This window comes from Camelus bactrianus, chromosome 35 (genome assembly GCF_048773025.1).
Source record: "Camelus bactrianus isolate YW-2024 breed Bactrian camel chromosome 35, ASM4877302v1, whole genome shotgun sequence".
Lineage (NCBI taxonomy): Eukaryota > Metazoa > Chordata > Mammalia > Artiodactyla > Camelidae > Camelus > Camelus bactrianus.
The window spans coordinates 13,164,689-13,453,046 of NC_133573.1; the positions used below are offsets into that span (position 1 = coordinate 13,164,689).

The window sequence follows — 288,358 nt, forward strand, 5'->3', positions numbered from 1 at the left end:
ACCAGGCTATTGGGTTCTGTGCACACTCCCAGCCCCAGCGCACTGCACACTCCAGCGCCCTGAGGCTGCCTGTGCAAGGTAGGCCCCAGTCCCCTGCCCACCCCTGCCACTCCCGTCTAGGGCTGGGGTCACAGGGACCCTTGATGCCGGTTTCCTGCAGTTCTGCCGGCCGAGGCTGCTGTGCGCAGATCTGAGCCTTGGGAGCTCCCCCTGTCTCTGCTGAGCTCTCTGTTGGAGACGAGGCATCCCAGAATCAGAGCACTATTCTTCCTTTGCCGCTCCCTCCCCCAGGACGGGTCCCACACTTATTTCCTTTTCTTTCTTCTTCTTTTTATTTCCCCTCCTACCAGATTTGTGAGGAATTTTGTCTTTTGAAGAAGGCGATGTTCTGTCACATTTTAGCAGGTATTCTGAGTGAGTGGGTCTGTGGATGTCTCTCAGTGTATTCATGGGAGGGGGGAGCTACAAGCGTCCTTCTGCTCCACCATCGTGGCCTTCGCCTCTGTTCCCCAGGTTCTGAGTTGCCCCCCAAGGCTGACATACCCCACCTGGAAAGGGAGGATGCGCCTGCATGGCCCTTGAGGACGGCTGGCCCGTTTCCCTCCGCCTTCCACAAGCTGGAGTTATTGTGAAATGACGTTGGAATGGACAGTGATGCAGCTTTAGATTTCTAGGATGCCTGGGGGCCTAGTTTACACATGAGGGCTGTGTTGGATGTGGGCTCGGGAGCCAGGCCCCCAGCTGAGTTCCTAGGCAGGCAGTGGTCTCCCACCTCCTGCTGGTGAGTGTTGGCCCCCAGCCCGAGCCCCTGGGGAACCAGAATGTCTGAAGCATCAGTGAGTTCCCCATCTCACTCCTCTGGATCACTGTCAAGTGGTCCAGTTGCGCCAGGCCAAGGACTTTCCAGATGGCAGCCTTCTTGCATTACTGAGCCACTGCTACGGGGCAGCACGGGCTTGGCACACAATCTGTTATTTCATCTCATGTTGGGGCGGAACTGCCAGCATCAGCCCCATCTTGTAGATGTGAGTGAAACTGAGAACTTGGTGAAGCTCAGGAGGCAGCAGGAGACAGTGGAGGGTCAGGCAGAGTCAGATGCAGCCCCTACCACCTCTGAGCAATGGGAGGACAGGTAAGGGCCTTGACTTCCAAGGGCCGTATCTGTACTTGGGGGTAACAGGCACCCCACAGGGCTGCTTCCCAGGTTGGGATGGGATTGCACAGAGAAAGCTCCCAGGTCCCTCCTAATGGAAAAGATGAAAATGGGGCTCACTGGTCTTCATTATTCCATAGTGATCAGCTATGGATGGAGCACAGGCAGCAGAATCCGGTTACAGCCATGCACCCCCTCTGCAACGCAGTCTGCCAGGTCCCTGATGCCTCTCGTGACTTGGATTTTTACCTACGAGGTACCCAATCTATCTCCCAAGGCTATTTGCATTTTGTTAAAGGACCAAAATTTTAAAAGCACTTAACCTTTGAAATTATCAGGGCAAGATTCAGAATGGTTTAATCTCTTCAAAGCAACAGTATCATTTCTTGCCTTCTTGAGTATCTTCTAAGATTAAAGGAATGTTTGGCACTGGAGATCTGCAGAAACAGCAGTGCTGCGTAGAAGACCCCGGATCAGCCTCTCCCGTGGACTCTGGTCTGCCGGAGATTTCAGAAATAACTTACAAGACGACTAGACTAGAAAGGCATTCAATAGGGTCAACACCTTAAGTCACTTATATAAAGTACAAGATAGTGCAAGAGGGTAAGATGAGACTAGGAAGCCCTTGAGACAAGCACCCCGGGCTCCAGTGAGGAGAGGAAGCTGCCTACCCAGCTGAATGCATCCTAGAGACCCGAGGAACCAGCCCCCCACGTGGCTGCCAGGTCACCCTCATGCTTGGATGTACCCTCTGCCCTGCGCCCATCAGCCTGCCCGGCTCCAGCCGGCTCTCCCTTTCTACCACCTCCTGGTTGATTGCTATTTCCTGACTGCTTTTCCCTCACCCAACGTGCGCCAGAGCCGGGAGAATTACACGCCCTCCTGCTCCATCTCTTCCTCTCTAAATCCTCGCCTTCGGAGAGGGGCCTGACGTGGGGCTGATGCCCAGTGGTGGTGAGAAATCCCACATCCTTCCAGGCCGACTCTGATGAGTCTGCCTCCAGGAAGCTGCCCTGATTCCCCCCACTCCCCTCCCTCCAACCGGAAGTCCCGCCTTTGCCCTCCGAGAGCTGCTGTAACAAAGGCCCACAGGCTGGGTGACCTTAATGACAGACAGTGATTGTCTCAGTTCTGGAGGCTGGAAGTCCGAGATCAAGGTGTGGGCAGGGTTGGTATCTTCTGAGGCCTCTCTCCTTGGCTTGTAGGTGGCCATCTTCCCTCTGTCTCTGTGGCCAAATTTCCCCTTCAAATAAGGACACTGGTCATGTTGGATTAGGGCCCCGTCCTCACAATCTCATTACCTGTGGACTTGCTCCAAACAAGGTCACATTCTGAGGAACTTATCTTCATAACTTTCAGCATATCTTTTTTTTTTGAGAGAGGGTCTGTGCACAGTTCAGCCCATAACAGACTCCTACTGTGTTTTGTTAAATTAATTATTTTAAACTGAAGTCCAGTTGCTTTACAATGTTGTGTTAGTTTCTGGGGTACAGCATAGTGATTTATTTATATTTTCTGATGAATTTATCATCTGGGAATGCAAGCTCCTTCTGGGATCAGAGCCTGGATCACAGCTCATATCTGTGTTCTCTGTTGAGCCTGCCACTTTGCACACACTCAGTAAATGAACGAATGGGTCATAAGTCCACATGCTCGTGGACGAACAGGGACCAGTGCCAACCCTGGCAGGTCTGAGTGGATGCACTGGAGCAGATGACGTGGCCACCCCTGAGGTCGGATTTGACCTGTGGAAAGACTCTACCCAACAAACCAGAAAAAAGTCTTTCCCATCAGGACCTGAGATGCCATCCTTGGCAAATGGTCCAGGGTCTTGGCAATTCCTGGTTTAACAACCAGAATGGGTCCTGCAGGAAGCACAGGTGTTTGGAGGGGAAGGAACCCCTGAAGGTGTGGATGGAGGGGAGGTGAGGGAAGACAGGCAGGGGGGAGGTAGGTGCCTTATTATAATCATTTCCTAGGTTGGCTCCGACACGAACAATGCCTTATGGTTCCTAACTACATTCTTTTGTTGCTGCCTTTGTTCATATGTAGAAACCACTGATCAAAAACTCCCATTTTATTTTTCTTTGCTTCCGTATAAGCTTAAGGTTCCGGGTTTAGCTATTGTTTGAGATTCCTTCACCTTTACCGAGACAGCCCATCCTGTTTCAGCCACTTCAGGGGAGATGCTAAAATGGTGTTCCCACGACAAAGTTGGACCTTACAATTCAGTGAGATTTAGTAACAGGCAATTTATATCACTTTCCAGAGAACATGAGTCAGTTCCAATCTATCCCCAAAGTGACTTCCAGAGGTTCCCCGTGTCCAGCAAGAACATGTCCCACGACTCTGGCTGGCTGTGGAGGAATGTTAAGGCTGAGGCATTTTGGACATGGCCTCCCATGACTTTCCGTCATTCCGTTCTGCTCCTGCAGCCTCCTTTCCTATCCCAGCCTCGCGGTGTAAAAGCGCAGTGGAGGACCAGTTCGTTATTAGAATTAAGGGCTGCTGGTCTGTTGATCTTTCTTCCCTATTAATCCTCAGGGTGCACCTGTGCAACCAAATGGTGAAACCCGTGGGGCATTTCCATGCAGGCTGGACACCCGCAGTCAGTCCGTGGTACTGATGCGAGGAACGGGAACCCTCCAGTGTTCCCCCCTTGCAGATCTCTCTCTCTGACCTGGCCCTTGGTGGTACAGCTCCTGTAGGTGGTCTGGGGCAGCCCCGACCTCACCTCCCTGAGCACATGCGGGAGATGCCAGGCATTTACTTTTGATCAGTAGAGGAGGAAGTAAAGGAGGAATTTTTTCTTTGGGTCAAAAGCTGTACCAATATACTCAATTTTCCATCATTTGCATTTGAACCATTACCTTTATTTTGACCTGATTTTTTCCCCCGACTCTTACTAGTCCACACTTCTGATCAGTGCTGCACAGAGTCCTGTTTTGAGGCTTCTGGCCCTGACTCTGGATCTGAGATCGAGAAAAGCCTATGAAAAAAAGACCAATCCCCAAGCCCTCTCTCTGGGCCCCGGCTGGATGCCGCCCGCTGTCTGCAGGGAACTTTGAATGGCAGTGGGGATGGGGGGCTGGGCTCCCACAAATGCTGATCTGGGCTTTCACACTGCCCCCACGTTACCGCAGAACCTCACACAGCCCCAGGCAGACATCCAAGGACCAGTGTCTGAGCCCTGCTAAGAATTAAAATGCTAAGAACCAATGCAATTTTTCCCTTCAAAATCAAAAAACAAAAAACACCCCCAAACCCATAAGAGTGCATCTCTGTGTCAGTAGATGTAAAGCAAAATCTAGACTGGAAGTCAAACCAGTGAAGTTCTTGTATGTGAGGACTGGTGACAAAGTTGTTGTCCTGGACCAAACTTAAGTCCAACTCCTCCAAGCCCGTCCTTGGACACGTCCTCCAAGACAGGCCTGCTGTTAGCAAGAATCTCTTGAAGTAGGTAGGTTTAGCCAGACCCCCACCCTTGATGTCTGATCACGCCGGTTTTGGGATCGGGCCCCTCACTTTCCACCATCCCCTGGTGGGGCGGTGGGGTGCTGGTCACCCTGAGCTGCCCTCTGCGGGACCCCTCCTTCCCCTGCTATTTCCTCTTAGTCATTCTCCATCCACTGAGCCCACCACGAACCCTGTGTCTTTGCTATCAGTTCCCACATTTCCTCATGTGTTTGGAGTCCTGTCTCCCTCCCACCTCTACCTGTTGAGATGGTCCTGAACAACGTCCTCCTTACTGTTTCAACAGGTGTCACAAATCATGCCTTTAACAGCAGGAATATCTATGACTTCCAGTTCCTAAATCCTACATCCTCATCACGTTTGCATTTTTCACATAGATGGGTGTTACTATTTTTAAAAAAATGCTTTCTCATAGTGTAATATTTTGTGCCATAAAACACACCTGTGTGAATGTACAAGTCTGTAAGTTTTTAGTGCTTTTGCAGAGTTGTGCAACCATCACCACAATCCAGCTTTAGAATGTCTTTCATCTACTCCCCCCCGCCCCTGAAAGTTCCCTCCTGCTCATTACCAGCCAGCCTTCACTCTCAAGTCTGGCTGCCACTGGAAATTGTTTTTCATGGCTTCTGTTGTTTTGGGGGGGGGTTTGTGTGCATTTTTTATTGAAGTGCAGTTGATTTACAGCGTTGCGTTAGTTTCATGGGTACACTGAAGTGATTCAGTTATACGTATTACTATTTCAGATTCCTTTCCATTATAGGTTATCGTAAGCTATTGAATATAGTTCTACTGTGCTGCGCAGTGGGTCCTTGTTGTTTCTCTATTTTATATACAGTAGTGTGTATCTGTGAATCCCAAACTCCTAATTTATCCCTTCCCCCCCTTCCCCCTTTGGTAACCATGGTTTGTTTTCTGTATCTGTGAGTCTATTTCTGGTTTGTAAGTAGGTTCATTTGTATCATTTTTTATGTTCCACATGTTAGTGAAATCATATGATATTTGTGTTTCTCTGAGTTACTTCACTTAGTATGATAATCTCCAGGTCCACCCATGTTGCTGCAAATGGCAGTATTCATTATTTTTTTATAGTAATTCATGTTCTTAGGCTGGGTCCTTTCCCAGTGTGCAAAGGTCAAGAGTTGAAGGGGAAAGGATCACAAAAACCACGTAAGGGAGGATCTAGATCTGCAGGTGGGAGAGGAATTTGGGAAACAAGTCAGGAAAAGAGGCAAAAGGAAACTCTGAAATCTAGATGGGGCGCCCTGTTGACAGAGAAGAGGGACGGGGCAGCCTGAGAGCACGTGGTTGGGGGCTGATGTTTAACACAAGTAGGAAGACACGGTGTGAAAGCACCTGGGGACAGTTTGGGGTGACGGATGTTGCTGGTGACCCCTTTCTTATCTGTCGCACCAGCAGCGGCTTCTCCCCTAGAGGATATTACTGCAGCCCCGGTCACTTCCTGTGCTTGTCGGGAGCCGGGTGACTTAAACGACGTCACCGATGTAGGTGGTCCTGCCTCTCTGACACTCCCTGGTCGCAACCACGGGCTCTACGAACACTACTCTGCTCCTCCTTGCCTACTGCCTATGGGCCACGCAGTTGGAACCCCTCTCTCTACTTCTCCATCTGCATTTCGTCTTTGGAAGGTTGTCCTCGCTTGGATTTAACCTGTAACTTCTAGGTGTGTGACTGTGTTCCTAACTCCGGCTCTATAGCTTTCCCATGTCTGCTGTCATAACAGTGACACTGATACCAGCGGGGTCTGACCCTTCTTGCCAAGCTCAGTCCTGTGAGGTGGGTAGTGATTAGTACTGACCTTTGAAAAAAAAATGGAGATGCAGGTGGCAAAGTTCAGCGTCACACAGTCATGAAGTGGTGGGAGCGGGAGCAGGTGCAGTCCCCCGACCCTGGTGCAGGGCTGGGGGGGTGGAGGGCACACGAGTCAGTGACAGAGTTTAAGGAAAATGTGCTATTATGGGATGTGTGAACTTGGATCAAAAGTGGGGTGCTGGGAACAACTCATAGCAGGTCTGTGGTGTTTGCTCACCCCATGGATTTGGGATTTTAAGAACATAAGAACTTGCGAGGAGTTAAGCTTTCTAAATACCTTATATATTCAATATTTTTTAAAAGGCACTGAGATCCTGAATTTGAGATGCAGATAGAGAGTCAAGAGCTTCTGTTGAGTGATGATTTGCAAAAATATGTCTTCAACATAGTACTTGGAACTCATTTTATGGGTTGAATATTTCTTTAGTCTTATGACCTTGTATAACATTTTGCCCTGAGTTAGGTTAAAAGTTAACAGCAGTTAATATTTAATGGTGAAATATTGGTACTAGGTTAACAGTTACAAAAAATTTTTTTTTTTCCAGACAGGAACATGCTGGGAACTCAGTGTGAACCAATCAATTCATTGCCGTATTTATTCTGAAGGTTTTATTTTGGAGTCCTCTATTGCAAAATGACACGTTTAATGTTTACAACAGGTATTAGAAATTGAGTTTTTTTTTTAATCGCCACTATTTTAGAGTAAAACTGTAGATAATGTTCCAAACCATCGTCCAAAAAATGCAGAGCAAACTTTTCTGTATATAAACTGTACATAAAACAAGGCACTATACACTGAGGGGAGATATTAAGGTACAGAGGTGGATTCGCACGGATTCTTCAGAGCCCATGCCAGGAAGTATAAATTCTTTGTTCATTTTAGCACCGGAAGCAGCACTCAGAGCGAGGGAGATGCCCCTGAACGTGTGTGAAGGTACGTGGCGCTGGCAGAACTAATTCAACAGAAGCGACTCCGTCTACCTTTTAATATTATTTTTGACACCAAAAAAAAAAGCCTTAAAAGTGAATGAATACATATTGCTTCGTTAAATACATATTTGATTTATATGGTGTTTATATAAATATATATATTTTTTAGAATCCACAAACTATCAAAATAACACTTTATAAAGAGAACAGCTTCAAAAAAAAAAATAGGCATACGGATGCTTTGTTACCATTACCTGCCGGATTTCGTGGAAAGAGTGTTTCTAAAGAGTTCTCTGAAACATTTACAAAATACACAGCTCCAAAACGAGCAGGAGAGCCAGTCATGTCAGGTTTTCAAAAACTCAGATGAAAAAATATTTGTAAAGTACCAGCTCCCCCTGCTACCCCCCAAGACATCCACTTCCCTGCCCAGCGGTAAGGAAAGTGACAAGGGGTCCTCCAGCATCCCGTCACTCAGAACAGACCCTTCGCTTTCTTCAGATTCACTTGCTTCCAGGCGGGCAGTGCGTTGTACTCGTCGCGTGTCATGTCCAGTGCAAACTGGGAGGGGGGAAAGGGGTGCTCAGGGGCTGAGCCACGGGACCCTCGCATGCACCCCGAGCCCCACTTGAATGCCGTCCCCCTCGAGGAGGCGCTTACCTCGAAGTCTTCGTCGGTGAGATAAATCTCAAGCTTCAGAGGATCAACTCCCTCAGGCAATGGTCTGGCGAGGAGGTCGGCCAGTGGGTAAACGGTTTGACAGAGCTTGGCTAACACGTCCTCCACCAGTGTGATCTGATTCGAAACTTCTGTGTCCTAGAGGGGAGGTGGAGGCAGAGAGGAGAACTCCATGTCCTGAAGCTGCACATGCTTCGTCAGTTGGCACCCCAGCCTGGAGGACCCCTCCCGATGCGCTCCCAACTCTTAAATGTCATCTTAGCCACCACAGCGTTTCAAATAAGTCAGGAAAAAGTTTAGGGACTATCACACGAGGGGATGATGGCAAAAGATGATTCAATCTGAAGCTGAAACACCAGAAACATCCAAATGATGGAATCTGTTTACAAATGTTTAAAACCAGTTAACCTTAAAAGGAATCACCCTACCCCCCAGACCCCAACTCTTAATCCACCGTAGAAAAAGACGGTAAGAAAATGTATCTAGAATATGCTGGGCTGAATTGAGTTTTTGTTTTTTTTTTGTTTTTAACCCCTGTGTATATTTCATCTGAACAGGTCATTCCGGGGCAATCATCTTCCTCTGTTAACTTAGGACCCCTGACGGGCTGCCTCCTTTGGGCTGGGGGTGTGTTGGGGGAATGATGTTGTGGAAATTCAGCGACATTCAGACTAGGGGTCACCAGGTGGGAGTGGGAGGGGCCGGCACCTGAGACCCGGGGCGAGCGGCTTCGCGGGTCAGCGCCCTGGCTCCTTCACTGGGGAAATGGGCATTATAGTAAAAAGGTGCATCATAATGGACTGCCGTGAAAATGAAAGGAGAAGATAAATGTGCAGTGTTGGGAGCAGCGCCTGGCCCTGAGCGGCTCTTAGTGAATGTTTATTATCACAACTTGCAGGCCTGGGAAGCCCGACTGCTCAACTGGCCCCTGGGGATCCGCAGGAAACCCAGGATGTGGTGGTGATGGCTGTCCTTGGACTTGGATTGTGGTAATGGGGTGCTCATGATCCCTGGAGCTCTGAGGTCTCCCAGGTCACACGTTCCTGGTGAACAGAGCCACCTGGCCACGCCTGTCGGCCAGCAGGCTGCCCGAGGCCCCGCCCGGTATAACTCAAGTCCACGGGGCTCCAGAGAAAGGGGTTCGGGTCAGCAGCGGAGACTCGACAGGCCCTCCCCGTGGTAGAGCGGCAGCGCAGACCTCCTGTCAAATACCGCCGGGGCCGCCTCCCCAGAGGGGCAGCCCTCCTGCACGGCAAGAAAATCGGAATGGAACAAACCTATTTCCCACCAGACCAAAACACCCTTGGGATTGCTACTGGGGGCATTGTTGAAAACTCATAACTTCAGAAATCCTACATCACTGTAGTCAGCTTCCTGTTTGCAGTTGGAAAGGGTAACATTCTGGCTAAGATTATGTTTTGGTTGATGGCGTTTATGCTAAGTGCCGCCTGAGACACTGGGAGGTCTCATACAAGAGAGACAAACGAGGAACTGCGCTGTCTCTTCTCGGGAAGCTCCCAACGCGGTAACTCCCTCAGTTACCTGAGCAGGTCAATTCATCCCTGGCTGATCCTGTGTCGTCTCTGACCCAAGGTTATCATCTGAGACACGGGGCCCTTCTGTGGTGCCTTACATGGACTCGGGGAAGCAACGGACGGCTAGCTAACAGGATGAAGAGACGGCTGCTTTAATTACATACAGCCTCCACGGGGCTTCAGTGCACCTCTGCCTTTGACGTTTTTCAAAATGACCAGAATATTTCCACTGATTTCTCTCTAGGCTTCTCCTCTCCCTGAGCGAGCGGAGTCCGCGTGGACTTGTTAGCACACTGTGAGCGAGGAAACGCGAGGGATGCTTCCCTGCCCCTGGGGAAGGCTGGGCACTCACCATCTCCGTGATTTCTGCGATGTCTTCTCTGTGCTCCCAGCTGGGGAACATGTTGGTGAAGGTCAGGGGTTCCAGACCCGCGTGGATAAGATAAGACTTGGGCGGCGGCTTCTTGACGCTTTTTCCTGCAGCCACACAGAATGCAAACGTCAGCAGACCCGGCGCTGGGCCTGAGGACCCCGTCTGTCTCCGATTTCCCCTGAAATCTTTTCTTCTTTGTTTGCATCTCTTGACTGCTGGCTTAAAGTGGAACTTAGGAGTACTTCCTACCCCATGGGTGGTGTTTACATAAAAGGTTATTTTTATACACGTGACTGCATAAAATTGCACGGAATCCCCGATTCTAAACTTTCTGAACCTAAGAAAACACTTCATGGGCCCAGAACGGGCGAAAAGCAAGCCCTTCTCTGTGGCTTCTGGGTGGGATGTGGGTGGTCTTCCTGTGACTTGCTATCCCAGGGCTGAGTTCAGTGAGAATGAAACAGCTCATGACAGCCTTTTAGAAGCTACTGTAGCTTACACATTCGGTGGGAAGTTGAGGAAGTTACTGATTATGAAAGAGCTTGTAGAGAGAGAAAATCAACTGTGCCTTCTCAGTGATACTCATCAATGAAGTCTTAACACCTCTGGTAAGAAATTGATCACTGGCATCTTTATTTTATTTAAAAGACCATCAATTTCAGGTGGATCAATTTTCAGTGTAGTAGAAAAACCATGAATTGACTACGGATCTTTCTTTGTAGATAGAACATAAAAATGACAGAATGGCTGTCATTGGCCCTCCAGCCCACCTGGGGGCGCTCACTGCTCTCTGATGGGGTGATACTGTGGACGGTGGGGCCTGCGTGTCCCACAGCACCATTCATCCTGAGCGCGGGAGGGTCTTCACCAGGCCAGGCGTCCCACAACACAGCTCTGAGCCTCAGAATATGACAGAAAACTGAGATTCATGAGTTTGTACTAGTTTGCTGTGGGGCGGGGGTGGGGGGCAGTATAAGGGTAGGGGGTTGAGAGGTACAAACTATTAGGTACAAAATAAACTACCAGGATGTGCTGTACAACCCGGGGACTATGGCAGCTACTTTATAACAACGACAAATGGAGTAGAACCTTTAAAAATTGTCACTAGATTGTGCACCTGTAATTTAAATATATGCATCTGTATATAATACACTTCAATTAGGAAAAGAAAAGTGAAATGTCATTCATGCTGTCAGCTGAGACTATACTAATCTTGACATTAATAAGCCTCAAAACGCCAAAGCCTGCAGCCGGAGGCTGACGTGGCCCCTCACCCAGGCCAGGCGGGGGTTGTGCCTGGGCCCCGGGGGCGCCCTCACCTCGGCAGTAGCGCAGCACCGTCCCCATGGCGCTCTTCCGGTCCGCGGCCCAGCGGATGCGCGCCGAGCCGGTGATCTTGTTCTCCGCGGGCCACCAGCCTTGCCAGAGGTACACCTCGTGGTGATTGTCAACCAGGAAGAGCGCTGGGAGGGAGACCAGACCGTCAGAAGCTCTTCCCCAAACCTAATCCATGCTTTCCTCCCTTGGTAGGGCCGGGGGAGAACCCCCTTGGCAGTTCAACTTAGGGCCATAGGGAGGGTCTCCATGAGGTCTGGCCCTTTGAATGTGAAATCAGGAAAAGCCTCTAGGCAGACAGGGGGCGCTGGTGATGCGGGCTCTTTCCTCCCCGAGTCGCCCCTCCTGCAGCCACCTGTCCCATCCAGGCAGAGGACAGAAGATAGACATGCCTCCCAGGGGTCAGTAGCACCGCTGAGCCCCAAAGAGCAGATTAAAGGCGGGGAGAGCTTCACTTTTCCCCTCCAGCTCAGCAGGTCCAGGCCCGCCTAGAAGGCCGGCAGGCGCTCTACGTCTGCGGCTCATTTAGGGAGAGTTGGGCTTGAAAAACCAACCGCTGCTCACTTTTTCTCTCCAGCAAACCGTAGGGCTGACTCCGAGAGGCACGCGGGCTCTCACACTCGCGAGCTCAGCTCGCCCAAGGCCTTTCTGGGTTCCCATCTCAGGATTCCGTGATAACCACATACCCAAAAGCCCGGTGGAGGCTGCTAACCAATCCTGAGCCCTGGGATGAAGAGGGCAGGTGGCAGCCCCTTTGCAGTACTTGCTAATGTTCCCCAGTGTGACGCATGCACCAGTCCAGCTTTTAAGGCGGTGCTGGGGCTGCCAGTGTCCGTGAGGTTCCTGGCTGCCACTCCAGGTGCTTGTAACGTGAGGGCAGAGATGCCGGGCAGTCGACTTCAGACTCAGCTGTCTCTGGTGACTGTCCCAACTCCAACAAGAGCGCAGAGGGTCTATTTTGAGGTGGCGGGCAAGGGAATGGGGTCTGAAGACACAGGCAACAGTCTTGGCCCTGCTGTGCAGCCTCTTCTGGCAGACATTGCTCTCTGGCTCACTCCGCAGCTCCTCCCAACCCCCTGCTCCTGGACTTTTGCTTTCCCAGGCTCCCTTGCAGCCAGGGGTGGCCATGGGATAGAGCGCTGGCCAGGGGGATGTCTGCTGGGGGCTTCTGGGAAAGCTTTTGTTTCATCTGATAAAAGGGAGAGAGACATGGCCACCACGGCCCTTCTTCCTACCCTTCTTTCTGTCCTGAACGGAAATATGATGGCTGGAGCAAGGGCAGCCACCTGAGGGCCATAAAGTAGCAAGACAGAAGGAAGGCTCAGAGAACAGCAGAGACTCAGGCCTGACACAGCTGTGCTCAACCTATGCACTGACGAATTTGGGTGAGTTAAGTTAACTGAAGGTCAGTTTTTATACTGTAATTTGTGACTGATGTCAACTTTCCTTTGGGGTAGGTGTGAGGATTAAATGAGATCATGTAAAAAAGTATACTTGGCAAGTAAAAACTGCTTACTAGAGGAGAGAGTAAAATATAAAGGTTTTTGGAAGGCGTGTCTTCTGCTCAGAATTACCCCTGCCCGTGGGCCATACCCGGCTGCGGTGCACTGTACAAGTCTTCCTGCAGGAAGGGCATAGAATTGACCACAGAGGGGTCTCGGGCAGGATACATGAACTCCGTGGCTGCGAAGTCACCAGAGGAACTGCTGAGGATGAACAGGCGGGGTGTGAAGTTAAAATTCCCAGGATCTTTGAAAGAAAAGAGAACAAAAAGCTAAAGACAAAATATGCATCCAAGTAAATTCCAGGTGGACTGAAGAATTAACATGAGACATGAAATGATCAAAGAATGAGTGTAAAAAGAGGGTAAGATTTGTCTGAACTTGGAGGTGAGGAAGGTCTATGTATCGTGATTGCAAAAGAAGTAATTCAAGGAGAAGAGATTTATGCATCAACATAAAAATGAAAAACTACCTTGCGAAAAACTCACCCCCAACCAAACAAAACGAAAGGCAAGTGACAAAATGGGAAACTTGTTAATATCCTTATTAGTATTTAAAGGAATATAATAAAGAAACAATAAATATCTTAAAGTGCTAAAGGCACAAATACAATATTCACCTAAACAGAAGCACAGATGGCTAAGAAATACATACAGAAAATGTTGAGCAGTTCTCATTTAAAACATTAAGTTCTAACAGTGTTTAGATACCAGTTTCTACCATCAATTTAGGCAGCGAGGAAAAAGTAGTAAACCGAATCTGTGACTGTGCCAGGAAATGTACATGTCTGTACATTGCTGGTGAGAATGGAAGTTAGTGCCACTGTTCTGGGACACTTGCTGATACAAAAGTACTGTAAGACTTTCATAACATCAACACAGGAGTCCCATATCTAGGAATTGACCTTACCTAAAAATGAATGCAGATAATTCTTCTGAAAATTATTTATAACCTCATTATTGTTATCAGAAAGAAGAAAATTGAAAACTTAGCTCTACAGCTGTAGGAGGTAGGTTAGGTAGAGAGTGGCACATATTAGAGAATGCTCAGGAAATATCCTGCAGCCAGTAAAAGTCTAAATATTAACATAAGATTTGGGAAATTGTTCATAATTAAGGGCAAAAAGCAGGTTACAAAACAGTGTGTATAACGAATACTACCCAAATTTTACTTTTTAAAAATATATGCATATATGTTGCATAAAGAAATGTTAATTCTGGTTGACATCTTTGAGAGATGTGATTATAAGCACCTTACTTTCTTTAACTTTGTACTTTCAAACATGTCCCATGATTGACATGCATTCCAGTGGACCCTTGAACAACACAGGTCCACTTATACGTGGAGATTTTCCAACAAATATATTGGAAACATTTTTTGGAGATTTGTGACAATTTGAAAAAACAAACTGCAAGGCCTAGAAATATTGAAGAAATTCAGTATGTCATGAATCCATCAAATATATGTAGATACTTGCCTATTTACACAGGCATGAGGTGAATGATATTTAATACAAAATTAATAATGTGTTCGCTTTCTTACTGTTTTGTAACTTTGCTTTCAAAGAAGTGGATTACTGGGTGCCTCTCTCTTGTAACTGGAGACACTGCAGTTTCAGCCCATCATCACGAGTAAGTGATTTTTGAAAAAAAAAAAGTAACTTTGTCCAATACTGCATTATGAATAGGTATGCCATAAAAATTTTATAACGATTCATTAGTGTATCGGCGAGGCTACCGTGGAGCAATTATATCAATGACACCAGCCAACCAAAAAGCAGTCACACTGCTGCTGCTTTGCTATCCCTGCAAGAATCGTTATGTCTGTAACACATGCACATTTCTTTTTCCCATTATCTTTTCGTTTTTGAGGTCTAGCGTGAGTAACACGTACAGCCTCTGCAGTGTTCTGTAGCACCGAAGGCAACATTCACGTAGGTGCTGACAGATGAGTCCTCTTGTAAACAGATGACAAACTCACAGGATTGATAACTAGTCTTCCCAGTGTATCTTCTCTTTCTTATGATTTTCTTAATAGCACCTCCTAGTTTCCTTAAAGAATACAGTGCACGAGACGTGCAATATACACAATGTGTTAACTGACTGTTAAAGGTAAGGCTTCCAGTCACGAGGAGGCTCTCAGTAGTGAGGTTTTGGGGGAGTTAAAAGTTGTATGTGGATTTTAGACTGTTGGGGATTGGCCCCTGGCCCCCATGTTGTGCAAGGGTCAACTGTAGTTTTAAAACAAAACTATATAAACGTCTGTAGAGACAGAGAGGCAGTAGGAAGGAGTGGTCCTGAGGACAGTCCACTGTGTCCAGCCTGGGGCAAGGTGATGGACTTCCCCAAGCCTCGGTTTCCCCATCCCTGAAAAGGGCAGCGTGTTGGACCATGAGCACTAAGTGGGTTCATGTGTGGCTGGGGCTGAGCCACTGCCTGGCTCATCCTAAGCTGCTTAATAATTATTAGCTTTTCTTCTTAATGTAATTCTGTATTCAAGTCGGTCTGTAGTTTGTGTATTTAAAGACAGGACCAATCTACTCTCTGACACTCCACTGTTTCCCTGCACCCTGCAGACGGGCCAAACCAAGAGCACCCTGTTCCAGAGGTTCCCACTGTCTGTCCTCATCTGGTTTCCTGGAATTTTCCTCTCTCCTTCCCTTCTCCTAAGGTTGTACCTCCCTCCAAGGCTCCGTAAATGCTGTGTCTCCCGTGGAGCTGCGTGTGTGATTTTTCTGGCGGAAGCAATCTTTTCTAACTACCCGCCCCTATCCCGTCACCTGCCTGTCTCTGCGGACACACAGTTTCTGTTCGGTGTCCTAAGTCCCTGCACACGTCGCTCAGCCGCTTCCTGGGCTGCAGCCGGGCCCAGGGCCCGCCGTGTGCGGCACGTGGGGGTGACCGCAACACGTGGGGGTGACGGCGCCCTGGGCCAGCGCATGCGCAGACGCCGCGCGGGCTTACCCTGCAGCATGCAGTCATAGGCTTTCCGGTCTCGCCTCCCCAAAGCGTCCCAGAACCCCAGGGGCTCCGATCCTTCGTCACACTCATGTATCGTCACTTTGCTGCTACTGTGCAGTCCTGCCTCCAGGGGACACCTGCACAGAGAAGATCCGAGAGTTCTTATAAGGCCCTGGCAGCACAGAATTACTCAAGACGAATTCTGCGGCTCTGTCAGCCACCTCTCTCCTACTTCCCAACAAACAGTTCCACTATGTGGAAGACCGAGTGAAATCGATTTTTTTTTATACGTAACATACACATTTCCCACGCCTCCTCCCGGCGCTGGGTGTGTTCACCAGCACCGCCCTGGGCCCTAAATCTGTGCTTGGTACCAGGCAGGTGTTCAATACATATCTGCTGAATGTGCAAGGGAATGAGTTATTCATTTTATTTTTCCTCAGTGGCCCAAGGGGGAAAAAAACCCTGACAGGTGACCAGTGCCTCTGGATAAACGCTGGCTGTCATCCCTCCCTGCTCCCCGGCCTCCAGGATGCTCTGTTGATCTGCCCACCGCAAGCCTCTCTCCTCTTCTGCTCTCCATGTGCACTCGGGTTTAAAGCAGTAGCAGGGAACCAGGCCCATCCTGCCCAGTTCTGGTACCCCCAGGATGGATTTGACCAAACTCCCTGGGAGGCTTTGCCCTTCCACTATGACGATGTCACCGAGGCCAGGTCTCAGCCCGGGCATCTCGGGAACGCCTGAGGGGCACTGTGGTTCCTTGCTGCCTAAGATGCCCGTTCTGCTCAGGCTGCAAGGAAGCACAGAGCCACAGGGGCAGCCCACCTGGGCAGGTGACTGCGTGGCCCAGCTACTCCTTGGCTTAATCCTCTCTCCCCTCCCCTAGTGGGTCCTCACCTACTGCTGTCACCAGGCACTCTGTGTAGTGGGCACCTGTCTGCCCCGGGGAGACAGCACCCAGTGCGCTTGCCCAGAACCGCCCCGGGGACCCCAGTGACTCACCCAGGTGGCGGTCTCGGAGACTAGGAAGCACGGCTGTCCTCTAACGAGGGGACACCTGACAGTCCAACACAGCGGTTGGTTTCTAACTCCCTTGGACTAAGTGCTCTTAAAGCACCCCACTCCGACACAGACACCTAAGTGACACTTGAGACCTGCTCTCTTTAAATAGCAGAGGATGCCACACTCCTCATTCAAAAGCCCGAAGCACACTTCTGAGGGAGCTGGTGGGGGTCCCCTGCCTTTTCCTCAGGCAGGTAAATCCTCAGAAAGCAGGGGCAGCCCCGGAGGTTTGGGCCAGATGTGTGCCCTGTGCCCTTGGAACATCAGGGCCCCTGACCGCGTTTGGACCCCCCCGCCCCCCCGAGTCGCTGTGGCCCCACCTGGGCATCCACGGGGACCTTGGGATCCTTCCCGCCTGGCGTGCACCCCTGGGGAGCTGGGAGCGGTCCTCAGACACACAGCACTCACTGTTCCTTGATTTTATTGGCTGCAGTCCTCCCGACCTCCTTCGTGTGGGCCTGGGCTTTGCATCCGTGCCACAGGTAGATGAGGGCTTTGTTTACGTTGAGGACAACCATGGACGTCCTGGACCTCAGGCTGCTGCAGTGACAGGCCACCTCCAGCAAGTTCCCCTCCACGGGCACTTCACCACGAACGCAGTACAGCCTCCACCCACCTGCAGGGGGTGCCGGTGGCACAGAGTAAGGACGCGGCTGCCTGGGAGGGGGCCTAGCAGGCAGCCACCAGCGCCACCTCCTTCCAGTCCCGCTGCTTGGGCGGGATGGGGGCGCGATGGGCGGAGGTCCTACGGTGGCCGGAGAGCAAATCTCTTTGGAGTTAGAAGCAGGGTTGCCAAAAGTACACGATGCAGAAAAACGATTTTTACAAAATTCATAAATGCCTAGTTAAGTCATATTTTAAAGGGCTCTAAAGCTCAGGGTTGGTTTTTTTTTCTTTTTTGAATGCTGGCCAACAAAAGTCTCAAAATTTAGAAGAGAAGCTCACGGATTTCTCCCCCCTCATCCCCTTGAAAAGAGACAGAGTTGCCGGGAGGATCCAGTTTAAGGTGAAGTCATTTTCCAGCCTCCCGCCTGCAAAGCTGGATTCTGAAGTCAGCTCCGCGGAAGGGGGAGGGTGTGAGAGCCCCAGAAAGCTGACTTACAAGGCAAACGTCAGGTTTTCAGTGGTAAAGCCACAGCTGTATGAAGAGAGACTTACTCTAAACCCCCAGGTCTATGAAAATACCTTTCACAGGAGGGGGAGAAAATCAAATTCCAGCAGTGGAAGTGACTCACTTTGTGTGTTTTCTTCCTCCTCTTCCCGTCTCCCGGAGTGGACCACCATCCCCCCCTGGAAACACTGCAGAAAACAGGGGGGCTCCTTTCCCTGGAGAACCTGGACCTTCGAATTTAAACACATGACAGTAAGTAACATGTGGTGGTTCTGCAGAGTCAAAAACACAATACACGCTTGTCGTCCACCATCTGAAAAATACCCAGACGTGCAAATAAAAGCCAATGATAATACTGTTATTTATAGATAACACTATTAAAATTCTAGTGTATTGCTCTCCTAGAATACAAAGTATTTTTCGGATATACACTTTTCCCAAGTAGGATTGCTGTCTTACGTTGCTTTATACCCTGATTTTCTTCAAGTGATGTTTTTCCATCATTGCATATTTTAAAACATGAATTTTGATATTTTAATGGTATGAGATGGTATAGAACATGATTGATTTAAGCACATTTTTAACACAGTGCACCTCTCAGCAGGGAGAATGACTAATTATTATGATTATTTTTTGGGGGGGTGGTTAGGTTTATTTATTTATTTTAATGGAGGCACTGGGGATTGAACCCAGAACCTCTTGTGCGCTACGCGAGCACTCTACCACTGAGCTATGCCCTCCCCCGACTAATTATTAACTTAGTAATTCTGGGGAAAACAGTCTGTCTTTGCAGCCTTGGTAATGTGCTACTCAAAGAGCCTCTGTTAACGCATCTGTTAATCCATCAGGGTGGGCTGCATCTCACTGATAACGGCAGGGTTGAGTTAACTTACTCTCATCTGCCAAGACATTTCCCCTTAAACGGGAAACTGTTTACTGAGGCTGGCAGGGGGAGCACTGGAAGGTAGGAAGCATTTCTCACTATGAGCTGATACCTCAATCTCAGGGCCCATTTCTCATCATTAAGTGCTACTTCGGGACAGTGTTCTGTATTTCTGCAGTTTTTTTCCCCCCATCCATTGTATGGATAAAAAAATGCTCAAATTAGAGAACTCAAGCCTCAAAACTCTAAGGATAATTTTGAAGGCACGATAAAACATATTCATTCATGGCCTTTACCAAAAAAAGAAAAAAAAAGGCAGTTGAAATGACCCATTATGAGGAATAAATGAACAGGTGTTTGTCACTGAAAACTATTTGTACATTATAGTCCAGGGTACAAAATAAGCACTAAATCCTTTCGGGGAAGAGGGCTGGTTCTTAGGGATCTGGAAGGCTGAGTGAGTGTTGATCAATTTCTGGAGAAAATTCCTCCAGTTTCTCTCCTCATGCTGTTGTCAGCTGTTCCTCCAGGAGACTAAAAGTGTCTGCACGTGGTGTCATGTTTTCCAAAACTCCCAGAGTCAACTCAATTACTGGTAATAAAGGATGAGACCTGAGACACAGATAATCCAAATGTTAAAAAGAAGCATTTTCAAAAGCTTGGCTTGGAGCAGTAGTACCTGCCAGGCATTACACAGGCCCTGGGGTGGTAAGACAGGGTGGGTAAGACAACTTGTGGGGAAGGCAGAGCACAAGTTTGTCAACAATATGCCTGTCATTTTACGTAGGGATAAGTGCTATGAAAAAATAAAGCATCACAAAGGGACAGAGAAGGCAGAGGACAGGAGAATGGGGAGGGATTTAGATAAAACATGGTGGCGACATCCAAACAGCACCCCAAACATGTAAGGTTCCAGGCCGGGGAATCAGTGCAAAGGCCCTGGGGTGGGTGGAAAGAGGTGTGCCTGCGAACCGCAAGAAGTTGGGAGTGGCCTGACCCAGTGCAAGATGAGGGAGGTTGGAGAGATGTGCAGGGCTCAGCCCTGGGAGGCAGTCAGATTGTGGTCCGGGTGTGACGGAAGCAAAGAAGGGGCACTATCTGACACATCCCAGAAAAATCAGGCGGCTGTGAGGAACGCAGACAACAGAAGGACCATTTTTACATCAGCCTTTGCTATTTCCTTGGGATAGATCGGCGTATGTGGAATAACTGATCAAAGCCCAGCATTTTAAGGTTCTTGAGCCAAAGTTGCCTTTCAGGACAGCTATTTCGATTTCTACTTCCCAGGGGAAGCAGGCACGGGTGCCCCAACCTGCTGAATCCTTGCCGGCCTGGGATCGCTTCTTTTAAAAATCTCTGCCCTTTTAGGAGTGGAAAATCTTTGTTTTATTTACAATTCCTTGGTGATGAGTTCAGTGGAAACTTAAAAAACAAAACAAAACAGTAACTCACTCATGGGCTCTTTGTCCTTATTTCAAGGATTTACCATTTACAGATGTACTTTAAGGTCATATTACAAGAGGTCTGCCTTCCTGGCCAGGAAGGAGAGGCAGAGTCTGAAATCCAGGGAAGCCAGACCAGGACTAAAGGGCTTTGGATCGTGTTGTCTTTGTTCATTCAGGGACCAGGTCCCACATACCCGAAAGGGACATGTCCTCACTGCCGTGCACCTGCCTCCAGGACTTACCTGGGCTCCCCTTTCTTCATCCAGCTCCACCGTCATCAGGGCCGACGTGCCCTTCTCACTGATAGTCGACTGCCGGCCTTGCCAGAAGAAGTAGACACACTTCTCTTTGCCAGCCACCCTTGCCGGATGCTCCCCCCGCTGCTGGCTTCCCACTGCAAACACACAGAACAGCAGAGCGTGGGGTGAGCAGCCAGTAAACCAAAAGAAAAGCAAGCACGCGGTCCAGGCCTCCAGGCTGGGCCAGGACACACAGGAAAGCAGCAGCTCCGGGCGCAGGCCAGGCAGAAGTCATTCCAGCTGGAGAGACCATGAATCACACTGCTGGAGGAGGGGGAAACCACCTTTCTTCCAGCTACCTGATCCCGAACCTCCAAACGGGAGAAAAAGGATCTGAAGGGCGCCCCTGGTACCCTAAGAAAAACACCCATCGCCCTAGGGGAATGGGGCGGATCATCTAAGCGGTGACGCCCAGGGCTCCCGGAGACACAAACGCGTTTCCCATATGACGCCATCCTTTGGCAGAAAATGAGCTGGTTAGAGAAAAGATACTGCAAACAACAGCGAGGCCAGCTTTAAGTGCAAAAGGGAAGACTTTAGTCTGCTAAAATGATCCTAATTAAAAAAAAAAAAACCACTTTGAAGTCTCCAAGTCTGTCCGAAATGGGAGAGAGAAATTGTTAATATTATCACTTTCACAAAATTATCTGGAATTTAAATAATGGCTGTAGCCAGGATTAAGCGCTGGTTCTCCTCACTGTCTGGGACCTGGAGGCACTGGATCAGCGTTAGCAGCGCAGAAGGCCGAGCCCACTACGGGTGGCAGGAGAAGTTAGCTGGGCAGGTGGTCACTTCAAATGGTATTTCAGACCCCTGCATCGCTGCCTGTAGGGGTAGATCTCGCTTCAGATTTCCCTCATTTATTCGTCCAGCAAATGTTTTTTGAGCACCTACTACGTGCCAGGGAGTCTTCAGGATACAGGGGCTGTGACCATGTGCAAAGCGGCTTCACTTTTGGGGGGTTAACAATGACCAGTTTCTTGCACTTGCGTTGATTTCAGCCGCGTGTGTCCAGCATGGCCTGTGGGGTTATCTTTTATCTTTAATGTGAAACAGACATTGATCATCCCAACCACTCTGGTCACAGAATTTTCTTACCAATTTTCTTCTTGCATTTCAATAAAAGAGATTGAATTTCTGTATGCAAAAAAGAAAAACAGACAGACAGACGAGAGGGTGAGAGCTCCTGGGAATGCCTGGCAAAGGAGGGCCTTTCTGAGGTGGCGAATGGACAGAGGCCTGAGTGACAGTGACCTGGAAGCAGAGAGCCTTCTGGCTGAGTCGGGTCAGGAGACCCAGTTCTTGACTCAAATTCCCCGGGGGTCCCAGGTGGGGTCAGTGATGGGAGGATACAGGTGGTTGTAACAACCTCATGCACCTTCAGGCTGAGTGCAGGAACTGCTTCTGCTGCTGAGAATGTCAGTGATGATGATTTCCTGCATCTGTGGGAACCTGGGACAGGCCCGTCGCCCTCCTGCCCTGCCCACGAGGGCCTTCCCACTCCCGGCCTGGTCAGTGAGAGGTGGGCACCCCTCCCATACTTGCCCTCCTGTCATTTACACCACATGCAGGGTCTGAGATAGTGACTTACTCCCTGAAAACAGTGTCTTATATACACAGCAGGTACTTAGTAAATGCCACCTGTGGATTAACAGACATCTTTCGAATTAAAAAAAAATTTGGGGGGGGTAATTGATTGGCTGATTTATTGTACTAGGGATTGAACCCAGGACCTCACACATGCTAAGCATGCGCTCCACCACTGAGCTCTTTCCCGCCCCTAAAAGACAGCTTTTGAATAAACGGTTCTAAGTCTGCAGGTGTTTGATCGGCAAACAACAGCCTCCCGCCCTGTGCCTGTGAGGCAGCCACACCTGGACGGCAAGGGCTCGGCGGGAAAGAGGTGAATAAACCCCCTTGGCAACTGAACCTTGAAGTCACACAGTTGTGATATAAACTCCTAAATGCATACGGACGAGGGACGTGGGGGCTAACTTGACTCGTGGCTGCTGCTTGGCAAGAAAAAGGGGTCATTTCTCCTAAACTCGCCCCTCTCCGGCCTCACTGCCTCTGGTACCGAGCGCACCATCAAGTGTTTGTCTTGCTCTGCAGGGCACGGGGTGATGGAAACTGTGAGTTCTGACGGTGTATTTATTCTCCCAGACCCACACAGCGCCGTGAGAATTCTCAGCCTCAGAGGAAATAGCTTCTTTCATTTCAAGTAAGTCTTTTGTACGTGGATTTACTGGGATGTTACGACACTGGTTTCAGCTTGAAATCGCCCAGATGTGCGTTGTTAGTGACTCTCACTTCTGCAGCCTCCAGCCACGTGGCAAATATCATTTGGAGGCAAATCATCACTTTCCCAGAAGACCCCTGGGGACAGGGTGGGGAAGGGGTGGGGGCAGCACAGCAAGTTGACTTTCTGGACGGGAACGTCACGGGTGTCAGCCGCGCTGGGGTGTCAGGAACGCACCCGCCGGGTTTAGTGAGAGGTTCTGGGGTGGGACACGGGGCACACTCTGGTCCGGCCGCTGCGGCCTCGCCCCCCGCCTGCGGGCGGTGGAGACGCTCTCACCTGCGGTGCGCACGGTGAACTTCCACTTGACCACGTAGGCGTCCCCCTCGTGGAACTGGCCGATGCTCTGCTTGGGAAGCCTGCTGTAGTCGAATTCCAGGATGTGCCAGACGTCCACCGAGACGCTGGCGATCTCAAACTGCCTCCTGTCGGCCCCTTCCACCAGGCCGTAGCCCCGGCCGACGTTCACCCCGTCCAGCACGGTGCCGGCCGTCGTTTGGGGCATGGACACCATCCGCGTCACGTCGTAGGGCTTGACCTCCACCCTCGGGTCCTCCTATGAGGGAACGGAAAGACGCTCGCTCAGCTGCCACTGCCGCCTCTTGTCACACGTGACGCTGTCTCCCTGCTAATGGGACAGCGTGGAAGTGCAGCTCTCAGGCTGTTTCAGGATTTTAACTGCATGTAAGGAAAGGCCGCATTTAGGGGAGAGACAGCCACAGCTGCCAACGGGACGCCTATACACCTGGAGACGCCAACACGGCTGTTCTCACCTCCTGATGTCAGCAAAGGAAGGGAAACCGGTTTGAGGTTCCACCCGTAAACCCTGGGAAGGCTTTTAGCATCCAGACCACCTCGCAGGGCCCCGAGCCAAGCCCTGGGCTGTGGGGCAGGATCATGTCGAATACCTTCTGCTGGGTAAGTTCACTGGCGTTCTTCTCGTTGGGTCTCTTCAGTTCTGTCCAGTCGAGAAATTTCTCCTTGAACAAAATTGTCTCATTGTGTTCTGTAAGTCTCCCAAATATTGCCCAGTCTGGCCTCCCCTGTCCTTTCCTGCAAGGTAGGTGGGTGGGTGGACAGGAAAAGAACCAAGATTAGCCATGCTAAGACAAGACGTCCAAAACAAACATGTGGGGCTACTGAAGAAAACTCAGAATGCAGAAGTGGTCTACAGAAAGAATGGTTCTCACTTATTTTACCCAAGAAGTAACATTTTATTACGTTAGTCCTGGGCCTTGCAAGGTAACGTGTTTTTGGAGTTGATGTGTCTGAGTGTGATGTGAGCCACGTCAGGACTGGACTTTCCTTGCCTTCTAGCAAATTCTTGCATTAGGGTCCCTGGGGGCAGCACGCAAGGCTGGGAGCTCAGCAGAGGCAGGAGCTGCCTGCATGTCCTCATCCCGCCCACAGTCACTGGCAGATGCTCCCTGCGCTCGGTCAAGTCCATGAACAGATGGGAGGAAGGTGAGCTCACCCTGGATTCTCTGTTTTTTTAAGTCATGTGACAACAGACTTTCCAGTCTCCAGGAACAGAGGAAATTCTCCGTTCCCCAGATGAACATATTTTCATAGATGGAAAAGTGGATTTGTGCATATTTATCTCTAGGTCACTGGACATGACACCAGGCATGGAGAGCGTCGGGAGGTCCAGTCCTGACTTGGGATCTCAAACCCTGAGACTGAGCTTGGAACCTAACTCAGGTAGAAACAGGGAGAGCCGAGAAAAGCCACACGGAGGGTGAACCCTGGGAATAAGCCGCAAGGGTTTCTCATCCTCCAAATCAGCCTTGGCTCGTGGACTGGGGCCAGGAGGCACAGACTGATGGGCAGGGCTTCCTAGGCCCTGCAGTGGCCCCCGCTTCGTCATGTGCTATTTGGTCACAACCACTGTTTCTAACATCATGGCTGAGGCCCACTGAGGAGGCTGCCTGTTTCAAAGAGGCCTGAAAGGATAAAGCCCTGTATGCAAATACCTCCACTGTGTACTCTCACAGGACGTAATGAACCAAATCTCAGCCACTGTGGATAATCCGGGACGACCCTGAAGGCTGTGGTCCTTACCAGAAAATAGCTGTGACTGTCTTTTCACAAATTCCACTCTGCACACTTGCTAAGATGCCTGGAGAAAGAGCACCTGGCCTCGGCTGAGAAACGCACCGCTGTGCTGTGAAGTCCAGGGAGCACCGAGGGCAGGTCTGCTGCGCCGGGGCGCTGGTGCCTCTCCCCTCGGCCCTGACTCATAGCTCCAAGCTGGGCTAAGTCACGACACCCCAGTGGTTTCAGCATCTCTGTCTGTTAAGAAGGGCTGGATGCTCTATCTTGGCTGTGCCTTAAAATCCCTGGGGAGCTTTTAAGACGTCCTAACACATAAGCCCCACCCACCCAAATTGAAAGCACATCTCCAGGGCTGGACCCCACACATATTTTTTTTTTAAAGGCTCCTCCAGTTAAAGCTTCTGATCTGGGAGGTGTTGAAAACCAGTGGGTTAGGTGCCCACTCACCTACTTTCAGAGCTGGGATGATGTCATGACCAAACAGAAATTGTCTATCACACAGATTTTACGCTTCTATATTTTTTTCTTTTACTATGCCACATAAAAATTCTTTTGAGATTTAGCTTCAGTCCTTAAAAACTGAAGTTGTTTCAGCATTAATTTTATGTTAAATGTGCACTTGCTTCAAAATGATTTGAAAACCCTTCACCTACACTGATGTAAGTTTTAACAATTTCTATGACAATTAATAAGAAAATCAATAATTCACTTTTCAAACAGGAAATGAAGTAGGAAAGTCAAAATCTGTATACTAGTTCAATGGAAAACATTAAAAAGCAGTTTTAATGTGCCGCTTGGTGGCACATCAATTTCTAACCTACTATGTGGCATGCATAATCAAAACAGTTCTCTTTTCCTGGTAATAAAGAAAAAAAAGCAACAATCCTTTGCATGTAAGAAACTTTTTTTCTCATGACCGTATTTCTGAGAGTTTGTGCATATTCTGCTGATTTACCAAAATTGAAGTGGGAGGAAAGGGGGCAGGGCACAACCACTGAAGGAGTGACACAGCACGTGAGGACAGGACAGACTGGTCAGAACCAAGATGGTAGAAGATTCGACTTCCAGTGACCTTGAGCCTCACGGTGCAGCCCCAGGCACCATGACAGTTCCCTGGCTGACCATAAAAGGTCAAAAAGTGGGGAGGGGGTGCATTTCCTGGAAATCCTTGCCCCTTCCCCAAAGTAGTCAGAATAGTCTTCCTACCCATTAGCAGGTGAGATTACCCATAAAACCTAACAACCCCGCACCCTGTGGTGGCTCTCGCCCACTCTGTCGCTCTCGCTCTGCGTGCTCACCTTCTGAGGTGGCCTGCACTCTGTCTGTGGGGTGTGTGTCTACTTTTACTTTAAACCCCCCATACCTCTTGGCTTCTCTCCCTCTCACCTTTCTGAGATGGCCCACATCCTGCCTACGGAGTGCGCATCTCCTAAGCCATTTTCCCTTCTGAGAGACAGACCGCACTCTGTCTACAGAACATGTGTCTCTCTAAATAAACTTGCCTTCACTGTACCACGCCCTGCTCTTGAATTCTTTCCTCTGCGAGGCAAGAACGTATCCTCCCCTCAACAAAATTGCTTGGAAAAGTCCAGTAGACTGTAGGAAGTGTTACAACTACAGTCGTTATTTCAATACCATTTCTTCCCTCCGACCCTCCCCAAAAAGCCATAAGCATCACCAACTGCCAAATACATGGAAGATCCTAGAACTGAAGGGCTGTGCTGGGAAAGCGTACGTCAAATCAGGAAGAGATGCGTTGCTTCTACTCCTTTAGATCAATGGCTGAATTCCAGAGCTTGGGAAGCTTTTTAGATCAGCATGTCATTTATTTAAATAATTGCTGTTCATCTGCCACAAGAGCACCCGGGATGGTGCAGGTGGCAACAATCTGTTTATTTCAGGAAATGAAATAGACATGGACATCTTCCCCAGGGCTCCGCCCTCCGCATTTCTGCGTGTGTTAGGTAGAAGCTACAGCACTGTTCCTTCTGTGAACATTCGTGGTACCGCACTGCAATCATTTATGAAAACGAACGCCTGTGAAGGGTGATGGAGCTGAGGCCGCCGCAAGCCTCGTGGTACCTGGGGATGAGTGGGTTGCACTCTCCGGGATCCAGTGGGTTGATGTCACAGTTCTCGTAGTCAAAGGTTCCGTTCCATAAGTGCTTTGCCAGCTGAAATGCTATCTTCCGTTGTGCGAGTGTGACTTCTTTTCCGTGCCAGACGTAAACTTCGCTTCCAAAATCAAACACCAGTACCTGGGAAAATGGCCCCGGAGCATTTGTTAACGTCCAGGACAGGCTCTAGTAGAATCAGCATCCCAAGGGACAGGGAGTCCAGTGGGTGATGGCGCAAATCCTAAGGGAGCATTTAATACCAACACAGAAAAGTCTGGCCGCCCTGCACGGCCCACCAAGCCAGCCTCTGCCCTGTGGTGTGATTTCTGTCTTGTCCTAAATGCCCAAGTTAATGTCGCCCACTCTGAAAACTCAAGCCACCTCAGACTTCAGACTCATAAGAGTTATTAAAGCACATTTTCCTCCTTCCCCTCCCTCCCTTCCCTCCTTCCTTCTTTTCTCTCTCCCTCCCTCTCTCCTTTGTCATTCATTCACGTAGCTTGTAAGGCCACTTCATACGGCCTCAAGGACCCAGTGACGCCCTCTCTCTCCAATTCCAAGACCCTCACGGGCAGAGACCATGCCATACTTATATTTATAGTAGGGTCCACTAAGTGTTTGTTGAGTGAATACATGAATGCAATACTGTTTCTTATTCCCATGCCTGTGGTTTGTTCTCTTTCTTCCCACAATAACCTCTTTCTTCATTTCCAGCAATCCAAATTCTACTTAACTGCAAACTAGGCTCAATTTCACCTTCTCTTTAAAATCATTCCTGATTATTTCTTTTTCGTGACGTTTTCTCCATTTAAATACCCAAGCATATCACACGATCAATCTAGCTTTAGATTACATCCTTTCTAATACTCTTCCACCCAACGAAATTTAAACTCCTTTTGCGTCTTCCACACTTTTTTTTTCTCAACACTCAGAATACTTAGTGGTACTGGAAATAGATATATATTTATTTATAAACATATATCAATAATAGATAATAAATAATATATATTAAATATATAGCTATTGGTGTGAGAGAAAACTATATAAATATGTCTATTTATACATATATCAGTAATAAGTAATACTTATTAAGTTTATATATATATTTACTGATGTGAGAGCAGAAACCCAGCACACAGCCTGGCAAACCAATTATATACACACACCTATTCTTCCTGAAGCTGAAGGACTGGAAGAGATTTAATGTCTATGCAAGAATCAAGAGTGAGGGCTAAGTCCTATTTACACTGGGCCTAAAACAGAAGCACCCTCAGTGCTCCAGGCCCCCTGGGAACAACATTCGGAATTCTGTATTAGTATTGACGATGAGGTGATGGTTTGAAATCACAAATCCGCAGCCTTGAAAAAGGTGTCCCTGTCCCACGATGGGCGCTAGCCCTGGGGAGCGTCGGCCGGGCCCTCGCCACCTGCTCTTCTGGGCGGCCTGGGGCAAAGCGCTTTCTTGTTGGAGGGCAGACCACTCACTGAACCTCTTTGACTTTTTGTTAAGATTTACTTATCTTTTTTTTTTGGTCTTTGTTTTGGGGGGAGGTAATTAAGTTTACTTATTTGCCGGAAGTCCCGGGGAGTGAACCCAGGACCTCGTGCGTGCTGGGCACGCGCTCTACTGCTGAGCTGGGCCCTCCCCCTCCGCGGTACCTCTCGGGACTGCAGGAGGGAGCACTTGGGAATCTTGCCCCAGTAGTCGTCGTCGGGGACGAGTTTGTCGTCCATCAGACGGTAAGTGCAGTTGGTTTCTATGATGGCCGTCTCGTACTGCTCATCTTCTTTGGGGTCTCCAGCGGCTTTGGGAGAAGAACAGGGAGAGAGTAAGACGTTTTCCACTGGAGACGGGCTGGCTTGGAGGAACGAAGGAGGGGAGGGGAAAGGCAGCTGAGTCTGAGTCTCTGAGATGCAGGAAACTCTTACACTGGTAACTGGTTTGGCCACCCAGAAGCTTCCAGAAGTCTTTGGCCGCATGAGTGTGTGTATTGATTCCTTCTTCGATAGTTTGGATGTAAGTAGCTCTACACCCAAGTTCCCTCTTGGTCTGAATTAAAGTCGCAAGTTCTGAGGCCTAAAAAACAAAAAGAGAGAGGAACATGGCTCCCTGGGCAGATGGGCCCACAGCCAGGTGGAGGGGCCTTGCTGAAATCGGAGAGGAGAAACTGTGTGTCTGAAAGGGAAACCTTGTGACCACAGAGGCCGGGGCCGCTGGTTGCTGGGGATTGTCTGCAAAGCCAAGAAAATGTAACTAGAGGACCCAGACATCAACTCTTCACAGCAGCAGTTCTCAGTCTTCAAAGTCAACAGTCCATTCATGATGCTTTTAAAAAATACCCATTCCCTGATCTTTTCTCATTCAAGTCTCATTCAGTAGGTCCGCAGCAGAATCTCATAGGCACCTGGGATAAACTACTCTGAACTGATGTGCCAGCTCCTTATGTCCATTGGAGAAAGGATGAAGCAGGACTTAGAACCTGGAGGGAGAGGTCACACTCCTTTTAAAGCATCCCACGTAAGCACTTAATTAAAGCGTGTTTCAGAGACATTCATGACGGCCCATTCCCTCCCGCTTGAATGAAACACTGGGTATTTGAGAAGCTTTCTAGGGAATCTGGCCACTGGCAGGACATTCTGTCTTGTACAGAGGAGATGCGAAACTAAGCTTCTGTCATTTCTCCAAGACCCACCTTCGCCTTTTCTATGACGTTTGCAAACTCCCCGACCCACAGGAAGCAGTGATGGGGGGAGATCAGGAGGAAGCAGTCCCCACTGTTGAGGGACGAAGCTCGGGGCTCAACCAGCCTTGTCTGCACGTGTCTTCTTCCTGAACACGAGGCAAAGAGTCAGCGACTTCCCAGGGAAGAGAACCGTCCCGGGGTCACAGGCAGGACCAGGGAGCCCCACCTCCAAAGCAGCCCTGCTCCAGATGCTCTGCACTCTGAAGGGTCTCATCCACTCGCATTAGTCCTGGTGGCCCAGAGCAGCACGGAGGGGACTTGGACCGACAGCATCACTGATTACTTTCCCTTGGCCACACGTTCCCAAATGGCACCGTGTTTCCTAGGGCCACTATCGGTGTCCTTGTACCGCACATGTACAGGTTAATTAAGGTCCACCATCCTCCTCTTGAGGATGAACTGATAGCTGCCTCCCCGTGGCACAGCCCAGTCCCCATCCGCAGAGCCCTGAGCATCTCGGGTTGGGGATCAGGGCTCCTGGCTATCGGTAGAAAGGAGGGGGCTCGGAGGGGGGCTCGGGCCTGCTTCCTGTGCCTCTACATTCCCCTTGCTTCCTTCTCCGAGATGCCCATCCCTCCCTCGGGATGACCTGACCCTGCTGACCCCAGGAAGGAGGAGGACAGAGCAGGGGGGACGCTCTGATGGCTGAGGGGGCGTCTGGTGACTAAAGAGCAGTGTTGTGGCAGGGGTCACGGGACTGGGAACAGCAGCAAAAGCTGAGATCTGGACTGGGAGGGACCCGGGTTCAAAGCCAGCTCTGCTGCTCCCCATGCTAGGACCTCACGCACACTGCCAACCTCTCTAAAACTCGGGCACGATGTTTCCCACCTCATGGGATTTCGTGAAGCTTCTGGGAGATAAGGTTGCACATGGGAGGCTCTCAAAATGCATGCGTTCCCTTCTTTTCTCAGGCAAGGATGGGAAGTCAGGACTCCTGACAAGAGCAGGTGAAACCCGCCACGGGCGTGGAATTCTCTCTGCTCTCATGTACCTTTAACCTGGAGCAGCATCAGCTTCTTGTGGGGCACTGCGCTGTTGTTGGAATTCTGTTCGGTCAGGTTGACGCTCCGCAGGTTGACGTTACTGAAGTTTTCTTTGCTGGCCAAACCCGCCAGAGTGACCTCTGAGAAGCTGGAGTTGGAAGACACTGGGAGGGCCAAAAGGGGAAACATAGTGTGAGCCAGTGAAATGACAGTGTCTGCCCTCAGAACTCATTCATCATCGACTCACTACTTTTGTTTTCAGGTTAATGTGGAGCGGGAAAGCCTACGCCAGCTTAACTGTGCAGTTAAGCCCCGAGTTAGGAATGAAACCCAGGATTGAAAGTATCCACGCGTGCTAGCAAGCGGTCACACAGAGAGGTTAGAACTGAGTGACAACGTGGACCAGCGACATCAGTATTAACTCAGGAGCTGGACCCACTCACTGCAATTCCTCTGAAAGCTGCTCTAATTCCTGACAATGTTCAGATGTGGAAAATGCACTGCTAAGAGAGACTGTTAGATGTCTCCCATCAAAAGTCTTTATATGCAGAAAAGCAGGCACTCTGTAAGGCATGGTTTAGTTCTGATCTTTTCCTAGAGGCAAAGTGAACAACTAAATGACCTCCCAAGATCCTTTGCTCTCAGCCTTAAAACTGTAATAAGATACAGGGTTTTCAGTGTGGACCAACACACGTGTATGTGTCCCAGAAAAGGGGAGGTAGGGTTAAAGCACCTACAATTTGTGCCAATAAACCTGTATTTCTCCAGTTCACTGTTTAAAAAAATGTACATGCTGGAGAGAAATTCAGAAAATTATTTTGCAGGGATGAGGTTCTCACGCTGAAGAAACATAAGATGACTTGACAGTTCTCATGGCATAGAGACTTTGAAATACATTTATTTAGTAAACCAGTTATAATGAAAAGACAACCACTTCATCTAAATACTCTATTTCTTAAGAAAAAGAAACTTTGAAAAGTAGGTTTATAAGTGCTATCAGAAGATAAAAATTATAACAAGAATATTCAGAAGAGCAAGATTATGCGTGATGTTATCTCCACCGAGAAAACCAGTTTCCGAACCATGGGTCCCACGTGATTGGGCAGATAAAAGCAGGGGGCTCAGTCTGAAGTGGGGCTGAGAGCCTCGAGCCCCATCCCAACTCCCCCCACTCCCCCAGCCCACATCACAACTCCAAGGAGCCTGAGGGGTCCGTCAGCAACCATTTGAAAAGCACTGATTTATGCATCAATTAATAATACAAAAATCTAGGGTTAGGCAAAGCAGTGATCTGGGACCCTTTCCCCTGAGAGAGCCAACGCTTTGCTCTTGAATAAGATGAAATGGAGAATTGCCATGTTTAGAAATGGGTGGACTTACAAAACCCAGCAACCGCCCTTTTCCTCCAACCTCTTGAAAGAAAACTCAAACTGGATAATCTGACTTTACCATATGAACAAATGTGCCATGCTATAAGAATTTCTGGGAGAAGCCTTTGAATTCCAGGCAGGTTTTCTGCAGGTCTGCACGCATGTGTGCAAACGGACTCACTTTTATTTAACAAGTGTCCCTGAGCACCGTTACGGGCCTTTGCAAGGCAGAAGGAGAGACTATGGAATACCCGAATCACCAGGCCCCCGGCCCCAAGCGAGGAGGTGGTTCCCAATACTCACTCTTTTCTACTTTCATCCGCTTTGACTCCATGAAGGCCACGTTTAGTCTCTGCTCAGTGTATTCCTGCAAGAGGTCTTCTCTGGCGGCCAGCATCTTCAGGGGGTTTTTGGAAGCCTGAACCCGGCGCTTGGGTCTCACCGCACGCTTGTGCTCGGCCACAGAGGATGTCAACCTGAGACGCAGAGCAGAGCTGTGTGTGGCTTGCAGGTCTCTGACCGGAAGCAACGGGCTCCACGATTTTACTTCCTGGTTTTGTTATAAATCTTACAAATCCTCCTCCACCCACCACTCCAATGACACGGAGTCATGGGATCTTGGAGATGGGAGAGTCTGGTCCACGGAGTGCCAGCCGATCCCAGGAGCCCCTACTCTTGCTGCACCCCGTGGTCTCCCTCTGATGTTCCTGGTGGGGCAGCTCATTCCCCTACAGGACAGAACCCCCTACGGGACAGAACCCCCTACACCATCCTGATCACTGGTTCTCCTGCCGGAGTGGAGCACAGCCTACCTCCTCGGGCTCCAGGAAGCCCACGGAGCACATAGAGCCGGCCCCCGCTTCTTGGTGTAACCCTCCTCCCTCCAGTCTAAACCTTCTCTTCATGTAACAGTTCTGCAGGTCCTCCTCAGCTCCCCCATTACTGACCTCCTCTCCGACTGCTCTCCTCTAAAAATAACCTATTTTTGGAAGACTATTTTGAAGGACATATTGAAACAAAAGAGGCCCACAGAACCAACCAGGACCATCACACATTCACACAGCCCTCTGGGGCGGAAGACCAGACACGGGGGAGGTGGGTGGACCCAGCCCCATGATTTCCCAACAGATTTTGGCTGCTGTTCTCAATGTCCACCTGCAGGGGTCTCTGTGTGTAAAGGTCCACTCAATAGGTGACACTGTTGTATATGTGCGTGCGTGCGTAAACATACATATCAATGTTTAAATTATCTGTAACCATTTAGACAAAAATATTTTGGTGAGAATATATTTGGGTGAGAAGAAGATTGAGAAATGGTTAAATAACCACGTATGAAAATACCCCAAATATTACTTAAACATGGGGGGGTAATGGCCAACCGTTCATTTTTTTAAGGCAGCAAATTGAAAAAAAAAAAAAAGTACTGAACAAATTGAAAATGCAAAACATGTATCAAGAGGGGCTTAAGGAAACATTTATGATGACCTGGGCATCTGCAAGAGATTGGTGCTCTGATAAATTTGGGGGAAATGATAAATGTGGTGGGCAGCTGTGGGTTTAGCCCACCCAGCACATTCTCCCTGCTTCTGGTAAGAGCGCCTTGACTTTTTTGGGGGGAACCACCTCACTCCATGTCCTGCCCCCTACTCTGGCTGGGGCAGGGGGGTGGGTCTAGAGACCAGCTCTGGCCAATTAGCATCTTCCATCCTCGTGGCCACAATGATGGCTTTAGGGCTGGACACAGACCCACGAAAGCCAAGCCTGGTTTCAGCCGGGACTGCTGGGCAGGGAGGCTGCCTGCGCTGGGGCGGCCAAGCAGATGTGCTATAAACCTCCAGCAAGGGGCCGCATCTTCTAGCACAGGGAGACAGCCTGACCAAGGGTGCAGCCAGCCCCCCAAGTCAGGTGGGAGACAGACCTCATTCTGAGCCCCTAGACCCTAAGTTCACACCTGTGCTTTTCAGTGAGTGAACCTGTAAATCCCTCCACATACACAGTCAGTGTGAAGTCAGTGTGACTCACCTCCCTCGCAACCAAAGGGACCCTAATACAACGCTTTCCTTAGGTGGTTAGTTATGCTTCTGCATGAAGAGAAGCCCTGGGACATCCTTGAGAAAACCCTCAGCCCTATTGATTATATAAATTTTCAACAAGTTAAGTAACATGTTTTTACTATTACTATTCATTTGAGCACCAGGTGATCTAAATATTTTTCAAAGTTATGAGTAAGACTTCAACATGCCAAATGAAAGACAAGTGTGGAAATTTCTGCTAAACAGGGTTCATCGCAAAGTCTGCAACATGATTTTTGAGTCACGTGAAAAATCCCAGTCACGTTATTTTTATGGGCCACGCACGTGCTGTGGATACAAGACTTTTTCCCAGAGGGGATGTCTGCTCTGGGCACACAGGCTTCATCTTTGCAAAGCCCCCACCCCCAGGCACCAAGTATCTGGCTCTAGAAAGGAAGAATTAGGCTGTCATGAAGACCTATCGTGGGTGGAGGGGGTGCGCCAGGAGGTAACAGTGAGAGAAGATTCTGGAGAAAGCTCTGTGTGGAGGGAGGCTGGTGAAGGAATCTGTTACCTGTGGGTGAGAGAGGGAAACTGAAATAACTCACTTGGGGGCGTAAGGATCAAAAATAACATCGAAGTCCTCGTCGAGCTCCACGGGGCTTCTCGGCACAGTGGAATCCACGCTGCGGTAAAATTTGGCAAAGGTTTCATCATCGTCCGGCTTCATCACCTCTTTAACAGACTTGCCGGTGACGGTGAGGACAGTCTCATGCATCCCACCAACTGTCAACAAAGAAACAAGTCGAGGTGGGAGGGTATAGCTCAGTGGTAGAGCACGTGCCTGGCATGCATGGGGTCCCGAGCTCAATCCCCAGGACCTCCATTAAAGTAAATAAATAGATCTAATTACTTCCCCCTCAAAAAATTTAAAAAAAAAAGAAACCAATCAATGACCTGAGATCTGTGTAAAAGTATTACTCCAACTCTGCTCCACTGTATCTTAAAAATGATTTTCTAGCCTCCAAGGTCCAGGAGTGGACAAACATGACAGTGATGTCCAGGGTTCTCTGGACGCCTCCAGGGCACCATCTGGCTTCTCATGGAAGGACATCCCATCCGACAAAGCCTATGCCATGAAATGCTAGGAGACAGGGAGGCTTAACCCCACCAGAGAGTTTCTGAACTTGCTCTTTTTCTTCCTGGAGGCAGAGTTAGCCTTGGCCTCAGTCTAGATCAGGGGTTGGTGCAAACTTTTTCTTTGCAGAAAAAGACCCTATAGAAAATCTTTTAGGCTTCACGTGGGAGGCCATTTGACGTGTGTTGCCCCTGCAGGACTCTGCTGCTATAGCATAAAAGCAACTGTTAACAATATGCTAACAAATGAACACGACTGTGCTCCAATAAAACTTTGTTTACAAAAAGAGGAGGAGAGCTGGATGAGTGTGCCACACCCCTGGGCTAGATCACCATTACATACAGGTGCTAAACTCTGAATTGTCTGCATTCTTTGCCTTGCCGGTTTCATTCCATTACACTTTCATATTTCTGATTTAAAGTGGCCATTTGTATTATTCTCAACCTATTAGAGGTCACTGTCAACAGTAGGGACTCCAGTGCTTAGTGTTTGATAAGTTTCAAGTACTGGACATTTTTATTAGGAGATGAGGCCACATCTGCATGCTATGCTTTTATATACTTCATGGACTTTTGAACTGAAATATTTACTTATTCACTAGGATTTTCTTTGCAAAATCATTTGTGAGTATAAGATACAGTATCAGCTGCTATCTGACTGGAAATTGATGTGTATAACTGAAAGTTCCTCAGGCCCAAGATCATGTTAATTTTGTGTAATAATCTGTTTTCAGGGTTAAAAGCAAAATGACCGAGAAAACACCATCCTGATGGGATGACACCCCAAGGGTTTAGACTCAGAAACAAATGTGTAATTGGGGGCCCCCTAGTGAGGACATTACTAAGTGAATCGGAGTTTGGTGATCCAATCAGTTTTGACCAATAACTCCATTTTCAAAAAGATAACAAAGAAAATGCTTACAGTATGAACTGGTGAAGTCTTACTAGAGACACTTTAGCTGAGGAGGAAATGAAATCGAGTTGGGATTCAGTGATTTTGAGAGCAGGGCAGGAATCTTTTTTAGGCTTCCTTAGCTACCAGTTGAAATACAAATCACAGTGGCTACAAGCACGTAACCCAAAGCTTCCCTCTGGCCTCCGGGGTGTACCTTTGTTATTCAGCCTTCTTAGAAAGGTTTCCAGCCTGTCCAACTTGAGGTCTGATTCTAACTGCATGTCTGGTCTGGCTTCGATGTCTAGGCAAGCAGAAAACATCGGTGAGCGAGAAGCACTGCTGGCCCTTTTGATCGCAGACCCCTCGGCACATCTGGCACCCGGTGACTTACCTTCCAGGGGTTTGGACACTGGCGTGGTGCCCCTCGTTTTACTGCCAATGGGGGATGTCACTGGGGTGATGGCAGTGGGTGATGCCAGGCCTGCAGAGCAAACAAAGAGCTACTGAGCATCTCAGGATCACTTCCGGGAGTCCCCAGGACCCTGAGGGATTGCCATCAGTCCCAGGAGAGATTTCACACCGTACAGAATTTACACTCACACATGTGACACACACATGTGCACCTGGCAGGGACTGAGACCAAGCAGGACAACTGCCAATGGAAACAAGATTTCACTGTTTCTCAGGACTGCAGCAGCCGTCAAGCTGCCATTCCGCACAGAACAACGAATACCTGTCCATGATGTGTGTAGACGGTGTGAGAGTGTAGAGGGCCATGAGAATGTGCTTGAACAAATGAAATTGTGAGGTCTGAGGGCTTCTGGGGCAGTGGGGGTAACTGAAGGGACAGAATACGGTCACCCCTTGGTATCCACAAGGGATTTACTCCCAGGACCCCCCACGGACACCAAAACCTGCAGATGCTCAAGTCCCTCAAATAAAATGGCATATTTGCATATAATCTATGCACACCCTTCCATGCACTTTAAATCATCTCTAGATGACTCAGAATACCTAATGCAATGTAAACGCTATGTAAATAGTTGGTGTGGCAAATTCACGTTTTGCTTTTTTGGAATTTTCTGAAATTAAAAAAATATATATTTAACTGTGATTGGTTGAATCCATGGATGTGGAGCCTGAGATACACAGAGGACTGACGGCATATGCACCACCTCCCACAGAGGAGGGGAGAACGGGCTGTCCCGCTGGCCAGCAAGTGGCCCCCAGGACGGCAGTCTTCCACCAGGCTGGGGGAGGTGGGGGGAGCTGCAGTCTTCCTCCAGGCTGGGGGAGGTGGGGGCAGTCTGGCCTTCGGGGCGCCTTGCTTAGAGTGTGGTTTTACTGAGCAATAACTCAAAGGGTGCTAACCTTTGTACGAAAGACACAAGAGAAATCATTCATACTGATCTGTGATTGGTGGGTGGGGGTGTACCTGTATCAGGTGTGGCTGGGAACCAGTGACAGGCTTTCCCATGCCTTGATCGAGAAGCAGAGTGGGGAACCTTTCAGGGGACAAATGATAAGAGATGTGAACGGGAAAGACAGGAATTCCAGCAGAAAGAAGGTCTGATTGGAACAAGACTTTTTAGTAAAGACAGATGAGGCTTTTCCCTCAATCTAAGTAGAAAGGATTCCAAAGGGAAGTAATTGGTGCATTTACAAAGAATGCAATGAGATGGCAATGTTCATTGTATCCATTTGTGATAGACATGACACTCTCAGGTGACACAGCCACTCTATCCCTCAAAGTTCAGCTGGAGCACGTGCAAATCACTGTCTCACAGGGAGAAAAATCACCGAACAAGTGCGTCGGATAGGGATACAATTTTTAAGGAAAAATACTGAGATGTAGCTTAAAACGTAACTTTTAGGTGATATGCCAGAAGTACTTCTCAATATGTACATATACTTGCTTAATGATGCCAATAACGTTTTTAAAATTTATTTCATCAGCAGACCTGTAGAGGGTTTATATCAGTGAGAAGGTGAACTGTCTTGAAAGCTACTAAAGATACGTTAAGTTTGGTGTCATAGGCCAGGGCCGTAAATCATTACCTACTAAAGAAAGGATGCGTGAGAGACATGGGAAGAGTTCATTAGCACAAAGGTTACCAACTCAGAAGCTGGCAAACGGGCCTGACTCAGAAGTCAACCAGGATCTGGCCCTTTGTACTGCCAGGGCGCCCCCTGCTGTCCATCCAGGCAGCAGCACACATGAGCTCCCAGAGGCGGGACAGCTCTTCCCCTAGACATTTAGATTAGAAAATCAGAAATTTAGGTAGGATTTTTCCTAGTTAAATTTTTCCTTAATGGTGAAGGGCATGGAGATTTAAATTTCACTCTGTTAAAACAAAAACAAAGCATGCCTTATCTTTCTTTTTTTTTTTAATTTTTAAAAATTGAAGTACAGTCAGTTACAATGTGTCAATTTCTCATGTAACCCATCCTTCTTTTCAATGAATTCTACAGGTAACAACCAGTCACCTGCTCCCTTATTCAGAGGTGTACTCTGAGTACTCTCTTCAGGAGAACACTGGAATATCACAGAAATTTCTAGAGTCCTCACTGTTATGCAGAATCTAGGAATATCAAAAAGGGAGACAGTCCAAAATGGAGGCGAGGGGAGAACCGCGTTTTCTGGGGTGAGAGAATGAAAATCAGGGCACAGCATGCCCCTTGGCTACTCGCTGACACACAGTAACCGATGAGATGGGAAATCTCGGTGCCTGTAGTGGGGCTATTTTCTTCTGCAGCAAGGGCAGTAAACTGGATGTCCTCTCACGGCAAATCCAGAAGAGCTAATGACTCAGTGACAAATAATTGAAAAAACAGGGTACAAAAAAAAGAAAAAAACAAACAAAAAAGAAAAAAAGCACAACTTTTTCATTAGTTGAAAGTTACAAGAAATTTATTCCCTGAGCAAAATCACATAGCACTTGTTAAATAAAAATTCCTGATTCACTCAGGGACAAAGGAAAGCAAACTCATCTACAAAGGGGTAGGAAACTCTCGGACTCTCCAAACCAGTGTGAGAGCAAAGCTACTTCCTGTGACATCATTGTGGACAAGAGCAGCGGTATCTGCGACTATGGGCCCGCCTTCAAATGAATTATGGTTTTTTTAAGATGGAAGAAGAAGAAAGAAACCAAAGTAAAAAGTCATCAGGATAAAAATCCGGGCTAGAAGGTGAAAGACCTGAGCTCTGGTTCGAGCTCTCGCTTGAGTTCTTGTCAGTGAATGTGAGTTTGAAGAATCCGCTTTTGCTGACACCAGGATGGCACTCACACAAAGCAGTTTAATGTGATTATACCGTCAGTGATTTGGTGAAGACAACACTCAAAGGCCACCTCATTCTGGGAGAGTAAATGATCTTCCGTGGTCCTTTAACAATTCCAAGATTAGTCAATAAATTTGTTAGAAAGGATTCTTTCACCCAGCTTTGGGTTAATCACAGCTCAGGGATTTTCCCTTCCTGCCCCTTTTCCCCTGCAGATATGTATCACGAGCCTACAGTGAACAAGGCATTATTTATGAGTGAGGATCCTGAAAGGTTTGAGAAAAGCAAAACCTAGAAAGCAGATGACAATGTAAGTTAACTCTATGTGAATGCAAAAACCTTTATCATGAAGTCAGGAAATTTGCTCAAACAATTGTTTAGAAAATGAAAGTATGTGCATGTAGGTGACAAAGAGACCCCAGACTTCAGCCATTTCCTACAGGATGTGGAGCCCCAAAGCTCTCTGGTGTCTTCCCTAACCATGCGATTCATCAATTTCATAAATCTTTGGACCCTGCTCCAAACCAGTTCCAAGAGCTCAGCTGCATCCGACCATCTGCAGAGAAATCTCGCTTCCCTGGAAGTGGATACATCTTTTAGATCTATTAGAACGTCGCTGGAAGTAGGGCTTCGTAAGCCAGAGAACTCAGGCTCGATGGAAAGAGACCTGGGAGTTTTCCTTAAAAAGAGAAGACAGAAACACCTTCTGCATTGAGAAAAGGCTTATTTGGGTGAACCAATCACCAGATGGCAAGAAAATGGAAATAACTTAAAATCAACTACAGGAAAGGATCAAGATTTGTTAGCAGATCCGCAATTGCTTTGGAAACCAGGGCTCAATTTCCAAATGGCTAAGTTTTAAAATGCGACTCATTGAATTACACGTCTGACATTGACGACGACGCTGTCCCAGAAAGAGGTCTGCAGGAGGAAGACCTCACCAACACTGCCCAGAAGACGTCTGCACAACTTCAGGTGGGTAAAACTAAAAAAGACCATGGCTTGATTTTTTAAAAATTGAGCAATCACATGCCACCCTCCCTTCTCTAGGCAATGGAGTGTGAACACACACACGCGCGCGTACACATGTGCACACACGTGCGCTCTGACCTCGCTTCACCATCCTGCCGGCCACGGTGAACTGCGTGGAATCGTTGGCTGCTCCTTTGCCCCTCGCCTTCCAGGCGTCCTCTCTCACGGTGATGAGGTGCTTCCTCTCTTCAATGGTCATCTGACTCTCTCGACTCTCTGTGACCCGCTGTGCATGGAGCGCCGCGAGGAGAAAACAGGAGAGGGAATGACAGAGATGAACTTTAGCTTGGAGCATCTCAGGAGCTGAACAGCAGGCGGGACGGCTCCTACATTGTCCCCAAATGGCCACAGCTGTTCTCTCCGAAACGTGTTGGTTTCCTTTCTTTTAGCTCAAAATAGCAATCCCCACCCACAACACTGGAACTATAGGTGAAAACTTTGCTTTTCTCCCCCCCTTATTTGTTTGGAGCCCTGGAACACCAGAATGATACTTTGTAATGTGAATGAAAAATATCACCTACATATCAGTAAACACAGGATGCTGCAGACACCAACCATCAGCCGCTACCACTGCCCCAGAACCGTGAGCAGGAGGGAACCCAGGATGGAGACAAGCAGGCTGCCGGCTGACAGATCCTCAGCCTCTGCAGCCACCCCCCAACAGTGGAGAAAAAGAATCTCTGAACCTGCCAGCACCTTGATCTTGGACTTCCCACGCTCTGGAACTGTGAGAAATAGATTTCTATTGCTTATATGCTACTTAGTCTGTCTGTCTGTCCATCCATCCATCTATCTATCTGGGAGAGAAGGGTAAAGTGGGAAGCTGGCAGTGGGGGTGGCGGGTGAGGGAAAAGAGGGGGTGGGGGAGGGGTGGGAGGTTTGGTAAAGGGTGTATGGCAGTGTCCTGTTCTATTATGGCAATTTTCTGTAAGTTTAAAATTTTACCGAAATAAAAAACTATCCAAAAATGAAAAAAAGAAAAAGCCCTTTTCCTTAACTTTCCCACCCATGACTGGTGAGATGACCCTAATTCCAAGTATAAACCTCATAGTTTATAATTGTTATAAACTATGAGATTGACTTGCCAGGAAGACCTCACCAAAAGTCAAAAAAGAGGGTAAGTTTTCTTTTGAAAATGAAGTTTCAGGAGTGAGTTTTAATCAAATCAATATGGTGCTTGGCTCACAGTATTTCAAAAAAACATATAAAGTGCCAAGGAAGTTTTCTTTCAGAAAGATCCAGATCTCACCAGCTCTATGGTGAACTCAGTAACGTGGCTCCAAGGTCCTGGGTGTGGTGGGAGGTGGGAGGTTAACGACTCAGAAAAATTGTGTCCCCGAATCAACAGTTCAACCATCCCCAAGGTGCCCCGACTCTCCTGTAGTTCCTGGGAGAATGTGATGGGTGTGAGCCGCAGGGTGACAGCTGTTCCAGGGCTTAAAGGTTCCAGCAGATTTCCAGATCTAGGTGAAGGAGCACTCTTTCCTCCACCTCTAAATGAGAATGTTCAACATACAAGTTTTTGGTACTCCAGCAGTTTCACCTCAACTTTGCTACTTAGTAGGGTTCGTTTAGAGCCTCCCCAATTCCTCCTGTCTGACTTTAAGTGGCTCTGTAATGCGGTAAGGAACAGTTTATTTGTTCACTTTAGAAGTTAATAGAATGTATCACAAGTTGCTATTCAATTTTCAGAGTCAAACTGTGAAAACAGGGAAGATGGACATCTTTGTCCCTGTAGGTTTTTTTTTTTTTCCTAGCTTAAAACACTTCACTATTGTTTTATCTGGCTTTTCCTTTCTAAGTTTTTCTTTCCTTATTTAGAGAAGGACACAATACATAGTAAGCACTGTACCATTTTTCAGGTTTAGCTGATGATATTTGGGATTAACCAGCACAGTAAGGGAGCTGGGGCAGAATATGGTATGAATAGAAGTCCTACCCCATCAATCCTTTACTATTTCAAAGACAGATCCCATGAATGTAATGCAGAGATGGTGGGGGCAGGGGGCAGGGGGCAGGACAAGAGAGAGAGACAGAGAGAGAGAAAGGCAGTGAACAGCTGGGAAGAAAGATGAGTCTTAGGGATGGGCAAAGACTGGATAAGACCCAGCGAGAAACTGTGCAAACGATTAATCTGCAAGAATGTTTTCCGTCTACCATACTGTTACTGATGGGTTTGCCTCTGTACACCTGAGCGATCACAGTGCGAATCTCACTAAGCATTTGGCACAGGAGGAGAGAGAAGAGAGAGCAGAACTACTAGGGACTCCTGATAGTGCAGACTTCAGGGTAAAATTCTTCTACAACTGGAGAGCTTTATAGGGAGAAAATACTGTGATCTGGCTTTTACGGCTTTTACATTTTCCCCTTACTCACCCCTAGTTAAACCACATGACAGGAAGAAATCATAATGCTAAGTAACAGAAATAAGGTCCAACGACAAATCAGAACTTTTCAGTTTTCAAAAATGCTGTCATCATTTCGAATTCCGTGCATCGTTAAAAGAAATTTAGCTTTGCAGTCTCCTTAAGTGACTGCGGTCCGTCATCAGCGCCCTTAGCCTCAAGCGGCCTGAACAAAACATGGAAAAAGACCTCAACTAGGCTTAGACCTCAAAATGACCACCATTTACAGAAACTAAGATGAAAGGAAGGGAACGAAGGGAAAGCTGATTCTGAGACAGCCGTGAGGCACGCAAGGAGAAAGAAAACGTGTGTTGAAGCCTGGAAAGAGACATATCGCCCATTTAGACAGAGCTTGTGTGCTTTAAATGCTCCACTTCCCTCTCTGTGCCCCTCTGCGATACTGTTCAATATTGATACCACGACTGTTGGAGGAAAGGAGTGTCCGGGGACCCTGATAAGCTAGTGCCACAGCACTGGTGTATAAACTACTCAACTGGGGAAAGTGTCCACAGGTAAAGATAAAGGATTTTTAGGCCATTTTCATTTTGAAGTGATAAAACATAGATTGCCTCTGGTAAATGTCATTTTCCTTTACATTTAAAAATATATGAAGAGATAGACCATGTTCACTGATTGGAAGATGCAATCTTGTCAAGATGTCAGTTCTTTCCAACTTGATCTACATATTTGGTGTGATTCTAATCAAAATTCCAGCAAGTTATTTTGTGGATATTGATGAATGGACTCTCAAGTTTATATGGCAGAGCAAAACTCAGATTAGTGAACACAACACTGAAGGGGAAGAAAAAAATCAGAAGACTGACACTCCTCAACTTTAAGACTTACTATAAAGCTACTAAAATAAGTACCACTACCATCATGACAGTGTCGTACTAGTGAGAAAGCAGATCAATAGGACAGAGAGCCCAGAAATACCCACACAAATATGCTCAAGTAATCTTTGAAAGAAGCAAAGGCAATACAGTGGGGGGAAAAGTCTTTTCAACAAATGGTGCTGAAGTGACTGGACATCTCCATGCCAAAAAAAAAAAAAATCTAGACAGAGACTTTATACCCTTCACAAAATTAACTCAAAATGGCTCATAGACCTAAATGTAAAATGCAAACTGTAAAATTTGCAGATGGTCATATGGAAAAAAATCTAGATGACCCTGGGTTCAGTGATGACTTTTTAGATACAACACTAAAGGTATGAGCCATGAAACAAATAACTGACTTGCTGGAATTCATCGAAATGAACACCTTTTGCTCTGTGAAACACACTGTCAAGAGGATGAGAAGACAAGCCACAGACTGAGAGAAAATAGTTGCAAAAGACAATCTAATAAAGAACTGCTAACTAAAATATACAAAGAACTCCTAAAACTCAACAAGAAGAGAACACACAACCAATTAAGTAATGGGCAAAAGATCTGAACAGACACCCCCACCAAAGAAGATATGCAGATAGCAAACGAAAAGATGTTCAACATCATATGTCATAAGGAAAATGCAAATTAAAACAACAACAAGATTCTGTACACACCTGTTAGAGGAGCCCAAATCCAAAGCACTGACAACACCAAGTGCCGACGAGGATGTGGAGCAACAGGAACTCTCATTTATCACCAGGAATTATTGTGGGAATGCAAAACGGTCCAGCCACTTTGGAAGACAACTTGCCAGTTTCATACAGGATTAAACATACTCTTAGCACGCGATCCTGCAGTCATGTACCTTGACACCCAAATGAGTTGAAAACTGGTGTCCATACAGAAACCTGCAATGGATGCTTACAGCGGCTTTATTCATAATTGCCAAAGCTTGGAGGCAACCAAGATGTCCTTCAGTAAGCAAACGGATAAATAAACTGGTCCATCCAGACAATGAATATTATTCAGGAGTAAAAAGAAATGAGCTATCAAACCATGAAAAGACATGGAGGAAACTTCGATGCATATTACTAAGTGAAAGAAGCCACTCTGAAAAGTCTATATACTGTGTGATTCCAACTACATGACACTCTGGCAAAGACAAAACTATGGAGACAGTAAAAAGACCAGTGGTTGCCAAAGACTGGGAGGGAGGGAGGAATGAACAGGCAGAGCACAGAGGATTTTCAGGACAGGGAAACCACTCTGTACGATACTATGATGATGGACACATGTCAATATACATTTGTCAAAGTCCAGGGAATGCACAACACCAAGCGTGAACCCGAATATAAACTGTGGACATCAAGGGGTAACGACTTGTCAGCTATAACAAATGTACCACCTCCTGGGGGAGGCTGGGGGTGTGTGTGTGGGAGGTGGAGACAGGAGGGATGTGGGAAATCTCTGCTCTTTCTGCTCAATTTCCCTGTCAACCTAAAACTGCTCAAAAAAATAAAGTCCATAGAAAGTATACTATACGTACACAAATATATGTACTTTATACGTATATACGTATACATAATTTACATTTAAAGACTTCAATAATATACTTTTTCTTTTAAAGTGTAATATTGGTTTATTTAGAAGAAGCAACTCATCCCCCCCCCTTAATGATGGAGCAGCAGGTTTGCTGCAGATTTGAGCCTCTTTTTGGGGGTGAACACCAGCTAGCGATGTGGGGCTGGGCTCTCACAGACCTGTGTAATGTCAGAGGAAAGGGGCCAAGGAAAGTGAGGGAAAAGGCCACCTTAGAGAGAGGACACGGGCAGTTCCCATTTGTGAAGAAGCAAGATGAAGCCAGGAGGACCCACACCAGACCCCTCCCTCTGGCTGCAGTCTGTGGATTCCACATCTGACACCATGTGCCTCTCAAAACACCTGCACTGTCACCACTAGTCCTAAAGGAATGGTACAGTTGGAGTCGTGGTCCCAGAGGTCCTAAGAGGGGAGGGACTGACCAGGTCCTACAGACATAGGAAGAGGAGAACCTGGGGCTCGTGGTAAAGCGAATGCAGCCATGTTTTATAGCTGTTTGGATTCCAGGGACATTCCAAGGGGAACACAAAATGGTCCCTTATATTTTCTAGCTTTAAACAATCATCATGTATTATTATGCACCAACAGAATTACTCATCCCAGGCCAGGTCTCCCCTCTCGGGTGGGGTTCTGACGGGGTGCAGCGAGGACGGAGGAGGGTAAGGAGGGCTGAGGTTTCTCATGTCAACCTCACCACTGCCGTCAGCTCACGCCAGAACTGCCTCTTCCTCCTTCCACACCCCCACTTCCAAGCCTCCACCACATCCTCCGACTTCATCCAGGTACCCAAGATACTACGGTTACTGAGCTGGGGCGAGGAATACCCCGGGGTTCTTCTTGGGCTCCTGACTCAACTTAGGATGTAAAGCTTGGAGATCAAAGAGGGGAACTTCCGTCTTCAACCACTTCCATGAATGTGAGACTAATTAACACCATCGGGTCTGCCTAGAGGTCTGAGCCAAGGACGCGATGCGGGCGACTGACCCTAAACATGTGAAGACGTGATTACCTTCACACACGCGCGCGTGCGCGCACACACACAGAAATGCAGCAAAGGAGCTCCTTTCCCCAAACGAAACGAGCTCCTCCCTGCTGCTGGGAAATTGCAATGAGGCTCAATGTGCGTAAGCGTTTCCTCACCTGATTAATAGATACAAAAGACAGGTGTTTATGGGCGGCAGGAAGAGCAGGAGAATAAGTAGAAGCATAGACAGGTTCCTACAGAGCAAAGCAAGAGGATTAGAGGTGGAAAGAGGAGATTTATCAGAGTGGGGCAGGGAGGGGGACAGACGAAAACAAGGATTTCTCTAACAGAAAGATAACGAACTCATTGCAATTTCAATTCTCTTTCCAAGAGAGCCCTTCCTATTTGTTTATTTCTTTGAGGATGTGAAACTAAATCCCCACACAAGCACCATAAATAGACCCCAGTCAGTTCTGGGCAGTAACTGAGTTCCTGGTGAGATTGCTGCAATTTACAAAAGCTATTCAGTTACAGAAAGGGGGGCCCAGACTTCCATGGACAGTTTTAACTTTGTAACAGAAAACATTTACTTTAAAGCTTTTAAAGTTTTTTTCATTATAGGAGTGAAACCAAGTTTAAGGAAACAGGATAGCTCTCCACTCTGGATAAAGCAGCATCTCGCCTCGGAATAAGAAAACCAGACAGAGAGGAGCCCCAAAGGGAGCTGTCAAGGAGGAGAGCTACACGGGGCGAGGGATGACTCCGGTGTCATCTGGGGGAGACCTACATTAAGAGGCAGGCTTACCCAAAGCAGGTTAGAAATGTCATTATCATCTGAAAATCCTCCTTCTTCCTAAGGTTAAAACAAACGGGAGACATTGCAGAGGCTGGAAGAGTAGGGTTGAGTCAGGACGTCAACACAGTCATGTCAGAGTTTCTGTGCGGGGTCCCAGGAGATGCATGCACATGCCCACACAGCCGGTGGCACGACCCCCAGGGAAACTCAAGCCCGTCAGTTCAGCTGGACACTCCTCTTTAATCTGGAGAGTAACCCCCTCTTGCCCTGGTTCCTTCCATTCACTTCATTCTCTTGAATTGTGATTTGGAATTTCAACAATAGCAGGCAATCGGGACGTGAGTGCGGCAGTGCACCCTCCTAGGAGTTTCAAGGACTTGTTCTGGGGACATCATAGTTCTTAGCTTGATTCACTGACCGGCTACTGCTACTGAGCCACAGTCGGGTATCAAATCCTAACCTGGGACTCAGACAGAGACTTGGGGTTGGAACAGCAAACTCTATACTCTGTATTTCCTGGAAAAAGTCTGAAACACTGGATGATTATCTTGATGGAAGGACATGGGAGTTGCTGTCTCTGCCTTAATATTGAATAAAGTCAAAATGGGTTGGAGGCGGGGAGGGGAGAGCTCAGTGGCAGGGCATGTGCTTAGCATGCACGAGGTCCTGGGGTCAACCCTCAGGGCCTCTGTTAAAAAATTTTTTTTAATAAAAAAAATAAAATGGGTTAAAAAACGACTTCTAAAAAAAATAGCAATGAAAACATAAAATTATTTTTAAAAATGGGGCTGGAATTTAAAACACTTATTTGGTGAAAATATATATAACTGCAATTTAGTTGGAACAGAGTCTCCTGCCAAATCCTTTCCTTCAAATTTTCTTTCGTATCATTTCTCTCATTCTTGGGACGGGATGAGTTCCTCTGAAGGAAACTGTCCACGGACCTTGCTGAAGTGCACACATTCCCCGCGGTGAGAGCCGGCCGAATCTACAAACCAACCGGTGGTGCCATCTTTAGAACTAACTACGTACACTACAAAAGCAAGAATGTGTCAGTCAGGTTAGCACTGCCCTAGACTAAGCCAAGAATAGGAGGAAGGAAGGAGGGATGGCCAGGCAGAGAGAAAGAACCCAAACTGCTTGCTGCGGGAAGTGACAGAGCCAGCGAGATAAGCGACCAGCACTCTTATGCCCCAAACCATCGATTCGGACTGTGGGGGGTGACTCTGGAAAGCAAGGCCCTGATGCTAAGTTACACGGTCCTTGAGACATGATTGACTTCTTTAGTGGGGAACGGAAAACTCAAACTTGGTTCCCCAAATCTATTTGTGGGCCAAAAGAATGTCTTCTTACCCTATTGGACCCCAAATAGGATGCCAGTTAGAGCACCAAAAGTTTCCTTTGTTTGTGGACAACCCTTTGATGAAACAAAAATAGTTTTAGATTTTCAAGACATCCTTTTCATTTTTTAAAAAATGTGGCTACGTGACAATCTGTAATCACTTGCGTGGCTCACATGATGTTTTTATGGGATAGCACAGACTCTCACGGGGGACGGGATTTCTATTGTGTCCTGTCCCCATTTCCTGCCTCCTCTGCATCCTCACAGGCTGAAACCATTAGGCCTCTGCTTACCATACACAAAAGCTTGTAAAATGTTGGGTAACCACAGATATGTGTCTTTGATGAATTCAGAAATGGTGCAGGAAGTGATGACCTGACTGTAAGTCTGGCTCCCTTCCCTCGGGGGAAAAGATGGAAGGTTCCAGAGCTTGCTCCCCTGGCGTGATCCAGCCCGGGATCTGCCCGCACCACGTGTCGTGAATGCCCGTCCTTGTGCAGAGCAGCATTCCGACACCCAGCAAGCCCTGGCCATGTCTCAAGCACCCCTCAGCTGTCTGAGGACTGTCTTAAGGCAGAACAGGTTCAAGGCGCCTCACTGACCCCATCTGAGCGCAATGAAGAGGTGACTGAAATACACTGGCCGCCCTTGGGAAGACACGAAGCCAAGGGCTTAGCAGAGGCCACGTGAAAACCACGTGACCTCAACAGAACTTGCGACTTCCCAATTCCTGCTACAAAAGCCGAAATAGATCGGCTTATTTTAACTTCAAAGAGCTTACTGTCTTGGGCCAAAGTGAAGTAGGTCACAAGTGGGAGCGGGAAGGGTGAGTTCAATGTTGCCACAAAGTCTGCGGCGTCCAGGAGCCTGAGACGTCGCTCAGGCCAGCACTTCTGCTGATGGAGGTCCCACCCCAGGGGCAACGCAGTCACCTTCTCCCAGCTCGTGCCTCCTAACGCCAGCCTCGTGTTAAGGCAGTTCTGATCTTATCCGCTGCTCAGAGCCACCCGGTTCTCACAGCCTCAGGTGATCCGTGTCTCCTAAGCGGGGAGTGCACTGTAAGTCCGTCCCACCACTCCCGAGGATCAGTCTGGCTTTGTGCTTCGCACTTTCACTCTTCCCTGCCCACAGGGGATTGCCAGCTGCTGGGGCAGGTTTCTTTGTATCTTTCAAAATGACCAAGCGGTAAGCGCTAAAGTTACTTGTGAACCAATGTCAAGACCCTTTTAAATAAAGTTTATGGGAAATGGGGCTAAATTATTCGAGGGGCCCAGTTTTCTTTCACTTTAGAATTTAACTCTTGAAATCAAAATTTCACACGTACACTCTTTCATATCCAAGTATATTTGAGAACTTTACAAACACCTGAGAATTAAATGTCTTCAGTCCTTATCTCTAACGTCATGTATGTCTCAAAAAATAAATTCAAACTGCTGTTCCAATGTAACCTATGACAGTACAGAAGTACCACCCACAAAGTGTCCACACTCCCTCCTCACAGCCCTACGGGCACATCCCCTTTTCATGTAAGTTTCTCAATGCACGGCGGTCACACACATCTCTCTCTTCCGCAGATGCTTACTGAATTGTTTTAGAACTAGAAGGGGCCCAGGGGATCACCTGGTTGGGAGCATTTTTTTTTTTCCTTTTGGTTTGAAGACTTTTGAGCCTAGAAGCAGGCCAGGATGTGTCCTAGCATCCACTCTGCCGCCAGCCAGCAAGTGCATTTGCCACCACGGTCAAGGGGCAGGAAAGTCACCATAGGCTTTGAGAGTGTGCACTAACCAGTCAAAAGCTGGTCATCGTTACATTAGCAATTTAACAACTCATCAATACCCTGGCATCCAAAAGGCTTGCCAGAATTGGTAACAACGTATTACTTAATTTTCTTGAAACCTGTAACATCTTTACTGCACTTCCTCAAAAAAAGGCATACCTGCTCATGGGGAAACATGCCTTCAATTATTAAATAAGTGCTCGCTGACCACAATGATGTCCTTGTCTTGTGTCCTCATGTTTTAAATCTCGGCAGAGGACTGTTAAGCCCATATTTTACATGCAACTTACAAACGGGCAGGGGTCAATTGCAGTTTTTCATTAGAAAGGCTGTTATAACATCGTGACAAGGTTATTATGACATTGTAAAGTCAGACTTCATTAAAAAAGGTTTTAAGTCAAAGTAAAAGTGCACACTTCCAAAGCGAGGAAGTGCTTGCCCAGGCATTTCGCGTGTGGTGCTGTTCCCGGTTCTGCGACATCCCAAGGCTCCACCTGGTGATCAGCTGAAGCCGCTGTGGGACAGACTTTAAGTGGGGACCCTAATGTCAAGGGAGGGCTGACACTTCACCGGGTCGTTCAGCCATGCATGCTTGCCGAGGTCACACACTCCCAAGCGTGGTGTTAGTTACGGTGCTTTGTCCTAGCGGGGGCAACATTACCTTCTTCTTGAGAGACTGTTCCGTCTCCTGGATGCACAGGCCGCTGGTGACCGACGCCTTCCCATACTCCTGCTTTCTGGTCAGTCTGTTTCTCCAGTCTTCCTCTCCACTCTTCTTCAACAGTGCTAACCTACGGGGAGGGCATGCCGACCAAGATGAGATCAGCCCCAACTCTCGCTTGTAACAGAACCACAATTCAGATAAGTCAGAGCCCTTTGGCTAATAAATGACCCCAGCTGCCTAATTTTAACCTTTCTGAGTGTCATTTATTCTGAAGAAAGTATATCTGGAAAAGTAATACAGATCATTATACGACATAGGTTGCATTACATGGATGACTGCATTTTCTCAGGGGGCCCCAAAAGTCTTAAAGTTAGTTGAAATGCAAAGCTGAAATCTGACTTGCCAGATAAAAGAGGCAACATCATTCTACCAAAGAATAACTCTGTTTTTCACTTGCCTTTGGGCTGAGAGCATGAAAGAGATAAAAGTAAACGTCCCCAGAGAAAAATGTCTTCTAGTGACCCCTTCCGGTCATTTGATGACTTAACATTTAACCAAAGCAGGATAGGATTTACTTGCAGAAAACATAGCAGAAATGGGTTTAGAATTTTAAAGCTATAAAACACTGACGGTCTCTGAATATCATCATTTTAATTACAGGTAAAAGCTGATGTTTAAGATTGTTTCTCTTCCTGTATTCTAAGCTCTGTTCTTTTCCTTTGAATGAGCTCGGTCTTTCCAATCTGTCTTCTTAATACAGAAACTTCTCTACAAACCCATTAAAAAAAATTATCACTTCAACTTTCCCCAGGGGAAAGCTATATACCAAAAAAAAAAAAAAAGAATCTGATTAACTGAAGTTTTTACCTAACCTGCTTTAGTTCAGCTATGGTGTGACTTGATAGAATGCTGCCTGGGTGTTATAATCTGTGAAAGGTTATTCTCGTGGACGTGAGGCTATTTTAGTTAATTACAATGAATGAAGAGGTCCTGGGCATTTAAGTTGGGCAAACACAGGGATGATAAAAGGCTCAAAAAGGATGATCATTGAACTCATTGGAGCTGGTGCCCAAACAACGCAAAGATCAGGGCAAAAAAATGCTTAGACCCCTTTCTCTGGCCGCTGATCCTGGTGGGCTGGGTCTTTTAAACATTCATGAAGGCACATCCATAAGGAGTGTATTTTTCAGCAATGTATCAGTGGTAGTTTGACTGGTTAACTCCTCAGGTGACCTGGTCTCCTCTTCTTATTGGTCATAATGGGAACTGAACTAGACGTTCTCTGAGGGCCCTTCTCCAGAGTGTCCTGACTTCATCAAACATCTGAATTGGAGACGGGATGAAATACATCATAGTCCCCAATAAAAGTTTAGCTAAGCCAATAAGAAAGCAAACTTTGCAGCACTTAAGAATCCACGTACATCTACAAATTCGCACATTGCATCAGAGTGTGCACTTGTCTGTTCATTCACTCAAATAATGGAAAGTCAGGTACGAATAACTCCCCAAGGGGTGACAGTGGCTTCAGACTCTGGACCCATCCCCTTACCAGTCTCTTTCTTTTCCTTCCCTTCTTTTCTGCTCTGTGACAGCACATAAGACCCAAATGTCCATTCTCCAAAACTAGTATCATGCTGCCTCATTTATCTGTGATACTGTGGTTTACAATAAATATATATTTGGTCTTTGTCACCTTTCCTGGCACAGAGCTCCTAAACCTTTTGGAATTTTCTAAATGATGAGAGTGATGAAGGTGTCTTATCTGAACAAGGTGACTTTTGGAAGCACCTAAGGATGGGGGCTGGATGCCAGGGGAATCAACAGGAACTTTCAGTCCCAACCCCTGATCTCCAGGGAGGAGAAGGGAGCTGGAGATTAATCAAATCACTGGGCATTGGTGATTAAACTCAATCATGCCTGTGTAAAGGAACCTCTTAAAAAAAAAAAAAACCCAAAGGACACAGTTCAGGGAGTTCTTGGGCTGGTGAACTCGTGGAGATTTGGGGAGACTGGCGCACCTGGAGAGGGCATGAAACCTTCACAGCCCTTCCTCATACTTCACCCTGTTCTTCTCTTCTGTCTGGCTGTTTCTGACTTATATGCTTTTATAGGAAACTTGAGATCTTGTAAGTAAAAGCATTTCTCTGAGTTCTGTGAGCCACTCTTGCAAATTAATTGAATCCGAGGAGAAAGTTGTTGGAACCTGCCATCTATAGCCAGTTGGTAGATCAGAGGCACAAGTACCAACCTGGACTTGTAACTGGTATCTGAAGAACTGTGGAAAGTCCTGTAGGATTGAGCCCTTAACCTGTGGGAGCTGACGCTGTCCCCAAGTAAGACAGCGCCGGAATTAGATGGAGCTGTAGGACACCTGGCTGGTGTCGTCGGAGAATTGCTTGATGGTGGGGGAAAAACTCACACTGAAAATCAGAGTCAGAATCTTACATCTAAGACAGACCCCACTTGGTTTCATTCAGCCCTAAATTCTATAATCTGTGACACTGACAATACTCTGCATGCTGCCAGGGCTAGTTCATGTACTTGGAAACAAATTCTAAGTTCCTTTAAGTGTTTCCATGTGAATGTCAGATTATATAAGGACCATGATTTATCTTTCCTCCAAGTATTCTGAATGAGTCAGTTTCATTCTAACAGGAAAAAAATAATTGAATACAATCAGAGCCTGAAAAGAATTAGTATTTGTTTGCTGCAGGAGAGCTTTCGAAGCATCTAGAAAGTAGACTTTCAAAAAGTAAGTGAGCCAGTGCTTGGACACCCAAAGGAAGAAGTGCTTCCGATCCATCCTCCTGTGAACGGAGACTTGTTCATCTCGTTGATATTCTCCTGACAAACCGGTTTCAGAACCAGCTCTGTCTTTTACCTCACCCTTGACCTAGACTGGTAGTTACTCATTTGGGCTGTCTACCTTTTTAGAATCATATTTGATTCCAAATGATTTGGGGGAAATTTTAAAAATCAAACACAGCCTCGTGAGTGGGGTTTATGAAAAAATAATGGGCTACAGTCTTTAAGAATATTCTCAAAAATCAGCTCCCTGAAGTCTAGAGCAGTGACACCTTCATCTAAATAATCACGTGACTGCCCTGGTGGCTGGCTGCTTGGAGGAATGGAAAACTGACCTAGAAAAAGGCAGAGTGTGGATCTGTAATCATGTTATGGTCCACCTTGTACTCTGCTGACCTGCACAGCAACCTCCAAGAAACCGGACAGCGTTATTCCCAATGAGACAGACAAGGCAGGGTGCACATCCAGGCCAGTGTCATGCACTGTGGTCACGCTGTGTGTCAGTGGGACAGGGAGCTATGAGGCCACCCCGGGCACTTCCTGCCCCCCTCCCAGCGTCCTGGCTTATTTCATTAGTTATCCGTTAGCTGACCAGGAGCACTTTTGCCCTCATGTTTTAGGAATGGCATCGTATTTTTTTTTAAAATAACTTCCCCCACCCTGGGATGGCCTACAAAGAATTCTTCCATTTCAAAAACCTTGCTTCTAGACGTGCTGGCTGGGTCCTCAGCAGGAACTTCCAAAGATAACAGAGTAACCAAAATAGTATGGAAGAAACTGTGCTTCAATTGAGCTCAGATGGTATTGAAACCCAGCCCTGGCCTGCAGAGTGTGACGGAAAACTTAAACATAGCACGTGCTGAAACGTACACGTATTATTCCTGCCCCTTTAGATTTCTGACTTGGTGTTCAACCAGCTGAGGAGGCAGGAGATCTTTCCAAATGCCTTCTCTTCTGCAACCTCAGGACCCTCCTGACTCTCTGCAGACCGCCTTGCGCAGCAGAGGGCGGGGGAGCCAACGTCTGGTCCTGCATGTAATATAAATTACTGCCTATGCAATTCAAACAACTGTCAGCGCTTTTAACACCTGCCAAGTCCAAGTGCTATTTGCAGGGCTCTGATGTTGAAAGCCTGGGCATCTGCTTAGTCTGAGGCTGAGAACCAGTGAGGGGTTGTTCACCCTCAGGCATTATTCACCCCTAGGCCGGGCCCGGGGCCACCACATTGTGTGCCTGCCAGGCCACTGGGGAAATGGTACCCCTCCAGCCACAGCCTACACTTTTCCAACAGGGGTTGCTGGCCCAAGGCGGGTGGTTACAGCTGCACTGATTTGGGGGCCCTGCTTGAGGACAGCAAGTTCTGCAGGCTCACGGCAGTCAGGGCTGGGCCAAATACGGGGCAGGCAAACTGCATTCCCCCAAGTTTCAGTACATTTTTTTTGTTCCTCCTTTAAAAATGTCCCCTCATTTCAGAGAATCCCAGGCATCACACAGATATGGCTGAACAGCACTTAGGATTACGACTTCGACTGGATCTTGGCCTTGGCTGGTTTGTAGGCTGGAGGAATGCACCAAACATCTTTCAAATGATGACAGGTCAAAGATCAGAAAAAGAGGCAGCAAAGGAGAAAGACACCTCTGTCCCTAATTCCTCCATTAAGAAAAAGGCCCTCTAGTGGCTGAAGTCTCCCAGCTGCAAGTAAGAGCCTGGAGTCTGGCTGAGTGGATGGTGGGGCTGGCAGGGAACACGGCTGGACCCCAGCCTGGCCCTTTAAGAGAGGCTGGCTGAGGCATGGCGGCTTCTTCAAAATTCCTGGGAGTTCAAGCACATCCTTAGGCTCTTTTGCCTTTTTTTGTAATCTTCTCCCCCAAAATGAAAGCTCAGATGCTGTTATTTCAATAACTGCGGAAGTGAGATCTAAAAGCTTAATATACTTCTAGAGGTTTTATCCCTAAGTAACAGAAAATGTATTTCATTTACCGGGCTCCTCAAAGAAGCTCCCCACAAGAGACAATTTAAACCTAAATCATGTAGGCAGTTAGGAAACAGTGGTTTTACCAATCCAGTGGGAAAAGCAGATTGCATCCTAAATTTTGGGCCAGTTATGATTCAAACTTGACATTCCAGATGTCAGAAAAGGGGAAAAAAGAAAAGGATCTTTCAGATGTTTCCCTGAGCGTCAAACATGTTCTCCAAGAGGCATGGATGGAGGATTCCCTATAATATCTCAGTTGCTACACTTGTTTAAGACTTAGTTTTTATCTACGGAAGGGGGACAATATTGGCTGTCTGCAGCACTGAGTGAGGAAGTACAGGGGAAATGCTGTGGGCAGTAGAGGACCCTCGGGGACCCTCAGCGTGGAGGGCTTAACAGACTCAAGTCCAGAGCAGGAGGCAGATGGACGACGTCAAGAAGGCGACATCGCATCCCAGGTGGTGGCTGTCAGAAGACATGATGAAAGAAACTGACATAAAGTCCAGTCTCTACTTGTTAAGAATCTAAAACATGGACGTGATATGTGAAACCAGCCACACCAAGAACATGTGAATTGAGAGAATCAGTATTGGAGGAGAGTGGAATCTGCCTAGCACTGCTGTCCAGCTAGGATTTCTGTCCTCTAACCAGTTTCTCCTGGTGAGAACACACAAATTAGATGTTAGAACACTCATCTGAACACAGGATGCACTGCCACATGTACCGAGGGGAAGAGCTAAAGCCCCGCCCCTGGGGTGGGTTCTGTTCACCGGAGTCAAACCTCTCCTTTGGTGAAACGAGGCAGTCAGAGGAATCAGAATGAGGTTTTAAAGTTCAATTTTATATATCTCCTCAAAAAAGCAAAGCCCAAATAAATAAGCAATGAGCATTCTTATTTGAAATAGTCAAGCTTCAGGATTTTATTTTAAAAGAAGGAAGGAATCTGAGCCCCCCTCCCCCACTTAGGGAAAAGCTATGGATGGACTGTAAAAGTATGTAGCTTTTAGCTTTGTGATTTCAGCAAATACAAACACAAGAACTACTGAGTAAGGGGGAAAAGATCTCTGGCAACAGATTGTGTCTTAGCAGAATTAATTACAAACATAGATGCTAAATAAAATGTCCCTCATCCTTTTTTAAACGTATAGTTTAACAGATAAACTGAACAGCTGTGGTTCTGGGCAGACTGAGGTCAGGGGTCCCTTGGATCTGTGAGAAACACTGTCTCCCAACAGTCAGAAGACCTGTGTGTACAGAGTCAGATTTGAACGCCCTTCCAGGATGTTCACAGCAAACTCACACCCATTCTTCACCTCCTCAGACAATCCACGGAGCCCAGGTTAGGAAGTTGTACCTTTATAGCATCTCATGTTTTTTAAAAAAATTAGAATTTTACGGTGGGATCAAAACTGCTTTCAGAAAGATAGAAACTAAAATTCACTAAAAACAGGCAAGTGAACCAAGAACGGCTGCAGGGCGGACAGACACAAAACGTCTTCATTCTGGCCCGAGAGACAGAATATACCCAGAGATGGGGAATCTCTTGAAAAGCCTTTGAGAAAAAGGGAGTAATTAGTATTTTCTGTTGGAATTTTATCCCAGGAATGTTTTCTGATGTATAAAACATCAGAATTTGTGTATAAGTGATATTTATCTTTGATTCCCTTAAATGCTATCTCTTCTTTCTCGTCTAATCAGTTGTCAACAGGTGAGTCTCTGGAGGATGTGGAGAAAAGGGAGCCCTCCTATGCTGTAGGTGGGAAAGTAGGTTGGTACATCTACTATGGAAAATAGTATGAAGTTTCCTTAAAAAACTAAAAATAGAACTACTCTATGACCCAGCAATCCCACTTCTGGGCATATATCCAGAAAAGATGAAAACTCTAACTCAAAAAGATACATACACCCCAATGTTTACAGCAGCACTATTTACAACAGCCAAGATAACGAAGCAACCTAAATGCCCATCGACAGATGATTGGATAAAGCAGATGTGATGTACATATATGTATGGAATGTGTAATGGAATACTACTCAGCCATGAAAAGAATGAAATAATGCCACTTACAGCAACATGGATGGACCTAGAGATTATCATACTAAGTGAAGTAAGTCAGAGAAAGACAAATATATATCATCACTTATATGTGGAACCTTAAAAAGTGGCACAAATGAACTTATTTAGAAAATAGAAACAGACTCACAGACATAGAAAACAAACTTACAGTTACCAAAGGGGAAAGTGAGGGGAGGGATAAATTAGGAGTTTGGGATTAGTAGATACACACCACTGTATATCAAATAAACAACAAAGATTCACTGTATAGCACAGGGAACTATACTCATTATTTTATAATAACCTATCATGGAAAAGAATCTGAAAAAAATATAACTGAATCACTCTGCTGTACACCTGAAACTAACACAGTATTGTAAACCAACTATACTTCAATTTAAAAAAAGTTGGGTCTCTGGGATCAGCCCTCTTTGAGCTGGGTTTCCGTGGAGGAGGACTTCATGCCAGAATAGGCCAAACAGCTTCCCTGATTCAAGCATCACTTCTACTTAGCCCCTCCCTTCATCTCCAGCACCTGTACCTCCTCAGTCTGGTACAACTGTGTACTATGAATTTTAAATAAGCAAAAGCGGGGAAAAAAAAAGCTTTAATAGTCTTCTTGATTTGTTGGTTGAAAAAGTCTCCATCTATTTAATATTTTATGAGTATTATTCAAAAGTTTGGCTTGAAAAACTGAATGAAGAGTTTTCATCGCAGTTTGATGCATCATTTTACGTAGCTGGAAATGGACTTAGATGAAAAACAGGAGAGGTCAGTGCCAGGCAGTGCAAGAAAACTCCTGAATGGTAGAGGTAACTCAGGAGGGGTCCAGGTGAGTGAAGCCATGAAGAACAAGCGGGAAGAATTCTGCCAGTCAAACTGGGAAACTGACAAGAACTGTCTTCACCCAGGCTTCCTGTCACTTACATTTCTGCTAAAGGCTGACAAGGAAAATACAACCCCAGATATTTCACTCTGATTCTTTGTCTCTGTCCCCTTTAAGTACAGCCTCTCAATCCTCCATTATTTTTTGAATGAAATGAGGTTACAGTGTTATTTAATACTCAAATGTAGTCTTTCATAGCTATTACCCGATATGAAATTTCTAAATGCAGTGCAGAAAAGTCATCCATTTTACTTTTCATAAAATAAACAAAATTTAGATTTGAATCCCAAGGACTTACATCCTAAATAAGAATTTATCTCCATTCCCTCTACACATATTTCACCTAGGCAGTTGTGTGTGCAGCTGCATCCAATTTCAAGCCAGGTGTATCTGAAGGGGAAAGAGCTAAGATCCCTGCCCCCATCACTGGCTGGTCAAAGAACGTAGTATAAAAAAGAATACAAGTGGCTGGTAGCACACATCCTTAGCATGCACGGGGTCCTGGGTTCCATCCCCAGTACCTCCATTAAAAAAAATTAACTTAAAATGGATCATAGACTTGAGTGTAAGAGCCAAGCTTATATATAAAACCTCTAAAAGAAAACATAGGAGAAAAGCTAGTGACCTTGGATTTCACAAAAATTTCTTGACCACAGCACAAAAAACAAACTATGAAAGGAAAAACAATCAATTAAAAAAAAAAAAAAAGAAAAGGAAACAGAACCACACACAAAAGCAAGCAGAAGTCTGTTTCTGTTTGTTTCTTCATCTGAATTTTGAACTAGTGTCACCAAACTAGACACCGGGTACACGCAGTTCACTTTCCAACAGCCTGACTTCCCAGCACTCCTCCAGGTGAACAGCACATTGGCTTATGCAGCTGGAGTCATGACTTCATCTCTCTGCCCATTACTCAGCTCTCTCGCTTGTTTTTTTTTTTTTTTTTTCTTTTAAGATATAAGCTCTGCTCCCACCCCCGACCCCCAGTAGAATTCTTGTCAATCACCACGCTCATTTGTTACCTCTCTTTAATGGACATGGTTTTGCTGGGGGAGTCAAGGATGCCCTCCACTGCTGGTACTTTGATCTCTCCAGCTGCAAACATGGCACACGGACTCCTGTGGTGCTTCTCCAGCTGTTCCGAGGGGTCAGGCTGCTTCCAGGACATGGGGGTTGCAGTTTGAGCAACGGTCTTCCCAGCAGCTGCGCCTGTCTGCTCAGAAGTGGGCTCCCCGAACTCTGCTTCTGGGAAGGAAAGGAGCAGCGTCAGCACTTACTCCTCCAAGCAGACATTCTTCAAGCCATTCACCCCGCCGCCGACAATCCCGCACTTGGAGTTCAATCCGTGGGCACATGGCAGGTTACCCAGCCCACCTGGATTCCTGCAAATCTGGGGCATTGCTATACAGTCTCTGGGAAAACCAAACTTCCCAGTGGGTGGCTCCACCCAGTTTTATGACCACTGATCTCTTCCTACGGGCAGGACACAGGAAGTCAGCCTGAACTCTACATGACAGAATGTCTCCACTCCTCCAAAACAATACTTTGACATTTCAAATGTGCTTTACTCAAAAGCCACTACTGTAACTTACGCGCTATCATTTTATGTAAATGCAGAAAGAGAATGAAAGTTCCCGGCAGTACAACTTGCTCGTCTGCATAAGAGAGATGTAAAAGAATCTAAACTGCAGAGACAGGCTTCAAGTTCTTACTCCCTGTGCTTACCCAGCCCCAGACATTCGGAGCCATCAGTTTATAAAAGGGGCCAACAGAGCTGGCAGTTCACAGGGCTCTAACGTGAGTTAGTGTGGCCAAAGCCATCAAAAACCCACATCAAGATGTGCAAAAGTGCTTCAGGTATTTGGATGGTAGAAACACTGATTAGTCCCTGAATGAGTCAGATTCAAGGGGAAGAGAATGCTGGCGAGAGAAGGATTCGCACTGGACTGTCAATCAAACCTGAATACTTATTATAAACTGCCTTCACAATTCAGTTAAAGACAATCACAAACCCCGGCTGCCCATCAAGCAGAAACCAAAGCAACAGTGGTAAGTTACCTCTCAGCGAAAACTTCCTCTTCGTGACACCCTCTAAGTCCACCTTCTCTTCAAAGAGCTGCCTGTGCTTGGAGTCTGGGCTCCCTTGCATGGTGCTTCTTGCAGTGGAAAATTCCTCCATTTCATCACCAAGATGGGCAATGGGAGGGTGAGTGAACTCCAGGCTTCCCTTTCTCGGAACAGTGTACATGGCTTCTTTAGGACTGTCCCCTTCCCGGACTCCGCTAAGGGTGGGGCAGGACGGCTCTGCTTCTGCAAAGGACTCGTACTTTGTAACCCCAACGACTCCACCGGTCAAGACACCCTTGCTTTCCATCTCTTCAAATTCTCTCAACAGTCCTTTGCTCCCACCACCGTCTACCGAAGGCTGCCTGGCTTGGGATTTCAAGATGCTTCTCACTGGAGAGTCTGAATTTTCTATCGAAGACAGAAATTTATGCTCAGTGGCACTGGAGCTATCATCCACTGATGGCTTTGTCCGAAGACTCCCTGCGTACATTGGAGTGACAGCAGATGCCATGGTGGACACAGATGTGTTCACAGGGGGTGAGAAGGGAATGAGCTTCCCACTTTGTACCTGGAAGGAACAGTTCAAAAGGAAAAAGTGGATTTAAAAATACTGCCTATGTAAATCTTGTGTAGATTGACATGGATGGAGAGACGGCATTTAGGGCAGTTTTGCTACTTCTCCTGGTGAGAAAGAGATCCTAGAAATAGCTGTGTAATGCATCTCATTAAAAAAACCAGCTGGGTGAAAAGCAGGTCGTGCATCCTATTTTTTGCCCCAAAATGGACTCAAGTCCAGATCATCTCAGCAATGATGAGAGTAAGAAAAGAGAAACATTTTTGGCATGGCAATCCTCCTTAGGAATGACTTATTACCAAATAATCTACAGGCTGCATGGTTTACAGGGAGATCACCTTCACGACATCACTAACCCCAGACGAACACTGTGCTCCCTTAAGCATATCCGTGCAAACTGGAGCCCGATCACAGGGCACCCACCTGTTCCACCTCTCCAAGCGTGACCGGCTGGGTCTGATAGCGAGCGTTCATCCTCCTCTGTCTCACGTCTAATCTGTTCCGCGTAGAGATCGCTTTGGAGACTGGCTGGGACAGTCTGTTAAACAAGGCCAGCTTCTCCGCGAGGCTCAGAGTGGAGGAATCAGGTTCCCCTGGCTCAGCACAGCCTTCGCCCTCGTTTGCCTGGTCTCTGGCTAACGCCTTCTGCTGAGCAGACGCCTGCAACCTGAAAGGGAGGAAAGGTCACCCACGCACAAGGAGGGAGACGCAAGCCCACCGCTCCCTGTGTGTTAACTGGCTGCAAAGTGTCACCTCAATTGCAACGGGGGCTTATATTTTCCTACCCCTATTTAAGACAGGTGTGGGCAGCTGGTTAGCTATTAACAAGATGGAGCAGAGAAGGGGGGGACCCTCGCATTGACCATGTCACAAAGAGCAGATTTTCTGCTCGGAATTATTTCTGAAAATTGAATTTCCTATGTAAGGAATTAAAGTCAGTTTGGATATACCTTATCTTACAGAGAAGTCGTATTGTTAGTATCAACAACAAATAAAGGCTCAAATAGGAGTCCTTGGCTGTTTCTGATGGTGTATTTAGACATCTCAATGTGTGGTTCAGAAGGTGGTCCTTACATTTTCTTTTATTTTTATTATCCTTTTTAATTGAAGTAGAGTTAATTTACAATGTTGTGTTAGTTTCAGGTGTACAGCATAGTGATTTGGTCATATATATATATATATATGCATATATCTATATTCCTTTTTAAAAACTTCTTTCCCATTATAGTTTATTCCAGTTTAAATAATTAAGAAACAATGCAGTCATTCTATCAACAACTTTATCTCCAACACAAATGCTTTAATTGTAAAAATTCTCTCAGGGGTTTCTACCTATTTCCTAAAAGATACTTAAATCTGAAATTCCTGATAACTTGAAAATGTCAGGAAGGAACCACTGGGCACTGATAAATCCTTCCAACTTATAGGTAGAGGAGAAGGTTCTAGTTACCCGGTCCCTGTGGAGCTTGGAAGGTCTAAGACACGGTACCTTCTGCTACTAGCAAATCTGAGTCTCCAACCCAGTGAAAAGTATATTCTGCCTTGACTCCAATTAATCAGCACTCCACGGCTTGCCCCAGACAAAGGAGCAGTGCCAGTGTTCTGGGGTGCAGTGAGGATGGCAGTAATGCCAGCCTGAGTCCTGGACCTTTCCTGAGCTAGAACTAGGTGTGATGGTGACTCGCTTCTCCAAAGACAGCTCGGCTTCTGGGCGATGCCAGCTTTATTTCTGCACTGTCATTTTACTTCTCTTAATCTTATTTTTAGCCTCTGTGCTTTGGCCCCTAACAGTAAAATAGAGGGAATATTTACATGCCTTAAGGACATAATTTTTAAACACCACATTAAAGTCTAATAGTAAAACATCCAAATTCAGACATTATAAATTGTTATTGTCCCAATCCCCCTAAATAACAGCATTGTGTCTCGATCCCTTAGAAACAGGGTTGTTTTTAACAAGTATTTACGTCTACAACTGTTAAAAAAAACTGAGTGTTATCAGAATTTCAACATTCAAATTAACACCCTATTTTTTGGTTAATCAAGTGCTAGTATTTAAGATGAAGGATGAAAGTTTTTAGGGATGACAACGATTATGAAAAACAGAAACAGCACCAATGGGGTGAGTGTGTTAGTATGATCCGAGTTCCAAGACACGATGGAAGCAGGTGGGCGGAATGCTGTCGCACGCAGCCCTGCGTGAAGGCCCGTGTCTTGCACTGGGACCAGTGCTGCACAGTCCCCGGAGGGACTCACTGCAGACCTGCTTGTCAGACAAGTGACAGGCACTCAGGATCGTGAGACACATCTGCTGCTGTGCACCTGCGCTCAGCGCGGCACGCAGCGACTGCAGTCCAGTACCTGGCGGGCTGCGCGGGGCTCTTAGCTACAGTGACCCTAGGAAGTCTTGCCTTTACGGGGCGGTTGGCCACAGAGCACGGAGCAGGGAGAGGTTCACTTTAAAAGCAATTGCCAAAGATGGAACATTCATAAGGAGAGAGAAGAAAAGAAGCATTAAGGAAAGCACAGTTTTCAATTCAGACACATGAAATCAAAAAGCATTGTAACCAAATCATTGGCTAATTACTTTGGAAAATTCACAAAAGAACTTGAAAGGCAATTAAAAATGTAGAAAATAAGAGACAGAGAGAACCCAAAGCAAATGGAAAAGGATAGGTTTTTTGAGCTTGGAAAGGATTTAGAATATTTCAAATAAGTGTCTTGGTTAAAAAACACACACACACACACCCCTCCAAGCTTAAAAAAAAAAAGAGGAAATTTTAACCACCAGTAAAGTAGTAGATTAAGCCTGTGTTTTAGAAGGTTTTCTGAGCTATTTTTATAAAGATTCAGGGTCCTCATATACTATATAAGCACGACAAAGCACATTCAGTGAGTCTGAACAGGAAACACTTTTGCTTATATTTACTGTTTTGCTCCCAGGGGTGGTTGCTTCTTATTTCACAACAGCCACCCAGATATTAAAAAAAAAACCCAAAAAACAACAAACCTGACTTGCTAAGAGTTCCTAATGAAAACAAGATGTACTTATCAACAAATACACAAAGAAGTGAAGGAAGGGGAGGCCACTGGCCTAACAGCAGGTTCCCAGGCGTGGGCTGTGACACAAAGGCCTTTTGGGATGTGGATGCCTTGAATGAGATGAACTTCATTTTTTCAGGAAGGGTATGTGTGTGCACGTGTGTGTCTAGGGAGGCACAAATACATTAAAAAAAAAAAAACTAATAAAAGTTTTCCTCCAATGGAAGCAGTGATCTCTGAATGAATTACTTTTGGGAAATTCATTCTGAACACATTGAAACACACTGCTCAAAACCAACTTCCTGGGGTGGGGGAGGGGATAGCTCAGTGGTAGACCATGTGCTTAGCATGCACGAGGCTCTGGGTTCAACACCCAGTACCCCCATTTAAAAAAAAAAAGAACTTCCCACAGTTTGTAAAGTTATCAAACTTCCCATTAATTTTTAAAAAATCATGGTGATTATTCAGAAACAAATCAAGAGAACCCTCTTTGCTTTTTGAGATATGTCCTAAAATATTTATGGATGAAATCATATCTGGGGTTTGCCTGAGAATACCGCAGCAGGAAATGCAAAGTGGAGTGGGGGACAGAAGTTGAGCAAGATGGGTCAAGTTGTTGGCTGCTGAAATGGGGTAATGACATGCGGGCTCATTATATTCAACTGTCTACTCTTGTTTTAAATTTTCCATTGTCAAGAGATTAAAAAAAATGCAGAGGCAAAAAAATTGAACAAAATTCCTCTTCGTGCTTTTCTAGGAGATACAATAGGTCATAATTACAAAGTTCAGAGACACCAAGCAAGGAGAACCCTTAAACACCTGCTACTCTGTGGCTTCTAACCGAACCATCTTCTGATCAATCGCCTCATTTTAATTTAAAAGTCTTTCAATCTTTAAAAAGAAGACCTTACAGCCAAGGCCCAGAGGCCCCCAGGGGGACTTACGTGGCTGCAATGACCACCTCCTCGGTGGTGACCGGCTGGGTGTGGGATCTGTCCTGCAGACGCCGCAGCCTCTGCTCCACGGCCGCATTCCTGGGGCGTCGCTTCGGAACGTTCTTCTCATCAAATGATTTTTCCATTTCCTAAGATGGGAAATGTGGGATCCTTATGAACTGGAGGAGAGCAAACTGGGGCAGCAGAATGTCACTACCTTATTCCCCGCAGGACCTCTAGGAGGGACACACCTGAGAGGCAGCGCCACCATCAGCAGTGCACACACGTGCTGGGTGGCTGGCGGGTGGCCGGTGGGCATGCCGGCCACACAGGAGGAGAGAACCACAGGCGGGCCAGCCAGCAAGAGGTGGGCCCAGGGCCCGGTGCGGGAGGCAGGCTGGCCGTGGGGCCTCCCGCAGGAGGGTGACGGCATTTACACTCACACTTAACAGCGCAGCTTACCCTGAAAAGCAGCCTCTTCGCGGCAACGCTCAGCCTGGCTCGCTCATCGACCTTTTCTTCATCTGTAAAAAGTCACAAATAAAAGCTGAACCTCATGAGAAAATGGAGGGAATGTCTCTGAAAAGTTTCCCAAGGCTGACCTGTAAATCCTCTGAATGTAAGAATAGATATACTGAAAACTACATACAACAGGCAATATTTCCCCCTTGGTCGGGGAGCTCACTCCTCTGCTCAGTGACAAGGTCCCCATTTCCACCGCAGTTAACCAAACAGAACTCTCGTCCAGACAGTCATCTTCTACGGGAGTATCCAACTTAAGAATAGATACGGTGGAAGTAAGAATAGATTTTACAGAAGGAATATCTCTTCTTTACTGTTAGTCACAGGAAAGTAACAAGAAAAACCTGCTTCTTTGATTCAAATCAGTTATTTTAATATGGTTCCCCTCACGGCGCTCTCTCTCAAAAACAAGGGAAAGCACGTGTGAAAATCTCAGCAAAGTTCTATTATTTTCAGAGGAAGAAAACCTGCAGAAAAGAAAGGGATACATTCCATAATCTCATTCTCTCTGAAAGCAAAAATCTTATTACCTAAATCTAACCTGGGTGAGACAGTCAAGAAGAAAAGGGCAAAGAGCTGCTTACCGTCGGCAGGTGCCATTTCTGGATGCGAAGTAGACCTAGGAAAGACATCAGGGGAAAAACAACAACAATTAGCTGGTGGGAGTGGACAATCCAAGGAAAGCAGCCAATTAAAAGTAAAAATAAAAATGCAATTAAACTCGCTGAAAGAGTATCTTCCTGGTAGCAATTCTGTTGTGAACACACGTGGACAGCTGTTATCAACACCGTGGGGTACGTGTGCACACAGCCCAGCAAAGTGCTCACCTCGTGGAGACACACCAGGACCGAGGACGACTGATTAAACAAGACCGATAATTTTTGAGACAAACCCTTTCATGTCTGTACACTAGCTTATGGTAAGATAAAAACATTCAACACGCAGGCAGGCATTTATAAAATAAACATAAAACCTCTTAGTTCTTTTCACTGTAAGATCTGGTGGACAGTCAATTTGGAGTCTAGTTTAACAAGGGCATAAAAATTTAAAAACATTCAATGAGCAACATTTCTCACTTCTTATCATCCGAATGCAATTTAAAGCTGTATGCTGTCGTCAGGGTCATGATTCTTTAAAAATACATTTATAGAAACCAAATAAATGGCCCTTATAGCTGAGATGGCAGAATGATGCAGTCATTACTGAATCGCACAAAAACCACCTCAGGACTACCCCTGCGGTAGGAATGCCGGGGGATTTCTGTTCAGCTCCTAGACTAGCGAGCTTCACATACACATGCCTACCTATCCGATTCCTTTCGTTCTGCTGAGGTTACGGGCTGAGTTCTAAATCTCTCAGAAGTCTTTCTACTTTCACCAGGAGAAAAATAGCGTCTTGGTTTCCGGGCCCCTCTCTCCCGTTCCACACTGGTAGGCAAGCCAGCTCCTTCGCTTGGCCTCTCAACCCGTGAGCGGCTTTTAGAACCACAGGGAGAGGGGAGGACAGAAGGGGGGGAGACAGAGAGGGGGGATAAAGCAAAGGTTTATGTATCTCGGGGAGTCAAGGCACAGACACCGCCAAACCCCACCGCGTGCCTCGACCATGCATCTCGGGAGGTGGAACATTCCAGAGACCCAGCACTCGACAGCTCCCCATTAGTAGGCGAAAGCAGAATGGTAGTGGTGGCGCCAGATCCTGGCCAGTCTGCCCTGCACACGTGTGAGCTAAGCCACTAAGACTCAAGGCAGCAGACCACACAGGTTGCGAGGTGAATAACTCTGTCAAGGACGTGCAAGAGCCACATCAGGGATGCGCGAACATCACCTACAGCTCGGGTTTCTCGCTGGCTCGGACTGACTCCAGGAACGCGTTTCGGAGCTGGGCGACAGAGACCTTCGTGTCCAGCAGGCCCATTTCCACCTCAGCCTTGGACCTCTGCGGCTCCGGGTCTCCCCTGGAAGCGGGGTCCCTGCCCTTCAGGGCCTGGAGCTGAGGGGGGCCCGTGTAGTCGGACAGGGAGCGGGTGAGGACCTTGTGCTTCCTGGCAGGTGTGTCCCTTCTGTGACCCGTCACCCTGGCATCTTGGGACACGGCCTCTCTCTGAACATACACCACCATTTCACTCCTGCCCATCCTCTCGGTGGGCTGGTGCTGAGCTGGAGGTGGGCGGGCCAGGCTTTCTGGCTCCTTCTGCGTTTCCATGGTGATGGTACCAATAACAGGCTTACCAGAGTCCTCCGTTCCAGAGGGATCTTCCGGGCTTCTTTCGAGCCCTCGATCCTCTGAAGCCAGAAACGTTTTCCTGCTTTGCTCAAGAGCTTCGGAGAAGAGCAGCTCGTCCTCTGCTTTTGTTTCACAGATATGGAGATCAGGGGTGTCCCGTCTCTCACCTTCTAGAACCTTCGCTGTGGAAGGCATTGTGACAGCATGGCTGGCTGGCTCCGCCCAGCTACACTCAGATATGTCCTCTGGGGTGTCCGAGGTCACCAGAGTGATGGTGTGGATGGGGTCTGCTGGCTGGACGTAGCCGCGGATGGGCTGTCGGGCAGAGCCGGCCACCCTGCTCGAGACCCTATCAAAGGCGGAGTTTTCTGACTGAAAGGACAGGTAATGGCCTGGGGCGGGCTGATGTCTCCTCTGAGTTAGGGACTCGGAGGCAAGTTCAGGGCTGCTGCGAGCGCTCTCCTCTCTCACCAATTTTTCTCTAACTTTAACTCTTTAAGAAAGAAAAAGGATTTCAGTTGCAAGGTCCAGTAACTGCTTAAGGGGAAGAGAGCATGAGTGTGCAGATCACAGATCACCAGAAGACGGAAAAGCACTTGGGGGTGGTTAGGGTCAGAAACCCACTACTGCTGGTCAAATAGAGGATTCTGAGTTGAGTTTCTATGTGTGCACACATTTGCCATTTGAGTCGTGCCAAACCCACTCTTCCTTCTGTAAGGCTGAGAGGGATCAGATGCTACCCTGGAAGAATGGATGCCTTTTGACTAAATGAATACCCAGAAGCCACAGAAAAATTCATGAGTATGTGCCACCAGTATGCATGAGGGCACACGGAGGCTAGGCTATGAATCAGTAAGCTTCCCACATGTACAGGCCCAGTATAAGGACTGCAGAGGGAGTTCCCAGGCGTACATATCTGCCTAGAGACCACATGTACTTTCACTGTCTCCTGGAAATGTCAGAGCATTGGTGATTATTACTGTTTTTTATTAAGCTCAACATACAACACACCATCACCTCTTTTCAAGCACTCAACTAATCACAAGCTTTTTCATGCAAAGCAGACTACATTCATTCATTAAAAAAAAAAAAAGCAAAAAACTGTGACCAGTTAAGACATCATTACTTCCAAACAGCTCCAGCGCTAAGAAGAATGTTAGAGAAAAGAGATTTTTTAGAAGAATTAATGCACTGAGTATCTTCTCCCCTCTAGAACTGCTATTAGGCTCTTGGTTTAAAAATAAACAAGATTATACTGTGTAGCACAGGGAAATATACACAAGATCTTGTGGTAGCTCACAGCGAAAAAAAATGTGACAATGAATATATGCATGTTCATGTATGACTGAAAAATTGTGCTCTACACTGGAATTTGACACAACATTGTAAAATGACTATAACTCAATAAAAAATGTTAAAAAAAAAAAAAGAAAGGGATGGCTCTGGTTATTTCTAGAGCTCTTCAAATATCTGAGAGCAAAGCTGAAGTCCGTTTTAAAAACTACCGACCTTTTCTTATTACTGCAGAAGCGAAGTAGCCAAGAGCTTTGGCTGTGGGTCCCAGGAGGCCTCTTTTCAAAGACTCAGCCAGTTTGAGCTGTGTGCTCGCAGGTAACCTACCTCCCCAGCTGCTTTACCTTTTAGATGGAAATAATAGTGACAAGATGCAATGTGATATCTGCTAATCACAGGGCTGAGTGCTTAGCACTGAGTAAACATTCAATAGTGCAAACTAGCCTTTGTTTTTACTTTTAAAAAAAAAAATCACGCAGTGAGAAAGGAGAAACCATTCAAGTTGCTTAGGAATGGATTACTAATTGGGGATAATCTTTAAAAAAATAAAGAATGCTTTTGGAGCGGGAAAGTTGATTTCTTGGGGAATGTAAAATCATCGTTTACTTAAGATTAGTCAGCGAAAATAATTGTCACTTTTTGGAAGGGAATACTTCCTTAAATGACAATGTACCCTGCTAAATGTGACATAAACGCCTACGTGTTTTTCCACATCAGATGCAGGATATCAATGTATATTTCATTAAAGAAAAATCAAAGAAGAATTCAGGGGGGAAAAAAGCATCCTGAGTTGTTATTTCTCCCAGAGACCAGCCAATGTTGGAGGTTTTCATATTTATAAGCTTTGCTAATCAAAAGGCGACTGAAATGTGGTTCAAGTTCTCCTGTGGAATGTGTCCTTCTAATCAGAGACAATCTGAATGTTGTCCTCCGCCAAGAACAAAGTGACTGTTACGAACTCAATAGATGGGTGCTTTGTCCTGCCAGTGACTTGCTCATTCTTACTCCTCCTGCCTTGCCCTGCCCCCAACCCTAAAAATGAAATGACAGGAGTTTTTGTCTGCGTTTAAAACCACATGCTCTGAATGTAACAGTGGAAAATTAACTACTGGTTGAGAGGCAGGCAACATGGAAAGAAAGAGGCTAGAAGTGCTGGGCGGGGTGCTGCTGACAAGATGGGACACTAGCTGGTTAGCCTGACTCTGGAGCGCAGCCAAGAGATACCAGTTATGCCCTCACTACTGCCCCCTCCTAGCAGGAGGTGAGAGGTGAGAAAGGAGAAAAGCAAGGGGTCTGGTCAAATGATTTTAAAAAAAGAGAAGCAAAGGGAAATACTATTAGCAAGGATTAGGGCAATTAAGGAGAAAAGCAAATGCTAGGAAAGTAACTGCCAGCAGCCCCTTTTGAACACATGACTTTGAAGTTACTGCCACTAAAAAGAAGGCAAAGGAGGGTTAGTGTTGGTGACGTGCAGGACGGGAGATGCACTCAGTAAACGCAAGCCCAGAGCTGCAGCTCGGGGGGGTACCTGGAAGGCCAGTTGATAAGTGAAGGTGTGTCCCCTTCGGAATCTTTCTGGAGAAACCACTCATGCTTGGGTTTCCCGGTACTATCGTGTACAAAAAAAACAAAACTTTAGGTGACGTCTGTCATAATGTTAACACAGAATTATTATCACTGAAAACCCTCAAGGCTGAGTTTTGTTGAGTAAAGAATAATCCTGGCTTTGGAAAAATGTTGAAATATATTTTGTCATGGGATTGATAATCATTTCATGGAATTTCCAGGGTGTTTAGTTTGCTACTGAAATCAAGAGGTAGAATAAATATATCTAAAGCCACCAAATAAAGTGTTTTTTGGGTAATTTGAAAGAATCAGGAGCCTGTTATGGTCACACTCAGCCCACAAATATCAGACAATTCTCTTGGAAGAAGTTGGATAAAAAATATAAATTAATGTATCATCTCTAAGTTCTGTTAAGGTACACTGGTAAATAGCCAAATATAAAAATAGTGTCCATTTATCCTTTCCCACCTCCTTTCCCCACTGGTAACCTTAAGTTTGGTTTCTATGTCTGTGAGTCTGTTTCTGTTTTGTAAATAAGTTCATTGTGTCTTTTTTCTTTTAGATAGGGATAAATTGCATGTTTGAGATTTGCAGATACTAACTACTATATATAAAATAGACAAACAGCAAGTTTCTTCTGTAGAGCACAGGGAACTATATTCAATATCTTACAGTAATCTAGAATGAAAAAGAATATGAAAACGAATATATGTATGTATATGTACGACTAAAACATTATGCTGTACACCAGAAATCAACACAACATTGTAAACTGACTAGACTTCAATAAAAAAAAGGACGCAAAAAAAAAAATAGTGTTCATGCAAAACAATACATATCAAATAAAGGTAATAAAAAGAAATTCAATAAGATCATCTCTTTAATTGCTATTATACATTTTCCTTCTCTATCACTGAATAATGCAGCCAACATAACAGTTATCAAAGACTAATTCAAGTCCATTCAGTGAATGTTTATTGAGTTATAACTATGTACAAAGCACAGAGCTGAGCTCTGAGAAGGAGCAAAGGTGAATCAGGCATCATGCTGGTTGTTAAAAACCTTACACGACGCTAGGCAAGATAATACACGATTTACACATTGATTCCTCAATGCGCAAAGGTCGAATGTGACAGAGCAATAATGCCAGGCTGAAGATATTTTAGAAAGAAACCACAGGCAAGGAGAACCTTGCGATAACTATGTAAAGCAAGGCATGGGCAGAAAGCTCAAACTACCGCCCTCGTACGATGCAGAAAGAAAATGGGGAAATTCTACATGCTACTTAAAATGTTTACCAGCTCAAAACTGCACCAAGCTACCCGTAAGAGTTCCTCACTACCAGGCTGGAAACACATTTCAGATCAAAGTAATCTCCAAAAGAGTGGAATAATAATTATAGTCAAATTATCTTAATTTTCTAAAGTCATTTTAATTTGAGTTTTGATTCAAGCTAAGAGGCAAGAAGAGCCTGTCGGTCACCACCTGTGTACATCTTACTGTGACCACCAGAATCTGCTGTAATTAGGCCTGGACTTCTGTTTCTCTAGTCTTCCCACACCCAAACCTCTCTCCACTGTTACAGCTAGTTGGCCCGTGGTAGATAAAAACTTTGGCTGTCTGGGAAGCCATTTTATTTCCAACTATCCAGGGTTTAATTTTTCGACATTTACTTAAACACAGGAATCGGCACATCCTCTGCAGCTAAGAAAGGAAGCAATCGATGTGGCTCAGGATATAGGGGGAGAAAAGAGAGAATGGATGCTTGCTTTTGAAAACCATCAGTTAATATAACTCACATGCCTACATCAGAGTTATTTCAAGGTTCAGATGCATTTTGTATGACAGACTTCTTTGTGAACTGTGACATACGCTGTACAACTTTCTGAATATGACCTTCATTGATCAGAATAAACCTTGGTCATTATCACCGTAAACAATTATTAGGCCAGTTATAAGATAAATAAGGACTGGGATGTCACGTACAACATGGTAAATATAATTAACACTGCTCTACATTGTATATGAAAGGTGAGAGAGTCAATCCTAAGAGTGCTCATCACGAGGTTAAAATATTTGTCTTTTGTTTCTTTGATTTTGTATCTATGAGATGGTGGATGTTCACGAAACTTATTGTGGTCATTGTTTCACGATGTATATAAGTCACATCATCATGCTGGCCACCTGAAACTCACACAGCCTGAATGTCAATTGCATCTCAATAAAAGTGGAAGAAAAAATAAAAAAAAAGAGGGTTTGTCTTCACTCAATTTAAAGCAGGAGGGATTCAGAACAGTATTTCTCAAAGTAAGGTTTTCAAGACCCTGGAGATTGGCTAAGGCACTTATGGGGTGAAGTTTTCTGCCATCAAAGTCAGAAAAAAGTGAGGGAGGGTGGGGAGAGATCTAAACTGAACTGAATATTTACTGCCCACAAGGCTGTCTGCGCTCCGTCATGGAGTGTGGTTGCTCTTGGCCTTTCTCTTTCTCACCCACAGGAGCACTTGACACGTGGTCCCTCCCTTCACCTGCCTTCTACTTCACTCCTCACCTGCCTTGTGGATTCCGCCTCACCGCCCGCACCGCTAGGCTCAGGGGGCCTCGCGGCTCTGTCCCCCCGCCCCCCACCCCAACAGTCCAGGCCGTGGTGACCGCATCCAGCTTTCACTCCCAGGCTGGCCAGCCTCCAATGTTCCTCCCCACTCCCATCTCCCCCGTGAATTCAGTCTCTTGGATTCAGCTGGCTACTCAACAGCCATCTTCATTCTCACGTGTCCAAAACATGAACTCTCGGTTTCTCTCCAAACCCAAATGGTGCTGGGGTCTTCCCTGTTTCAGCAAATGGCAATGCCCCACTCTGAGCCTCCCTGGCCGGAACACGCAGACTCACCTTTGACTCTTCTGTTTCCCTCTTACTTCACATCTAAGTTGTCAGCAAATCCTATTGGTCACCTTCAGAAGATAACCTCTTGTCACTGCCTCTGCAGCCATGAAGCTAGTTCAAGCCACCACCCTCTCTCACCTTGGTGACTGCGAGGACCTCTTAACTACTGTTTTCATGCTTGCCCGCCTACAGGCTTAGCTGCCAGAGTAATTACCCTAAAATGGAAGGCAGATTGGGCATTCATTCCTTCGAACCCCTTATAGGGCTCCACACATCACCTAGAGTGAAACCCAAACCCTCCTGGAGGGCTACAGGCCCTCCTTGACCTGCCCACCCCACCCCACCCATCTCACCATGTCACCCCATCACTCCCCCGCGCCAGGCTCCTGCCCCATTGGTGACTGGAGGTCTCCTCAAACACTCCGCACATGGTGCGCACTCAGGCCCTGGCAGGGGCTGCTTCTGCCCGGACCCACCCACCCAACCCCACAGCGGCCTGGCCTGCAGCCTCTTTACGTAGGTCTCTGCTCAGCTATCATCAGAGAGGCTTTCCTAACCTTAGCTGGACATCAAATAGCAACCCCCCATGTCTTCTTCTGATTAAATGCATGCCTCGGCTCCCCAAAATGGTGAACTCTGAAGCACAGAATTATGGAACATGGGAGTTCAGGATCAGAGAGTTCCACCACAGAGCACAGTCTGCTTATGATACTGCAGGGGGCTCGGGGGATGCCCAGTCTCCAAGGAAAAGATACATCATTCATGAAAGTACATATTTGATTTCTGGGGCTCACAGGGCATTGTTCTGAAGATGTAATAACAGCAGGTGAATGTTTTAAAATATGAAAAAAAAAAAAGCACATCTGGATGGTGGCCTTGAGTTCCTTCCTCTCTCTCTTTTGTTTTTAAGAGGGTAGGTAATTAGGTTTATTTATTTATTTTTTAATGGAGGCACTGGGGTTTGAACCCGGGACCCTGTGAATGCTAAGTACATGCTCTATGACTGAGCTCTACCGTCCCCCGCTCTCTATTTTTTAAGCCTTGCATAGATCCTGTTATTTTATGTAGTGTCCCTTAATGCTAATGTTATGCCTAACTATCTTTTCAATAATGAAGGCTTGGTTAAAAATGTGAACAGCGGGAGGATTCGTTTCATATGAACATAATGAGTTGAACATACGATAACCAGGCCACGAGAGCTAAGGGAGGTCCTTGCAAACGAAGTTAATTATCAGCATGGGGGCCGGAGAGCACAGCGGTGATAGAAACCTTGTCTCTCTTGACGGGGTTAACAGTTACACATTTCCCCAAACTCGCCAACTGGCAGCCTTAAAATACTATGTGCATTTGGATGTCAACGATACCTCAATTTAAAAGTATATCACTGTTGGATGAGACAGTGACGCTGTCTTGAGTAATCAAAAGGTAGACGTAGAGTCTCCTCTGAGCAGAAGCAAGATAAACGTGAGCTAATCAATCTCTTCTGGGCTCCCTCAGAGCCAACCTCAGTACCAAAGACCTAAATGCTGCCATCTTGGCTGAAAAAGGGTGAGGATGGAAGGCGCGTGCAGAAGGACGGAGCTGTCGGAGGGAAGGGCCAGAGTCTGGGGAAGGGGCTGCAGTGGCTGGCCTTCCAAAGGGGATGGAGTTTCCTGTTCCCACCTGGATTTGGGTTTCCATGTCTCCTGCTTGGATTCTAACGAAGTAACATAACCAAGTAATGCCTTAGTCATGACCAAGCCTAGAACCAGCTTTTCAGGGCTGGAGACCGAGCTCACAAGGCCCCAAGGCAGCCAGTGGCTTTATTTTGCTCACTTACCACGATCCCCACTCGTAGCTGAACGGCATTTGTGAGCACACGGACTAAGCCAGCTACAAGAGTTCCAGCCCCGGACAAAGCGGAAGGAGCCTTGCTGTACAAACAGGTTCTGCTGCTTGGGGTCACTGGTCCCCATTTAGACAAAGGCTGCATAGCAGAAGGAAAATGATCATCCTGAGCCTGCTGCTTAGTTCAGGGACATTTTCTTCCCAGCGTGACTTTCTTGATGAAAGAAATGACCCCTGACTCCCATTCCTGTGCAAGTCCCTTAGAGGTTGGTGGGTGCAGACTGGCTATCTCAGACGGCACTGTTCTAGCTTTTAGAGCTTTACGAAGACACAGGAAACAGCAGAACATTCATTAAGGAACGACCTGAGTCCCTCAGGATATGCTAGGTGCCGGGCAGTGGCAGGGAAGGAGGCAGGGAAATGACCAAGACAAGGTACCGACCCTTCCTGTGAGGCTTCTGCTAAAGTAATGCTGTCACTGAGATCATCCTTACCAATCTCATGCCTTGGCTTACTACCAAATTCATGGCGCCATGTCTGGGGGGAAGCTGACAAAATTGCTAAAACCCCTTTTTAGGCGTGTCTGCTTTGCTGCAGGAGCTGGGCATTTAAATGTCCTTTCACCTGAGACATGAGGTGCAGGTGGAGCTGCCTTTGTGTTTCTATTAAGACAGGGAGAAGCATCCGTGCAAACTTGCAAAGGTCAGCAAAGCAGGGCAGATGGGAAGGTGGGCTCTCTGAATGTGCTCTCCTTGGCCAACAGCCCGATTAGAATGAACTACCCAGATGTGCTCTGACCACTGGAGAACACAGGTGAACCAGCGTTACCTGTGCTATGAACCGTTCACCTTCATTACTGGACTGGCCCTTTTGGCAGTCACATAAAGAGCTTACTGTCAACTAAAGCTCCTAGGTCTGTTTCCCATGAACTGCTGTCAAATCAGGTTTCCCCAACCCTGAACTTATACAATGATTTTTTTTCCCCTTCTAAATACAGGGCTTTATTAAATTTCATCTTGTTAGTTTCCAACCATTGTTCCAAGTACACGTGCTCTCTTGTGTCCATGCTCCTGGTCTCTCTTCTTTGCTCTCTCCCCCTCCCTCCCTGCCCTCTCTTGTTCTACCATCAAATTCATTTACAATCCCTCCTCCAGAAATCCCATCACCTGATCATTGCTGTCTCTCAGATCATCTAAAGAAATGCCAAATAGGATGGAATGAATGACAAGCCCCAACATGGAACCAGAGGCCTCAGCATCTCACATCTTCAGCCACATCTTTCATGATCTCCCTGATCGGAGTCAACTCTCCTTCAGAAGAAACCCTCCAGGGCGCTCTTTCTAAAGGACATACCCAATCATCCATGCTTTGAAATCCTTCAGGCACTTCCCAAATGCCCTGTCGTAGGGGAGCTCCATGGTGGGTCCCCCACCCAGCTCTCCCCACATCCCATCCCCTCCTTCTATGTCAACACTGGAAGTCTGTGCCTTTTCGCCTGGAGTAGCCTCCCCTCCATGTCTGGCAAACTCACCACATCCTTAAGGACTTGGTCCAACTATGACCACCTCTTCAAGGTGGGAAGAATTCATACCCCATCTTGGTGTTTCCACAGCACCCAATCTGAGCTTCTATAACCTTATTTACCCCGACTGTGTTGTTGCTATTTCTCATACTCAAAAAAAAAAAAAAAAATGCACCCACCCTGGAACACAGTGCCTGGCATGATACAGTTTTTTTTTTTTTTGAATGAAGGTCTAAACTACCTCAGCGCTGAAATGAACCTGTAAACAGAGACCTCTGAGGGATGCATAGATGGACGGATGCCTACTGAGTCTGAGTCCTCCCAGACGACAAGTTTTCATTTTGTTTATGATGATGAGGTTTTTAAATATTTTATGTGAATCACAGCAACTGTTTCTATAACACCCCTGATCATATTTCCTGAAGTTTCTGACCTTCAAAGGGCAAACCCAGCAAACTCTCCTTTCCACTATGATCGAAAATGGAACTGACATGAAGAACAGAAACGGCATGTCATGGAAAGAACTCTGATGGGTTCAGGGACCTTGAGGGACCGACCAGGTGGATGATGGATGTGGACGCAGCTATATGGTCTTAATTCAGTTACTTAAGTTCTTCCATCCTTAGGGTTTTTTTCCCATGTATAAAAGATTTTAAAATTATTCTCCAGGGTTACTTCTGGTTCTAAGACTTTAAAATTATTTAACATAGAGTATCTATTTTGAGGGGTCCTGAGGTAAGCCAACTCTCCCTAGGGTGGAGGCTACAGAGTTACTGTGGACCTCGAGTGTAACAGAATTTCTTATGATGCGGACCTCCAGTGAAAGAGAACTTTCTTATGATGCAGCAACTGACTGGCAGAGAATTACATCACCAGGAAATAAGAACTCCCCCTAAGCTGTCACAGAGGACAGGAGCCGCTCCGGGTTTGTATTCCTCAGTATGTAATGACAGGCTTTAACTCCCTATAACCCCTAAGAGTTAACAGACTACAAAGTCCTTCCTGCCACCAAAGCGAAGTCAAATCCAGCACAGTAAAATCAGTTTCACCCTGTGCGTGTCCGGCTCAATTATATAACCGCTCCTAATTATAAAACATTATTCAGCTTAAGAAGAACGGCTATTAACTTCAGCAATCTCATTAGAATTAACAGTTGATTTGCTGACAGCTGCTTGTTGGGAGAAACCACTAAGGATTGCTTTGTACACGCGCAGGGTGAATGACTGACTGAGCAAAGGCACACGCACGGGATAAAAGTTTACACTGAAAAGTTGGCAGACGTTTGACTTTTTAGGACATCCCAGCTAGTGTTTTGGGTGACACAGCCTTATTCCACTCAATGGACAGAACTCGATACTTGCTGCTGAAAACAGAATAAAACGGGGAAAACAAAATGGGACTGAATTAACCATACATTAAAAGCCCAAAGCTGGTCGAGCTGGGCAAGGAGTGATGTCTGGGGTCACAGGGGCTGAAAGGTGAAAGTGATTTGGTGCCAGTGAGAGAAGAGATGGGTGAGAAGCACCCAGCGGTCTCTTTAGAGAGGACATCGTGAGATGTGTTCCCATGAGAGTCTGCCAGACGTGGAGTGTGTGTTGGGAACCTTCCTGCTGTGGGAGAGACAGGAGCTGACACAGGAATGCGGACGATCAAGAGGCAGTTACCCTCCTCATCATCTCTCTAATTAAAACATTGAGCTTGAGGCTCTAGAGATGGATTTTAGAAGCAAACTTCTCACTGGGAGATGAGCAAACAATGGGAAATAAAGAATGAGACTGGAGCATAACCCCCCTTCCTTCCTAGTTGGCAGGAGTCTGCACATCACGGTGCTGCGGGGATGGTTCGTCCTGGAGGGTGCCCTGGTCTACCTTCCTGAGCTGATGCAGGGCTCTCGGTGCAGGGGGAGCCCCACCCAAAGCATCACTGACCAATGGCAGCTGCCCCGGCCGAACGTCAGGAACAGATCTGTGTGAATGGAACCAACACCATCATTTCCTGGCCACAAATGATACAATTTGCTACGTGGGAGGAGGCATGGTGGGGATGGCAGTAGAGAAATAAAAACAAACAGACGAACGAATAAACAAGCAAGCAAATGAAGGTTTTCTAGCAAGGATCACCACTAGGAAATTAGGGGTGACTGTTCTTGACAACCGTGGAGGGAGTTAAAGTGGATGTGGCTATGGGTGGTGAACGTGTCTCTCCACTCACAGAAGTAACCAAGATGGTGCATTTTTTTGTTGTTGTTTTTGGTATTAAGGGAGGCACCAAGTAGCACATTCAACAAGAGCCTTGAATTTAGGATTTCTAATAGAGCTCAGATTTCAAAATTTTTGAATAATAATACATGGGCCCCCAATCCCTTTGAATTTTATTCTAAAATTTACAGCGGCCGAATTAGCAAAGAATGGTTCATACCAGTAACACCACCTCTTCAGAAAACACAATTTCTGAAATTCCAAATTTACAGGGGATTTGGCAGAATGGGGGAATGGTGGCTGAGAGGTGCTTTAGGCTCTATTTTGTTACTGGGTATATATTTTTTTTTTTAATTGAAAAAAAATTTTTTTGGGGGGCGTAATTAGGTTTATTTATTTTTCAGTTGAGGTACTGGGGATGGAACCCAGGACCTCGTGCATGCTAAGCAGGTGCTCTACCACTGAGCTATCCCCTCCCCTACTAGGTATATTCTTATTTAGCTACAGAGCAATAGGCTCACCTGAATTCTCAAACAACAGGATTTCTGAACTAAAGACCCTGTAACTAACATACATACATAACATATACATACATATCTTCTTTATCATATAAACTGATTATTACATAATTCTAAATTAAGTTTATTATCCAGCTAAATATTGCCCTAAGGACTGTTACTGAGCTTATAATGCTTAAAAACAGCCTGGTACAATGTTAGAACCCATGACTGTTTAGTGTGCACATATATTTCTGCATTAGCATATACCAGAACAAACAAAAACTGCACTTGGATATCTGACTCACATCTGAAGTTTTAGGACACCAAAGGCAGTCTCTTGATGTTCTATTCATGAGAGTGATGCATTCATATTTAATTAATGAAACAAAAACAGCCTCTCTCTAGTGCGCACAAAATGAAATGATGAAATGAGAATGATTTAATTCAGAGAGGAAGAGCCAAAACCCCCGGCAGCGCGAGGGCATGAACACAAAGGGAAATGGTGAGAATATTCCATTTCAGGGACAGAGCAGATGCACAGGTAAAGGTGGTACTAAATCGTTTTGTTATTTGTAGATGCTTTGGGGGGGGGGGTCCCTCCTTCACCTTCTAAACTTTCCGGTTACTTATTTCCATACCAGATGACATCTTATTTTCCCTAATGGTTCCTGGGTCACTGAGGTTTCTTTAGCTACTGTTTTTGGTTCACAAAGTATTTTCTTGTCTTTCTTCTCCCCACATGGAAGTCAGACAACCTTCTGACACCTGAATTTCCTGGCTCTAGAGAAAGGACAACTAGCAGGATGTGAATCCATTTAAGTCTATCTTTATAAGCTGAACAAATGGAGTTGTTGCAAAATAAGTCCCAACGCTATTTTAATGTCACACCTGACACACATTATTTTACATCCTTTTAATGTAAATATATCTCAGGTATTTTCCATATATATGTACACACACACACACACATATATATATATACACACACACAATTACTTATGTTTCTTTGCCTGTAAATCATAGAATTGTACACCTTGAGTGGCTTCAAAACATTAAGTTATATGCCTCCTTAAGAACTCCTCTATGATTTCCGAATTCTTTTAAGTCTTTCTTCCATGAAATGAAGGCACTATGAGGTTAAGGCTAGGCTTATGAAAATGTCTAAGGTGATATGCCTCTTCAAATAACCTAGAAAGAAATGGGTTCCTAAGCTTACAAGTTATATTTTTGAATATTGAGATTGAAACTCACACAAAGCTCTGAAGTATCCTATCATTTTACCTGGACTGTCTCAAGAAAGTTTCAATTATTATTACAACTGCTTCAAAATCTCATTAAGAATCTATTATCCGTGATCAAGATGATTAGCCAAGACCCCATAAGAACAGTTTTCGTGATATGGCAATCAGAAATTGGATTCCTTATTATTTCTCAACCCATGTAACTGTCAGGCTCTAATTTTCTCTCTAAATTGTAATGGTAGGTTTCTTTGTCCTGCTCACATAGCACGTGAAGAGTTTGCTTTGATAGAGAGAAACTAACCCAAGAACACTGTTTTTTACTGTGAAATGCAAATTTCCCAAACGACAGACTTCTGTTTCAAAATATAAGACAACGGGTCCCTACATTTCAAGCAGTTAAGTGCAAAGGCTGAACAAAGACCTTCACAGTACAATCTCAGCACCCATATCCTTTCATTCTCTTAGAAGCTAACATCTCTAAATATTTTAGTGTGGAAGCAAGCGGTGACAGGTTTTCAGGTCAATAAACTCCAATAACTAAAAGGATCTGTTCTAGATGTGTTACTGCCACGTGAAGATGACCGTATCTTCTGCTCTGTCCCCGGGTGGAATAAACAGGAATATTTTTCAACACCTTTCTCTGTCCCGGATAAATTTGCTTGATCTCAGGTTCTCATCCCTCCTCAATCCACCTGCGAAACTAATGCTCGTTTGAACTGAAACATGCACTTAGGAATCTGCCTAGAGGATTACCCTAAACCATAAAGTAGGCTGTTTCAGTAAATTGCATTTTAAATCTGGTTATCATACCTATTAGATTTGAATATCTAAATTTAACTGAAGTTTAAGTTAAATTTAGATATTCAAATCAAATTCAAATTTATATTTAAATTAGATATAAATATTTAAATTAGATTTAAATTGAGATGTTTAAACTGAGGAAAAAACACATACTCTCTTCTGGCATCTGACTTTCTGATTTTACCCCTTTTCTGGTTCTCCATAGGTTGATCCTATGACACAGGGATTTCTCCTACTGGCTAGGATTTTCAGCCAGGTGCTCTTAAACACAGCAGTTTTCTAAGCGTGTCAATATACATACATAACTATATGCTGCAGTTAAATTCGGCATACACTGCAGTCAGTCTTCACACCCTAAACTGAGACTCACTGGACAGTGTCAGTAATGTCCTTCTGTTTTGTGCTTTTTAAATGACAGCAACAAAAACAACCACCCCAAAGTCTTGGGTATGATCACAGAGAAACAAAGAAAAAGATGGTTGGTAAAGGCAGCTGAGAACCACAGTCAGAAGAAGGGTACTGAAGTGAGGCTTCCATGAAGGCGTGTCCCCGTGATACCCGTTCAGTTTATTCTTTAAAAAAAGAACATATCGAAAGAAAGAAGGAAAGAAAGAGAAAGAAAAGAAAGAAAGAATGAAAAGAAAGAACGGAAGGACGGACAAATGAACGCGAGGCTCCCTGCTTCCACAGAACCTGTTTTGACAGAATGGAAATTAAGAAATCATGTATCATGTTATTTCTGCGGTGAGCGCAGACCTCCAGGGAATGCCAAGGACCCCGGATCACAGACACGGCAGTGTGGCAGAGGCGACGCGGGCATCTGCGGGTCAGCGGGGATCTGTGCAGGAGGAAGGCGGGCTTACCTGGGTCGAGCCTCGGCAGGGAGCGGCAGGTCACCAGTGGAGGGGCTGGGGGAGGCCGGCTGCCCTGGCGATGGGATGGGCACGCTGTGCATTTGCTTTGGGGACCTTGGCACTTCGCTGAGGGCACTGTCTCGCCCAGGGAATGAGAAGGATGAGGAGCTCTCCCCCGGGGGAAGCAGGTCTCGGGCCGGCCCAGCGGCACTGGGCTCTTGACCTCGTCTTTGGTTTTCTACATTGAGCAGCACCTCTGTGTCGGAAACCCCATCACCCCGGTGGAGGGCATAGTCCTTGGACTCGGCTACACCGGTCCTGAGCCCTGGGATCTCAGTCCTGGAGTAGGAAGAGCCCAAATCTTTGCTTGACTCGGCCGATCGGTCACTTTTTCCTCCCCTTTTCTCAATGGCCTCGGGGTCCTTCCTGGCCTTGGTGTACCGGGATGGAGGCTTGGCGTCCACCTCTGGGTCCAGAGTGAGCCCATACTTCTCTGCCAGCTGCCGCCTCCTCTCTGCTTTGTACCTTGCGATTCGTTCAGCTTTGGATTCAAGGCTCTGGGTGTCCATGATCCCTGAACCACAGGGGGCGTCGCCATGGACGCCCGGGGGGTCCAGGGCGTGTTTGGATCGAGTCTGCTTTTCTAACGAAGAATCTGAAGTTTCTTCCTCTTCATTTGATCGGCCTACAAGGAATCACAGAAGTCAAACATGCAGATTTCAAGCAAAGACACATATGTAGTATATTCTATTCTGCACACCATGGGCGGTGAGTGGCCCACGCCTCATCCGGCAGAGCTGATTTACCCAGGGTGCTGCAGTGAAACACGGGAAGGCAGTGATGCTCACATCAAGTGTGGCCTCACATAAAGCTCAATCCCGACAGCCCTCAGTCTTGCTCAGGACCACTTCCCCTTGTTTATTTACTGTTTTTTGCTTTCGTGTTTTAATGTTTCACGTGTGAGGCCAGAGGACGGGTTCAGAGTCCTCTAAAAGAGATAACAGATATTTGAACTGCTACAATCTGACAAATGACGGATTGCGGTTTCCTGGGATCTGATAGTAACCATAACAATAATGGCTCATGTCAATTTCCACGAGGCAGCAGCTGGGTTTTTTGTTTTTTACCAGAAGTGGCTTTTTCTGATTATACTACCCACGCTTGATGTAGAAAATGTCTACAATGAAAGCAAGGAAGGTTAACCCTCAAATCACCAATAATCACAAATAGATAATAGCCAGTAATAAATAAACTGATAATTTGCTAAACTTTTCTATAGTCCTTCTAGTCTTTTATATAAATGATTTCTTTTTTTCTGTATAAAACACTTCATGTTTGACATAGCATGAATATTCTATAGAAAGCATTTTCCTAAATCTGGAAATCTTATTTTGAAGACATCATTGTTTTAAGGCTTCATAATATTCCATCCAGCAGGCATTCTATAATTAATTTAACTCTTCTTGTATTTCTGGGCATTTAAGTTGCTTCTGACTTTTAATCAGTCTGATTTGCTACTTACAATAGACAGAAGCGTGAAAGTAGAATTGCTTTATCAATAGATGTATCATTTTAAGACACCAGACTATCAAATTAATTTCTATAAAGTCTGCATCAATTTACACTTGAATCTGCAATGTATGTTCTCTCACAAACACTGAGTATTAATTTTAAAATTTGCCTTTCTTACTAGAAAAAGGGAATGTGCATTTCTCAACTTATTAGCCACTTGTATTATCCTTTCCTTCTCTGGTCAAGCTTACTGTTCTATATTCTACTGATTCATAGTGTCATTTTTATTGGCTTGCCTGAAATTTTACAGGAATATGAGCTCTTTATCTTCTTCATGAATATTTTCAAACTTCCTTAATTTTTCGTGAAGTCTGTGTAAGATTCTCCTTGAAGTACAAATGTTAATTGTCACTGATCTGGTCACTAGTGATTTCGGCAGCTGTTTCTGTGTTTTGAAAGTCCTTGTCCGTTCAACTGGAATTAAATATTCACCTCTGTATTCATGTTTGTAATTATTCTCTTAAAATTGATCAGGTGATTAACTGGACCTTATTTCTGTGTCTAAGATGTAGTGAGGAGGGGACACAGCTCCTCCCCCAGCTCTCACAGATTATGAAATAATTCTTACTAACATGCGATGCTTAAATTATCACACGATGAACAGATTAACGTTTTACATATACTTGGGTTTACTTCTGGCCATAAATTTTGGTACTCTGTTTATTCTTCATTCTTCATGTATGCAATTAAAAAAAAAACTCAGTTCTTTAGTTTTCTGAAGATGAGAAACTCTAGAGATAGGCGACCTTATCACAGCATGCAGTGAGACCAACAGCCCTCTCTGAGGAAGAAACAAGAAAACACTGACTATTAGAAGCGGCAGCAGAGAGCTGCAGGGCCAGGAACAGGGCCGGAGGACCAGCCAGATGTGCCATCCTCTCCCAAGGTCCCCTTGACTATTGGAGCCCATACCAATGACTGAGGAATCAAGGAAAAGCTGTCACGTGTGACATGCTGTTTAATATGAAATGAATACCCAATGCATTAAAAATTACATATATTACAATAATTTCAACAGGGTGTCTGCTGCATTCACATGAGAGTAGGAACCCTCAACATTCAAGGTCCAGCTCTGCTCTTCACGCTCTCTGCCGAGCCCTGTGCCGGGCGTCTGGGCTCTCCTTTTAAACCTATTATAAGAGACATATGTCTCAGTCAGCCTTTTACCAAACAAACCTGAGGATGTCTGACAGCTGGGGCCCCGACGGTACCAAGAGAGAGACAGAGTTCCCGCCTTGAAGGGTCCCAGGCTAAGGGGGAGAAAGGACTGATCATCAGGTGCCCCAAAGCGGGATCACTCCTCACGCTGTGACACTGGAGGACCACACCCAGGAGCCGCCCAGGGCTGGGAGTGCTGGTTTTTAACAAATATACACATTTAATAAAAATGACACCTACACCATTCACTCTTTGGGGAATATCTCACTTGCCAACAGTGCTAGATCTAAAAGTCCGAGGGGCCAGCAGGCTGCGCTCACCGATGCGCGGGCTGGCCGGGTCCGTGGCACGCGTGTATCTGGGGGTGTCTTCCTCCAGCAGGCGGTGAGTCACTAACCCGGTGCAGCTCTGCAAGAGGATGGGCTGGGTGTCGGTCTCGATTCCTTCTAAGCGCCTGGCGATTCTTTCTTTTCTGTGCGAGACACCGACAGAGGCGTGGTGAGCGAGGGACACGGGTCCTAAGGGAACACCGCACGCGGCTTGGCCCAGCCCTCCTGCTTCCGAATCAGGTGTAACAGACATCTTACCTTTTCATTTCTAAAACTTCTTTCCTCTTTGGCTCAAAGATTTTTCTTAATTCTGCAACTGAAATAAAACAAAAGGGAACAAAGTCTAGGGTTGAGTCTTCATGCATTCATTTCAGTCGTTCATGCGACACACACTTACTGAACTCATATTTCTGTCTGTGGCTCCCGCGCAATAAGTGATGGACAAAGCTGACACCACTCCTGCTTTCCCACAGACTGTCTTATAACAGGGGAGGCAGATGCCAAGTGAGTGTGTACACACACGCACACACACAAAGGCATCACATGTTGGTCCAAGAAGTAAGACCATGAGAATAAAGGACGGAGTAACAGGAGGGAGTTTTATCTCATCCGGGTTGTTAGAGGAAGCCTCACTAGTAAAAGCTCTCCAGCGAGCAGTAGCCTCACTATTTTTAACTTTTATTGGATTTCACAAAGTATTTTAAGTTTTCCATCATGCAAAACTTCAGACATTTGCAAAAGTAGAGAGGAAAGTATTATGAACCTCGTATGCCCATCAGCAAACTATCCCAACCAGGACTCACCCCACTCCGACCTCACCCATCCCTGACCCTGTAAACCTCTGTAACTACCTGACTGTGTTTCTAATGGTAGGTAACGTACACACCTCGATCACGTGCGCTTTACAGGAACATAGTTCCTCTGCCTCCCCTTACAGGCTTCCACTGGAAGGAAATGTTAACACCTGTTTCCCAGCTAAAATTTAGGTGGATGATGGATAACGTTACCATCCCTTACTCTCCTGATGACACTGCAAGACCAGAGAAATGTTTCGCTGATGTTGGGAGGGTCTCATGTGACACTGACTACAAGGATATTACTCAGATGCCAAACAATTGTTTCTTTGGAGTCGTGGTCACAGTTGGTAGAGAGCAAAGGTCGCTCTTCTCACCTCCTCCTCAATTATGTGAATTCACAAGGGCTCATTCGAGTGGTTCCCACTGAGGACCCGGGAAGAGGGGCGGGCTGTGACAGCCCGGGGGCCCACGAAACATTTCAAATGCTGAGTCAAAGAAGAAACTCAAAGGAGAGGGGATGAATGCATGGAATTTAATTTTCAACTGCTTCAATTTCCGTTTTATTTTTTTAAATGGTCATTTTTAGTAATGGGTCAAAACCACACATGCTTGGGATTGGCAGATACAAACTACTTTGTACAGAATAAACAAGGTCCTCCTGTGCAGCACAGGGAACTCTATGCAATGGCTTGTAGCAACTTGAAATGAAAAAGAATACGTGTATATATATGCACGTATAACTGAATCACTATGCTGTACACCTGCAATTAACACAACATCGTAAATCAAGTCTACTTCAATTAAAAAAAGGGAAAAACACTACACATGCGTGCGTGCACACACACACGATTTTATATTGCCCTTTGATGTGTTCAGAGATCCCAAATACGGCTTTTTAAAAAATTCCATCTCTACAGAGACTGTCAAAAATTGCCAATGCCGACTATATTTCAAGTCATCATGGCAGGGGTATTGGGAAAAGTTTTCCAAAATCAATAATCATGCCTTGGAGAAACCTCACTGGTGACAGTACTGACACTTTGCAAAGCTCTGGCCATGTTTTTAACTTACTTATTTTAAAATGACAGCCACCTTAACAGTTTAGCTGGATCGACTCCTGTTAAAGATAGTGGCCATCAAGTGTCTCCCTCTCAACTGGCCTCCCTGCGACCAGAGTACCTGGTGCAGAGAGATGTGGTTGCTCACACTCACAATCACGTTCCTGGGTCAAAGCCAAGGGTACAATGATGAAGGTGCATCCTGCCTTTGGAGGAAGCGTGGCTGACAGCAGCTCCCCAGTTAACAAATTAGCCCTAGCGAGATTACGGTGACAGAACTTTAATGGCTGGTAGCACATATTTGGAAAATATTTTCCAGGATGAGTCAATTAATGATTTAATGATTTAAGCTCCAAAGAGGAGAATGGAGCTGTATTTTGTATAGAACTGCCCCAAACCCTCCTACACTGCTGGTGGGAATGTACTTTGGTGCAGCCATTGTGGAAAACAGCAAGGAGATTCTTCAAAAGACTAAAAATAGACTTACCATATGATCCAGCAACCCCACTCCTGGGCATATATCTAGTGTGAACCTTAATCCAAAAAGACACCGGCACCCCAGTATTCATAGCAGCACTATTTACAATAACCAAGACACGGAAACAACCTAAATGCCCACTGACAGATGACTGGATAAAGAAGATGTGGTATATTTATACAATGGAATACTAATTGACCATAAAAAATAATAAAATAATGCCATTTGCAGCAACATGCACGGCCCTGGAGAATGTCATTCTAAGTGAAGTAAGCCAGAAAGAGAAAGAGAAATACCATACGATATCACTCATATGTGGAATCTAAAAATAAGATGAACATATTTATAAAACAGAAACAGATTCACAGACATTGAAAACAGACTTATGGTTACCAGGGGGAAAGGGTGTGGGGAAGGGATAAATTGGGAGTTTGAGATTTGCAGATACAAGTTTATACTGTACAGCACAGGGAACTATATTTGCTATCTTGTAGCTCACGGTGAAAAAGAATATGAAAACGAATATATGTATGTTCATGTATGACTGTGTACTGTGCTGTACACCAGAAATTGACACAACATTGTAAACTGACTGTACTTCAATTAAAAAAAAGTAAAAAAAAAAAAAAACAAAAACCTGCCCCCAAAGCTGTGGAGACCAAATTCCAAGTGCTCTGAAACATTTCTATTTTAGGGGGGTGGGGAGGTACTTTGGTTTATTTATTTATTTATTTATTTATTTATTTACTTGTTTATTTTTAACAGAGATACTGGGGATTGAACCCAGGACCTTGTGCATTCTAACCATGCGCTCTACCTCTGAGCAGTACCCTCCCCTTGAAAGATTTTTCTTAAATCCATGTCCCAAACCCATACCTGAGAAATCGAGTCTATGATAGGGTCTTCAGTAGCATAATGACACGTGGCCTTTTAGACCCCTCCCAAATTATTTCCACTAGGTATGTTATGGCCTGAATGTGTATGTCCCCTCCCCCCCTAAATTCATATGTTGAAATCCTAACCCCCTAAGTGATGGTGTTAGGAGGTGGGGCCTTTGGGAGGTGTTGAGGCCCTCATGAATGGGACTGGTACCCTTCTATAGAGGCCCACAGAGCCCTGAGCCCCTCCCACCACGTAAGGATGCCAGGAGAACTTGGCAGTTTGCAACCCTAAGAGGGCCCTCACCAGAACCTGATCATGCTGTGACCCTGACCTTGGGCTTCTGGCCTCCAGAACAGTGAGCAATACTTTTCTGCTGTTTCTAAGCCACTCAGCGTACAGTGTGTTGTCACAACGGCCTGAATGGACTAAGACAGAGCAAGAATAAAATATATTTATGTAATGTACCCAGTGTGGCATGTAACGTCCCCTGGGAAAAATTAAGTATATTTTTTTGTCCTAATTTGAGACTGAACAACATTTGCATTTCATTACATTTTTAATTTTTAAAATTTTCTATAAAAGTTACGCAACAAAAGACATTTTTTAAAAATCCAACAGTACAGTGAAAAAGGGAAGCAACCAGCTCCCTCCTGACATTCTTTATTTCCCAGAATCTGGAAGGAAAAATCAACTCAACGGGAGACTGTGTGAACGTCCCGCCCACAACCAAAGCATCTTTTTCCTGACTGCCCTTACTTTCCTGCTCCAATGTTCTATAAGGACTAAGACAATATGGGAAGGGGGTGGGTGGAAGGTCAGAATGTAGTTCTTCACAGAACCTGAACCCCAAGAAGTCTGGGGCAGTGAAAGAGAGGGAAAGGGCAGGTGTCCCTTTCTGGACAAAACAGGCTGGAAAACCCACCAACAAACACTGTCATCATCTGCTAGCAAGCCACTGCCGGAGATACAGGGTCTTAGAAAGGACAGCATTCAGCAGACAAACAGGTGTGCCCCCCTCAGGGTCACAGACTCAGGGGGCTGGCTCTGGAACAGATCACAGATCACGCCAGGGGTGTTTTCGAGAGGAAATTTCTAGGTTGTGAGCCCTCTACTGTAGGATACTGTCTCCCTGGCTCCCCTCTTAAAAGCCAAATCAGTCCCGGGTCCTCCCGCATGTTTGCAAAGCCCCCCTTAGGTATGGGACTGTCCTGGGTGAAGCCCAGTACAGAGAAGCATGGAGAGAGCGAACAGGCAGGCTGGGCAGCAGATGTCCACCCACACCCTAGGCTCCGGTGACGGTGGACACCACTAGCCCAGCACCACTGCCTCTTCAATCAAGCCTGCATTCAAACTCAAAACTATTTCGAGGCTTATAACCTTATCGTCCTCTCTGATCATTTACTGAGGAATGAAATGAGATCACAGATCAAACTCAGCTTTAAATGTATCCATGAGCTTATTAATTCTTTGTGGAAATCTACAGTGAATCTGTTAGGAAAATAAAAAACCCCTCCAGCAGAAAAGCTTCCTCTCAGTCTACTCTTTTGAACAAATAAAGTCTTTTAATTCCCAGGACCAGTCTCATTCCCACAGACATGAGATAAGAGGGAGAAGAAATGATGTGGAAGGACAGAAAGAAGTCATAGGCATCGTTGAGTTTGGTTTCCCTTCCCCAAGTCCACAGTTCAAAAGTAAAATCAGTAAAACAAACATATAACAGAATTACTCTAGTATATCTACTCTGTGGGAAAACACTTTGGTTGCAGAAAAGAGAATGTATTACTTGGACAAATAATGTGTGTGTGTGTACTTTTTTTTATTCCTTTCAAGAAAGAAAAAAAAAACCTTTGTATGGGCACTTGTCCTTATTGGTACCCCCCACTGAATTTTGGCCAGGTTTATTGTAAAGCACTGGAAAAACAAAAAAAAGCTAGTACTAAGAAATCCTTGAAGCCATTCCTACTGTGGAAACACATTGTCACTCCACGCCTCACTTATAGAGACCACCTACTATTCTCTCACCGTTATCTTCTGACTGACAGCATTGAATATAGTTTATCAGTGTTTATGACCTACCGAAAGGATTCCTCCTTTAAAATTTTCATATAATTTCAGACTCAGAGAAAAATTAAGACATCTGTCATATGTTAATGCTTGCTATTACACTTGATTTATTTTTACCCCCTTTTTCTCTCTCCCTACGTGTATTTCTGTGTACTGGCACATGCATACAAGTGCACATATTTACATATTCATTTTTCTGAACCATTTAAGAGAGTGGCAGCCTGATGCCCCTTGGACCTCTAAATTCTTCAGTGTCTGCTTCCTAAAAGCAAGGAATAAGAATTTTTAAAAATAAGATTCAAGAGCCGTAATTCAATTGATTGTATGTTGCATCGTACGTAGACAACTGATCCATGGTTCAGAACATAGTGATGCTAGCCACCATAAATCCAGAGAGAAACAAGCGCAGTTGATCTAACTTCCACTGGAATAAATTTTCTTCTTTGCTGTCACGGACATGAGGCTTTTACGGATACTAAATTCCCCCGTTACACCTGCGATTTTAGGCTGCTGCCCTGGTCTGAGCAATTTGGATTCTGTAAGTCCGTTCCTTCAGTTATTTCTGATGGGAATTGCCTGGTCATTTTCCAAGTAAAGCAATTTAAGGGGATTTGACATCAGGGCTATAATACTTTATAAAATTATTTAACGGCCTCATATGCTTTGTAATAATACATAATCCCAATCCTCGGGATGATTTGCTCTGCTAGTGCTTTCCTGGGAAACGTGGTTTCTTCAATTAGTTCCGAGAACAGGCCTTCTGGTAAAGCTATTGTTGAGCTCAGTCCCCTAAACCTGAGTACAGTAGAATCTTCCAAAGAAATAAAAGTGCCCTGGGGACTGCGAAGGACGGCTTTCTCCCCACCTGCATTTGAGAGCTCAGATCCAGAATATTCTGAATTCTGAGCTTCCTTCCCATAGGAGTAATGCAATTTCACTTTTACTCTTGGATGGCAGCCACTAATATAAAGACCAGAGCTTATAAAATAAGTCATTACAAACCTAGAGGAATAAAGAAGAGAGGTGGTGGCTAAGAAGTGTGGGGTTTCTTTTGGAATAAAGAAAATGCTCTAAAATTGACTCTGGTGGTGGGTGCACAACTCTGTGAATCCACTGAAAGCCAGTGAACTGTAGACTTTAAATGGATGAACTGTATGGTACAGGAGTTAGATCTCAACGAAGCTGTTTTTAAAAAAAGTAGAGTAATAGATTTGGTCAACTTCATAATTCCCAAATGAAAACTTCTATTTTAATATGATCATCTTTACACAAGTAAAGGTTTTTTCATCTCTTGATTACTTTGATTAGACACATAAATCTGGTGAATACATAAAGTGAATCATCTTTGATTAGTGAAAATTATGATTTTTATGACCAATTATGAGAAAATTTTTAATGAAATTGATGAACAAGGTTATGTGTTTTAAAATTTGTTATATGCGGAGTTAAACGGTGTTGAACCTTAAGGAATCTAGTATCTTATATTGTTCTTAATTTTTCTGATTTCAATATTGGCTACATTATTGTTCATCTAGAAGAAGTCTCACCTTTAGGAAGTGCAGTGAAAAGCTGAGCATCAATTCTTCTGTGGTTGGCAAGCTGCTCTTTGTCTTCAAGCAAGAACTCTTTCTGAAAGCTAAAAGTTACTCCATTAATAAAATGTTTAAATAGAAAACAAACTTCTGGTTATCAGTGGGGAAAGGGAGTGGGGAAGGATAAATTGGGAGTTTGGGATCTGTAGATATGAAGTACTATATATAAAATAGATAAACAACAAGGTCCTACTGTAGAGCACAGGGAACTATACTCAATACCTTGTAATTGCCTATAATAAAGGATATGGAAAGTGATCAGTGAAACCCTATGCTGTATCCCAGAAATTAACACATTATAAATTGACTACAATTAAACATTGTATAAAAATAAAAAAAATTTAACGTCAGTTTAAATCCAGGTATACAATATGAAGAGAAATGATGCAGAACATAAAAATCATGCTCCTCTCACACATAGTTAAATATGTGTGGACAGATTACAAATAAAACATTTTATTTTGGGGTGTTATCTTGGTAGCGTCTTTCCATTTATTTAAGATTAGGTTAATATGATTTTTTGTGCAGCATCGGCAAGTGGTGGAGGCAGGGCAGTAAAAACATCGCTACACTGGGAGCCGGATGCCTTGGTTCAGACCGCAACCTCTTCTAGAGCCACCAAGAGCTGTGCAAGTGTGGAGTGATCACTCAACCTTTCTGTGCTACAGGGTCTTCCTCAGAAAATCAGCCACTTGTCTAGAGAATCTACCTGCTTTCCTCCAGTGTTGAAATTAAAGTTTCAAATGCCTTCAAATAAACAAGAAATCAAAGTCTGGTGAATAGGTCTGAAAGGTTCATGAAGCCTTGTCTGGGGGGAGAAAAAAAGAAACGAAAGGGGAGAAGAATAAAGGAACTGAGCACCTGCTTTGTACGTTTCTTCTACACGAAGCACATCCCAGGCGTGTGTGAACGTCACCAGACCCTCTGAGGCATGAACTACACATGGCTGTGCTGGTGCAAGATTAACAATCGGCTCCTTCCTCTTGCCAGGCCCCCCAACCCCCCGAAAGTGCCTGTCCTGCAGGATTTGTGGGTGATGTAAACACTTCCAGCACTGCCAATTTTCAAGCTCCACCAGGACTCAAGGACTCTGAGTTGGGAGAAAGGCACACAGGTGCGCTCATCAGGGGGTGCGAGCCACCCTGACACACCACTGGAGCTACAGTCATCTTCACCCCAAGATGTGGTCCCCTCAAGTCCAGGGTCCCCTCAAGTCCAAGGTCCCCACGGGAACGTGCCTGGAGTTGGGCAAGACAGACAGAGCTGCTGCCTCGCAGGGGAAAAACACACCTGGGAAAACAGGAAACTAACCTTACCCAGTGATACAATCACCTCCAGCGCAAAGCTGAGCGTCCCCGTGGGACGGTCCTCTGTGCCTCTGCCCTGCAGGGGTGCATGTCCACAGGGCCCCGAGAGGAGACTGAGGGAGGGGCTGTGCGTGCTATGTAAGGGGGCATGTCAATCATCTACATCCCACATAAAATTAAGTTAAACTTCAAGGAACGTACAGATGCTCCAAAATAGGATATACCATCCCATTTTCCTAGAACCAGACTCATCCGACATCTCGGTTCTTGCTGATACATGTGGAATGGCTTGTATTCACAAATGTAAGTGCCATATATTCCCACCATTTAGTAAAAAGTCGAGAATAAGTAGTCTTTACAAAGCACACTCCAGATGGCTTGAGGATCCTAAGACAATCGCTTAGGTCAAAAACTTAGAATGAGCCCTGAGTTCTCAACCGTGACTCATAACACAGTGACAGTCACGCCCAGCGTTTTATTCAGAGGTGTGATTTAAAATAAACCTAAAAACTTAAATGACTGCAGAAGGGGCCCCTAATTAAGGGATGGCATGCTCTTCCAGTTGATTATTTAACTGCTGGAAATAGCCTGGTAAGTTCTGTTCTTTCTTTGGGACACTGAAATCTCAGTAATTCGAGATTTTTTGAATTCTCAAAAATTCGATTAAACCAAAATGATGCAACCCCTGAAATATTCAGCTCCCAAGATCATTGATCTGGGCTACAAGTATTTTCTCATATTTTCAAAAAGAAACATCTGTGTGTCTATGTCCCCCCTTTTATCTGCTCACCAGAAAGCTCCACTGAACCAAAAATGTAGACGAAGAAACTACGCTCTAGTTAAACATTCTGCTGAACTTTGACAGAGTGGGGTTTACAAGTCATCACCCAACACCCTTGGCTACATAAGCACTTACTATCTTGAAACCAGCTGCAAATGGTGTAGCGTCAGCACCGGTGGAAAAAGCAGCCTCTCACAGTTGCTCAGAAACCGATGGGAAAACCAAAGCATGGGAGGAACACCTCTCACGCCCCTTAGCACGGTTTACTGTAAACGCTGCCTCCTCTCCAGCCTCCTTCTGTCCGGGCTGACACCCCCCTGGTCTGGGCCTCAGTTTAAGATCATTTCCTCATGGAAGAGCCCTCTGTCCCAGTGCCTGTCTCACTGGCCCCAAATCTTTATTTATGGGCCCTTATTGTTCTCTCTCATGTTAGCCTGCTTTCCTACCTGTAGAACATACAAGTGTCTGAGTTCAAATGATTGATTTTTTTAAAATGTTCTCAATATTTATAGTGCTGTTTGCTCCATCACATCATCAGTATGAAATACTTCAGAGTGAGTCATAATATACCCTTCAAGTATTTTATTGTAGTCATTCATTCATTCATTCATTTACTCAATACACATCTATACGTGTATATATCAGTGGCTCTGACTCAAAACTGTTACAAAAGCCATGACTGATGCAAAACCTCCCAGCCAATAGGAAACCAGGTTTTGAAAAAAAGCCGCATCTCTTCCCTGGTCCACCCACTCCCAAGGGTGCTAGCCAGCAGTGAAAATGCGGGCAAGACACACTAGTAAACAGGTCTGGACTCTTTGTGAATGAGGAACTCCTTCTGATAAACTAATGGCTGGTCAAACACTGACAATTAGCCACAAAAACCCTAGCATCGCCCCTCTCGCTGCTCCGAGTCAGAGGCACCAGAGCGGTGTCGCCAGCGGGGCCATCTCCAGCTCGCACAACCGGCAACTCCAAAGTCTAAGCTCTGATGCTGGGTTGTACTTTTTCTCATGGTCATCCACTCCAGGACAAGAGGTCTCTGCTTAAGCCAAAAGTATGATCCTCTTTCAGTAAGAAATGACCTCTCCATATATAACTAAAATATATGCCACAGTCTTTAATTTTTTTGAATTATAATTTTAAAAGTTTCTAATGTTAAGAAATACCTTTAATATGTTCCGTCTATCTTCGTCTCCTCAATTTTTTTTCATACTTCCACCCCTTTCCCTCTGCTTCAACAATCTAAGAAGAGCCTGCCCTTTGCTTCCATGATAATTTTTTTCTTTTAATGTGTTCCATTAACCTACTTAAATGCCCAGCAAGAGCAATCAGGGGAAATTTTCTTAAAGTGAGAGCAGGATATTCTGCTGTTGTTTCCATCTATCTTTTACCAGATGGGCGCTACGATTATGACGACTGTTCAGTGTCCACACAGTGAAAGGCCCCTTTATGATTTGCTCCCTCTTCTACTGAAGTTCAAGTTATAAGATACGGAGAACGAAGTCCATGGCCTCAGAATTGCACCTCTGGTGTCCGGGTGACTGGACTCCTCTAAAGGAGGCAGGTTCTTGGATTTCCAGCCCATTTTATGCTTAGTACCATGGCCAGGAGGCCAACGTTTTAATAAGTACACGTGAAATAACCCCATGTTTTAGAACAGTTGTGTCCCTCTGAGCCACTCTCCCCCGAAGTGACTGACCGTCATTCGTATTTCGTACTTTTCCTTGGGAAAGCCATGCCTTCCGATCTCCACTTCCTTTTCTTCTGTTCTGTTAGTCGCTCATTAGCTCTCCTCTGGCTAAGCCAACCTGCTAGGGACGTCCTGGGATTGAAGCTGCTGTGGTCTGAATGTTTGTGTTCCCCCAAATTCATATGTTGAAATCCTAACCCCCAAACGTGATATTAGAAGGTGGAGCCTTTGGAAGGTGATTATGCCATGAGGGTGGAGCCCTCCTGAGTGGGATTAGTGCCCTTATAAAAAGGAGCTCAGAGGACTCTCCCCAGCCCATTCCGCCAAGTGAGGACACATGAGGTCAGCAGTCTGCAACCTGGAAGAGGGCGCTCACTCCATCACAGTGAGACCCTGACCTCAGGCTTCCAGCCTCCAGAACCATGAGAAGTAAGTGTCTATTGCTCAGAAGCCACCCCGTCTATGGTATTTTGTTATGGTAGCCTGAACAGACTGAGACAGAAGCCTTAGCATCTATTAAAAAATACAGCAAAGATGAGAAATATGGGAGACTGGCAAGCACTAGAAAAGGGAGATTGCAGGAGTCAAATAAGACAACCTTACTCATAACCCTGCCTTATTACGGCTCTGATACTAAGATGTGGATGAAATTCATCAAGGGATACATTACCTTCAACAAGGTGAATTCTGCCCTTTTCAAAAGCAGAGCCCGGCTTAGCCTGCCAAGGGCAGTGGTTACACAACTGCGTACTCCAATGCTCTTGAAATGCAAACTTTTAAAGCAAAGAAACAATGTCTTACATAATAGATTAAGAACAAGAGCATCTGCGTGGCATGAAAGGTGGACCTGGCTTGGGTCCTTCTAGCATACTGAAGTGTATGTTGAAATCCACACCTGTGTGCATAAGAGAGAATCATTTTGTGCCTCTACCTGAAACTCTCAAAATCTGCTAGGAACAGCCATCAGCTAGGAAGCACCCGAGATACAGCTATGTTGTTTGGCACGAACTTTGATTTTTATGTTATCTCCTATCAGTGATGATGTACCAGGGAGTTTCAGAACATCACGTAAATCAAATTAGTACCCATAATATCCTACAGCCAATGGGAACTGAAGTGCAGAAAGGTTAAAAGACCAGCCACCAAGAACTCACATGGACAGATGGTCAGGCGGGTGGGTGGGTGGGTGGGTGGAGGCAGGGGAGGAAGGGAAGAAGGGAGAGATGGAGGAGGAACAAGGCTCATTTCTTTCTTAAAAACTCAAAATCTCCCTTGATAGATAAATTGCAAAAAAGACATCCCATACTTAGAGGCAGATATGAGAAAGAAAACATAATAGGCCTTTATAAGTTTGCAATTACAGAGTAAGCAATATCCCATTCTGCAAATAGTTTCCATAAACGCATTAAATAAAAAAAGAATCTTTGCTGGCTGAATGTACTGCTGAGTCAGGTCGCTTCAAAAGTTTTAATAAATCAAACTCTGGGAAGAAAACATTTTTTTCAAACATTTAAACTCACAAATTTGGACTTTAGGAGAATAATTTCACAAGCTACTACAAATCTTCTAAACTTAAGATGCCTGAGCAAAGACTACTTTACCTTGGAACTCTTCTTTGATGTGGGAATCCAGTGAAGCTTATGTTTTTCTTGTTCAAATCTGAGGGGAAAGAAATAATGTAACATTGAAATAGCTACATGATAAGTAAAAACCAAAACAAAACAAAAACAAAAAGAAAAAACTACACGAACTCCAATGGGGAAAAATGTTTCAAACTCCCTTTGAGAACATGTAATTTAAGAAAATAGAAACCATTAACCAGAAATAGGAATATTAAAAGGACAGCTTTAAGAATCAAATTCCACAACATACATCCTACACAGGCAAGTTTGTTTTTGTTTTTGGTTAACTCCATGGGTAATTAAAAAAAATTCTGATGTAGTTCAGTGCTATCATTTAAATTCATTATAGCTACAAGAATTCAAAGCAATTAAATACTGACTATTACACTAAGAAAAAAAAGGAGAAAAATATTAAACAATTTCTGTCAAGGGAACAAGAAACGTGAAAGTCATCACTGCCTGATACATTTGAGATGCTTTTCAAGATGGCATGGCAGGGGGTTATGAGAGGTTGCTGGACAGAGGTGGGACACTCCAGCTGTGTTTTTACTGCTTTCGTTAAAATCCAAGTAACTACAACACATCAAATTAGCCACTTATTTATTTATTTTTGAAGACAAGATACAGATTTATATAGAGACAGCTGGTAACAAACCCACAGAGCAAAAACACACATCCGAGTGAACTGGCTAATCAAAACCAGGCACAGACAAATTTATCACCGGCCTTGGGTAAGTAATCTGTTTTACCGCTCTTGGCATAGCAACCATTTGTCCACCAAGAAAACCACAATGAGACCACTTACACAGATTTCTTCCCCTATGCAAGTGCCTTTTCCTGTTTAATATTTGGGGGCAGAAGCTTGAGTTCAAGGAGGCACAAAATATACCAGATGCCAACGTGTCATGACCCACCAAAACACATCCTGAATCCTACAATCTGGAAATTCTGACCAACCAGAGAAATAAAACAAAACAGAAGGTATAGTGCCAACAGATCATCTAGGCTTTTCTCCTAATTACCCAAATAACTTCGTCACAGATTCAGAAAACAAGAAGTCGGTTCAGAAAACCATTCAAATATTATAGAAAATTCCTGAGTCTGAGGCCTGGATGGTTCAGATCACTTCCTAATAGTGCATTTGTGCTAGAAAACACTTTCACGTACAACGGCTGAATTTCCAATGTGACATTCAGAATAACCTGAGCGTTTCATTCTTGTTCCACCAGTGAACTGAATCAGTGATGCCACTTCAGTTCTTAAACTGAAAGCACCTATTTCCCTCTGTGCTTGAAAGGAAGCCACGAAAAAGGCAACGTTTTCATTCCAAACAGTCTCACGTGAAAATTTCATAAAGACACACTCACCACTGCCCATTGGAAATAATGCAGTAGATAAAGCATTTGGTTTAGAAAAATATTTTAGCTAAAGTGCAGCACATCCTGAAGTTTGGGCATTCCAATTTCATTTACAGTGTTTCCTACCTAAAGGCTTTGGTGATTTGGCAATATCTCTAACTTACAACAGAAACCAAAAAATCACGTTTTTCAGCAATCACAAGATAAGCTAATTTATACAGTCAATTAGCTAGTTAACCTATCCTTTGAAAAAAACCATCTAAGTAGCTGGACACAGGAGCCTGCAAGGTGAAAGACACAAGGCATTCATTATGTTATGAAATAAACACTTAAGTGCATTTTCTATTTCTCTTGCCTTACCTTTGTTTTCAGAGAACTGGAAAGCTCCCCAATAGCTAGAAATCCCTGGGCTTCTGAACATGGTTGCCTACAGAAAGTTCAGGGACAGAGCCTGCTCTCCAGCTAATTCTCAGCCAGCCCCGGCCCTCGGCCCGTCTGAGCAAAACTGGGTTGAGAGTCTCGCAGCACAGGGCTGGAGAGGCAGGCAGCGCTGTCCTTGAGGGTATAGTGAATGCAAAGCAAGACACCGCAGCCTGGAACAGCTCAAACCCCGTAATCAGATTACAAACAGAAATTAGGGCTGTGGATGCTGAAATAGACTGGATTCCAGGGAAGGGACATTTCTGATGTGACCACTTCAAAGCGATGGCCGAGTCACAGCTCCCGCTAAGGAGACAATGCTGTAAGCTAACCATCACCAGAAGGGTCCGAACAACTCCTCCCTGCCCTAAAAATAAACAAACAAACAAAAAGAAAGCTGTCCAGAGACTCTGGATGTACCAAGAAGTAGGGAAGCTGCCTAACTCTTCCCAGGCCCCTCTGAGTCTGGCTTTGGCGAAGTTAAATGAAATATTTGATCTAACACGCAGCCAGAACCCCATGGTTCAGAGTTAAGATTATGAGCAACATATGAGTGAAACTGTGGGAAAAGAAAAGGCAGATATTACTAGAGGTTCAAAAATTTTAATTTGAGACAGGAGCTCTTAACTATTCCTTATTCGACTGACCCTGTTTATTTTATTTTTTTAGAACAAGGTTAGGTTTACTACAAAAATCGAGAGGAAGGTACAGAGATTTCTCATATACTTCCTGCCCCCAAACATGCACAGTCTCCCTCGTTATCAACGTCTCCTGCCAGATGGTCCATTTGTGACCAAAGATGATTTGACACTGACACGTCATAATCATCATGGTTGACCTCAGGGTTCACTCTTGGTATCCATTCCAGGGGTTTGGACAAGTATATAATGACATGTATCCATCATTCTAGTATCACACAGAGAGTATTTTCACTGCCCTAACAATCCTCTGTGCTCTGATCTTTTCACGTCTCCATGATTTTGCCTTTTCCAGAATGTCATAGAATTGGAATCATACACTGTTGCATTATTTCCTATAATCGTTCAGCAAAAGTTCTGGCTGGAGAAGTAACTTGCTCTGGGTGGACACCTGGTTAGTGATGGAACCGTAGGATCTCAGGGAGGTGGAATCAAGGTCATGATTTGTCTCCACCCATCCCACCAGGAGGCAGAGACCCTGCATCTGTCCATATGTATGTTTAGTGCTGAACACTGGACCTGGTGCTCAGCAGGCCGGCAGTGAAGGTTTGCTGAACAACCAGAGGAAGTAATGCAATCCTCTTTTCTAAAGGCTGAAGATTGCATTCTAAAATGATCTGCGTTGATTTTATATCCTGCTTTCCAACCAGACTGATTTACACTGATTCCTACAGTATAAATGAACTTAACTTGGAAAGGAAGACTTACGGGCCAAATTAACTCCAGCCCAGCAGCACGGTGTATCAGCACTGGCTGCCGCCTGGGTCGGCCGTGACCGTGGGCGTTTTCTCTGTACTGCGATGACTCCGATTCTTATAAAGTTGGGGTGAAAGATGGCAAATAGGGCAGCTTGAAAAAACCCCAGCAAGGGACCACAGAAGCTCTGTGGGTAACTGGAGTGGAAACTTTATTGTCAGTTCATGGCTAACGAGGAACAAGAAGGCAAAAGGAGCTGTTGGAAGAGGAGGAAGAGGAGGAAACTTTGGAAGCAACCAATTCTGAAAATGGATAATTAGATGGGATGGAATAAGGTTGATGTTTATAAAGAATCCTTTGTAAAGAATTTAGTTTATAAGACATAGTATCGACATTCTGAAAAACTACTCTTCTTCTAGAATTCTCAATTCAAACTATCCTAAGTGAATCTAAAGGTTTCTTTTGAATTATAATTATGTAATAACTTTAGTTTAAATTTTTCAAATGAGATTCCAGCACAGAATAAAAAGAACTCGGAAATTCTCTTTAGGTTGGTACTGGGATTTTCCTAGAATTACTTCCCTCACCTAACTGGATCAGCTAGGAGCCAAAGCAAACAGATTTACATATGGCTTAACTGTTGAAAAGAAAAAGCACAAAATTTTTTATTAAACTATGGGTATGCATATAAGACTAAGAAGAAATCTATATTCTACATCGGTAAAAAGGAAATATGAAAATTTTTCATTTCCTCTCCAAAAATTAAAAAAAATAATAATTCATAATAATAAAATAATTATATACTCAATTAGATGTTATTACATAATTTATAATAACTATTATATAAATTATTATAATTTGATAAGTATGATTATTTTAGGCTGGCTCATTCACACAGGGAGCTACAAAATAGGCAAACATTTCCTCACATCATTCTGTAGGTTAACATATTTTTTTCATCTGCAGAGACAATTGTACGTTGTGATTTTCTTAAATTTCTGAGAGATGATATTTAATTTAAAACCACGATGGTACTGTATCCCTTTCCAAAACATCCCTTAACCACCAGCTTGGCACTGGTCGTGCACACTTTGTCTACTTTGAAACATTCTAAATGTTTTCCCATTAAAAATATATACATATATATTTTCCATTTGCAAAGCACTATAATATTCAATACTCAGAAGCAATGTTTATGGAAGTCAAATATTTTCTTGGCTGTTTCTAAAGTTTTAATCTTGAAATGAGAAAGAAATACAGCCAATGCTGAAGTGTCCAGTAGACGGTCATGGGAAAAGGCTTCAGCACAAGGGGTGTGATGTGTGAATGGGAGGGAGGGGGGGGTCGCTGTCACAGGCATGGATGCATCACGTCACGATGAGTGGGTGGTGGCTGGAGGGGCGCCGATGACCAAGATGGGTCTATGAATGGGCCACTGAGATGCCGACACCCCCGAGCCGAATCATGAAGACAACTGAGTCAGGCCTTGATTGATCCCCAAATCTCGGACTTGGGGGAAACTGGAGCTACAGGGGTCTTTCTAATCACATGGACACAAAAGGGCCAGGGCCACGGCTGTAAACTTGTCCTAGATGGAGGTCACAGGGTCTCCCAACCCAATAGCCCATATTCGCTTAATTGAAAAAAGACGAGTCTGACCCCAGGAGGAGGGGACAAGCCAGCTGCTAGTTGCTTTTGACAAACCTCTTATGAGTTCTTGGTCTGATTTTGGTGCCAGTGATGTTCTTCAAGACCAAGGCTGACCCCAGACATGAGTAACTAGGGCAGATCTGAGACCTCGGACAGAGACAGAAGTCAGTGGGCCTGGTCGGGGGGTGGGTGCCATAAAGAAGTAAGCCACTGAGTACTGCGAGTGCTCCCTCCCAGGGCCCCCACCTCGCTGCACAAGGACAAGGGGAGGGTGTTACCAGTGACGCTGATGAGTGTATGACTTGGTAATCAATTTCTGGAAACGTATGCAAAGAAATTATTATGAATGAGAACAAGAATGTTTACCAAAGCGGTGTTTATAAATGTATAGAACTGGAACTGGTCCATGTGGGGTACGGGCAGAAGGATGGGCACACGACACAAGGAAATCAGCTTTGAAACTCAGCTGGCGACTTGGAAACCTTCTCATGACCTGTTGTGTTAGAGACACACACACCTCTTATCCAAAGACAACAAACAGACCAAAACATTAATCTCACAACTCAGAGAACTCTGTTCACGCTCCCCCTCTACTTCCAGTGTTTCCACACTGGGCGTGAATTACTCCTATAATTATCAAAACAATTAAGTACAAATAAAGATGAAGGTAACAAGTCCTTCTCAAATCTAAAGACTTAGGTTTGGCCCAAAACAACCAGGAGAAAACCATGACTGGAGGTGTGCCCATGGGCCTATGGTTCAACGCCAACCTGCCCATTTCTTCTGAGCAGATGGGATGCACCTCTTGTCTAGAAGCAGAGCAGTTGGCCCAGAGAATTGCCAAAATCCTTAATAACAAACACAGCCCTTCTCAAGCTCCACCCCAGGTGGGCCCTGAGCATGAGGAAGGGTCTGGATCAGCTCCCCCAGCCGCCAGCCCTCCATCCACCTGTGAAGGCCCCTTTATAGAGTCCTTTCTCCTGCAGGACTTTTCTTTTGCCCATTGAACTTTTCCTGATCGAAAACCTTCACTGTCTCCTGGCTAAAGGATTTTATGAAAACTTGAGGGGCGACACCTGAACACTTCTGGATGCATCCCTGGCACAGTGTCTGGTTCAAGACAAGGACCGGTAAATAGCGGATGAAAGAACGAATGAGCGAATGAAAGGATGAATGAAGCAAGTAGGCAGGCAGGCAGTGGAATCACTTCTGTTCTTCCTCATTCTTAGATTCGGTCCCATTCCCAGCCAACTCTATTTCTTAAGTAGGTGCATAAAGGAATAGTGGGACCCCCCCTTCCCCGAGGCTCCCACTAAAGGCGTCTTGTCTTTCCTAAAATGGGAGGCAGTGACGGGGAGCTTTCCTATTTGCGTGTGGGGAGAAACGGGAAGGAAAAGTCAAAGACTCGCCAGGGACGCCGTGTCATGGGGAAAACCAGGGAGGTGACTCCTGCTGTCCAGCTGTGGGCGATGTAGCCACGGGTCCGGGTAAGAAGCGTCACCTCCTACACTGCGATGGTCAAAAAATAAGGCGTCGGGTGACAAAGGAGCAGGTGTCAAACCCTCAGGGAACGTGCGGCCATGGCACAGCTGGGACTCCAGGTCGCATGTGGGTTAGATGGAGGAGCCGCCACCCTGTTGGCGGTCTTGGCTGATAACATTCCTGCATCCCCGCAAGGTGAGGGGCAGTAGTCCTCTGGGGGTTGTCACTATGGCAGAGCAAATGGAAACAAAGCCAACAAAGAGGGAAAGAACCAAAGACCCCAACTGGCGACTAGCCTTTTTCTCCCATACCCGGCATGATGTGGAGACAGACACAGGACGGGGGGGCGGGTGTGGGACACAGCCCCGGGGCGGGTGCAGCGCTCAGTGCTCTGGGCATTAGACTCACTCTGTCCTCTCCAGGAGGCCCTCCTGTATCCCCACCTGCAGAGGAGAAAACTGAGATACGGTGTGATCTGGGATAAATACTCAGGACTAAACTGACCGCTTACAGTGCATCTCCAAAGCAAACCAGCCATTCCCTGGGGCAGCCAAAATACAATCAAAGAGGGAACTAGGAAAGGAGGGTGGTGACTCAGAGAGAGAACGAGGGGGAAGGACTCTGAAGACCACAGCGCATTGTTGAATCCACACGCGCATCTATGTACTGGAAAGAGACTCAGGTGCAGGACACTCACCTGCCCCGGCGCCTGCCCTCACCCTGCCCTTCTCACTGGGCTCCCTAAACAGCACCAGGAGCCGCCCAGCCAGCGGGACAGGGGGCCAACATGTAAGGCCACATGGAGAAGTGGTGAGCGCCAGTTATCTGAACACACACCGTCATGAGCTCCTGGTGCATTTCTAAAGTGAAGGGCCACAGGATGACTTCCACAAAATCTCCTCCAGGCTGCTGGAGTCGAGGACTGGGCTGACATTCCAAAGTGAAAGATATATTTTTACAGCCTCGTGGAGTATTTTGTATGCTAGCAGCAGCTGTAAATGTAATTCCCATTTTTTTTTTTTTTGGTGGATTTTATTTATGTGTGTAGACTCTTAATCTGGGCAGAACTGCCTGACATGAGGTAATCCCATCAGTGGGAAGGCCATTTCGTCCCCCCGATTTCCCTTTTATCACATTCTGGTTAGTCATCTATTCCACATTCCGCGTTGGAGTGTCACTCTCCTCCCGTGTGTATTGTGAAATACTCTGCAGCGTTTGGTTAGTGGTAATATTTAGGGCAAGTCTGCAAATAAAATTTGGTGTTATATGATTATGTAAGGTAATTTAAAACAGGCCACAGATGCAGAGAGGAAAGACGAAGTACTTTCAACAATAAGAAATATTACTGCTCACAGATATTTCTTTATCAGATGTGTTGAAAGAACCACGCCAATCTCATGATCTTCAAGAATTTTTTTTTAAAGGAAAGGCATATTGCAATCCCCTAAAAGACTTCTTCATGCTTTTTTAAATTAAATGTTCAAACAAGGAATGTTAACATTTCTTGTGAAAATTTAATCATTTTAACTTCTGGCAGATTTTGAATCTATAGCTAATAATTTTGGGGGAAAACGATCCAAGGGGCTTAGAGGAAGAGAGAGGATGGCCAACTGTTTCTCAGAGCAAGAAACAAAAAGACAAAGGTCAGTTTTGCGTTTAAAAGAGGCACTGAAATATACATACAATGGAATACTACTCAGTCTTAAAAAATGAAATTCCGAATCATGCCATGAATATGTCACAGATAAACCTTGAAGTTATGATGTTCAGTGAAATCACACACAAAAGGACAAACACTCCATGATCCCACACACAAGAGGCAAGGAGAACTGTCACATTCACAGAGACAGGAAGGAGATTGGTGACTACCAGGGACCAGAGAGAAGGGACAATGGGGGTTCCAGCTGAACAGATCAGAGTTTCAGCTCGGGAAGATCAAAAGTTCTGGACATGATGGTAGTGACGGCTGCACAACACTGGGAACGTACTTAATGCCACTGAGCTGTGCACTTAAAATGGTTACAGTGGGAAAAGGAAACAGTCCCCCAAATCCAGGAAGCGCAGAGAGTCCCACACAGGATTAACCCAAAGAGGGGCATGCTGAGGCATGCGGTAATCAAACTGACAAAAATTGAAGGAGAAAATATTAAAAGCAACAAAAGAAAAGCAACAAATAACACAGAAGGGAGCTCCCATAAGCTGATTTTTCAGGAGAAACTCTGCCAGACAGAAGGGAGCGGCACGATATATTTAAAATGAGGAAAGGGAAAAACTTACAACCAAGAATACTCTGCCCAGCCAGGCTGTCGTTCAGACTTGATGGAGAAATCAAAAGCTTCACAGACTAACAAAAGCTAAAAGAATTCAGCACCACCAAACCAGCTTTACAGCAAATGCTAAAGGAAATTCACTAGGTAGAAAAGAAAAGGCCACAGCTAGAAACAAGAAAATCACGAAACGGGAAAGCTCACAGTAAAGGCAGACACACAGTAAAGGCAGGAAGCCATCCACACGCAAACTAACAGGGAAGTTAAAAGCAAAAAGCAGTAAAAATTATCTGTCACCAAATAAGCAGTTAAAAGATACACAAAACAATGAGATGGAAAATATGGTAAAATGGTCAGTGGTCACATTTATGTTACGTATATTTTACTGCAATTAAAAAAAATGGACACCGTAGGTAAAGCACAGACAGACACAAAGTGCAGGCAGATGCTGGGCTTCCAGAGCACACGTCTCCTGAGGGACAGGGGACCAGAGATGGATGCTGACTGCACGTGGCCCTGCACTCCCTCCAGGTCTAGGAGATGCCAAGAATGGTTGTGACTCAACCAGAGAACCAGCACAAGCAATGATTTGATGAATAAATATATACTCATGTGTTTACTGAGTAAAATCTGAAGCTGCATCCTACTGCATCCTAAGATGCAGAACGCCCCTTCTTCAGAGCTGCAGGGGCCCAAGCCCCCTCACTGGGGGGGGACCCGCTCACTGGGGAAGAGGGCTGACACTGTTACAGCTGCCCGGGGTGGGTCGGAGTGCTCTGGTCACTGAATCCCCACTAGCTGATGGTTTCCACATGACCAGACAGCTAAGAAATACTGACTTATCAGCGATGAGAACTTTTTATGAGTCTAAACATCCAGGTGGCAGACAAGGACACATGTAAAGTCACCACTGATACCCGACTCATGACTGCTCCGGAGTTACACCTGTGTGACTCGAAGGACAGAGCCCTGAGTCAAATAATTTCGGAGCCTCCTCGTCCTCAGGAGGGTATCTTTTTTCATTTGTTTGTTTTCTTTTTGAGGGGGGAGGTAATTAAGTTTATTTAGTTATTTTAACAGAGGTATCAGGGACTGAACCCAGGACCTTGTGCCTGCTAAGCACGTGCTCTGCCACTGAGCTCTAACCTCCTCCCCACCCCCAGGAGGGCATCTTAATACAAACACCAACAGTGGCTGCTCAACAATAATCAGTGTGAAAACTCAAGAAAAGTTCAGCAACCTGCCATTCTCAGTGTCTCTTAACGTTTCCCAAAGGTGATGGTGCCCGGTACCCACGAGACCTTGCAGGTCCCGATGCACCTGCTGGTAGACTGGAGGGAGAGGGGCTGTCAGTGAGACTTGACTGTTCATGGTGGTTTTTCCCAGGGGCAAGAATCACCAGGAAAACAGGCCCCGAGCTCACACACAGAGTGGCAACGGAAGGTTACGTCTACGAAGTCAAAGATGAAGAAAACTACTCTGCTCGCAGAAATGACGAAAGACATGTTTACATGCAGGAGTCAGTTGAAGATCGTATAAAAGGCAAGTGGTATCAAACGCTGGTGCCCCTGAGTCACGTGGGGATGCTTGTTAGAAATGAAAGTCGCCCCAGCCCCAGGGGATCGCGATGTGCTCCCAAGGTTGAAAACCACTAGGACAAGCCATTCAAGCTATTACGTCCAGGAAGAAGCAGGGAGACAGAATCAGATGGATGAGGCTGAGGTGGGGAGGCTTCTAGAAGGTGACTGGGAGTCTCACTGTGACGGGCGGGGAGCGGGCTGGACACGCCAGGAGGAAGAGGAGACATGGGCAGGAGAGATGGGATGAGAATCGTGCTTAAAGGAGCTTCAGTGGGGTCCCTGCTCAGAAGGAAGGCACAGGGGCCAAACCAGGCCATCAGAGGTGGGGAGGGGGTGATGGAGGGCCTCCCAGACAAGGAGAGTCACCTGCTGTGAAGAAACACTGGAGCCGGTCCTGACACCCAAGTAGAAATAAAGAATGTCAGGTTCTCGTCGCACCCAGACACCAGGCTACATGCTCTTCAGCTGGTGAGAGGATAAACATTCTTAAGGACAGAGAGGTCCCGGCTGCCAGCTCCTAACACGTGGCCCGTATACCTCCTAGCATTTCAACCTCTGAAGTGGGACCGCAGACAGGCAGATGAAAAAGCTTCTGAAAGCCACCTTTATTTGGATAAAGATACTCGTGACAATGATCCCTCCACAAGCTGGCCGGTGGCTGCCCATGGTGCTGCTGGGGCTTGGTCTCCGTTAGACGTGACCAGCCAGCCTTCACGTCACCGCCACTTGAAGCCAGCGAGACAGAGGTACATCACAGAGGGGATCCAGGGTCGAGAGCAAGATGTAAAGTGGACGTTGATCTTTTTTTTTCATTATCTGCATCACCTTTCCAGTTAGAGGCTCAGCCAGCTACCTGAACCCAACACGTAAAACACAGACGTCAAAGATTTATCCCCACCCAGTGCTGGCCCGAATCTCTCCTGCCTCCCACAGAACATTCACTCCATCTCCAGAACCTGTCACTTCTTTTTGCACAGGATTCACTAGAGGTCAGGGCATCAGTAGGCTGAGTCAGTTCCTGCCCTCAGTGCATTCGCCGTCCGGAAGGAAAATCATCTAGTAAGTCGGGGGCGGATTTTTGTACACAGTGCCAAGGTCCTTCTCCATCCATTATCTCTGACTCTTTGGGGTTTCCCTGCTTCTTCCATTATCCCTATCAACTTCGTGGATTTGTCTTCCCACTTGTGACACATTCTTCCTGGGTCTAATGAGAGGAAGTTCCCAGGTTGGAGCTTTAGACCAACCGAGAGCACAAGAGAGTTGAAGCAGACGTTGCGGGGTTACTACCGAGACTCACTTCCTAGAAAGAGACCTGACGGGACCTCCTTCCTCCTCTTGTCTTCAAATCACCTGATGATACGAGCGTCTCACCTGGAACAGCCCGTGCAGAAATGCGTGAAAACTGCAGGGCCCCAGATGAACGGAAATGGCCATGATTTTTACATTCACGTTGATTTGGAGTGAAATATTCATTGTTGCCCCACTGTAGCTAATCACTTATTGAAGTCATTAAGGAATAATCAAACACAGTCGATTAAAACAGTATAAAGCATTTGAGTCCATGATTAAGTAGTTTTCCTCGCCTTTAAAAAAGGCAAAACTTCGACTTTCCAAGAACAGTGACTATTCCTTAAAATCAAATAATCATTAATCATTAAAGCTATAGACATATATTTTGGGGGGAGAGTGTAGCTCAGGGGTCGAGTGCATGCCTAGCATGCACAAGGTCCTGAGTTCAACCCCCAGTACCTCCATTAAATAAATCAATCTAATTATCTCCCTCCCCCCTCCAAATAAATAAACAAAATTAATAAAGCCATAGACACATATTTTAAAATCAAATTGGAAAACTCAACTTGCCCACCTGTTAGAATTCTACCGTCCTCATTCAAGAAAACTAGGATGCAAAAGATCCAAACAAATAGCCTTGGAATGTACAATGTGCTAGGCTTTTGCAGCTCCTAATTGAAAGCCTCCAAGTTCATCTTTTTCTCTTTAAAACTGGAAGAGTAATCACTTTTCCCTTGGCCGACAAGCTTTGCACTAAGTCTCAGGGTCTTATAACGTCCCACTGAAGCTTGACACCAAGCTAACAGGTCCCTTTTTGTGGACATCAGATGTTCATACATTAGGGGCAAGTATCTCAAAGCCACAGCCCATGACTTGGGTGTCAATCAGCTAAGCAGTCCACAGAGGTGGAAAGAGATGCTTCAAACAGGAAAAGAAAAAGAAAAAGAAAAAGAAAAAGAAAAAGAAAAAGAAAAAGGAAAAGAAAAAGAAAAAGAAAAGGATTGCTTTAACCAGAGGGGAAAAGTGAATTTTCCCTTTCCTGGAATGACAAGAAGCAGATGTAAGTCAATTAAGGACAACAACAGGGTGGAAAGAGAGCCTGGCCAGCAGCATCTCGGTGCCCTCCCCCCTGGTGGTGAGAGTTCACATACAGGTGTCTAATCCAGCCTCAGGAGCAGGAGCCGTCTCTGTTCACAGAGGCAGCCAGTGAGCTTTGCTACACAGGATTTCTGGAGGGCATCACCTGGGCATGCAGTAGGCTGTCCAGTGCCCGCAGTAGGCTGTCCAGTGCCCGCAGCAGGTGCAGCATGAGAAGGAAGCCACTCAGACGAGAGACGTGAACTTGAATCCTCGTCTGGTGGCTGTCACATCATCAATCCCAGCCCCTCTCCTCTGCTCTGTGTCTGCAGAGTGCCTCTGCTCACTGTCTCAAGTGTGGCTCTGGTTCAGAGCTATGACGGCTTAAATTCAAGAACGTGAGACGTCTGAACACAAATTTCAGGATAGAAAAGCACCATCTCTCCTAGTTTCTAGCTACTGCAAGGTTTGGGAAAAAATGCAAAAGGAGAAGTTGGATTCAGCCTAAAATGTTCAATCAAGTTGATATTTCCCTTGGATGCTAAGCAGTGACTATTATCCACCCACGCTCACTAGACATTATTGTTGAAGGGAGCAGAGGGAATGTAACGAATGTGATTTGAGGAGAGAAATTCACAAGGAGAGGTCATTTCAGCCCAACATTGCATTTTATAGGGAACAATGGAAGTGAATTGTCCAAGGTCACATGCCCACTTGTGACAGCCTAGAACCCGGGTCTCCTGGCTCCTAGGATGCTGCTCTCTGTGCTGTACCACCTTCCTGCCCAGTGACAGTGTTCCTCAGGCAGGACCTCCCCCCAGAAAGACTTTACTATAAAACACGGTAAAAATTCTAAGAGTCTCAGATAAAGAAGTCGCAGTATACACACAATGGAATACTACTCAGCCATAAAAAAGAATAATGCCATTTGCAGCAACATGGATGGACCTGGAGATCGTCATTCTCACTGAAGTAAGCCAGGAAGAGAAAGAAAAATACCATAGGATATCACTTATATTTGGAACTAGGGGAAAAAAAGACACAAATGAATTTATTTAAAAAACAGAAATAGACTCACAGACATAGAAAACAAACTTATGGTTACTGGGGGCACAGGGGGTGGTGGAAGGATAACCTGGGAGTTCAAGATTTGCAGACGTTGACTACTATATATAAAATGAACAAGTTTCTACCCCATAGCCCAGGGAACTATATTCAATATCTCATAGTAACCTATAATAAAAAAGGATATGAAAAAATACATGTATGTACATGTATGACTGAAACATTATGCTGTCCACTGGAAACTGATACAACATTGTAAACTGACTATACTTCAATTAAAAAAAAAAAACAAAACAGTTTAAAAAAAATTCTGTCTCCAAAACATCATGGGCTAAAAGGAAACAGTTAAACATCTCCTGATTAAGTCTGAGTTTTGGAGGGTAAGTCCCGATACAGGACTTGACAGTACAAACAAAACAGTACGTAGAAAATGCACGGTGCCCCTCTGTCCTTTGGAAAGTCACCTCCTGTTTTCCATCCAGACAATCGAGAGTGTCTGCTAAGAAGCGCCCGTATTCGGTCATCTCTGCGCACCAGGACTGACTGAGCGGTACTAGGCCAAGTCCCCAGGGTGGCTCCAGGCTCCTCGCAGGATGCAAGCCCACTGCCGCCGGCTCTGCCAGCCTGTCCCCAGGCGCCAGCCCTCGGCCGGCTGGCCTGCCTAATAAGGCAATGTGCGAGCTGGCTGGCTGGCTGGCTTACAGGTCACCTACTGTTCACCACCATGCAAACCCTGGGCTCGAAGCACAGCCAGAGCCTACCTTTTGGCAGACAAAGAGCTACCCTTTGCCAAAGCTCTTAAAAGGCTGCACAGTTGGTCCATTTACATAACAAGGGAGACGGGGCTGCAGAGCCAGCCCAGACCAGCTTTCTGGGCAAAAGGCATTTAACTTCAGCTGTGGCCTGGAGCAAGGGAGACCTTACAAGTGCAACTTCTTTGCTTCTGCCTCCGGCGCCCCCTTGCAGGCTCCATCTGAGACTGCACACCATAGGTCTTACTCCTGACTCCCCCAGGTGCCCCGACTTCAAAAATACCAACTGATGGTCTCCAAAGAGACTGCACATCCTGGGTGCTTAAAGAGGAGTCCCCGCGTCAGGTGCAGGAGCAACCCTTAGCATTCCAGAAAATAAACTTCTGTATTTTCAAATAAGGCGGCTGAGCTGTTGGCCAAACCGCACCTGAATACAAACACCCTCAATTTCTAATTCTGTTAAGGTCTGGGCTCCTTGGACTCCTAAGCGTCCAAGGAGGAGACTCTGTGGCGATTAATCGCCACACAGTCATCAGGCCACCAACTTCCTTTTGCTTTTAGCTGTCAGATCCTGCCATTCAGAAGGCATTCCAGCCACCAGTTCACCCAAACTGGATGTGTCCCGATGGTGTTTTGAACCTACCAGCATTTTGAGTTTCACCAGTGGACCAGCAATGCTGAACAAGAGCAAGATGAGGAAGCGTCCAGAGCAGGAAAGAGCAAACCTGGAGGACAGGGCTCCCCAGACCACTGGTCCACAAGTGACGGCAGACAGACAGCCGAGACGGGGACTGACCACGGCAAACGCAACTCATCCGATCGCTTCATCCTCCCCCCGCCACTGTCCCCTTGTGCCAGTGTCCAATGTTAACTTTTTCCATATAAACATATGGTTCCTTTAGAATGTCTCAGACTGGATAGCTGCATGTAAATTGATGAAGTCAGAACACTCCCTCACACCATACACAAAAAGAAACTCAACTCGGCTTAAAGACTTAAACATAAGACATGACACCATAAATCTCCTAGAAGACATAGACAAAACAGTCCGACATAAATCACAGCAATGTTCTCCTAGGGCAGTCTCCCAAGGCAATAGCAATAAAAGCAAAAATAAACAAGTGGGACCTAATTAAACTTACAAGCTTTTGCACAGAGAAGAAAACCATAAATAAAACGGGAAAAACCTATGGAATGGTAGAAAGTCTTTGCAAACAACGTGGCTGACAAGAGCTTAACATCCAGAATATACAAACAGTTCATAAAACAAAACCCAAACAACTCAGTCAAAAAATGGGCAGAAGACCTAAATAGACATTTCTCCAGTGAGGACATCCAGATGGCCAACAGGCACATGAAAAGATGCTCAGTATCGCTAATTATCAGAGAAATGCAAATCAAAACAACCTTGAGGTGTCACTTTATATGGGTCAGAATGGCCAACATTCAAAAGTCCATGAATGATAAAGGCTGTAGAGGGTGCCGAGAAAAGGGAGCCCTCCTATGCTGTTGGTGAGAATGTAATTTGGTGCGGCTGTTATGGAAAGCAGTGAGGAGATCCTGCAAAAAGCTTAAAATTGACTTACTATAGAATGACTTAGAGCCCCAGTGAGCACAGGACAGCCATCCTTTGCTTCTTAGAGGAAAGGAGAGTCATGAAACGAGAGGCATGAAAAATGGAGGCCAAGTCAACGCTGCCATGTTGGGGGAGGTAAATGTCACACTTTTTACAAATCCAGCGTTGACCTATTCAGTCCCTTCGGAATTCTCTAACAGAAATATTCAGGGATTCCTGTCTAGATATTCACGGCAAGAAGCAAGAGGGAGAGAAATAGGACACTTAAAGCCGAAAGCTTGTCCTTCAGCTCGTTGGAGAAGGCTGCAAAGCGGAGTTTAGAAAAGGACCATCTTGGTGATTAACAGACACACATTGCTGTGTATAAACTAGATAAACAACAGTGACCTACTGCACAGCACAGGGAGGCATATTCAATTTCTTATAATAACCTATAATGGAAAAGAATTTGAAAAGAAAATACATATGTATGTATATGAATAACTGAATCACTTTGCTGTGCACCTGAAACTGACATTGTAAATCAACTACACTTCAATAAAACTTTTTTTAAAAAAAGAAAAGGCCACCAACCCCCACATGGCCCTCACCTGCCCCTGCACCCCTCACCAACGCAACTGTGAAGGGATGGGCTTGCTCTCTGTTTCATGGCCTCGAAATTAGGCAAAGCAGGCGAGGAACCAGGTGTGGCCAGAATCTGCAGGGGCGGAGAGCTGCCCTCGGGTCCCCCTCAGTTACCCCTCAGCGAGAAGAGGCAGCCCAAGATTCCAAATCGGCCCTCCCGGCAGGGGCCAGAGCGAGAAAAGAGGAGGTGAGAGGCCGCAGCGCCCAGCCACAAGCTCTGTGCACCAAGACTCCTCAAGGGATGGAGGCTGCCGCAAAAGGCCGGTGTGGCCTGGATCTACTTTGCAATTCCTAGGAGGCCACACCTCAGGATGTTCGGAATGACAAACTGAAGATAGGAAAAGAAAAAAAAAAACCCAACAAAGAATAAATGAATTTCTCAAGTAATCGGCAGTGACTATTGAGCCAATCCGAAGTTTATCCTGATCAAAAGCAGCGTTGGAATAAAAGAATTCCTCTCTTCCACTCTATGTGACCCTCTCCTTAACAACAGAGCTATTACGGGACTCACCCTCCCCCTGGGCATTTCTATCTTAAGCTGGGTTGTCCAACAGGATTCCACACAAGAGATCTATTCATAGGCCCAATTATATTAGACGAGAAACTGACACTCAGCTTTGCAGGTACACAGTCCACAGCCATTTAGCTGAACTAGAACCACTGAATCCCACACCCACCCCACCCCCAGAAGTTAAAACTGCGCCAGTCACATGAGCAGGTGATGAACTTTTTATCAGATCTTTTTCTGTTCAGTAGAGGAAAGAGTGTTCTCTTTAATATGTACATTGTATCTTTTTCGCTATTAGACCATATATACTATTTGGGGGGACAGAAATTGATTTTAAAATGATTAAGCACTAAATCATCACTTGCAACCTCTTTGTAGAATGCTTTATTTTTAAGCACATTATCAGGCTATTTTTATGGATATATTTTTAACCTGGACACATGCCTACCTGGTGCTTGGCTTAAAATATGGTGATATAACTTTAAACTTCCTCCCATAGTACAGATTTAACTTAGTCACAGTTATCCACATCCACAAGGATCAGCTCAAGTACTAACCTTCCTGGGTGGAGCAGATACAAACTATTGTGTATAAAACAGATAACAAGGTCCTGTTGTAGAGCACAGGGAACTACATTCAATAGTTTGTAATAACCTATAATGAAAAATAATATGAAAAAGAATATATACATATATATACACACACGTATAACTGAATCACTATGTTGTTCACCAGAGACTAACACAACATTGTCAATCAACTATACTTCCGTTTTTGAAAGTCATTAAAACTTGATTTCTTAACTGCACTACGTCGCCCCCTAGTGGCAGAAAGGAACTGATGCACTTTCCCGGTTCAATGTTACAAACACTACTTGATGGGAAGCCTGAAGTCAGAGCAATTTCATTTCTAGCAGCTATGTCTCTGAGATGCGTGAGAGTGTAAATGTTAGCAAGTTACTTCATTCACTAACTCAGCAAATCTGCACTAAGTGCCCTATAGACCAAGCCCTTTTCTGGGGCTGGGGGAACAGGATTGGCGAGGACATATAATCAGTGAAGATAACAGGAAAGTTCCATTCTGGCAATAAACAACTAAAACGAAGGTCTGATGTGACGGCCCCCACGCTCAGTGGCCTCTTACGTTCATGTACCTGAAATGCATCTTATGTGACCTAAATACCAAATACCCTGGGAAAACTAGTGGTTTTGTATTCCTGAGGGAACTCCTGGTCCATCAGCCTCACCTGCCTCTGCCTCCCTTTCCCCAGGCAGGCCCAGGGCCTTCCACCTGTGCCCTCCGTAAGCACGTGCTGAATAAGATGCCCGTGGGCCGTAAGCACCCACTCAATGCAAGCTAAGGAGGCCTCAGTATCAGCTCAAAGGGTTTTTGCTACTTTCAGTTGTCCATATTGTAAACTAAAATCCTGACAATTATAAAACAGAGGCAGGCTCATAAAAAAGCAACAGGTCTATATATATGTGTGTCTGTATATATATAAACTGATGCAATAATGCACTACAATAATATATCCTTTTGTAGATAAGTATTACAATGCTGGGAACATCTTATTCAGAATCTCACATCGGATGAAGTAAGAACTATCAACGCCAAAGCCGCAGACACTATTGTTTCACTCCTGCCATTTCCCATCTTTTTTTTTTTTTTTTTTTTTTTCAAATTGGCAGCGTCTGAACTCATGGTCCTGCTGGCTGAGAACCCTGGCGCTGGCTGCGTGAAGCCCCAGGCAGAGCAGGGTTCCTGCCCAGCCGCATGCGGAGAAGCCAAGTGCTCTCTGGGTGGCTGCTGGTGTCCACCCCGGGCTCAGAGGGAGGAAGGGCAGAGTGGCTGCCCCATCCCCCACTTCTGCTCCTTTATACCAGCCCTGGGTCCTGCTCTAACACTCAGGCGTGCTAAGAGCCTTCTTGGAAACAATGCTAATGTTTTTAAGTGCCTAAGTGCCACAGCCACATGTTCCATTTTTCAACCTATGACATATCTTTAAATAAGAAAATAAAACCACTTGAATTTTTCACAAGGAGCCAAAGAGCCTCATAGGAGCATAAACTCTCACAACAGCTGAACACATGGAGGTGCTCATTTCTATTTAAAATTCTCCCTGAACTGCTCTGCTTGGTTCTGCCAGTGAAGGATAAGATCTCCGTGCTATCGATTTAAGGGTCGAGGGGTCCAGTTACAGGGCCTCTGGTTGCTATGTAGGAAAGGGAAGGGGGCATTTGGCAAGACCTAACATGTGACCCCAACTAATTGTACACAAAGACAAACACTGTTAAAATATGCAAAGTGGGCCCTGTTAGGTAGAATGTTGCCTTAGAAACAAATAGCGGAGTTGATTTTCAAGCAAAACCTGTGTGACCATTACACTGGAAGTCTGAACAAAATTCAGATGATTTATCTAAAGTTATTTTTCCACAGCCACAGCCTAGATTAAACTACATTCTACTCAATTTATATTCTACCTCCTTTTGTAGGGCTACAGAAGGGGTGGTGGCAGTATGTTTAATTCCAACTCAGAAGAAAAAAAAATTTCAACTCTCTGTCCACGTGGAAAGAAAAAACAATTCTCCAAAGTTTTAAATTATTGATTCATTAAACTGAAATTTTAAATAAAAGCAGGAGTAACCTTTAATGAAAAAAGAACCTGAAAATGAATATATGTGTATATATGACTGAGACATGAAGCTGTCCGCCAGAAACTGATGCAACATTGTAAACTGACTGTACTTCAGTAAATAAGAAAAAAGTAAGTAAATAAATAAATAAACAAACAAATGCAAGACTTTGGATATTCAAGGTCACTTGATACTTGATTTGTTAACTGATTTGATTTGATAACTGAAAGTTATCAAATATGGTGATCCAGGCTTAAACATACCAGGCAGACTGTGGCCCTAATCTCTGCATTATGCTTAAAGTTTTTGATAGCAGCCCTGCTAATATTTGTAGTTAGAGGGCACTTGTGAACAAGGAGGACGCCTGTACTTTTATACTAAAACTGTCTTATGATGCAATGTCTTATAAAAATTTCATGGTATTTTAAAAGTACAAGCTAGGCACAAATTGTCCCCTGGTCCTCTGCAGGCTCTGCTAAGAGCTGGTGACAGTTAGAAGTAAGCTGGTAAGTGCCCTAAGCTTGTCCTGAAACTTTCACATGAAGAACACAGGCTGCTGTCTCTGAAATTCCCAGAATATTTCACTTGGGAACCTGGGGCTTTATCTCACACTCTGCCTGCCCTCCAGGAAGATTCCAGGCCAAAGGAACCCGTGCATGGGGTCTGGGTGACCCGTCCATCAGGCTCAGGTCCTCAGAAACCTGGCTGTCTTCACTAACCTCTGACCAAGTTAGTTATCAAAACCCAAATATGTCAAAGGCCTCCCAGTCCCAACTCCCTGCCTATCACCTTTATCACACCCAGGAATTCACAGTGCTTTTCACCTGCAGCCTCAACCCTCTAAGGAAAAGAATGATACATGATGGAACTTCCCAAATTAGCAATAATATTTTAAACAGTGTGTCAAACTTTATTAAGAATATTTAATACTAGACACATATTAAGCTACAGTGAATATATAAATCCTATAGTTTATTTTTTTTAAGGCAATATGTTGTTAAGTGCACTGACTCTAAGTCCTATCCTTGGAGAATCAAGAAGCCCTTGGTTGAACGCAGTTTGGTGCAGCCACTGTGGAAAACAGTATGGAGATTCCTCAAAAGACTAGGAATAGACTTATTGTATGACCCAGGAATCCCACTCCTGGGCATATATCCAAAAAGAACCCTACTTCAGGATGACACCTGCACCCCAGTGTTCATAGCAGCACTATTTACAATAGCCAAGACATGGAAACAGCCTAAATGTCCATCAACAGATGACTGGATAAAGAAGATGTATATTTATACAATGGAATACTATTCAGCCATAAAAAAGACAACATAACGCCATTTGCAGCAACAGGGATGCTCCTGGAGAATGTCATTCTAAGTGAAGTAAGCCAGAAAGAGAAAGAAAAATACCATTTGAGATCACTCATATGTGGAATCTAAAACAAACAAACAAAAAAACCAAACAAAGCATAAATACAAAACAGAAATAGACACATAGACATAGAATACAAACTTGTGGTTGCCAAGGGGGCAGAGGGTGGGAAGGGATAGACAGGATTTCAAAATTGTAGAATAGATAAACAAGATTATACTGTCTAGCACAGGGAAATATACACAAGATCTTATGGTAGCTCACAGAGAAAAAAATGTGACAATGAATATATATATGTTCATGTATAACTGAAAAATTGTGCTCTACACTGGAATTTGATACAACATTGTAAAATGATTATAAATCAATAAAATATGTTTTTAAAAAAAGCTCTTGGTTGTCTGATTCCCCAGCTTCTGCTGGGAAGATGCTGAGAAGCTTCTGGAAGGTTATAACCACACTGGGGTAGGGAGGACCTGATCCGGTGGAGAAGGACCCCTTCAAATCTCCTAAGGTTTGTCTCCACTCCCCGATATCTGTTAAAGCTGAATGTGAAAGTCAGAGCTAGATCGGCCTCCTTCTGGGGGATTCTTGCAGATGGGACCCCAAGAAGCAGCTCCTTCCACGCTTCCGGGGCTGAAGACTGAGGCACACCCAGCCGCCCGGCAGCCCTGCAGTGAGGGTTGCTTGCAGAGCACTGACAAAGGGTGTAATTTGCAAAGGGTGTAATTTACAAAGGATGGTGAAGTAGGAACACGTGGGCAAGAGCCTCCCAGCTGAGTGGCAGAACAAGTGAACCCCGTTGGTCCTATTAACCAGTTTCTTGATGGGGCAAAAACAACTGATAATGTAAAAACAAAACAAAATACCTTTTGGAGTGGGCAAACCTTTTAACTCATTTTTCAAGACAAAAGGACATGTGGCACAGGGGAGAAGCCTGTACCTGGTCCCTGTCCTTGGTTTTGGTGCTTCTCTGTTCCCACCCAAGTGGGCTGCTTCTATGCCCTACTGTCAGACATGCATTGTATGTGATCACACTCCCTCCTCCACGGCCCTCATACGCTGATGAGGGACCCAGGTCACGGAGCTGCCCCCCCCCCACATCCCACATGCCTGCCTGGGATCCCTTCACCCCAGGCTGGGGTCAGAGGCCACTTGGGCAATGGCTCCTTCCTTGTGGCCCCGTGGCCTGTGGACTCATCCCGGGGCATGCCAAGCTCAGGAAAGGGTCCAGAACTTCCTCTTCTGCAGGGACAGCCATGGTACAGTCACAGGTCAGGCAGTGGGTCTCACATCTGAGAGCACAGGTGGTGTAGCGTGCCCCTCCTTCATGGAGGGACCCCTCCTTCAGTGAGAGCTTGGCTGTGCTGGGTGGCCCCCTCTGTAATCTGTCCTTTTGTTTCAACCATTTTTGGGGGAGGGGTATTTATTTGTTTTAGCAGAGGTGCTGAGGATTGAACCCAGGACCTTGTGCATGCTAAGCACATGCTCTGCCACTGAGCTGTACCCTCCATGTAATCTGTCCTTCGAAAATCCCTGTTCCTCCAGATGCAGAGCTCACAGGGGAAGCATTTCAGCAAGACATCAGCCATGAAGAGGTGCAGGGTCTGCAAAGTGATGCCACAGCTGAAGAGGTATCAGGGTCCAGCCCACTGGGTGTCCTGCCAGAAGGGGGTCACCCCATCCCTCCTGCATGCTCCCCTCCCCTCTCACATATGGAAACCATACATTACTAACGCCATCGCATACAGTCTTTGACTACAAAGTGCTTTCAACAGCGTTTTCTCATTCACAAAGTGCTGTAGTCAACCTCCCTTCACGTGGTCCTGCTGCCACGATGGTGCGTATCCCCGTCCCCATGTCACAAATGACAAAACCTCCAGAGAAGTTAAAACACAGTTAGAGAAGAGGCAAACAAACGGTTAACCAGTGGGTTCTGGACGTAGGGGGTGTGGTCCCAGGACTCCTGCTAGAGCTTTGAAAGCCAGCAATGACCACCCTGCACTTCAAATTCAAGTTCACAGTCCTGGCCGCACCCACCCCCCACCCCAACACACACCCCGTCCAGCCTCAGTGCACACCTGTAGGTGCTACTGAATGAATTATACTGTATGTTCCAGATCTCAGCAGCATCTCCTTTTTGAGTGAGTGGAAAACAGGACCTGCAAATGTGTGTCTGGGGCGAGTGGGAGAAGCACCTCCATTTCTTCTTCTGAATCATGTGAAAAGCCTGTTAGGTTTTGTTCAAAACTGGCTGTTTTCAAGCCTTGGCGATCGTGGCTGTGTTGATGCCGGACTTCGGCTCAGGAAAGGGTAAAGGGAGAGACCGAAGATTGAAACAAGAGTCTCACCACATTCTTCTGGTGACAGTTTTGGAACACAAGCTGAGAACGCACACACCAGCCCAGCCAAAGCTGAACAAAAACAACACTAACTGCACAGCTGCCTTGCGGCATCTTTCTGAGCACAAAGCAGCCTCTCCCTACCCTACTCCCTTCACAGCTTTTCTTTTCAAATTGATGTCAGGGTGTGGGTAATCCTTGCAAGCCAATATGTCATTTTGTTTAGCTTTAGAAATATTTGATCGTGCTGATTTGGCAAAGGGGAAAAAAAGTGTTCTATAGCAGGAATATTTCATCTCTGCAACAACTAGTTTGAGCAAGTCTGGGATGGGTCTCAGGCTGACGGTGACCGTCTGATGCCTGACACTGAGGACCACGCGCAACTCCTAAACCTGACTAAGACCCTCAGGCAAGCTCACAGGATAGCACTGCTTTTTTTTTTTTTTTTTTCTCTTGCCTGGAAAATTAAGAACAAGTTCTGATTCCCAAGAACTTTTCCTCTTTTATTTTTTCCCCTCCTTTATTTTTGATCAGTCTTTCTTCTTTTCTTTTCTTTCTTTCTTTCTTTTTTTTTTGTAGTCCTCTGGTGGAAGCACAAATAACAATTCCCAGCAGGTCACATGGACAAGAACTGGGTTTCTCATGAGAGGCAAAAACTGTAGCCATGGGGTGAACGAAGTTTACAGGAAACATATGAAGGCTTTTCAGCAAGCAGATACGAAGGACAGTACTGTTCACAAGAGCCCTGTTCTGCATGGTTTGCTATCAGGATATCATTTACCTGGAGCCCATGAACAAACTGACACAAGGACACTACAAGTGGCAGAAAAGATGCTCTACCACCTAGTACTTTGGGCTAGATGAGGTTTTTATGAGGATCACTGAGACATTTAACTGAACTCTGGTCCTTAGTTATATATGACACAGACCAGGAATCAGAAAGTGGCAGTCACATTCATTACAGACCACGAGGGAGGGTTCCCTGGAGGGTTAGACTGGGCTTTGTAAATTCACAGGTTTCCTTTCTCCACTGGAGCTGACTGTAAGATACCCGTGCCCCCAGCACACCCAGACTGATGGCACCAGCATCTCCAGGCAGGACCCAGACCTAGGGATCAGATCAAGCTCTCCAGGTGAATCAGGGTGCAGCCCAGGGTGAGAACTGCGGCTACCTGAACCAGTTCATTTGATGGAGGGATGCGCAGATTGGCTAAACCAGTGGCAGCAGCAAAACTGAGACTGTAAGGACTCAGTTTCAGGGAGAGGGTATAGCTCAGTGGTAGAGAGCATGCCTAGCATGCACAAGGTCCTGGGTTCAATCCCCAGGACCTCCATGAAAAAATAAATATACCTAATTACCTCCCCCCAAAAGCAGATTTTTAAAAAAGAACTGTTTCATGATTTCATCACCAGCATCATTTCCATCATTTCCATAGCTATGTTTGTTGCATAGTGGTGCATTTAAATAAATATTAGTAGAGAACACATGATTTGAATTTTACCAGTCCCAGAACTTAGGGAGCCAAGGACCCCACTTAAACATTACAGAATGGAATGATGATAAAAACATAACCAAATGAGTTCCCAGGGAACCAGGGAAAGGAAGGCCTGAGACAATTCAAGGTCATCCTAACTAAAATCCTCTTGCTGTATCTGCATCACCCCTCCCAGGGCTCCGTGCTGGGGGCCCCTTCTGTAGATTATAGTTAGGACTAGCTGACCCAAATGACAGCAATGCCTGTTATGATTAAGTTCTAGTTTATTTCTCGCACTCAGACGGTAAGCAACTCACTTCTAGAAATCTCATACGCTATACCCACAGGACACAGGCACTCCCCTGATGTCTGCAGTGTTTCTTTAAAATCCCTTTTCCTGGCTCCGTTTCTCTCTGCCATTAATATACATTATGCATGTGCTAACTTGAAAGATTTCTATTTTGTTGTGGTTTTCATCCTCTGTATCTCAGAAACATGTTACTACAATTATATAAGTCTGTCCTTCAAGGAAAATTGCTGACAATACCAGCATAAGTAAGTTCCCCAAGCAAAGGCATAAAAAAAAAAAAAATCCCCCCAAGTGTTGTATTTGTTTGCTTTGTTTTCCAAAATGCCACATCATGTTTTAAACTAAAACTAATGCACACATCAGATTTACCAAAGCCCAGAGCTGGAGCTACAAGTGATTATAAAGGTCAAGGTGCGCTCTTCTTCATCTGTGGAAAGGATGCTTCTAAGCCTTCATTAGGGGGACCTGCAATCTGATGTATCTCTGTAAGAGGCGATGAGTTTAGACCTCCAGAGCTATCCCCTTTCACCCCAGCACCTGGCCACCCCGGGCCCCAATTCTGAGAGGAGGCTAAGCTTGAGGTAGGACCTGTAACTAAATAATGAAGGTCTTGCCCTCGGTCCATTTCAGGATTGAACCCTCAGCTTCCAGGTCTGGAGCGGGGATAGGTGACTAACACTGCATTGCAGGTACCACATAATGCAAAGAGCTGCCTGAAGGCTAAGGACCTGGGCTTTCCAGATGGACGGGAGTTCAAACCCCAGCTCTGCTGTTTTCTAGGTGTGTGACTCTTAGGCCAATTACCGCCACTAACGATGAAGGTTTTAAGGATGGAGGACACTCAAGTCTGTAGCAGAGAACTTGGCTCAGAGCAGGCTTCTGAGTCACCCCTACCTGGTGGCATCACCTACTGCCCCCAGCACGCTTCCCCCTTTCCTCCCCTTGCCACCCACTTCTTGTCTTCCCCAACTCTTCCCTGGTGCACGTGCACACACGCACCTTTCTACTCTAGCACCTGCACTCCTAACGCTCACTGCGATCATTATCCTCCAGTTTGCTTTCCTCTTCTGATGATTTCTCTTTTTCCCAGGTCCCTTCCTGTTGGGATTACTATGAACTCCAGCTAGCCCAAATCAGTGACAGGATCGAGTGTCTATGTGACAGATTTGCTTGTGTCCTTTCAAAACACGGGGCCCCGGATGACTAAAGTCTATTTCCATTTTTTGCCTTTAACAATTTATGGAGCCACTAGCAATCCTAAATGCCTACGAAAGAAATGCTTTCCACGCCAACACAGTTTCAATTATTTTGCAATAACCCATAAACAGGGAGAATATTTTGGGATGCTTCATGAAGCGCCCCAGACAGGATATGGCTTCCAGCCTCACTGTTTGCCTGCCTTGTGTTCCCTCCCTAAGGGGCAGGCGGGCTCCTGGATCTACAAGCCCAGAGAGGCTGCCCTCATCCATCAAAGGGCTGGGGCAGGTGGAGCGTTCTCCACCAGAATGATTTTTGGAAGGAAAAAATAAATAAATAAATATTTCCATTCATGAATATAACATAAATGCTGGTGGGGTCATGCCTTCTAAGTAAAAAATCTATAAATTATGTGAATTTGCAGTGTCCATGGCTTTGCAATTATAATGTTTAAAGATGCAAACTGTGGGGTCTAAAAGATGTCTAAATCTAATTTTAAAGAGAAAGAGGGGAGAGATACCAAAAAAAGTTACTGAAAATCTTTTCATTCCCCATTAGGATGACAAGGAAGGCTGTCTTAAGGGCTGGACTACTGGACTCTGCTCAGAGCCCCTCCTGCCCCTCCTTGGATGTACCTGTCTTTGGGCTCCAATAAAAGCAAATTCTAGCCAGAAAGAGTTGCTGATATGAACGGAATTTAGACCCAGGTAGAGGAGTAACTCTGTGAAGGAACCCCACACAGCCTGCCATTCCCTATCAAATTCTCACCCAATACACAAGATGAAAATGTGAATAATATTTCTAACCCTTTCTTCCTTATAAAGAAGAAGGTACATGACGAGGAGGAAAGAAGTCAGTCACCGTGTTTCCTGAAAGACTAAAAACAGCAGTCTTGGCCTTTCAAAGAAGTTCTGTTGGGCCCGGTGTGTGAAGTTGATAAAACAGGTGCTAATTTGCAGCCTTTAAAACAAAAATGAAAACACAGTCAGCAAGCAAGTGCTTGAAGTTTCGACCACAGTTTAAAAAAAAAAGCTCTAACTCCAGGTGAAAAAAATTCCCAAGAGTCATGACATAATTTATGGTCAGAGTTCATGGAATTTCACCTGTAGTTTTGAAACATACGGGGTGTTCATAGTTAACAGAGCAGCTGGCTGGACCAGCAGGAGAGGTGATGAAATGACAGAGCAAAGGGCGGAGGGACACTTCTACCCCCTCAAAACAGTCACAATGTCTTACTTAATCAAAGTACCCATCCCGGGCTGGTCAGACCAAGTTCCGAACAAAACCTGTATTGAGAAGCACATTTAATGGGCACCTGAGGCGTTATGTTTTCAGATGATCTAAGTGTTATTTTTGGATTTGTACTCTATTCATATAAAAATTACGTATGACATCTATTACAGTATAAAGCCATAGCTTGGTCTGCAAAGGTGACTTGGTACCGAGCCCACAGTCCAGTCTTTTGAAATCCAGTTTGTGTTTCTAATTTCTGGATTCATGTGATTTGAATAAAGCTAAAAAGTGGGAGAAGGGTCACAGTGAAATACAGTTGATTATTCATTTTTTATTTGTCCTCACAGACTTTCTGTATGCAAGCAAACATGAATAAATGCTTATTTTCCCTTTTATACCCAGATGTAAAGTACCCTTAGCGATGCCCTCAGGAGACCCTTCCATAAAGGCACACAGTCAGCATCCTTATTTGCTACATGGTTATGTATGTAACGAGCCCCTGATGGATGAGCACCGTAGTTACCAGTCTTTTGCTATTTCCCACAAAGCTACAGTGGATAACCTGGAATGCAAGTGTATCTGGAGGAATTCTGCTGGAAACTGCTAAACTGCCCCTCATTGACATTGTATCATTTTGCTTTCCCATCAGCCATGGTTCCTGTCCCACGAATCTCACCAGTCAGTGTGTGATCAGCTTCCAGAGCTTTGCTGAGCCCCCAAAGCACTGCCTGCTCGGAAAAATTTCCAAGTTGCATTTATGCATCAAGTGACCCTCTACTTCACATCCGCCCCACGTGTCAGATCTCTATTTTGTTCTGTTCTTTCTATGTGTAATACCTTGTGCTGGGCTTTTGGGGATGATAATAATAAGTAACACTCGTGTAGTGCCCCCTAAGTGTGGGAGGGGAACATTGCCTCCCCCTCCTCAGTCGAGGGTTTGCACTGCTGCCAATCCCCCATCCCCCGTCCAGCAGTCCCCTCCCGCCTCCGCTGCATCCCTCTTACCAGAATGCTTAGTTTGCTTTTGTTTGGTGAGAAGGAAGCTTGTCTACTATCTTCGGTACACTGCTCCTTGATATTTCTTTCAATGTCTAAAAGCACTCAGAAGCCTCTCCTCTTCAAAGCTTTTACCTGTTTGAAATGTAAGGGCTGGACACCAGGGCGGGCAGAGCTCCAGCTCAGCTCTGCTGGTGACTGCACACTGCTCCCACGCCAGGCAGGATGTGATAAGAGCCCCTTTTTAGCTCTGGCCGGAGTGTCCCAATGACATCTGATGGCTCAAATGCCACCCCTCGTTTAAGATAAAACAAAATTACTCAACATTTTTATGACATCCTGGGGTATTCTGGAGAGGAGTGGGAAGCCAGCCAATGTCAGAGGCAGAGAAGTCCTGGAATCCAGGGCTTTCCAGAAGGTGGGGTTGCCTGCTGTCGGCTGGGGCTGCAAGGCGGCAGGTCCCAGCTCTGTAGCGTCCTGCAGGTGGGGACAGAAGAGCTCAGAAAGCAACATCTTGGCAAAGTGCTGGTCATGACCAGTCAGAACTCAGAGTAAGTCTTTCAAGGTGGCTGGAGATGGCTGGCTCCCCGGGACCCCACACGTGGGGCAGCCTAGAGGTTCAAGGTTACATACGGATCTTATAAGCCAGAGGGGCCATGCCAACAACAGGCAGTGTCTGTCATTCCACAGACATTGAATTCCAGGAGTAGTTGATGGGGGAGGTGCTGTGGAAGGGCGCGAAATCTGTCTGCAAAATGTTGGCTCGCTTTTCTCTGGAAATATTCTTCCTGCCCTAGGGGACCACTCAGATGTTGGCAGGACACACCTCCCCTGCTATCTCAGAAAATATCAATTCTCAGCCCTTCTTCCCATCACCAGGAAGAAGAGGATCCGCTCGGACCTCGGGCAGCACGTGCATGCCCGCAGGGGCGGGGGGATGGCCACTGGGAGCAGAGGGCCCAGGGGGTCTGGAGATTCAGGGACAGTATAGCTCCAGCTACAGGTTCTTAGTGGCTGATGGTAAACCTTGTTCCAGGTACTCTCAGGGAAACTTTCTAGAGCATTCTGCCCTCCTTTTACTGCTTTTCTAGCTTCTCACATGCTGGCAATGACATCAGGGAACACAATGACTGCACGTTCTTTACATCATACGTGAAAGCAGGGATGGAGGCGGAAGGACTATCCTTGTGCACTGGATTATGGCTGAATCACTTGCAAACTGATGTGTGATTCCCTGCGTGTGAGAACTCAGGGTCTGGGAGCAGTGGCATCCCCCACCATGTGTTCTGCCCACATACACGGCAGTTCAACAAATATGTTGTATTTCAACGAAACTGCTCTGGAACTTCGGATCTGGTGAAAAGAAGAGGATATCATGTATTTGCTCAGATTTCTAATATGATTTTCCTAGGAGCTGTTACATGGGTTTTAAAAACAACCCACAAAAACTTAGCAAAGGAAAATTCCACTTTCAAAGCAGTCTTCGATCCTTTAGTAAGTGTGCTTTTCCTGACTGTACGGCTGATGAGAAAAATGTTCACAAGGCCCCACTGCAGGTGTGTCCGTTCACAGGTGGACGGCAAGGGGGCCGGTGCTGGACCACGATGCTGCGGAGGGAGGGAGGGATGGGAGGCCATGGGCAGGGCCACCCACTGAGCTGAGCACCAGCACCACCGGTGGTGGGGGGAGGAGTGCAGCCTCACCCTCAACTGTGAGTCAACAGTCTGGCGTGGGGCCCAGCAAACTATTTTTCAAGAGGTTTATCAAATGATGCTAATGACCATTCAGTTTTAGAAAACAATCACCTTGATAAATTAACTGCAACCTATTCCCTCCCCTGGCCCCCAGGATCAGCGTCCTGGGTCTGTCTCCAACAAAGGCTGGTGACGACACCACCAAGGCAGCTGAAGGGTCTGAGGATGACAGTGACACTGACCATGCAGGTGGCACCTTCTGCCCCTGCCTTGGTCATCAAAGCCCTCAAGGAACCACCAAGAGACAGAAAGAAGCAGAAAAAACATTAAGCACAGAGGACACATCACTTTTGGTGAGACCGTCAACACTGCCTGACCGACGCGGCACCCAACTTCAGCCAGAGAATTCTCTGGAACCACTAAAGAGACCCTGGGGACGGCCCAGTCTGTGGGCAGCAATGTTGGTGGCGGCCGACCTCACAGTATCATAGATGACAGAAAGAGTGGCGCAGTGGGCTGCCCGGCTAGTTAACTACAAAGGTTCTTTGACAACCCACCCTTCAAAAAAAACCTGATGATGATTTGATGCTAGTTGAAATATTTTATTTCAATTAATCCCAAATTTCCTCTGATGAATAAATATACAGGTATCCACCTACAATTTCACACTTGAACCAAACAAATATTCTCTTCTTCTCTGCATTTTTAAGCGAACCCACCTAAGGGTAATAAAATCCAGATAATCATCTCACACGTAAGTGCCAAAAACCCACCCAACTCCACATCAGCAGCAAAGTTTCTTTCCCCCTGTTTGATGTAGAAGAGCTGTGGCCAAGGCTTTCTGGCTGTGAACCAACTACAGAACACTGGTTACCTCCAACACACAGCTCCACCTCCTCAGGACACTGGCTTTGGAACGACCACTTGGGCACCAGGAGTACTCATTTTCAAGAGTGTGTTGGCCAGCAGATTCTCCCTTGCAACCCAGAAAGCAAATTCAACACATCACTGGATTAAATGACAGATTTGATTTCAATATTACTGGCAGCACCTTCTGGGCTTATAAATCATTTCGTTGGAAAGCTAATGCTGATTGTTTCTCACTTGTCACCTGCCACAGAAAAATGGAACTGCTTAGAACAAAACCACGCAATTACCTTCCTTCTGGAAAAGGCTTGAAGGAATCAGAAGTGTTCCAAAGCAAACTTTCCCTCGGGAGCTCGAAACATGAGAAGATCAAATGTTTCCAGCCCATTCCCGCGCGCGCACGCGCGTGTGTGTATGTGTGTGTTTCACTCATCAATTTCTTCACCGCACAGCTATTTACTGAACACCCGCTACGTACCCATCACTGGGGCAGTAATGGTTAGAAGTCTTCAATATCAGACACATCAAAAATCAAATACAAGAACAAAAACATTTTCTAAACCTGCTTAGATATGCTTAGAAAACCTGCCACTTGGAAGTATCTGATTTTCAGAATAATTAAGAGTTCACTGTACTTCAAACAAACTTCCACCCTGATTCCCTCGTGCTCCCTTTGTCAAGTTTAAATTGACCTGGATGTCTTCCTACACAGTCTGCAACAACCCCCCATAATACCCCATCTAAACAACACGCTTCTAGAGAAGGCCAAATTTAGTCTCTGTTTAAAACTTTATCAACTCAAGATTCTTTCAACATAGAGGTCGGTGTCTTATTAGACCTTTGCTATTTGAGGAAACTGTGTTTCTAGCTTTCAGACAAAAGCACGTAAACCTGTTCTGTAACTCTGGAGTTCAGATAATGACATATGTGTGCACGTTGTTTCAAAGTCAAAGAAAGTCCACCATAAATTGGTCTACAGACAGATCTCAGATAAAGAAAACCTCACGTCGAAAACCTGTGAATCTGACATTAGGATTTACTGTACTGCATTAGTACTTCTTATGTAAAATGCAGGCCAAGTCATGTATTTCTCTTAAGAGCAACCAGTTTTATTTTAAATTTCAAGTAATATATTAGTAAAATCCTAAAGTGACAGTAGAGGGTGCAGCCCACAGTGCACCCAAGCAATGCTATGCTGGGTGGTCCACACAGAGGCCAGGGTGCTGGTTGGTTCTAGAATATTCTCTCGTGTGCCAAGGTCCTCCACGTGTGTGTGTGTGTGAGTGTGTGTACAGTGTATGTGTGCTGTGATTCTCGCTGCAGTCTATTTAAACCTAAGTCAACTAGAGAGTTAGCAAATACACACTAAGAAATTCTGTCTCATTAACTAAAAGATCTCCATAAAGTATGTGAAAGTAAATCCTGTTTGGAGATTTCTTGGTGGGACTCCTCCTAGGGGACCATGGCACAGGGCTTCTGAGGGCCCGCCAAGGTGCACAGTCTATTTGTTGTTGGTGGGCTCCAGACTCCAAAAAGGATTTAGACTTTTCTCAGATCAGTTTTTGTATGGCTCTCCATGGCCCAGAGGGGGGAAAATGGCCTTACACAGGCTACGCTTGATAGCAGATGGAGAGATCTGATTTAGAAGACTGATGACTGCTTGAAGATTGCAGAATCTGGCCAATATTTGAAGAGGTTTTCAAGCCCTAAAACATAGTCCATATCATGGGCCACAGACAGTGGTCCTAGGAACCTCCAGTCATGTGATGACATGCCCATGGACGCGCCGCTGGGGGCGGTGGACTTGGAGATGTCCAAGTCAAATTTGGCTTGATGTCCACAAAGGCACGGAAAGAAAAACACGGACTTTTTTGACAACCATGGGCTGTTCACAGCTCCTTGACAAAACAAGGCCCGGCCGCGGAGGGGAGGCCCAGCCCCTGGGGCCTGGCACAGAATTTTTCTGGCTGAGTGGCTGCAGGAAGCAGATGTCATGGCTCAGTCAGACCCCAGCCTTCTGCAGCCCTGCTTCAACACAGACCCCTGACGCCGGGTGCAGCCTGGACCCTGTAAGCACCCACAAAGCCCAGCACCTTCATTCCTCAGGTGTGACCACCCAGGTGCCACACCACAGTCCAGGCAGATTGGGACCCTCTGGCGCCCCTTCCCATCCAGGTTACAGATATGGCCCCCACGTGCTTGAAGCATCTGTTGGGGGAGAGTTGTGGCTAAAAGTGGCAACTCAAGGTCCAAGCCTAAGGAGGCCAGAGTGACAACCCCCCAGTGGCAAGGTAATCAAACAGCTTCTGGAAGCTAAACACAAACTGAAATTAATGAGCCTTTGAATTCCTTCCTCATAGGGCTGACCAAAAGCACTGCACACAAAAATATCTATTTTTTTCCAATTACCCATGTTTAAGTTCTTTAACATATGTCACTGGCTTCAGAATATACACTTAAGGGGCTTTTTCAATAGCAGAGAAGAAAGGTCTTCGCATGGATTTGTGGGTCACAGCCACTGCCTGTCTGAGGAGAACAGAAGGTCTGGGGTAATTTGTTGGACTGTCAAACTTTAATGGCTCTCCTGCCAAAATGATTTTGGTCAGTGAAAGTTAAACCCCTCCAGACTCAGGACAAATGTTTACGATTGGGGTCAAGAGTGTTTACTCTTTAGCAGTTAGCTTCGCAAACAAAAGAGCTTTGACTCAAGATGAACTGAATGCAGCCCATGCCGGAATTTAACCCTTCTTGGAAGAGTCACAAAATCACAGCCATCGCTTCCAAAGCCCACCAACCCACCGGGGCTGATCAGCTGGCAGTATAGACGGTCAGGTTCACCTCTTCGTGGCAACGCCTATTTTTAAAGGCCAGCACACACACACACACACACACACATACACACACACCCACACACACACAATATGATATGGTTTCCCTTAGAAAGTCAGAAGGGCCAAATAATTACCACACTTCTAATTTTAAATTTGAGTTAACAAACACCAAAGCAGGAGCTGAGGTTCGATTTTAATTTTCGCTCTACTAAAATTAAACTAGAATGTCATGTCCTCGCCATCTCCTGATCACCAGTGGCAAGCGACGTTCTAAAACATGTAAGTGGACATCATCTGGCTGTTATGCGGACATATTCACACAGACATGTGCAACACATCTATGAACACAGATGACAGTAAAGATCGCCTTTTCACTACATAACAAGAATCGAGAACTGTCTACAAAATATAACGAAAATCAGATTCCACATTTCCGAATATAGTAATTTTTAAAAGACCATTTATAGCATTAACAGCATTACCAAAGCTATCAGAGCTGTGAAAGGGGAGTTTCTCTATATAAAAAGATGCCATATAAATGCTTCAGAAACCATCACTGCCCGCATTAAAATCAGCAAAACTTACAGACGTCCATGGCTGTGTTGCTGTCTTGACTGTTTAGCTGAAGATGAAGAAAAAGAGGCAGCAAGAGAAAAGGAAATATGAGAAAGTCCAAGTAAAATAAGAGGGAAGAAGATGAGAAAAGGAAAGAAAGGAAAGGAAAGGAAAAGAGAAGAGAGGAGAGGAGAGGAGAGGAGAGAAAAGAAAAGAAAGAAAAGAAAAGAAGAGGAGAGGAGAGGAGAGGAGAGGAGAGGAGAGGAGAGGAGAGGAGAGAAGAGAAGAGAAGAGAAGAGAAGAGAAGAGAAGAGAAGAGAAGAAGCAGGGAAGAGCAGGGAAGGGGAGGAGACTGACTACGCACATCGTCCCTAAATACTCACCCGTCCCTCTGACAAACCAAAGAAGGTCGGGTGGTGTCTCAGGGAGTCAACTGTGTTGGTTATTTTAAAAGCATCCATTCAGTACAGAGGCAAGGCTGAACTGTTTCTGCCTTACAGTCACCAGATCCAATTAAACACATGGATTCATCCACACTGGATGCAAGGGTTAAACAGGGGAGGTGAGGAACCCGCCTGGCCTCTCCAGTCCAGGCATTTAATAACCGATGACCACATCCTTTTATGGAACAGGCCAGCCTCACTGCACTTGTAGGGTGAAAATTCACTCTGTTCTGTCTTGATTCTCCATGAAAAGAGCCGCAGTGGAGAGTAAGCAGACTCCCCTGTGTGATGTTACACCTGCGGCCCCCGGTGCTGTCTCTGAGCTGCTCAGCTGGGCTGATGCTATGGTAGTGAAAGACAGATGACTTCATCCCGAAGGGAGTTTCCCAACGGAGGCAGCAAGTTCCCAGAGGCTGGAAAGCTGAGTGGGTTGGAACTCCAGACTGAGAACAGGATGCAAAGGCAGAGCTGGGAAGGCCTGTGGTGCCAGGAATCAGGGTCTACCACTGTGGCGGAGCCCGGGGAGCAGAGGGAAGGGCTATTGTCTCCAGAGCAATTCACTCCAAAGGCCATCACACCAATCACCTGGGCTGTGGGCTCCAGGCAGGGGTTAGGACCACAACCCTGGATGCCAGCTAGCCCTTCTCAACCCTAAAGCATCCTCCAGCCCTCAGTTTCCTTCCTCCGCTGCCCAGGAGTTCCCATCCTCTTCTGCTGTGGGTTCATTTTAACAGTACAGGTTCTGGGGAAAAGCTCAACACACACACACACACACACACACACACACACACACACACACACACACACACACACACACACAGATGCCTGAGAGCAGAAAGAACCTTAGGACGGTGTAGGTCAACACCTGAGTTTGAGGTGGGAGGTTAGGTGAGGTGCAGATTCCCAGGGCAGCCTCTGTTCCTCCCATCACACTGCCTGACTGCAAGTTCCAAACTGTCAGAGGTTCACAAGACATAGGCATTTGGCGGAAAACACACAGCATCCTTAGTAGCTCAGTTGGCACTCAAGAAACTAGAATAAATGACAAGTATTTTGCACGGTCCGCCAATAAGTACAAGATCTCACACGAGCCATCATCACAGAAGAGCGTCCTCGTCCCACACAGCAGCCCAGCCCTGGCTCCCGGAAGACATCTTTGATTTGTATCTGTAAGTGTCAAAAAGTTAACAGCAAAAACAAACACCCCCAAACATGTAAAACTAATTTCTCACAAAACTCCACGACCTCAAGCCAAAACACAGACTTAAGAAAGGACAATAAAGCTGCCAAAGGACACACTGACAACACATCTGATTACAGCCCTGTCCCCCAAACCACTTTGGCACTGGGTTAGCAGCACTTCTGTCCACGTTGAGCGTTAAGTGGAGCTCAGGGTATTAGCTTCAAGGATTCAGTTCTAATGATGTTAGTGATCGTGAGACAGCAAACACGTCTCTTTGGATACATAATTCAAAATGTGCAAATGAACACTTGATGTGTTCAAGGCCATCAAGAACCTATGACACCACACCCCATGTGTGTGCACACACACCCAGGAGGGGGTGTGTATTTGTGGATTGGTGGGAGGGGTGGGGAATCCACAGAAAAGTTTCCTCTGATTTAATAAGCCTCCGTTTCTTTGGAAAAGCACAGTGTCTTAAATGTTTCCTCTGTGATCCCAGCATCACAAATAGACGAATGTGTCAACAGGTGGAGATGCCCTGAGGTTCTCCGACCTGCATCAGCAGATGCGCAAAGTGCGCATCCACGTCCCTGGACCCACGCTGTCCCACCACAAGGCTGCTGCAGGCTGACCCTGATGACAATCATTCAAGCTACAAGTTCAGTTCCTCAGCTGCACTAGCCCCATTTTTCAAGTGCTCAACTGTCATCTGCGATTAGTGGCGACCCTTCAGAATAGCACCAACCAGAGAACATTTCCATCAACACAGAAAGTTCTACTGGTCAGTGATGCCCAGACCCATGGGCTGCACTGATCTTGTTTCCAGGGCTGGGTGGGTGATTACAGAGCGCCGGCTGGGGTCACGTGGCACTTCTAAGAGCCTGACTTTTATACAAGTCATCAGAATGAGATTTTAGCCTCTCCAGAGACAGATTTTGTTCTTAACTTTTGAGGAATCACAGTCCCTTTAAGAAAAATGCTGAAAGCAATGAACCTTCTCCTCTATCAAATGAGCTTTCAAAAAAGAAAAGGAGTATTTTCCATATAGTTTTTGGGAGATGCTTTAACCTTCTAAAGCCTTTGATGTACCTGTTTTAAAACATTTGCTCACCAGAATCATCTCTTACAGCAGTCATCTGAAACACAACTTCCCTGCAATAACAATTTTGGCTTCACTCTGTCCTAAGTTATCTACCTATCAGTCTTTTTTTTTTTAATTTGAGCTCATTAATTATAGAAACCATCATCAACTCTCATTATTAGCCAGAGAGATGCTCTGCATACATTTGAGCTCAGAAAACCCCCCATTAAAACACCAAGGTAACTTGCTGTCCTCAAACCTTAGAGCATCCTTTACCACCTGATAATAATTTTTATCTCGTGCTGCTGAATAAATCCTAATTTCCTCTTAATGAAATAATTATCTTGTGAAGGACAAATGTTGAGATGCTTAGAACCCCATGAACCAAGAATGCTCTTTCCAACTTGTGCAAAATTAAATGTAAAAATAGTTCTAACATACAATGTGGACCAGAAGGCAGCTAAGGTACAAGTTTGTGCAAAATCAGCTTCACCTGGTGGTAGCAGTGACAGATGAGTGATCTTCAAAAGGAAAATGCACAGATTCCAGAGTTTCTGTGGTGAGACAGCTTCTCTCTCAGTACAATTCTTATACTTCATCTGATACCTAAGCTCTTTCTAAACTCGTTTCAAAGTCTTCAAGTAAAAGGACCTTTATTTTTTAAATTTTTGCTGAATTTAATAAAAAGTTTCCAGAGACACAAAGTCTGAAAGTAAGAAAGCAAGTTGATTTATTTCTGGAACATCCTGGTTAAATGATAGCAATGCCCACCTTCGCCTCAGCAATGAATCAACATTTTATAGATAGCACTTTATGCCAGTGGCAAGAACTTAGGTTAAAAAAAAGTAAGGAGAAGGGGGGAGGGTATAGCTCCATGGTAGGGTGCAGTGCTCAGCATGCACGAGGTCCTGGGTTCAATCCCCAGCACCTCCACTAAAAATAAATAAACCTAATTACCTCCCCACCACCAAAAAACCCCAGAAAAATAACAATAATAAACACAAGATGATGTTTTTACAAAATTAGGGAGAGAGAGAGAGGGGCAGCTGAACTGTATTTTCCAAAACTGAGTCTTTTTTAAAAAGCTTATGAACTTTATCAGCATAAATTACAGGGGAAGAGAGAATTTCAGAAGATAGGAAATGCAAACAGCTGGCAGATCAGAAACCTAACAAGCACCCCCTTTGGGTTAGAGACCAGGTATTTTACATTCCGTCATACACATACTTGAAGGAGACACGTAAGTTTGATGGTGAAGAGACTCCGGGTACTTGAGTCCGAGTCCATCAGAACTTAAGTTCCAGGGTTTTGTTTTTTCACTGTTCTTTCCCCAATGCTGATACCAGACCCTGGCACATAGTAAGTGCTCAGAAAATCACTGTGGACAGAGAAAAAGCACAGCCTACTCCTGTCATGAACAGGAAAACTGGGTCTTGGGCATTGCTCCTGGACTTGGCTGTGACCACCCTGGGGTTTCACAACAGGAGAAAAAAAGCAAAAAGCCCTAAAGAAGATAAGAGTAAGTCAAGTTTGAGAAAAGACAATTTATGTACTGAAATGAACACAAGAAAAACTACCAGAGCTTAATCTGCAAAGATGATAAGATGTTCCGGAAACAAGGGACTGAAGACAAAGAATGGTGGTCAGGCCAACCGAGGAGGAAGGAACAGGCTGCATATCTCAGAAGAAGCAAGCACAGGGAGAAGACACTTTACATCTCTATGAATCCTCACTCCAGATATTTCCAGCTGGTTCCTGCTCTCCCATCTTGAACCACCGCCTTCCAGATGCAGGGTCTCCTTTCCAGGGAAGTCCAGAATATGTTCAAGCTCTGAAATCTTTGGAATATAGAATCCAAATAAGTAGAAGGGGCCTTAGAAATCCTCCAGTCCAGCGCTCATTTTAATGCATGAGGCTTAGCAAGGTTAAGAACTTACCCAAGGTCACACAGATGGTTATTAACTAAGACCAAGGCTGCCCCCACTCCCTCCGCCATTGCCCCAAACACTCCTCCAGGTCACACAACTTCAAGGTCCAAATAAGATTTTTAATTCCTCCATTCAGAGCATGGAAAAACCATCCCTGGGGCTCTGGGAGGTGGGTGGAGGGTGGGGAGAGTGCCAGGCATGTTTGCTGTCATTGCTGTCATGAGCTTTCCTCCCATTTGGTCCGCACTCCACTTTCTTCCTGCAGCTCACTTCTGAAATATTTAAGAACGGTTAGCTGCCCCACAAGCTCTGTGAAGCCTCTGGAGAGGAGAACTGATACAAATCCAAATAAATCAATTCCATCTCAATGGGCGGATCCTGGGCTGGGAAACGTCACCACAATAGCAATCTAGTCACAGAATTTAAAATATTCAACACTTTCCATAAAAAATGTATGGAATAATAAAGCCAAAGGATTATGGGTGTGTGGCTTAAACGAACATCTGGTGGAAATTAAGTCTACAGGCATGATCTGGAGAACCAGCTACTTTTTAAATGACTTGTACCCTTTTTTTCTTCTAATCTGGCTCAACGCCATGGGGTCATGAGCTGTGTTGGGTATCCATAGCAGGACTTGCAAACCAGTAACAGACATTCGCAAGTCATTTGTCTTTGGGTTGCATAATGGCAACAGTTAAAGGAATGAAGGAACCGGCAGAATAAACAAATGTAGCTGAATTTGTGCGCATCCTAGCAGGTGGCAAACTGAAACACCGGCTTAAATTTAAAATGTCCTTTTCTAAGACAATCGGTACACAAAGGCAGGGCTAAAACATTCAAAGGTTATTTTACCCTTCATAACCGATTTCTTAATTCAATATATTTTAAGCTATTGAAAAACCAATTGCTTTCCTATTTGGGTTTTGGCTGGGGTGGCTTGTTTGTTCTTGTTGAGTGTGTAACATATGGGCAAGCAGAACATGTGTATATTCAAAATTTGGGGTTAAACGGAGCAAAATTAGAATCAGTGTTTTCAGAATATATAAAAAGACCTGGGCTTAAAATATTTAAAGTATTCTAAATCTTAAAAATCTAGAAATACCAATATGATTTTTCTGTTCAAAGACCGTATCTGTCTGAGCTGAATATATCTGCCAACTTTCCATACTCAGAACATAATTGAAAATTCAGAAAGAAACAAGAAGGTTCTGATTAACCAAAACACAGTTCAGCCCTCCTACACTGTTGGTCGGAGTATAAACTGGTGCAGCCACGATGGAAAACAGTATGGCGATTCTGCCAAAGGAAAATTAAGAATAGACATACCATATGATCCAGCCATCCCATTTCCAAGTATTTACTCAAAGAATATAAAAACACTAATTGTAATATATGCACCCCACTGTTCACTGCAGACTTATTTACAATAGCCAAGGAAATCACCTAAGTGCCCATCAATGAATGGATAGAGAAAGAAAATATGGTATATGTACACCATGCGGTACTACTCAGCCACAAACAAGAATAAAATCTTGCCACATGTGACAACACAGATGGATGTTGAGGGTATTACACTTCGTGAAATAAGTCAGATGGAGAAAGACAAATACTGTATGATTTCACGCAGATATGGAAGATAAAAAACAAAGAAATGAACATGTCATGTCAAACAAACAAAAACCAACACAAAGATCAGAGTAGTGGTTACCAGAGGGGATGGGATGGGGAGGAGGAAGAAGTGGGTAAAGGGGATGGAAACTAAATTTTTGGTGGTGAGCACGCTGTAGGGGACACAGAAGTAGACATGGTTGTGCACATGAAGCTTACAAAATGTTATAAACCAATGTTACCTCAATAAAAAAAAAATAAATTAAAAACACAGTTCACAAATTATAGGTGCATTGTTTATAAAAAGCCCTCTGGGTCTTACTCAGAAACCAGTTGTTCTTTTTTACGCATAATTCTATCAACACTGGTTATAAAGGATACAGACCTTAACACAGCTAATTAGCAGTTAACAACTTCTCATTAAGAAGAGAAAATAAGCTATAAAGCCCAAATGCATATCTTCCACCTGCAACAGGCAGGTCATGTAATTCACCACATAAAGAGCAGCTCAGGAACATTCATCCCAACGTGGACCCTGAGACGGTGGGCTGTGTCAATGAAGGGACTGAATATGACTTAGGAAGTAAAGGCAGCAAGACCCCAAGGACACAGCCGTCTGGACATCGGTGCAGAGGCTGGAGCCTGGCAAGTCGACTGCACCTGAGAGGGGACCCTGATAAAGAGGTGCTCAGAGGTAAAACTCAGCAAGGTCAAAGCACCCAGGAGGTCGGGGATCAGGAAGGTCTCAGAGGGAGAAGGAGTTCCCGTGGAGCTGTGGGTGTGCCGGGCTGAGTGGGCAGTGAAAGACACAAGGGACAGCTTGAGGTCAAGGACAGCTTTATTTAGGATGCGGGAACCTGGAGTGTGTTTTCCATGTGAGGAGGAGGGGACAGGAGAAACGCAGAAATTGGAAATAAGAGAAGTAGGGGCAACCATGTAGGCAAAGCTTTGGGGAGCGGGGGATGGCATGAAAACCAGAGTGGAAAGGAGCCACCTCTTTTCTGGGAAACTTCCTTCAAATCCCCACCCAACCTGCTGCTTCCATTGAGGCTGGAAGCCCCATAAAAAGACTGGCAGGACCCCTAGGCAGGGCCGCTGCTCTCCTCTCAGCACCGTCTTGGTCTCTAGCCTGGATCCAGGTTGCTGTCACAACTGAGCTGTAACACCGAGCTGTTAACACATTTTTCTGCAACACCATCTTGGTGGTTCCACCATGGAGCAGTTTAAAGCAGTGCTACTCAAAGTCGGTCCACGGACCAAGAGGCATCAGGGTCACCTGGGGTCTTGTTTGCTGATTCACTAGCCCTCCCCTAGGCCTCCTGAGTTAACAAGATTGCAGATGATGCCCTATTAAAGTTTGAGACGTGCTGGTTTAAAGCGGGGGTTATGAACGTATGCATTGAAGTCAGATATCTCTGGGCTCAAATCCAGCTCTACCTGGACCCCACGGTGTGTGCCCTTGGGCCAGCCTCCCTAAACCTCAGGGGTTTTCCTCTGTAGGCTGAAGATAATGACAGATCGATTTCTCAAGGGCCACTGTAAAAATTCAATAAGGTGATGTCGGGACAGAGGGTAGCTGTGAGCCTGGCACACAGTAACGATGGACGGCATGCTGTTTTGGTTCATCCCTCTCACCCTACTTGGATAACAGTTTTGTTACGTCCATCTGACCCCCTGTAAGGAATGAGCTCACCAAAGACAGGGAACACGTTTCCATCATCATTCCCTGGCATCCAACCCTGAGATTTGCACACAGGTGTCTGATCTTGAGGGGAAACACAATACACACGGGATGAAATGAACCCAGCGCTGTGACAGGGGTAAGTCAACTATCCCACAGCAAACAGTAAGGCTCTTTCTTTGACTCTATTTACACAAACGCTGATTAGAAACAGCTTATGAACTTGCTTGGGATTAAAGGATCAACTTTCAGAAGAGAATGAGCAAGTTCCGAGATGAAATACAGTCCACTTTCAAAACCTTCTGCATCAGGGCGTGTCCGTAAAAACGTGAGACAGAGATCTCTCTGAAGCCACACCCAGGTGCTGCGCCCCATTCGGAGGTCAGCAGTGCAAACCACCCCAAGACGTTTAACCTGAAGGATGAAATTTATTGCTCCTGCTCGGGAAAAGCACATAAGTCAGATCACACCACCAGCTGAGTCTCTTCATTGTCGGCCAGGCTCCAATAATGAAGTGACTTGACTGCATCACATGCACCTTAATTTCCTGTGCTGGCAAAGGCACACAGACGGAAACCCCAGCAGGCATGGGACAGAAAGACACGTCTTTCTGCTTGCGTTATTAGATATGGAAGAAAAGCCCCAGAACTCACAGCACAGAACACCCACTTCTGTCGCAAACAAGCTAACAAAGGCAAATATATTTTATGGAGCACTGTTAATTTTTGATCCAGAGAATCCATAGGTCATTTCAATGGATTTGACTGTTGACTCACATCTAGAGAACACCCACTGGGCGGTCAGCACTGGGCTAGATCCTGGGATGGCAAAGGGGCTGGGACCCAGGTGCCTTGCTGGGCACCCCCTACAGAGGAAGGGAGTACCTTTTGGGCAAAAGGACCAATTAAGGGCAATGCAGTCATCCAGATAAGGGGCAGGGAGGCTCAGGAGGAGGCCAGAGGCAAAAGCATCACTTCAGAGACTGACTTAGCATCGCTGGGGACCTACGAGGAGAGGAGTCAAGGGTGGCAATGCAGCTTCTGGTTCAGAGTTAAAATACAATGAAGCCTGGAATTGCAGGGAAGTTCCAGCTGGGGGAATTCTCCTGGTTATAGGGAGGCCCCCTGAGAACAGTGTGTTAATACAAAATTGCAACAAGTGTCCTAAAAGCCCAGGCAGCCCTAGAATGAGAAGCTGACTTCCTTTGTATCCCAGCAACGAAGAGGGTCACTCCCCACAGTGACCATGAAGCTGCAGCTCTCCGGACATCCTTGCAAAAGCCAATGTCCCTTTTCTTTGGATACAATTTCTGAATTGCAAATTTTTAATTGCCCTCAGGTGTTGCCAAAGAGGTTCATTCTGCGTTGAAATTTAAAATCTTGCAGGGGTGTGGTTACCAAGAAACAGTGGGTCCCCAAAGATTATCTGTGTGTGTTGGGCAGGAAGTAACAGAAGCTCATGCTTTGATGAAATTTGAGGTTTGAGTCTCTTGACACCAGAGGCTGCTGAGGGATAATCAGCCCGCTCCTGAGAGGACACACGAGGGGCAACCCACCTCTGCCGTCAGTGCCACCTTCTCGCCTCTCAGAGGAGAGACAAGGATGATCACCCCCGGCAGGACACCCACTGCTTGGCTTCCTACTAGCTCTCTGGGGTTGGTGAGAAGAGGCAGCTCAAATATACGTATACATACAACCTGCTCCTTGCTGCCTGTCCCTATGATGAAGGAATCGCTCCCACCCGGCAGCTTTTCTCAGCAGAGGACATCACCAGCACTTGGGCTTTACCACCTGGGACTGCCCTGCATTTCGGGGTATTTAAAATTTCAGCCACATTGCCCAAAAAACACCAGCAGTAGTTACTCTGAAAACCAGAAGCACCCCAAGCATTTCCAAACGGCCCTCGGGTTGTGGCACTACGTCTGGTTGAGAACCACAGCGGTGTTCCCCGATGACGTCCATCTCTATAAATACTCTGTTTTCTACCTGATAAAAATAATTACTGCCCCTACTGGTCCATCTGTTATGGCTTTCTTTCTTTCTTTCTTTTTTTTTTTAGCACAAGGAAACCACCAAGCTAAGTGACAGAGACCACACTCTTGGGCTTTACAAGATGAATCCAGCATTATTTTCTTAGAGAATTAAAAAAATGGAAATACAGCCCTGAATCTAGACACCAAAGCAAGATTTTTAAAAAATAAATTCTGGAACATCAGAAGTTCTAGATGTCGGCTTCAAGGATCAGAATTCCAAGGTCAAGAACCCTCAAAACAAAGATCATAGAAAAGGGTCACTGGTGATGTATATTTCCACATGTATTAATAGTAGGAGTGAAAAAAAAACTTGCCGTTTGGAGCCCCACCCCATCCTTGTGATACAGTTATTGAAGTACTCTGTATTGTGAATACGCTTTTAATTCCAAGGCTTTGCGCCAGACAGGAGTACCTACTAGATTCTGTTAACCAAACTGTTAGTATCAACTTCTCTGTACCATTAAAGTAAGTTCTTTTGTTTTTAAGGAAGAAAACCCAATCATTCCAAAATCAAAAGACATCCCCAAGGGTACCTACAGGAGTGACTGCAATAATCAGCACATGATGGCAAGAACATTCCAGGACTTGAAGTCAACAACTCACAGAAGCATGCTCAGAAAGATGGCATTTAAAAAATAAATAACTAAAACCCACAACTACATTTAGATTTATACGAAGATTTTTCACTTACTTTGATTTCTGTATAATCCTTGTTCCTCTAAGTTAAAGAGGGGGGAAATCACACTGTAATTCCTTATTTTTCTAATTAAAAAATAAACCAAAACACGTTCTATCCTCTACTTCGGCTTTGGATGTCCTCCAGTATTCTCTTTGCGTCTCCTTTTCTGTGAACACTACTTTCAAATTCTAAACAAAACGTAAACTATCAAAAGTGAGCCCAAGGGACACTGTAAACAATCAAATATCACAACGCAAACAAGGCAACTGCATCTATCAGAAATGATGATTCAGACGAGGATAAATTTAGAACGGTGCTTTCCAAACGGTGTTGGGGCGCCAAATGCAGGAAGCAGGTGAAGGCTACATCCCGAAAGGTTCTCTGAAAAAGGATCTCCAAAATATCAAGAAAAGTCTTCTTTCTGAAGATGTCGGTCCCCTGGTGTCTTTGATGCTGAACTTCCACAATCTGGCCTTGGTGTGGCCATCCATCCCCGGGTAAATCCAAGTAAAACCTGAGACACTTCAGCCTCTGAGGACGCTGTCCGAAGCAGTGAAAGCAACTTCACATGGGACGGGCCTTTTATGGCCTGAACTGGAGAGCCTTGATCTCAGCTCATAGACCAGAAATAGCTCTTGAAACTCAGAGAAGCTGATCAGCTGTTGCAACAGGCCCGGCCAGCAGCGACTTCAAGTGCAGTGAGAATTGGTCACATTGTCTTTCAGCTCATTTTACAGAGAAACTAAAAATGCAGCAGCACCCTCCTGAACTGGCTACAACAAATACAGAACTGAATGGGTGAACACTTTCTAACTCTAGGCTTTGGGTTATAAAAGAACTCAAAACCACTGATGAAGCTGACATCAAACACTCAAAAAGGAAGCAACATATGTATATACGTACAGACATTAACGTATAGACATTAAACGTTACTGTGTACGTATAGACATTAGACAGCATGCAATAAAGCCACGTGTCCCTTCACAAGTTTACAAGTTGTGAAGACATCTGTGGATTTCTTCCCAAGTCCAATAAGAAAATTTCCAATAGAAAATGAGTCATCGGAAGAAAGAATTGCGCTGGAAATAATTTCTCCAAAACAACACAAATGTTTTGTCTTAAAACCAAATATCATGCTGTGAACGGATGGATCTGTCTTCATATGGATCTCAGGTTACTCAATTCACCCAAAAACCAGAAGAAACTTAAGTAAGGAGGGGGGGAAAGAACTATGAAGCACAACCACTTCTTAAAAGGCTATTTATATTTTTTAGATATTTGAACTAATAGCACAACCCTGCTTACACAAATACTTAAAATTGCCAGTGTCCCTGTTGTTGGGAAGAATAGCAGAGCGTCTAAATTGTTCATCGTAACTTCAATATAAAGCACAAAGCTCAGAACTCTGGGCGGGGGCAGAAGCTCGGTGCTGCCCGAGGGGGCAGGCACCTGGGTGTCAATTCTCAGTCCGCCAGCTGCATCAGTCAGCGGAGGCCTCGAGAAGCAGGCTCTGAATTCCTGTTACTAATTAACCCTGCAGGACAATGCCTCTTTCTAAACAGACTCCAGCGGTCAGGTGAACGATGGCAGATACCCTGGGCAGCCATAATGATTAAACACCGGCTTTCTGACTGTTTTGCATGAGGGTTAAAGACAATTTGTCTAAGCAAAATTTTTTACCTCCAGATGACAAACAGAACTTCACAGCATGACTCCTGTTTCTTAATTTCCATCCCGGCCCTCATCTTATTTTTGTCTCTTTGACAAATTTTGCTTTTCACTCCTTTTTATTTGGCCTTGCTTTATATATTTATAGAAGCTGCTCTGAACTTCTCCTGGAGCACAAAGGGTAAAAATAAATAAAACCATATGTAAAGCAGCTGGCTATTGGGGTTCCTTTTAAGAAAAGATAGGAGGAGACAATGAGTCACAGTGCAACAATGCAGTTGTGTTTTTCTCCCTGAAAAAGATTCCCGCAAAATAAACATCTAACTTTTGGATGCCTCTGAGGTTTCTGGTCCCTGCTTCCCTGCAGCAACCAAACTGGCCACGATCAATGCACTGGTGTCTAACAGAATCTTTCTTCTCAGCTGCCCCTTTTATACATGCTTTTTGTCTTTGTTCAAATTCCAGTTAATTCTACCTGTGCAATCTGTTTAAATAATTTCCTAATTTTTTTTTTTTTTTTTGCTATCCGCTGAAATCAGGAAACTCTTACCACACACACACTTCTTTCCAAAAACAGGACAGTAATCAGAACTGAGTAGATTTAATGATAAAGCCATGAAGAAAATGGAGCATCATGTATTATACATTGAAATAAGAACTAGGCTTATCCTTGACTTAGACCTCTCTGAGATAAGTCATAAGTAATTATTTCTCATTTGCTTTGACTTCACACTAGTATTATTATAACCATATGGTGGCCTACCATTCTTTCTAATGATTTCACTATATCGGCTTTATGATGAGTTTTAATCTGGCTTTTGCAGGCTAACCTAGAAACCATGACTATTTGTGATATTGAGCTTAAGAGAAACTGCATTCGTGTTTCTATGGTACCTATTTTACAATAACAATGAACATGTGGAAATCAAGAAACATAATGCCTTTTGCAATCATTACAAAAATATTTAGATGTAAGCCTAATGAAACATGTACAGGATCCATATGCTGAAAATCATAAAATGCTGATAAGAGACATCCAAGGAGACCTAAATAAACAAATAGATATACAGTGCTCACGAGTTGAATGAGTCAACATAGCATAGACGTCAATTCTCTCCAAAACGATCCACAGACTTAATGCAATTCCTCTCAACATGCCAGGTAGGATTTTTGGTAGATAAAGACAAGCTTATTTTAAAATTTATAGGCAGAGGTACAGGCCTTAGAAGAGCTAAAACAATCTTGAAAAAGAAGAAAAAAGGGAGAGTAATCAATCTATCCCATATTAAGGCTGATTTTATAGCTATAATAATGGTATAATACAGAGAACCCCAAAATAGACCACACAAATATACCCAATTGATTTTTGACACAAAGTGCCATTTCAACAAATGGTGCTGGAGCAAATGGAGGGGCATAGATCAAAACCACCCCCCCAAATAAATGAACCAAAAAACCCCCCAAAACCCTTAGCTCTATTCCTTACACCTTGTACAAGTTTTAATCAAAATGGATCATGAAGTCAAGTGTAAAATATAAAACTATGATACTTTTAGAAAAAAAATAGGAGAAAATCTTCAGGATCTAGACAAAGAATTCTTAGACTTGACACCAAAAGCATGACTTATACAAGGGAAAAATGACAAATTAGACTCATCAAAAGGTAAAACTTCTGCTTTGCAACAGACCATGTTGAGGATGAAAAGACATGCTAGGGAGTGGGAGAAAATATTTGCAAGTCATGTAACTGAAAAAGGATACATATATAGACCATAGAAAGAACTCTCAAAATCCAACAGCAAAAAACCCCGAACAGTTCAATTAAAAAATGGGTAGAAGACATGAAGAGACATTTCCCCTAAGTAATAAGAAAGGCAGATGGCAAATAAGCACTAGAAGAGACGTTCAACATCCTTAGCCCTTAGAGAAATGCAAATTAACACAGCCATGAGCTAGCCCTACAACCTATCCGAATGGCAAAACTGAAAAACAGTGACCACACCGAATGCTGGCAAGGAGAACCTGGATCGCACATTGCTGGTGGGAATATAAAATGGCACAGTTACTCTGGGAAGGAGTTTGGCAGTTTCTTCAAAAACTAAACCTGCCAAGCCAAACTACCATATGGCCCCGCAATTGTACTCCTGGACACCTATTCCAGAGAAATGGAAACTTATTTTCATACAAAATCCTGAATACAAATGGTCACAGTAGCTTTATTCACAATAGCCCAAACCTGGAAACAACCCAGACGTCTTCAGTGGATGAATAGTTAAATTAACCATGGTGAACCTAGACCATGGATGACTACCCAGCAATAAAATGGGACCATATATTGATACAGGCAGCAACCTGGATGAATATCCAGGGAATTATGCTGAGTCAAAGAATGCCAACCCCGAAAGCTTAGACACTGCATGATTGCACTTGTACAACATTCTCTGAAAGATAACACTGCAGACGTGTAAGACGCATCAGAGGTTAGAGATGGAGGTGAAGTGGCTGTAAGAGGGCTGCACGAGGGACCCCTGTTACAGACCTCTTCCGCTGATGGGGTCAATGCCGACATCTTGGCGATGACACTGGCTTATAGTTAGTTCTGCAAGATGTTACCATTGGGGGAGAATGGGTGAAAGGTATACAGGCTCCCTCTCTTTAATATTTCTTACCACTGCATTTGAATCTATAATTATCCCAAATTATATCTCAAAATTAAAAGTTTAAACATTAAAAAAAAAAAAAATCGACCTCAAGTGAAACTTCCAAATGCAGTTCCATTTGTAACTGGGTCACTTAACTGTGACTGTACTTTGAGTAAATCTGCGTAGATTTGCCTGTCCTTGCCATCTTAAGAAATTCAAATTGCAACTGCTTCTTTTTCCCTGCAAGGAGGGAAGTCATGGCTCCAAAGGAAAATATTTGATACCAAATAAAAAACAGAAAGCAGTGTTTTCCAATGAAACATGTTTACTTGGCAGGTTGTCTGGATACTGAAAAGAACGTCTCTGATACCTGAGGCCTATCTAATAATAGAACAGGATCCCGCCCCTGAATTTTCAGAATTTAAGTTCACTGCCTAACATGATAAGTTTTCAAACCCTGATCAGTATCTGAGAAACACGAAAATGACTCTTTAGAGAGGGAGGAAACTGGATCATCTCGAAGTTTAATCCTACTACAAGTACCATAGAAAGCAGATTTTTAAATTCTAGAGTTCTGTAATCTTGGAGGGCTCATTCTTGAAAATAAAAGGACAAGATCAAAGAAAGTTCAGCTTTCCCAGTGGCGGAAGGGGTTGACTGAGGATGCTTCAGTGCCCTGTATCCTCTCAGATGCCATAACATAAAACTCAGATCCAAACATCCTGAACTGGCCCTCCTGAGGGTCAGACTTACACTGGACTGTCACGTTAGGACCAGCCTAGGGAGCGGCACGCCACACGCAGGTGAGACGCAGCTTCTCTTCAGTTCCCTGAAGGAGAGCGACTCAAGCCCAGTGACACCTCAGCTCCAGCCTCTCCCATCCCTGTGCCCAAGTCCCGCCAGCCCACCTCCTCCTCCAGGCAGGTGCCCACCTTACTTCTCTCTTCCTCATCACCAATCTTCCACAACCACTGCCTCCTCCCCCGAGTCCCCTTTGGGCCCCCATCAGTTTTCCAATGGGATCCCAGCTCCCTCCAATCCCCAGGAATGGCTCCGCCAACAACAGACTCTCCCAGTGAACTTGGCCTCTCCATGGCAGCTGACACTTTCTGGCCACGCCCACTGTCATGAAGCCTTCCTGTCTACCTCTCCCAGGGTGACTTCTGCTACACTTGTGGCAGAATTCAGGAAGGCACTGGTTCCCCGGAGTTCAGAAAACCAGGATCTCTCACAGGAACATGAAACGCGGACAAACAGTACGACATTCCTCCTCTCCCACCGTGACTCTTGCTCCCGTTTTCCTGACTGACCACAGCCCTGCCACCAGCCCCGCCTCGCTGGAGCTCACCCCTCACGCCCCAGCACCACCACGTCTCGCTGTGTCCCTCTCCCACTTTCCTGTCCTTGCTCTCAACTGCCTCTTGTCAGGACAATTGCAAGCGCCTCCAAGGGCCTCCTCCACTGACATCTCCCTGAATCCGTCCTCCCTGCTCCTTCCAGAAGGCATTTTAAACAGCCCCCACCTGGCCACATCCCTCCCAGTGGAAACCAGCTCCTCCAGTGTTCTCAGCACAGACCTGCACGTGCTGCCTCCCTGGGCAGCCAGTTACTTCTCATTGATGGGAGCTCCTGTGACCAACTTTTTGAATTCAATGTTCTTGAAGAGTAAATGTAAGAATCTGTAAAAGTCACTGTCACCCCACTGCATGCAGATATTCATCAGGACCAGGGAGAAGCAGTCGAGTTACAAAGAAATAACCCAGAGATGATCTCCTGTGGACCAAGATCTGCGGTGATGGATGTTTGGCTGATAGTTGTATGATGATTAGGAAGGACTTTCATGTCTGGCTTTGTTACAAACCTGACATTTGGACACACCCAGGAGGCTGTGACATATGTGGATGTCATGCAGTATACACATGCTGATGACAAAGGATGGAGAATGGCTGGCCTGTTGGGTAAATTCCAAAGTCCTACTACCTCTGTGACCTGGCCCCTTCCTACCTCTTCAGCCATACATCCCATCATCCCTGCCCCCAGGAGGCGACCGTGAGAAACCACCTCAGTCATGGTTGCTGTGTCCAGGTGCTCTCTCTGGTCAGAATGCCTTCCTTTCCTTGTCACTTAGAAAATCCCTGATCATCCTTTAAGACTCAGCTGACCTTATTTCTCTGATGAGCCCTTCTCTGACATGGTCTGTGATTTCCAACCTCTAGGCTGTTTGCACTTGGAAGGCAGAGTCTCCATCAATCTCTGTATCCACAGGACCCAGCAGCATCGGCCACTCCGCCTATACAATGAATGTCGGTGACACGCAGTTAATCCTCTTTCTCATTTTAATTCAGCAACAAGTCTCCTCTTTTTTTTTCAGGTTTGACTAATCAATTCTTAACACCCCTTTGAGGTTAGAAAGTGACAAGAGTGACAAGGTGGCTCCTCAGTTTATAAGCAGAAAGGAAATTAGACCGAGCCAGCTCACTCGCTTTTGGGCAGAAGCCTCCCTTTCCGGCTTTCCGTCCGTGGAGCACCTATTTCAGAGGGAAGGATGATGTCAGAGCATCAGTCACTGCCAGCACATGGAAAGCAAGGCAACAGAGCTCTCCGCCTAACTACTTCCACCTTATGAAAAGTCCAGCTTTCTCAATGGCCATGAACTTGACTATTATCAGCGGTATGTCTTCAAGCTGCTCATTTCCAGAGGATGAAAACACAAGGCAGCAGGATCTGAATTCCGTCTTAAATTCTGCTATGACAGGACCAGGCTTGGAATCATTTTCTTTTTCTTTTTCTCCATAAACTTAGCATTTTGACATCTGTGAGCAAAGAATAAGACATATCTGACAGTCTCCTAATAACACCTACACTGGAACACCGCTCTGAGTCGGGGTTTGTGGCTGTCTGCACCTTGGAGAAATAATTGTTGGGTAGATTTTTAAAAAGCCAAAAAAGGGGGATATTACTTTTGGTTAACAATATTTTTCAACCAATAAATCTCCCTCTCCCAGATAATCTAAGTCATTCAATGTCTGTCTGTCTGTCTCGCTCAGAGCTTAGAGAGAAATTCACTGGCTTTGGATGACAATATTTTGAGCTCCAAGGTCACGTGTAGGTCACTGGCTTGAACAACAGAAGAGTTAGCCAACTCTTCTCTCCCAGGCTGCTGCTTCAGGAGTGATGGGTGTGGACCAGCGCTCAGCATTAACAGAACTGCTTGGCTGCATGGTCCAAATGAAATGAGTTTGCCAGGGGTGGCGGGGGTGGGGGGCCGGACCATGTTTTATGAGTCCTGGCTTCAGGGACACAGCCTCTCACATGGCTGGACCATCCTCACATTCCTGGACATCACACTCAGAGTCTCGAGAGTAATCAGAGATGTACAAAGTATGACATGCTCGATTTTGGTTGCTGCAGATCTAAAAGTATGGGATTTCTGTCAATTCATTGCTTCCCGGAACCACAGAGGTTGCTTCTCTAGAGGGAACATGAGCTTAAAGAAATACAGCTGGTGGAGTGAGGCTCTCCTCCTCCGGAGAAGAACCAGGAGGCTCTTTCCTTTCCGTGCTGCGGTTGACACCACAAAGCTCAGCACCAAAAGGGGTTCGCTTGGCTGATTCCACACACCAAGAGGGAACGTCCGTAAGAGTCACCTTCACCCTCTTCCATGTCGATATTCATCATGAGGAGGGAAAAGCGATCCAGTTACAAATACTTAGGAAATTGCACTTAACCCAGAGGTGATCTTCCGTGGACCAGGCTCTGCAGAGATGGATGTACAATGGCTCCTGCATGAAAACACGGAGTCCCTGTGGTTCTCCTTGGGGATCGCCGTGTACAGGTGCAGATCTGTACCATGTTACAAAAGAGAACCAGGAGCAACTTCCAGACCTCAGAGACATGCTGGGAACAGGAAGGACCTGGGAGCTGTCTTGGCATCCACGGTCTCCCAGCCTCCACAAACCCAGAAACCCCACGCAGCCTTGGCTGGAAGCCCAGTGGATGAACCCTCCAGCCCGACAGGCTTCCATTATAATGTTCATCCTCATTTTCCTCCAGAAACAATTATAAGTGATGGCAGCACACTTGTGCCAACCCACAAAAGCCTAATAAACCTGTAATAAAGTGGAACCACAGTACTGATAATCCTATAAAACTGAACCACTATGTGCTGTAGCTTAAAATGTGTCTCTGGCTCCAGCTCCCACTGGGAACCCTAAAACACAGCTCCCTGGCACGAGTGGCGACTTCTCATCCTGAGGTTTAGACAGTGACTCTTGTTTGGGGGAGCACAGGCTACAACACAGAGGAGGCACCATCTGAAAATCTAAGTGGGGGACGACAGTGTTAGGGGGTGGAGTCAACCATGGAGGGGCATGGTGGGTGGGGGGCTGAGTTCAGGAGGATGGGTAGTTCCTGGGGTAGGTGGACAATGCTAAGAAAACAAAAGTTCCAGAAAAGAGAGTAATGGGAAGATACAAGAATCAACTGATTCAGTTTAGCTTTATGAAACATAAACTTAATTTTCCAGTATTTCTCTTTTCACAGCTTCAGGTGTAAACTTAGTCTCAGTCCAGAGACCAAAAAATTGCTGGTCTAGACTGACTCCTCTGGTCCCATTTGGGTTTAAAAAAAAAAACAAAACTGAGATTCTGTGATTCTGAGGCAAAGCATTGTGTCATGGTCACCAAAAACCATGGGGAGAATTAAGAGAAAGAAAAGAAAAAAATGAGGGTGTAATAAAGAATTGAGAGAAAATGAATATGTGTATGTATATGCATGACTGGGACAGGATTCTGTACACCAGGAATTGACACAGTGTAAATGACTATACTTGAGTTAAAAGAAAAATAATGGAGGGGGATTCAAGGAGAGATAAAGGATGTTAACGCAAGGCTTTCCAGAGCGAGACACGCATGTCAGACAGCAGGACAGTGAACAAAGATAAAAATACTCGATCACACGTCAGCTCCCTTGAATGGAGACTCCATTTAGAGCAGGCAATCCCTTCAGAGACCTGAAGTTCTCTGTTGGACCTGTTACAGCAGAGTGGACCGCTTACTGGCATCTGTGAGGAATTCCCTTCAGAGGGTCTGCTAAAAATGCCTGGGAGCCTCATGAGTGGGATGGAGAATGTGGGTCACGTCAGAGGGAAGAGAGGAAGTCTATCAGCTAATATGTCCTCAAGGACTACGCCTACTCGGGCCTTCTTTCAGGTTCCCCTAAGTCCTGGCACGCCTTTCTCCAGCCCACATTCCAGCCCAGCGCCACAGCCCTGAGCATGTGAATTCCGTGAGGAAGGAGGTGTTCGTCTGTTTTGTGTACTGTTGCTCATCTCCAGGGCCCAGAAGAGTGTCTAAGGCATAGTAAGTGCTCACTGAATATTTGTTGAAGGCCAGCAATGAATAATAGCTATTTTATAGGGAGAGCACCAAACACAAGAGTATTTTTAAAGTCAAGTGTTTTCCTGACCCCTCACTGCTTCCTGCTGGTTTGGGGTGAACCATTCCACCAGGCTGAATCACTTTACCTCCTTTCCAAATACCTCTTTGGGGAAGGTTTTCCTCACTAGGCAGTGCCTGATTTCAATAAAGGGCTCCCCTGCAAAACCCTGTGTGCATTCTGATCTTTTAGCATCCCTCATGCAAATCCCCGGCACCCAGGCCAGCACAGGGAGGCCCTGTGCACGGGCCTTTGTGGTCAGCTAATTGCATGGTGAGCCCCGAAGGCAGGATCACTTTCCAGAGTCAGACTCAGAACAGGTCCTCCCCTCAATGTTTTCTGACAATGGCCAAGTGGGCAAACTCAGGACTTTCTCCCCAGAAACACGATACCACTTTCTAGACCAACAAGTATTAATTCAAATCCCTGATGGGCCAGGATCTGAAAATTACAGCCGTCTAATCGTGTAGAGGACGGAGTATGAATCATCATTACACGGGCTGACAAAGAGCAAAGTGATTAATCCCAGGCTGCACAGAGGCGGAGGGCCATGGCCATGGCTCCCCGGGGCTCCGAACCAAACAGTGGGACCCACCCTGCCAACATCAGACAGGCAACATCATGGTTTTTATCCCAGTGGGGGGGAAGCCAGGAACAACAGGGCCGTGTTCTCAGGACAACGCTGCAAAGCTCTTTATTCTTGGGATAATTCTGTGACCAATGGGGCCAGAGGAGCGGGGCTCCGGGGCTCAAAATTTTATCTGATCTGTCTCCTGGCTCTGCTGTAAACTGCTTAAGCTCTGAGGCTTACTTCTCAGTAGGAACTGGGAGGGTTACAGAACAACAGCATCTCAGAAAGTGACCAGAAACCCCAATCTTCTCCAGGGGAAAACAAAAGAATACGCACAGGATGAGCAGGGCCAGGGACACCACCACCGCCCAGGCTGCGCTCTTACCTGCGGCACAGAGCGCACCACTTGGCAAGGGCGCCCCGACCTTCTCCTGAAACGCAAAGAGAACCCCGAAGCTCCCCATCTCCCATCAGGAAACCACAGGCCCCGTGCCCTGGGAAAGTTGGTCAGGGCGCCCGCAGCCCTGAACCATACCTCGGCTGTATTTTTTTTCCTTTTTCTTTCACACAGCTGTGTTCAATTTTCTGTCCTTGGGGTTTTTAAAGGAACATTTATTCTAAGGCCAGGATTCTCGAGTTTTACGGTTACACAACTCCCTCCCAGGGCCAAAGAATGTCTGAAAAGCCTACACCCGGCAAAGAGAGCGAGTCTCCAAACGGAAGTGACATACAAAGTTAAGACTTGTTCCAATTTATATGCAACTTCTTACCTGGCTGTGCTCTACCTTCCATTTGCCCTTCAAGATGTCTGCTGCCTGCTTTTCATGGAAATATAAGTGGGGTGTGTGCGTGTGTCTGTGTGTGTTTGGGAGCAGGTAAGGAACCAAGAAGTCCAAAGGTGTATTTTGTATTCTTCCATGGTTACTGTTTCCTGTTCAATGGTAAATTTTATTCAAAATAAGGCCTCCATCTTAAATTGGATGGAATGAAAGATCACAAAGGAAGATTCCTTTAGGAATTTCATGTGCTTTTTTTTTCCTACTTAGAGAGCCAGACAGTACTAGGTTCTTGGGAGGAAACAGCAGTTCAAAAAAAAAAATACCCTAGATTTTTACTTAAATAGTCAAATGAGCGGCATTTTTAGTTGAAATGCTCTAAGTTCATGATCAACATCCCAAAAGCACCCCCCCCACAAAAAAAGAGCAAGAGGAACCCTCCAGCCCATGAAATGCTAACCAGGTTTCTAAATGCAGCCAAATGGAGCTATTTCGGAAAATCCAGAAGTCCCTAACCTGCCCCCTTCCCTTCTTCTCTCCTCCTGTCACCTAGACGCCCACATCTCAGAGAAATCTGCCAAAAGCCTCCAACTATCCAGATTTACGAATATCAATCACTTTGTTTGCCCCGGGCATCTCCCAAAGGCCAGCCACCAGCTTCACGCACAGCCCTCTGATCTGACAGACAAAGCAAAGTTCAGGCCTCGGGGGCCTGAGGCCTGCGGCTCAACGCGCACCACCCACACGAGAGGCCTGGCTACAACCCAAGACAAACAAGACTAGTTTGAGAAACAAAGTAATTTGCACAGATTCACCCTGGAGCTGAGAAAACTGAATCAGGGCGCCTCTGTGGAGGGCTCTGAAATGTTGTCAGGAGCCACCTGCTACGCACAGGCCAGTTCTCTGAAAACAATTAGAAGATGCTATAAACTCACCTTGAGATGTGGTCATGACGAGAGACCATGGCGGGCTTCGCTCCAGGAGCCCTCGTGAGCAGTGCATGCCAAACCTTTCTCTTTCTGACACTTTTCTCTTGCTCTTTTAAGATCAAGCTATCAAAAGTGCCCTTTAGCACAGCCTCAGAGCCCAAGTAACAGGTTAAGGTTCAAATGATTCCTCCCAGATAACCACACTCTAATTCTCCCATGATTGGAAGTTGCCAGAAGTCAGTGAAAAGTCTCTAAACCTAGGACAGCTGGAAAAAGCAGATCTGAAGTCAGGGTTGCTTTTAAGCCAATGGTTTCCTCCTGGACAAGAGTCTAGCTTCTAATCAAGCAAGACACCCTTCCAGCAGTGTTTTCTCATAATAACAAATGAGAAACCCTGTGGATCTGCGCTCTGGAATAAAGATGTTTCTTTCATAATAAGAACGCTGTCATGAAAGTGACCTGAAAAAATCGTCCCTCAAAACCCTCAAAAACATGTACAAGGAAATACAACCAGACAACAATAACCACATAAAAATAATTTTTTAAACCACACAAACAAGAAAAAATAAACCCTCACAAGGAGGCTTGAAGCAGGGCTTGAAAAACCAGGATGTTTCCTAATATCAAGCCACGCTGGTTAGAAAACACGGGGTTTGAAAACTAAGGTTTGAAGACAGGACACTTATATTCCAGAGTGTGGTTCAGCAGAACCTCGAGAAGCAGCGGTTTAAAGGCCCCCACTCTCCTTCATCCCCCTGCATCCACTCCAACCTGGAGTCCCCACTGCTGCACTTCTCTCGTCAAGGTCACAGACAGCATCCACCTTGGTGATTCCAGTGGGCGCTTCCAGCTCAGGGACCCCACCCTCCACACTTCCTTTCTCCCTGGCCAGCTGCCTCTCAGATTTCCTTATCCTCTGTCCGCCTCCTCTGGAGTCTCCTTAACAAACTCTCCCTCTGTTTTCATCCCTTCCTAGCAATTGACCTATTACCTTAATTCTATCTCTGGTCAGAATTGCTCCTGAGTTCCAGACTCGCATTCAACTGTCTACTTAAGCCCTCTATTTAGATATTTCACAGGGACCTCAAACTTAAGACGTCCGCAACAGAACTCTGGAGTCTCAAAGCTGGCCCTCCTCATTAAAAACAAATGAAACAGAAGAGAAAAACAAAACAAAACCAAGAAAACCCTCCTCCTCCAGTCTTTCCTCTCCTTCTCAGAAGTTCCCAGAATTGAAGAGTCATTTTTCATGCCTCCCTTGCCCTCACTCACCATATCTCATCTGTCACCAAGTGCTGACACTTACACCTCCGAGAAACACCCTTTTTTCTTACATACAACAGCCTTATAGACATATAATTCATATACCATACAATTCACCAATTGAAAGTGTACAAGTCAATGGTTTTTAGTATATTCGAGGAGTTTTACGACCATTATCGAATCCACTTTAGACATTTTCATCACCCCCAAAGGAAACCACTGCCCATTAGCAGTCACTCTCAATTTCCCCTAAACAATCCAGTCCTAGGCAACCATTAACCTACTTTCTGTCTCTACAGATTTGCCTGTTTTGGAAATTTCATATAAATGGAATCATATGACGGTCTGTCGTGTCTGGTTTCTTTCACTTAGTGTATTTCCAGAATTCACCTAGTTGTAAGATCTATCGGTCCTCCGTTCCCTTGTGTAGTCAGATCATATCCTGTCATATGAATACACAACATCCACCAGTGAACATATTTGTTCACCAGCTGATGGACTTTGGGATTATTCCCATTCTTTGGCAACTGTGACTGATACTGCTGTGAATATTCTGTTTTGGTGCAGAGATGTGTTTTCATTTCTCCTGGGTATAGACATTGAGGAGTGGATAGGCCAGGCCATAAGGCAGACTCTGTTTCACTGTTAGGAACTGCCAGACTGTTTCCCAAAGCAGCTGCTTGGGGAAGATTCTGCATTCCTACCAGCAGTGTATGAGAGCTCTAGCTTCTCCACATCCTCACCGACACTTGTCACTGTCTGTCTTTCATGGAGGGTATGAAGTGGGATCTCACTGTGGTTTTAATTTCCCTTTCCCTGATAATGAGTAGTGTGGACAATCTTCTCATGTGCCTACTGGCCATTTGCACATCTTCTTTGCCTATTTCAGATCTTCATCTAGCTTTGAATCAGGTTATCTTTTTCTTATTGAGTTGGAAGAGTTCTTACATATTCTAGATCAAGTCTGTTATCAGTTAACATGATTTGCAAATATTTTCTCTCATTCTATGTCTCTTTGCTCTCTTGATGGTGTCTTTTTATTTTTGTAATATTTTTTGAAGAGTGATTTATTTATTTAGGTTTTTTTTTTTTTTTTTTGAGGGGCAGGTAATTAAGTTTATTTTTGGAGGCGGTACTGGGGATTGAACCCAGGACCTTGTGCATGCTAAGCATGCACTCTACCACTTGAGCTATCCCCCCACGACAGTGTCTTTCAATACACAAAAGCTTTTCATTCTGTTGAAGTCTGATTTATCTATTTCTCTTTTGTGACTTGTGCCTTCAGTGCTACATCTTAAAAAATCATTGTTTAACCCAAGATCATGAAGATTAACACCCATGTTGTCTTCTAAGAATGTTACAGTTTTAGCTCTTACATTTATGCCTTTGATCCACTTTGAGTTAATTTTTAAGGTGGGATCCAACTTCATTCTTTTGCCTGTTGACAGCCAGTTGTCCTAGACCATTTATGAACAGAACTACTTTCCAATGACCTGTCTCAGCATATCTGTCAAAAAATCAATTACCATAAATGTATGGGTTTATTTCTGGTCTATCAGTTCTATTCCAAAAATTTGTATGTCTATCCTTAGGCCAGAACCTCACTGTCTTGATGGCTGTAGCTTTGTATTAAGTTTTGAAATCAGGAAGGGTAAGTCTTCCAATTCTGCCCCCCTTTCAAGATTGTTTTGGCTATTCTGGGTCCCTTAAATTTCTATATGAATTTTAGGGTCAGCTTGTCAATTTCTGCAAAGAATCCATCTGATTTTGATGGAGATTACACTGAATCTATGAATCAAATTAGGGAGCACTGCCATTTTAATGATAGTAAGACTTCTGATTCATGAACATGGGAGATGTTTTTCCATTTACTTAGATTTTCTTTGATTTCTTTCAACCATGACTTGTAGTTAAAACTATTACATTTATTCCTGAGTACAGGCATACCTTGATTGTTTGTACTTCACCTTATTGCACTTTGCAGATATTGCACCATTTACAAAATGAAGGTTTGTGGCAACCCTGCATTGAGCAAGTCTGTTGGCATCATTTTTCCAATGACATTTGCTCATTTTGCGTCTCTGTCACATTTTGATAATTCTCACAATGCTTCAGACTTTTCCGTTATTGTTACACTTGTTACTGTGGTCTGTGATCAGTGGTCCTTAATGTTGTCAGTGCAAAAAGGTCATAGTATTATGACTTGCTGAAGGCTCGGATGACGGTTAGCATTTTTTAGCAATAAAGTGTTTAATTAAGGCTTGTATGTTGCTTTTTTAGACCTAATGCTACTGCACACTTAATAGACCACGTTACAGGGTAAACATCACTTTTATGTGCACTGGGAACCCAAAATATTTGTGTGACTCACTTCACCGTGATATTCACTTCATTGTGGGGTCTGGATCAGAACCCGGAGTATCTCTGAGGTAAGGCTTGTATTTTACTTTTTTTTCATGGTTATTGTAAAAGGAATTATTTTCTTAATTTCATTTCAGATGGTTCCTTATAAGTGTATTAGCATTAGAACTGATTTTTGTATCCTCATCTTGTATCCTGCAACTTTTCTGAACGTGCCTGTGAGTTCTAATAGTTTAGTGGATTCCTTAGGGCTTTCCACACCCAAGATCACGTCATCCACAGAGACAGTTTTACTTCTTTCTTTCCAATCCAGTGGGGGGAAAGCTTTCAGTCCTTCACAATTAAGTCTGATGTTTGTTAGCTGTGGGGTTTTTACAGATGCCCTTTTTAGGTTATGGACGTTCCCTTCGATTCCTAGTTTGTTGTTGTTTAGTTGTTTTGTTTTTTAATATTAAAGAAGTGTTGAAACTTGTCAAATGCTTTCTCTGCATGAGACACGCCCTTTTGCCCTTGCAGTTCCCCCTGTGGACTGTCCCTGCACGCCCCCCATAGCAGTTCTCACCTTTACATGTCTCTACCGCAGGGCAGTCCTGGATCGTCCTACTCAAATGTCCCCAGCCACCACTCTCTCCTTCCCAGTCAGTTATCACATACCCTTCAAAGCACTCAGCCATTTTATTATACGCACACATTTTGATAAATTTGCATCAGGGTTAGTATTTGCCAGCGTGTATTCCACATTTTAATCCTCGTGGCAACCTTACTTGGTAGATGACATTACCACCATTCTATAGATGTCAAGGGTGAAAGAGAAACTAAGTTCTTGCTCAAGGTCATGCAGGTTATGGGTGGCAGACTCAGGACTCACACCCAGGTCTCCAGCTCCTGAGCCTGCTCTCTCAAACATCTGCTAGCGTGCCTCCCAATGAGTGCTCTCACTAGCTTCTTACCTTGTTCTCCATCTTTACACAAGCACTGCCAAGCTCACTTACTGCTGTATTTTTAGCATCTAACCCTGAGCACGGCAGGTGTTACCAAGCACTTGGTGAGTAAATGGAACCTGGTCTTAGCATGGCCCACAGGAAGAGGTCCATGGGCCTCTGGTGAACGCTGCCCACTGCGCACGCCACAGTCACAGGGCTCCCCCGTTTTTGAGATCCTTCAGTAAAGAAGGTTGTTTCACTTGAATCCAATGTTTATAAGACTCACGGGAGCACAGACCCAATCTCTGCCATTAACAGTAGAGAGGTGTGTTCCAGGGATCCTGCAAATGTTTGGGATACATAAATTATCACAGAGGTACCTTTAATTTTCTCAGAGCTCTGGCTTGTTGAATGTCATTCAAACAAATTTGCCCTTCACAATGTCCCTTCACCTTTACTCAGAATGCAGGCAAAATCAATGACGTGTCAACCACAAAACATTCACATTTCTCTCTTCTTACTGTAACGCTGCTGTTTAAATCATGGCTTCAGATGGAGAATGACTCCAAGATCTTCCCATCTCAGCTCTCCCAGGCTTCCAGGTCCCCCACCTGAACTCTTCCTGCATAAAGGGAAAGAAAAATTTCTGCTTTGAAATCTAAGAAAGAAACCAGCAAACAAAATAAGACAATCACATGTATGAGCAGAGCCAGACCTGCTGCTGGGATTAATTGTCTGCTTCTAAAGAGCTTTCTTCCTTTCAATTATTCACGAACATTGGCAACTACAAATTATAGGCAGTGGTTAGAGTATCTTCTTAAACATCTTATAAAAAATACTCAATTAAAAAATACATTTTTTTGCCCTTCATTGTAAACTCAGTGAATTGAGTCATTTCTATATAACAGTCCTCCAAAGCTCTAATTTTTCTGTGGCAATGAAATTTTACATTTGGTCTAAAGGCAAGAGCTATCCTGAATAAATATGAGGCCTTCCTAAAACACAAAATTACATCGGACCCAAATAAGGGGCTTTGGGAAAGAAGCCTTGTAACAAAGGAAGACTTAAGAAGCCAGAGGAGAATAGCTGAAACTCCTCAAAGAGCTGGATACATCTAACCAGAGGGAGCTGGCAAAGGCCCGGGTCGTTAAAAGCAGAGAGACAGCAGATAAGGAAGTTAAGAGACTAGAGTAACCGTCTAGGGCAGCCGGAGTGAGGGACTGGGCTGGAACTTGGTCCATGCCATTAATTCCAGGCAGAGAAAATCTTCAACGTTCATTTTCCTCAAAGGCTGGGGAAAGAGGGAACACCCCACCTGCACTGGAAGCACCACAGAGTAGGGCTAAGAGAAACATCCTTCCCTGCCTGGTTTTCCTAACTGCATGCAATGTGCATCCAGGCAGACTTGTGTGGTGATACGCTCGTTCCTGACACTCAGAAGGCCGGCTGCCTGTGGCACCCCGATGACTCAGCACGGGAGAGGGCCCCCCAGGCACAGGCAGGGCTCCAGCCCCGAGATCCCAGATGGAAGCAGGGAACCCTAGGTCTGGTATTTGGTTGGTGGTTAGTTGGTCAGTGGCTAAGACACAGAGGCTTTGGGCAGTCTCTTGTTTTAGGACCTAATGAGGCACCTCCTCCATCCCTCCCCCACCCCATCCCCACCCAGCCATGTCTGTTCAGCACTTCCTTGTATTATCTTTTGAAGACGTCACCTAAGGAAAGAGCCCAGTCCAGCCCAGAAGGCCTGAACTGGACAGCAGCCAAGGACACACCAGCACCGTAAGGGGCAGAGCTGGAGTCAGTATGCAGTTTGGGGAAGCACACGGCAGGCATGGGGTCAGAGCCTCTTACCTGGTGTAGAAAGAATGGGGGTTTGTCTCCAGAAACCCAGACTGAGGCAACCGACAAGGAAATGAGCCTGCGGTGATGAGGGGGGTGGGGTTGGTGGAGGTGTGGTGGGGGTGGTAAGTCAACCGTGTGAAGTCCCCACAAGGCGAAAAAAAACAAACAAAAAAGTCACCAGTGCTTGGTGAACTTCAGACAGGCGTGAACTCATGACCTGAAGCCACAAAGATGGTTGCGGTAAACACAGACGAAACATGGGGTTTAAGGAGTCTGGTTTTTTGTGCCCCCCCAAAATATTTTCCTTCCTCCTCCACAAATCTATTTATTACTAAAAAGCTCTGGAGTTTTGGGAGCTGGGCTGGACTCATGTCAGCCTCTCTTTCCTGAGACTCTTCCTCTATGTACTAAACTGGGGAGGATGTACCTGCTTTAGGAAGGAGACCCTCTTTCCAGACTGGCTATAAAGGAAGGAAAAATAAAATTATTCAAAAAGAAAAAAGCCGAAGAAAACCAAAAGAAGCCAAGAGGCAGGGGCTGGAGAGGAAATCCTCATCTCCCTCTCTGCTTAGAGATCATCGCTCTCTGTTCTTGGCCCGTCCCTCCAGCGTCCTCTAGCACAGGGGTTCCAAAACTTGAGTGTGCAGAGGGAACCCCTTGGGATTCCACAACCACGAGTCAAGAAAGAAGAAAATCTGCAGTGGAGCGTGTGAGCCCAAAGACCAAGGAGCTTGAAAGGCCTGAATCTGAAATGCTTTAGTTCTAAGGACCTGGTTTGTCCAAAGACAAAGGGAAACCTCAGCCATGAGACAATAAAACTTCCGAATATCATCTCTGACAGGCAAACAAAACAACAAATCTCCCTCCATGCCCTCAAGATCACTTGGGAAAGACAAAAGAGCAAGACCACCATCAGGAAAGGGTTCAGACTAAGGGAGAGGTTGAAGTTTAATTAAACTCATCAAACCTGTATGAGAGGGAAAAAACTCCAGAGGAGATGGGGCACTGGGGGTGGAGGATCATCAGTGTGGTTTTAGAGCAGCCGGAAGAGGCACTCAGCTCCAGGTCAGACCCAGAGGTCCCGTCCAGGCTCTCTAGGGCTCGCTCCACCCTTCTAAAGCACATATTCCTGGTCAAAAATAAACTTTCACACAGATAACCAACAATACAGCACAGGGAACTCTACTCAGCATCTTGTAATAACCTATGACGGAGAAGAATCTGAAAAAGAATATATACATACATGTACATGCATGACTGAATCACTTTGCTGGACACCTGAAACTAACATGACATTTTAAATCAACTGTACTTCAGTTAAAGAAAAAAAGGTAAAAAATTAAATAAACTTTTGCTGGACTTTCAGGTGAGTACCTCTATGCAAAACTCCGACAGGAGAATGTCATTCTAAGTGAAGTAAGCCAGAAAGAGAAAGAAAAATTCCACATGACAGCACTTACATGTGGAAATCAAAAAAAAAAAAACAAAACAAATGAACTTATTTACGAAACAGAAACAGATTCACAGACATAGAAAACAAACTTATGGTTACCAGAGTGGGGAAGGGGGGGGGATAAATTGGGAGTTCGAGATTTGCAGATACTAATTACTATATATAAAACAGATAAACAACGAGTTTCTGCTGTGTAGCACAGGGAACCATATTCAATATCTTGCAGTGGCCTATGGTGAAGAACATGAGAACGAATGTATGCATGTTCCTTTGTGACTGAAGCATTGTGCTGTCCACCAGAAACTGACACATTGTAAACTGACTACACTTCAACAAAAACATATTAAAAACAAAAAACAAGAAACTCCGATAGGACCAATTGCATCTGGAGGGGAGATTACAGCAGGGAAAGGCAGACTTTTATCTTAAAGTTTCTGGAGACTTGGGCTGGACAGGAGGTGTGGTGGAGGTGCCCACAGTGAAGGCAGGTTCCAGTGAGCTGTCGTCTCACAGTACAGTTGCCCCTCGGTATCTGAAGGGGATTGGTTCTGACCCCCTTGGATACCAAAATCCTCAGATGCTCAAATCCCTTATAGAAAATGGTGTAGTATTTGCATATAATCTATGCACATCCCCCCACATACTTTAAACCATTTCTAGATGACATATAATACCTAATACAATGTACACGCTTTGTAAATAATTATAAGTACAACGCTATGCTATGGAAATAGTTGCCTGTTTGCAGTAAATTCAAGTTTTGCTTTTGGGATCTTTCTGGAATTTTTTTCCCCTGAATATTTTCAATCTGTTGGTCAAATCCAGGGACGCAGAACCTGCAGACTTGGAGTCTGACTGTACTTAACTCCCACAGTGTCAGGGGCCTCTGGGTCCAGAGTGTTTAGCAAACACTTGTCCCCCTCACCAGGCATCTGAGAGTCCCGCCTTACGGACTCCAGGAAAGAGGCGTCCCAAGACCTAACTTTCACTCTGGCTATTTTCTTACCTTAGATGCTTAGAGCAATGAAAGGAGGGTCTTAAAGACATTTTCACCAACCGCAGGCACTTCCTCTTCACCCCCAAACAAACCTCAAGAAACCTTTGAGATTCAGCTCAGACGCCTCCAGTTTCTAGAAGGCCTACCTGTCTGCCTCCCTTCTTGCTCAGGGTCCTTTCTCCCTCCTCAATTGTGCCAAAAACCTGGTTACAAATGATGAGTAGAAGTTTATTCTCAACCACCCTGGGTTGGATTAGCCACATTAATAATAGTAATAATAATAATAATAATAATAATTTTTTAAAAAGTAATCATTTTTATTATTTGAACATTTATAAAAGTATCTCCAAATCAGCAAAACCACGTGCCTCTTAGAGGGCGTCCACTGATGGGCACTACACAATAACCCACAAGCATCTCCAAGGGTCTGTAACAGTGTGGGGGCAGCCCCGTCCTATCAGCCCTCAGACAGGGACTTCACTATAATGGTGCCCCAAGCAAGGTGTTATGCTGCTAGCATTCATTCCAGGACCACACAAGTTGATGGAAAAACCATTAGTAAGTACCTGGACTGGACTGTGCAGGAGCCAAGGTTGGTGGCAAGTGAGAAATGACAGCAGGGAGGGCAAAGTGGGGGCGGGGCAGTGGGGACACTGAGAGCGTGGGGCTCCCTTCCAAGATCCCTGAGCTCAGTGCCGCCTTTAGAAAGAGGGAAGGATGGTTTTCAATGACACACCGAGGTTGTCAAGGCTTCACTTTAATATGGGAGAGGGGTGCTCAGACAGCTTGGACAAGGAATAAATAATACACCATTTTAAGAGTACTAACATCCATTGAAAGACAGTTGGATAAAGAAAATGTGGTATATGTATACAATGGAATACTACTCAGCCATAAAAAGAATGAAATAATGCCATTTGCTGCAACATGGATGGACCTGGAGATTGTCACATTAAGTGAAGTAAATCAGAAAGAGAAAGACAAATACCATATGATATCACTTATATGTGGAATGTTAAAAAAAAAAAGACACAAATGAACTAATTTACAAAACAGAAAGACTCACAGACATAGAAAACAAACCTATGGTTATAGGGGGATGGGAGGGGATGGAGGGATAAATTGGGAGTCTGGGATTTGCAGATACTAACTAGTATATATAAAATAGATAAACAATAAGGTGGACTACATTCAATGCCTTGTAACAGCCCATAATGATAAAGAACATGAAAAGGAATATAGATACGTATATGTAACTAAATCACTATGCTGTACTCCAGAAATTAACACAACACTGTAAACTGACTACATCTCAATATTTTAAAAAGAGTGCTAACAATGGCCCATTTTACTTGTCAAGTGATTTATCGGAGATGTTGTGATCTTGCACCATCATGCTTGTCCTATTTTTATACATTAGGATCATATCCATAGAACAGTAAATATTTTCCCAAATACTGGATTTTTTCCTGAGTAAATGTTGGTAGTTTTCACTAAGTAAGGTATAGCAAAGTTACATTTCAAAGTACAATTTGACCGTGCCAACCTTTTCGTACTTCACTTCTCTTAACCAAGAGAATTTCTTATGTAATTTTTTCTCTAAAATGGGACTGTGCATTGACATAAGCTGGTGTCTGACCTTGTGTGTTTTTTGTATTTCACAGGCATGAGTCCAGCGCTCAGCAAGCAGAGGCAGACAGACTGACGGGGACCAGTGGACACAGCTCACTCCCCATGAGAGGGCTTCTGGCAGTCAGCAAGCCACCAGCTGTGCAAAGATGCTCACAGTCAAAATAGCAACTGACGTGGGGACACATGAAGGGGAGGGAGCTAAAATAAGCACACAGTCCTCCCTGGTGAGATCCAGAAAGGCCACCACCCCCTGTCCTTGGGGACACTTTCCTCCAGGGACACGTCTCCCACTTTTTAGGTTTTCTGCTGCTGTACACCCCGTCACAGCACAGGCTCTTAAAGGGCAACGCCAGGTCCTCGTGTGTCTTCAGATGCACTCCCTTCTTAAAGTCATGGGAGGTGCTCTGCTTCACAGTTCAAAGGATGTGTGTGTTATCCAAAATCACAAGCAGAAAAATAAAGTTAACAGGCTAAATTCTCAATATGAAGTTCTCTCATATTATTATTTTTTTTTTTTGAGTTCTTTGGTGCCTCCAACCACTTGCCTAAGAGCAACCACAAAAATGAGTAAACAAGTAGCAAACATTGAAGAAAAACTCAGCCTGCCATTTGACAGACAGACGTGCTTGTGATCTATGTGAATCTGATTTTATACTGTTCAGAGCGTCCAAATACAGAGCTCTGTGCCCCTCAGAATTAACCTGCTGAAATCCTAATCCCAAGGTGATGGCATGGAGCTGGACCTCTGGGGGTGCTTAGGACATGATGGTGCAGCCCTTGTGATGAGATTAGTGCCCTAATAGAAGGGACAGAGAGCTTGCTTCTTCCCTCTGCTCTCCACCTGGGGAGGACACAGCAAGGGGGCTGTCTGCAAAGCAGGCAGTGAGTCCCAGCCAGGAAATGAACCTGCTGGCTGGCTGATCTCAGACTTCCCAGCCCCAGAACCATGAGAAATAAACGTTTATTGTGTAAGCACCCAGTCTGTGGTGTTTTGCTATAACAGTCTGAACTAAGATGCATAGTAACAGCCAACTTTATGTTTACAAATTAAATATATATACACACATATATGAATATATATTTAACATATCTGTATGTATTTATTTATATATGTATTTCTATATATTATTTAATAGCTATTTATTCAATGTGTGTGTATATATACTATATATACATATATATACACATCACATGTGCACATATACATACATATATTTGTAATTATAATAAGAAAACATACAATGGGCCAAGCTGCAAAACGGAATGCAACATTCCAACAGTTCACAACGCACCTCAAAGGGTCTGACTTTCTCTAAGTGTCCTTAAACCTCCACAAGCCTGAAAATTACCACATGAGAACACCTTCACGGGCAATTCCAAGAGGCACTCTAGATGTACAGCCACCACAGCAAGAAGAGGACCAAGGCCCTTCACAGCACCACAGGCCCAGGCGTACACTGCTTCCTGCACCGGATGCACATGTGGTGGACTCAAAGCAACCACCATACCGTGACCCATCTTTGGGCTCCTAAACTCAGTCGACCCTTGAAATTCAGCAACTGATGAGGGTAAATATTTTCTATCGCTCTTTGCTGGCTTTTAGGTGCACATTGTTGTGAAAATAAGATGAGTATGCTACGCCTGCTCTTTTTTCCCTGAGTGAACAAGAAACACCAAATTAAAAAACCTACTGAGGTGCAGCCACTATGGGAAACAGTATGGAGATACCTTGAAAAATGAAAAATAGTTACTATATGATCCAGCAATCCCACTCCTGGCACATTATCAGAGGCTCTAATTTGAAAAGACACATGCACCCCAATGTTCATAGCAGCTCTATTTATAATAGCCAAGACATGGAAGCAACCTAAATGTCCACTGACAGATGATTAGGTGAAAAACTTGTGGTGTGTATATATATACAATGGAATACTACTCAGCCATAAAAAGAATTAAACAATGTCATATGCAGCAACATGGATGAACCTAAAGATTATCATCCTAAATCAAGTCAAAGACAAATATATGATATCATTTATACATGCAATCTAAACAAAGATACAAATGAACTTATTTACAAAACAGAAACAGACTCACAGACACAGAAAACAAATTTAATAGTTACCAAAGGGGAAAGAAAGGGGGATAAACTAGGAGTTTGGGATTAGCAGATTCAAACTACTATATATACAATAGATAAACAACAAGAACCTACTGGAGAAAACAGGGAACTATATTCAATAGCTTGTAATAACGTATAATAAAAAGGAATATAAAAAAGAATATATATACACATATAAAACTGAATCACTGTGCTGTACACCAGAAACTAACACAACACTGTAAATCAACTGTACCTCAATTCAAGAAAAACCTATTGATATGCAAACTGTGTTTGACAAGAAATACACACACTGAAGGCTGGTGTTCACCACTGGACATACTCTACGTATCATACGTCATGACAGACAAGGGAGCAATGGGTCCTGACTGTCTCTGTTCACTCTTGCCTCCTCCTGTACCTGCTACAGAGGTGGGTCTCAAGAGCTTCAGGTATGAGGAGAGTCTTTCCAAGGCCACCACTGCCTTGTACGTGCCCCATGCCAGCAACTGTGTGTTTAGTTAAGACAACGTGGAAAGGCTGCTAGGAATTCAGCGATGCACCTCCCAGGTTTACGTTTTGTAAGTCACAGCACTTAGGAGCATTTAAGGTAGTGCACTGGTGAGTCCCAATGCTCAGGACAGCACGCCAACAGACCTCGGAGATACCACAGGCTGGGTTCCAGGTGACTGCAGCGAAGTGCGTACTGCAGTAAGGTGAGTCACACCGGGTTCCTGGTCTCCCAGCACATGTAAAAGTTACATCCTCACTACTCTGTAGCCTATTAAGTGTGCAATAGCAGTATGTCTAGAAAAAACAAAATATATACCTTAAAAACATTTTATTGCTAGTGGGGAGGGTAGAGCTCAGTGATCGAGCACATGCTTAGCATGCATAAGGTCCTGGGTTCAACCCCCAGGACTTCCATTAAATAAATAAATAAACCTAATTGCCTCCTCCCAGAACAAAAAAAAAATTTTTAATACTTTATTGTTAAAAATGCAAACCGTCATCTGAGTGACTTGAGTGAGTTGTAGTGGTAATAAAGATCCCTGATCACAGATCACCGTAACACATAAGGACAATGAGAACGTTTGAAATATTGTGAGAATGACCACGTGCGACACAGAGATACGAAGTGAGCAAATGCTGTTAGAAAAAAGGCACCAATAGACTTGCCCAATGTAGGGTTGCCACAAACCTTCAACTTGTTAAAAAAAACAAACAAAAACAGTTTTTTGCAGTAAATTCCTCCACCCCCTGTGGTAACTCTAAGGGCAGGAGACAGGCAGTGTTGTGTGGCAGGCAGAGTCCCCGAGTGTGCCCGCTGGGCCTGCCTGCTGGCTGTGTGGGCACTCAGGGGTCCCCGGGACTGCCTGCTCCAGCCCTGAGGTGTGGCCCCAAAACACAGAGGCCACTGACTGGATCCCCGCAAAGCACAGGTCCCAGATGGGAAAGCCAAGGCAGGTCTGTTCCTTGGAGAGAGGACCCGATAAGGAAACATCAGGAGAAAGCTGCTGGACAGCTCTAAAGGAAGCCACCTTGCCTGGACATGGGACCAGAAGACGGAGAGACATGTCTGACAATCTTGTGCCCAAACTTCTAACCATGACCTGGGACCAGACTGTGGTGGACTCAACCTGTCAGATGGGGAACCCGGGGGACTTCCTGACGGAGGAGGACAGCATTGCTCGGAAGTCACAGCCTCCCCGCTGAGCTTCCAAAAGTAAAAGAAACAAGCAAGTTAGACCAAAGAACTGAGGCCAGTTGACGTGACCTGAGCCCACACACTGAGGGTAACGCAGGGCTCAGGGAGGAGCAGCGCCTGGACATCGCTGCAGGAAGGCCACCAACTCTGGTGCTCACCGTTTGTTTTTTTTTGGGGGGTGATCCAGGACCACGTGCATGCTAAGCACGTGCTCTACCCCCGAGCTATACCCTCCCCCCTCATTGGCAACTAAATTGTCATCATTCTTTGAACAGGTATCTAGTACCTGAGAGCCGTCCAAGTGTGCAAATGCACAGTAAATGCATGTTTTCAGAGTCCTGGGGGTGAAGTTTAGTTACTAACAATTACAGCAGTGACAGACACTCCTAGAGCACTTAATATGTGCTGGGCACTGTCCTAAGGTCAGTGTCCATATTAACCACAAATCATCACGCTTCACTACTACTATCATTATCCCCATCTATAGATGAAGAAAGTAAGGTACAGAAAGGCTCCCAAGGTCACACAGGTGGTTACTAGCAGAGTTTGGCTCCAGAGTTCTCAGTCTTTTTTTTTTTTAATATATATATATATACATTTTTTATTGAACCTGGGACCCCCTGTATGCTAAGCCTGTGCTCTACCACTGAGCTCTACCTCATCCTCAGAGTTCTCACTCTTAACCTCTACGCCAGGCTTCACCACTGATTAAAAAACAATGGAAAAGCTTTATGAGAAAGAAAAGGCTTCTCAGAGATTCTGTACGTTTCCTGGTTTGTGTCCCCAAGCTAAATCTCTATACCTTATAATAATCACGGACTTGGTTTTGTCTTCTCCACCCAGGCCAAGAAGGATCTTCACCTCATGACAGTCCAAACCCACCTTTATACCCCACACCCGGCGGGTGATACTTTATCGCCAGAAGAGAAATAACAGGGATCTCTCCCTAGGTCTTGGGGTAGGGCTCACCCACCTTGTACAGGTGTCCCAGGAGCCGGCTATACATGCACCAAAATCCCACTACGGGCCATCATTGTCCTGGGGACCAGTTTAATCTAGTTTACTACAACCAAATCAAATGGATGTGTACTCAGCACCTGCTGGGTACAAGCCACGGCACTGGAACAGAGAAGGAAAAAAAAAAAAAAAAAACTCAGACAATGGGGAAGGGCTGAAAGACTCCTAAATAAAAGTAACTTAAAGGTCCAAGTAGAAGAGACTGGAGCACAAAATTGAGAGAGAACGGGAGGAAGGGAAATCCTGAGGTTTCTCTCCAAGAAGGCAAAACGCTCTGGGTATGAGACCATGAGCTTCAGAAGCAGCTCCGGGACCTCCCACACCTTCATGGGAAGAGAAAGCAGTGCCACCACTTTGGAAATCAGCTTGGTCGGTTTTGAGAAAGCTAAACATACACTTACCACACAACCCAGCAACCCCACTCCTAGGCATTTATTCAAGAAAACATGAAAGTGTGTGTCCCCATAAACACCTATACGTGAATGTTACAAGAGTTTTAGTCATAATCACCCCAAATTTCAAACAACCCAAATGTCCTCCTGCTGAATAGGTACGTGAACTCCACACCCACAAGGATACCTCTTAGGAATAAGAAGTAACAAACAACTGGCAACACATCCCAGCATCGGTGCATCTCAGCCATGGGCTGCTGGGCTCCATTCATAGGACACACGGAAAAGGCAAAACCCCAAGGATGGAACACCGGTCAGTGGCTTCCAGGGGTCAGGGCTGAGTGACTACAAAGCAGCACGAGGAACATTTTACGGTGATAAAATTGGTATTTTGATTATGGTGGTTATACAACTATGTGCGCTGGTCAAAATTCACAGCCGTACACCTTTACAAAGAGTGAATTTTACTGAACATAAATCATGTGTTGATACAACTGACTTCTCAGAAGTGGCCCGTAGCAATTATGTCAACAAAATTATCCCATGGAATGGGGCTATTCTATATCTCCAAGGTTCTGCAGACCATCTCTCCAACTCCCTCCACTAACCCCCACCCCCGATTTCTTTTCAGATAATATTTATAGGAATATTTGGGGTTGCTCATTGATGGGAGAAAAAGCTCTGTGAGTCTTATAAAGCTTCTTAAAGGGACCTCTGAGTGTTTGGATAGTCATGGGAACTCTGCTGTACTGAAAGCAACACAAGTCTGTGGCCCTTCCTCCCCGTGCTACGTGACTGCTGATTACTAAGAAGGCAAGCTCTGCCCGTCCACACAGCTCACCACGATGAAACCAGTAAATCACCAAAAAGCCCGGACACGTATGTCCCTATGGTACATGTGTCCCACATGTTGAACTACACTGGAAGTAGACCAAGGTCACTGCTAAAGTCTTTAGGCAAGAGCTAAATCTAAGTTAACCCTTGACTATTGAATTGCAAACCTCATCAGGGTAGGAAAATCAAAAATGTCACGGTACTATTGAAGCGCACAACTGCGCTGTGACTTGGTCTACAGATGCAGACCAAAAGCAACGCAAGTGATTCCGGTTCTTTCCTTCATTCAATACCCAGCAGACACATCTGGATTGCCTACGTGCGCTAGGCGTGAAAGATACATGCTTATCAATGTAAGTCCCTGTCCTCAGACAGTTTACATTCTCTTGGGAGGGATCGATGAATTACCAATAAATGAATGGACAAATAAACGAAGTGATCAATCAATAATAGACTGACTGTCAAGGAATAAAAGCTGGGAAGGAAGAACAGGGTAAGAGGATGGGGGGCTTCTAATTTAGATCAAGTGGTCAGGTGTCCCTGAGGTGGTCACCTTTGGGCGGAGACCTGGAAGAACTGGCCAGAAAGCTGGTGAGTAGCTGAAGGTTCAGGAAGGCAAAAGAGGACCAAGTGCAAAGTGTCAAGCTTTGAAATGAGGATGTGACTGGCTTGTGCATGGGACTAGCAAGGTGGCCGGTGTGGCTGGAGCTGAGTGAGGGACAGGAAGGTGCCTGGGAATCCAGCCGGAAGCGCTGGGCAGAGAGAGTTGAGCGCAGGTCACAGAGGCTTGGGGTTTTACTCAGAGTTACCAGAAGCCACTGGAGGGGGTGGGCACCGGAGCGACGTCATCTTGATTTGGGTTTAAAGAATCACTCTAGTTGCTCCAAGGAAAACAGACTTTGTAGGGTAACATGGTACAGGTAGGTAGCTGGGGAAGTGGACAAGGAACAGGGGGTTGGGGGCCACCAGAGCCATGCAGGCAGGGACAGTTGGCATCACCTGGTGGTGACAGTGGAGGAGATGAGGTGATGTGATGGGGCAGACGGGGCACTGGGTGAGTGATGGCACCACCCCTCGAGATGCAAGATGCTGGTGCTGGGATGGAGAGGTTAGTTCCACAGACAAGAGCAGCCACTATCAGGGGGCTCAAGAGGTGAATGAAGATAAAGAAAGTTTACCTTGACCCAAGGAACCCTGTACCTTACGACTGCAAAAGCTTTACAGTGGGAAGAGCTGACCCAGGACCGGTTTAGAATTAATTTTACCTTGCTGCAGCAACAAGGACTAGGTAATTCACTACAGACAGCTAAGACACGGATTTGTGTTAGAAATGCCATATTCCATTAGTGAACTTCCCAGGCAACAAAGATTTCCAGTGAAGCTAATAAAAAATTCAAAGCTTTCTACAATGTATCAACAAGGCTTTGAGACTCCCCCTTATTTAACTCCTGCTAAAAGAAAAGAATGTTGGCGAGATTATAGAGCATGGAGATTCTTTACTATATTTACATTATAAAAAGGCTTTGTCCTATGGGAAAGAGAAGTCAAATTATAAGACTCTTTAATTGGTTTACATGTTAAAGCCTTTTACATAAACACTCTGTTTGACTTAATCCACCTCAAAGCACTTTTCTGCTTTACAGATTATTTCCTTCAAGCTGCCCTAAAATGTCTGGGTTGAGGAAACTCTGAGTTTTACGAAGTTGCATCTAACTTAGAAAGAGGCCAGAAACAGCGCAACCAGGCACCACTGGGTCGTGACTGACCCTTGCAAGTGACAGTGAGGTGCAGCAGCAGACAAGCAGCAGAGCTCAGGTCTCCAGCACGTCCCCAGAGTCACATCCATTTGGTCCAAGGCAAGATTCATGCCCAGGATTCAAAACACAAGGAAAAGTTTAAATTGTTTTGGTTGGAGTAACTGTAGCCTGCTAACATGTACAGCGTCTTCCTGGAAGATATCAACCCCCGTATTTTCCATCTTTTCCTCCTTTCCCCCAGTTCAACCCTAAGAGCAACAGCACAGAGCCCGCTGTTGAGAACCAGATGAGAACACGAGTGGGGACGCCAAGTGTGGGGACCTCCGCAGACGACCCATACGGACATTGCTTTTAATCTGTTCCTGTTGGTGAGAAAATGTTTCAATCTGGTTGGAACCATTTTATAAGCTTTGTCTGCTTTTGATTATTTAAAAATTGGACTCAAAAGAAATAAGCTCTCTCACGTAACCATCCTCATCCAGCTCCCTTTCAACAGCCAAGAGAGAAACCTCCTTCTCGTCACGGAGGGCTGGGACAGGTGACTCCAACAGCTTCCCAGTGTAACATTTTTGAGGTCCTTTAGTAGTTTTCCAGATGTTTTCCTATCATCTTGCATCTCTTACGATGTACTCTTGGAAAGATCTGTTCTCAAAAGAATTCACTGTTTTGCTCTGAAGGATTTCTTACTCAAATCTCTACATTCAGTGACTTTTCCCACAGTACCAGCTATTAAAGACAGATTTTTTTTCTGGCTTGTTGCTTTAAGATGTCAAGATGCTTTTCTAATCTGGACCTGGGACTCCCTTTCACATCGTTCCTCATCCTTACACTAACCAGATGTCTCTGCCTTCTTCCAGAAGACAGCGGTATTGAGACTTCATGCTCCGGGCGTCTCCTGGGTCATCTGTTCACATATTTACCTTATTTCTTCCCAATGGTTCCAGACAAATCTCTATTTTCATTTTTTTAAAATCTCAGCATTGAAACACACATACCCAGGCAGTGTCAAATCCTCTGCCAAGACTGAATTAGTGTGGTTTTCTCTTTGGACCCATCTATAATGACCCAAAGATGTATTATATCTGGATTCTCAGATGTCTGTTAAATATTAACCACGATGATGTGAAATGTTAGAAAATTGGGTCTGTCTGAACCTCCATTATTAATCCAGTCTGCTATTATTTCTTGCTAAGATCCTATAACCCATTTTGAAACTGTCACTGATCCCTCTTGTAAAGCTAATGAAACCTAAAATCTCCCTCTCCAGAAATACTCTAAAACAAAAAGGTAGCTCTCGTTGCTGTTCCAGAGCAGAGATCCAGACACTGCAACCCCTGGGCCAGACCTGCCCAGTGTCCACTTTTGTCAATAAAGTTTTACTGGAAGACGGCCCTGCTTAACTGTTTCCATACTGGACATATCTTTGTAGCAATCAGTTCAGTAAGACCAAGTCACATGTAGGGCCCAGTGTGAAACGTGAGATACCATGACCCTTAGAAACCAGTTCTCCCACTTGCCGGAATGTTACCCCCACCCATGCAGTGCCCCGGTGCCCCACGGAAACACGTCAGCCCTGATTCTCTGCCAGTCCAGCTAGGAAGTCACCATTCCCCATTCATCACACCGTGTTCTATTCATGCCCTTAGCTCTTCTAAGAATAAAACTGACTTTCCTCCCACCTGCCCCCGACTCCAAGTGAGGGGAAAACCATGCCCTTTGCTCCATCCTTCTGTTCTAGTGATGGATAAAACCCCTTGCCCGAGGGCTACAGGGAGATTTGTTAATTAAAGATTTACTCATCTCATCCTGTTACTGTGTTACTCTCTGAGTCACCTCAACATACATGTGCTTGATCTGAGTTCAAAGAGGGGTGTCTGTGTGTGTGTGTGTGTGTGTGTGTGTGTGTGTGTGTGTTATAAACTCCTTGAAAGCCAAGACTGTTTAACCTGCTAAAGACTTAGGAGACACTGGTCGGCGTACCTCCAGCCCTGGGAGCTTACTAAGCGGTCCTGGACCATGACAATGGAATAAGATGTGTTCCCACTGGAGAGGATGGCCCAATGGGGCTGGTTCTGGTGGGGCAGGGCTGTCACTCTGGATGCGGAGATGTCACCTCAGGGTCTAGAGGAGCTGGCTCTTGGAACACTGAGCTGGATTCCTGTGTGGGGCAATCAGAGCCAGCCCTTCGGGTTTTTTGTTTGTTTTTAGTGAAGGTACTGGGGATTGGACCCAGGACCTCATGCACACTAAGCACGTGCTCTACCCCTGAGCTACACCCACCCCCCAGCCCTTCTATTTTTGATCACAGATTTTGGCTGCACACAGGGCTCCAGGTCAGCCGGCATCTGCCTGGGATGTACCGCCCATGGGCTGGAGCAGATTTTTCATGTCTCTTCTCCTGGCACACAGCTGTGACCCTCAGGGACTGGAAGCATATTGAAAACTGGCCCTACTCGCCTGTCCAAGAGTTCCCCCCAAGATCACCCGAACCCCTCTGTCCATCAGACTGGAGATCACTTCCCTTTGGAATCTTTCAAAACAAAGGCTTACAAAATACCTTGATCAACAGGGTGTTGAATAACTGCTATGTAATTGTGATCACTTTTAAAATTTCAAGTTAAAAAAATGGAAACTTCGGCAAGAGACTGAACTGCATTGACCCCTTCTCTCTGTGGGTGACCTGGATGCGCCCACTGTCCTGGTCTACAAGCCTCCCCTCTGCCCTCTCCCACTCAGCCCAGCTGCCACCCCCGGCCCTGGAACACACATGCCAAAATGACGTGTCGCTTTCTGCCCCAAGGTCTGCTTCAAGGCACAAGTGGTGAAAACTGCGGGAAAATTTCCACTTCTGCTGCTCTGTTCTGCCACCTGCAATATTCCCAATGCAATGGGAAAATTCCACCAGGAGAAATGGACCGAGCCCAGCCCCAAATGCCGGGGGTGGCGCTAAAAGTGACACCTGGGGCACAGTTTCATGGGCCACGACAAACGCCAGTGAGGAAAGAGGGAAGAGCAGAGCCCTTTCCATGGGTGCTGCCAGCGCTCGGGTAGAAGCCATTCACGTTTGACGTCCTCCCTCCACCTCTATCACCTCTTCATGCTCTACCTTTGGCCCAGAGAACCCCAAACATGCAAGCAGGCAGGCACCTCTGGGGTCATCCATCCGGCCCCTTCACTGTAGGTGTGAAGTGATGCTTTGAGCCATGGGTTAACATCACTAGAACATCATTAACCCTCGTGCTGGTAGACGCCCCAGCGGTGAAGCCAGAATCTGCTTATCTGCAGGACCTTGGGTCTAGATCATGCCTGAGCCCTGCATGCAGGCCTGGCAGTCTATGTCAGAGGTGAGCTAAGGCACCGTCCCCTGGAGGAGTTCTGTTCAGTGTGATGTGGTCAACCAACGTGGAGCACAGAGAACAAGGTTTTGTCCAAATGAGGTAACTAGATGGAGCAGAAGCCTCAGGGGCTGGGTGACTGCTGAAATGCCCTCCTGGCCCTCTGCTCCCTGGTGGTCCTCCCCTCACACCCAGGACGAGGGGACCATGAGTGGATCGGAGCTGGAGGCAAGGCCATCTCCTGGCAGTGGCCTGCTGGTCGCACCCTGCATATAAAACGAAAAACCCCCAGGTCTGAAGCTGTTTGTGTGGGCAAGAGAGATTATCTCCCTCCACTGACTTGTACTGAATTCTCCAATGTCACGATCTATCCACGATCCACATGGCACATCCCTGGGAGACGTCAGCAGCTAACAAAGCCACCGAAGCTGTTTTAAGGAGGAAGGACAACCTCGATCTGTGTGTTCTGTCTTCCTCTGCATCAGAGGAGGTTTCTTTATCAAATATTTTGCTAGAAAAACAACCTGAAACAAAAAGCATTGCGTATGGCTTGGAAAGTCTAAGGATGAACAGTCAGAAAACCAGACACTCTCTAAACGCCCGTGTGTTAGGGGTGATGCTACAGGCCAGGCACCCAGCCCCGCCTTCATCCAGGCCTGCTCAGCTGAGACCGGCATCTAAATCACGCCATCTGTTGTGTGCTCTCATAAAAGTTTTGTCCAGCGGGGCCCAGAAGCCCCTCTCCCCAGCAGGGGCCCCTGACCAGCTGGCTTCTTGGAGGAGGCACCCAGTGACATCTTCAGTGACCAGTCAGGAGGAGGAAGGGGAAAAGCATTGCAGGCAGAAGGCACGGCACGTGTGGGGCCGTGAGGCGGAGTCTGAGCTATGCATTTACAGGAGGCTGAGAGCCACTCAGCACGCCCAGGACGTGGGCCAGCTGGGCGGGGAGGGAGGCTGCATCAGAAGGGCCCTCTCGACCATGCTGAGACTAGGCGTCAGCCCTGTCGCTACAGGCAAAGATTTGGGCTGTAACAAGTGCATGTGCATCTCGGGAGGGTGACAGAGTTCAGAAGAGGGGAGGGGGGACGAGGTGGTTGCAGAAGAGGCTCCCCCGGTGCTGGTGCCGGGCATTACCTGCCGGGCGGCCCCTTGAGAGCTATCCTGGGCCTGAGGTGAGGGCGGCCCAGAGCCTGGCAGGGCTGAGGCCAAGGGAAAGTCCCAGGGAGTGGGGCCGCGGGAGAGAGGAGGATCGGACGGTGACCCTGGGAAGGGATGGCATGGGGCCCACGGAACACTGGTGGAGCAGGGGAGCATGGAAGGGGCGGAGAGCGAGGAAGGGCTGGGGAGTGAGACTCAAAGCACTGGCAGCAGAAGGGAGAAGGTGGCAGTGGTGACAAGACACAGAGTGAGTGAGGGCTTCAGAAATACATGGTGATGACGAGAGAGACTCGCTGCCTCAGCACAGAGCCTGACGTGGTAAGCCACAGCAATTTCTGAAGTGTCAGCCCAGGGTGGGTGAGAGTGAGAGGGGGAGAAGAGATGGAGGAGGAAGGGGAGGGGGTGGGGAGGAGGGGGAGAAGGGGATGGGGGAGGGGGAGGAGGGGCAGGAGGGAGAAGGGGGGGAGAAGGGGGAGGGGGGATTAAAAATCTTACAATTAAGTTTTGTACCTACAATTTCCTATCCAGATAAACTCACTTAGCACAGACGTTCGGGAAAAGCCTGCCTACCGCCCTCCTCTGTGTGATCACCTGGGGTAGGGGGAAGCCAACAACCAAAACTTACCCTCAGGGCACCTACTGAAAGATATTATTAGATCATCAGAATTAGATTAGACTCTTCCATCAGCCAGACTTCTTATCCACTGCAAATCAAATCACGTTCCCTGCAATAAAGCTCCTGTCTGAGCTCCTTTATTTATTTAAAGAGAGGCAGAGCTTAGCCAGGGCCACTTTAACCCCCTATCAGGGACAGACATTTTTCCGCCACGTGACTTCCTCTCAGACCCGACCAGAGGGGAAGACTCCGCTGGTTGTGACAGCCAGCACACGCCCTTCCTGCCCCCACCTCTCCCTGTCCCCCCCCCCCCCCACCGCAGCCCATCAGCGATGTTTCCTGGGAGGGGCTGGTGAGCACAGTGAGCAGGAGAGCCCTGGATGCCGACACTGCCTCTTGGCTTCTGCTTCCCTTTGCTATCGCATCTGTAAGCATCCTGGAAAAGCTCTCAGTAGCAGACTGCTTAACCTGTGGTTTCCAAGACAGTAACCACACAGCACACCCCCTCCTCAGCCCCTCCAAGGGGACCAAGGGTGGGTTATTGCCCATGGACCAGCAGTCGGTGAGAGGGCAGCTGCTGGGTCAGGCCAGCAAGAAACTCATGAATAAAGAGTTGAGTCCCGGCCCCGAGGAACTCTTGGTCAGGAGGATGCATTTATTACCTCATTAAGTAAGTACTGATCAAGCACCTTCCATGTCCCAGACACTGTTCCAGGCGCCTGGTGTAAAGCAGCAAAGAAAACAGAAATCCTTTGCCTTATGGCGCTAACATTCTAGTGCTAAGTGAGGAAGCAACTCTTCCCACTAAACCCATGACAGGAGGCAAGGACATCTGAGTGATGCTCATTAAGAAGGAAGGAGAAAATGCTTGCTGGGGTGAGGGAGGCATGATGAGGAAATAAGACCTAAAAACTTTGTTACAATGCAAACAGGCTTTCAGAGGCTGAAATTTACAGACATTTTCAAAGAGGACGACTACGCTGTGCTTGACCTCACGTGCTGTGACTGCCCCCCTGCCATCCCCAAGGAATGGCAACTGGGGCTGCGGGAGGCAGACTCCAGAGTGTCAAGGGTCGCAGAGCAGGAGGGGTTCAAAGGTCATCTTAAGATCCTCCTAATAGGTTTATAATCAACTCACATAATCTCCCTCCCAGCCTAGCAAAACACACACAGCTGCATCAGACAGCATCTCATCACTTTTTATCACTGCCCCCACCCCATCCATCCAATTGTCATTTACCCTGATTCAGGGTGCGCTGTGCCTGGCTCACCCCTCCCTCCAGGGCACTCTGAGCACCACCCCACACAGAGGAACGCCCACAGAATCCTCTCTCGGGACAGCCCTTCAGGAACTTTGCTTGAGAATGGGAAGTCAAAGAAAGTCACCTCCAGGAGAAAGCAGCACTGGAAATTAGAGTGCAATAATCTAGTTGACTATCTCTGCTTAATTTTTTGTGTGGGGGAGAAAACAAAACAAAACAAAACAACTTCGCTTCCTTTGGGCCATCTGTCAAGAAATTGTAGAATTCCTTTTGGCTGGAACCTAGAAAACTTTGTTTCCATTCAGCGTGGCTCCTCTTCTCCAACAGCCTGCTTATCAGACAGCCGAGCAATTTCTATCCAGGTGCCTCCATCAACAGAGATCTTCCTCCAGGCAGGGCAGCCTGTTCATTACACAGTCAGAGGTTTCAAAAATTCTCCTGATATTTCTTTATAATCCTCAACCCACCGGCCCTAGATCAACTTAGCTAAAAAAAAGGGGGGGGGGTACAAATTTAAATGTGGTTTCTTTCTAGCTATAAATCCAATCATTAAGCTGAACAATCTGAAGAAGAGGGAAAAAATAAATGGATACTCTGAGAATTGGAGAGCAAGAATTGTGATGGTCCCTGAGCATAAAATATGATGAGCAGATTTTGGAAAGATAATCTTTTGGGGAAGAGTGAGTGAGCTAACAGTGGTCCCGAGATTTTGGCTGTGAGTTCTGGGAAACGGGAACAGGGCATCCAGAGAGGATGCCCTCTGGCTTGGAGAGGATGACCAGCTTTAGGATTAGGTGGCTGGGAGAGAGGTGCTGCCCCCGGAGCCCAGCCAGAGACAGAGCTGGTCCTGCCCTGGTGAGGACATCAGCTCTTATAGGGCTTAATGAGCTGGGACTGCAGAAAGGGCTAAGCTTGCCGGTGACTCAGTTTTACCAAATTTATGTGTGATTGAGATAAGCCCCTATACTTTAGCTATCCTTCTATCATTTTTGTCTTGGAAATTCTCACATTCTCTCTCTCAATGTGAGGATGTCACACAGGCCTAGGAGGCATGCCCAGGGATGTGGGCAAGAAAAGAAGTAAAACCCTCTGCTGGGTCACACCTCAACCCTCAGGCAGGTCTACCCAGAAAGCTTATATTACAAGAATACACTAAGTTTTGCTTATTAAAAAGATCACAGAAGTAAATGAGAGTAGTATGTGCTTTTGTGGGTGTCAGAGCAAATATCTAAAATGCTTGGTTCTTCTGCCTGCTGCCATTTCAGCTGGTCTCCACCACAGTATTGCAAGCACCCTGTGAAATCATCAGTAGTTACCTTTTATTCTGGTCCTCGAAACTCAGAAAGAAGTCATCTCTTCATGGGCTTCTCCTTTAGTTTTAGGAAACGACCAGTCTCCAGTGAAGGTGGAATCTGTGAAAAATTATTTTTCAAAATGATAGGATGTAACTTCTAAAGCTGAGAAATACATACACGAGATGGAATAAATTCATTTGCACTTAAGGTAACCTCTGAAAATCCTGGACTACACCCTACTTTCTCAATATCCCGCTGGCTGGTGGGAGAGTGAAACTGACATGCACGGTGGAAGGTGAAACTGATGTGCAATTTCTATAACATTTTTTTCTACTTGTACTTTCAATCACGACTGAAGTTGCCTTAATTGAATCCACTTTAACCTGATTCAACTCAAAACATTTGCCATCAGTTACTGTAAACAACCAAGTTACCTCCTATTTCAGCAACCCCAAGTTCCCCTTCTTACTCAATAATCACCTCACTACTGTGGCAAGTTCTGTTAAACAAGTATCGCAAACTGTTCCCCCACACAAACATGCGCAGACCAAGCAGACAGGATGCACGTACCGGTGGGGAGGGAGAAGTGTCAGCTATGCTTCCTTTATCTTGCTAAGAGGTAACCAACTGAATTTTAACAAATGCACAAACTGTGATCCCCCCAAGTATGCACTGACAATCTCTCAGGTCTTGAATTAAAGTAAACAGTGCTGCCATTTTTAATAATGTAGGATTTGCTAATTCTGTTGGCGGAGGCTTCACTGCTCTGAGCACGTCCGCTCCTTGAGACTGTCTCCTCTGGTGACGTCTGATGGCTTTGTTCTCTGGAGCAGGCTCAGTGCAACTGCAGAAACCAAAGGTCACCAGCCCTCCGGGGTGACTGTGGAGAGGCAGCCACACCTCCAAAGATGCATCAGGACCCCTGGTTCTGGGTCTTTTCTTGTTTCCTCTATTTATGCCAGACTCCCCGGGATCTCTATTTGCCCAGCCTGGCAGCAGCAAAGGGAACGTCCTTCCAGCTTTTCTGGCTCCTCCCCCTGCTTCTCTTAGCCAGACCTTTGCTTTAGTGTGTTTCTTCCTGTTTACAGCAGCAGCAAAAGGCATACAGAAAAGGCGACGGGTGTGAGCAGCTCTTCACAAAACTGCCCTCAGGGATGTCCACAGTCACATGACCTCCAAACTACCCCCCCCCAAATTCTTAAGTAATGAGATGCTCCATTGCCAGGATATATTTAAGTGTATCAAAACACATTTACTCAATGGATTATTATTATTGTTACTAGTAGCAGCCGTTAGAATAGATACAAGTGAAAAAGAAATGATTTCAAGATGTAAGCAAACACAGAAGAGATAACACTATTGAAAAGAGCAGAATTTAAAATTGTTCCAAAGTGCTGATTACTTTACCAAAACTATGATTACATATGGATGTAGCTATGGAAATTATAAGATACATATAGATATAGATATTATGTAGATATATGTAAATATACATTTATATACCTATATATAGCGCAACTGTAAGATATATAGATACACAATATAGATATATATATTTTTTATCTGTTTTATATCTTTTATATTTTTCTCCTGGTGGACTATGGGAATAGTACAAATAAACTAAAAGGAGTTGGTTGACGATTATTAAATTCTAGGCTTATATGGAAACAGTGTGATAAAGCTCTTGCCAGCCTTAAAACAGCCAACGCTTCAGAATCACAGAATGTTGTCACACTAGAAGGGACTTGAGCTTAACATTTTCATTTTATAGGTTAATAAATTATACCAAAAGAAGTTACGTGATTTATCCATTATCATTAACCTCCTTACTGGCAGAACTGAGGCTAGCACGAATCTGTCCTCTCCTCCACAGAGCACACGGCGACGGACTCATGCAAATAAATTAGGGGTCCTGGTTATCTGAGCAGTCGTTGCCCAGATCCTTACACGGTGAGGAAGTTTCTTAGGGAAGATTGCCTTCACCACTCAGCAATATTCCCTAATAGTCAACCATTTTATGAGTTTAAATCCCACTCAGAATTCCATCCTTATTCACCGTCAGCATCTTTCCTGACCCTGTTAGTTTTGAGTTTTGTTCCTCCAACGAAAGGACCTACGTTCACTGCAAAGTGAAATTGCACATTTTTGCCTCTGCAAATACGGAATTTCATGAGTTTAATCAAAACAGCATCAGAGCACTTCCCCAACAGCGGGTAAAACAAGGGCCGGTGTGGACTGAGCAGCTGGATGAGGGGAGGATCACTAAAGAGAAACATTTTAAGTTTGCGGCAAGGTAGGGATTTCAATACAGGAGTTGGCATTCCATATAAAAGAACCTAAAAGGCCCAAAGGAAAATGAGAAAAACCTCAAATATTTCTGTAAAACTGATGACCTTGAAGATGTGGTGGACACGCCAAACGGGATTTAAAAGGTACCACAATATACAAATCACACAATTTTGTCCCAAAATTTACTCTTCTCAAAACAATCAACACTTGATTTTTGCATTGCTCATTCTAATAGCCATGGTGAAAATGATCACCTAAATTTTGTTAAATATAAACTAAAAAATTTATTTTCATGAAATTCAGAGTTTGCAAGACAAAGTCTCAAAACTTTTTAAAATCATATTATGAATCTTGGTCCCCTTTTAAGTGGATTCAGTTGACATGGCCTTTTTCTGGTTCTAATTATCCTCAGGTAACAAGGATCCACTGTAGAATCTTCAGAAAGAATTTTTAAAAGTATAAATCAGTAATATGGAGGGTATTTATATTTTTTCAAGACAAACATACATTTTAGAAGCAGGGAACTTCAGATACAGAGCATGAAATAGTAGGGGCACTGTGTTTTTATTTTGTTCCTCTGCCATAAAAATAATTTTATATTTTTTATACAAAATAAAAAGGTTACAAAATTACAAATGACTATATTTGTCTCAATTCTTTTAAAAAATGTGAAAGTATACTAATATATTTCCCATCCTGAATTATATAATTAAGTTTTACATCCTATTTTATTTGAACCAAACCATGAAAAAACTTTCATAAGGGTCTTAATAGTTGTTGATCCGCATCCTGTGATCAGTTCTATCATCTGCAATTGTCTGTTGTTCTGTATAATTCATGGTCTGAACTTCACCAGAGAACAATCAAGTTGGCTGAGTTTTCCCATGTTCAAAATGTTTATTGTACAAAAATAGTGAATATTCAGGGCTGTTTCACATTCACTCAGATAATGAAAGGGATTCTAGTATCATGAGAACACAAGGCTTCATTTCAGAAGCATCAATTATTTAGTGGAACATTTTCTTCTGGAAGAATAAGAAAAGGAAGAGAATATTTTTCTCCATTAAATAAAATTGCAATGACTGATAGTAAAAAGATATTTTTTCTTTTATTTTCCAAATCTGCAAAATACTAGGAGCCCAAATAATCTATGATGAACAACTGAAAGTATGTAAGATAATAAATAAATTTGAAAGATTCACTTACTGGAGCTTTCTAGCTTCTGTGACCAAAATGATAATTTATGATTCAGTTTACTAATCCTGTCTCAAAGGTCAAGACCAAAATCATTGACTCAGTCTTGTCAGATTTGCTTATTTCTCAAATGAGCGTAAATGTCTAACTCAGGGTTAAGATGTGACTAACACTTCCTTCCAGGAAGGACAACAAATCTCCCAGCTCCCACATCCACTGAGTCTGAAGAACAAAGGTGGGGAATCCCGCGTAGATGCCTGAACCATTTCACCACTCACTGTAGTCTTAAGAACCACAAGAAGAAGTTGCTCAAAACCACCCTCCCAAATATCTGAGACTCACGCTCAGTGAATCAGATGAGCCCCCAGCTCTGGTCCCCTTTCCGGAGCGGAATCAGTGGGTGACTGGAAATTCCAGAACCAGGGGAATCCCTGCTCTGCTCACCCAGGTTAGTGACTTACATCAACCTGGAGGAAGAAGCTGGGCTGCCTTACAGCCCTAAAAAGGAAGTGTTTATATAGGGAAACTTGACCAAATCATGGGAAACAAGAAGTCATGGATTGGGTTCAGGATTTTTTGGCCAATTGACTTTAGAAGCAGGTGCCTGTCAACATTAAAAGTGCCTTCTAAAGGAAACGCACCAGGAGACTTCCCATCAGCTCTAAGAGATGATGTCATTAAGATGCTAATAAGCGTGATTAACCCGCCTGCCCTCACGTTTGCTGAGCAGTCTTCTAGCCTGAGAAACAGGGGGACCAGGTGGCCTCAGGAATCCGATGGACTGCCTTCAAACACTTCCTAACTCCACAGTTTCCTCACCTCGACAAACCTCCACTAGTCTGTAAAATGGGTCTACAAAGTCGTAAGATTCTTACAGCTTTAAGCGCCAAGCACGGAGCACAGTACTTTGTACACAAGATATTCAGGGGGTGAGTTCTTATTCTTTTTCCTGCTACACACAAAAGAGAGGTCCTTTCTGCACTCTGAAATGTCGGGAAGCTGCCTCAGAGGTTTTCTCTAATTAGGGCTGATCCTTTCCATCCAAAACTGTGACTAGGAATTTTATTCATTACTGTGAAAATACAGAAAAAGTAATACTTCTGTACGCAACATTCTAAAACCCTTTTTCCGCACAGTTATTCCAGAAGAGAAATGACCCTTACAATTTTGGTTTAATGATCTCTAACACTGACATAGTATTGGCACTGTGTTTTCCATATGCATTTAAAATTCATAATAACCCTACGAGGTGGGAACTGTCCCCATTTTACAAGTCAGAAAACTGTGACGCAACTTTTTCTGGTGCCAGAGCCAAACCAGGATTCAAACCAAGCTGGGCAGCCCCAGAGTCCACTGGGGACCTCTGCGTTGTGTATTTATCTGGGGACTTGGGGAAGGGAAGGAGGACGGAAAAACCAAAACAGTCTAGAATATTCTTCCCCCTTTCAATATACACATACACAGCGCAGATGATTTCCACTGTGAAGACATCACCAAATACCTTCCCACTGTCTGGCTCTTCAAGTCAAAATGCAGGATTGCTCATTTGAAGGACAGTATTTTCCTAGAGATACTTGGGGAAGCAGAGGAAAGAGAGGGCTGGGGACCACGCAGGAATGGTGTCAGGCAGCATTGGAGAGCGAGGACCCCCACAGGGCTCTGGGGGTGGGAGGGGCTGTTCCAGACCCTTCTGCAATCTAGTGCTAAATGGCTGTGTTCAGCACCACTGCACACACACAAGACAGCTGTGAATTCCAGCCCATTCTCCCCACCTAGAAACAGTCCCCAAGGCCTTCTTCTTAAGTATGATGCCTTCAAATGCGAGAAAAGCCAGACTACCAGCAGCTCCTCCTGAAAGAAGTAAGAGTATCTATGTGCTTGACCTATGCAAGTTCATCACCGACATTAATAAAATCTTCATTCATCAGTAAATATTACCCCCATTTTAGAAGCAAGCTTAGGAGACGGAGTGTTCTGCCCCAAACCCCACAGATGGACTGATACCAATTCCAGCTTCTAGAAGCTGTGATGGGCGAGGGAGTCCAGTGAGGTTCTTGAAGGACACCATGTCCCCGCATTCCATAGAGAACCCCTGAGACTCAGGATGGATGACCAGTGCACCCCAGTAAGAAGATGTTCGTCTGTGTAAACAAGGATGCAAATGACAAAAATTACTTTGTAAGGGTTTCCCAAAACACGATTTAATGCTGTCTTCACATAACGAAAGAGGAAAAGCAAAACTAAAGAATTCAGAATGTGTGGGGAAACCACCAGGTGAGAGACTGACATGAAATAAACAATCTTAGGGACAGAAATGGCCAGAAACTGAGGGTTCTGGGGTAACTGCGAATTCAGAAGGAAAGATGGTTATAGTGAGAGCAGACAAAGGAACCACCGCAGAGCCAGGCTCCTCTCTCTCCTGCACACACCCCACCCCTCGCAGCACTTCCGAGGGCAGACACTAGGAAACTGATCAAATCAGGGTCCCAGGGCTTAGTGGGCTCTTTCTGCCAGAGGGCGAAGCCCTGGGTTCCACAAAAATGAAGGTGAATCAGGAATGAAGACAAAGCAAAAACCAGGGCCTCAGTGGCCAAGTTAAATTATTTATAAAGTACCAACTACTTATTTAAAACACTCATTTAGGAGAGGGTACAGTGCAATGGTAGAGCGTGTGCTTAACATGCATGACATTCTGGGTTCAATCTCCAGTACCTCCATTAAAAAGTACATGTAAATAAATAAATAAAATTGAAATAAAATACTAATTCGTCATTTCAGAGGGTGAATAACCTTGATGTCTCCCATGAGAAAACCCTGCCACCTGAATCATCCCACTCCTCTCAAAAAGAGGCAAACTTTAAAGGAAAACACATCCCATAGTTTGTATTTAAAAAGACATCTGGAGGGAGGGCATCGCTCAGTGGCAGAGTGCATGCCTATCATGTACGAGGTCCTGGGTTCAATCCCTAGTACCTGTATTAAAAAATAAATGAATAAAATAAGCAAACAAACCTAATTAACCCCCATCCAAAAGTTAAAAAGACGCCTGGGCGCTAGGTGTAGACAGCAGAACTGCCTTCATGCAAACTAATTAAACATTGGCGGAAGTTTCCTTCAAGCTCCATTTCAGAGTCAAGGCGGACAGGAAAACTGGTAACAGGTGACAAGGTGATCAAGTTTGGTGCCCGTCTAGCTGCACCTGTTTTAAAAGTAAACGGGAGCCAGCCAGGCTGGAAGAGCATTGTCATCAAATGACACCGTAAAACCACTGATTTTAATGCAGTTAAGACAGATCTGAACAACTGGTCGACAGGCTGGATTTAGGCCGGCCCTTCCTCCGTCTGATAGTGGAATGAAAGAGTGGATTTTAATAATTGAACAACTGCTATCCAGTCGCTATGGTCTTGAGGAGAGCTCCGGACACACTGAGGCCAAACTGACAAAGAGGTTTTTTCCAGCAAGATTTGCTAAAATTTTTAGCAAGTGGTACTGGTGGTGGAGGGGGCACATTGGAAGGGAAGCCAGATGGGGCCACATCTCCAGGCAGGAGAGCAGAAGGTGGTTCACGGCCAGGCCTCAGTGCACCTGCCGTCAGGACCACCTATGGCCCTGTTCATTCCTCTGGGCACGTGGGTAGGTGAAAATGCAAGGCTGTGAAGCAAAGAAACCAAACCAGCTGGACAGTGGTTTGGCTTCTAAACTCTCCTTTTAGACAGATGTGTCAGAACTGGAGGGCGATTTTAAAAGTCTGCACGCCTGGAGTCTGACTGACCCAGCAAAGATGAAGGCGAATTTCCGAACTTAGAGAATTGTGATTTTTCTTCAAAAAGGAAAAAGATGACACCAGCAAGAGTAAAAACACAGATAAAGGAAATTAATTCATGTCAAATCAAAAGGTGCTCCAAATATCTCCAGCAGATACTTTACCAAGACTGAGACTGTTCACAGCATAAGACAAAACTGCTGAAATAAGAAGGAAGCTTGAAGAGTTGGATGAAGATGATGCTGGAGGAGACGTGGAGACCAACTTCATTTGGGGATGCTGGAAATTCACAGTAAAACAAAGTTCAGCAGTCATGTTTCTCGCTGAGAAGTTGAGATTGAGGATTTTCCCCAAACACCCTCACCTACCACGTGGTCCCTGGGGCACCCTCCCACTAAGGAGACACACTTGTAAAAATCCTTCTACCAACAGGAGCCTGGAAATGTCACAGAAGGGTCTGGGCACCACCCCCAGCCCACCGTGAATCCCCTCCCATAGCTTATAAAGCAGTGAAGAAATTCATACTGTTTCCATTATTTGTTTAAGTCGGCATTTGGCTGTTTCCCTCTCCCACCCTCACCCCCAACTGTGAGCTCATCCTTCTTGGCTATTCGGATACTTTAAATAAAAGCAGGTTTGAGAAGCATTATACTTCAGCCCGCAACCTCAAGGCTCACCTGACTATTACCAGGAGGGTAGGGTGGCCACTTTGCTCTTCCTCCCCTGACTCTGCACCAGCAGGCCCTCCCAGCACAGACGTGGGTTTGTCTGGCCTGGACCTTCTCTTCACCTGGTAATTCCTCCTCTCTCCCCATCACACCCCACACACCCCTCACCGCAAGGATGGACCTTGTACAGTAGCCCACTCCTCTGTGCCCAGCCATGGGTGCGGGACCCAGGCCGATGAGATTCCTTTCATAAGAGTGGCACTGGAAGAAAGAGGGTCTCTCTTTTTTGGGGGGTCGAAGCTGTAAGAGCCCATCTTTCAGGCCCATCCCCTGCAAGGAAAAATGAGGCCAACAGTGTACACAGGGCACTTGAGCCCTGTCTGAAGCCAGCTTCATGCTTGGATTTCCCTAGTTTATAAGTCAACAACTTGCATTTTTTTCTTAAGCTAGTTTGAGTTGGGGGAGTGGGGAGATGTGTAAACCCCAACTTTCCTCAAGAAGCATAAGATTGTTGTTTTTTAATAAGAAAAAGATAATTTTTATATCTAATAGTATACCCAGTTGCATATATCCAGAGTAAACTCCCATTCAAAAAAAGATTCAAGCAGCCCAATGTTCACAGCAGCACTGTTTACAATAGCCAAGGCATGGAAGCAACCTAAATATCTGTCAACAGATAAATGGATAAAGAAGTTGTGGTATGTGTCTACAATGGAATATTACTCAGCCATAAAAAAGAATAAAATAATGCCATTTGCTCCAACCTAGAGGTGATCATACTAAGAGAACTAGATCAGACAAAGACAAATATCATATGAGATCACTTATATGTGAAATCTAAAATATGAAACAAATGAACTTATTTATAAAACAGAAACAGACTCACAGCATAGAAACCAAACTTACGGCTACCAAAGGGGAAAGAGGGGGAGGGATAAATTAGGAGTTTGGGATTAGCTGATACACACTACTAATATATAAAATAAATAAGCAACAAGGTTCTTACTTACTATACTTCAATAAAAAAAATAATTTAGTATTTTTAAAAAGTATACATCCAGTTACCATTTTCTATACAAAATGATTCTCCATCTCAACAGAAAATAGTTGTTCACAAATATATTCATAAAATAGTCACTTATGTTTTGCATAAAACTGTTCTAATTTGATGCTTGAAATCTTATAATTAAATGGCTTAATTAGAAGGCTCCAGGCTATCTTTCCATATATTGTGACATTCTAATAAATTTGTAGGATCATATAAAATATTTTTAAAAGAATTCTGTTGCAGGATGTGGTGGCATCTTTTAAAATAATAAGCCACGGTGTTTCCTAGGGAACTGCCCCAGGCTAGAGCCTCATAAAGACATCTGTAAAGGCTAGAGAAGGTGCTAGTTTTGGAACAAATGTTCCATCAAAATAGGAAAAGCTCCCAAAAGACAGAAAAAAAAAAAAAAAAAACTTCACACCCAACAGCACAATCAGGTATCTTCTGTCTTCCTGCAGCATTTACATGTCCTGGGGGACCCAAGCCAAACCCATCCCTCGGAGACCAGGTGCAGAGAGGCTGACCTCCATGCTTGATTCTGCAGGAGGTGAACTGGACGGTCTGCTCCTCGAAGCAGCTGCCCTACTGGCTTGAGCTTCTGCACTTACTCTGTCACTCCCTCTCTGGACCCGGGGGATAGCTGCAGCCAGAATCAGGGCATCAGCTCAACCACAAATGGATGAGGTTTATCATATGTGTTTGGAAGAATCAATGAAGTTACTCCACTTCATAAATAAGGCAGCCCTAACGGGCATCAGTCCAAAATACATTATGGTGACAGTGAAAAGAAATCCCTAAACCAACAAAGCTCACAGACCTTTGACCTTTCATGACTTTCAAATGTACCGACTGGGGACAATCTGACCACCACGCAAGTCCCCTGCCTCTGGGCGGCTCCTATTTCTGGTGCAAACCTCCAACTCAAAGCCCCCCACTGATACCCTGTTTTTTGCACATCTGCCCTCATGTAGACCCCAAACTCGAGGGAAGCAGGAATGAAGTCTTTCTGACCTTACTTCCTGGCACAGATTCTAAAGAATTTAATAGGCAGCCTAGCAAATAAATATTCATTAAATGGATACATGCTATTTCCTTTTGCTTTGTTGTTAGAAAAAAAAAAGCAATATACATATAACTGAACCACTATGGTGTACACCAGAAACTAACACAACATTGTAAACCGACTATATTTCAATAAAAAAAGGCAAGAACAAAAACCAAAAGCCCCTAAAACTTGGATCTTAAGATCTCAATCAAGATACTCCAAAAATATGAGGGGGCCCAATGCAGGTTTAGAGGTGATAAGAAATAATCTAGGGGTTTATTTTTAATACAGGAAAGAGCTTAGTTTTTGTTAAAAAAAGAAAAAAAATTCTCACTTTAAAACAGATCCACAACTCTTCCCCCATTTGCATGGTTTTTCATCAGTATTTTAACATTTCTCTGGGTTCAGTTATTTTAGGTACCCTCCTAACAGTGGATTTGAAAGTAACTCAGGTCAATTTAGGGTCAAATACCAGCTACTGAGCACGTCCCCTGCACAGGCTGGCTCTGCCCGTAGGGAGCTGTCAGGCCTCAGCCATCTCCACCACCTGCTGTCAGAAACCCCCCTCTTGAAAATCACATCTTCCCCCCCCAATGCATTCCTGTTCTCCACTCATGTGCTCTTCATTCATGACAAGCGAAGCAGGGAAAGGGGAGGAGGACAGAACACAGGCCCCTCTGTCAGCCAGTCCCCCAAGTGCACGCACTCCAGGAGCCACCGGGGTCCTGGGCTCAGAACAAAGACCCCAGCGTGGGGTCAGCAGGGTGGCCACGTGGCCCCGGACAGGCACCCTCTGCTAAGGGAAAGGTCCAGACATCAGTGGCCTCAGAGGGGTGGAGGGAGGTGAACAATCCTTGGATGGGTCTGAAAATAACAGTGCTTTTGAATATGGGGGGCTTCCTACCCCAGCGGGACTGCCCCAGCCACCCTGAAAACTGACCCAGTCAGTGGACAGGACAAAGACTCCTGGGGGAGGTAACTGTCACATGTGCTCTGGATCTGTGTGTTTACTGCTTTAGACTGAATGCTTGTGTCCCCCACAAATTCATATGTTGAAACCTAAACCCCCGTATGAAGCACTAGGAGGTGGGACTTGGGGACTTGAGGCAGTCACGAGGGTGCAGCCCCGGTGAATGGGATCAGTGGTCTTATAAAAGACACCAGAGAGCCCCCGGCCCCTTGCACTGCATGCAGACTCAGCAGGCAGCCAGACGTCTATGAGCTGGAAAGGGGGTCCTCACCAGACACCTTGATCGTGGATGTCCAGCCTCCAAAACCACAAGAAATACAGTCTGCTATGTGCGCACCCAGTCTACGGTGTTCCGTGAGAGCCACCAGAACAGACTGAGACATTTATTAACCTGGAAGTTCACTGCCATCTCCCGCTTCTGTGGCCTAGGCTCCCCGGCCTTTCACCCTCCCAACTGCAACCACTCCTTTTCTCAAACAAATCTGTGATTTCCCATGAAGTTTTCCAGCTCACAGAGCTCACACCACCCGCTAAACCCACAGCATCTCACGAGTCTGTGTGCATTCACTTAGTAACTGAGCACGCACTAAATTGCAACATAAAATAGGCTGCTTCACCATACTTTGGCAATGTCTACACTGTATCTGCCTCACTAGCAGGGATTTTCTCATACTCTTTTTAACTTTTTGTTGAAGTGTAGTTGATTTATAATGTTGTGTTAGTTTCAGGTGTTCAGCAAAGTGATTCAGTTATAGGTATACATATATATTTTATATTTTCAGATTATTTTCCATTATATGTTATTATAAGAAATTGAATATATTTCCTGTGCTCTACAGTAGGTCCTTGTTGTTTATCTATTTTATATATAGTAGTAAACACAGTACTTTTTTTTTTAATCTCCAAAGCATCTAACACAGGCCCTCATGTAGAGTCAGTTCCCAATTATGTGTTCACTAAATTCCATCTAAAATTTAATTTCTCTGGTTATTGACCATCCCCCAGTTGTTCGCTTCATGCACAACTAAGACCACTTACTGGTGAAAGAGAAAAATGAACTACTGTTCACCTTGATTTGAGGGGATAACCCTGGGACACGAACTCTTCCAATAACAAAGCCAGGATAGAAGATGCAGCCACCAAATCTTACTCTGGGGATCCAATCATTCAGCCACAAAACACCCTCCGCTTTGGAGGGACAGTGATGAGCCACTGCCTCTGTCCTGGAGGGCCCGCAGGACGCAGCAGGAAGATGTATGAACAAAAGTGCACTGAAGTTCCACGCGTGCAATGGACGTATATACACGGGGCTCTTGCACGTGCAGCCAGTGCCGCCAGCAGAACACTTCACGGCCCTGCTACTCCTCAGACTTCAGATTTCTGCTCAAGAGGCACCTCCTCTCCCTGACCACCCAGCGTAGAACAGGACGCCCCCCCAGCCCCATTTTCCTCACAGCACCCTTCAGAGCACCTAGCATGTCTGCAAGCCTGGATTTCCTGCTCCACCGCTCATGTCCAGGTGGAGGTGCTCTGCGTCCTTTCTTTATGCCTCGCACGCTGCCTGTGCAGGGAAGGCGTGGGTGACATACGAACGCTGAGATGATACAAGTGCCAGGATGGCCAACCCCACCACCAAGGTCAAAGGTGGAGCAATCAGAAAAGCAGTCCTAAATCACAGAGAAGTTCATGGGAACAAATCATGCCCACAGGAGCAGAGGACCTGGGGAGGTTCGTCCCGCTCCCACCTTTTATTCACAGAACAGGCATGTCTGTCACCCAGGGTCCGAGCAATTCCCGCCACTTCCTCCTCTCTTTTCCCGAGCCTAGAGATTTGGAAAACACATACACACCAAGCATGAAATCCTCCCGGGGACAACCTGATCAACCCACATCACTGGCGAGGGTGAAAAGAGGGCGGGGGGTTATGTGAACAGAATGTCAACTCAAGCTTACACAGATGGGGGCCATCACCCCTCCTGGGCCATTTGCATAACTGTTCAATTTCATTGCTTTCTCCATCATTTCCTCCATCAGCAAAGATATCCCAGAGTGACTCAAGGCCTGACCTCCAAAACCAAAAGACATGCACAGATGCCTCCTCAGGAGTCCTTTGGGGATGGGGATGGGGGTGCTACTTTAACATGTAATACATTTAAGGAAGCAGTTTTTAAAAAATTACCCCCCATTTATGCACTGATTTTATATTTAAATTCAGATGCTTGCAGTGGATCTGTTTAAACCATGTAAATATGGTGTTAATTTTAAATATATGAATACCTTTAGAAATGAGAGTTTAACAATTATTTTTTCAAGGCATGTAATAGAAACCATAAAGTATTAGAAGTTCTTTATGCTTGAATACTGGTAATTAAAGGAAAATATGTGGGGAGGGTCATTTTCCTCTAGTTTGCAACTTTCCCAAAGAGATCAGCAGTGCAGCCAAGTAATGTAGGCTCCATGAATACTCATGGTCAGAAAGAAACAGGTGTGCGTGGTAGGCTGAGTAACGCCCCCTTCCTCCGCCTGCCCCCCACAAAGGATACTCATGTTTTAATCCCTGGAATCTGGGAATGTTACCTAACATGGCAAACAAAGACTCTGCAGATGTAATGAAGCTAAGGATCTTGAGATGAGGAAATTATCCTGCATTATCTGGGTGGACCCAGCGTAATCACCAGTGTCCTTACAGGAATGAAGTAGAGAGAGATTAACTACAGAAGAAAAGGCAACGTAAGGAGGGAAACAGACTGGAGTGACGCAGTGCAAAAAGGAAGGAAGGAATGTAGGCGCAAGACAAGGAATGCAGGCAGACGCTCGATATTGAAAAAGACAAGGAAACAGAATTCCTCTTGGAGCCTTGGGAGGAACTGGTCGTGTTGATACTTGATTTTATCCCCATGAGACTCCTTTGCGGACTCTGGACCTCGGGGACTGTCAGTTTAAGCCATTAAGCCTGTGGTAATTTGTTACAGCAGCAAACAGGAAACTATACAGTGTGACTGGTTGTTACCAGATGAAAAATCTAATTTTTAGGGTTTTTTTTTCAGGGGAGGTGGGAGGTAATTAGGTTTATTTGTTTATTTACTTTTTAAATGGCAATACTGGGGATTCAACCTGGGACCTTGTGCATGCTAAGCATGCACTCTACCACTGAGCTATACTCTCCCCACTTGAGAAATCTAATTTTAAAAAGAATAATTACAAATTCTCACACTGAAACACATAAGCTTCTAAGTTTGACCTAATACATTCTGAGTGCCTTCCCCTCTGCAAAAGCTGGAGTTCTGGTTCATTTCAGACAAAGACTCTCCCAGCATTCTCATACTCAGGGTATCACTGGAAATCTATTTCATTTTTTATTATAAAGGTATGTTTTCTGGAATCTAAAGCAGTGTTCATTTAGTTCTTAGATCTAATTCTTATCATGCTAGGATTAAAACAGAAATATAGGAGACAAAATTTTATATTTTAGGAATTCACCTTACCAAACTCTAAAAATTATAGCTTATCTGTGATCCGTTCTGACTGTCTCCAAGGCTGTATTTATTGGCTAAAGAATATACATAGAAATTTGAATGGGAACTCAAAACATTAATTATGTACCCATTGTTTTCCCTCCCCTTCTAGAAACTGTTACAGTTCTAATAGGACTATTGTGCTGTAACTAACCAATGTTTGATTAATAAAGAACATAGCATCCCTCACTTGAGAAAATGGGTAAATGTGTTAGAGTTTAGGGGAGAAAAAGACAGTTTCATGAAAAACAAAAAATGGCAATATAACCCCCCCAAAAATGCATGAACTCTAATTGGATATGGGTGGGCCAGGGATGGAGGGCGTAAAAATCTGGGGGGTGACAATTGGAAAAAATTTTAAAGCAACAGTATGTTAGATAACATTACTGAATTAATGTTTATTATCTTCAGTGTGATAATGTATTGTGGTTAGGGGGAGACTGTCCTTATTCTTAGGAAATGCCTGAAGTATTTATTTAGGGATAAATTTGATGATGTTTGCAACTTATATTCAAATGATTCAGCAAGGGGAAAAAAGTGTATGTGAATAACCATTGATAAATCTAGGTGAAAAGTATGTCAGGTTCATTAAACTGCTCTCTGCATTTTCCTGGGAGCTAAACATTTTCAATATTTTAAAAGCTGGAAGAAAAATTCCAAGGAAAGGAAACTTCAAATGTCTTCAAATCACATTCTATCAATTTTGCCCTAAACTAATTTCTGCTAATTATTATGCCTGATTGTTTGAAGATAATCATGGTAGTAGTGGTAATAATAGTGTCAGAAATAGTAGATATAGTAAAGAACCAAAGAAACAGTATTTCACAGATTAAAAGTGCTTTTTACTTAATAGTTAAATGGAGTCAACTAGGTTAAAATAACGTGGCATATTTACAAATAATAATATGCCAAAGCCACTGTGATAAGTACTTTTCATGTATTTTCTGATTTACTCTCATAATATGTCTGAAAGAGGTACCATTATCCCCATTTTACAGATGAGGAAGTTAAGTCTTAGTAAGGCCAGACATAGTACAGCTAATATATATGAGTACACACACACAGACAGACACATACACACATATATATATGTAGATACACACATGGCTAGCATATATCAGGGCTGTGATTTAAACTCAGGTAGTCTGACCCACTAAATGACGGTAAAAACATCTTTCTTTTCTAATGTGTAAACTTACATTAGTGAAAGAGGAATCAGTTACTAGGAAACAAAAGATTTTGACACATTTTCAAGACAATGAATATAACCATAGGAGCATGCAACTACAGTAGAACAGCATGCAGATTGCTTAGAAAATATACAATCTGAAAATAAAAATAATTAATGAAATTTTAAAATGTGATTACCAAATAAACACTTCAACAGACAAGTTCAAGGATAAAGTTATGGAAACTTCCCAGAACACAGAGCAAAAAGACAAAGAGATGAAAAATTAGGGAAAAGATAAAAAGAGCACTAAATCCAGGAAGTCTGACATTTCTCTAACAGTCCTAAAAACCACAGGAAAGTAGTGGGTAAGATAGGAAGAAATTATCAAGGAAATAATACAAGAAAACTTCCCAGAGCTAACGGGAGCCAGGAGTCATCAGACTTTAAGACTGTGCTGGTTATCACTGCATGGCCTCTCAGCTGCCAATCCACTTTGTTCTTCTACTTACTAATCCTGAAGCTGGACCTGGGAGGTGTCTCCTTTGCCAGCTGCCAGGGGGCTGAGCTTTGTTGGGGTGAAGGAGGGGCACTGCAGGAGGAAAGGCTTCCCTGCCAGGTGCGTTCCTGCCAGCTTGCTCCTGAGTGCCAGTGGGCCAACAGCATGTGGAGGGCCTCAGGGAAGCCACTCCAGCAGGTCTGCAACACCTTTGCAGGGAGTTTCCACCCAGCCTGGCAGGCACCCAGCGGGATGCAGCAGCAGTTAGCCTGCGTGTGTCACTCAGTGAGAACTTGCAGGCGCCTGGGCAGGGCTTGCAGGCACCAGTGGGGGGCTTCCTAGCAAGTTTCATTGCCCCCCTGGGAGGCAGCATCCCACCCGGAACTGCATGTAGCTCCTCACCCCGCTGCTCTGGCACAGTGGGCCACAGAGCCATGCCCCCTCCAGCAGGACCTGACTCCCAGCCCTGGGGGTGGGCAAGGGGCAGCTGCTTCCAAACTTGATCCTGCCACAGCCCCAGAGGTAGTGGCTACCCTCTGTATCCACCACTGCTGCATTCCTTATCTTTTTCTTTTTGTAACTAACCCCCTGCTGACCTCCCTGTAGTTAATTCCCTGCTACTAGTTAGTAATTATTTAAACTTTCCCTGTCCAAATTTCTGTATGATTTTTGTCTCCTGAACAGAACCTGACTGATACACTCACTGACTACTAAACACAGTAAATGACAAGACTCACCCAGACACATCACTGTGAAATCACCATGAAAGTGGAGAATATTGAAGGATAAAAAGGAGAGCAACTCTAGGAGCTTCCAAACAGAAAAAGAGAGTTTCAGTTAAAAAAGTATTAAAAAAAAAAAATCAGACTGCCATATGGCTTTTCAAGTCAACAACAATGGGGCTAGATTTTTGACACTGGGAGAAAATTTATTTCAAACCTGTAAATCCACACCAATCATAGTGAAGAACATTTTCAAACAAGCAAGACTTAGGAAGTTTACTTCAATCCAAAAATATGCCACCAAAATGAGAGTTGAAAACAAGAAAGAGGAAATGCAGCCTGCAAAAATGGTAGATCAAACTGTAGAAAATGGTAGATCAAAGTGTGGAATTCAAGGGAAACTACCAGGTGCAGGCCTAGGAAACAAAGAGAACTTCAGTGAGTGGGCTCCACAAAGGACGTTTTCAAGAAAAAGGCATTTATTCTAAGCAAAAGACAAATGAGTTAGAAGCTAGACTGGAGTGTTAGGGACATGGTAAAGGAGACATGAGTCTTCCCTCAATAAATAAAAAGGCAAATAAAAACTCAAGGAAAAATAAATGCCACAAACAAAATGCAAGAAAGACATAGTCCAAATCTGCAATGATTTTGAGCAACTGGTGAATCCACTTGTAAATGACATTAGGAATTTTCTCTTTGATGCTGTAGTTGCGATATCAGAATTACAGAGAGGGAGGTGTAACCACAGCACACTATTTGGCTCCACCACAGTCTTTCCATTGACATGATCACTGTCTTGCAAAGTTCAAATTCAACCTATGGCCAAAGCAAAGCAAATACTGCCAGTCAGAGAAGGCAAACGTTTCCAATCTCAACACTGCAAAAGTAAAGACAACCTGGAGAAAAGCTGAAAGATTGACAAGTGGAGAAGAGAGGCAGACAGAAGGGCAGTGGTACTTGGCATCCTCATCTCACAAAACTTGGTACTTGAGATAAAAGAAAGTGGGTGGTACAAGGTATAGAAATTCATGAATATTAAAAGTGCATTGGTAACTGACAGAGGAACTCATACAGTGATAAAACTAAGAAGCTATGTGTCCATGCATAGGTTTCATGCCTAACAGACAGTGTGAACAGAAGAAACTCAAAGCAGGTATCTCAAAGACAGCTGAGTAAACATTAGTCACAGAAGTAATAACCACTAAAATTAACAGGAGCTATCAAAATGTGTTGCCTCTGGAGAATAAGACTCTTGTTTTTCAATATTAGTGCTTCCCTACCATCTGAGATTTTAAAATCATGTTCATGAATCACTGTGACGCTAGTGTAGGAGTTGGCAAACTTCTTCTGCAAACAACCAGATGGTAAATATTTTAAGCACTGTGAGCCATATGGGTCTCTGGCAGCTACACATCTTTGCCATGGGTGCCAACAGACATTTGTAAATGAGTGGCTGTGTTTCAATAAGATTTTATTTACACAAACAGGTAGCAAGCCCGATATGCCTGGGAGGCTACAGTTTGCAGACCCCTGATCTAGTCCAGTGTTTCCCAAACTGTATGCTGCAGGACGCTCTGATATATTTAAGGGTATTCCTCCACAAGGTAGGGGAGGTTCTATGTTCACAGAGTGGAGAAAACGCTGGGCTAAACAATGCGAAGCAGATCACCTTTACTCCAGGACTTGAGCCTCTTGCTTATGAGCCTCAAAACCCAACACGGAAGCACCTAGTCTAGAGTGCACACCAGTTCTCCAGTTTTCCTGAAGACACTGGAAGAGCATCAAAAGCCACAGTGCCCTGTAAAGTGGGTTTGGAAATGGTGTCATAACTGAATTCCTGGCCTGCAAAGATGAATGAGTAAAACTCAGAAAGGGGCACGTTACTTGCTCAAGGCTACTGGCCTGGTGGTGTCAGAAGCGGGACAGCAGCCATGCCACAAGGGGACCCACTCACACGTCCGTGGAACAAACCATCGTGACGTGACGCTAAGTACATCTCCACCCTGAGTGATTTTAGGGGATACACTTCGAAATGGTGTAATGATGTCGACGCAACAAAACTCACACTTTAAAAACTGAAAACTATGGGGTTAGATTTTATTATTTTCTTTATAAACATCATGAGGTGAGCTGAATTGATTAGGCTAACCTAACCCACTGTGACTCTGTTTCCTCATCTGTAATGGGGGGGCAGGGGGAGGAGTAGAAAAAATTAAAAATAAGAAAAATGAAATAATATTTTGTCAACTTGTTCATGATTTCTGAGCATAGGACTCAGTGGCACTAAATCTTATAACATATAAGTCACAGGTAGCTGTTGACTAAGCTCCATAGGAACACACCGCAATGTACAAAGCACAGAACATGTGTTTAGGGGATAAAAGAAAGTTGAGGGTCGGGGACAAAAGAAAAGAGGCTGAGAAACCTGAGATCTAATCACTAGTTTCTTGTGAAGACAGTACTAAAATATGAAACAAAGCAACACATTCCCACACACGGAAATGTTCAGGATATAAACTGAAAACAAAAACAAAACCAACCAAAGCCCAGGCGATGCGGGGAAGGCAGAGTCAGACAGAACTGGGCACACCCACTCTGAAAATACCGTTCTGGTTCACATGGTCGTTTCCCAATTTTAGAATGGCTTACAACATCATTCTTTTAATTCACAAGCCAACCATTCTATTTTCATGTTTTTCAGGTTCATATCCATAGTCTATGATTGTAAGCAGAGATGGAGTTCTGAAAACATCCTTAGTCAACTGAGCTAAATTAGGGCAGCTCTCCCCTGAGACCCTCATTAACAGTGTGAAAATGATTCTTCCAGGACCATGGGAGTGCCGCTTCTGCCGACAGAATTCCCATCCAACCAAGACCAGGTCCAGTTGAGCCAGAGGTCAACAGCTAGTAGCCCAGGGGAAGAGGAGGGGCAGTGGCAGTTGACCTACAAACCTTGCCTTGGCTTTGTTCCAATTTTACAACCCACAAACTGTCCCCAAGGTCATATCTACCCTCCTGAGACTTGTCCCAAACGCCTCACAGTTGGAAGCTGGCCAACCCCTGAAGCACAGTCATCAGATCCTTCAGAGACCATGCGTTGTACCAGACTTCCTTTGCTACACTCCTAAAACCCCGGAGTGCCATGGGACCAGACAAGAAGGAAGCAGCTGCAGGGCAAGAAAAGTAGGGACCCATGGAGCTGCTGGTATGAGGTCCCCAGATTCAAATGCAAGCAAGCCCCTGACTGGCTCTGTCCAATGCAAGAACTGTGGCCCCAAGGCTACTTGAAATGTGACATGGAACTGCATGATACGTTTTAATTCATCTTAGTTGGTTTTATTTTTTAAAACTGAAACAGTGTAAAATATTTTTCCTTGGAACACAAATGTCTTCCTTTGGTAGGACATCTCTCTTTAAATGCTTAAGACAGTATTGGTGCATTTCGGTGCCTGAGTCTACATATAAACACATTACTCATCTACCTGATGTAAATAAGTGATTCAGTTGAAATGATTTCTTTTCTACACGTTGCTGTATATTGTAATGTGTTCGCTGGAATATTTTATGCCAATAGTACTGTAGTGACAATTAGGTAAATCCTAATTGGTAGTTAAATCAAAATACTTGTTTCAATTAAACTAGTTAATTTACTTATTCTCCTAGTTTATAAAATAAATATGGTAAAACTTTCAAATTTAAAACAAAGTCTAAGTACTGATGCAAAATTGAGTGGAGACACAAAACTCTCACTATGATCAGAACAGTAAAGGAAAAAAGGAGCTAGACAAAGTAAAAAAAGTCACAAAGGCAACTGTAAATTGCTATGGCAGAGCAAAATGATAAGGCTGTTTATTGCATTAAAAAAAAAGCAAAGATAATAAAGCAGACAATATTAACAGACAATTTGAGCAAGGAGAGTGAATTTGATGCTCAGTCTCCTTCCAACAGTTACAAAGGAATCACCCAAAGTCAGAATTGAATGGCCAAGAAAAACTGCTAAACATTTTTTTAGCAAAATCTGAGCTTGTGACTATGGCCAGCTAGGAAATACCTTGGATTCTTGAATAAAAACAAACAAAAACAGAACATTTTTTATATGGTGAGATGATTAAATAAATTATTTTTTAGTTATGGAAATGTTGTCAGAAAATTAAGATAAAAGAGATATTATTGAAAAGTGAAAGATTTTAAATTAGCATCCAAACAATTGCCCACAGAAGACACGCTATTTCCAATAATACCAAAGTTAAATAAATTCAAAATTTGAAAAATCACAAGCAGTTTTCTTTAGCTTTAGATGAATTATGCAATAACAGAAATTTTGCCCAATTAGTACTTTGGGTAAGTTTTGTCTCAAAAGACTCCCACACTGGTGAAAAAATGTTATCAATTCAGAGTCTTAAAAAAACAGAATTCACGGGATACATAATTTTCAACCTCTTACATCCCCTAAAGAAGGATTTCAACTAGATATGAAAACAAAAAGCTTCCATCATGCAGACAGTACTCCCAAGTTGGGTCAAAATTTGAGACTCTTTAGATTTTTAAAATAAGACACTGGCATTTCTCTTAGTGCTTCAATCTATTGTATGAAAAATAATGGTTCTATGTATTTGCATAACTTGGATCAATACGCAGAAGATTTGATTGAAATCAAAAGCATTACATGAATTGCCTTCAATCTACAAGAAAAATTTGAAGACCACGTACTGAGATTGATAGATTCAGAGCAGGCTTGCAATTTTTATACCCTTTAAGTTTGATATTAGTAATTCTGAGCTGGCATAAGAGTTAACACATTTACATAACTTGAACAGACATAGCTTTAAAAGCTGATAAGCTTTTGTTTTAAAAAGTCAAATCAATTCTTCTAAAAAAAAAAAAAAAAAAAAAAAGATGAACCAGTTCTGTAAATCTGAATGGCAAATACTAAAGGAAAATGATTTTTTGACATGATTCAGTTACTGGAAAACTTAACTATGTTGAAACTAGGATATGCAAATCTACTTTTTCAAGTATAAATTTTATGAAATCTGATCAAAGACCCAAGTATTTCAGATGAAGGTGCAGTGTCTGAATATGCTATAATTGTAATATAAACACTAAATTTCAAGACTTAGTACAATAAAATAAAGAAGTCTCATTAATATTTTTATAATGTTTACATGCTCAAATGACAATATTTTGAGAAGACTGGGTTAAAGAAAATATATCATTAAAATTAATTCCTCTTGTTTCTTTTTAATTTTTTCAAAGTGACTACCAGAAAATTTTAATGTATGTGGCTCCCATTATGTTTCTATTGAATAGCTGGAGACTCTGGCTACTCAAAGTAGTCTTTTTTCCAGAAGCATCAACATTATCTGAAAGTTTCTTAGAAATGCACTCTTGGGTCCCAGCTGAAGTCTACTGAATAAAATCTGAATTTTATGGAAACTCCCAGGTTTTGCCAGAATGAAATAATACGAAACAGATTTAAGCTTTTGCCTGAGACAACCCAAAACAAGTAAACACATTCCCCCTTTCAAAAAAAAAAAAAGAAGAAGAATAAAGAGAGAGAGAGAGAGAAGGAGAAAAGAAAGGAAAAGAAACCAGACAAAATATATGAAATAATGGTTTTCAGGAGACAGGACATAGGAAGCAAATAAGGTGAGCCTATGAGTATACTGGCTCACTGCCTTCAGAGATTTCTTGGCCAAGACACAGAGAGGGCGAATCCAGGAAGAGATTTCCTGGCCAAGACACAGAGAATCCAGAAAGAGCCCAGAAGACTCCCTGAGCAGAAGATACAGAGCTGAGAGTCTGGGGAGAACAAGGCAGCTAGAGTTTGTAGGACAGAGGAGAGAGCTTTACAGAGAGAAAACTCAAGAGACCTGCAAAAGGTCACCCTTGAGTATTCAGCTGAGTACTGATCTGTGCGTGTTGTGAGCAAACTGTCTGTGGCTGAAGGAAAGAAATACCAGAAAGGATTAGAGGTAACACTGCCTGGTGCCTACACAGGGCCAAGAATAGTACCTGTTTCCATCAGACAGGCTGGAAAGCCTCATAAATCAGGGGCACTAAGTACTCAGAAAGATTTAGCCTCTTTAGTGGGAAATATCCCCAGACTGAGTGCTGCTCCAGTCTCAAATAACAAGCCTTAACAGCAAGATACAAAAGAATCAATTGTCACTAATTTAGCTAAGGTCCAAAAAGAAGCTCAAGGATATTTATAGTAATACAAAAATATCCAGAACCCAAGAAGATAAAAGTAACAATGTCTGGCATCCAATCAAAAAATGCCAGGCATGCAAAGAAGCAAGAAAACCAACCCATAATGAGGGAAAATATCAAACAACTGAAACTGACCCAGAATTAAGACAGATATTAGAATGATCAGACAAGGACAGATATTCAAGATTTTAAATAGAGACATGAATATATAAAAACACAAATCAAATTTCCAGACATGAAATCTACAATGTGTGAGATGAAAACCACACTGGATAAGACTAATGGTAGAACAGAAATTGAAGAAAAGTCTAGTGAACTTGAAGACATAGCAAGAGAAACATCTAAAATAAGAGACAAAAAGAGAATTAAAAAAATGAAGAGAATATAAATGAGCTGTAGGGATAGCTTAAGCATTCTGATATACATGTAACTGGAGCCCTCATGGCAGGGAAGGGGCATAAAATAATATCTGAAGAAATAATGACTGAAAATATTCCAAACCTAATAAAAATATAAACCCAAACAAGAATCTCAACTAACCCCAAGCACAAGAAACATATACTAGGGCACATCTTAAATTTCTCAAAAGCGGTGATAAAAAAAAAAAAAAATCTTAAAATCAATCTGGGGGAAAAGAACACATCACAGAGGAGGAAAGATCAGGATGACAGCAGATTTTATGGCAAAAATAATGTATGCGACAGGGCAATCTTTAAAGAATTGAAAGGGAAAAATCATCAATCTAGAATTCTATACCCTGCAAAAATATATTTCAAAAATAAAGGCAAATAAGGACATTATCAGATATATAAAAGTGGAAAAAATTCAGCAGCAACAGACCTACATAACAAGAAATTTTAAAGGAATCTTTTAAGCAGACGGAAAATATCAGATAGAAATATGGGTATATGCAGAGGAGTGATGAACCACTAAAAATGGCAATTACCTAAGTGAATATGCAGCTTTTTCTTATTATTTAAATCTCTTTAAAAGAAGTGACTTCTAAAACAAAAATAATAATTTATGTGGAGTTAGTTACATATATAAAAGTAAAGTGTATAACCACAGTAAAAAGGCCAACATGGAGGTATACTATTGTAAGATTCTTAAACCATATATAAAGTGGTATAACATCACTTAAGGGGAGACATTATAACTGTACACCCCAAAGCAACTACTAAAATAGCCAAACAAAGAGATAGAGCTAGTAGCCCATCAAAGGAGAGAAAAATGCAATCACAAAAAATTCTCAAATAATGCAAAAGAAAGCAGAAAAACAGGAAAAGAGAATAAGGGACAGGATAAATAAATTAAAAAAAATAGCAGGATTACAGACTCCAAACTAATGGTACCAATAATTACATTAAATGTAAATGGTCTAAATACATCAATTAAAAGACTGGTATTGTCATATTGGAAAAACAAAAGCGTGATCCAAAAGCCATACTACCTACAAGAAATGCACTTTAATATAAAGACACAAATAGGTTTAAAGTAAAAGGATGGAAAAAGATATACCATGCTAGCACTGATCCTAAGAAAACTGAAGTGGCCTTATTAATATCAGACAAAGGATTTTTTAGAGCAAAAAATATCATTTGGTACAAAAAGGTCATTTCATAATGAAAAATGTCTAGGTCATCAACAGGCTATAACAATCCTAAACATCCGTTCAACTTAACAACTATGCTTCCAAACACATGAAGCAAAAACTGACAGGACAGCAAGAAGAAAGACCAATTCATAAGAATAGTCACGTATTTCAATACTGCTCTCTCATTACTTAGTAGGACAAATAGACAGTCAGTAAATATATAAAAGATTTGAACAAGATCCCCAGGAGATATGTATGCACATTAAGGTTTGAGAGGCACTGCTGTACCCTACTTACTCATAATGGATAGACAGTCCCTATTCACGTCTGCTTCTGGCAAATTTTTCTTTTAGCTTCTTACTAGTATGATCACGGTACAGGCATACCTCATTTTAGCAGGCACTTGATAGATACTGTGTTTTTTCAAATTGATATCAATGCAAGTGGCAACCTTGCATCAGTCAAGCCTATTGGTGCCATTTTTCCAACAGCATTTGCTCATTTCATGTCTCTGTGTCACATTTTGGTAATTCTTGCAATATTTCAAACTTCTGCATTATTGTATTTGTTTGGTGATCAGTGATCTTTGATGTTACTACTACAACTTGCTGAAGGCTCGGGTGATGATTAGCATTTTTTTAGCAAGAAAGTATCTTTTAATTAAGGTATGTCAGTTGGTTTTTTAGACATAATGCTATTGCACACATAATAGACTACGGTATAGTGTAAACAAAACTTTTACACGCACTGGGAAATTGAAAAATTTGTGTGACTTATTTTATTGAGATACTTGCTTTATTATACTGGTCTGGAGCCAAATCTGCAATATCTCCAAGGATTGTCTATATTCCTTTGTCTAGCTTCTAGGCTAACCAAGACTTAGAGGAGAAGATATTTTCAGGAAAGCTAATCTCAAAAAGCAAATCACAGAATTTTGAGATGATAGAGTTGAAAGACTCTGGACTTACTCATCTCATAGACCTAGAAATAACACCAGCTCCACCACTTCGATTTAAACTCCTTGAGACTTAAGAGACTCTTCTATGGCACGACACTAAGCGCCACTGTGATAAGGGATGTACAGACAACGCCTAGCACATGGCCTAATGTGGAACACATGCTCAGCAAACACTAGTTCTCTTCCCACCAGCACTGATGGTCAGTAAACACTCCTGGCACAGAGATTAGCTTTCCAGCACACAGGCTTGAATAATCTCAGTAAGGATGGAGATGGCCAATATCTTCAACAGCAAAGCATGCCAAGATCTCTATTCTGATCACTGAAAATCCTAACCCACCACTGAACTCAGCGTCCTTTGACCTCTCGATGAAGAGCTTTATTTATGGTGGTAAATGACATTCTTCTAACAGCGGTTGCCTTCCATCTCATAATGGACTAACAGAAGAAGAAAGAAGTTGGACAGCTTTATGACAAAGTTCTAAAATGGTGGCAAGTACATAAAAAATAATAAGTATTTTAAAGTTTTTTTTAAAGAACCCCATTGGAAAATATCATTTGCTATTGACCGAACCAAATCAAGAGTGGAAAAAATGGAGCAGTCAGAAGACATGGGATCCAGGCCAGACCCTGCTACCTGCTTTCCTCATGCCTTCTCTTTTTTTTTTTTTTTAATACTTTTTTTTTGGGAGGGGGTGGTAATTAGGTTTATTCATTTTAACGGAGGTGCTGGGGATTGAACCCAGGACCTTGTGCATGCTAAGCATGCGCTCTATCCCTGAGCTACACCCCACCCCCTACCTGCTTTATGATCTACAGTGGAACATTTTTCTTTGTGAGCCTTAATTTCCTCATCTAGAAAAGAAAAATGAGACAAGCCCAGTTCATCCTATAGAGTGCAGAAAGAATTAAAATAAGATGCATGTGAAACTATAAAGAAATGTATACTTAAGCACAAGATATTATTTTCAACAATCGTGGTCATTGGTTCCCCCCATCAACATGGAAAATCAAAAGGCAACTGAAGAGAAAAACTGCTAAATATCAAGCCACTGTTTTTCTCCCTTTTAGATTTGTGCACTCAATATTGGGTCAGCAACCAGGAGTTTTTAAAACTCAAAAGCTTCACAAATGACTACTGAAGAGATGTCTCTACAAGTGACAGGAAGTGTAGTAACAAAAAAAAAAGGTTTGAGTAACTTATCCAAGACTATATAAGAAATTAAGAAATTCTGGCTTAACACTGACCTTAACTTTCCCCCAAAACCCTGTTAGAAATTTAGGAAATAGAGGTAACATTGTATCTCAATAAAGCTATTGAGAGAAAGAAAGAAAAGAAAAAAGGAAAGAAAAGGAAAGGGGAGGAAAGGAAGAAAAGGAGGGATGGAAAAAGGGAGGAAGGAAAGAAGAAAGAAAAAGAAAGGAAGGAAGAAAACAGTGGTGGCGGCGGCTGGAGGACGCACACATTAAAACAACAAAACAAAAGCAAAACCAGAAAGCAGTGTTTTCACTATGAGTTAGACACAGATCTGGGACAGTGTAGGTCTTCAGCAAAAAGCAGGCAAATCCTTGAATTGTATCCTCCAAACCCCACAGGGACTTCAGTGCACTGAAAACTCCAATCCTAATTTGATCGTTTTCTTCTTAAAATTCTACTACATTAGTGTCCAGCTGCACTTCTGGAATCCCCCTTCCACGTGTGACCTTCAGTACACACCACTACCATTTATTTATTGACTTAGTGCCCTGGAGAGTGGACATGACCTTAGAGCTGGAAGACCCAGGTTTAAATCTCAGTCCTGTCATCCTCCACAGAAATGATTTTGCCTCTGTAAGCCTCAGTACTGCTCTTCTGTGAAATGGGAATAACATGCCCCACTTCAAGTGGTGGTTGTGATTAAGTGACATTAGATATGTGAAATTGCCCTGCGCAATTAAACATGCTCATAAATACGTATAAGCTTGGAAAGCATCTCCTACATTTAAGTGATGATTTTTCATGAGGGGTCATGTTCATGGTCCTTTAACTGAAACTTCCTTTGCTCACTGACAAGAAGGCAGAACTCTTAGCAAGAGAGGTTTGTCTTACCAGATTGTGAATGAGACGTCAGGAAATAATATTAATAATAGAAATAGGAAAACCATCTTGAGAAAAATTCTTTCGAACTATGCAGTCTTGCCATCTTTTACATCATCTCCATGCTCCCATCCATATAGAAACTAACAAGTATTAAATCTTCAGGCATCTTTGTATTTACCCACATTCAGTGATGATAACTAAGTGGTAACCGAAAGGCAGTTAAGGGCAACACTGCTACAGCCCATTAACGCTCCCTAGTTCTCCCTAGAATTGAAAACAATGGGAAAAGCATTTTGGGGAATATGACATGAATAAACAGAAAAGCCACCCGGGGGTAACTATCAGCAATCTGTGAGCATCTGGCAACCAAAGAGGGTAAAAAGCTTGGAGGAGAAAAAGGGTTGGGTGATGATTATGCAAGCATAGCACTCAACTTCATGAAGTGGAATTTTAGCCGCACTGGGAGGGGCTGGAGAAGGAAATGTGTGTAACCGGCCCTCTGCAGCCATGCGTTCTGCATCTGTGGATTCAAATAATCGTGGATCGGCACACACGGGATCCCGCAGCTACTGAGGGTGGACTGTACAGGAAACAAGGCTTCCGGGGCAAAAAAAAAAAAAAAAAAAAAAAAAATACGTGAATGGGTTTATAAATGTTAGAAGCGCTACCATCAGAAAAAGGATGCAGTTCTTTGAACCTAGAACCAGGGTCTGTACTCAAAATGAAAGTGAGAAGTTTTCCACAATAAATCTGCAGTTTCCGCTGTTTTTTTTTTTTTTTCCAAGAAGCCTAGACACTAGAGATGGAACCAATTTGTTCATGGAAAAAAATAAAGTGCTTTCACCGCCTGCTGTAACTAACTGGTGTTTTCTTCCAACATTTTGAGAACCAAGGACAGGAAAAAAAATGCCACGCGATGAAGAGCTTTTAGTTTTTTAAAGGAGTGATGAAGTTTTTATTTTTTTTAAACATACAGATGTTGGGTTTACATAAATAATCAACTGAAACATGTTTCTCTATATAATTTTCTTGTTGAGCACATAACATGCTTTGCTTTCTCCTGGAAACTCAATGTCAGAGCTATATCATGACTGTTTTTGAACAGATAATTGGATAATTCTTGGGTCAGAATGAAAAAAAATATACACACATAATGAATCTTATTTAAAAGTCTCATATCAAATTCACTTTTAGGAATGCGAAGGAAATCGTCTAACACTGCTTGAAGTAAGTTCTCCCTAAACTTGAGTTCACAGTCTATCAGTTTTTCTAGGAATTAAGTTCTCAGCCTTATTCTTAGGGCTTTTGGACTTAAAATCCAACAGATTAAAAACTACAGCGTTTCAAAAATAAAAGCACGTTTACCTCCAAATCTTCAAGCACAGAGGCTCCTCGTTGCAGCACACAGTTTGGGGATGTCTTTCTACTTGCACTGCGGTCAGGAGCCACGTGTGTTAACAGGACACACAGACACAGCCTCAAGGCAGGCTGTCCTTGTGGAATTATCTCCCCAGCCCCAGGGTGACTGATCCTGAGAAGGGCATCCTTGGTCCCAACAGACACCCCCTGAGAGGAGGCTGGATCCTGCACCCCTTTTGAGCCTCTCCTTTTCTCCAAGAATGGTAGGTCTCTGCCAACCTGCCTGGCCAGTATTCTTATAGTCATAACCGGGTTTTATCAGAAATACAGAGCAGTGATCCTTAAAACGCATTAAGGCATCTTGTTTTAAAGATCCTCCCATCTGCATGTTCCCAGCGTAGCCCTCACCTTACATGCCAGTAAGCTGATGTTAATTAAGAACCAAGGTAAAGTCCACAAGAGACAGACGCTGGAGGCCGTGGAGAAAAGGGAGCCCCCGCACTGTTGGGGGGAGTGCGGGTTGGGGCAGCCACTGTGGAGAACACTATGGAGGTTCCTTAAAAACTAAAAATACAGTTACCACATGATACAGCAATCCCACTCCTGGGCACATATCTGGAGGAAACTAATTCAGAAAGGTAACATGCTCCCCAATGTTCATAGCAGCACTATTTACAATAGTCAAGACATGAAAACAGCCTAAATGTCCACAGACAGAAAAATGGATCTATATATATACACACACACATACACACACACATACACACAATCTAAATGTTCATTGACAGATAAATGGGTGTATATATATATATACATATATACACACACATATATACACACAATGGAATACTACTCAGCCATAAAAAGAATGAAATAATGTAATTTGCAACAACATAGATGGATCTGGAGATCGTCACACTAAATGAAGCAAGCTAGAAAGAGAAAGAAAAATACTTTATGATATCACTCATATGTGGAATCTAAAAGAAAAGAAAAAAGACATTAATGAACTTATCTACAAAACAGAAACTGACTCACAGACATAGTAAACTTATGGTTACTGGGGGAAGTGGGTGGGAAGGGGTAAATCAGGAGTTTGAGATTTGCAGATATTAGTAAACAACCCAATCAAAAAATGGGCAGAAGACCTAAACAAGCAATTCTCCAATGAAGACATAAAACTGAGCACTAGGCACATGAAAAAATAATCAATATCACTAAGAATCAGAGAAATGCAAATCAAAACTACAATGAGGTATCACCTCACACCAGTCAGAATGGCCATCATTAAAAAGTCCACAAACAATAAATGCTGCAGAGGGTGTGGAGAAAAGGGAACCCTCTTACATTGTTGGTGAGAATGTAGTTGGGTGCAGCCGTTATGGAAAACAGTATGGAGATTCCTCAAAAACCAAAAATAGACTTAATCATATGATCCAGCAATCCCACTCCTGGGCATATATCCAGAGGAAACTCTAATTCAAAAAGATACATGCACCCCAATGTTGACAGCAGCGCTATTTACAATAGCCAAGACATGGAAGCAACCTAAATGTCCATCAACAGATGACTGGATAAAGAAGCTGTGGTATATTTATACAATGGAATACTACTTAGCCATGAAAAAGAATAATGCCATTTTGCAGCAATGTGGGTGGACCTGGAGATTGTCAAACTAACTGAAGTAAGCCAGAAAGGAGAAAGAAAAATACAGTATGATATCACTTATATGTGGAATCTAAAAAAAAAAATGATACAAATGAACTTATTTACAAAACAGACATAGAAAACAAACTTAAGGTTACCTGGGAGAAGAGGGGAAGAGGAGGATGGGGAGAAATAAATTGGGGCTTCAGGATTTGTACATACCAACCACTATCTATAAAATAGATAAACAAGGTCATACAGTAGAGCCCAGGGAACTATATTTAGTATCTTGTAATGGCCTATAATGAAAAAGAATATGAAAAGGAATAGATAGATAGATGTATAAATGCTGTACACCAGACATTAGCACAACATTGTAAATCGACTCTACTTCAATAAAAAAAAAATTTTTTTTAAAGCATTAAAGGGAATATGCAAGCAATGTCATCTACAGCCTGCTGGCCGTGAAGACGTGACTTCTGAGAGCTAGGACAGCGCACCCAGCTTGATGGGGAAAGCCCTCTTCACTCTCACAGGCCTGAAATAGAACCACTTTCCTCACCCAGACACAGGCGGGAACAGCAGGGCTGTGACACCCAGCACCAAGAGGCAGAGCACCGGGGAGGCCCGTCCCTCCTGGGTGACGATGAGCCTGGGGGCCAGTTTCCACAAAGCCCAGCAGAAGGAAAAGAAAGCCTCTTCAGAAATACAGTTGGCAAAACACCGAATCCAAAAGACAGTCTGAGAAAAAGCATAATCACAGACACAAAGCCATGGTCCGGACGAGGCCCCTGTGGCACATCCCCTACATGACAGTGGGGTAGCGTGGACCCCCCCCCCGGACATCCTGGACCAGACGGCCCTCCCGGACTCCTCCTTCCTCCATGACACGCGGGGCTGAAGATGGACAGAGAAGGAAAAGTAAACTGAGGAAGGCACTGACAAGGAGCCTCCTCTGTGGCATAAAGTTTACGACTTGAGATCAGAGTTCAAACCCAGACTACTACTTAAAGCCTTACCTCATTTGAAGTACTTAACTGATCAAGGCTTCTACTCACAAACGGTGCTGAGTAAAAGCTGGACAGCCCAGCAGGCCCTCAGCACAGCACCTGATATACAGTCCCCGTGCATCCTTGATGGGGCTACGCTCCACAGCAGCACCGCCCCACCGCTGCCTCCTGTGTGTCCCCACCCAGAACCGACCTCCATCACACCTCTGACACACTCACTCCTACGCTCCTGTGCGTGCAAACCTACCTCCGGATTGTAAGCTCCAGGAGGGCAGGGTTTGCTTTATATTCTCAGTGCCAAGCACGCTCACACGTGCACACACATACACGGGGTTAACAGACGTTTGCTGAACAAACCAGCAAAGGAACAAGTGGTCTGCTTGATCACTTTCACGTCCTGCATCTATATAATCCCAATTTAAAAAGCCTTTCCCCAGGTGACGTTACAGATGTAAAACCAGACTAGACTGACTGAAGCTAATGACCATATCAAGATTCTGCTGCAACACCAGCTAAGGAACACTGCTGAAATGACGATCCCTTCGTCTGGGTGAGTTATAGTCTACACAAACATACGCTCCTATCCCAGTGCTATAAGCAGACTCCCTTATCTGCCAGGGCACGAAAACTGGGCTCCCTTTTAATTGGGAAGATCTACAACCAAACTCCATTCTGGCACAAGTGAGCATCCTTTCCCTTTTTTCCAGAGCTTAACAAACAAACAAACAAACAAATAAATAAATAAATAAATAATGAAAGGAGAATAAGGAGAAATGTAAATTAAGTAGTTAGGATCAAAAAAAAAATCAGAATAAGAGTAGCTTTCCCACAGTGAGCAGGTACCAGGTGCAAGGGCTCCAGAGTTCGTGGCAAACACTGCCGCGGAGGGGCTGCACCTGGATGCTATCCCTGTCCTGGCTCAAGGCATCCTTTCCCATGGCTTCCCAACAGCCACCCTGCCCCCATCCTGACCCTGAGGACACCCCTCCGCGTTCATAGCTTTGGAGAGAAAAATAAAGATTCCCAAATCAGGGGCCATCTGTGAAGGATCTCCCCAGACCTACCCTCCAGCATATTTTATGGATGCAGGATCACTGCTAGGAAGCATCCCGGATGAGCCTCTGCCTCAGCAGTCTGCGTACTTGGTCCTCAATGTGTGTAAGTCCTCAATGACTGGTCAATCATTCAGGACTTACACACAAGCCAGGCTGGCCCCAAAGCACAAACTCAACTTCCTTCTGAGACCTTTTCAGAAATATAATTTTGGCAGAGGCGGGGGGTAGAGGGTGGAGGGGAGCAAACATTAACTCTGCTCTGTGTATGTACAATTTCCATTTGCAAAGAAAAGGTTATTCAAAGACAAGCTCATGTTTCAGTGACTTCCAAGGGGCCGCCACATGAAGGGAGAGCCAAAATAAATCTCAAAGCCATTCCCTCCAACTTCAAGCCTTTGAAATGCCCTGACCTGACCAGGTGTTCAAAGACTGGTGTTTCCAAGTTTCAATTCCAAGAACCATTAAAAAAAAAAAAAAAAACTCTAAAAACTGTGATAGAGTATTTAATGTCATGATTATACCCGATGCAGGTGACAGCCAAACAGGATTGGCTCGGGTAGAAGGCAGAAGGGCCTGCAAATTGTGGGTTAGGACAAATAAAGAGAAAGAATCCACATCTCAGGAAGCACCGTCCAAGAAGAGGAGGAAGGACTGTCTACCTGGAAGTGGCTAAGAGAGTAAATCTTAACAGTGATCATCACAAGAAAAAAAAAGTGTCACTATGTGTGATGAGGGGTGTAACTAGATATACTGCGATCACTTTGTAAATATGCAAATGCTGAATCATCACGTTAGATACCTGAAGCTAACATGTCAATTACACCTTAATAAAAAAAAAAAAATGAAAAGGGTTTAAGAAAAGAATGGGGGTGAGGAGGAGAGGAAGAGAGAAAAAGGGGCAGGGGAGCAACAAAGCCATGTACTGGGAGCCCTGGGAAAGTGCACACACAAAGCGGTGGCAAGGAGAGAGGAGGAGTCAAAACGGGGCAGCCTGATCTGCTGGCGGATCAGACAGAAGCAAGCAGAAAGGACAGAAAGGGGGAAACTTACCCCGTGTCAAAGGGCAGGTTGGGGAGTGGGAGGAAGCAATGAAACACCAATGACAGATGAGATAAGACATTTGAAACCAACGACTGCCTGGAGGTGGCTGGGTGGCGGCAACAGACCAGGAGCAGGCGGGCCAGCCGGTCAGAGAGAAAACAAAGCGCTCTGGAAGGAGGAGAAAGCTGCCCCAGTATGTAGCTGGAGGTGCACATGGGGAGCAAGACTGTGGTTGCACAGGAAACACTACGGAAATTCTGAGCCAAGGGCTGCACCCCCAAAGCTCATCCCCTTCTTCCTCCTACAGGGAGACGGCTGTTTGCAGCCTCTGAGGAGCACGATGCTGGCAGCACGACAAGGTCACCACTACCAAGGGGGGCTGGCTCATGTTCTAACAGTCTCCGGGCGTTAAAGCAGGACAGGTTAGCTTTGACCATCCATCAAGACTTAGGTAGCACCCCAAAGCATTCCACAGGAATGAACATGCTGATGCAGAGAACGTGAAGTCATCTTCTGAAAGGAGCTGGGCTGGCTGAGGAAGGATGGTGGGTCCAGTAACCACACTGGGCCCTGTGCATATGGGGGGGTGCACATGCACACACATGTGTGCATGTGTGATGGTATGCCTGTGTTAGAAGGCTGGAAACTGCCCGCAAGAGTCAAGACTTGAAAACAGAATGTGGTAAGTGATCAGTTATGACGTGCAAAGCCGTGTAAGAAGGAAGGACGTTATCCCTGCAAAAGGACCTAGTGGGAACCCCAGGGAGGACGACTGTTGCCAGGACAAGCCCAGTGAGGTCACAGGGAGGAGGTGACATCCTCTAGTTTTGTGTAAGTTGATCCTTCCAGACTTGGCCAGCGAGAGTGCTGGGTTTTGAGGCAGGGCGCTGTAGTCCTCCAGGTCCTAGCCCAGGCACGGATCCCAACTGGACAACCTCTTCAGTTTCCTCTTCAGTAAAATACAGCCCACCAGTCCTCGGCCCTGGGAACCCAACAGTTCTGGAGAGTCTCACATGCAAATGGCAGCAAAACCAGCTGAAAGCAGAAACGGTGTAAGAATCGAAGATTCCTGAGCAAAAGGGGTGAAAGGAAAGGTTCGAGGATGTGTAACTGGAGCCTAGAAAGGGATCAAAGGGCTTAGAACCGTGCGCCTAGGGTCAGCAGCCCTGGGTTGCAGGGAGAGCCGGAGGTCGGGCCTCTTGTACCAGAAGCGGCTCTAAGAGTCAGCCGAGTGTCAGAATCAGAGGGTTTTATACGTGTCCAAGTGATTGGGTTGATTTTGTAACCTCTTCTAGAACAAAGGGACTGCAGCTGACTCACTTCCAATAAAGGATCTGATGTACGTGTGGAGCTGCTTGGGGCGTCCACTCACCTCCACTCCGCACAATCAGGAGACAAATGCTTTCGAGTGCTGGGCACGCGTCTGAGGACCGGGAGGGGCCTCAGGGAGAGACGGGCATCTCTTCACACACGTGCAAGGCCTTCTCTTGTTAGCACACAAACTCAAAACTTGAGAAACCTTATGTCTCTTCTTTCTTCCTGAACCCAGACCCTCCTTCCAGAGGTCTACTGGCAGGTCTGGCTTGCTACCCTGGGTTTATTTGAGCCAATTACACCACCAGTATGATTACACAAAAAGCTGCATGAAGAACTACCTTCACACAAAAAAGATGTGCTGCGTCCACCCTGCCCTCACACCATACTTGTTTCTGTCTGTCGGTTCTAAACAGTGAGTCCATCCAGGGCTGGGCACAAGCCCTTGTCCTCAGGGTCTGCAGGCCTGCAGCATGCAAACACTCAGCCTCAGGTTTGCTGAATGAAACCAAAGAGCCAAATCATCTTGCCTAAGGAACAACCTCTTGGAAACTCAAGTTTTCTCCTGGATAGGATAAGAGGTGGAGGCAGAGTGCCTCCGGCTCTTGCCCTCATCTTCTGAAAACAAAAGAGCGCTGTCTGGGACACACATTGTATCTTTTCTATATTTCATGCAACAGAAAAATGTATGTAATTAAACCTGATTGTTACAGCAATATCACAAAATAGTTTTAATATGAGACCCATCCCTTTGTGAGCCAATGAAATACAAAAGCAGCCTAGGTTTTAAGTATGGAAAAACTATACCCACACTGGTTATTCTCAAAAAAATTGCATTCGGAGGGGGAAGGGGGAATGTTAATTCTGACACTTCCTTTTCAACCTTGTCCCCTGAGACGCTCTATCTGGAATAACATTGACATACCAGAAACAAACAGGACTCCTTACAATGGCTACAGTTTAACAAAGGCGTCTGGGTTTTTACCTTCCTTGGTTACTGCACAAAAGCAGCAAATGCAAGTACAGTTGCCCCGGCAGCTGGCAAGTTCTCTCCCATATGCGCAGAAGTTGGTGGAACAGCTGGGAAATGCAAGAGTGCTTTTGAACAAGCGGCCAGGCGATCCAAAATAACGCCGCCTGTTCATCTTCTGCACAATGGAAGCGACAGCCCAGCGCAGGTCTGGCGCATGCCCCTCAGCTGCTGCCTCCCTGCCGCCGCCCTGGAAGCTCCACAAGTAGCTACAGATGCAGAGGGATGCAGGAGAGCGGGAACCTTGTGCTAACCCTTTGTGTGCCATCCCGCGGGTGCATGCACTCATTCTGCAGAGTGGGAGAAGGCTGCATTCCGTCCCCAAATGCAAAAGCCATGTATTGCTTTAAAGGGCCATCCCTCCCTGGGGGGATCTTCCAGTCCCAGGCACTTCTTGGTAACAACTTTCAGGTTCTGGTGGCATTTAAAGACATTATAAGGTTTTCAGTGATGCCCATGATGGTTATTTAAAAGATATGTGCAAAAAGCAAAATCAAGAACTAGGAAACAGCAACATTCAGAGGTCTTTCAGAAGGTGCTTAATGGATTATAAGAAAAAAACAAACACTTTCTCCACTTGCGTTTGCTAAACTGAAAAGCTTCCAAGTGTGTTAACCTATGAAATAGCTACTGTGGTTGTTCACTAGTCGTGCAGCTTAACTGGACATATCCAGATCTCTTCACGTCACCTTCCAAAAGTTAGTTTGGCAATTTTCAGATCAAACATAATTGGCCATATCTGAGCAAATAGTTTGCAAATGTTATCTCAGACACCTTCCCTCCCCTGTCAATTTTGTGGCTCATCTTTCAGCAGACTCCAGAAAATATTTTCCAAGTAATGGGCCCACTTGCCAAGACTGGGTCAGCATGATTTTCACAGATACATATTTTTCTCTAGTGCTGTAAACGGCTAGTGAATGAACAAAGAGAATGTGCTTGCTTCTTTTTCTCCAGCTTGTTTGGGTTTCAGTTTTGTGGGGGTTTTTTGTTTTTTGTTTGTTTTTTTCTTTTTTAAAGCCATGTCATCTTGGCCATTAGGATACTGGCTTCAAATTTAACGGAGAGAGAGACAGCTGGAGGGCTGGCCACAAAGTTATACAGTGGTAAAACCACGAGGAAAGCCTTCAGTTCCGGGGGCCCCTTGTAAACTCCTTGGGCAGCTAGACAGTTTTCCATCACTACCAACCCCTTGCTCCCAAAACACACACACACACACCCCACTTGCTGACAAGAAAGAAGAATCGCTAAGTGTACCACCTTGCTGTATCAACTAAGAAGAATAGTGAGTAACTATCAACTCTTATTTCTTTGGATGAATGAAGGGGAGAGAGATTCTGTTCCTAAACAGCATGGTTATCAGTTAACACTCGTTGGGAGGCCACTGTGAACTAGATTCTGCACTGCTAAGTGCCTTCTATCAGTGATCAAGTGTAACCCCCACAGCTTGAAACCAAGGAAATGCTATTATTGTCCAGAAGAGGAAAGTGAGGTTGGGAGAGGCTGAACAGCTGCCCATCACCATAGACCTATAAATGGTGGAGGGGACATTTGAAGCCTGCCGTTCTGACTTCAGAAGCTTGTCCTTAATCATCACGCCTCACTGCCTCCACAACTGGCACTGCACTGGGACCTTCTGAGTCACGGACTGTCATCCCAGAGTTTCAAACATCTTCTTTAAGGCAATACATTTTAAGTACATTCACGACAATGCCACCATCCCATCTTACAAACCAGAGCTCAATAATGCATAAAGATGTGTACATCTTAGGTGCCTGAAAGGAAGTTTAGTCTTAATCCACCAGGCAGTTAATTAAGGTTGGTTTCACTTAATCTTACACACACATTCAGCATGGTGGCAAAGTCACAAGGCTTCTACAGGGTAGGAACTGCTTGCCTTCCTGCAGGGAAAGCCAACAGAGCTCTGAGTTCCATGGAGTTCCTGACCCCAGGCCCACTTGCCTAGTGAGACACCACACAAGGCAGAGGATAGCTGTTTCTGACTCTCTTTGGAGTTGTCAGTTAATTCTAGGGGGTTTAGTTGTCTTTATATACCTGGAGCTTTAAACAAAGAGTTGGTTTAGTTGAGGCCCTGTCCCACACAAAAGTCAGCCACCTGTGGAAAGCCAATCTAACCCTAATAGCTAACACTATCAAACCAAACCTGGGGTTACAGCTGACCCCTTCACTCAGCAATCCACAAAAACTTTTCAGGAACAGCCTTTGCATAGAAACTGGGAGGAGCAAACAGTACCCCTTAGAACAGGACAGACTTTTGGTCCCAGAAACCTCTTTAAGCCGGTTTCCCCAACTGTAAAATAGAAATAACCTGCTTTGGAAGAGGCTGGGAAGTTTCAAAGAGAATGGTGAAGGCCCTCCCCAAGTGTATGTAAGTTTCTCTCCTACATAAGCACCTCGTAAACGCCAGCGCCTGCCCTTTGTCTACTTCTGAAGGGAGTGGCGGCAGATAAGATAAGAAAACGTGAATTCTATCCATTGATTTCTGCTAGATAAGGTTTCACGCCAGAGCAGAGGGCCCAGGGTTTCTCTTCCGCAGCACCTCCTCTGGCATCCAGCTCCCGGGAAACGTCTGTCGCCCGCTGGGGATACTGCCCCCGCCGTTTCAAAGACGGACTTGTACACAAGTCGGGGTTGTGCATAAAGTTACCATAATCTCGGGGTGAGTGGGGAACAAGGGGCCCTCTTCATCTCTCCATTCTCTGTGAGGATCTTCCCGCTGCAACCAACTGTCAAGACTTCACTGGAGCTGTAATGCCTCCGCCAGGAGCGCTTAACCCCCCGCACCTGACCCAGATTGCGGCCTGGACTGGAGCCGCCTGGCTGCTAACTCACAATAATGCAATTACCGCCTTCTGGAGCTCCCCTCCAGGTGCCGGGGGCTGCTGCTGTCACCCCGGGACTAAACCACTCCCTTCCGGGAGTCCGAGCGGAGGGGGGTGTGGCTCGGCGGGCTGGCTGGGCCGCGGGCGCGGGGACCTCACGGATGCGAGGGCCTCGAGGGGGCGCGACCCTGAGACCCAGAGGAAGCGCGCGGGGACCGCTGCAGCCTTCGCCACCAGCCCGATGGGGAGAGGAACCGGCGGTGTCACAGTTCTGGGCACAAGCGTGCCCCTCCCCGGGTCACCCCTTCCCCGCCCCTCCTCCCCGCCTAACGGGCCGCCCCGCTAACTTCCCGAAACTCCGCGGAGGGAAATCCTGACCCTGCCGGCACCTCCGGGAGGCGCGCGCCCGGGCGCGCCGGGGACGGAAGTGGCTGGGAGCCGCGGCCGCGCCGCGCCTTTGTTGCTGCTCCGGGACCCCGCGGGCCCCCGGGAGCGCCCCATCGCGGCGGCCGGGGGATCAACCAACCCTCCCTGCCCGCCGCCCCCGCAAGACCGCCTGGAGCCCGTCTTAACTGACCCCACCTCCGGTCCCCGAAGGAGAGCGTGCCGCGGCGTGTCTTAGTGTCTGCCAGCCGGAGCACTTCGCACGGATCCCTGCCCTCGGCCACCAAGCACAGGGACTCTCCTCACCTTCCGAGCTTTCCCTAGACTTCTGGGGGCCAGAATCGCCGCTCCCCGCCGGACAGCGGCTGGGCAGCCCCGACTCTCGGCAGCGCCACGGCCACTCCCTGCCTCCTTTCACGGAGCGAGGACCGGGTCCCCCTCCCGGGATGATTCACTGCTCCTCACCTGGAGCCTCGCTCGAGTCCCCTCCCTTCCGTCGGCCCGCGCCGCAATCGGGAGCGGGCGCCCTCTGCCGGGCCACGCAGCTAGAACTCCCGGCCGGAGCGGGTCGGAAACAAGAGCCTAGCTGAGTGCAGGGAACCCCGCGCCTCCGCAGCCACCTCTTTCTGAGAAAGGGCCAGCGCGCCAGGGCCGTGCTGGGCCGCCAAGCCCGGGCAGGGACCGACACCGCGTGGAGAGGACGGGAGCTGTCCCCGCGCCCCGGGGCCCCTGCGCGCCCGGAATCGCCCCACTTGCGGGCCAGCCGGTCCAGTCCTGCCACCGGGAGGCGTCCCCAGGAAACCATCAATTGCGTGTGACTGCCAGCTTAAAAACCCTGGAAAGGGAGTTTTACTGTGTCAAAACGAAGTTTGGGTCCTGGTTCTCAGTAACCCTCTTCTGCCTGAATTAAAGGGACAGAGAGGAGGACGGTGGCCTGTCACACCCCGCAGTCCTAGGACTTGGAAAACGTTTGCGGCGAGCTTCAGGGACAGTCGCAGCCTCCGTCGAGCCCAAGGTCTGTCCGGGGGCTGGAGGCCGGCTGGCGTGTAGCTCCCCAGCCCGGGGAGGGGGGGAGTGGCTGTCCAATGACTCGCTCTTTCGTCCGAGTAAACAAACTTCCCGCAGGTGAGCCTGCTCCCCACCCCCACCCCGCCTCCGCCCTGCCCCAGGTCCTGGGTGCAACTTTGGAGGGGTACCCGGTGGAGGGAAGAGGACACCTACACGCTACGCTTCGCGTCCACGGCCAAGCGCGTCCACGCGCGCGCCCCAACTTCCCGACCGCGCTCACCTACCCGGCGCGCTCGCCCACCTGCCGGCCGGCCGCCTGCACACAGTTCCCCACGGCGACGAGGGTGGCGGGGGCGCACACTCGTCCTGGAGCTCGCTGGCTCTCCGCGAGGGGCCCAGGAGAGTCTGTCCTGACCCCGGTCCCCGCAGCTGCCGGAGCAGACAAGTTGCGAGGCAGATCAGGCCGCGCCAGCGCCTCCTTCCCCGAGTGCGGGCGCGCGAGTCCCGGCGCGGCGGGCGGGCGCCGGGTATTAATTGTAGGGCCCCCGGGTGTCGGCCGCCGCCGGGCTCTCTGAGTGGCTCGGACCGCGAGCCAGGCCGGCGGGGCCGGCGCGACCCACCCCCTCGGCGCGCGCACGCGCACAGCGGCTCCAGGAGGGGGGCCCCCGAGACTCGCCGCGCTCCCGCGGCTCCAGCCCCGCCGCTACCCTGAGGCCCGAGGGGCGCCGCTGACCTCAGGGACCCCCCAGCGGGCTCTGAGTGTCCGGCGGCTCCAGGAATAAAAGCCGACAACCTGTGCTAACGTTGTAGCCAGTGACGCTCCGGGCCAGTTGTCAAAAGACGGTCCTGGTGCGGCCACTCACGACTGTGAAAAAGTCACGTCACCCTTCGAACTGCGAGTCCCTACAGGGGGCCATCCCCTCTCTCAGTGTTCTCATACTTTACACATTCGCTGATGAGAGCCTCCTGCCCACCCAAAACGCAGATTGCTAGCGCCCCCCCCCCCACGATGTCTGATTCTTTAAATCTGAGAGGGCCAAGTTGCGTTTTTAACAAGTTCCCAAGTGATGCTGAGGCAGTTGTGAAGGCTGAGTGAGTTAAGGTTCGTGAAGTACTTAGTAATCTGCAAAGCGTAGGTAAATGTAAACCCATGAAATCCACCTGTGCTACTTGTCTGTTTCACCAGCTAGGGCTCCTGTTAATCTCCCTCCAACCCCCTTCTTTTCCTCCGAGTCTTAGATTCCTATTTTCCCTCCCCAGTATGCACTCCTCTCAGAAAAATGCAAGGTGGGTGTGTTAGCTTCCTAGGGCTCTCATGACAAGCTACCGCAGACTGGGTGGCCTGGACCCCAGAAGCTTATTTTTTCGTAGATCTGGAGGCTAGAAGTCCAAGATGGAGGTTCAGTTTCTTCTAAGACCTCTCTCCTTGGCTGGCAGATGGCTGCCTTCTGTGTGTGTCTGTGTGCTAATTTCTTATAGAGACACAAGTCATCCTGGATGACAGCCCACCTGTAAGACTTCATTTTAACTAAATTACCTCTTTAAAGACCCTACAGCCAAATAAAGTCACATTCTCAGGCACTGGGAGTTAGGGCTTCAACAGATGAATTTGGAGGAACACAATTCAGCCCATAACTAAGATTCACTGCCCCTAAAATCCTACAACAGTAGATCCAGCCTTCTTTAGCCCCTACTCCATCCCTACCCCTCCACTGTAGGCTGGCCTGCATGCACAGTTGAGCGCTGTGATTAGAAGCAGAGAGGATTTAAACCCCAGTAAAGAAACAGCCTCTCGACTCAGCTCATGGTCCTCAAGAAGACACCAGGACAACACTCTGATGTGTGAAAAAAATGTTGGGAAGTCTATCAGGAATTTGGAACCCCTACCCAGCAAACATTTCAGAACCAGCCCTTTATGGTTTGTTAATGACTCAGTACAGAGTCACCCTTACCTTTGTCCTGCCTTTGTTGGAGCTTTGCCTTCTGTCTGGCGTCTCTGGAAGGCTCCTGAAGGAGGGAGTATGTTGAATAAACACAATAAAAACTCTTCACTCCTCCTGCTATCTGTGCAAGCCCTGGCGGCATTTAAACTAGGGAAGGCAGGAAGAAAGCAAAGACGTGGGCTGTTAGCACTGATCCTATGCTAACTAGAGCCAGCTGATCTTCCGCAAATCAGTTATAGCCCTGAATGTGGGACTGTCCCCAAGCCTCATCCCCAGTCCTCTGCTGGTTCCACTTTCTATCCTTGCTTTATAGCTTCACAGAACACCAGGCTAGATCCCTCCCCAGTCTCCAGATCCAAGTGGCTACTGGATTAGCCTAGGCCCTCCAAACTCAGTATGCCCCTCTGTTCCACCCCACCACCATCGCACGGCAGAGGCCCTTTGTAACATCAGCCTCCTAATTAGACCCGCTGCTCTGGCCTGCCTTCTTGGCCAGCATCCTCCATGTTGCTGCTTTAAGGATCTAGTTGTCCTGTGCCTTTTTAAAACCTCTCAATGGGTTCCCTTTATGTTTCAGGAGGAAATTCAAGGTCCTTCACTCCCCTCCTTCTGGAAGCTCATCTCTGATCATTTCCCAATCTGTGCCCTTCACTGGAGCCACAGGAACCACGCACAGTGCTTGCAGACTCAAGAGGGGCCATGCTCTCTGAACACAAATACCCAAGACTCTCTTGGTCTGGCATCTCTGGAAGGTTCCTGAAGGAGGAACCATGTTGAATAAATAACAGTAAAAACTCAGTGTCACTCCTGGTCTCCTCCAGAGTCACCAGGTCTAGGAAGCCCCCCTGACCCCTCCTGAATTAGGGGTCCCCTTGCTGGCACCCCAAGTGCATCTCAGTCATAGCACTTAGAATATTGGCCATAATTACTGGGTCACCATCAGCGTCCTCCATTAACCCACGAGGTCCTGGAGGACAAGCACTTTAGCCATTTTTGTAAGTCTAGCTTGAACTTGATGATCCAAAAAAAACAACAAAACAAGAACAAAAGAAGTTTGCTTTAAGGAATGAATTACTTTTGAGAAATTCCAAAGGTTTAGTCAAACTTAGCATCTGTTAGCAAAGACTTTATTTGGAGCAGTCTTCACTTTTTCTGACTGTCCTTTGTGAACACCCTCCCTTAAGTTACTTCCTGTTTGAATTATAGGTTCATCCTTCAGAATCTCTAATTAACTTCCCTGCTTCCTAAATAGCCAGGATGCCTGAGGGTTTTTCAAGCTGTTCATCACGAAATCAGTTTTATGCCTAAATATGAGAATTTTTTAAAAAAATGAAACAATTAAAAATACTTAAGTGTATCCTGCCTAGTGAAACTTAGTATTGTTTTCATGAAAATTTTGTTAACTATAATTGTGAGTTGGGCATGTGTGTGTGTGTGTGTGTGTGTGTATACAGAGCTGTTGTGTCATCAAATTTATTCCTTCCTGTGGGTCATGGCTACAGCTGGAGTGACACTGTCTCATGCTGGAGTTGTGCTCTCCAGAGGGGACACATAGTTATAAAGACATTGGAGAGGGAGGTCGTTAAGCAGAAAACATTTTCTGGAAAGATGCTCTGAGCCAGGCTTTTCATCCAGGCATTGGCAGAGTGGAGAGTGAAACACAGTGCTGCCCGTACACACAGTAGGCGCCACATAAGTGCTTTTATTGACTGGTGTACATATGGAGATGGGTCAAGACGTACAAGATGTGGGTGTGGGAAGTTCTCTTGGCTGGAGTCTGTCCAGGAGTAATAAGAAATGAGATCACTGACATGGAGAAGAGGAGGGAGGCCTGCTGCCACCAGGCATTGCTGGTGTGCCCTGAGGTTTCCAAACACAAGCGGAAGTTGCAGTGGCATGGGATTTCCTAACCCAGTTTCCATCACGAACATTCCCAGATCAAATGCTATGAAGCGCACCCTTACTAAAATAAAAACACTGCTTTCTCTGGGTCAGAGTCAGAGGTGTAGACCTGTGGTGCTCAAAGCCGTGAGTTCAGATGAAAAGCCAGATTTTCTCATCTCTGATAGTCGACTTGTCTGGAAAGCCCATGGCGAGAAGGGCAGGAATGAGATAGGATTACGTAACAGAGAAGTAACAAGTGGCCCTTATAAAGCTGTAACCTTGAGAGTTATGCCAAGTATTTCCATCCATTTTAAATGCCTCTAACCAAGGAGCCTAGATCCAGCCCACAAACATTTAGAAGGCTATGTTCTCACTCCCTAGACTAAAGTTTAGAATCTGTAAAAGCAGGTTACCATGTAAATAAAGAATACATATTACTTCTACTATTTTTTTTTCCCCACTGCTGAAGTCATTCTGATTTGGGCAGATTAGAATAATAAAAACTTGGGCCAGGGGGATATAGACAAGATGTGGGGGGAGTTGCTAACTTTCAAAAAATCTTAGACTTGTTTTTTATTGAGGTAACATTGGTTTAAAACATTATGTAAGTTTCATGTGCACAACTTTCTCTGTCTATTTCTGTAGACCGCCACAACATGCTCACCCTCAAATTCGGTTTCCATCCACCACCATGCGGGTGGTCCACTTTTCCTCTTACCCTTTCCCCTCTGTTCTCTGCATGTTTGTTTTTGTCTGGTTTGTCCACTTGTTTTGCTTGTTTGTTTTTTATATGCCACATATGAGTGAAATCATACAGTATGTAGACATGATTTTTAAAAAGAGAGACAAACTGGTGGACCAGAGATAGCCAGACGTATAATAAAAAATAAATTCTAGGAGACAACTTCTCTGTTCTCTTGCTTCTAAAGAGAAATACACTTGGCCACGGAGATTACAGAATTTTAAATTTGAAAGATGGACAGAATCGGAAAGAAATCAGACGGTGACAAGCATGAGATTTAACAAAACTAGCAAATGGGTTCCAGATCCTTCTTCTTCTTCAGCTTTGAGGGAAACCCACACACAACAGGATAAGTTGGCAACAAAAAAATGTGATTTCAAAAAATTACTGGGGACTGAAATATCCTTCGATATTATTTATAACACTGGCCATGTCTCAGCCATCTAAACTAAGGAGATGTGTGTCAGTTGACTTTTCCCCCCTAAATACAGAGAGTATTCTTTGGCCATATTTCACTGTCCACTCCTTATTCTATGTAATTTTATAGCTAATAAACTCTTCTTTAATACCTTGAAAGTTAGCAGTAGTTTGGGTACCTAGAGGAATATGTGACTGAAGGTACTAATAAAAATTGAAAATATAGGCGTGGCAGAACCAGCTCAGCAGTTCTCATCTCCTTCAAAGCACCTGCTGAGGGAGGCTGTGTAGTTACTTCTTTATGCTGCTGCCTCCTTTTGGAACTTTTTCCAGCTATTAAAATCGGTGGTAAACCATTCTTTCTGTACTCGGTTTTTGCCCACTCACTACCTCACCTGTCACTTTCCCCCTCCCAGCCTCCTATTGTCTGCTTCCATTTTCTAGTTCAGCAGTGTTGGTTACCTACTCCTCCATCCTCTGAGGGTTGTAGGACCAGCCAGCTTGTGTTCAAAACTGTGTTACTTCGGGCCAGTTATTTAACCTCTCTGTTCCTCAGTTTCCTTATCTATAAACTGGGAGGTAGTGACTACTCCCTTCTGAGGACTTTTATAAAGAATTTAGAGAATGCAACTGACAAGGTATTAATATCCAAAATATGCAAACAGTTCCTACAGCTCAATATAAAAAAAATCCAATCAAAAATGGGCAGAAGACCTAAATAGACATCTCTCCAAAGAAGATATACAAGTGGCCAACAGGCACATGAAAAGATGCTTAACAACCCAAATTATTAGAAAATGCTGATCAAAACCACAATGAGGTATCACCTCACAACAGTCAGAATGGCCACCGTCAAATAGTCTATAAATAATAAATGCTGGAGAGGATGTGGAAATGAGGGAGCCCTCCTGCACTGCTGGAGGGAATGTGAACTGGTGCAGCCACTGTGGAGGACAGCATGGAGGTTCCTTAAAAAACTAAAACTATAGCTACTATGTGATCCAGAAATCCCAGTCTTGGGCATATATTCAGAAAGGATGAAAACTCTATTTTGAAAAGACACATGCACCCAATGTTCATAGCAGCCAAGATACGGAAACAACCCAAGTGCCTATTAACAGAGCCAATCTGTCTGTCTGTCTATCTATCTACAATGGATTATTACGCAGCCATAAAAAAGAATGAAATACTGCCATTTGCAGCAACATGGATGATCCTTATTCTATGTAATTTTACAGCTAATAAACCCTTCTTTAATAGAGATGATCGTTACCAGTGAAGTAAGTTAGACAGAAAAAGACAAATATTATATATCACTTATATGTGGAAATCTAAAAAATAATACAGATGAAACTATATATGTAACAGAAACAGACTCATACACATAGTAAACTCATGGGTACCAGAGGGAAAATGTGGGGGAAGGGATAAATTAGGAGTTTGGGATTACCAGATACAAACTACTATACATTAAAGCAACAAGGATTCACTGTATAGCATGTAGAACTACATTCGATAGTCTGCAATAACCTATAATGGAAAAGAGTAGAAAAAAGAATAGAGATATAGACATACACATATGTAACCATATCACTGTGTTGCACACCTGAAACTAACACATTATTGTAAATCAAGTATATTTCAATTCTTAAAAAATACACACACAATGTGCCCCAGAAATTCCAAGAAGAAAAATAAAATTTAGACCAATACCTCCAAAATGGTAAGCGGTTCATAAATAGTGACTGTTATTCTTAGGTATTATACATGAAAACTTCACCTGCCATTCTCTCAGTTAATGACTTATTTGCATGAGAACCACTCTGGACTTTGTCAGTGTTGTCAGCGGTCTCTGGATGCTGGGATGGCCCCTCTGTATTTCATTACAAGCATTGCACTCATTTGTTGCAACAAATGTGCACTCAGCTCTGCAGGCCCTGTGCTGGACACCTGGTAGAAAGCTATGGGACAGCACATCTGTATCTGAGATGACAAAGGAAGTAGTTGTCATTTGCAGTCACCAACAGGTGAAGTCTGAGGATGTCTGAGTTATATAGTTATATGCAGACTGTAGACTGTAGGTATGTAGACTGTAAGCCCCTTGAGGGCTGACCTCCACTGCCCTCACTAGAAAACATTTCTCTTTGCCCTGGGCTTCCTTTCTAAGTAACGCCCAGGATCACCAGCGTTGTTTAGATAATACTCTGCCACCTGTCATTAGCTGAGTCCCTTGGGTGTCCCTCCAAGTTGATCTCTGCAAACTCTGACTTCCAGACACACCAGCGGCTGGGCTCAGGAATGGGGCCTGGGAGCCAGCACTCAAGAAGGGTCACAAAACAAACTGCCAGGGGCACCCACAAGGGGCTAAGTCGTGACAGAGGCATAAAAATTAACCAGAGAAGAAAGAGAGAAAGAAGACCCCAGGGAGACATTCGGTTAGCTTCTCATGAATTGCTTGCTTCACGCTTCTGCAGCACAAAACCACCCAAGTGACTTTGAAAATACCATCCCTACCCCCTGCAACAAGGGTCCAGTGATGGCTCCTGCTTCCAGGAGATGGATGACAGCTAGTCTGATCCCTTTACAGAGAGCCCTGGGCTGCCCACTCTCCATACAGGGGCTGGCTCCATGGCAGTGGACCTACTGATACAGGAAAAATGGGTGCTTGAGCATGGCCGTGTCCCAGGTCTCAGTCAAGTCCCTGGGATGCGCCCCAACAAGTAGGGTCCTTGGCTTATTGCAGGAAAGAATTCAAGAGCAAATCATAGAGTGAAGGTAGATTTATTCAGAGAGATACAGACTCCACTGACAGAGTGTAGGCCATCCCAGAGAGGCCACGAGGCATGGAGGTAGGTGTTTAGTTTCAAGTAAAGGTAGGTGCACACTCCATAGACAGAGTGCAGGGTGCCTCAAAAGGCAAGAGAAAGGGGAAGGGGGAGAGAGAGAGAGGGAGGGATGTGAGGCTGTTAGTATTTAAGGGCTTGGTGATGTCATGTGCTAACAAGTGGGAGGGTTATTCCAACTCCTTTCTGGAAGGGCCTGGGATTCCCAAGAACTGGGCCATCACCCACTTGAGACCTTTTACGGTCAACCTTGAAACTGTCCTGGCACCTGTGGGAGGGCCATTTAGCAGCTATTGTATTTCAATGAGCATATAATGAGGCTCAAGGTCAACTGGAGAGGAACCTTCTGCCATCTTGGTGCCAATGGCTACATCATTCTTTTAAAGGCTGTGCCCTGCCTCCTGCCCTCCTGTGTTATGGCCACGACCCCACACCCATCTGTACCATTTGGAAAGTTTCCTGAACTCCTCTCATGCTCACTAGACCCCATGTGCCTCCAGTCTAAGCTGCAGTTCTGGTCCTGAGGGAGATGGCAGACGTCCTGTTGTTGGTCACCACGGAGATAATACCCCTTCCAGGAGCTGGAGGTCGTTGTGCTTCTGTTCTGTCACTGAGCTGCTGCAGAGAAGACATTTTTTTCTCATTCCACCCCTATTTATTAAACCCAGCCCTTTTTATCCTCCTTATCAAATCTTGCCTAACTCTAAACCAGGGTTTTATTTCATATGACAGAATGAAAAATAAGTAATTCCCCACTTCAGCTTAAACTAGAACAACACAGGAAATAAATGAGTTGCCAGGCAGCCAGAGGCCAACAGAGCATTTTCCTGGTGTGGATACGAATCTAAGATGGGCCTCTGACTCTAACCTGATCTGCCTTGGAGAAGATGATGTAAGAAAAGTCTTAAAGAAACCCAACTCCAGAAAATTAAAGCCAACAGGCTTGCTCAGCCAGGACATGCAGTCCAAGGGGATCCTGACCTGATGGAAATCAAAGCGCCTCACCTACCAAGCTTGCACACGGTCCAACGGTGCACAGGAGCTCGGCTGGGACAACCAGAGGGCTTGCAGTTCAGGGTACAGGACTGCCTTATGACAGGGTCCTGGAAATCGCAGTTGAACCCTACAGACACATCCCTCAAGGGCTCCAGGAGAACCAAGAGGAAATCTGTGCTGAAGATCAGAATCTGGGGTTAATTGCTAGTCTTAAGAATAGTGCTTTCTTCCAGATGGTGTAATAGATCTTGTCCTGAGAGATTAAGACTGCAGCTGCAGGATGGGCCAGGAACCTTCTCATTTGACAGGGCCCATGACTGGGTTTGAGGGTGGTGGACAGGCTGGGTGGAGGAGCTCAGGCATCTTGTGCATCTTCTGATTGCTGCCCCGCTGCTGGGTTCCTGCCCTTCGTGGTGCTAGGTATCCCAGCTCTGCCCCTCCCCGACTCCACACTGCCCTGCTTTCCCAAAGACAGGATTCGTTAGGCTGCTTTCCGCTAAAAGTAACAGACTGTCCTCTTCCTGTTAGCTCAAAGAACGAGGCTCTGTTATGGCCAGTGCAGAGGGTTTTAGGATTCACTCAGTCCGGTGGCTTTAGAGTCTGTTTCCCTAAGGGTTCTTTCTGCAAGCTTCATCCTCAGGCTGGTGGCAAGAGGATGCTGCAGCTGGGGGGATCATGTGGCCCTGCTTGACCACACCCACGAGAAGAAAGCAAAAATCACTCCCAGAAGCTCTTTAAGACTGAGAAACAAACTTCCCCCAAGCCCCCAGAAACTTGGAGTCTCTGTTTCCATGCAGTTGGCCCCAATTCCATGTTCTCATTCCTAAATCTGTCACCAGCAAGAGAGGTGGCAGTGCCCCTTGACCAATCCACCCCTCCCCTGGTGTTGAGGGTGTCAATTATACTCCCCTTGAGGCCCCATGACTATAGGGGGAAGGGGAGAGATCTGAACAAAACTGGGGTTCCAGTACCAAAAAAAAAAAAAGGATAGAAAGAATGCTGAGGGGGTGGTTATGATGACATCTGCCACAGGTTATGTCTTTATGATCATTTTTAATAATAATAATAACTATGGTAATCATTATACCATTCCCCCGAAATTCTGCCTCTCCACCTTCTCAGCAAGTGGTAGCATTGAACTTCTTGGCTCTCCTGTGGGGCTGTGTTGCCAGAACTGGCCAGTGAGCTGTGAGCTGAAGTGATGTGTGTGTCTCCTGGGCCAGAACATTTAATTGCCTGCACTAGTTTCTTCATATAGTTCTCTTCTCCTGCCACAGGAACCAGCCAAGCTCCAGACAGCAGCCACCCTCATCAACCTCATCCTGGAGTGAGGACAGTGCAGAGCAGAGCCTCCAGGTTACCTGCAATGGGCCTGTGGCATGATAAAGAAACATACTTTGCTATTTTGAGATAATTTGTTACCGCAACAAAAGCCTAGTGTATTTCAACTGATACAAGAGCTTACATCTATTGAGTGTTTTATCATATTCCAGGAACATGATAACACATTGTCACTGGTCTCTATGGATTGGAAAAATCAGGAGTGGTGGAGGCTCTGTCCATCTCCCCACACTGTCAAGATGACTTTGTTCCTAGACATCATACCAACTGGCAGTTTTGCCAAAGGATGTATCTAAGTACAGGTTATCCCACCACACAACAGGTAAACACCTCAAGGACTATGGAACAGAGAATAAGTGACTACCAATGTGTGTGGATGTGTGGATGGGGTCATCAGAAAGAGGTCAGAACATTCAGGTATACACAAACAAACACTGGGAATTCAATAAGAGGATAAAGCAAAGAATAAACCATTGGAGTAAAATTCTCCATGGTTCTCTGGTGTTTCTGCATATCTTGTGATCAGTGCACTGAATGCCTTTTGTCTCAACTACCTTTTCAAGGACGTTTGTACAGCAAACAGTTTGGAGGATACAGATAATGCCTCCCTGAGAGAGAAGAGCAGGTCTGCCTCCACACTGGAAGGTAGAGATAAAAATATCTTTCTCGGAAGCAAAGGAAAGTATACTTACTTACTTTCCAGTACAATAAAGATAATGTCCTCCTCCACAGCAAAGCAGGCATGCTTACTGCCCACTACAAAAGAGTCAAGCTCCTTAAGCACAGGGCTCCTCTCCTCTGATGCAACTCACTGCGTGTGTAGCTGTCATCATTTTGTGGGAATTGACGCTTAGGTGCAAAAATTCTGATACACTGCATACAGCTGTTGCTGGAGGTAATAGACTGTCCTTTGTCTCTGACCCAGGAGTCTCATGTCTCCTGGCAGCAATCATGAAACTGTGGCAAGCTGACTTGTTGGCTTGCAAGTAGGGTAAATCTCAGACTCTTCCTAATTCCTGACACATGTGGTTGTTTACGGACAGGTAACATTCTCAGTTAACCATAAAGAGAGAAGTTAGAGAGAAACCTTTCTTATCTCAGGATTCTGCCCAGAGAAGTTGATCTTTTCCTAGCAATATTCCTTATGTTCCTTTCTTAAACCTGGTAGACTCAGATGATTAAAAACCCCAAGATCAGGTATGGTCTTCAGGCTGGGCTGCAGACGTGCTCAGCTGCTATTCCCCTGCTGGGAGAATTTTCTCTAGAATCTTCCCATCCACCTGAGAATCTAAGCAACCAGCTTGTGGAAATAAACCAGGATGCTACCCTGGGGTCTCATTGTCCAACTGCCTGAATGAAGGTCTGCTCTGGTAGCCCCTTGCTTTCTGTGTTCCATTATCAGAAACCCTTGGCACTGCAAGTTTCCAAATCAGAAATGGAATCTTCTCTGTGAGAATCCTATTTGAACAGAGTGTGGAATTGATTCTAAGGGTTTGACATAAGCTTTAACATCTGACTTATAAATATGTCACCTGCCATGTCCTGAATGAAGAAAACCCATTGCAGACAATCAGGGCTCAGAGAACAATGGATTTGATGGAGTTCTTTGTACCCAGATACAAGTTTTCCCTGACAATTCAGTGCCAAAATTTAAGGAATTCCTTATAAGACACTACTGAGTTATCAGTGTTCCTTAGGGATGCAAGTATATTTTTACCTTTGCAAAAAACAAAGAGAATAAAACAACCTGCTTGGAATTGAGACCACCCAGGAAATAGTCTTTAGACCCATCCAAGTCACTGAGTCAGACTTCAGTGATTAATTTTTATAAGTGAATTTTCATTGTGTGTCAAGCTGTCAATCATATATTAGCAGAAGCTATAAGATGTGCTGGAGAAAACCTCTTGGAATAAAAAGGAATCATCAATATGGCATTTCTGCAAGACCTCAACCCATTTACTTTCCAGTATTAAATTTATTCATTTATTAGTTCAATCTGAATAATTTCCTGAATACTTATTAATGTGCTAGGCTGAAACAGATACAGCCCCTGCCCTGGAAATGTTCACTTAAGAAGGGTTTAATTTCAGAAAGTGTTAAGTTCTATGAAGAGAAAATAAATAGTGTTGTCAAAGCTTATAGTAGAAGTTCTACCCAATTCCGGGAGGCTCAAGGATGGCTTGCCTAAAATGGGACACTGGGCCTGAACTCTCGAGGCTTTAAAAGGATTCACTGTGCAAAGAAGTCCAGAAGAAACAGGGGCAACAGGGGTTAGAAGATTATTCCAGGCTGAGGGAACAGCGTGTCCAGAGGCCTGGTGGCAGATGCATCCTTGTTACTTTTACGGCAATAAAAAAGGGTCAAGTCCAAAATTTGGGACAATTTGAGCAACAAAATATATAGTGACAGCAACAGATATCATGGACTAAATTAAATATCCACCAGGTCACAGTGATAATCAACAGTTTAATAAATAAATGAATGAGAAGAAAAGCTATTCCTTAGAGTAGAATTCTAATTAATAAATACAAAAAGGATAATGGACATAGAAAATCAACATTTGAAAACACTACAGTAATAATTACTGCATGCAAGAATCACCAACTGGTGATAAAATTGTTAGGTAAAAAGATGATGAGAAACATCGTAGTTATATAAATTCAGAATCTCTCTTGTCTCCATCCCCCTAATAAGGAGTAACTTTATGATGGAGAAACTTGGCAGACACCAACTTAACCAGTGACTCAAAGTTAACATGGCCAGTAATGAGACGTGAGTATCACGTACCTCCTGATACGATACACTGAGAAGAACGCAACATCTCTCTGTGATATTCTTGCCAAAGTATGTGTAACCTGAATTTAAACACGAGGAAATGTCAAACAAACCTGGGCTATGTTCTTCAAGATTGTCAAGGTCAAGAGCCACCAAGGAAGAATGGGGAACAGCTCCAGGTCATAGCCTAAGAAGACCTGGCACCCACATGCGATGTGGAGTGATCGTTGGATCCAGAACCAACGACCGAAATTCAAGTAAGGTCTATAGATTAGTTAATAGTGTTGCATATGGTGGATGAAGAATGTCGCCTGCCATTTCAGTAAACAGAGGATGTTGCGGCCATTAAGCCATCAGCCACTACAGCCATCCCCAGTGGTTCACCCTGAAGGGAACTCAGGATGGAGAAAAAGAGGATACTGGCCCTAGACAGTTAGGGTGCATATCAAGGGAATGATTTTAACATGTCCAGACTCTTGCATCTTCCCCTACACAGAAAAGCACTAAATTCATTAATTTAAAATGCCTGGTTTTTCTTTAATTAGCAGTAATCTTTTGATGTTTGATGACCTGGTTTTTGGAAGTTTTTTTTTTTTTTTTTCCAAAAACTTCTATATATCCTGGCTCCTCCCTTACCTGTTTGGAACAGTCCCTCAGAGCTATCTGAGAGGCTGTATCCTGGACTTAGGTCCTCAGAAAGTCTACCAAATAAAACATAATTCTCTCTTTAGGGAAGGTGAATGAAGAGTATATGAAAAGCCTTTGTACTATTTTTGCAACTTTTTTATGTCTGGAATTATTTAAAGATGAGAAGTTCAAGAAGTAATGAGTTAAAGAGAAAAAGAATCAGCTGAAATGTAGAAACTGAGAAGAGGCTGGGGCAGTGGCATCCTGAGACCACACAGGGATTTGCAGAGATTGGAGTCTTCACTCCAAGAGTACAGGAAGACGTTGAGGGGTTACAGGCAGCATAGTGACGGACTGGGTTTGCATTTTCCAGCGATCACACTGGCCACGGTGAGGAAAATGGGCTAGAGGCAGGCTAGAATGCAGGTGGGGAGATCAGTAATGGAACATCGCACGAGTGCAGGAGAGAGGATGCTGCGAGCTTGATCCAGGGTGATGACAGTGAGAATGGATGAACATGATGAAATTTGAGAGATATTTAAGAAGTAAAATCATAGACTGACGTGGGCGTGGATGATTACCAGCATGTGGGCGTCCAGGATGACTACACATTTCTGGCTCGCCCAACCAAAGAAACAGAGAAGCTATTCACTGAGAGAGTGCACACTGAAGAAAGAAGAGATGTTGTGAGTTCAGCCATGGATATTTTGAGTTTGAGGTCCATTTGCTGGACCTGGATGGTGATATCAGAAAAGGCACTTGTATTTTAGAGGAATGAAGCTCAGAGGCAAAGTCTGAGGCAGAGATAAAAATTAGTCATTGAAGCAACTTGCCCCTAGAAGAGTTGGGGAAAGACAGGTAAACAAAATAGCTATGATTTATCCTAGAAAGTACAACAACTGAGTTATATATAAAGTTCTGTGTGAGCAGAAAGAGGAGTATCTACTAATGTGGGTAACTCAGAATGGGTTTCCCAGAGGAAGTGCTACAGAGATGAGCTTAGAAGGATGGACAGGAGTTTGTTCCGCAGATGCAGAGGAACTGAATCGTTAGATAATCTCCATGAATGTTCCTCTGTTTTTTTAACTGGTAGGTGGGTCCAGCCATAAGGTCCAGCTAACAGGAAGCAGCCGTGAGTCAACTACCTGGGTTCTACAAGTGGGAAGGAGGCAGTGTGCTTTCAGTTCCCCAACTGGTCTTCCTTTGTCTCTTCCCTTATTGGGTATAGTCTGAACTTTATCCACAGTGCATGGGCGCTCTAGACTTTTACGCCATGCTCCACCCATCAAAAGTCCTCAAACCCTACTGACAGGACACTACAGACTATTTCCAAGGTGCTGGTTCCTGGCAAAATTACTTGTTATTCACGTGTTAACTGTTGGATAATGACTAATTGAGGCTATAACCTCTGGGGCATTTCCATTTTCATGAGGGACGGAGGCATCCTCCTTAGCCATTTCAGATTGTGGAACAATAGCTTTGCAGCAGGAATTACAGGTTCAGAGCGACTTTTCTTCAGGAGATTCCAAATGACTCCCTGTCATTCAGAATTGTTTTCCACCCCTCCACACTGAGTGATACTCTATCCTCCCATCAATAACTTGACCCGCGATCACAGGGGTTGTCAGCGTGGAATCAGGAGGCAACATTAAGATGGTGATACTGAGCAACTGCCCAGGGGATTTGGAGTTACTTGAAGGCAGGACTTCTTCCTTCCTTCTCCCCCCAGGTTTGTGAATTACTGTTCAAACATCCTTAATCCCTCTTCCCACAGAGTCAGACTGAATTTGGATCTCTGGAATGATTAAATCACCCGAAAGGGCACCTTTGTGATCTTGGGTAACCGCTGTTTGAGCACTTGCTCTTAGAGGAAGCCATCTCTTAGCCAGTGTTTCCATCCTTACACGCTTTTCATGAATTTCTTTAAGTAGCTTCACGACTCCTTCTGGATAGCATACACGCTTCGCGCAGAGCTTTTGTTGTTGACTTAAAAATGGGATACATTTCACAGAATGTCCTACCAAAACCTTGATTAAACTAGTAAGGAGCCATTGGTAATTGAAATGACAATAAACAGTACTGTTTATAGTAGCATCAGAAATCAAGAAATAGGGACAAATTTGGCAAAATAGGGACAATAGGGACAATACCTGAACAGCAAAAACTACACAATGTTTCTGAGATAAATGAAGGAGAGCCAAGAGCAAAATATTATGTTTCTGCACCGGAAGATACTGGTTTTAACATTAGTTCCTTCCAAATTGATCTACAGAATCAATACAGTCTCCATAAAAATTCTAGCAGGCTTTAAAAATATATAAATTGACAAGTTGATTCTAAAGTTCATATAGAAACACAGAAGATCTGTAATAGCTAAAACAGTTTGGGAAAAAAGAAGAGCAAAGTCACAGGACTTACACAGTTGTCCCTTGTTATCTTTGGGGGATTGGTTCCAGGACCCTCCATGGGTACCAAAATCCACAGATACTCAAGTCCCTTTTATAAATTGATGTAGTATTTGCATATAATCTACACACATCCTCTCGTATACTTTAAATCATCTCTAGATGACTTATAAAACCTAATACAATGTAAATGCTCTGTAAATAGTTGCCAGTATGGCAAATTCCAGTTTTGCTTTTTGGAACATTCTGGAATTATTTTTTAGACTATTTTCCATCTTCAGTTGGCCTAATGGCAGGGGGTGTGGAACCAGTTGGCCAGGTCGTAGAGCAACGGAACTCACACGTATATTCCTGATGGGAAAGCGGAACCGTGCACCCACTGAGGGAAACACTTTGGCAGTTTCCTCTCAAGATACACTTTAAAGGATACACTCAGATATCTCATTCCTCATATTTACCCACAAGAAATGAAAACATATGTCCACAGAAAGAAGTGTAGATGAATGTTCATAGAAGCTTAATTCATAACAGCCCCCAAGTGGAAACAACCCTAATTTCATCTATAGGTGGACAGATAAACAAACGGAGGTCTAGTCACACAATGAAACGCCAATCAGCCATAAAAACAGAAGAGCTACTGCTAAACACAGTGCCACGGACGGATCTCAGAAACGTTACGTTGAGGAAAAGAAGACTCACACACCAAAGAGTAGGCACTGTATGATTTCATTTATATGAAATTTCAGAAAAGACAAATATAATCCATTGTGACAAAAAGCAGATCCGCGGTTGCCCGGAGCTGGGGGTGGAAGGGTTGCCCGGGAAGCAACCGAGGATTCTTCTGGGGTGATGCACGTGTTCTGTGTTGTGATTGTCGTGGTGGTTCCTTGGGTGTACGAACTTGTCAGAACTCATCAAGATGCACATTTTGAAGTAGGTGCATTTTATTGAATTACAATTATACCTCAATAAAGTTGATTTACAAGGAAAAAAAGCATTTAAGGAGGAGAAAATACTATGCTATGCAAATATCAAGTGAGAAGTCTGCATATAGACAGAGGGAGGGCAGTAATTCCTGGGAAACACTCTGCAAAATGAATTCATCTGCCTGGAGACGCTGGTCCCTCTCAGAGCTGCCCTGTGGGCTCGGCCTGGGGTCTGGCCGGGTGTTCAGGGTCTCCTTGGGACTCCTCATACCTGCTGAGTCATGGGCCAAGCCAGGAATTCTGTTTCACCCCTGAGCTGGAGGACCCGGTCTCCTCCTCGCTCTGGTCTGCTGCCTGACTTCGAAGGCTGCCTTCTTGTCCCCTGCAGCTTCCCAGAACGCCCAGGGTCTGGAGGAACTCCTGTCTCCCTACCCAGCTTTTCACCTGAGGTCCGAGGCTTTGCAAAGCTCACAGAGCCAGGCAACAGGACCCCTTTTGCCTCCATTTGCCCTCTTTTTCTCCTCTCCTCTCTGCTTCTTCTGCCTTGGCTCCCAATCACATCATTTTTCTTTCCTGGAAACTTTCTCTCTCCTCAGTTCTTAGCTCCCCCTCCCTGACTCCACGACTCAGCACCACTGTGACACAGCCTGTAAAAAGATTCAGGAGTTGCCCTCTGATTTCAGAGGGACCTAAGGACCCAGGGGAGGACAGGATGGCCCCCCAGTGAGCCAGCAGCCAACAACAATGCCTGTCGCATTAAGGCTTCACTGAAAGCTTCCTCCAAGGAATGGCAGTTGGCCATTTGCCCAAAAGTAATCTATTTAAATGTAAACAAACTTACTTCTGACTGCTCTTTATTTCTTTTTTTAATTGAAGTATATTTGATCTACAATGTTGTGTTAGTCTCTAGTGTACAGCACAGTGATTCAGTTATACATATATATACTTTTTCATGTTCTTTTTCATTAGAGGTTATTACTGTCCCTTATTGCTAGGTGTAGAGTTCCAACTCCTTAGCTTTGCCTGCCAGGCCATCACAATCTGGTCTTTGCATATTCCTGGAAACCCTGCTCTAGTTTGTACCCTCTCCTTGCTACCTGACTTGGTAACATTTCAAGCCTCAGCTGAAAAGTACCCTCCTGTGTGAAGTCCATCCTGCACACCCAGGGAGCGCGGGTCAGCCCTCCTCACCCCACCCTTTACTCGTCTTTGTTACGGCACATCACAGTCTCCTAGTGACACAACTGTCCGACCCTCTTGCCACAAAAGCATCCTACTTATCAAGGGCAGATACCCTTTTATGACTCCCACACCTGGCACCACTTCTAACCCACAGGAAGGGCTCAGGTCTTTGTTCTTGCAATGCCTGGGGCTGTAAGAGACATAAAAGCTGCACAAGACTTAGTTCCCATCTCCTGGAGCTTACAGGCTGGGAGAGCAGGACATCCAACAACTGTAACCCAAGGTGAACTGAGGGACAAGCAATTTGTTAAACGCTGGGCAGGACAAGGCAGCAAGTGAGGAGGACGCAAATCAAACGGTTGGCACAGATGTTTCATTTCCCTAATTGCAAAGGCTAATTTTCAGTGAGTGGTTTCTCTGTGCCAAGGACCAGCTAAGCATTCACATGCTGTCAGCTTCCTGTGTCTTTCGTAACAAAGCTCCAGAAACTGGGTGGCTGGAAACAGCAGAAATGCACTCTCTTCCAGGTCTGAAGGCTGGAAGTCCAAAATCAAGGTGTCGGCAGGGCCATGTTGCCTCGAAGATGCCAGGGGACAATCCTTTCTTGCCTCTCCTAGTAGGAGAACTAAGGCTGGGCTAGCCCCAAATCTCAGTGGCTTAGCACAACAAAAATTCATTTCTAGCTCATATTCTGTTTCTAAACATTGGTTGGTAAGTGGAAGGGGGAGGGGCACTCTGCTCCACACGCTCATTTGGGGACCCAGGGACCCAGAGCCTCCTTCATCTCATCACTATACCATTCACAGCACAGTGTCCCTGGGACCTCTGAGTCCAGGCAAGAGAAGCAAGCCCCTCAAGTGCAGTTCCCACCCATAGCCCATGACCCCACCTTGACTGCAGGGGGAGCTAGAAAAAAATCATCTTTCTGTGTGTCCAGGAATAGAAAAATGAAGTGGGATTTGGTGAAACAAAGGACAGCATCTCTGCTACAGAAATGAACCTGGATTCGTGGCTTGACAGTTAGGTGAACGGTGGTGGTGTTTACCATGGTAGGGAAGGTGGGGTTTTGTGGTGGTGGTGGTGGTGTGTGTGTGTGTGTGTGTGTGTGTGTGTGGTGTGTGTGTGTGGGGGGGGAGTGTGTGCTGAGAAAATCAATAAACTAAGTCTGGGATGTTTACTAGGTTCCCAAATGGAGCTGTGGAGTAGATAGTCAGACGCAGGAGTCTGGGGTTCCAGAGGGAGGATGGGACCGGGGACATGGGCTTGGAAGCCATCAGCAGTTTAGGGCCTGTTGTAAAGGAAACAAAGAGAGGGAGAAAGAATGATCCAGCAGTCCTACTCCTGGGCGTATATCTGGAAGAAATTCTAATTCAAAAAGACACCTGCCCCTCAATGTTCATAGCAGCACTATTTACAATAGCCAAGACATGGAAGCAATCTAAATGTCCATTGACAGATGGAAAGGCTTTCTCACTTCCCCCTAATCAGTGGGTCTCACTCACTCTCACCAATCCTCCCTGCTGCTGAGGTTTCCCAGGCATGATGGAACTGGGGTTGTCAGCCTATGGGACACAGAGGGCTCAGGGATGTTTTCAACAACCAGAGGAGTTTGCTGTTATTTACTTAACCTATGAGGCTTCAAAATACAATTCTTTGAGCAAATGCTTTGATGAAAAAATTGGAAAAATCACTACTTTAGAGTCTCCTAAATTTCTTCTTCAGTCATTTTATCAGTTTCCTAATTCATTCACTAGCTTTGTTTTTAGTTGAAGCACCTCCTTTGTCCTGGGGCACTGTTTCTCCAACTGTGGTCCAGAATCCCCCGCAGTGTGTGCTTAAAATGCAACTTCTGGACACTTACCATGTCTATTGAAACAGCATCTCTGAGAAAAGTGCTCAGAAATCTGCATTTTCTTAAATTAATTCTTTTGGTTTTTTTGGTGGGGGTAATTAGGTTTATTTATTTAAAATTTATTTTAAAAATAGAGGTATTGGGGATTGAACACAGGACCTCGCTCTACCATTGAGCTATACCCTCCCCACCCCAAAATCTGCATTTTTAAAAATTGAAGTATAGTCAGTTACACTGTGTCAATTTCTAGTGTACAGCACAATGTCCCAGCCATACATATACATACATATATTCATTTTCATATTCTTTTTCATTAAAGATTATTACAAGATAATGAATATAGTTCCCTGTGTTAGACAGAAGAAATTTGTTTTTTTCTTAATTTATTTTTATATATAGTGGCCAATATTTGTTAATCTCAAACTCCCAAATTTATGCTGATGAGTCTTACACAAAGTACAAGCTGAAGACCACAGGTGCAGATGTGGTCTTGCTGAGAGACAAAAGGATGGGAAAATGGTCACCCCCAATTCCCCTCCAGCATCATACATCTAGAAACATAGTCTGGTCCCTCTGTGTCTGGGGAAAGAAGTACTTTTTGAGATACTAAATGGGAGAGAGAAGGAGGCTGGACGCCAAGCCCCACTGTAGGCTGTTCTGTCAGTGGTTTTCACCTGAGCCAGGGGCTCCGTGGAGGGGAAGAAATTTGGAGAGAGGGGCTTACCTCCCCCAACACCACATCAGTTTGGATCCCCCCACATTCACTCCACTCCAGTGGGTGGGAGGCAGGCGGACAGAGTGGGAAGCAGGTAGGAAGGTTGTTGGAACTAGAAGAGGAGACTTTCCAAAGGCACAGGTGCCCCTTTCTGGCCGGGAATCCCCGGTGCCACAATCTCACTTTACCAACTGGCCCTTCTGTTGATTGGAAAATTCCCTAGGTAACATGTTACTTATATAAGTACTATAGAATGTGTACCACTTGTACCATTTTTATTATCTTAGATCCTCTGAAAAGGCAAACATTAACCACCATCTCAGAAATATAATCATTTCAATAGTAAGCAGAGGACATTTTTCTTTCATTTTAGTTTTTCTTAATGTATAACTGATGTATAACATTCATTTCAGGTGCACAACGTAATGGTTCAATACTTGTATATGCTGCAAAATGATCACCGCACTAAGACTAGCGAAGTGGACTCTAGTTAACCAGAGAACATTCCTGAAATGCAAAGTTTAACGTAAAGATGTCTTCTCTGCCTACAGTTGTTTTGGAATCGGTCACAGCACCAAGTTCACCAGCGCATCAGAACCCCATCATCACATTCTGCTCTGAGGCATGTGGATCCGGGCCACACCGGAGGGCCAGTGCTGACTCACATAGGGAAACCGAGAGATCGTCCAGGCTCTGTCGTCTCAGATCAAGTCAGCTGGGAACGTGCTGTTCCTCAGTCCCACTGTGTCCGGGGCCCCTGGAGGCCCAGGGTACCAGGGAGCCTTCTCTGAGTATCAGTCAAAAGGAAGGGCACAGGGAGACCTCGCAGCCCGGACCTCCACCACCACTGACCTCCAGGTCAGGCTTCCTCGACACATGAAACCCGTAATAATAAATGGATGACAGGACCTTCTACAATAAATGGAAAATCTAGAAGGGCTTTTGAGGATGGTAGGAAAACAGGCCCTTTTGGATAACATGGCTTTTGTTCCTTTCTCTTTTTTCCAATTTTTTTTTTCCAGCTTTGGGAGGCATTTGTGATTTGTCTGTTTTATAGAAAAGAGGAGCGTGGAAATTCTGAGTATGATCCAGGAATTTTCAGGGTCACTATTTCTAAAAAGTGGAAGCCAGGTTTTAAAAATGATAAATGGTGCTCAAGTCACATTCTGCTTTAAAAGGCTGTGACAAATACAGATGAATTAAAAAGAAAAAAATTAAAATAAGTGCTGGACATGCCTGTTTAAAAACTTCAAATAGATGAGAAGGATATAAAAGTTGGAAAAAGAAAAGTTTCCTTTTCTCTTATGCCCCCCTCACCTAAACATAACCATTATTAACAATTTCTTATATATCCTTCCAGACTTTCCCATGCGTGCACAAACATTGAAAATACACATTTTAATATTTGTGTGCAATATTATGACACTTGCTTTTTGCATGTTTATCTATTATATATTTAATAATATATTGGTGTGTTTTATTTTAACACATACAGGTCTACTTTATTATTTTTAATAGCGACATAATATTCCTTTTATAGATGTGCTTTATATACCTGTCCCCTATTCATGGACATGTGAGTTATATTCAGGCTTTTAAAAAATACTACAATATGGCAGTGAATATTCTTTACTCACATATTTTGTACAGTTGTGCAAATATATCTGTAGGATAAATTCCTAGAAGAGTTGTCAAGTCAAGGGGTTCATACATACAATTTTTTTTTTTTTTTACAGGCACTACTGTGGCCTCCAGAGAGGTCTTCATATTTGACCAACAAGCAATGAAAGGGATGATTTCCTTACCCCCTCACCTATCCTGGGCTTTATAAAGCTTTTAAGTCTTAGCCAATCTGATATGAAAAAAAAAATAGATTCTTTTCTGTTTCAATTTGTGTTTCTCCCATAAGTGTCTCCATTTTAATCTTTTAGCAAAAAGAAGGCAGTGTTTGGAGTGATTTGCAGCTGCAGGAAGAGTGATTCGTGTTCAGCAATATTTTGTGTCCCTTGACCTAACTGTGCCCATTGTCCAGATATTTTCAAGAAGCAGGTAGTTTTTGAGAAAATCCAGCAAAGGCAGAGTAGGAGATGGTTCGCTTATACTCGAGGGTGTTGATGGAGAAATACGAACGACGACGTCCGGACGCAGCTCCCGCTCCCAGCTCTCTGGCCCATCTGCCAGGCCGCCGATCCAGGATGTCATCGTGGGCTGGAACGCTCGGCCGTCCGGCACCGACCTGGCCTTGGCCATCATGTGAGGCACGCGGTCCTAAAACAGCCCTTTGTTTTCACTTTTGTGGGGCTGGCAGGGGAGCAGCTGTTTAGAGTTTCATAAGTAAGGCACAGATTAGCACTGTGTGGTTTTCTTAACTCGCTGCCCCTGCCCCTGTAGTGACCCCACGCTGTTGGCTGTCATGGCAGGCACGGAGTGAGCGGATCCAGGGACGGGGCGGCTGGGAGTGAATCTGTCAATCTGCGCACAGGCTTCCAGCTATTTGCCACCCCCCTCGGTCATCTTTGGAGGACATGCTTGCTTCCTTTGTGTCAGGTATTACTCAACCGACTTGCTCACCCTCATGCCTCCAGCTGTATCTGGACAATTTAAACGTGGCCCATCAGGTCAGGCACCTGAGAATAGGCACGCTCTAGGTCCTTCCAGATCTGGGCCCCAGTGCAGCACAGTGGCTGCCTCTTCTCTTGGGCCACGTGGAAAAGTCACCGTGTAGCACAGTGGTTAACACTCAGGTCATGAATCTCATTTGCTGGGGTTTAAATCTCAGCTCTTCCAATTAATTCCTGTGTGACCTAGAGGAAGCTCCTTCACCTCTCTGTGCCTCAGATTTACAGATTATCCAACCTAACTCATGGGCTTCAAACTGGGTGATCATGCACAAGCTGAGCACTCGGCCTCCGGCTCTGGTTCCATACACGCTGGCTGGTGTTATTACAGCTGGCCTGTGAGACTCCAGCTCTCCTGTATGAAAAACCTTCCATTTTCAGGTCTGAGTGATGGTGAATCTGTACGTTCAGGATTCATCAGAAATCACTTCTTTTGTCTTACTTGACCCACTTCATCTGGTGTATTGCCTCACCCACTTTTCATGGGAAGACTCAAATTTGTAGCTGCAGGACTCACAAGAGAGGGCACTCAGGCTCAGCTCGGTAGTGTCCTAGAGTTCTGTATTGTGTACCCAGCTGCAATTTCCCCTACATTTCCCACCAAATGTGGTTGTGGACTCAGGCCAGCTAGCCTCATGAAGGAGCTGGAGAGCGGAGAGTGTCCAGGCATGGGGACTGAGGGAGGGTGGAAATGCTCTGCTCACTGGTCAAGACCAGGTTGAATGAGATTAAGAGTTAGAACTTTCTCCAAGATCTAATGTCCCCCTTTGCTTCCATGCCCCAGATGTTAATTGCATTCATGTAATGAGGGAGAGGAGGCAGAAGTCAGTGATGCTTCCCAGTGATTTGTGCTGTGTTCCACAACAAAGTTGATTTCTGATGGGATCCCTTCCACATGGTGCAGAGTTAACCTGCTCTGAGAGGCAGTGAGTGACAACTCCCATGTGAATGCTGGTTAAATAACAAATCAGAAACTCAAAAGGGTTATGCAATCTGGCAGTGTGACTGAGGGAGGCTGTTCTACACAGAGAACAGGTTCAGTACCACGGAAGGTTAAGGAAAGCTCATGTCTCAGACCTAGTTTGTAGGTTACAGGAAACGCAGGGGACAGTGAAGTTAATTTACTCCAAGATGCACCCATGAGATCTTTCCCGAAGGTGAAATATTCTGCAAGAAAACTGGCCAGAATCTTCAAAAAATCAACATTATCAAATTCACTTATACATATTTTTTTTTCAGATTCTTTCCCACCGTATGTTATTACAAGAAATTGAATATAGTTCCCTGTGCTCTACAGTAGGACCTTGTTGTTTATTTTTTTTGTGTGTGTATCTGCTAATCCCTAACTCCTAATTTATCCTTCCCCTTTGGTAACCATAATTTGTTTTCTATGTCTGTGAATCTATTTTTGGTTTGTAAATAAGATTTGTATCATGTTTTTAAGATTCCACATGTAAGTGATGTATGAAATTTGTCTTTCTGACTTACTTCACCTAGTACGATAATCCCTAGGTCCATCCATGTTGCTACAAATGGCATTATTTCATTCTTTTTAATGGATAAGCCCAGCATAATTTAATACAAAAACTCTCTAGTAGCAGGTCTTTGGGGCACAGGCAGTAGAGTGAACTGTGGGGTAAGAAGGCCTTTTTAGCAGAATGGCTCGAATCATTGAACCTTGAAGGCGGACACCTTCCTCGATGAGAAGCAACAAAGCTTTCTGAGCAGCGGGAATTCACACTGCGCCTCTCACCCAAAGACAACCCTTTAAGCAGCTGTAGGAAGCTTGCTTATCACAAACCTGATGAAGCTTAACTGGGCCTGGACAGCCAAAGAGGTTGACAGCCGTGGAAACCAATGCCCAAGATGCTATTTGAAGAAGAAAGCAAGAGATTTCATGCCCAGACATTAATGTCCAATGAAATAGTCATTAAAAAGAGAAGGACATTGGAGGACTGGCAACTTTTAATTTTTATGAAAGAAACAAAGAAAACCTATCATCTATTACCATAATTTCATGAAATGAGGCGCACTTTACTTCCCAGTAAGAAGTGAGGACAAGACTGGAGAATGAAGATGCCTGGGCGAGAGGGCCTGACCAGCAGAATAGGCGGATGGGTGAAGGGGGTTAAGGTGTCAGCAGGCTCAGTTAGGATGCCGACAGAAAAACTAACCAAGCAAAAAAGCATCTGAAGGACCCAGGGAGGGATGATTATGGTCAAACACATTCCTTGCTCTATCTTTCTGACATCTTCTGTTGCTGCTACTTGATAATAAAGTGTTAAAGGATTTAGTTGGCATCAGAAAGCAGTTATGCCACGTGTATTGTGATGCCAATAACAGCCCCAGGTGTGTATGTTAATCACTTTATATTTTTTAAAAATGCTATTTAATTCACTTAAACCTCACAGCAGGTTCTCATAATCAATTTGAACATCCCATTTCTCACTTGACACTTGGATCTGAAGTTCTTAAGTGAATTCCCTTTGAATCAGCAGATATCCAAACATTTGTCAACAGTCTACTGGCCAACGAGTCTAGATCTGAACCTTCTCAGCGATGTCTGACCAAAAGAATTCAGACTTTTAAAAACCAGAATCGCTGTACATCTTCTTTAAAGTGCTTACTGTACCTTCCAACTATACTTCAACCCAGATAAACACAGAATCCAAATGAAATAGTCCAGAAGTTCATAGTGGCCATGATCCAAGTTAGTTCTGGAGACAAAACCTGCCTGAAACAGACATGAAAACAACTCGTGTGAAGAGACTGAGTCAGCGTCACAGCCTGTGGGTCTAGGAAGCAGAGCCCGAGGAAGGACTGAGGTGGGAGCCCGAAGCACTGGGCCACAGGGCAGGGGAAGGTGAGGCAGGACCGATGCAGGGCAGCAATGTGGCACATCGTACACAACAAGCCCGAGACACAGCAGGTGGCTCCAAAGCCAGTTCACAGGGCGCTGGGGGCTTCTCTGAAAGGGTCTGCAGGGGAATCACACCTCAGAGCAGTTCATGAAAGAGGTGCAGGTGTGGGGGTGTCTGGCCAGCACCCTCCAATATCCACCTCTTCCAGCAACACAATCTCATCCACTGGGAGCTTACATCCTACACTTTCCTGTGTGTCAATGGCTACTCCGACAGCCAGAGCCCAGGGTCTGGGACATGGTGTTTGGTGCAAGTCTGAAAGAAAAGGGACTTGGAGTTCCAACAAGAAAGAAAGGTGGAGGGAGAAAGGAAGAAGGAGGGAGAAAGAGGTGAGCAAATCTCAAAAGGCTTGTGCCCCGTACAATCAGTATCACTTCCTGGTAACGACACAACCACTTAGTGATATTCAGAGTTTTCTGTCTTTGGTTCGTGCAGCACCAGTTAGGACATCAGGTGGCATGAAGACGATTTTCAGCGCTCAGAATACTTAGTGAAGGAATCAGGCAGCAAGAAAACCTTGACATGTTTAAACACAGTAAAATTTTAGTAAGAACCACAAGTGACCATCTAAAGTCAAGAATTTTGCCAAAGGTTGAGCATCTTGAAAATTACTTAGTTCTACTTATAAGGACTAGAAGTTTTTCGATTTCAGCCTAAATAGTAATTATCAGAGACATTTGCATTATCTTAATTTTGGTTCTTCCAGAAGCTAACCTGAAATACGAGAGTTTGAATACAGGTAGTTTATTTACAAGGTAAAGGAGAGACCAGCGGAATAGGGGGAAGTGAGGGATGCAGGGAAGGCGTGTGTGATCAGGCAGATCATCACTGTGGGTAGCTGTCTATAACACTGCTGGAGACTCTAGGAGCCCATGTAAGGCATACTCCCCAGAGTAACTGCATCCGAGGGGCAAGGGAGCTGGGGTATTTATACACCACCTTCTGCCCGTGTTATGCTGAGAGTTGCTCCCAGGGGCTCTCAAGTCTCCAGAACTTCCTATGTGCTTTGTGGGAGGACATAATGGCCCCTGGCTATCAGAGAAGCCCTCAGGCAGAGATGCAGATGCTGACAACTGGAAGTCAGGCTTCTGCACTACTGGGGAGGTATGGGCAAGGCACCCACAAAACAGGCTGTGGGTGTGTGTTACTTGTCATCTCTCAGGATGAGATGACTCAGCAGATACCTTCAGATATTATGGTAGTTTCAAATTTTTAAAAGTATTTAATATTGCTAACACAATATTCCTTTCTTCATAAAGTAGATGCTTTATTTTTAAATCACCTTGAATGCATTCATCTAGAATGCATTCTTCTTTGCAAAATTAAATTTTAAAAAATGACTGTGTAGGTAGCTAAAATCAGAATGACTTGGATTGGTATTTTTTTTTCTGTAATGGGAATATTCCTACAAAAAACTTAAATTCTTTACAACGTTAAGTGATCTTGCCAGTTATCTGAATTGTGGAGGGGAGAGACTGTTCAATCAGGCTAATAAAATTTAACAAGAAAGGGAGGCCAACTCAACACACTGAAAAGAGACACACAAGCAGAGGACTCCCAGCTTCAGTCCAGCAGACGTCACCTGCAATGTCCCAGGCACCCTGGCCAAGGGCAGGTGGAAAACTCTTGGCTACTCTACACTGGCATAGGATGTTGACCATCCTCATGCAGGTCTTGATGAAGTATTCATGCACCTAACTTGCATTCACTTATTTTATTGTAAGCACAATAAACAGTCACTTTTTCTCAGATGAAACACTGAGAAGAATCCAAAGACCAAAGCGATGTCCTTAATGTGGAAGCCAGTGCTAGGGGCACTTGAATGTGGTCATTGTAGGGTTTTTTTTTTTTTTTTTAATGAAGTATAGTTGATGTACAATATCGTCTCATTTCCAGGTGTACAATATGGTGATTCACAAGGTTTAAAGGCTAGACTCTATTTATTGTTATGATAAAATATTGGCTGTATTATAACTGTGGTGGTTTTTGTTGCTCGGTGCATAAAGAGCTCTTGTGGGTGTCCCCAAAGCAGTGGGTAAACCCTCTTCATCACAGTGGCCTCGAGTGAGTGTCAGCAACGTGTTTGGCTCTGTTCTTAATGTCTCAGCCTGTGGTCTCACATGAAGGGTCTGCGTTCCTCACGCCGCTTTCCTGGCTGATGGCTGCCTATCCGCTGCCCTCACCTGGAACTTGCCTGTTGTGAGTCCCACTCAATTTGCTCTTCCTGCCTCATTTCTGATTCTCATTTTCATTCTTCAGTGTTTGCTGCTGGTTCGGGCTCTGTCTCCTGGCTCCTCTTCTATTTCACAAGTGTTTCCTCCACAGTTCTTCAGAGTCTTACACTTTGTTTAACCATGTTTACACTTAGAAAAAAAACAAAACCCTTTAAACCTTTAAGCAAATATGCCAAAAATGTGGAAAAGTCACCAATGAAGTAAATGAGGGCTCAGCAAGAAGCACAGTTCTGATAAACACGCCCATGAGCTGCGCTCAGTTGGAAACAGGTGCTGTAGAAAAATCTCCATTTAAGAATGTGAAGTAAACGAATGCTTAGAAATATAAGTGCTTCCTCTAAAGACACACTACGCATGTGTCACGGGTCTGTAAATGACAGCCGTGGTGACCCCTCGATCCTCCTGCCTTTGTTGGTGGGGCTCATCACAGGAATGGTTATCTGAGCCTCAGTGATTTTTTTCCCCATCCATTAAATGGGAATAATAATACTACCACATAATTTGTTGGGAGGATTAGGGAGATCATGCATATACCACACAGTACTGTGCTCAGTAAATTATTGTGCTTAATTAGCTCTTGTTAAGTAAGACTTATTTAACCCTGTTTGGAGTAAAAATGAAAGCAATTAAAAATCAGCTTCTGACCACCATGAACCCTCTTCTCTAAGTGCTACCCCAAAGGGCTGGACGATATGACAGATGTCGTGGTGATGCTGAAGGAGACAGAACTCAGAGCCTCTCCAGAGCCATAAGCAGTTCGAGCTGTTTCTTGTTCTCGTTCTTAGTCTCTGTTTTATCTCTGTGCTCAAAAGCCCAGCTGAGGAAACATACAAGAGCCCTGTGTGATGAGGGTACGTTTGGGTGGACAGCAAGTCACCTCGGGGCTCAGACAGTGCCCCCCATCATCTGCAGTGATGGCCAACTGACTTACTTCAGAACCCAAGGACAAAAACCTAAATAGGCAGACAAAAATTTTATTTCAAAATTATATGTATGCTTTATTTCTTTTCATTTTACTTTTTTATTGAAGTACATTTGGTTTACAATGTTGTGTTAATATCTGGTGTACAGCATAGTGAGTCAGTTATATACACACATATGTTCTTTTGCATTGTAGGTTACAAGACATGGAATATAGTTCCCTGTGCTGTACAGTAGGACCTTGTTGTTTATTTTATACATAGTAGTTTGTATCTCCTAATCCCAGACTTCTAATTTATCCCCATCCCCCCACTCAGTAACCAAAAGTTTTTTCGATGTCTGTGAGTCTGTTTCTATTTTGTAAATAAGTTCATTTGTGTCATTTTTTTAGATTCCACATATAAGTGATATCATACAATATTTGTCTTTCTCTATTGGAATTATTTCACTTAGTATGATCATCTCTAGGTCCACCCATGCTGCTGCAAATGGCATTATTTCATTGTTTTTTATGGCTGAATAATATTCCATTGTATAAATATACCACAGCTTCTTTATCCAGTCATCTGTTAATGGACATTTAGGTTGTTTCCATGTCTTGGCTATTGTATATAGTGCTGCTGTGAACATTGGGGTGCATGTTTCTTTTCAAATTAGAGTTCTCTCCAGATATGTGCCCAGGCATAGGATTGCTGGATCATGTGCTAAGTCTGTTTTTAGTTTGTTAAGGAATCTCCATAATGGCTTTCTATAGTGGCTGCACCAAATTATATTCCCACTGATATTGTAGGAGGGTTCCCTTTCCTCTCCAGCATTTATTGTTTGTGGATGCTTTATTTCTTTTTAAATTCAACATTTCCTTTGTTGGAGGTAAAAGCAAGCCAGTCTCCACTCATTGCCTAGACAGCATAGCGGTTTGACCAGTGTCCCCAAAATGCACGTCCATCTGGAACATCAGAATGGGACTGCATTTGGAACAGGGTCTTTGCAGATGTAATTAGTTAAAGATCCCAGGTGTAACCATCTTGGAATTAGGGTGCTCCCTAAACCTAATGACTGGGGTCCTTATGAAAAGAGGGGAAGACACAGGGAGATACAGAAGGAGGAAGTTCACATGAAGACTGAAAGCAGGGGTTGGAGTGATGCGGCCACGAGCAAAGGGATGCTGGGACCACCAGAAGCCAGAAGTGGCAGGAAAGACCCTCCTCTAGAGCCTTCAGTGGGAGAGTGGCTCTGCTGACACCTGAACCTGGGACTTCTAGCCTCTGGAACTAGGAGACAATAAATGTTGTTTTAAGCCGCCAAGTTCACGACACTTTATTACAACAGCCCTGGGAAAATATGACTTGTACCCACACTGTGGGAAGGGGAGAAATGATCAAAACGCGGCACATCTGTCACTCCCCCTCTGTCCTCCTGCTTTATTTGTCTGCACAGCACTCATCACAACCCAACATGTTACTTCTTCTTCTATGTGCTTGTTTTCTGTCTCTCCCCCGACTAGAAAGTAAAATCCAGAGGCAGGGATCTCCTGTCCTGGTAACGGCTGCATCTCTGCTGCTTAGAACTGTGCCTGGCATATAGAAGGTACACAGTAAACACTTGTTGAACTAATAAATAAATGAAAACATGAAATAGGCAGCGGCCTTGGAATTGTCTAATGAATGGTTTCTTTTCATATAGGAAAAAACGGAGAGGGAGAAGAGGGATTCAGAGAGTGGAGCGGGTCAGTGAAGGAGGGGAGGGCAGAGGCTCAGAAAGACCAGAGCTGCTTGGATGATGGCTGGGAGTTCCGGGTGAGGACAGGAGTGACATCTCTGCTGGGAAGGGGAGAGCTGAGGCTGGAAAGGTGGATTGGGGCCTGGGTATGAGAGGCCTTGCATATGGGTAAAGAATTTCAATTTCTCTGGAAGGAGTAGAAAACCAATGGGTTTATTTGAAGCAGAGGAGAGACAGGATTTTTTTAAGGAATTGCTTTGAAACAATGGTGATTAATTCAAAAGGAAAGAGAGGAGTGTTAGAACGCGGAAGTGAGAGAGGTCACTGGCCCGAGGGGAAGTCGCCCCATTGGGAAGTGTATGGACAGCCTTGCAGATGGAGTGGAAGTGGGTGGAGGGGGCGTGAGCTGCAGGGGGCAGCCCAGCACGGCCTGCCGGTGTCTTGCACGGAGGCTGAGTACCTGGTCCTGGACAACACAGAGATGCAGCAAGTGCGAGGTGGTGACTACAAGTCTGGGGAGCCCGTGGAACTTTCCAGTGGACATGGCCAGTATTGGCCGGACAGATGGGTCTGGACCTCGGGAGAGGGGTGACAGCTAAGGACCTATCACTGGGAGACATGACAAAGATGAAGGCAGGGGAGTAGATGAGGCCATCCTGGTGGGGTGCAGACAGAAAGAAAGGAAGTCCAAGGACGGGCCTGTGGGGAGCAGGAAGTCAAGGCACGCACTGCATGAGCAGGCTGTGTCCCAGAGCCCGATGGAAAGTGGGCTGGAGATGCTTACAGTGCTTCAGAGAAGGCAGTTAAGTGTCAATCTTTTTAATGATTCTGTTCTATTTGTCTTTTACAAGTTTATGAAGAATAAACTAGCATTACTAATGTGGACAAGATAAGAGACTCCACACTAGGGGAAAGATAATTATAACAAGTCTCAATCATCCAAAATCAACACAGGAAATAGGAGTGACAGACACTGATTTGGACCCAGGACACAAACAGGGTTTCCCGTTTGTGGAAAAGAATAACACAAAGAACCTACAATGTTTGCAGATATCCTTCATCTTGGGTGGAAGGGACGGTCCAAGGGCCATCCAGCTCTTTCCTGACCAGCATGGGAAAAATTCATTCTTTCTTATTTCTGTAAACCTACCTGGGCCCTTTTTGTGGTTCTACAAACCATCTGTCATTTGTTAACCACCTCTGGTGAAAAGTTCCATGCAGAGGAAGCAGGTGAGTTCATTCTCCTGCTGTCTGGTTTGGGGACTTGGGATTTGATTGCAGAATTCCTCCCAGAGGAGGAGGAAGAAGAGTGTCCATTCAGGCACCCTCGTGTCTATGCCATGACATGGGTTTGTTGTAATTCCTTCTTCCCACCACCTGCTTATCTCAGTGTCAAAACACTGAGTTCAAGTCACTGTTTCTGGGAAGCTGCCTGATCACTGCACAGCTCCCTGCCCCACCCACCATCTGAACACTCAGAGGCAACATTAGGGCAGCTTCATCTCCTTATCCTCTCTACATACATCTATCCCTGGAAAGTAATTCATTCTGTAACCACCTGTTTATCTGCCTTTCTCCACCACTAGACATCAGTTCCTTGGGACACAGAATCAGTATTTGTCATCTCTGTAGAAACAGCACCCAATAGGATGCTGTCCCAGAGCTCAAAACCAGTGATGCTGACCAACCTGCTCGTTGCCTGATGGCAGCCCGGGAACCCCTGCCCCATTCTGGCGACCTGACCTTGAACTCTGCCCTTGGCCTGACTCTGCTCTCTGCATCCAAGTATCTTCCTTGTCCATCTGTTCTGCCTCTCTCAAAACTGAGGACCAGAGCAAGGAGAGTCCAAGAGAGCAGGAAACCGGAATATCTCCACCAGGCAGAGGAGGCAGAAGATCCAAGAGGGAATAACAGGAAACCGTGAACTTGGGGTGAGAACCCACCACACATGAGACAGACACAGAGGCCACTGAATCCAGTTTGGGATAGACCACAAGTCCACCTTCTGTCCTACAAGAAGCTCCTGATCTCCCCTTCACTTGGAGAGCTGGTGACAGGGCCAGTGAGCCGGGGGTTCCCCATGGGTTTGCTGCCTGGACATGTAACAGTTCTTACAGCCAAATTCGACCAGTGAGAGAGGCGCATCCTCACGCTGCTACTCCGTTAGCGCACCGGGTGGAGACAGCCATTTCTATGGCAGGACCCTGTCTCCAAAGGATATTTCTATCCACTGTCTTGTTGGTGCTGTTGGAATGTAAAATGGCACTACTCTTTTGATTTTGTAAAATTTCAAACACAAAAGTAGAGGGCAGACCGTAACGGCCCCCCAGACCTCCCTCCTCAAACAATTATCAACATTTTGCCAGTCCAGTTTTATTGGTCTCTTCCTCCTCCCTTCTTCTTTTTTACTAGAGCATTCCAATGTAATTCCTCAATAACATTATTATTTTCATGATGGCATTATCACATCCAATAAAATGATAAAGACTTATTTTATATCATTTAAGAAATAGTTGATGGTGGAAGAGGTATCCTTACACCATTTTTGTTTTATCAACAAAGACAAAAGTGATTCGCACAAGGTCCCACGGCTGTAAGGAAGGGCACTGCATGAGGACTGGGCTCCTCTGACCTCACAGACCAATGTCCCTCCCCCGTAGCCCCTAGTCCAGAGAGACAGAGGCGGGGAGCCGTCACAGAGCCTCTGAGACAAGCCCCAGATGGTGTGTTTCTCAGTAGGTAAGACACTGCAGCTGCAAGTCTTTGTTCTTTTGGAGATTTGTTTAGCTCATTTCCCAGAATCAATCCAAATGTACTGAAGACATCACACATCCCCCGCTGCTGGGACTCTGAGCCGTCCATGTGCTGCGGCACATGGAGGCTCCTGCTGCTGTGGGCGGGGGAGGGGCTCCACGTGTTCTCTGGATCTCAGAAGAATCCAGAAGGGGGAAGGGAAAATCCATGTAGTGCCAGCCCCACCCCTGGAGAGGAAGGAGACCGACCTGGAGACATCAGTGATCAGATCCTGACTCCAGGTCAGGGTCCCCAGACCGGTCTGTATATTCTATCCCTTGCACACCTGCATTGGTCCTTTCCGAACAAGACAGCTCTTGGAGAGCTTCTTCCAGACAGCGGTTGTTCATTCACACAGGCAGAAAATGGAGTGATAGCCACAGCAGGGTGCACAAGAGAGCAAGATAGGACCCCTGAGAAGGACAAGAGGAAGAAGGCCCAGGATGGGTGGAGGGGGTGAGGGCAGCCCGTGGCCGGGGGAGCCGTCCGCTACAAAGCGTGTTTATTTCGGTCATCCTGAGTCATCAGCTTCACAGGCTCCCCAGCTGCACGGCTGTGTCCGTCCTGATGTTGACCTGTGTCTAGGAGGCAGGAAACTTTAGAACAGAAGAAAGATGGCTTTGAAATAACAACAACCAACAGCGAGATGAGAACTAGGTCATGGGGCCAAGATCCCATCCTCAGTAGGTTCTGGGACCAAAGGATATTTCAGAGTGGGAGAAAAAAAAAGCCTAACTTTTTTAGGTTGTCAGCCAAAGGAAGTTAGTTTGTGATTGAGTAGTGTGGTTTTCCCTTTTCCCTAGGAAAAAGCTCAACTCACTATCATATGTTTAGAATTTTGAGAGATTTAGTGTCTGTTCTATTATGGTTTGTGACACACACACGTATACCATAAGTCCATATATGGACTTAGATATATTCTTTGGTGTGTATCAAATATTATACCAAAAGTATTGTACATTGTAGGGAAGCTGGAGTGGTCATACTTTCCCCTATTCCTCCCATGAAGCACAATTAAAATCCCAGGACACTACATACAAAACAAATATAAGAAAAACCTGAAAGATGGAGAGAAGGCAGACTAGCCAGGGACCTCCAGGCCCGAGGAACAACACAGGGACAAGTTCTCTGGGTTTTCTGCAGTGTCATATATCCCAGACTTGGAGCAGAAGAGCCTGGCAACAAGGGAATGCCAATGGGTGCAAACAAGAACGCCTCCGCAAAGCCTGCTCCTTCTAGCCAAAAACCAAGCAAGGGGCAGACTTGTAAGAAAACGTTCAGACAATAGTCACTCTATTCCAGGCAGACACCACAAGGAAGAGCGTGATTCCATTCCCACCTGTGCCAGCAAAGGCTGAGGGAGAAACCTGGATTTCTACCCCTCACTCCCTGCCTAGCAGTCAGGAGGCATCACTCCACTGAGGTCGTCTCAGAGAAAACCTTATAGAAAGTCAGGACCATTACTACCGCTCAGATGTAACTAAGCCACCACCCACTGGTGTCCGTGGGGGCCATGTGGGGAGAAGGAATTGAGGGACTTCTACACTTCCCAACGAGGGATGTATTGGTGGAGGCCTAGTGGGGAGCCAGAACCCTTACCCCCACCCACAGTAGTGAGAAGGAACGCCCCCTCAGGTGTCAATAGAGGCCAAGTGGGGAGCCTGGAGTTCTGCTCCCACTTGACAATAACAAGGCAGCATTCATCCATCCCCTCCCAGAAAGGTATCAGAGAAAGTCAGCTAACACACAGGGGTTAAATAAGATTCAGAGACTCATAACATAATACCCCCCAAATCCAGATTTCAATAGAAAATTACTTATCATACGAAGAACGAGGAAGATCACAAGCTGAATGAAAAAGGAGAATCAACAGATACCAACACCAAGATGACGGAGACATGAGAATTATCTGACAAAGATTTTGAAGCAGCCACCATAAAAATGCTTCAATGAGTCATGGCAAACACACTCAAAGCAAATGAAAAAATAGGAAGTCTAGAAAAGAAATAGAAAACTTTAGCAGAGAAATAGAAGATATGAAGGAAAAACCAAATCAAATTTTAGTACTGAAAGATATGACAGCCAAAATGTGAAACTTCAAGGGAGGGAGGGGCTCAAGGGCCAGAAAGGAGGGAAGAGAGGAAAGAAACAGCGACCATAAAGACAGAGCAATAGGAACTCTGCAATCTGCACAACAGAGAGGAATAGACAGGAAGGAACTGGGTAGAACCTTAGGGGCCTGTGAGATGGTAACAAGATATCCAGTTTTTATGTCATTGGAGCCCTAGAAAGAGAAGAGAAAGAGGAAGGGTTGAAATGCACTTGAAGAAATAATGGTTGAAAGTGTCCTGAATTTGGCAAAATACAGAAAGCTTTAGATTTAAGAAGCTGTATAAACCCCAAACAGGAAACACTCAAAGAAATTCACAAGACACATCTCATTAAACCTCTGAAAATTAAAAACAACGAACATCCTTAAAAGCAGCGAGAGAGAAACAACACTGTACCTACAGGGGAAACAAATATGAATGAAAGTAGATTTCTCATAAGAAACCAATGAGACCAGAAGTAAACAGCACAATATTTTTCAAATGCTGAAAGAAAAGAATTGTCAACTTAGAATCTTCTATCTAGCAGCTATCTCTCAGGAATGATAGAGGAATCAAGATGTTTTCAGATGAAGCAAACTGAAGAGAATTTGTCACCAGCAGACCTACTCATAAAGGAATGGCTAAAGGAAGTCCTTTAACAGAAGGGAAATGATAGACAATGAGTTAGAAGCAAGAACATGGTAAGCAAAAATACAGGAAAATACAATAGACCTTCCTGCTCCCGTTTTCTAAATTTGTTTTACGGTTGAAGCAAAAATGATAACACTGGCTGATGTGGTTCTAAATGTACGTAGAGGAAATATTTAAGACAATTATAAATGAGGAAGATAAGGGTCTTAAAGGGAAGTAGGATTTCTGCACTTTACTAAAATGGGTAAAATGATGACACCAGTAGACTGTGGTAATTTATTTCATATTCCATAAACATTTCATATATTTCATAAATCCCACTATCTGAAATGTATTTGAAATATGAAATATATATAATCATGTGTCTATCTATCTTGCATATACTAGAAGCTACCACTAAAAAAGCTATACAAAGACATACACCCTGAAACACTGTACATAAATCAAAATGGAATTCTAAGTCTGTTCCAGTAAGCTACAGGAAGGAAGGAAAAAGGAAACAGAGAAAGGAAAATGGAACAAACAGAAAACAAAAAAATAAAATTATGGATTTACCTTTAATGGGTCATTAATTACATTAAATGTCAGTGGCATAAACAGCAATTAAAAGAGACTGATAGGATTCAAAACCATAGTCCAACTATATTCTACTCATAAGAAACTCACTTCAGATATACTTATATAAGCAAGTTTAAAGTAACAGGATAGAAAAAGATGGATCATGTAAACATTAATAAGAGAAAGCAGTAGTGACCACATTAAGATCAGATAAAGCAGACTTCAGAACAAATAAAATTATGTAACGATAAAAGGACTAATCCACAGAGATGGTACAGCAATCCTAAACGTGTATGCCCCGCCCCCCAAAATATCTAGTGGCTTCTTAGTAAAGAGATGTCCCAAACAGCTCAATACTATCATTCTTGGCCAGGAAACTCATCAATTTCTTGGCCCTGGGATTTCAGCCTTCCTCTGGAAGTCCTCCAAGTAGGATAAATCTATGCAAAAAGTCACACTACGCTGCCCAAGTGAAGTGTCTCATCTTGTACCACAAGTCCAGGTGGAAACTAAAAAAGACAATGTGACAAAGAGGCTTTCCAATGATTCCATGCCTCTACAAAAGCCTCTGCGTTATTTGCCTCAAGGGGTTTTATAGTCCAGCGATTCTAGGAGTTTCTTGGGAAGCATCACCTGTGTCCCTCGTCCATGGCCCCCTCCAGTGGGACTCTGCTCTGGGAGAGGTCTTTGCCTTTTTTCTGCCAGATCTGGAACTTACGTCTCCACAGTCTTGGGTGAGTTAAAATACTGACTCTTTGTTAAATACAAAAATAATATGTCCTTAGTTTCAAAGTCACTTCCCTTAAAATACTTACTGATTACAAAGGAGAAAAAAAAGTCTGACAGACATCACCACCTCATCACAGATCAAAGTGAACATCCCCAGTAATGAGACAAACCGAAATCATGGACCGCTGACGGGATGCAGTGACGAGAACACAGGCATCACTTCTGTGATGTTCTTGCCAAATACACAGATCCTGAATTTAATCACGACAGAACATCAGGCAAACCCAAACCAGGGGCCACATTATAAAAGACCTGGCCTGTCATCTTCAAAGATGTCAAGTGATGAAAGTCAAGAAGGCCTGGGGCATGTTCCAGACAGAAGGAGACAGAGACATGTTAGCAGAAAGCGGTGTGTGATTCTGAACTGCCTCCCTCTGGTATTAAAAAACATTAGGATAATTGGTGAAATTTTAATGGGTCTGAGGATTAGGTGATAGTAATACACCATTGTTAATTTCCTGATTTGCATAGTTTTATAAGGTTATGGAGGAGAATGTCCTTGCTTTTATTCAGGGGAGATAGGGCATCAGATTAGAAACTTGCTCTCCAACAGTTTAAGGGGAAAAAGTAATTTGTACTGTACATGCAACTTTCTGTAAGTTGGTGATTATTTCAAATTTGGTGATTATTCCAAAATCTAAAATACATACATATATGTTTAAGACATATATATATGTGTGTGTATATATACATGTATGTTTAAAAAAAAGTAGGCCTTACATATTGGAGAGCTAGAAAAGAGTTTTTTGTGTTTTTGGTTTTTTCTGGGTCCAGCTAGCTGGAAAAATTCTCCTTTGTTAATGTATCTTTCTCAGAGGTGGCTGTTGATGCTGATCTAAGCTCAATGTATCATCTTCAAAGGATGGGCTCAGCTTTGAAATTGAATCAACAAACATGAAAATATCCACAACTCTTGGAATTATCAGTGTGGGCTGAAAAAAAAAACAACAAAAACCTCATGTAGATTTTATTAGTTATTTCAAACTAGGACCTGGTTCAGAAACCACAAAACACGTGGAGTCCCTCCTCTTCCAGGGGATTGTTCGAATCTAGTCTCTAAAGAAAGTCCTTTTCTCTTACCACAGTTCTCCCAGGAGAGAGAGAGAGAGAGAGAGAGAGAGAGGGAGAGAGAGAGAGAGAGAGAGAGATATGTTTGGGTTCCTTCAAAATCACCCTTCACAACAAAGCATCACCTTTTCCTAATAAGGCGGTCCACACTCTCAGACCGAATTAGCCACATAATGTAGTTCAAGCTCTCTGTGTATGCAGCGTCAGACTGCAAGGCAAACATATGTTTCATGATAATGATGTTTATCTATTATTTAATTATTTCTCTTAGTCTTGCAAAAAAAAAAAAGAAAAAAAAGGCAGTGTGTTCTTGGTAACAACCCCGGCTGCATCACCCCTGACCGAACCCTGGGGACTTGAGAGTGACCACAGCGCTGCCTGGCGTGACGACTTGGTTTCCAGCTTGGCCTTTTTACCATTTTTAAGCTGAACAGACCAATTAGTTAATGCGTGAGGCATAATCTGGAGGTGGTGGTAGCAAAGAATGAATTTAGTTTGGCCAGAGGCCTGGAACTCAGGCTCTCTTCTCCCGAGAGCAGCATTTTATTATGTTTGAGGTGCATTCCCTCTACGGTTTGTCCCAAGCTAAATTGAGAATGGAATGCGCCCCAGTACAAACAGAACCCAGCTTGACAATAAAACCAGGGCCAGGCCTGCCACTAATATATGGGAGTGCTATGGTCAGAGTCCTTCTGGAGGAGAAGGGAAAAACCAGTGTCATTGTTGATGTGTGAGAAAACCAGGGGTTGTTCTGGGCTGTGAATCTATCCCCTCTCCTCCCCCACCCACGGTACCCGGAGTGGAGATGCTCTGTGCTCGCGTTTCCTGGTGAAGGCTGGTGCTTCTGTGGTGGCTTTTGATAAACTCTCCAGGGACAACGCTTGGGGAGAAGGCCAGGAAGATGGAGGTAAGAAGTGGTTAGGGACTAAAAAAGAGAGAAGATCCATCATGATCAACACTAGGGACAGCAGTAGGGAAAATCTTCAAAGAAGGTTACTGGAAGGACTTGAGAGAGACTCTCTGGATCCAAAGATTTGGGGTAAAGGACACTTGATTTTCCTTTCCTTAAAAGAGACAGATGTCTTAGGAGGACTTTGGACTGGGAAAAATAATCTTTCTTTCATTCTGAGTCATATAAAGAGTATTCATCCTCCAGGCCAGGTGGGAGATCTCCCAGAGGTAAATAATAGAACACTAACCAAGCCTGGGACCTCACTGTGATCCCACCAGCGTGGAGGGCACAAAGAAAACTGACCTGGGCACCAGGACCCCCTGAGTTCCAGGCACAGTTCTGGGACAAGTGCTGGCGTGACCACAGAAACAGCCTCTGAGGATACCGGGGCTCAGTTCCCCCCCACATGTAAAATGAGTGAGTTGTGTAGGGTCCTTCCTGGATCCGCACTTCCTGACTCTGGTCTCGGGGAAGATCCAGCCTGGCAAACAGGAGGAGCCATTCCTCCCAGAACCCTGCTTGAGAACCACATCTCACCGCTGCGACACAGAGGAGAGAGCGGGTTCACAGCACCCAATCGATGCTGTAAGAGGGCAAGAGTCAACCCCAGCCCCGCTGCGACTGCTGCATCAATGGCTCAGACAGAACGTATGTACACGCATGACCAGGTCTTTGTGCTGCACACCAGAAACTGGCACGTTGTAGATGCAGTACTATAATAGTGACAACAATAACAACAACAACAACAATAATAATAGTAGGCTCAGATAGAAAAGTTGGGCTCTTCTTCCCCGGTGGGAATTCCAGCTCACGTTGCACTTGCTTTATGACAAAACTCTAGAGCGATGTAACAACTGAAACCATGGCGACGATCTTGCTAGTGATAGTAGGTAACAGCTAACAAACGCTTACTACGTGCCGGGCCCCTTCCCAAGCACTTCCTATCTTAACTCGTACATCCGCTCTACACCTCTTCATGATTACAGAGGAGAAAACTAAGGCACAAAAGGCTGGGTTCACTGGAGTCAGGTCATACAGCCTAACAAATGGGGCTGCAATTTGAAGCCTGACAGGCACCTGCTGTCCATCCATGCTGTCCATTTCATGACATCTCCTTCCATTATCTTATCATAGACCACCTTTGCTTAACTCTTCCATGGCTCCATGTCGCCTAGACTGTAAGGTAAAATCCAACTCCTTGGCCAGGAGCACCCGGCCAAGCATGAGCTGTCCTCGGCCACCCTGCTGGGCCTTGCGTTACTCCACTGTCTACTTCTGATGCAAGGAGTCACTTGCCTTCTCTGAGTGGACCATGTTCCCTCCCTGCCCGACTTCTTTTACCTGGTAATCAACCCACCACCATGTCCATCTGGCAAATTCCTGATCAGACATCATGTCTTAAACAGGGTAACCCTTCCAGGAAGATTTTTCTGATTCCTCCAGGCAGAATAAGGCACATTCCCCTCCTATGTTTCTCCACGGTCTCTCCACAATTTGCCCGTCTTTCTAGTACAGATCTGAGCTCAATGTAGGAGAATTGCCTGCTTGCCCTTGTCTGTTTCCCCACTGAGTGGGGAGTGCATCTTATTTCTTTTTGTATTCCCAGTGTCTAGCACATAGTGGACTTTCAATAAATATTTGCTGGAGGAATTACAGTACCTGGTAACCCTGGATTTGTATGTCTTACCAAGGCAAAATTTAGATCACAGATCCTTGGAAGGCAAGGATGGTTCCTTCCCCCAGAACACATTTCCAGCACTGGGAGCACTGTTGGTGCTACATAAGTATTTTTTAGATAATTGAATAAATGAACAACTACTTTCAGGAAAATCTTTAGCATGAAATGAATAAAAGGGAAATCTTGTTCTAGTTTTCAGAAGAAACACATACTTTTCTGGATATTATCCACAGAATTAACCAGTGAGGCTGAAAATGGTGGACAATGAGAAATAAATTATTTCAGGAACTAAAAGGTCAAGCAGGGCACACAATTTTTTAGATTAGGAAGAGACTTGTTAATACAACATTGATACTTCATTCAATGGGAAATCTGTCTCCAAATTTTATTTTCCTCTTGAGGTTATAACGTTTACATTAAACCAAAATGACTCTGATGTATTAGTGTTGTTGACTATTCTTTCCACTAAATACCAAGAAAAAGAAAATGCTGCCAACAGTCTATAAACACAAACTTCATTACGTCTTTGTTTTCTCTTTGTCCAACTACTTGAGAATAGCTTTATAGTTCTACAGAGTGTGAGATGATGAGATTCCGACCATGAGAAAGGGGTTTTCACAGTCTACAGATTGAAATCTTGGAAAGTTATGCTAAACCACAGAAGAAATGTTTAAACAATGACAGATTCCCTTCTGCCTTTTTTTTTTTTAAAAGGGTTTAAATTTCTTTTCAGTAATTTTAATTTCCAACTTAATGTCATTCAAAAAGAGGCTCTGGAGTACAATTTTATCGTAGACCCCAACTTAATCTCATCACTCCCCGGAAACACTCCACCCTCAAAGGTGCCAAATTTGAGTCAGAGTTTGTTGCTGCTGCTGTTCTTAGGTCAAAACTACCTCCCTAGCCCTTTTATGTATCTCCCATTTACTTCAAAAGATACAGTCCTTGAGGGGAATAAATGAGCAAATCTAATGTGTGTTTAAAGTACTCCCCTAATTGTTTCTGTATGTCTTTCTGGAAAAAAGGACATTTTTGGAGGAAGAATAATCACGAACATTAGTAGCGGATAGAGACCATCTGGAAAGGGAGTATAAAAATCAGAGCTCTGGTCCTGGCTGGGTCTGATGGTCTGGCCTGACTTTTTCAGATGAGGAAACTGAGGCCTCTTAGGGCCTGGAGGAGATCTCAGATGCTGGGTGGGTGGGGCCCACATTCTGGACTCCCCCCACCCCCCAGTCCCACAAACCCCATTACAACCCCACCATATGGCAAAAAGTCTGCTTGGTGACCATGATTCTGAAGGAAATGGTTGGTTCAGGAAAATTCCAGCCCTGGGAGCACACTCTGTGAAAGAAGATGCCAGGTAATAATACGTCTCCTTTACAAGCTTGTGTGCTTCTCAGTGGCAGGAACAAGAGAGGAACCAGAACGAAGTGAGGCCAGTAGTGGGAGAGCACCTGAGTTTTAAAAAAAAAAAGACTCTTAGTCGGGAGGGTGGAGCTCAGTGGCAGAGCATGTGCTTAGCGTGCACGAGGTCGTGGGTTCAATCCCCAGGACCTCCATTAAAAATAAATAAACCTAATTACCCCCCCAAAAGAAAAATGACTCTTATCATTAGTTCAGAGCCCTAACCCAACTGATGTTCCTCCCTCTCCCAAAAGGACACACGACTCATCAAGAAAAACAATAATGTACTCTCTGAGCCTTAGAAATCATAGAAGACAGACTCAGTCAGAAGGGAATGATGCAAGGCTGATAAAGAGTTTTCATATCAGACCTGAAGCATGTACACTTCAGTCTCACATCACAATGGAAGGATTGAAAGGGTTAGAAATGGATAATGTACACGTGGGCAGAAAAAGTAAGAGACCTGCTCCAGGTATGAAAAGGCAGGGAAGGGAAAGCCCCACACACCAGAGGTGGGAAGTGTGGTGTCACGAACCCTCTGGGTGGCACCAGCCCATTGGGAGGAGAAGAGCTTCCTGCCTGGGAAGAGCTTTCTAGTGTCGCTTGGCTATCCATCTCGGCCATTATAGGGGGTGACCCTGTGGGAGATGGACGAAGGGACACTTCCACCACATCCATCAGAGTGTAAAATGTGTATTGTCTTGGTCCAGCAATTCAACTGCCAAAGGATTTCTTCTACCCATACACACACCAAGCACATGTAAAAGGCTGTGTTACGGTGTGACTTGTGACTACATGGCAGGGGAATAATCTAACATCCATCAGTCAGAATTGGGCAAATAAGGAATATTTGTATAAAGAGAATGAGACAAGATACATATGAGCTTCTATGCAGAAGAGAGTTCGTAATATGTTACCATTCACGTAAAAGGCAGGGGATGTACTGATGTATGCCTCAATGATTTCCAGAAGGATACGTGACTAGGGAAATCACAACCATAACAATGAAAGCATCCTCTCTCTTTAGACAGAGCTCACGTGTGCTGGCACTGGTCTATGCACCTTACGTGAGTTAACAAACTTAATCCTCACAACGGTTCTCTAGACAGAAATTACGATCCTCTCTTTACAGACAGGGAAACTGAGGAACATGGAATTTCCATAACTTGCCTCTGGTCACCCAGGCTGGCAGTGGAGGAGCTGGGTTTGAGCCTAGGCGGTTTGCCTGAAGTCTATGTTCTGAATCATTACACTGTGAAATCTACTTTTCATTGTATACCCTGTTTAACTATTTGAATTTTTCAATTACCGTATTTATTGATATATTTTTTTCAGTAAAAAAAAAAAAAGGTAATGATTTTAAAGGAGACTGGTTCACCCCTCCCCTTCTCATTGGAACCCCAGCCTGGTCTTTGGGTAGAAGGCCTGTGAGAAGGAGGACACAGTGCTGGGTGAGGGACCAGCCACAGAAGCAGTCGGGGAGACTGAGGCGTCTGCAGGGGGTGCACTGGGGCAGCATGGAGAACACGGACAAGGCAGGGGACAAGACAGGTCACTTCTCCACATGCTTCATTTCCTCTTTGATCCCAACTTTCCGTCTCAATGAAAGATTTGCTGCTTTCACTCTGCTTGCAAAACATGCAAAACTTTGCTTTACTTAGCTAAGTCCCTTTACTTTTGACCATTCTAACATGTTTTTCAAGGTCATAAACAATTTTTTTTTCTGCAAAGCGGTGGGGGCATCTGACCTTCCCCTGCCAAGAAACTGTTGACTCCAAGAGCTGTCTTTGTCCACTTTAGGCGGAGGCAGAGTAGTAGACTTGATAAAACAGCCTGATGTCAGCATAAAAACAGGAGAGAGTTCCCAGGTGACGTGTGATGTGATGTCACGCTGCCATTTTCCAGGTTCACCGAGCTGGGCAAGCACCGTGGCTTCTTCCTGGCCATCTGTTTTCCCCAATGGTTCTATATATTACAGGGTTGAATGCAAAATCCCCTTGAAATTTTATAAAATGAAACAAACCTCACATGTGTATTATGACTTCTCAGCATGCATATTGGCAGGGTTAAGGATGCTAAGGCAGGGAAGGCAAGGAGCCCTCAGAGTCCAGCTCATGACAAGCAGGCTGGGGTCAGTGCCCTTGGATTTCACTGTGGTGGTGGTGGAGACAAGAGGCATTAAGCAGATGAGCGATGTGACCTGCTGTATGTTTCCTGGCTGCCGCAGAGAACGCACTGTGGGAGGAAGAGAGCATCAGAGCCGTTAGGAGGCTGTTGTGATGTTTCACGTGAAAGATGATGGTGGCCACCAGGGTGAGAGTGGGAGAGGGGATGGACCCGGGGATACTCTGGAGGTAGAGCCAGTGAAATCTGCTCACATGGAAGAGTGATGTGAAGAGGAATCAAGATGACTCCCTGGTTTTCATCAGAAGCAAACGGGCATTGGGTGGTACCACTAAATTTGGATCAGGAAGACTCTGGAAGGACCAGGTGTGGGGAAAAAAGAGGAGAAAAAATATCAAGAGTTCTGCTTGGGTCTCATTCAGTTTAAGATGCTCTTTCAATATCCAAGAATAAATGTCAAATATGCAGCGGAAAAGATCAGAGCTGGAAACAAAGATTTGAGAGAGAGATTAAGAATTCTGCCTGGCTGCACGTAACAGACCAGCCCAACTGTCAGTAGCTTCAGCCAGCCTCAACAAGGACGAGGAAGACGAGGCTCACTTCCCTCCGGGTGAGCAGGAGCCTGGAGGTGGGCATGTCAGCGCTGACACGGGGACGCCGCGGTCCCAGACACCTGTTTTTCTGCTTTATCATCTTCAGCATGCGGCTGCTGTCCCCAAGGCCATCTTGTGGTCTGATGTGAACCATGGTGTCCTTACCATGAATTTCACCTTCCAGGGAAGTTGGAGGCAGCCCCTTCAGTGCATCCGCTCCCGGTGAGGACCCTCCCTCATGTTGCATTGCCCAGAGCTTCATCACGCAGCTGCAGGGGAATGTGGGGATGGAACCTTTTCACCGGTGCAGTGTCTCCCTTGATAACACCCATCTAGGCTTCTAGATGATGGGCAGTCTCTGCTATACAGATTCATCCATGTGCAAGTGGCAGATACAGCCATGACGCTGGATAATGACATGGTCAGGGAGGGAGGGAGGACCAGGCACTTGAGGAAGCATCAACTGTTAACTGCCTCCTGGACGTGGAGCCCGGGGGCACAGGAGCTGCGCTCCCATGAATAAGCCTCTCTTTGTCTTGCTCCTGGGCCTTGCGTCTGTCCAGCCCTTGTTGTTCCTTCTCTGTTGACCTACTTTCCACTTCTACAGCCTCGCTGCGTGTTATACAGCCCTTCAGGAAGTCTTTCTAGAACAAGACTGCGTGTAAATAAATAAACACGTCTTTAACCAGTCTTCCTGCTGGTAGAACAGGAAATGAAGATAAAAGAAAGAGACAGAAGAGGTGGAGGAATGGAAGCAAAGGGATGGAGTGGGACACAGGGGGTGACGGGGAGGCTCTTCCTGGGGGGAGGGGAAGAGATGCCTCAGGACTTGTCCACTTACACACAGTCACAGTCATGGGAGACAGAATAGGGTTACCAAAGGGGACGGGGGAGGGATAATTTAGGAGTTTGGGATTAACAGATACACACTACTGTATGTAAAATAGATAAATAACAGGGACCAACTGTACAGCACAGGGAATTATATTCAATAGCTTGCAATAACCTCTAATGAAAAAGAATCTGAAAAAGAAAAAAATATATATAAATATGTATCTGGATAACTGAATCACTTTGCTGTACACCTGAAACTAACATTGTAAATCAACTCTGCTTCAATAAATTTTTTTGATTAAAAAAAAAAGGACTTGTCCCCTTATGGGTGTCCCCTGTATATAGTGAAACCCAGATCCAGACTTTCAGACTTTCTGTTTGGCCAACTGCTTCCTGGGGTCTGTCTGGAGAGGCTGCCAGAGAACTGACAGGAACTGGACACTTGACCATGGATAACGACGACGCGGGCAGCTGGGGCAGCTGCTGACGGTGAAGGACGGGCGTTCTTCCTGATGACCTGTGGCCAGTGGCCTGTGTCTCACAGAAGAACCTCTTAATAACAGAAACAGGGGTGAGTGCCACACATGGAATTACATAAAGATCCCTGGGATTCCAGCTCCATCGATGGTTTGTGCTCCAGACCTTCCCTCCCGAGGGCTCCGAGGTCTTGGTGTCTGGCATTGCTCCACGGCGTGTAAGAAGTCAGTAAACGCTCTTTGAAACCAAGGATGTAGGAAGCGGAAAGCTTCCTTTGAGAGACACAGTCACTTCCTCAGATATCCTCACTGCCCCTTATAAATTCTGAAAATGAGGAGTTCTGTTTTGATTCCAGGACCCAGAGGGCAGAACCAGCTGGTCCAGGGGACTCATCCAAGCAAGAATGACCAGGCTGTAACTGAAGCGCTGGGCTGCTAGCCTGGGAACCAGAAAGGATGCTGAGAATCAGGGAAGTTGGCCCTTTTCAAGTCCCTCGTTACTTTCTCCCAGGCGAAGACAGAAGGATCACCAGGACCGGTGAGCCCACCCAGCACTGTGGTGCAATTGTCCAGACGCAAACTTCCCTCTGCCGGGTGTGGACCCCATGTCCAGGTTCTGCTGGTGTCCCTGTAGGGAGTATGACCTTGACTTCCACCCACTGCACAGCTTCAGGCTATCCCCCCGCCTCCAGCCCCCTGAGGGGCAGGCTCTGAGATGGAGTTCAGTGTGTAGGATGTCCCTGAGGAGTGTGCTTGACCTCGACCCCGCGGAAGGGAAGGGAGGCCGCAGGAACTGGCAGGCAGAGAGGGCCAGCTGCAGTGAAGTCCAGTGACAGCTGGGCCAACCCCTGGAGAACTCCAATGGTTCCCCAGAGTTGGCCCAAGATGGACAGGCCTGCGTATTACCAGCTGGACTGGCACTGGGTGTGGGATGCCCTGGAAAGGGGAGGCCCCTCTCTGCAGCTAAGGCCACCTCTGAAGGGATTGACAGGTGTGCGTGGCCACCAGTGCTCCCAGCAGCAGGTGACAGGTCTTCCACTGAAGAAGGATCCAGACAGTGCCCCAGGACCAGCCACCCCACCCCAGGGCTGTCCTTACCTACTCTTTTCTTCAAGACTGTCCTCAATATTAAGTTCAATCAGAATTCAGCAGTATCCCAATATACGAGGGGTGAGAAAAAAAATCGCTTTCCTGCAAATTGTCCTGGGCCATTGCCTTCGCAACATACTCAGAGAAAGCTGTTTGTACTCTGGTCCTCTTGGACCTCTCCACTGCAGCCCCAAATTGAGCATCATATCAAAAGAAATGTTTGGGGGCGCTCGGGATGGGCAGGAGTTCTTGGGCTGTCCAGGTGCTGGCTCTCCCAAGGGAATGCCCTCACTGTGGGGCCTCTGTGGGCCCCCCTCCCCACTCCTGTTCATCAGCCACTCCCTTTGCCGCCTGCGTCCACCCTGAGACACTCCTGCTGAGAAACTCCAGAGGGATCCGGTATTCAGACCCAGGGAAGAAAGCCCTGGGGAGACTCAGGAAGGAAGAGGGGAGGGGCTCTGAAGGGTGGCATGCTGCCTGCCAACTTTTTCCAGGTGGCCTTGGTTGGGGGGGTCCCTGGAAATGTGGGCGGAGGATGAGGCAGGGTGCTGTCGAGGTAAGCCACCCTGGATCCAGGGCCAGACTGCCAGGTCAACCCCTGGTCCTGCTGTGCACAAGCTGTGTGTCCTTGGGAAAGGTGCTTAACCACTCTGTGCCTCAGTTTCCCCATCTGTGAGGTAAGGACTAATAACAGTACCTACCTATTTGGTGCAGCCACTATGGAAAACAGTAGGGAGTTTCCTTAAAAACTAAAATAGAGTTACCATATGATCCAGCAATCCCACTCCTGGGCGTATATCCAGAGGAAACTCTAATTCTAAAAGATAGTTACACCCCAGTGTTTACAGCAACACTATTTAAGATAGACAAAACATGGAAACAACCTAAATGTCCATTGACAGATGACTGGGTAAAGAAGATATGGTGTGTACATACAATGGAATACTACTCAGCCATAAGAAAGAATGAAATCATGTCATTTGAAGCAACATGGATGGACCTGGAGGTTGTCATGCTAAGTGAAGTTAAGTCAGACAGAGAAAGACAAATCTCATATGATATTATTTATATGTGAAATCTAAAAAAATGGCACAAATGAACTTATTCACAAAACAGAAACAGACTCACTCACGTAGAAAATAAACTTAACGGTTACCAATGGGGAGACGGTGGGGGCAGGACAAATTAGGAATTTGGGATTGGAAGATACAAACTACTCTATATAAAATAGATAAACAACAAGGTCATACTGTACAACACAGGGAACTATACTCAATACCTTGTAAAAACCTATAATGAAAAATAATTTATGTGTATATATATATATATAGCTGTATAAGTGAATCACTCTGCTGTACACCAGAAATTAACACAACATTGTAAATCAACAAAACATCAATTAAAAAAAGTAACAGTACCTACTTCATAGGATTCCTATCAGGACCAACACCCGTGAATCACTTAGAAAAATACCAAACACACAGCATACTCAGGAGACGCAGCTCCAAGAGGCTGGAGAGCAGGAAGGAGCCTGCGGGTTTGGGGGTCAAGTCGAGGCTAGTTCCTCCCACGCAGAGCAGTCTTCGTGGGGGACAGCTGCCCATGGAGCCAGCCTCAAACAGAAATTTCTGGGAAACTTTCAGAGGCTTCAATGTGATTGTTTATCCAGCCAGAAGTGATCTGCAAGGCAAGTCTTCCTCTAATAAACAGCAATTTGTGAGGGGTTCTGGGGTTTTGTTCTTGGAAAAAAAAATATTGTTGTTATATATGCTACAGTGAAGCAAACAATTTGTAAGCCTCAAAGACTTAGCCTCCAAATTACTGTTTTATTGAACTGCTCTCTGAAACAAAGTTTAAAAAAAAAACCCTGCTATTTAATGAATCAATTTGAGCAGAAACAGAACCCCTGCAGATGTAAAAGATGGGACCCTTATATACTAAAAAGAGAGCATAGCTTCATAGTTAAGAGCTGTTCTCTAGAATTGAACTGCCTGAGTTTGGTCCCGGCTCTGCTTGAAACCAGCTGTGTGATCTTGGGCAAACTACCTAACCTCTCTGAGCCTCTGCCTGTGTCAGATATGCAATGAAGACAATAATAGTGGAACTTCTACCTAGCTTGTGGTGAGCCTAGAATAGGGTAACGTGTGTAAAGGATTTATCATAGTAAGCCCTTGTGAGTTGGTAACATTCTAGTACTAAAACAGGAAATGCCAAGTAAAGAGACGTAACATGTTTTAAACAGCCACAGAGCCCACTCCCTTTCTGCACTCGGAATTATAAAGTATCACAGAGGCTATGTTGCAGTAACAAAACTCTCCAAATCTCAGGGGCCTGTGAAAGGGAGATTGAGAGAGAGAGAGACACAGAGAGACAAAGAGAGAGAGACAGAGAGGAGGTGTGAGGAGAGGTGTCCCTCTCCAACGTCGCGCCCACATGTGTTGCTGGAGGGGTGCTGGCATCTCTGGTGGGTGCATCTGCATCAGAGGGAAGAGGAGCTGAGAACAAGGCACCACCTCTGAAGTGCTTCCACTGGAAGTGACACATGCCCTTTCTGCTCATATTTCATCTGCCAGAACAAGCCCTAGCCATGGGGAACTTCAGGGGACTAGGGAAACGAAATCCCCTGCTGTGGCCGGAAGTAGATGCCAGACAGCAAGTCGCACGCACCCAGAGGCACACATCAAGCTGCCCCCGCTCTCCCACGCCAGTTGCCAGCTCAGCGGGGAAGAAGATGCCGATGTCCTGCTCAGAGAGAGGACTGTCTCTACGAGGCATCCTCTCGGGCCCTCCCAATTTCCTGTCCTCCCAGCATCTGGGTGGCCTTGTAAGAATACTTTTCCCACAGTTATCGAAGGCTGTAAAATTATAAAAATGACTCTATAAACCTGTCCAACCAGGACTATGTTTAATGATATTTTAGACTTCTGTTTTTTTTACTGTAATTTTGATGACTGGGAATTCATTAAAGAAATATTGAGAACCTGATGCCAATCACCGCCCATTTGATATTTAAAGCAAAATGTGAAGTCAGGCACTCTAAGAATTAGCTCTCGCTCTAAATGTTTACTTTTGGAAAAAGTCACTTTGAATCCTCTCAATTTTTAAAGTTTTTACATTATGAAAATGTCAAACATACTCCAACCCTGAGATGACAGTGGAGAGAATGCCTTAAACAAGGACTAGATATCAGTTCACCACTGCATGCTTCTGGATGTATCTCTGAAAAATATGGACTTTTTCTTAATATAAACACAGCCTTTTTCACCCATACTAGTTCCTGGGGTCTCCTTATACCCAGTCAGTGATTAAACCTGCTCAACTGTCTAAAATTTATATTTGAAGTTGACTTGTTCTAATTTAGGATCCAAATTAGGTCTACAAATAGCTTTTGGTTATGTCTCTCTCTCTTTTTTTCTTTTTACATTTTTGTTGATTTATTTGCATTTCTTGGATTACAAATGAGGCCATTTATAATGTAATACACTGTCCACCAACTGAAGTTACTTCTCTGTAAACTGCCTTTTCAGCCATAATTCTATTATTTGTGGTTTTTTAAAAGTTTGTTTATGGAATGGTACTGTCTGGTTTTTTTTCCCCTTAATTGAAGTATAGTTGATTTACAACATCGTATTGGTTTCAGGTGTACAGCATAGTAATTCCATATTTTGACAGATTACATACTCCATTGAAAGTTCCTGCAAAATGGTTTATGTCTGTTAATTCTCTTTTAAACTAGAGAAGCCCCTGTTTCTGCCCCCACTAGAACCTGGTGCCATGAGCTGATGGCAGAAATGTGGCCACTGTCCCGCGGAATGCCCCGCTTTCTGGATTTGTCTGTTGACTTCCTTGTGGTGCCTTACTCTCTCCTTTTCGGTTCTGTCTCTCCCGTCTGGAGAAGTGAGCTCTGGAGGCCTGATTTGGTTTCGACGCTTTCACAGGTGGCGCAGGGCGGTCCATGGTGCATCCCACCCTCAAGTGCACGAGGTCCTGCTGCCCGACGTCCAGCCAAGCCACGGGGCCAGGGCATGAGACCCTGCATCGTCTGTTGGCAAATTCCTTTCCAGGCTTAATCCTGCAGATCACTCACTGGGAGTGTGGCTTTGATCAGTCATTTCATTAGAGGTGGCTAAAGGCTGCTTTTCAAAATCCATCACTTTTTCCCATTCATCAGTTAGATTCTTTCCATAAAGCAATTTTCCCTCCTCCGTGGGGTCTACTTCATTACTCTCGAATATAGATCGTACGGGAAAGGCTGGCTCTGTGCTTAATTCTCTCCTTTTCAGGCTCATTTTCAGAGTTAGAATTTGGGGCCCTAGTTCATTCCAGTGGTGTCCAAAGGGTTTTGTTTGTTTGTTTTGGTTTGCTTGGTTTTTTTGTTTTTTTTTTTTGCTTGAGTGAGACTCCCCCTCGAATAATGATAATGATGATGGACTCATGGGTTTTTATGTATTTAATGTGTTTCAACCAATTGCATTCCCTAATCCTTTTTATTCTTGTATTTCTCCATCTTGGATCCTACATCCTTTCAACACGATGCATTAGTCTCTGCTTCTTTGCATCACAACACTCCTCTTGTGTATTTCCATCTAGACTTGGGAGTAGCCATCCCTCCAAAGGGCCCTGCTTTCTTCTAGTGCGTCCTGATTGCATGTTAAACACAAAATACATGTCTCTCTACGCCCCTCAGCCTGGGTGTGAAAGATGACATTCTGACACCACCCCTCCCCAAAGCTCCCCTCAACTCCCAGAGCAGTTCTAGTTGATCCCAAAGGTCTGGAGTGGATGATGCACTGTGGTTCCCTCGTAAAGCTCATTGCCTTCCCAGTGGGTAGATCATTTGCTTCTTAGTATTTCCCTGAAGCAGCTGTGAGTCTGAGGAGTGACAGACACAGTGAGCTGTAAACCAAGGCACAAGCCATTCAGGGAGAGCTGTGGAGGTGCACACTAAGGGGACACAGGAGGTCGAGGGAGCAGTGAGCCCAGGAGAGGACCAAGATGTGAGGTCACAGCAATTTCTTTCCTGAACACGTGTGTCAGCCCAGAGGGACTGTCTCCCTTTCTCTGGGAACATAACCTTCTTTGGAAGAGAGAACACAGTTTCCAGAAGGATTCCCAGGGATCAGAGGAGGAGGAAGGGGACTCCTGGCTGAGATTGGCTGAATACACCAAACCACCAATGGCGGGTGGAGGGGACAGACACCAGGATGGGTCCTGTCACATCCATATCCACCAGGAACAAGTGATGCAGGAGGAGGCGGACACCGCCCTTTGGGAAGACAAAGGAGCGGATCCCATGAATGAACAAGGGAGTGTTCCTGCTAAGCTCCCTTGAACTTGAGCCAGGGGAACTTTGCACCAATTATAAACATCAATAAATGAATCACCAATTGAATTTTTGAATCACTGGCAACTTGGAATCTGAGAAGGAGAGCCCTTCAGAGACGTGACAGACTTTCTAGACGGGAAAGGCGAGACAGAGATCTGATTTAACTTCCAGGCCCTCCCTGGGAACAGCAGGTCATCTTTCAGAGAAATGCAACCTTGATTTCTTCTCCTCCTCAACTTTGTGTCGGGATGGAAAGAATCTTCTCCTCAGCGTCTGGGCACTCGCGGGGACTGAGGATGGGGAGTCTGGCTAAATTTATGCTCTGGGCTGCGGGCCATCTGCTGAGCCACGCTGTTCAATCAGCAGCTCTCTCCTTTGTAAACCATGTGGCCTCCTGCACAGTGTGTTTGAGTCTCTGCCATCAAAATAATTTTTCTACGGGCCGTCACTGCTCAGTGTTCTGCAAGTCACTTCCCTTGCTTCAGACCATACAAGGTTAGCGCTTGTGTCTACTTCGTTTCCAGGTTCAGCTGACGACGTCCTGCAGGATTTCACAGACGAGGCAAGGGCACCTGGCGTCCTGAGAAGAAATGTGGGGAAACAAAACCCCTGGCCAACACGTGGTCGAGACTGATGGGGGAATCTCTGGGCTCTCCCTGAGGGTTTGTCCAGGTGGGCTTTACGATATATTTTCTCCAAAATCCCGTGTTCAGGCAAAGTCCCAATATTTCTAAACAGACAGGAAGTTGGCAGGGAGCCCTCGAAAGACTAGCCTGTTGGTGTTATTTGACACCTGCAATGCCAGTCTGTCCCCGGAGGGCACAGAAACACGTCTTGAGTTGATCTGAGAGAAGCATGTTTGCGGTGTGACTTGTGAACAGCGTGTCTGGGACCCCAGTGCCGCCGGGTACCAGAATCCCTGAGGAGCGACACCCAGAAAGCTCGGCGGGGGTGGGGCCAGGGGTGGTTCTGGGCACTTGTACTCCTCTCTCTCTCTTCCCTTTCCGCCCCCCCCCACCCCCACCAAGAGAACCCCCACCCCCGTGCTTGCGCAGTGGCGGTGTCGAGCAGGTTAATACTGAATCACTAATACTAATCATTACTAATGCTGACGTTACTGAATATAAGACTGAATGTCAGAGTTGACGTCACTACAGAGATGGCAGGGGTGACAGGATCCCGCCTGGGGGTCTCTCTAGGGAGGGGTTCCACCCCCTTCCCTGTTCTCTTGGGGATACGAAACTGTCGACGATTTACTGGGAAAAGATTTTCATTTAAAAGTATTAAGATGCATATCCAGCTGGTTGGAGGTCTCCACTCTTCAACTGATGAGAAGACCTTGCAAGAATGTTGAAAAAACAGCTGCAAGGCTGATTTCCTGACTGGACGTCTTGCCCGTTTTCTGTCTTCATGCAGGAGGCAAGTTTCAACTGCAGCAGCCCACACACTCCTCTTTTATCATCAACGCCCCAGTTGCCACTGTGTTCTATTCTTGAAGCTTCCCTACAATGTTGGGGGGCCCTGGGCTCCCCTGGAATGTCAGCAGGTAAGCGTGTGAGGCCCAACATAAACTCAGCTCTTAACAGCCTTGCTTTTTTTCCACTGACCTCCTTTTGGGGCCCTTGCCTGCGTTGGGGGCAGAATCATGTGCTGGTGGCCACAGACCTATTGCAACCACTGTCTTCCCTGGTGTAGTGTGAGCCTGCCTCCTGTAGTAGGTGCTGGGGAGCCCCTAGCCCTGTACACAGGGGTGGCAGGGCCTCAGCAGATCTCACCCAGGTGCCAAAGTACAACCCCATTGCCTCTGCCCGGCTTTTCTCTCTCCTGGGCCTGCTAGGCGTGGGCTGTTTCTCCTCCCAAACTTCACCCCATCTTCTGCTTTCCTGCCTCCTTCCTTTCCCCTCTCTTGGTCCCTGCTCTTTTTTCCTTTCCTCTGTCTACCTTGATCTTTCCAGCCTGCAGAGCATCATCCCTGCCGATCACACCACATAATCATTCAGCTCACCCAGAGCGTGCTGTGTGCCAGGGCTGCTCTCATCCCTGAGGACAGGTCAGCCCCGGGCAGAGAGATCCCAGGCCTCTGCAGTGGAGCTGGCGGGAGATGGCAGGACAGACTGCCAACAGGAAAGCCAAGAGATAGATAAAGTCACCTCAGGAGGTGAGAGATGAAATAAAGAAGATAAATTAGAGAGGTGTGCCAGAAGGTGGTGATGGGGGAGGGAGCAATTTTTAGTCAGTTTGTTCAAGGAAGGATTTTTTTGAGAAAGTAACATTTACTTGGGATTTGAATTTTGAAAAGGAGGTGGCTATATGAAGAGTCAGAAGAAGGTATGGTAGGTGCAAAGGTCCTGAGGCAGTAGGGCGCTGGTGCACCTGAGACAGGAAGGAGGCCAATGTGGCTGGAGCTTAGTGAATGGACTCTTAGTGAGGGTACCGAGGTAGAAGATTAAGTAGGAAAAGATGTAATCTGCAGAAAAGGGTTTGGGTTTGATTCTGGTTGAGTGGAAAAGACTTTGGTGCTATTTAAGCAGGTGAGTGATGAGAAAGGAGGCAAGGGACTGGAAGGGGTACACAGGATGATGATTTGAGCGAAGAACAGATTTTTTTTTTTTAATGGAGGTACTGGGGATTGAACCCAGGACCTTGTGCTTGCTAAGCATGCGCTCTACCACTGAGCTATACCCTCCCACCTGCTAGGACACAGATCCTCAAAAAAAAAAAAAAAAGGGAAAGCCTGAAATAAACATGAGAATAGAACTGTAATCAAGACCATTCTGAGCTCAGCCACAAGGGCAGAAAGTATGAGTAAGAGGACTATCTGACTAAACGATACAAGTCTCAAGGTTACAGTAAAGGGATTTGCAAGCAACACCTACAGAAAGTGATTCTGAAGTGCTTGCTGAGTCTAAGCCCTGTAGTGAGAATTTTATTTGCATTATTTTTACTTAATAAAGTGCAATACTTTATTATAGGCACAGGATCTGAACTTTCAAGTCCTTGCATTTAACTTTTACAATGCTTCCTCAGACGTGGAAAGAATATTTACCACGTGTACGGCAACTTTAAAAAGACTGAATATTCATTGAGTATTAAAAGCTCCTATAAATCAATAAGAAAAAGAACCACTTAGTAGAATGATAAATCAAGGAGCTACAAACAGGCAATTCACAAAGGACAGAGACAGAAATGGCTAATACTATGCATGCTCCCAACCATTGCCAAGGTGTAAGGAACGCAAATTACGACAATTAAATCCTGTGAACTTATCACAGATTGAAACCATGCTGGGAGTTGGTACTGTCACATGTTCTGCCAGAGCTTAAATTGGAACCACCTTTGTGATGGGCAATTTGGTATTATCTGAGGTCATCTCCTTTGACCCAGTAATTCCTTTAGAATTTATTTCATGGAAATCAAGCATGTAAAGATATATGTTTAAATATCAGGGCATCACATGGAAATCAAGCATGTAAAGATATATGTTTAAATATCAGGGTATCACATTATCTATTAGAGAATAAAGGGAAACCATCCAAATGGCCACCAATCAGGAATTGGTGACACAAATTGATGGTAAACTATGAAATGAAATAGAATTAAAAACTGAAAAATACTGAGGCTGAAGCCAAAGAACTGACCTGTGAAAAGCCTACAATTGTTTAGTGAATAAAGGAAACGTGCTCAGTGCATGAGCTAGGATTCTGTTTTGCCTCATCTGTACTTGTTTGTGTAGAAGAAAAATATGGAACAGCATACACACAACTGTCCTCCTTTAGGGCGTGGGATCTGGGGAGGCTTTCACATTTATTTTCTGCATTTCATCATTTGAGTTATTTTACACTGAATATGTGTTATTTTTATAGTCATTAAAAAAGAAATAAAATGTTATACAATTAAAATTGAGACAGTGCATCCGGATGGGAGTCCCTTTTTTTTTGTCTTTGTCAGTCTTTACTATTTCCCCTTCCTCCCTCTGCCCCTCACCTTTCTGCCCTGTCTTTCTACTGATCCCTACCACCGCAGCCGAGTGGCTGTGTACCACCTTGCGAAGATGGCAGCCACACAACCTGAGAAGGGCGGGGACCACCTCTGGCCCAGCACCCCGGGGTGGGCTGAGGCAGCCTCAGTGAGGACTTCCTGATAAGCAGCGGATCCCATGATGCTCGCTGACATATCTGCTTTTGACGCTTCCACTGGAGCAGCATGGCTGACTACACTTTCTGGACCCACTGTGCGTGGATAGTGTATTACACCGAATGCTCACGGTGAATCTGTGGAAGGGTTCACTGAGAACTGGGGGTCTCTCGAGGTCTACATGCAGGTCAGCTGCTGGGCCGGTGCTGAGCACAGAAGTCACGTGGCACTTACCCAATAGACACTGGACGCGATGACGAGTTAACACTGCTGGACAGTATACTTGAAAGTGTTTTAGAGAGTGGATCCCAAGAGTTCTCAACAGAAGGAAAAAAAACATTTTTTCTTTTTTTCTTTTTTATCTATACATCTGTATGAAATGATGGATGTTCACCAAACATATCGTCATAACCATTTCATAACAAATGGAAGTCAATCCATTAGGCTGTACACCTTAAACTTACACAGTGCTGTACATCAATTACATCTTGATAAAACTGAGGGAAACATTACTAAGATAAAAAAATGCTTAATGAATGAATGGATGGACAGAAGAATAAGTATGGATTATCTTACAGAACACTTGTGGTTGCTGAAGTGTCTAACATGCAACGCCATCACACTGGAGACTCCTACTCCCCAAGGTGTCATTTGAGGACCGGCGGCATGACTCACGGGGGAGCCCGTTAGAAATGCAGCATCTTGGGGGCCCCCAGACCTGCTGCGTCACATCTGCATTTGGACCTGCTCCCCAGCAATTTGTCTGAGTGTGTGCAGGGCTTGCTTTAGGGGGAAAGGATTTGCTGCTGTTTTATTTTGCACTTCTGGGCTTTCTGTTCTCTGCCTCTTTGGTACCAAATTATAAGACTTGAGAGGTTTTGCTGGCAAATAGACCACAAGAGGTAGCCCTGCATAACTGCACACTTTGCCAGTAAGGAGACTTTTTAAAAACAGTCAAGGATAAAATATCTGCGTTCCCATGATGTGGCCAGTCTCTATTTCCGCTTTAGCTTTGCCTGGTTCCAGCCTCCCCTGGGATGGTCAGGATTAAGGCCAGAAGGCCTCCTCTTTGGGCGAGTTAAGGGAGCTGGCTGTCTTCCCCCCACAGCCTGCACCTGAGGCCAAGCCGGTGGTCCTACGAAGCCGCGTGGCCAGCCGTGGTGGGGGTTTTCCATCTAGGAAGCAGGTCCGAGCCTGGCTTAGCTGCCAGGGACAATGGAGGCTGTGGCCCTCGCCCTGCTTTCTGCTGGCCCGGACCCCTAGAGCCCCACGAAGTCGGCCTCCGCCAGCCAGCTCTGCAGAGACGGGCAGGGCGGGCTCCGCAGGGGTGTCCAGGGCTGTGATTGAGGGGCCCTGGCGGGGAGGAGTGGAAAACGAGTACTGACTCCAAGTCTGAGTCCCAGCCGTGAGCCCCACGCGCCTCCCAGAAGAGTGCTTCTGCACACCGCCCTGGGCCGGGCTGCTCCTGCATCCATCAGGGGAGAGGAGGGCGGGGGGCAACCCTGCTCCTGCAGGGAGGGAGGTGACTCCACTTGGCCATCTGGGCAGTGGCTGGGCCCCCCTGCTCCCCTCCTGCAGCACCACCCCGCCCCACCTCCTGTCTGCCTCACTCCCTTCACTGGGGCAGCTGGGAGCCAGCTGAGCAGGGCTCCGGTGATTTCAGCGGCAGAAAGTTGACTTTGTGTCGGCATCAAGACTCCCAAGAGACGGCCCCTCTGCCATCTTGATTTTATCGAAGGGACTTCTGCCAGTCCGTCTGAAATAGCAGAGATAAGTAGAATCCCATTTTCCTTGTAGCCAAGGTCGTCGATAAAGCTGGAATTTGATAAAGAGCTCAAGGGCTATTGAAACCCGAAAACATTCTGGAGCAAGTTCTCCTAAGCTGCTGCCTCACACGGTTAAGCAAGAGAATGCATCACTCCAGGTCCAGCCAGAGATAGATTCATGGCCCGTCAACTGCTGACTTCAGGATTAAGGTCAGAAGGCCTCCTCTTTGGGCGAGTTAAGGGAGCTGGCTGTCTTCGCCCCACAGCCTACACCTGAGGCCAGGCCGGTGGTCCCACGAAGCCGCCCGGCAAGCAGTGGTGGGGGGTTTTCCATCTAGGAAGCAGCTCCGAGCCTGGCTCGGCTAAATGTGTAGCTCATTACTTGCCACTCCCTCACTCATCTGCCGGCAGAATCCTGATGACTGTCAAACACTGTAATCAGTAATTCTCTTAAGAGTAAGGCAAGGATGGGCTTGCCCCTCACCACGGGCTCAGCCGTGTGGAAGGCGGTCCCCGTCGGGCAGTGAGCATTCTCTCCCCGTGCATTGCAAGGTGTGTTCCATGCGACTCTGGGAGAATGTGGCAGCAGGTGTATGGGAAGGAGCCTGGGCTTCAGGCAGTTACAGCCCAGTGAACATCTTAACCTGGACCCTCACTGACACACTGTGAGACTGGGCAACTGAGTGACCCTTTTTGAGTCCCAGCTTCTTAGCTGTAAGCTGGGAACAGCAATGTGCACAAGTTTGTGGGTTGAATGAGGAAAGGTCTGTGAAACATCAGCTTCTGTGCCTTGCTCCCCTCTGGGTGCCAGTAAGTATTACTAATTTGTTTTTATTGTCATCAGAATTCTCTGTGGAGATGTGGGAGAGGAATGGGGGACCACAATGCCTTTTTTTTTTAAACCTCAGTACTTCTCTGCCCCCAACTCCCTGTGGCCTGAGTCAGGTATTCAGATGCTCCCCTCCCACCTTCAAATCCTAGTCCTTGAAAGTCACAACCTGGGGCACCCACATCCCCAGTGGGAGGAGGTCTTTGTGGGACACACGAGTTCTCCTTGGAGGAGAAACATGCTGAGTTCCCATCACCAGGACATAAATGTGTATCTTGGATGAACTCTTCTAATTTCCAGAAGTTCTTGGCTTCAGGAGAGGACTGGGGAGGGGGGAAAGCAGGGGGAGGGGGAGGCATAGCAGCAAAAAAAAAAAAAAAAAAAAAAAAAAAAAAAAATGTGGATTCTCTCTCTCTGATGCCGGATCATCTATTTTGTGGATGCTAAACCTGCTGCTTCCTACAGTGGCCATGAGAGCTTAGAAAGATTTCCTAACGACCTCAGGAGAAATCCCGATTTGACAGTGAGCTGTATTTCCACTGCAGGATGCCATCTTGCAAAAAAATAAAGGCTGTCCCAGATATTCCTGGACATCAGCTTTCAAAGCCAACATTCCTCTTTCACAGATCACAGAAACATGTAAAAAAAATTTAAAACACGATTTTCAAAAAAAAATCTGATCTTTGTTTTCCATCTTAAAAATGTATTATTTGAGACGTTCAAAAAGGAATAAAGAATACGATCATGAATATAGCTATTGGCTAGTTTAATCTTATAGAGTTAAAAACAACAAATATAAAATATTTCCCAGGAACGTGTTATCGATGAGATAACAATGTACAAAAAGGAAGCAGGCATCTAATGAACACAGACTCCAGGACCGTGGTTACCTTGTGCGGGGAAGTTGGGAGAAAGGGGCGGGCAGACCGCTTAGCTGGAGGGGACCATCCAGGCCTCAGCCTCCCTAGAGGGTAGCATGAACCCAAGTCTGTTAAATTCTGCCTTCAAAATTCAAAAGACAAAAGGCCTGCAATGCTCAGTGAGAGAAAATTCCAGATCTCTTCAAAGTCGCGGGTCTAAGGAAGGACACTGTACTTATACAGGCGATACGCTTCACTCAGTGACGACGCAATTCAGGGTCAATCCCGATTCGGGCATGAGGCCCCATCTTCGCTAGCGCAGCCTAGGCCCACAAATCTAGAGGATGTCTAACTAGGCCTCTTCTGTTTAAGTGACTAAGGAAGAGTTAAACAAATCACACAAAAAGAACAAAATAAAGCCCACATGAGTGGCACACATGTAACTTTACATTGTAGACCATTTCCCCGTCTGTTCAAAGGAAAGGCTTTTCCATAAAGTGAGTGTATTTACCATGCATCTGGCATCAGACCTCTCAGGACTACCATAAAAAGATTATTTATGTCTCAACAGCAACTCTCGTTTACCATACAGGTTACATCATCATCCCATGATGTTACATTACATCAGCATTTGCCCCACTTTTATTGCATTTGTTATCAAGCCTGTGGCTCAGGCACAAATACCTCATGAAGAGGGGCCCAAAAAGTAATAAATAACATGCAATTTCAGTCTTCTCTGGGCCTGAGGGTTTATTCCAGTTGGGCCACTCTTGGCCCAAAGAGAATCCCTTCTGTCTGTTCCCTTCGATATTATTCCGGTTTTGTGGGAACATTTCTCAAGGAGGGGCAGAGTCATACCTTCCATGGGTACAGAGCCTTGTAGAGTATGGAATATTCTGGAATTCCCCCCACACACACATATTTTCAATCTGCAGTTTGTTGAATTCACAGACGCGAGACAGGAGGATACTGAGAGTCAACTGTAGTTGGGTTTATTGAAATAAATCTCTGATCCCAAGATGGCGCCCTGGGTACCATGACAGCAAACAGAAACTTAGGAAACTTTCGAGTCCCTGGAAATGTTCCCTTTAGCCAGAAACACAGTATATCCAGTCAGCAGCCTCCAGGTGCCAAGCCCACTCTGGGCTCTCCAAAACTTCCTTATTTATTCCCACCCCATTTTATATTTTTCTCTGCCTTGTTCCTATTCCTTATCCTATAAAAGGGTCCAGGCTTCTGCCCCTTTGTGCAGGTCTCTGGACCCTTAAGAACAGAGACAGTCGGCGTTATGAAGTGTTGAATAAAGTTTGTCTGTATCACCTACGTTGTCTTCTTTAACCATCTTTAACAGGTAGGATGGGCACCAAGTTCTGGGTCCCGTTCCTTCCAGTGAGTTCCCTTCACTGTTAACTAAGCTCCACAGCTGTGTGGACACCCCAACTCTAAGGACACACACGCTGCAGCCTGTCCCGAGGAGCCAATCACACACGCCGGCAAGTGTGAAACCCCTGTTGTCGGGGAGCTTGATGTGGAGAGGGGAGGCTCCGTCTGAGCCACCTGCAGGCTGTGCGTGGCACCTAGGGTCCATTCACCCTGCAAAACGGAGGCTCCCCGGCACCGTCAGCTCCTGGTGCTGGTGTAGCCTCCCTCCCACTGGAAAAAAGCAATCAGCTGGAAAGTCGTTCCCATAAAGGGATTCCGAGGTGAACCCAGGGACTGTCCTGTACATTTCCTCAGGTTGTTGTCTTCCTCCCTCCGCCCCCTGCGCCTTTAAAAAATGACAACAGGCAGCAATTCATTTCCCAGCGGCAGGAAGCTCTGTGACCCCCATCTCCTCGCAGCTCCAGGAAGCAGCAGCAGCAGGTGGGAATCGGCCACCAGCACCCCGTTCTGAACCCAGCTGGGAAGATACTCCCAGGCTGCCCCCCTTCACAGAAGCCTGGAAGGACCTGGAAGGGCCGGGAAGGACTGGAGAAACAAACACTCTCATGAAAGCAAAACCTGGAACAAACAAGCAAAGCTGGCTGTCACCTGGGCTTGTCCCACCTGGAGTCCTGTCCTGCCGAGAGCCCGCCAGCAGGCAAGTCCTGTTCTTGTCTCTGACCGTCCGCATCATCAGCAAAGCTCTCTGCATTGATCCACTTTAAGGCCAGGCCCTGAGACAGGGCATCGATCACTGATGCTGTGACACAGCCATGTTATGTCACTTGCTTTTGGTGTGGGGAACCTGGACGGACCCCAGCAGGCTGGCTGGTCCCTGCTCCATGGTGCCTGGGGCCTCGGCCGGGGCTGATTCAACTGGTGAGGTGACTCAAAGGCTCGGGGCTGGACAGCGGCGGCAGGTGGATGCGTCCTGAGGTGGCTTGGTCACAGGCAGCCCCAGGGAGGTGGATCCTGCTGCCGGCTTGTTATACCCAAGCCCGTTACCTGGCCTCATGCCCGCCATGCACTGTTGGTGGAGGTGGCAGCACCTGGCCCAGTTTCAGGGGGAGGGTATTGACAAACTGGGAGCCATGTTTAAAGCCATCATGGGCTGGAGAGAGAGTGTCCAGGATGGGTGGCGGGGAGGGCGGGAGGGAGCCTTGGAGAAGCTGGGCCTCGGTCCTTGTTAGTATAGCACACAGCTCCCTCCTCGGCTCCAAGTACCACGCTCAGAAGACTTGTCTCTTCTCCCTTCAACCTGCCAGGGCGAGTGCGTGGTCTGAGGACTGAGGTGCGAGGTCAGCACAGCTGGCCCGCACGCTGAGCCTCACAGGACCTCTAAGGAGCCACGCCTCTCTCCCAGTGTCAGGAAGCTGGGAGGAAGAAGGATGCAGTGAGGCTGGACCTAGGCAGAGTGTGGTCCTTCTGCTCCTTTGTTCCTGTCCCCTCTGCTGCCCTTGACTGTTCCCCAGCCACAGGGGTCAGACCATGACACACACGGACTCACAGAAGCAGCTCCAAACCATGGGCTCCATGGCCTCTGGCTGCCGGGTCTGCAGCCCCCATAACCCAAGGTCCCTGTGGCCAATGCTGCACAGCCTGAACTCACTCCCTCTGGTCAGCCCAGGATCAGTGAGCTCAAGTGAGGATGGGCTGGTGGCACACAGATGACATTCTCTAAAAGGGCTGGCGTCCAGCAGACCTGGAGGCCACTGCCTGTCTGTGCCGGCCCAGCCTGCCCAGCCCGTGTGCCGCCACTCGCCTGGCCACCTGTGGGCACAGCAACTTCACCAGAAAAGAAAGGGGCACTGGGGATGCAAGGGGTAGAAAAGATGTTACAATAGGCTTTTTTTTTTTTTTTTTTTTTATGCTGGAGTTTAAAAAAAACCTCTTTTCTTTTTTTTCCTTGAAAGCCCAGGTAGGCCACCTGCATCTCAAAGGCACAGAAAGAGGAATGCAAACTCCTCCTCTAGCTGCTTTTACAAAACCCAACCATCTGGGCTATTTTCAGGGATTTTTTTCCCCCAGTTCCCAAACATCAACTTCAGTTTAAAGAAATAACAGTAATAGACAATAATATATGTCACTCGCTCACATTCACATCCTACACGTTCAGCCAAACCAGGAAGAGATAACAGGATTTGGACTCAGATACCAAGACCCACACACACACCAAGCAAACAATTCAAAACGGTCTCTCAGGGTCACAGTTTTCCAGACTCCAAAAAGGGAATTTCCCAACCAGTGCCCCGTCAGAGATGAAGCTGAATGAAGGACCAAGGCTAGAAAGGGAACACTCCAACCAACGCTCCCCCCGGGGAGAAGCCAACGCAGTAGGGAAGGCGCCCTGGTGCCATCGCACGTGAGCCCATGTACTCACCAAAGACGTTTCAACCGGCCAGTGCAAGTACTGATACACACACACACATACACGGTCCCACAAACCAAAGATCAGATGAGATGGAGCCTCAAAATTCCACTCCCAGTGCCAGACAGAGGCCTATAGAGTGGCCTGACTCCTAAAAAAGAATGGACCCAGCGTGGCTCCCAGTGAGGCCAGAGTGACTCACTTCCCGGGCAGGAACAAGCCCAAGGGGAGTGGGTGGATTCTCCATCCTGCACAAACTGGAGCGGCTCACCCCACGGTGATGCACACGAGAACACAAACAACAAACAAGCTGCGGTAGCACAGACAGACAACCAGAGGAGGTGGCATCTTAAACTGCCCCCTCCACTCCCAGAAGGAGGCCTCCGCACAGACGGGCCCAGCTCCCGAAGAGAACGGACCCAGAGTGGCTCACGATGAGCCCAGAGCAGCTCACTTCCCAGGGGGAACGAACCCAGAAGGATGGAGAGAATTCCCAGTCTGTGCGAGCTTGAGCCACTCACCTATGAGTGACACCAAGTGTGGATGCAGCTCCAGATGGTTCTTGGCTCCAGAAAGCCTCATGCTGGGATGGCCTGTCGGGGAGAGTCCCTCCCTGTTCTCGTAATGGTGTGCACCCCGGCCGCTGCTGGGGCCCAGGAAGGTGCAGCCTCGGCCGGGCTGACCTCCCACGGGCACAGACTCCCAGGCTGATTTCACCAAACTGTCACCAAATGCAAGTTTGTACACCTAATGCCAGAGTAAGGCCAGAAAACACTGAAATGTTGAAGACTGGAGCAGAGAACAGTCTATTGGTGGCTGAGCAAGGAGGATGGGCAGCTCATGCCTCTAAAACCCTGAACTACCCAAAAGGTTTCAGCTGAGCATTTTTAAAGGCCACCTGAGGGAGGGGTAGCCCAGGGTCTGTGGTCAGCTGTGCACAATCTTCTGGTTGCTGGTGATCAATCCTCAGAGGTCAGACGGTCTGGGGGCCACATGCTCGTGATCATCAAGTAGTTAATTTCTTCCACTGGGTGGTGGTTTTGAGCATCTGAGGAACCCAGGAAATCTGTGTGAGATACTATGATGTGGGTCCTACAGAGAGAAGCTGCCGCAGAGGATCTGGGGGAGGGGTCTGTCCCGGGAAGGCCCCACAGGGTCCTGCTGGGTTACAGTATAAATGTCATGTAAGAACCCGGCACAGAACCTGGAGGCACATGCATCCATGCCGGCTCAGTTCATGGGTCCTGGGCTCCTTGACGCTGGGCAGGAGCAGCCACCAATCAGGGCTGTCTCTTTCCCAGAAAGCACAGTGCACAGTCACTCCTATGGCCCGTGGGCGTGACTGTTCCCAGAGCCAGCCCCTGGCTCTCTGCAACTCCCCTCATAAAATGAGCCAGACCTGCTCGTGCAAGGTCATGGCCTGGCCTTTTGCACCACCATTTCTTGCAGGTCCAGCCATGCACCAAGAAACAAGAGCACAGCATAGAACTGAGCCCCGGCAGGAAATGAATGTCGCATGAAGAAGGCCCTGCCTGAGTGTCCAAGGAGTGCCCCGCTCCCCTCCTCAATACTATCCGAGGCTCAAGCACGCAGCTCTGGGTTCCTCTGATTCACAGGTAGCTCTCCATGCGGGCTATGGAGACCCCACCCCACACCAGGCGTTTTTACCTTGGCGGAGCACTGAAGGCAACACTCAGAAAGTGAATCGGATAGGGGGCTTCCCTGAAGCCCCTCCCACTAGGCTGGAGGTAAAGGAGCAACAGGGGAAGGAAAGTGCCTCGGCCTCCTGGCAACTCTTAAATTTGCTTTCTAATTTCTAACTGTGAACATTTGAAACCCTTGGCTGGTACAGAGCTAAGGGTTGCAAAAAACCTTCCATCCCTTCCTTTGAAAGGTCTGCACAGGTCGAGGATGG

The 288,358-nt window shown here is 45.3% G+C and overlaps 1 protein-coding gene, 1 long non-coding RNA gene and 1 other non-coding gene across 24 annotated transcripts in view; all 3 read right to left on the minus strand.

Annotated features, from left to right (window-relative positions):
• Positions 1 to 7,426: 7,426 nt before the first annotated feature.
• On the minus strand, positions 7,427 to 222,359 carry SVIL (supervillin). 22 transcript variants are annotated; one of them, XM_045519224.2, is made up of 42 exons: positions 221,877 to 222,157; positions 181,183 to 181,278; positions 160,284 to 160,384; positions 97,997 to 98,054; positions 92,570 to 92,658; positions 86,002 to 86,059; positions 85,735 to 85,886; positions 82,694 to 83,369; positions 70,821 to 70,901; positions 67,605 to 68,492; positions 67,081 to 67,251; positions 66,361 to 66,395; positions 65,717 to 65,778; positions 65,264 to 65,403; positions 63,639 to 63,734; positions 61,701 to 61,944; positions 60,695 to 61,271; positions 59,659 to 59,881; positions 50,911 to 51,040; positions 47,140 to 47,187; positions 46,511 to 46,588; positions 40,573 to 40,720; positions 36,574 to 36,663; positions 36,397 to 36,483; positions 34,759 to 34,936; positions 32,442 to 32,614; positions 30,777 to 30,932; positions 29,735 to 29,871; positions 28,971 to 29,118; positions 28,701 to 28,846; positions 27,007 to 27,182; positions 23,778 to 23,922; positions 23,149 to 23,425; positions 20,514 to 20,665; positions 18,068 to 18,173; positions 17,241 to 17,448; positions 15,774 to 15,907; positions 12,902 to 13,057; positions 11,293 to 11,436; positions 9,953 to 10,077; positions 8,048 to 8,203; positions 7,427 to 7,948 (listed from the first exon to the last, which is right to left on the minus strand). In XM_045519224.2, exons 6-42 carry the CDS (start codon positions 86,007 to 86,009, stop codon positions 7,862 to 7,864), a joined length of 6,738 nt encoding a protein of 2,245 aa, XP_045375180.2. In that variant the 5' UTR covers positions 86,010 to 86,059; positions 92,570 to 92,658; positions 97,997 to 98,054; positions 160,284 to 160,384; positions 181,183 to 181,278; positions 221,877 to 222,157; the 3' UTR covers positions 7,427 to 7,861. The 22 variants fall into 22 exon arrangements, with proteins under 22 accessions (XP_045375180.2, XP_045375177.2, XP_045375173.2 ...); XM_045519221.2 differs by having other exon boundaries at positions 221,860 to 222,157; XM_045519217.2 differs by lacking the exon at positions 221,877 to 222,157 and adding an exon at positions 220,874 to 221,004.
• On the minus strand, positions 87,449 to 87,590 carry LOC123618001 (U4 spliceosomal RNA). Its single transcript, XR_006726341.1, has one exon. It is a non-coding gene; the product is annotated as a U4 spliceosomal RNA (small nuclear RNA).
• A 59,809-nt stretch (positions 222,360 to 282,168) lies between the features above and the next one.
• The window catches only part of LOC141576003 (uncharacterized), a 12,084-nt gene continuing 5,894 nt past the window's right edge, over positions 282,169 to 288,358 (minus strand). The window contains exon 3 of the long non-coding RNA XR_012504152.1: positions 282,169 to 287,491. This is a non-coding gene — a long non-coding RNA (uncharacterized LOC141576003). The remainder of the gene's footprint in view (positions 287,492 to 288,358) is intronic.

Coding starts and splice junctions, on each gene's coding strand:
- SVIL (XM_045519193.2), bottom strand. Junction 63,735..65,263: donor GAGGTGGTCATTGCAGCCAC/GTAAGTCCCCCT, acceptor TTGCTTTTAAAG/TGAACCTCTCCCTGCTCCGT. Junction 11,437..12,901: donor GTACAGTGCACCGCAGCCGG/GTATGGCCCACG, acceptor TCTCCCTCCCAG/CGCTCTTCCTGGTTGACAAT.